This window comes from Colias philodice, chromosome 11, assembly GCF_061535455.1.
Source record: "Colias philodice isolate Cphi_HAF_F1 chromosome 11, ilColPhil1 Martin Lab GWU primary, whole genome shotgun sequence".
NCBI lineage: Eukaryota > Metazoa > Arthropoda > Insecta > Lepidoptera > Pieridae > Colias > Colias philodice.
Window position 1 is genome coordinate 12,952,101 of NC_143096.1, and position 288,358 is coordinate 13,240,458.

Consider the following 288,358-nt stretch of genomic DNA (forward strand, 5'->3'; position numbering starts at 1 on the left):
TTTACAAGAAACGCTAGATTGAGATAGAATCTCCTTGTTCACACCCATGACAGATTTACACCATACGACACGACATTCTATATAATAATATTAGGTAATATTATTTATTAGCAAAATCTGGTATTGAAAATATCATCAGAATACCAGTAGAATGTGTCGAATTATAATACGTAATTTAGTCTTCCGTTTCGTATTTAAATGTATAGATAAGGATATATTATATGAGCACATGGTCGTTATAAAATACATTAAACATGAAGCACAGACTTGAATTACACACATATTGATAACGTTTTTTAGTATCATTTTATTTAATTGATTTAAATGAGAGTCAAAAAATTACTAATTTAGCAAATATTTACACCAACACTAACCGATAAAATTAGAACAATTATTAAACATAATAAAAATCGTATTCGTTCCATCACACGACATCGTGTCGGCTAGACAAAACGCGAAGCGCTAACGAGCGATATCTGCGATCTATTCAAATCGGTGCGACGTATAAATATTAATATCGGCCATTGAGCTGCATTACGTATTCACGAATTTGTTTAATGGCAACACTCGATTGTTTTGTTTTTATTGTTGCACTCACTCGCTTGAAGCACAGGGTGTTTCTGACTGATTCCTATTTCGTTTTAAATTATAATTTGGGAAGACATAATATATAATGTGTGTGCTCTCTGCGTAAAGTATGTGCTAATTTAGTACATTTTATTTTATACCATAGAGCACCATCGTTTTTCCATTTTTAGACTTAGGATAGATAGGTAATTTGTTTATAGTTACGAAATGTTTTAGACTAGGCAATAAACATTGTCAAATCGGCAATAGAAAATAGCAAACAATAAAAATGGAGACATTAGGTGTCGCATTGCGTAACCGGTAACACGCAGCCCAGCATGTACTCGCGTATTGTCTCAATATCCCAGATCGCTGACGCAAGGCGGGAGGCGCGTGGGCGCAGCCTCGCTCACCTTGACTACGCTCCAATCTAACCACTTACATAAAAACTCGTATTCGATCGCATTTTTGTCCCGACATACACAATCACGTTCGCGAAAAGAACATCCTGTGTTACTACACCTTACTAGTATTTGTTTTAGTAATGAACATACCGAGTTTTAAATAATAAAATTTATTCATAAACACTTACCATATTTGAGTGCGAGCGTCCATATGTATGAGCGGCTAAGATATTCTTATTTATGGGTGTATGTCAAGGTCGCCATCATCTTTTGCATAATATCAAATTATTTATTCTACGCGCTAAAACTGTGTGTGTGCGATTTGTAATTCAAATAAATTGGGATTACCGCGTGGTAATTGAAACTGTTTGTTTGTTTCGTATATTAGCATGCCTCATGTCTGCCACGCGTTCATTCATGAGATCTTTTGTTAGTTTCCAATTGTGTTTGCGATTCTAATGTACCGTTAGTGGGTAATTAAGGGACATTAATTTAATATATTCTTTGATGATCTTTTGTTTTGTCCTGGTCGGAGAACAAGTGAATATAGAGTTTAAATTTGTATAGTGCTGGTATGTTTAATTATAATAATATTATTAATATAAACAATGCATTTTTTCATAAAAAATTGAAAAAACCGGTCTTAGGAATAATTCTACAATGTGTATAATTGATATTTTAAATATAAAAATCTTGTATATATGTATAATATTATCATAGATAATGAATAATGGCATGATTTTGTACGCTATTATATTTTTTGTCCCTAGATATTCCTATGCCTTTTTCCTTGTTTTTTGTTGCTTTAATTTTTAGAGGCTTTATCCCTAATTTGAAATAAGTTTGCACATTTTTAATAAGCATTATAATAATGCAATTGTTGCCAAGTACAATTTATTTAATTAAAACAGTTTTTGTACATTAAAAATAACAAAAAAATTTACACAAACTAAAATTAAAAATGGAAAATAAAACAAACTTCAAGTTCACCAGTATCAGATATGATAATCTGTTTGTAATCTTTGCAAATACATGTAAAAATTCAAATAAATTCATGTGATGTATGTAATGTTAATTATTTATTGATTAAAGGCGCCACTCAGCCTACATCCATATTAGGTAATTGTTTTTATTAATACTAAATACTAATCCTTGTTCTTGACAACTGATATGATACGATCAATCACGTTTTGATTTATTTTATTTTTAAATCAATTAAATGGTGATTATTTCTTGTGTGTATGGTATACTAGCTTTCCGCCCGCGACGCCCGCGTTTTCAAAGAAAAACCCGCATAGTTCCCGTTCCCGTGGGATTTAGGGGATAAAACCCTATGTGATGTCCAAGTTACCCTCTATATGTGTGCTAAATTTCATTGTAATCGGTTCAGTAGTATTTGCGTAAAAGAGTAACAAACACAAACACAAATCCTCACAAACTTTCGCATTTATAATATTAGTAGGATGAGGGAATAAAGGATACATATAAATATAATATTTTTACCAATATATAAAACCTTTTTTAACCTATATAATATTGTAATACCTATAGGTCAATTGCACGCCTCATAAGCGAAGCGTTGAGGTGGGTACTACTGTCACTTCGCGCAAAACATCTGATTTTTCAAACTTAAAATGTCTTTATGTATCATACATTGCACTTGTAAGATAATACATACACACACATATTAAGAAAAAACACTATTTTTAACGTTCATGATATTTTTGATGTCATTTTTGTTATTTAAACTAGTTAAAAAACAGTTTAAAAAAGTTCTGTCTTGGACGTCCGTGTGTCTGTATGTGCGGATCCTTTTTCTTGTTAACACGATAGCGACCGAAATACTTTACTAATCGAGTCTTTTTTTTTCTCTTACGCTTGAGTATGCTCAGGAATAGAACCCTTTCATTTTTCAGGGTCTGATTCGATGTGGTTTAATTGTTATTAAATAAACAAAAATAATAATTAATAAATATTTATTAAAAAAAAATTATGAGGCGTGCACTTTTGGATTTTCCAAATTATTTATAATTGCTGTTTAAAATGTTAACCAAAACGGAAAAGCTATAGAAAATAGTACTGTTCAAATGTAGAGATAGAATATTTTAATAAAAAATAATGTATTCAAAGCTTCTGTAAAATATGAGTTAACCACAAACAACATTTATTTTCTCCTAGCTTTAGATATGTTATCAAACTTTCCATGTATCAAAGTTCATCCAATCCAATTGAGCAATTAAGAATAATAAATTAACATACAAACACAAAGACACATATTCTCGTACAACTATACAAGTACATTAAATAAAATAATAATTTAATCATCAAGGAAGAAGCGATAACTGCGAATAAACTATCAAATATATATGTGCAGTATTATCAATTTTTCAAATCTTACGTTTTAAACTAATTGAAACCGGTTTCACTAATTATCGCGGTAAAAAACAATGTAATAAAAAGTTATTTTTATAATTATTGGCGGACGTGGGAACGGGCCTGTATCGCTGGCTACATAGACTTAACTACGAACTCCACTTATCTACAACTTATAGATATGTTGTTATAAACATTAGTGTCACATATATCGTGATAAGCACCATCACGTGACGTCATCAACCGAGATATATCGATTTTATTCACCTTTTAAACATGCCATTTAGCCTAAAATTTCTTAACGCGTTTTAGATAACGAAAATCTAGCGAATGCCTGTTTAAGATGCATTTATAATTTGGAGAGAACATAAAACTTTTGATCGTTTTTAAATTGTAAATAAATTCAATTTAATCTCATTAACATACTATCATAGTACGACTGATAAAAAATAACTGTAGATTGTTTTAGTATAGACTAGTAAATGCTGTTCGTTTATCCGTAGGTAATGTTAGAAACTAAGCGTTTAACAAATCTCATAAAAATATAAAGCCCTCTATAACTATAAAATAGTATATTCATATTATATAAAATAAAAAACAAATACAATTACTTAAACGAGGTATTAACAGAAGCCACAATAAACATGCGTACAAAAATAAAACCTTAATCAGCAGCTGTATCTATTCGAATTGATAATATCGACCATCAATTAAACGTTTAGTTTATCTTCGTATCAATGAGATAGGGTTTGCATTTCCCTCGTAATTATAAGTACTTGTTTCTTTCATAATATCGCAAGTTTACGATGGTGATAAACGAGCGGGGGAACGCTAGGTAGTAGGTATATAAAACGTCCTTATAACTTCCTTATTCTTTTGAAATATGTGTTTTCGATTCAGTAAGATTCAGACAGGGAAGAAAATGGCCTCTAGATAAATGGCAGAAACGCTAAAAATATAACTCGCTATTGACATAAGCTTATGACCTTTGGCTAATGTTTCGGTCACACTACCAACAAGGTGACGACGACAATCACGACCAAATATCTCATCCTAATCCTATCTTTATTTGCAAAAAACAGAGAAAAAAGGTAACAATTTCATTAATAATATTCAATAAAGCCTCGTTTAGTTTTATGTTTTTATTAATTTATACAATAAGGGCTTGATTTGTGTTTATAATTAAGTTTACAGTTTAACCTTTACAGTCTCTCAACAACTATGTAACTCTGTTCAGATGCTGATTTCAATTTTCCTTGAATTTTTAAACGATGAAAATGATTATAAATTATCCATTGAGATGAAAAAAATTGAGGGAGGTTTAACGGCGGATGTAATAACTAGTGAACTAAAAACATGCAATGATTTAAGTTACAACACGAACTTGTAACTAATTGTCGATCCTGGCGCAAGCACAGAATCCATTTAGTTTAAGGATTTTATTGAATACTCAATACTCATATTTAATAGATCTTCGTACTAGTGTCTATCACAATAAGATCGTTCCTGAGAATATAGTAAATATAAGTCACAAGAATACAGATAGTCTTTTGGAAAGGTTTCTGGCATTAAAATATTATGATAAAACCAATTGAGTGGAAGAAAAACGCCGCGTTTTACACGCTCGTGCACAAAAACATCTGTTAGGTAGTGTAAAGGATCATCAACCATTAATTTATTGTCTTCGGATCACTTGTTTTCCATTAAATAACGTGGAAACCGTTTGCTAAGAACATTTTCTTATAGTTTAACTAAGTTAAGAGTTTAAAAAAGGGTAATTAGAGGGAGTCATTTGCGTCAAATATCTTTTTAGAATGCAAATTATTTTCTAATGATGTTTTGGATGAAACACTGTTTTTTTTACAAATCTTCATTGAATATAAATGTTATTTAAACTTATTATAGTATTTGAAGAACTGTTGCTTGGTTTTTTTTAACAAATTAGAAATTAGAGAAGAAGAGGAAATTAGGAATCTAAGCAAGCATATATAGTGGGTAAAAAAATGCAATGGTATTACAAAAGCTTACAAAAAAATATCAATATTATAATATTTAATGATTATATTTTTAGAGAACTTAATCATATCAAACACAATTGACCTTTTTTTATCTGCCATTAGATAACATAAAGGAATAGTAATCGAATTATCAGCCAATAATATAACAGTAAGGCATTGATGCGTTTCGTCGCTATAAATCATCGTATATCCCAACGAGCGGATAGCGTGCGCGGTGCGACGTATCCGAGCTATCGATTGTTTGTGCTAAATCAACGGATAATGCAACCAAATCAGTAAATATTGTACGTGGTGCAAGAGACAACCTGGAGCGGTAAAAAGTGCAGGATTTTTTAAAGGGACAGGCGGGAGCGGTAGAGAGTGTAGGAATTTGCTAGGAGGAGGCAGCAAAAAAGAAGCAGCAGGGTTGTTATAAAGTGCGCTTGCAATTTTATTTATATTTATTATTTACAGGAGGCCTGTGTCTCAGTAGTGGGAACGTATAGTCTAATGACCATAATGATGATGATTACTTACAATATTAATAATTATCGTAAATTGCGTGAGAAACTTTGATTTTTGAGGTTTATTTATAAGATGTGAACTTGTCAGGTTCACACTTAGAAATTTTTAACAATTCAACAAACTATGTTTCATATAACTATTAAATCGCTCCCGCCCATCCCGTGATCCACGTCTCGCGTGAAGTCAACACAGTTTTTGCGAATCGCAATTACTTGGAACCGATCGATATTTATTTATCGAGCTGTGAGCGATCTCGCTTTATGTAAGAGACTGATAAATTAACAAATATGATTTTGCTTTAATTATAAACTCCCAGTAAGGCAATTTTTTCAGAAAATATTTTCTTACACTATCTTTATATTGGTGGATATAGATTATAGATTGTTTATGGTGAAACATTTTTTATAAGGTTATTATTGTATTTTTATGAGCTCAAATCATGCTAGAAAATCTGTGTAAAAAACTCTAATTACCTAGTCTATTTGTTTGAACTTCAGGTTATACCAATATTAATTACTTTTTGATTGATGATTATTTTAAAATTGGCACCGTCGCGCGTCGTCTGTTAAAATCAACATACTACGTAGGCAGAAATATTAAAATTACGCACTACAAACATGTTTTCGTGGGCTCTATCAATGTAATATAAATTTTTGTTCTTGCTTTTTTATGAAATTGTCTTTTTCAGGACTTGACTTGGCTACATCGAGAATCTAAAATCAATTTTTGTCTCATTTTCACGACACTTTTCACTAACGTTCCACACCTGTTGGCCCCAGTGGGTTTTTTCTAAGATTATCTTGTTCTAACAAACAACGCATCAACTTTATCCTAAGCACAAATTTAAAGTTTTAAGCCTAATAGGTGCCCTGAAAGCGCGCTTTATTCGGAAGCCAACTAAACTCCTAAAGCGATCCAGCAATCCACCAAAGCAGGTCTATGCAAATGGGACAACAACAATAATTACTATCGCATATTTTCGGGAAGTTACGATTAAAATTCCGCACCCGAGGTTTGCATGCGCCGTCCGGTCTGAGCCTTATACGGGATCAGTAAGGGCTTCATAACATTTCGATTCCCAGCCCGTCCGTGCGGAACGCGACAAAAACACCATCACGCTCAAATGAAGCTATGTAATTAGTGCGTTTTTATTTGATACCAACGTTTTTTCAACGCCATGTATGGACAAGCCAACGCCCGTTTACGTTGGCTGAATATCGAAATTGCTTATCGGGTATAAAATACCATTTCGATATTTATGATCGCTGCTAGATGTCTTCCTGGATGCGGTGGTTTCAAGATTTTTTTGTTGTATTTTTTATAGTAACTAACGAACTCGCGATAGGTGTATTTACAAGACATTATTAGAGGCGTATGAAATTGATTTCAGTTTACATAGTTTTTAAAATGCATAAGTAGATATTTATTATTCACACTCGTCAGAATTTTCAACAAAATAATTAATGTAAAAATAATATCCCTTCTTTATGAAAATACGTAATACAAAAATAAGTACTATTACTTACATAAAAATAATATTAAAAAAATATGATATCATTGATATAACCTTTACTACTTCCTTCCAATCTACAAAAAAAAATCCATCCGCGATTGTATTCCGAGTCAAACGATAAGCAATTATAAAATAAATTACAAACTTGTATCCACCTTGTTGAGTAGTGCTGCTGCCCCCAAGGTTGCCCAAATAATAATGCCTTTCCTTTAATCACTTTATTACTCTTCACAATATATGTGTCGTTAGAACTAGGCGTCAAGCACTACTAACTAATAATTATTCTAATAAATCTAAAAAGCGTCGGGGAAACAATGTGGACGCACACATATACAAAAAGCTCGATCAGCGAATTGTACATGTGTGTCCCTACATTATTCCCCCCCTTTTTCAAAAAAAAAAAAAAAAATTATACACTCCAAAAAATACAAAGACAAACACAGAAATTACCGTAAAATACAAATGAGATAACAATGCAATACTGAATACACATATGAAATCGTAATATTTCTTAATTCTACATCATTAAAAGATATAACATCTAAACGGCTTAGCCTAATTAAAATTGATCGGATTACGTAGATAGATTACGATATGGTCACACACTCACTATTCACTACACGAATTTATCCTTATGTTACAACTACGTTACGATATTACTTATTTTACGCGTATCCCGCAGTGGGCGGCGCAGGCTGGGTCGCTTGCCCTAGCGTCGCGGACGCTCGTCCTTGGTTGGCCTTATCCACCTCGCGGCGTAGCCAACTCCTGATCCGGCGATGGCAAAAACCACGCAGGCCCAATAGAACTATGACCGTAACGATCACAGCCAATATGATCATTACTATAACCATGGTGTTGACGTGATCGTCTATACTTCTGGATTCTATTTGCACGTTTGCAACTCCTCCAGTTTTCTCTTTTGTTGCGTAGTTACCCATGTTGTTACAAAAAACAAATATTATATAAACTAATTGCTAAGATAGAACTGTCCCCACTGCGAGCTGATTAATAAATGAATGTGATTAAATACTTGCATAAATAAAGTTTAATAAAAATGTTAAATGAGTGACCATATTATTACCTATGTAATCCGATATAACTTACTAATCTAGTACAAAAACAGGAAATACTAAATAGGCATCTTCAATGCGCAAAAACAAAACTATCGCATTACTTCATTCTTTCGCAATAGGCATACAAAAATGTAAAATATGCACAATGCAATGTAATGTTAATCATATTTACGTAAAACATAAAATGAAATGATTAACAATATGAAACGATAAAAACAAATTAAGTTACTTTAAAACGTTGTACAAATATTGAATAATTGTTAATATGTATAAAAATTTGTATAAAACGCAAAAGCTAAAGTAAAGTAAACGAATATAAACTTACATTCTAAAAAAAAAAAAGGTATATAACACACAAGTATAATAAATTTAATTACAATACACATAATACTAAAGACAATAGCTAAATACTGTGTGAAAGTTCTATATCGCGAATCGCACGGGTCGTCGTATTACGCAACCGCTCCTAGTTACGCTTATGGGTGGCACATGCTGAACCGACTTCGATAAAGAAGTGTTATGTGGAACAATATTGTTTTCCACATCAACATCATCTTTTATAATAAAGGCTGGCTTTAACCTGTCAATTGAAATGCGTGCGACTCTATCCGGAAATTGTATTTTAAAAACTTTAGAACTACGTTCTAACACTAGATAAGGACCATTATAAGGCGGTTTTAGAGACCTGTGAACTGCATCGTCTCTAACAAAAACGTGACTACAACTTTGTAAATCGGAATAAACGAATATTTTCTTTGCGTTCGTCTTATCTCTCGTCGGGCGATACTGAGATATAGTTTCACGGATTTTTTCTACCAAACTATAAGGATCGTTTACGTCACAGTCATTTGTAGAACTATCGTAGAACTCGCCAGGCAAACGTAAAGTTTTACCGAAGGCCAATTCTGCGGCACTAACATTACTATCAGTTCGTATTGCTGCTCTCAACCCTAACATAACAGTGGGTAATTCGTCTATCCACGTTTTATTACTACTAAGCAGTCTCGCCATAAGGGCTGCCTTCAACGACCTATGCCATCTTTCCACCGCACCATTACTTTGTGGGTGGTAAGGCGTAGTACGAATTTTATGAATACCCAAAAATGACATTAATTTTAAAAATAGACTCGACTCAAACTGACGTCCTTGATCACTAGTAATACGGACGGGACAACCATATCTAACTATCCATCCTTCATAAATATGCTTAGCAACGACGTCTGCAGTAATTTCTTTAACGGGAAATGCTTCAGGCCAACGCGTACATCTATCTATAATTGTTAATAAATATCTAAATCCCTGTGGAGATGTCGGCAATGGACCAACTAAATCCACATGGATATGCTCGAATCGCGAAACTTCCGGGAATTTTCCTATATCTGAAACAACGTGACGCGAAATCTTCGACCTTTGACATGATACACACGCTTTGGTCCATTTCCCTATATCTTTATTCATACTAGGTCAAAAAAATTGTTTAGTGACCATCTTCCGAGTCGTACGTATACCGGGATGACTTAAATTGTGAACACTATCGAAAGCAATTTTTCTAAAATATTCTGTTAAATAAGGTCTAATAATATTATTTGAAACTTCGCAATATACTCCTTTTTTACAAGTCGGTAAATACATTTTCTTAAACTTTACATTATTATCGCTATGCCCACTTCGTGTCATATTAATCAAGTACTCGTCTTTCGCTTGCGAGTCAGCAAGTTCGTTGAAGTCGAGTACAGTCGGGCAAACAATTGTTTCTACGCGCGATAAAGTATCGGCTACAATATTATCTTTACCGCTAATATGCTGTATGTCGACCGTAAATTCACGTATAAAAAGTAATTGTCGCGTCCTTCTAGGCGTTTCTTTACTGTCATTACCTATTTTAGAAAATGCATGACATAAAGGCTTATGATCTGTATATATAGTTAAAGGACGGCCTTCAAACAATTTCCTAAAATATTTTATAGCTTGAAAGATTGCTAGCAATTCCCTATCATAAGTAGAATACTTTTGTTCTGTAGGCGAAAATTTTTTGGAAAAATATCCTAGGGGTATCCACTTACCTTTTACTCGCTGTTGCAATACCGCACCCATACAGGTATTGGAAGCGTCGGTCATCAAGGCTAAGGGAACATCTAAAAGGGGATGTGACAATGTGACGGCATTCTGTAAACCTATCTTACATTGCACAAAAGCATTTTCACTAACATTGTTCCAAATAATTTTCGATTTATCATTTTTCTTAGAATTCACTAAATATTTATTAAGTTCGCATTGATGTGACGCTAAATGAGGTAAATGTGGTCTATAAAAATTGATCATTCCTAAAAATCGTCTTAAATCCGATACTGTAACGGGTTTAGGAAAATTAACTATGGCTTCGACTTTATCTTTGAGCGGTTTAATTCCATCTACGCTCACTTCGTGACCTAAGAATTCTATACGCGACTGTCCGAAGCTACACTTGCTTAAGTTTATAGATATGCCGTATGTACTGAAACGTTCGAATACTAACTTCAAATGTTCTTGATGTAAAGTCTCATTTTCGCTGGCAATTATGACGTCATCTAAATAACAAAATAAAAAATCGAGACCTTGTAAAACGGTATTGTTCATAAAACGTTGAAACGTTTGTGCGGCGTTCCTTAGGCCAAAACTCATACGGGGAAATTCGAAAAGTCCGAAAGGAGTAATAATAGCAGTTTTTTCTATATCGCATGGGGCAACTTTTATGCAGTGATAGGCTCTATTTATGTCCACTTTTGAATATATTTTCTTATTAGCCAATATAAAAGTAAAGTCGTGTAATCGCGGAACTGGATATCTGTCGGGCTTTGTTATTGCGTTGAGCTGTCGATAATCTCCGCACGGCCTTAACTCGCCATTCTTTTTAACTACAATATGAAGCGGACTAGCCCAAGCACTTTTAGAAGGCCTACAGATACCTAATTCTTGCATAACCCTGAACTCTTCCTTCACCTTTTTGTATCTATCCGGGGGTAACGGTCTAGCTCTAGCATGAATAGGTGGGCCGCTCGTCTCTATATAATGTAAAACGTTATGCGATGTAGTTTCTTTAAACGACATCGGTTTAGTAATGTCAGGAAACATATTTAATAAATCGTAATACGGATGACTTTTGCACACAGAATTTAGCGATTGTTGCGTACACGAAACTAAGGAGGCTAATACATGTAAATCGGTAGTTTGATCAATTAACTTTTTTCGATACAAATCAACTAATAATTTATGATGTGTTAAAAAATCAGCTCCCAATATTGGCTGTTTGACGTCTGCTAAAATGAAATCCCAACGGTACGGTCTTCTTAAATTAAGGTTTAAAACAATTGATTTAATGCCATATGTTGTAATTTCTGTACCGTTAGCAGCGTATAATTTAAGATCTGATCGACATAATTTATGATATTTAAATGGATTTTTAGATACGGGCAAAACGGAAACATTGGCACCGGTATCTACTAAAAATTTTAAATTAGTGTTTGTATCTATTACCATGAGACGGCTGCACGGCGTGATGGTACAGACCTCCGCCGTAGTCTGCACCTGCCTGTCTAGTTTTCCGGCTGGGCGGCTGCTGCGCTGGGGCTGGGGCTCCTCTTCCACGCGCACGGCTGGATGCACCTGTGAGCGCGCTGCCGGAACCTGAAGTGGTAGCTGCACAACCAGTCGGGTCCGCCGGGACGACGTCGCTTCGAAGATGACCTTGACGACTCTCGATGATTGCGTGACGGTGTTCTGGGTCGCCGATGTATTGCTCGTGATCGCGAGCGCTCTATGTTAGAAAGGCGCACGTTGATTTTTGCCAATTCCGCCGAAAGGGTGCCGTAAAAGTTAGATGTATGCATCGCCATATTAAAATTTAAATTCTTCCAATAAATCTTCGTCTTCAAAATAATATTTTATTCTATTATAATTTCTTGTTGTTCTTTGTCGGGGGTCACCAATGTTGAGTAGTGCTGCTGCCCCCAAGGTTGCCCAAATAATAATGCCTTTCCTTTAATCACTTTATTACTCTTCACAATATATGTGTCGTTAGAACTAGGCGTCAAGCACTACTAACTAATAATTATTCTAATAAATCTAAAAAGCGTCGGGGAAACAATGTGGACGCACACATATACAAAAAGCTCGATCAGCGAATTGTACATGTGTGTCCCTACACACCTAATACCCATTTTTATGGAGCATCATCCATAAAATCGATTATATAAATAGCGTACACGTTGCGTAGTTTATTGCCGTTATAAATAAAAGCAAAATGAAATAAAATGAAGTAGAAACAAGTGGGAATTACAACAAGTGGGTCTATTAGCTGCCCGTGTAACTCGGGAGCATGCATTTGCATACAGCCTGCGGACCTCCAGATATTTATATCGATTTCGACTGATCGATTTCAATTTGTAACATTGTTCTATGCCGATACTTGGAAAACAGTGAATGGATCGTGAACACTTTTTATTCATAGTGTATGGAATTTTTTAACTGTTGTGTGTGTGGCTTTTGATGATAGCTGCTTCAACAAAAAATCTTTTATAAAATATTTTAAAATTTTATTCGTTAGTACTTGTACAAGTAGGTAATTAAAAATGTTTTTTTTTTTTGCTAAATCGAAAAACTGGTTTTAATGTATATTTTTTGCAAATTTTAAGCACTGTGATATACGCTGTGCGTTGTTTAATTATTAAATTATACAATTCAAAAATACATTATACTATAATTAAAACAATGCGTGTGTAAATCACGTAGGTAAACTTTCATTCACAGCTACACAATTTTTGACTGACCGAAAAACCAATTTCTAAAACACATTGTAAAAATCATAGAGTTTGAACAACGCATTGCAAATGAGCTTTTTGACGAGCTTTCGAAAACTGTATTAGCTACTAGGTGATATAGATGAAAGTTTTTGCTTACAAAATAGTGACGCGTCACTAGAAGCCAAAAACACATTAACCCAGCAAAACTTGTATCCATAGCAACATTTGTTTGGCGATACCATTCCACTCATCTCACGCAAACAAGCTCCAAACGCCAGGCACGCGCAGTTTGTATTGGCGAGAGACAAACAAACACAAAAACCTCACAAATTAATGGTTCCGCCGCTCAATTACCGAGCTTTAACACTTATAAATCTTTAAATTAACATGTCATGAATATTATTTAACTTTTTCAATGTATCGCGTCGCTTATTGCCCTAGAATCGAGAGCAAAAAATGAAGCGGATCTTTTGCAAGTATCTGCATATATTATAATATGTTTTCGACTTGAGGCGCGTGCGCTCGCGCGGCTGAGACAGCCCGACGAGGTAATAGCCCGTTTGTAGCGCGGAGAAATGGTGAAATGCGGACCGAACGCGTGCCCGGATTTCGAGTTTTTTATCTCATTTTGAGCATTTTATTTAACGCAAATTACCATCTTATATTATCATATACTAATAATAAACTATCGTTTAATATGCTTGCTAATTTGAATAGCGATAGCAAATATTAAGAGTTATCTGTTCAGCATTCCACATGCTAACTTCTCTTATATTTTAGACACTTATGTATTCAATTTTGCTCTGGTGATGACAATAATTTGTATGTTTTAAAATAATCATGATCAGAGCACGAGATAACGTCACTCCATAAACAACTTTAATTAATTATTGTGTCATTAATTCATTAATTATAGTCAGCGTTTTTAATTGTAGTTGGTCATAATATTATGAAGTAGCAACATTATTGTGTTTTTATTGCATAAACACTCTAGATACTTGTTTTTACAAGTTTACAACAATATCAATGTCCAACAACTTCCCTGATTTCAATAGGTATATTAAATCCAATAAAATATTCTTACCTAGGGCTCGACTGGAAGGATAAATAATTTATAGTGAGATAAGACTATAAATACGTTATAGCAGATAGGTTATGTACTAGAACTAAGAGCAGAATAACGCAAACAACTCTAAAACACGGCTAAACCAATAAAATAATCAAACATAGTGAGTTAATTACAAATTCTTGTTTATTTTAGAACCGGCTCCAACATTCACCGGCCAATATGTGTCACTCGGAGTTTTTATTAAAGACCAACTTATAGATAAAACATAATGTATGGTAAAAACCACTTTAATTAAATTAAAAGATGGAAGAATCTATTTTTTGTGAGCTAACGACAGATCCATTTAGTATGTTGTAATAAATAAATTAAATAAAATTCTGGTTCATCAGTTTCTATTGGAAATAAAAAATATTATATTTGTTTTTTTAAGTATCGATCGTAAAATTGCCCTAAAAATTATTATTGAATTGATATTTAATTAATTTGAACTTGAAATTGATATTTTTTGTTTTATGGCATTCAAATGCTTTATAAATATAAATTTATAATATTATTTTTTTCTATTCTTTACAAATTTATAATTTGAACTTATCATAATACCGAGTCTCATATTATATGACTATTATTACAATATTTACCTTATTAAAAAAATAGTTTCCAATCGAGTGTAAAAGTACACCAAAAATAAGTGGAAAATTATTACTTAATCGCAACTCTACATGTAGAGAGTTGCCATTAATCATTAAAATTTTCTACGTACGATAGTTATATTGTTATTATAAGACCAATATAGCTCAAATTCTACTATTTTATTGAATATTTGTAAAATTAAAATACGTAACAATTTTGATTACCCTGTAAATACGAATTAAATTTGTAAATGATAACTTGACTTAAAATGAGTGTACATAGATATCTTCCTATCACTTGAAATCATTACTCAGAATACATATATCTACATACAAATACGTCGAAACTTGTACCAAATTCGCTACAAACATCGCAAAACCATCCATAACCCCCAAGCATTCCATTTAACGCAATGAAAAATCATTTAATGTTTAATTAATAACAATTAGCATCAATTAACATGAACTTTGTTTCGGAGGTCCGAATGACAAATGATCTTGCATTCCTTCATACATATTTACCAGATTCAATGCTACATGACTCATTTTGCCGCGTTTTTATCAATGATTTTTCGCAACTTCTTAAATAATGTTCCATGATGAATCGCTTTCGTGTTGATAGCTTACAAATGGATGCAACGAGTTAACTTTTTTTGCAAATTCTTCCTACGGTTGTCTGGTATGTATTACCGTAGCAATATCGCTTCTGTATGTTCTAAAACTTTAACAAATCTTTATACACCAAGGTGTATGCTACTGTTGTTATGAGAGTTCCGGTGTTTAGAGGCGGTAAACTCCGTGCAAAAAGTAAGTATATAAACGTTGTACAACATTTGTAATATATGTCTTTCCAAATTAGCATAAGCGTTATGACAAATTAGGCCAAAGATTAGGCATAGGTAAATTATAGTTTCCGCTCTGAATTTCAATACATTATTGCAACATTGTATGCTTTATTTTTACGTACCTACTGAAAAAATGTCCATATCTTCTAAGGACATACCCGCTTATTTTTATCACGCAAGTTGACAGCGAATAATATTAGTGTAGATACGTCAAAAAAAACAGAAATTGAAAGGTATATATAGTCTAACTGTACTTAAATGGAGCAATTCGGAGTCTTCATCATAATAAAAAGCACACATAATCAGAAATATAACAGGAGTTGATAGAATTTAAGAAGGTTCAGCATTAATTAGATACATAGGTACTTACCCAGACGCATATATACGTATATACGACGATAATAAATATTACAGCTCCATATTTATTATAAGCTGCGCTCCGCTCCTGTTGGTCTTAGCGAGATGATATAGCCTTTAGCCTTCCTCGATAAATGGGCTATCTAACACCGAAATAATTTTTCAAGTCGGATCAGTAGTTCCTGAGATTAGCGCGTTCAAACAAACAAACTCTTCAGCTTTATAATATTAGTATAGATAGGTAATACCTGTGCATGGAATTTCGTTACATTACATTACCGACTTTCAAAACCGAAATGGCGGTCTAATCCTATGTGGGTGTTTCTTGTTCTGGAGAAAGCGAAAACACTTTTACTGATAGCTTTCCAGCACAAATCAAAGTGCTAATGATTGAGATAAAAGTTATGATAATTGGTGTTTTATAGTTTGGTAATTAAAGTTACAATTCGTAGATAGCGTAGAGTTGATGACTGTCTATGTTGTTTTAAATTGTTAACGATGGAATACAATCAATAAACTAACTTATCATCATAATCTTAAGAAAATTTTCCGATTAAAATCGCAATTAAGTATGTCCTAATGTATTGACCGCCTCCTTGGTAAAGTGGTTGACACGACAGCGTAGAACTGAGGGGTCCTGGGTTCGATTCCCTGTGGAGACGAAAAAAAAAATGTCTCGGTCTGGCAGGACACAGAAGGCTGATCACCTACTTGTCCCTAAAAAAAATCGATCAGTGAAACAGATGTATGCATAATGCATATCTGCCCCTTACCCCACTAGGGGACATGGGACTTCACTGTTTAATGTATTGCAATTTAAAATAAGGTCATAAAAAGCAAGTACCATAAACAACGCTTTTTCTTTCAGATACCAGAAGCAGGGAGTGGTTCATCATCCGGCCATGTTTCAACTGCAGTGCCAGCCTCCGATGAGCTTGTAGGATGCATCACGCTGGCCAAGTGCGGGTTCGCAGATGTCACATGTCTTCGAATTTTCTTTTTGAACATGCAAATTTCTTCACGATGTTTTCCATCACTATTTCGAGCAGTGGCAATGTGGACAATCTATAGGTAGGTATTTACTTAATATTATAAACCTGAAGATTTTGTTTGTTTGTTTGTTTGAACGCGCTAATCCCAGGAACTACTGGTCCGATTAGAAAAATTCTTTCTTTGTTAGATAAGCCCATTTATCGAGGAAGGCTATATTATGCCATCAACCAACAGGAGTGGAGCAATGCGGGTGAAACCGCGGTTTGCCCCGCGGGGCACGATATGTGCTGATAAATTGAAAATTTATGCTTACACGCTTGTCTGATCTCGAAGTACCGAATTTTTAATTGAAGTGCGAGGTCCTGAAAAAGAAAGTTAACTAGCACTTCCAAAACTTAAAACAAAATTATAATAAAAAAACACATCTTACAAAAACCAAAAAGAAATTTTAATAAAAAACACATTTGCATAACTAAAGCAAAAACGGCACTCAAACTAGTCCTTATCTACTTTCCCGTCTAAAATCCTAGGTTTCATTAGGCACTAGAAAGTGTCTAGAAATAAGTGCTTTACGAATTCGTTAGTAGATCAGAGCGACGTGTGAGCAGCCATGTGGATGCGAGGCGACGCCGTCACCGCTATGTGACGTTACAATGTATCACTTCATAATGAATATAAGCCATAATTAAGAGAATTGTAGATAATATTTTGCTACATTATTATGTACTAACTAGATTTCCGCCCGCAGCTTCGCCCGCGTTTTCAAAGGAAAACCCGCATAGTTCCCGTTCCCGTGGGATTTCCGGGATAAAACCTATCCTATGTGTTAATCCAAGTTACCCTCTATATGTGTGCTAAATTTCATTGTAATCGGTTCAGTAGTTTTTACGTGAAAGAGTAACAAACATCCATACATCCATACATCCATACATCCATACATCCATACATCCATACATCCATACAAACTTTCGCCTTTATAATAGTATTAAGATTAAGATTATACATTGTTACTTTGGTTGTGTGTACGAAATAGTATCAAGCTCAGTATCTCTTTAAATATATTTTAGCGTGAAATATCAACACTATTTTGCTCCCAGCGAAGTGGACACGGCTCAGATATATTATGTATGGAAAATATTATTTCCCTTGGTCACGCTATAACTATAGATATATTTTAAATAAAAAATTTAAGAATACTGCGTAGAATAGCGCTACGATAATGTTTATAATAATTATTTATCATTTAACAAAATATAATCAATTAATTACAATATGGTTTGGATGAAAATATCGTCCATGTACAACTTTCTCGAAATTAATTGCTTATCTGTGGATTATTCATAAAACTCCAAACCGTTTATAATATAATTATTGCTAATGTAATGTTGTCATTTTAAATGAAAAGTTTTTTTAATTTTAAATGATTCTTAACACACTAACAAGTTAATTAACAAGTTTCTATATTTCATCTTGAATTCATTAACAATGTAAATGGGATGCTAAAACAAACACTATTTTCCTTTATTAATTTAAATCTAGTTTTATTTGTGCAATTTTTAAATTAAACAGAAAAAAGAAATACTCTGTTCGTTTCCAAGGTAACCAATTTATGTTAAACTAGCGTTTAGCTACTGTAATGTATTCTGTGGTTAAACTAATTATTAACGGCATTTATGTTTGTAACCCCATGGTGAAGAGATTTGCGGTAGTAATATTAAAATAAATAACAAATAAACACGACCGTTAACTCTTAAATTGCGACTAAACATCTATAATATAACAATAAAGTACATTGTAACAGTAAGTTAAACTGAGTTACACTGCGCTTTAATTATATACAGGCTGTTTATAATAATATTTAACGGTAATTTAATAATTTAAAAGTCTAAAAAAAAAGAAAGTCTCTTAGCACCGAATAAAAACCGTATTAACATTATAGAATAGAAATTAAGTAACTGTAAAATGTAAAATACAGAGTATGGTTGTCTCCAAACCGCAGAGCTTGTGCCGACGCTCATGTAGCGGCCAAGTGCGTTCGCTTCACCTCTAATTAAAAACATCTCGTTCCGCCAATTAATTTCTCAAAGTCAAAACTTGGCTACTTCGTTTCCATCCTACGTATCCGTTAACACAGAGCCGCTCTGTGTCCGACTCTACAAGGGTAGAGAGAGCCCGTGCGCGTAGTTGGAAAGCGTAGAATTTTTCGGTAAGTCGATACGGTTAGGGGTCTTTATAGCCGCAGTGACGGCCAATTAATTCTGACCGAGTAACTAGCCAGAGATTTATATAGTGGTTTCTCTCTGAGTACACGCTGTTTAATTAGAACTAATGCAACAAAAAGTTCCAAAACATTGCGTTTCAAACTGATAACTCAAGAAATAAACGCTCAAGCCATGTTGCGTTTTCAACGGCTTGCTAATCTTATCTGACTGATTACATTTCGGTCGAATTACGAGGTTCGCCCATTTATCATAATTAACTAAGAAAGAATCGAAGCAAAAGTTAGAGCTTGGTAAGTAAGGAGTAAAAATAAAAATCAGATAAGTACATAATATAATATTGAGCAATTGATTTGCATTTTTCTTAACATATATTTAAGGTTTTATTACGCCCGTCAAATGATATATTAAAAACATTATCATTTATCATCATTGAACATACATCGTTATCACAACCTCGTCACGGGACATTTGGGTCAAAACAAAATTTCATTTTTAAAACATTTAAAAAACGATAGAGCTTTTACACTACCTAAAAGTCTTAAAAATCCACAAATACTAAAAATAATCAATTACCCGCTCAAACATGTCATTAAACATTGAAATGGGCTGATTATTTATAAATTAACTTACACAAAGCAATAAACAGTAATTTATTAACCATTGTATTGCGTACTTTACGTCAACTTAATGTGTCATAAAAGAACCGATTTGAACTCGTAAAATTTTACATTTCATCCAGACCTTGTGTTACATAAGAAAACTTTTTATTAAAAAAACTCATTAAAACTTAATTTCGCGAAAACTTGTATTTAAAATGTATCACGCCAAAATAATTTTATTTGTTAGTATGTAGTAACATTTAAATCATGAGGCTAATTAAAAACATTTTTAGTGCGTATTATTTATTAGCAATTGTTCTAGAACTGTTTTTGTATTATTCGAAACAGAGCAAAGATAAAATATCAAAATTAATCTAGAAACCAAATTTGTGCTGAAATACAGATTCTATTTATTATTATGTAAAAATAATTTGTTTATAAATATATAAATAAATGTTTTTTTTTGTAAGAATATGATTTTAATAAACTATAAATCAGAAAGTGAATCTGTCTCCAAGGTGATGACTATACTCCAAGCTTCCTTTCATCAATAGAAAAAAAGCTCCAAATCCGTTGAGTAAAAAATAAAAATGTTACATTGAAAGAAAGATACAAAGAAAATAATTAAAAAATGTGCAATTATTATTTAAAAGTAGCATGCATACCACATAATATCTATACTAATATTATAAAGCTGAAGAGTTTGCTTGTTTGAACGCGCTAATCTCGGGAACTACTGGTCCGATTTGAAAATTATTTCGATGTTAGATAGCCAATTTATCGAGGAAGGCTATAGGCTATATATCATTACGCTAAGACCAACAAGAGCGGAGCCACGCTGGTGAAACCGCGAAGCGCAGCTAGTGTATAAATAAAAGGTAACAGGTTGAAATAAAATCCGATTTATACTATTATAGCTATTTAGGTATAAACGCTCCTAAATAACCACTCAGACTAGTTTTTTAATCTATAATGCTATATTACGAGATAAAAACCCATTACCACTGCGCCCATAGATCAAGCAACACGCTAATCCCGTGGTCTAAGATACGATTCCGCCGCGAGCAAAATTAATTAGTGCTACCACGCACGGGAGCTCATAACATATTTTATGGTACGCAGTCGAGTAAATAGCCGATCGATGACATAGAAGGGTTTGCATGCAAGTATATTTACGACCCTTTAGCCTCTAGCTTGCGCAGGCAATTATTGGTTTTCATAAATAAATAAAATTCGTTTTATTTGAACTATATTTGTTTATTTACGAAAGCTTGTAGGAGCTTTTGCTTCGTGAAGCGATTTCAAATCTATTTCTAAATAAGTCAATTTCTAAAAATACGCTCCCCTTTGCAGGTTAATGTTACTATGTCCTTTTTATATATGTAATTTACTCGCATGGAATTGCTTCATATACAACACAAATCTTCAACAATTACGTAAAAATTAAAAAATATACAATTAATTTACGGGAGTAAAACACTAGAAAGCATCAAACTCATTTAAAACGAATAAAACTCAAAAAACGCCACAACAAAGTCAGTCGTTCCCATCACCTTTAGAAAATGTTCAAAAAAATAATTAAAAATATTTAATTGAAGTACTAAATTAGATTAAGAACATTTAATAAAGAGCTTCGAACATTAAGCAAGGCAGCGGGCGTGACAGGCGAAAAATGTAGTTGTAATTGAAGTGAACACGCGGGCACACACTAGCTAGGCCGTTGAACCTCACACTTCACGGCTTTACCTTTAAATTACTACAAATATACGCTTTTCTATAGAAATAACGCAGGTTTAAAATCAATTGTAGAGGCGAACTTGACTCAAAAATATTGTGTTGGCTTTTTATTATTTTGGGTAAAATTACAAATTTCGCGTGTATTTTGAATGTAGAGTTCATGACATTTAAATAAGAAATTTGTATTTATACTAGGTTGATCCAAAAGTAATGATAATCAATATTAAACAGTTAAAATTATTATGTATTCCTCTAGATAGTCTTCTAACTAGATAATATACATCGATATTTTTTTCTTAAACTTAAAAAAAAAAAACTTTGACTTCATCCACAAAAACCCCTCTACTGCGGCCATCACTTCGCTGTCGTCTTAAAATTTCTTGCCTCGAAGGTGTTTCTTGTGCCGAGGAGAGAGATAGAAATAACTAGGAGCTAGATCTAACAAACAGGGTGGGTGTTCAAGCATTTGGAATGCCGATTTTTGAATGGCAGCCATTGCAACTGACGCTTTGTGATCTGGTGCGTTGTCTGGGTGAAACAGCATTCAAGCCCGCATTTTGCCATGTCTCTTTTCCTTACTAACCTACCGCAATCTTTTAATTTGGTATGTGTAGTAAGAGCCCAATATAGTGGCTACCTTCTTAAAATATCCCACCATAATTATTCCTTCAGCGTCCCAAAAAACTACCGCTTTAATCTACCCCACTAATTTTCACTTTGAATTTCTTCATCGTCACTTTGGAAGCTCGCATCCAGGCCATTGATTGTTTCTTGGTTTCAGCATAAACATGGTGAACCCGGGTAACGTCCATGATCACAAATCGTGACAAAAAATTATCCTGATCTCATAAAAAATTTGGAAATTCACCCTCTAAATGTCGAATCGTTGTTTCTTCTTTTCGTCGGGAAACATTCTGGCACCCACGGTTCACATTCAAATTAATGTAAATACTTGGAAACGTGGCCTGTTGATATGATTTTTTTGTGATAACTTAGTGAGTACATGAGTAAGCAAAAAATATTTATTTTATATTTATATGTGCACAGGAAATACCCAATTATCATTACTTTTGGATCAACCCATGTAAATACCCATATTTTGTTAATAGCACAGACATCACGCAAGTTAGTTTAAAGGTAAGGTAACTACGTAAGGTAAGGTAAAATAAGTGTGTGTAACCACAATCAAGCGTATCCACTACAATATTGCTAGATATCAAGATAAGTATGAACTTGTCAATAAATTTCCATTGACTAAAAAAGAAAGTTAACTTTTGAGACATGGCAATAAGAGCCTGAAGCCGTGACGGTATCTCTCATAATTGCTGAACTAAACCGACTGAAACGTATTTTTGTCAATGTCTACCATAATTACTCCATTTCACTCGATGTACCTCTTACTTTATTGTTGTTAAGTGTTTTTTATCGAAAGCGTAACGTAACTCGTGAATTTGTGTGAATATTTCAAATCCCAGTTATATTATATAACAAGTACGAAATATTTTCAATACGCATTTCCTTATTAATGGACAATAACATCAACTGACATAAAACTTAAATAAACATTTTTACCCGCATTTCTCCGCTCCTGTTGGTCTAAGCGTGTTGATATAGACTATAGCCTTCCTCGATAAATGGGCTATCTAACACCGAAAGAATTTTTCAAATCGGACCAGTAGTTCCTGAGATTAAAGCTATCAAACAAACAAACTCCTCTGCTTTATAATATTAAATAAGTATCCCACCACCTAACCTGCCCAATTAAATTTGAATTACACTTGTTATTACCAACGATCAATGAATAAATTACCCCATTTATCGTTATCAATATAAACGAAATCAGCTAAAAGAGCAAACAAATCTGTCCAATTTAGAACATTCCATAGTTCAATAATCATAACAGAGAGTAAACATTGTGCGTCGTAGATTCAAGGAAAACCACTGAGTGGACAGTGCCTTGTCGCTTGTGCAGCAGCAATGTAATCTGTTTAGATTTAGCCTTTGTTTAATGTTATTTTACGCAGCGCAAGGACGTTTGAAGTGATACCAGATAAAATGTGGTACAATTCTTAGAATTACGTTTAGAGTTCTATTAAATATATCTACAATTACATCTTTATAATATACTACCTTTCCGCCCGCGGCTTCGCCCGCGTTTTCAAAGAATAACCCGTTCCCGTAGGATTTCCGGGATAAAACCTATCCTATGTCCTTTCTCGGGTATCAAAATATCTCTATACCAAATTTCATGCAAATTGGTTCAGTAGTTAAGGCGTGATTGAGTAACAGACAGACAGACAGAGTTACTTTCGCATTTATAATATTAGTATGGATTCTTCTATAAAATTATTTAGATTTGACATTATATCTTAAAAAAAGGCTTAGTGCTCTAGATTGGTGATAAGCACTTTTTAATGAATATGTATTTGTACACCTTTCATTAGATTTTAATACTACTTGAGTTCTTTAATTTGATTAACTAAATACATTATACTACATTAGAAATTAATCCATCAATCAATCCTTATTATCTTTTATGTCACATGAAAGTGACCTTCATTATCGATCAAGCAAATACTGATACTTAAACACGAGCAGAGAAAAAAATAAGTTATGGTATTTTTCATCACATTGCATTCTACATCACTTTTCAAAATATAGAGACAGGTGTTTTAAACATGAAAATTGAAACTACTATGAGCACAAAGTTTATTCATTTTGATCAAGAAGCAAACAAAACTTGACATTATCACTCAACAAACAGTCTTACGCACTAATCATATTCTCAAAGATTGTCACAAAAATTCGACTGTAGGAGTCAAATTTTCGAGACATACATTTGCATACTTCATCATGTTCTTGATATAATTTACTCAGTTTACTTTTCGAGCATACTGTGCCTTCTGGGGAACCCTAAAAACCGGTAGACAGATGCCCGTGCCACGATTTCGTCATACTTGTTCTAAGTTCTAGTGTCACTGGACCGCGTTATGCGATAGGGATCTCGATATTTATTTTATTACAACTCGGTTTATTATGCAAGCTATTTGAAGAGAAATTGAGAGTGTTAAATTGTGTTAACATATCATTTTGTATTGATTTGGGAGTCAAATTAGATGGGAAACTGTGAAGTTTATGTGTGTGGATGTTGATAGAGATCGTAACAGTTTCTAATATGAGAAACCAAAAAGAAAACTTTTCAATAACTTTAAAGGCAATTTATTAATTATAAACCTAAACTAATTAAGTAATTTTGATTACTAACATACGTTACAGATGCTTGTCGTGTGTGACATGAATTAAAACATTTACAGTATGCAATTTACACGAGGAATTTACATACAAATTAATAGCAACATTTAAGCTCATTCTCCAAGCAATAATTGTACTAGATTTTCTAACAAAAACACGTGTCCAGAGATCTAGTAATAAATATTGTGCGCGCAATTATATCTGCTATGTTAATAACCGATTGACGTCACCACGTAGATATTGTATCACGTGTTCTTTGCATATTTTAATCTATTTGATCTATAAAGAAAAATGAGCTTCTCGATATTTGCTCGATACTCCGTATTAGATACATAGTATAATAAAAACCATTCATAAGCCTCGTAAAATAAGATTTATAATCATACACGTTTTTCAATTGCTTCAAATCATAATATTTATATACTGTATGAATTAAATTTATTTACACAAAATAACAAGAGTAACTTCCGAAAATTGTATAATTGCACTAAAGCCAATTTAAATTAAAAAAAACCAACAAACTTGCTATAGTATCTCATAAAAAACAACCAAATATCCTACTAATAAATTATACACAAATAGTATAATTAAATATAGTAATTAGTTGCATTAGCATAATCCGGTCCCGCCTACTCGCGGGTGAAGTGGCCATGCCACTCTACCGTTAGAGTTTTACCAAAACCAATAATCTGTTTCTACATGACACAAATCACTGAGAAATAACTATTTTGAAAGAGCTTTTCAATGTGTTTGTGCTGATTCATATATTGGTATAATATGTTAATATATCGCATTCGTTAAGGTAATTTTTTAATCGACATTGACATGCGCTCGCTAATTTTGATAGCAAAAAATGTCTTATATCGATTTGCGGCGTAGTAATTAGCGCATTTCTCTATCTTTACTACATTTTTTTACAATGTTCAATGTTTTGTTCATGATAATAATAATAAAAATAGTTTGGAAAATCCAAAAGTGCACGCCTCATAATTTTTTTTAATAATTATTTATTAATTATTATTTTTGTTTATTTAATAACAATTAAACCACATCGAATCAGACCCTGAAAAATGCAAGGGTTCTATTCCTGAGCATACTCAAGCGTAAGAGAAAAAAAAAGACTCGATTAGTAAAGTATTTCGGTCGCTATCGTGTTAACAAGAAAATCCTCCGCACATACAGACACACGGACGTCCAAGACAGAACTTTTTTAAACTGTTTTTTAACTAGTTTAAATAACAAAAATGATATCAAAAATATCATGAATGTTAAAAATAGTGTTTTTTCTTAATATGTGTGTGTATGTATTATCTTACAAGTGCAATGTATGATACATAAAGACATTTTAAGTTTGAAAAATCAGATGTTTTGCGCGAAGTGACAGTAGTACCCACCTCAACGCTTCGCTTATGAGGCGTGCAATTATAATTAATTTGTACTTATAAATTAAACAATGCCATTACCAACTTCTATATAAAAAACTAATTTTCCTTTGATAATTACCACAAATTCTTCTATCTACAAATAAAACACTAATTTTGGAACCAAAAAAGCGATTTCTACACATCGCATACCGTTTCACCTGATCTAGATTTTACACCAAATGTTGAACCACACCTGCTTTCAAAACTAAGATGATCTAAGACTAGTATTCTCTTGAATGTAGAACAATGTCTATTACAATAGTATGATGTCATAGGCTGGTGACGAATTTTAAATTATATGTTCTGGATGGTTAATAAATAAAAATACTTGAAATAGTATTATACGTAATACGACATTTAGAAATTAGAATCCTTCACACAATTTTATTATACTCGCAGTCAGACATATTATTTATTTATTTTATAGATTTAATGACAAAGATACAACCTTAATACGAATTTCATACGTTTTTCTGTATATTTTCACCAGTATATACATACTAATGTTTTGTTATCATAAATACCTATACCGATACGATATGATCAAATAAGTGCGCTAATCAAATATAACTCTAATATTAAAATACCATAAGTATTGCATAATCTATACCGCCTTCATCGCAGTATTAGCAGTAGCCCAAAAGAATCAAGTAGCACACACATGTCAAGCGAGTACATATTTGAGTATTGTACTGTAAAATGTTTGCTCACTCAGTCACTTTATTTATTTACTTTATTCTAACCTCTGCCAAACTCCCTTTGACATAACGGGATGCTGCTGTTTCACAGTGCAATGCGCATGAACGGACAAAAAATATTTAAGGCTCTATGTGTGCTAAATGATAGTCAGTCAAATGCCATTATTTGACAAAAGACTATATAATTGATTTATTATTAAAAATTCATCGCAAGTCATTAATCCTAAATATTACTTACTCTACAAAACATTTATTTTCTTTTTTTTTAGTAGTTTTAGCATCATCAGCTTAGAATTAACCTAAATCTCAACTAAAATCTTCCAAATGTTAATTACACAAGAGATTATCACTAATAATAACAGTTTGACGTGATCTTCTAAAATACTATGTAGAGTCACAATTTCTGAAAATTACTAATTTAAAACATACAGCGATTGGAACTATATATCACAACACAGTAATGAAGAAATATAAACAGATATTAAAATAAATATTACTTTTACCAATGCTAATATATTGCAACAGAAAGATGCGCGTTTTGTTTTGGCAATAAATGGCGAAGTATCATCGAGCGTTTTAAACGATACTTTTAACAGAAATCTTTGGGAAGTAGAAATTTTTTGTATGTGATACGTCGCTTATAAGATGACTAGCTTTCCGCCCGCGGTTTCGCCCGCTTTGTCTAAAACATAATAAATTATATACTAAAACCTTCCTCTTGAATCACTCTATCTATTAAAACCGCATCAAAATCCGTTGCATAGTATTAAAGATTTAAACACACATAGGGACATAGGGACAGAAAAAGCGACTTTGTTTTATACTATGTTGTGATTAACATATAAGATGATTAACATGAAAATATATTTTGAATGGTAAACAATGACCATCAAATTACTCGTCACTAAATAATACGTAGCACAGAGAAATCTTTATGTATTGAAAGTTTTTACCTTCAAGTATTTCAGTCTTTGACACATTATTTTCAAATATGTTTTTATAAATCAACATTGTATCTGTCACCGTGTAGATATAAGACTAGTTTCTCATTATGGCCGGCTCCAAACTCGTTCGAACGACGCCTAAAAAATTCACTAAACTTAATTAAATCTTATCGCATCTCAGCTCGTTAATTTGGCAACTCGTATCGTAAATTTAATGTTCTAGTCGATTTCTAAATAATGATATATGTTATTACCTGATTAATGTATATACTTGTACCTACTGGTTTTGGACGATACCACGCAGCGGGAACACTGCTATTGTAGTAGCAAATCTTTTTTATTGTATGTTTGCATGATTTTTATTATAGCGAATTTATTACGGACGCTGTGATCAGGTCATATGTGTTTAAATGTTTTGACCAATCTTTCATATTTACGAAATACGTCTAACGTATGGAAAAATTCAATATGAGTTCGTGTGTCTTCGAAAATATTATGATTTAGTAGTAACAGAAGTTCTTACTATTTCTACAAAACCGGTGATACTAATTATATGCAAATTATAAAAGTATCGCTCTAATACATATACCTGAATATTGTTTGTTTTTATTTCTTCTTAATTGCCAAACATATTAACGTCCGAGCCTAAAATATTCCAAAAATGAGTGCAAGAATTTGTATTTCATTAAAATATTTAAGAAAGCGCCTACAACGAGATATAGACATAGAAATAGTGGCTAAAATTTAATTGCGAAGATAAAATCGGCCATAAGATTTTATTTAACTGCTTTTTATTTTAATTTAAGATGCGTATAATCTTGATAAAGATTGTATTGAAATTAGAATCATCTTGCATTAGCATTTTTTATAGGAACCTTGATCCACTAATGTAAATTATGAACTAAGATCCTTGTTAGATATATTATGTTTCTATGTATTATAAAGATATTATGTGAATAAAGTGAATTAGGAAACGATATATTTAGAATAAACGTGAGAACTCTGAAAATACATGTAAAATAACATTTAATTTTTATACAGATTATTATTTTTTTTGTATAATTACACAAATATTATTATACATGTAACAAATTAGGTTCTACATAATTGTGAATTAAAAAAATACTTAGAGTTTATTGTTATAAAAATTGAGACATTTTTGACTAGGAAATCCTACCTATCTTGCTAATTATACCTAAATGTGAAAGTTTGTGAGGATGGATGTGTATGTGTATGTTTGTTACTTTTTCACGCAAATACTACTGAATCGATTACTATAAAATTTAGCACACATATAGAGGGACATATAGGTAAATTGGATTAACACATAGGATAGGTTTTATCCCGGAAATCCCACCGAAACGGGAACTACGCGGGTTTTTCTTTGAAAACGCGGGCGAAGCCGCGGGCGGAAAGCTAGTACTAAATAAAGATAATTGTTAATGTCCAAAATAATGACTTAATGGTGAAAATCAATGCTTAATTAAATTTACATTTTATGAGTTAAATAAATAAAATACAAAAACATTTACATAAAAATGCACAATAAATTTATAAATTAAAAGTAGGTAGTATTTCTTATCAATGTGGGCATTCTTAATTGTTAATGGTGCTTTGCTTTAAATAATGCCTTTTCTAAACAGATGTTGAATTAAGAATTTTATAAATTAACATATTAAACGTATATTTCACGAAGATAAATGTAACATAGTTTAAAGTTTTTCGAAACATATTTATTAATTAGCTATTTACATTAGAAAAAGACGCTATAATTTTTATGTTTAAGATTTAGAAATAATATTGCGAAATAAGATAAATACTGTATAAGGACACAGTTAAAAGCGTATTAGTAGCTAAATGGAAGAGCGTCTTGCAAAAAGCACTAACAGGCGTAGCAAGCGAAACATAAACATAGGCAGGGAGCGGGCTGAGAAATTTCTTAACTGTTATAATCATATGAAAATCTTTACAATTTTTATGTGTTTGGCTGTTTATACATTGTATACGCCGGACAAGACATTTACGATATATTTTACCTAGAAATTGGATCAGTAATTGAAATTGAATTCCGTTAAAATTAATCTCTAATATCATGTCCTTATCTATCCTTGAATATGTTTCTTACAAAGCCTACACAACATCTATCAAACACGAAGCTACAACTTTCAATTACTTCTATTTTTTTTACTTAATAACTGATTTTCTTAACATTGATACCAGTATCTAATGTCAATATAATTTAACATTTAATTACCAAACATTTCCCTACAATAGATATCCCATTTAACAATAAAATATCCCAGCCAGATCCCAGCCTCAGTAACGCATGATCGCACAGAAGTTGACTGCACTAGGCGCCACGCGCGGCGCTGCGCGGTGGGCGCGGCGCGACCTCACATTCCTACCGACCTGACTTAGTTGATTTATTTCGCGACTCATGTACCAACAGGTGATTATAAAACTATTTGCCGACCTATTCAATGTTTCAATCCAACAACTTTTCGATCCAAAACTACATAAAAAATGTAAATCGCTCTAGTTGTTCTAGTCACAGTGGTTTCGATAAAAAATACCGGAATGTTGAGTTACAAAAATTATGCGTACACGCTATTGGAAAAGCACTGTTCCAATGTTGTAACATATTGCGAATTGGCATTTATTAAAATTAATTGTTAACTAGGATGAGGTTTGATTATACGGTGAAGAAGTGTACAAATAAGCCAGTTATTATTCCATAGGTGTAACGTTATTGTAACCAATCCCCACATGTAAATCAGTTCAACAAACCCTAAATTGGACCAAGCACTAGACCCCAAAAACAAAAGCGATCAAGTTTAAAATTTAATTCTCAAAACCATTACACAGCAAGTCAAACAGCATGCACGCATCTAAGTAGCTGACAAGACAATCGTTGGAAGCCAAACATCGGCGCGCAAACACTCGGCAACCTTCGCTGAGCAAACACTACAAGAGCCCGGCTAAAACGGAAAATTACTAAAAACGTAACTTACTTAGTGAATATTTATTTTTATGTGACGGAAGCAATTAGCCTACTCGGGCTAAAAGGTTAGCAGATGCGGCTTATCGTCATGGTACTGGCGGGGAAAGCTGTATACCATGTTTTTGCTATGCAATTGCAGTTCTAACATTTAAAAATGATACGCAAGACATTTACCGTTAAGAACAGATGACTATAAAGGCAAGCTACCGAACATAAGTGTTAAAATATAAATAGTTCATCGAATAAATATTGCCAATCGTTAACATATAATATCAATTATTGGATCAGCTTACATCTTATCTATTTATCAAATGGCACTTAATTTATGTAAAGGCTCATTTAAAATGTTCGAAATCATTAATATTATTTATCTTCAGGAGTTGATCGATGATCTCCAAATTGGCAGGATTACGCAATATTATAATATTACGTTCAAAACTTGTGATATCGTTGTATTTTTAATTTTGACGACTTCATTTTTAAAACGTATTGAGTGGTACTTACAATTGCTAAATAATGTTTTCGTCCTTCGTTTCACAAAGCTTGTAAAATAAAAGCTACTTGGTCAAAGTGGATAAAAGGACAATGTGATGGAATGATGGAATCCCAAATTATTTTGATTCCTATTTGTAGGGCAACAGCTATTCGCATGTTTGGATATTTTGTGTAGAAGCACACAATGAATCAATTGTATATTAAAGAATTGGTGTAATACAAACTCATACAAATATTGCAATAAAAGTTCCAAATAATTTAAATTCTATTGCATATTTTATTTGATTTACATAATAGCCATATTACAAGAAACAAGAGAACATTCATATTCTATAAAATATTCACAATTACGTATCTCAAGTTATGAAGTATAAATTTCAGTCTGATATTTTTTATTTATTAAATACGTTGTGTAGCAATCGTGTCGGTGTCGTCGCGTCCCCGTCGCGTCTCGTAATATAAATATTCCGTTATCGGACAAACGTCGCGAGCTTATTACTTGACTTTTATCCGATTTCATGGGCTAATCTCCGCTCGCATCGGAATTGAGGAGATACGCCTGTTAAACATTTAGATATTTTATGATAATGTTAATGGTATTCAATTGACACGTATTATCATTAGATCCTTTCACTTGTGTCGTGGAATTAGTTCATAGAATGTAAGGAATCAATTTATAGTGTTTCTAATGCATTTACTTTATGTGGATTAGGTAAAAATCAATTTAACATATTTATTTTTTATTTTTCAGGTGCAGCTTGTCCTATGGAATCGTGCTTACCTCCAAAGATAATACCTATACTTGCGTTTAACCCCTATTTTCCATCCATCTGAATTTCGGCACACATAATAATATGAATTTCGCTTATTGATGCAGAATATATTACCTAAATTACCACAAAATATATGAGGTAAAACAAAAGAGGCATGTCCACACTACGCACATCTCCATATGATTGAAACTAAGAAGCGATCAGATTAGGCGGTCGCGCCCGGCCCAAAAGGAGAAATGCCGTGTCGTGTCTCGCTAAACTGTGTGTGCACTGTCATAACATCCTCCTGATTGGAACACAATTCGCGATATAAATACATTCTTATGGCTAAAAGAATAACTTTGTTCGTCATCTTCAGGTCATTCAGTACGAAGACCAAAAGGGTAGCAATCACTTTGTTGTTGGCAAAAGTTTTGAATGTAAACTACTTGTAAGTTTTAGTCTATATTGTAAAAAAATTTCTTAACACTAATTCATTGTTAGGAAGAGATACAAAAGGCCTTTCATATGATACTTAGACCTCTTAAACATTGAAAATCTCTCACTACCTATAACTGGCTCGCATTGTACCACTAATTGTAACAAAGACATCGATTACATAAGTCAAAACAAACCGCCAGTGACACCAAACACAAAAATCTCACGTAGCTCCAAAACAATCGGCTCGATATGAACTGTGAATGTCGTGTTCCAATATTGACCGACTTCGACAAGCGGTGTAACATGCGGCTCGCGGTGTGGTGCCACTATGTGATACAAACATGCTGGCCCTTTGAGCTGCCGGGGACATAGAGTAGAAGGTGCCAGTAGACGCTATAGTAGTGGTTATGAGTTATGATGAACTATGTTTAGCAGGGAGGCTCCTGGATCTGTAATAAGAGCTATATGACATACCCTTTAACAACAATATCGTAAGTTTTGTCTACGGACCTGATGGCCACGTTCATGATCACATCTCTTACAAGCGTCACATGTCAAGCATTTCCTAGTTAATCACATAGCTTATAACTCGTTAATTGGTGTAGAGTTGAATCAAATAAAGTTTCGACTATCTATAGAGAGCTGACAAAGTGCAGACTAGTAACCAGCTAAAATTAGTACCTAGCTACTTAAAGACCATTATATTTCTTAAATATCCAATAGTCAATTAAAACTCTCTGGACTTATACAAGTGGCGCATCTGTAGCTAGCATGTCTTTCGGCATAAAATAGACAATGAATGTTTAATTAGGCTGTGTCCACACTTCTCGGAACCGCCGCCAACTCCCACCGCTCTGTTGACTGTCAACTGTTACCGTTTACCTTAGTAGCTCCGTTAGATCATTTTTCTACATGTGGTAATGATGAGGAATACTCAATTATATCTTGGGAAAGTGTTATGCCTTACTATGTGTTCCACACCTAATTAAAATTAGTTCCATTTTTTTTTGACGCGAATGTAGTTCAGTTCTGGCCAGCGCATGAGCTACGCGCCTACGATACGATACTATACTTACGATAATTTCATTCCCAAGGCAAATGCCTACTATTTCTATCAGCATAATATTTTTGCTATTCCTAGCTAAAATGGAATTAACCTGGTGATCTGATTTAGCTGATTAACTAAAACAATGACGTAACAACATACAAACCGTTGTCTCCGACTGTCATACAAAATCGTTCTGGAATAACTCGTTATGCAGGAAGTTATTATTACACGCAGTATGGATTAACTAAATCACAAGACAAGGGCATGATTATAAATACAATATACTAATGCATTTGTACTAAGAAAATAATAAATAAATTGCGTTTTAAAAGTTAACACGATTACACATTATCGTTAGATACATCACTACGTGATTTACGTAACTTTCAAATAGTGTAAGGAACATACAAGACTGAATTTCCAAGTCCCTTCCCACGTTATCTAACGCGACACGTGTAATCGTGGAGCAATGATCCACACCATTTCTTACATTCCCATTGGGTTCGATATTTATCGCTTCCTCACCAAACAAAACATCGGTAATTGAGCGATCAAGCCTCGCCCATAACTTGCACAAAACTATCCGATTTCATTTACAGTGCTCGTGACAATTGACTTCTTTCCAACGGTCAAGCCTAGGCTTAGGGTTCTGTGTGAAGTGTAGTAAAATTGACCAGTTACAAACGATGGACGAAACATTTATTAATTATAACGTTTTGGTTCATTATAATAATTATGAACATCAATCACATTAATTTGATATTAATTCTGTGTGTATAAATCTAAGGAAAATAAATTTACGTATTAACGAAATTCAAACATTAATAACCTCCTCCATTCATTACTTTTTTACTGAAATAGCAAATAGATAAATTTTCAGACAAAATATTTTTACAATTTAGATTGCAATAAAAAAATCTACGGAACCAACATCACAGTAACAGTTTATAACCCTTCGATCGAAGATCATCGATGAGTACAGGCAGGTGGACTCTTGACCACCGGTCACTAAGACTATCAAATTACCCATACGTTAGCCGATGTGAAATTTATCGTGTTTCTTGCGTCCAACCGCCGGTCATTGTCGACTGTATTGAATATATTTGAATGGTAATTTGTGTCCAGGGGTCACTGCTAAGGGCGCTCCATATACTCGTGTCTTCCGCGTGGACTTTGAACCCCTTTGTTCTGGAATTTTTTCAAGACCCCGATGACGTTTTTCGAAAATAATGTTGTTGCTATTGTACGATGGTAGCAAGTACCTAACTTAATTTATTTCTTTATTTGATAAGGCCGATATGTGGCATTTCTCTGTAATGTTAATTACTGTCTTTATGTTAAGAATTGATGAATATTATTGCAACAGTTAAACAGAAGAAAAAAACATAATAAGAGACGGTTTATGTATAATTCTTAAGGGGGCGCATAAAGCAAAATAACCAATCTTCTATTAGATCATACGTGTAATATGCAAGAACAAATCTAAAAAATAAAATATATATCAAACAGCAAACTAGATGATATGTTCAACGATTCTGTTTAATCAAAAACATAAAATATTAAAATTTACTCGATAAAAAAAATCACCAAGTTAGCTCTAATTTTCACACTTATACGTTTTCTACTTGACATGGTAATACCTACTTATTATGATTTTTTTTTCATAAACAATTATATTAAAACATTTGCAAGATATTTGTCAGAGCATTTTGTGTACCTAATTACTTTTAGTTTTGGTTTTATCTGCGATAAACCACTTTTATCGTGACAAAATCAAACGTTTATCTCGAGAAAAAAAGAGCGCCAAAAGTGGTTTATCGTGGTATATATTTTATTTTTTAGATTTGGTCTTGCATATTACACGTATCATCTAATAGAAGATTGGTTATTTTGCTTTATGCGCCCCCTTAATTTATATTATACACGAATGCAAACCAATAAATTGTACATCCAACAATTGATTCTATTCCTAACGGTACTACCTACTCAGGACCATATTTTCCGCTTGAAGTTTGAAATACATAGAAAAATGAAGACAATATTATAAACAAATGTGACAGAGATGCTCTGGATCAGGGGGACATAAATTGTGAGCGCCGCGTGGAGCCGACTAACTTGTCGTAATGTGCTCGACAAATATAAAATGTTTAAATTATTCTCTGTGTTATGCTCCAGAATGATACAAAACACACAATATATGGTGAAAAGACTGAAGGTATGTATTATTGGCTAAAAAGTATAGACATGGATATATATTTGTTTACACTGTATCTTTACAAAATTATTAAATATTTTTTTTTGTATTTCATACAAAAAAAAGACATGTGGCACTCGGGGACTGCCGCGGTAAAGCTATTGCCCAGCATGCCTTCAAGCCACACCTCCGTGTCCGTCGGAGTGGGGAGCGTGAGGTTTTTTCGTTACGGAATTTCTCCATTCGGTCCCCGCGCTCAAGGCCCGCGATAGAAGCTATGCAATAGCTTAAAAAAATTAAGTAGGCTTTTAAGTTTTAATATTATCGTAGGTAACTTAGTAACATTTACGATTGCAGAATTTACATCAGCTATTGTCTTGCTTTTATTTTGTTAATTTGTAATATAAGTAGGTAATATACAATATACATATTGTCTTAATCTAATTTAGTAATGAAAAGGAAGAACACAAAGTCATAGACACAATAATTATACAATTATTCAAATTGTAGAGCAAAAAAACTCCCCTCAATATTTTAGCTTCATACTTCCACAAACAACAACAAAAAACTTAAAAGTTCCATAGTTTTGAGTTACATTATTATTTTATTTGAATTTGATATTTTAATATCACATATTATGTATAAGTGTCTATTACATATTTATATTAGAAAAATAATTGTATTGTATACAACAAAACAGCAATCATTAACTCAATTATTCAGTTTGAGCGTGCCAACTGCGATTTCGAGCGAAAACTCATAAATCATCAATTATAACCGTTTATACGATGGATATATCAAATCCTACGTATTATTGAACTAAAAGTGACATATTTACGCAAATCATATTCAAATGCGTACATTTATATCGCTTAATATAGACCGTGTCTGTGTGTTCGTGGTCCGAAAGGCAATAATTTAGAATCAATCTAACAGTAGCCAAATAACGAGGCCTAATCCGTGTCCAATCGGGAATATGTTAAAGATTTTTCAATAAGACCAGTGATAATCAGACGAATACTTGTAGGGAATAGATTTTAGGGTTACGTAGGAAGACTCTCTTACTTACTTGTGTAGCTTATTTTGATATATTTATGTCACTGCTTTCTAAGTGCATTCATAAAGCGCTGGCAGTAGGATTTAATGTTTGCTTTGGACATGTTATAATGAATGTGCATGTTTCCTTGGAATTAGAATTTTCGGCAGAAAACTAATACAATTCATTTTGTTTTTGATACTTACATAGTTTTACGTGAAAATGTAATTAATGATGAAGTTATATGTTCATTTCTTTTGACGATATTCCAGACAAAGGAATTGCACTTGCATTCAAAATTGCGATAAATCGTATATTGATAGATTTAATTAATAGGACGGAACCCCCAAAGAAACGCATTCCAGCTCTATCCGCACCGTCCTCGTCGTGTGGGAACAATTTTTCAATCACGGAAGGTGCACGGCGAAGTCGATAAAGTTCAGAACTTATGGCCGCGGTCAGCTTTGATCTGCTTATAGGCTTTTGGGCTTTTGGGCGTTTTGGTAGCGTTATCGCCAAATGTCGTTAAACCCTGTAAAATATTGGGATGATTTATAGATAATGGTACAAACGGTTGTTTGTGTAACGCAGGATAAAAATATGAACGATAAATACACTTAAGAAAGGTCAATAAAATGGTACCTACAACATACAATTTTTATTTTCAATTTTTTTCAAAAATTTCCAAGAAATCATGTCAGTTTTTTTTAGTTTATGAATGCTTACATAACGTTATCAAGGTGACTTTCCAAATACCCAGTTAACTAGCGTCTTCAAACCGAAAATAACTACCCATCCTACATTTCGAATATCTCTAACACGCCACGCGCCCAACAAAAGGCGCTTGGGTGACTTTTGACTTTGCCTAAGCTTCATAATATAATTGAGCCGAACAAAATCCGGCCGAGTATTACCATACAATAGCAAGCAGTTCCGTTGAGCCCGCCAGGTCGAGGAGGGCAAAAAAACACTACCACTTGCTTGTGTGATACCTAAAACGATCTACCACGCAATTGTATATCAATCCATTGGGAACTTTATCCTGCACGACATAAAGCTGAATGTACGATAGTCGTGTAGGGGAGTTACAACGTTCTGCAGCTAGGCAGGAGGTTGGCAGGCGTCCATCGAAGGCAGCCCATCATGAGACCGACGACTGTTTGACGGGTGACAAGAGCGGGCAAAAACGACAGCGTAACTTACCTACTGCGGCTATATACCAAGTTTTGAGTTATTGCATCCACTCCCCGTTTTTGTGGCCGTCTCGACGTCAGTCTTCCTTTCGTCTGATCGATGTCTTTTGTTTACTTTCTCTTTTAATGCGTTTTTGACGTTAATTAATGGAAATGTTGGATCAAACTCCGGGGACGTCAACTTATTGGCGGGTTTAGACGCTGCTCCTGACAAAGGTATACGGGGCAAACAATATCTCGATTTTTTGTTTGAATCTTTGCATAAACAACGTCATTGTTGCTACAATAATGCAAAATATCGATATAAATTTAACGATCCGGTTGTTATAACAAAACTAAACAGTTTTTTCCTCGATAAATGACTGTATCTTACTTTACATCTTAAATGGCCATACAATGTAAGGAATAGCAGTTGTGACGTCGTTTTTTACAAGCAGCATGAACGGTGACATAACTATTGGCAATTAATAACGCAGCGATGACACCTAAGAAAGGGGACAATTACTGCTTCTTACTGAACGCAAGTTAAACAAACTTAGTACGGGGTAATGAACTTACTTAAATAGGTATTCTCAATATGTTGTTGTTTAGTGGTGGCAAGCTGAAAACAAACTATTTGACCCGTAAGGTAAACAAAATAAAAATGACACACAATTTTACAACAAACAACACAAATTCGTACAAGTGGGAAAACAATATTTAGCAACTTCCTTCTGTTTTAGTAATGACTCAAGTTAACTTAAAATAACAAGCATGATATCTACAAGACGACACATTTTATATAACAAGGAACATACAGATTGAAACTGAAAGAAAATGTATTTGCTTCGCATGTATCAAGTTAACCAAAAAAGGGTATTACATAAAAGTGTGTGGGCAATCAGTAACAAAAGGACGACAGTGAGAGTTGGGTTTAGACGAATTTTCTCTAGTCTAGAAACCGAATGTAATTAGGTATTCGATGGCATTGGCCACGTCTCACGATGGTAATATATAGCGCCCGGTGCGCAGTCAGGTACGGGGATACTTACTGCTAACGACATTTATACCTTTTGAATCCATACTTAATATTATAAATGCGAAAGTAACTCTGTCTGTCTGTCTGTTACTCAATCACGCCTAAACTACTGAACCAATTTTAATGAAATTTGGTATGGAGATATTTTGATACCCGAGAAAGGACATAGGCTACTTTTTATCCCGGGAAAATGACGCAATCCCGGAAATACCACGGGAACGGGAACTATGCGGGTTTTTCTTTGACTGCGCGGGCGAAGCCGCGGGCGGAAACCTAGTAAATAATAAATGAAAAACCTAATAGTATATGGTGGTAGGTGTGTAAATTTAATCAGATAATTATTATTTATTAATTCAATAAAACTTGATTAATATTTAAATATACTGAAATATTTCTTATTTTTTGGTTAATTTAACTGATTATTAAAAAAAAGAATAAAACATTTCATGAATTTCTTAATAAACTTTGAATAAATATTATTATTTATAGAGTTATGCTTATTTCAATAATAAGATAAGAAAAGTGATGAAGAAAATGTACATGCAATGGAATATATTAATCAAACAAGTTCAATTATCTCGCTGCTTCAATTAGTTAATAACTTCAAACTTGACGATATTTTTCCAAATCTTATATATTTTATCGTGGTCGTGTCGTACGCTATAAAAGCGCGTCCCGACGACACTTTCTACGCACGACGAGCCGCACATACCCAACTATGAAGCGACATCCGGGTGACGTCGGCTTGTTTATATGTATGTTTGTTTGTTTTCACTCACACAACGCACACATTTTCACTAATATACGCGGGTAAAGTGTTTGGCTTGTACTTACATTATTGTGTTTTTAATTGTATGGCAAACTGATAAGAAAAATGTTAGGTACATACCTATATCTGAATCCGCAGTACAAAAAAATATATATAGGTATACCTATATAATAATAGCTTAGCTTTTGTATTATAATTTGACTGTTCTTTGAAATTGTACATATTACCTATAGTTATATAATTCTTAATGCATTTAATCAGTTTGAAAATTTTTGTTTACTGCCTTACAGTCCCATACTTAACGAATACAGTTGATACCTAACAAAAATTATCTTATTATTTTTTCACCTCATATCAAGTATCACATACAATACCAAAGATTATCACTTTATAATATATTTGCCTCCAGTTTTTAAGGAAGCATCACATCAGCACGTAGCAAGGACTTACCAAAGTTAAGAATTGATGTACAGGAAGTATTCTATAGGAAATTATACCGGCTTCCTTTACTGGTTATAAAAATGACGTTTACTAAATATTTACCTGCGTTGATGTTTTAAATTTAATCGGATGTGCTAGAAGTGGACGATTTCTAAGCATCACGTTGAAATATTTGGAAATCCTTTCCAAGTTTTCTTTAATATAATTTTATACTAAAATTTCATGTCACAGAAAGCTCAGCTTTGATAAAAAAATCATTGGATCAAAAATCTTTCCTATTGCAACAATTAAGTTTATTTAATTTGCTTACTTAAATTCTTCAATTTAATGTGAAATGTTACAGTACAGGTTAATGTTTATAATATTTTCCTTGTACAATTGATTATCTGTATGCTCAACCTTGGTAACAGATACCGTCTTAGTCTTCTCATGTATTAGAATTTGGAACCCGGGACCTCCTCACTCGTTTCTAACCACTACACCATAGCGGAGTTACATTAATACTTTATTTATAATCGTGTTAAATTCCACATTATATTTAACCAATGAAGGCAATTCCGCGCTATTGCCATTTGAAGGAAAAATGTCGCTATTTCAAGGAGGAAGCTTAAGAAACAAGACTTACCTTTATCTCAATTATACGTCTGAGTCTAGACCATAGACTAAACGCGACATAAGGAAACTTAAAAGTTTATGTTTATTTACAAAATAGGCAAAATATGAATGCGCTTTATTAATATTTTGGTCTGCAATAAAAAGTTAAATGTCCTTTAAAGGGCTAGCTGACTTATTAGTAGGATCTGATAAAATCGTAACTTTTTACAATATAGTGTCGGATTTAATATACATTTTAACTGTATTCGTATTTCCGTCGCCCTAAAAAAGTAGTCCCTGTTATTAGGAATTAGTACCTTAAAATTAATACTTACCTACATTTTATAAGAATTGATTGGTAACTTATATGTTTACGTAATTGATTGATTTTAATTTTTAAGGTAATAGTTTTCAATTTAGAATTTGTTATTGGTTCTTATTCCACATTACGCTAAAACAATAAAACACGATGCATGTATTGTTGATGATTTGATGAATGATGATTTCTCATGCATTCAAATGCAACTTGATTATTACAAAACATTTAACATAAATCTGAAAAGTTTTCTACCTACTTTCACAAACAGCAGTAGCCGATGACAAGCAGACCCGCGGGCGCAGCTAGTCTCTCAATAAGCGGAGTGGTGTAGGCGTATACCAGTAGTTAGATATAACGCGATTACGCCGCTACGTGATAAAACTGCCAATGCCAGGAATTTCATCGAAAACCTCATATTATATATCTATGTATTTATTGAATTTCTTCATGCCGACAACCTATTATGAAATCTACAATTATTTCATAGCTAACTGACGCTCTACGTCGCTTGGTTAAATTGTTCTTACTAATTTAAATTTTTACTCTTTTGAAAAATATTTTCATTCAATGATTTCTCATATGACAAATGTCTTCTTTTTCAACAGGCATAATATTGAAAGTCTTCCAATTTCGTTAGTTGCTGAAATAAAAATAAAAATGAGGAAAAGAACTTACTATAAGCATGTATTAAAATTAGTAGTAGTAGGTACTATTAATATATCCCTCAAGTTAATTTACTATGAGTAAATTGCACATTCAAGCAAAGCACCATCAAGCGTGAACAGTTTAATAATATTTTACATACATTATTTAAATTATAATACTACAACATATTTAACAAAATCTTCAATTTAAGTTTTCGTACATCCACAACATAATACATTACTTCCAAAAAACTCATAAAGTACACATAAAAGTCTTCAATTTCACGACAACGTACAATTAAGCGCAAATTGAATTAACTCAATGTTTTATAACTGTCAATAATGAAACACATTACCATGTACGGTATGTTATAGTGAGATCTTATCTTTGCTATTGCGTTATAAATGAGTCAAAATTTTACTCCATTTTCATTTCTGAAAGTGTTTTGTGGCATAATTTGTTGATCATCGTATGTTTCATGTTTGAGGAAAAAACTTAGATTAAAAAGAATTAAAAGCTAAATATGTATATCATACTGAGGTAGTACCTATAGGTTGCAATCTAAATACAAACAGCAAAAACATACAGTTTAAACCTATACAGTATACACATTATTAAAATTGAAGAGAATATTTTTCCGTAATATTTAATAATATAAACAAGTAAGTTATATTGTATCGTTTCATACATTGCAAAAAAATATTCATAACAATAGACAAGTGCCTAAAAGTTAATTACCTTATTACAATAGAAAACGTCGCGTGATTTATTTTAAACTAAATATCGTTAGCATTATTCATATTGCTTTGTCGAATATATTAGAAATTAAGAGAAATTGTTATAATTAGTCGAGGACGATTAAAAGATAATATGGTAAATTTTGTAAATTTCATCGCCGTTGTTTACGAGTTCAGGCTTTCTCTGTGTAACTAATTAATAAACAAAATTAGGATAAGTGACTTTATATGCGTCTTCTTCACGCAGTTTTATTTGAATAGTAACTTTAAAAGGCACTTATACACTACGTAATACATAACGTAAAACAAAATTGTCTGCTCTGTATATGCGTCCCTATATGTATGCTTAGATCTTTAAAACTACGCAACGGATTTTGGGTGCGTTTTTTTTTTAATAGATAGAGTGGTGATTGGAGGAAGTTTTTAGTATATAATTTGTTAAGTTTTCAACAAAACGGAGAAAAGCCTCGCGCCGGTAGCTAGTATATGTATGAGATTATTATCAGCTATAAATTCGCATATCAAATTTCAAATATGTGCGGTATTTTTGCTTCACACAGCAACAAAAATCGTAAAAGTTAGCATCCACTTTCCGAATCATAATATTTATAGGATTGTTTCTAAAACGAAAACCAAATAAAAGTCATTAGCGGAGGTAGGTAAATAAAAATTTCTAAACGTTTATTTTTATCTAATTAAATTTAAATATATGGAGATTTATTTAAATTTTTTTTTCAATTTATATTTTGATTTTCAATTTAGTGCGAATTAGAGTGTTTCTAACTCATGCTCTACATACAACACACGCCAATTTTTAGATTTGTACATCTATGTAAAGCCTTTTTTCTGTAAGTAGTAGTAGATAGTCGTTTATGGTGTCTACAGGACTACCAATATAAATGATTATTTCTTAAACTTAACTATATTCTTTCATCGTTAGATTTTCAATTTATATCAAAACTCTACGTCACATCATAAACAATAGCCCGTGATTCATGGTTTTGATCTTTAAATAGTGCTCACCAAAAGTAAGGAAGGTTTCTTACAAATCAATTATTATTCCCGCAACGTAGCAGGCTCTATTTGGCGTGGCCATGTAGGGCGTCCGTCAGCTTCTGCGTCTGTCAACTGTTCTGCGTCTGGCGGGAGACGTGCCTGTCGCAGGGTCTGATCACAATCCATGGTCCGTCGATCGGTTGATCTGCATGAAAGATCGGCAGGTTTAAAAAAATATGCAAATAATGTGAATCGAACAGCCCAATTTAAACAAGTTAAAACAACGTGGTTTAATATACTTAGGTACAGGTTAGGTAAATTATATTTATTTATTCCTTAAATTTTATTCAATATGGAAGAGTTACAAATCGATCTAACCACAAAGGCAATTTTATTAACCCGTATTACCTCAGTTCTACAATAACACTTTAGTCTGACTGTATCAAGGATAACCAAACAACATATAGATAATATCTAAGGATAGTATTTCCTTGACATAGTGCTTCAAGGTCGACACCTCACGGCCGACTCTACAAAACGAAATTAAAAAAAAATGTAATCTAATATAAAAATTATAAAGAATTTCTACATGTGAAATCGATATTAAAAATAGTTGTGACTATATGAGTGTCGTAAAGTTGTCGTTTTATTTTGAGATATCCACCAATTTATTGAATTTGATTTTTATTAGATGAATAAAAAATACATCGACAGAAATAGACTGAAGAACATTTACTTTATTTATTTTAAATTAAAACTTTAATGGAATTCGCAGACGAATTTCTGTAATGAGAAACATTGTTTTATGAGGATAAATGTAGAAAATTCTTGTATTTGCCAGTTCGTTAATAAAATAGGTTTCAGATTAAAAAATTGTATCACTTTCGTTACTACTTTGCACTTACCACATAATATTCTGATGTTTACATAATAAAATTTTAATTTATGCCACGGAAGCTTTAACCTACGCACTTCCAATGGTTCTGCTTGTTGACCAGTATCGTATAAATATCCTTACAAACATAATCTTAATATAAATACGTACTTAGTACAGTTAGCAGCGCAGGTGCGACATTCGCGAAATGCAGGCCGATAAGGGCATTAACATAAATTGATTATAATATTACGTCGTGCAGTGTGCTCCGTAACTCTTTAGGCATTCTGGGCGCCTGGTGCTTCGTATTGAATAAAAGTGTATAAATATGAATAACAACTGAATTAATTACTTAATTGATAACATGGAGGAATAATATAACAAATATTTAGATATTATTATTTATTATCTTAAATAAAATAAAAATAAGATCTTTTAAAAATATTTCCTAGGAATCTTATAAAAAAATATAGTATATTAATGAACGACAAATCAATGATCATAATTTTCGCTCGGCGGGAGGACGTCTAGAAGATTTACAGCGTTCAATAGATTGCCAGTTTGTTTAAAATTTATTTTATTTCGTTTTTATTATAATAATAAATATCGTTAAAAAACTAAAACACGCTTAAAAATTAAATAAATTGTCTCGCTTGCTCTTATACAGAGTATACGTAAGAAAATATTTGATTCGGGCGATTATAAACAGAATATTAAGATAATTCCTTGAAATTATTGTATTGTCACTAAGATTGTCACGCATTCTTTTTAAGTTTTCAAATTTTGGATTAAATCTATCGGTTACATACAATGTCGGTTACATACAAACATACAGGTAAAGCTATAATAAAACTTGTCAAAACACACACTTTAGTTTCCATTTTCTGTTCTTTCAAAAAATTGTCGGTTCCGAAAGCGAAGGCATCAAGAATATCGAATTGATAAATTTGGCATTTTATTTTTCGCACAGGATTCTCGATCTTTGGTATGGTACCTACACTTTCTGTGAGAAGAGTCTTCATATACCTATTATATCAGTATACTAGCACATGAGTAGAAAGACGGAACAGAGACTAAGCTTCTTAAGAACGTACAAAATTGTTACCTATTTTGGTAGGGTTGTCACATTAGGTTAAGACAAATTAAACAAAACATTTGTTAAATAGTTTTATAATTACACACAATTACATACATACTTACAAATGTTAAACTTGTAATAATAATGAAAGGTAAAAACACACCGTGTACAATTCTCTTCTTATTAAAAAAGGACCTAATAAAATAAACGCAAGTAGGTACTTACTTGAAAAAGTAATAATCAAAATATTTACTCACCTATTGTACTCCCTGGGATAGTTGAAGTATGATATATTTTTAGTTTTTCTAGTATGATTCATACACACAGTACAATAAACAACCATTTTTAACAATAAAATATTACGTTTTATATTAAAATATTCAAACTTGCAAGTTGCAACTAATAAAACAAACAACGTGCGTCGTATCAACCCTGAGACTGTCCTCAGCCTGTGCAAGCGCAAACCGGTTTTTTCCAGAATCGCTGCGTACGCGACAAGCGGCCTGCGGTCACACACACATGCCCCGCGTACTTGTAGTAGTGCAATCGATTCGCGCGGTTGTTTGAAGCTTAGTCTCTGTTCCGTCTTTCTACTCATGTGATACTAGCGCAGGCCTTAGGCTGGTAATGTAAATTAAAAAAAAATGTAAATGCATAGAGCATAGTTATAAAACCAATTTATAAAAACTATAAGAGCGAGTTAATTTACATATAGATAATATTCAAAATAGTGTACGAAATTCGTGATATAAAAAAAATGAAGTTCCGTATTAACCGTATAAAATCTCTCATAACTGTTTGTTTTTAATTTAATTAACAAAATAAACAGAGCCAAATAAATTATGCGGCTTCACTGACCAGAAATGTGCGTTTAGATAAAAAATTATAATTAGTTAATAGTTATTTAGAAAAATATTTACGCAAAATGCACGCTTTTTGTATTTAAAACAAATTATATTATTATAAATCATACTCATTATGTTAATTGTATGATAAATTTATTTGCTTTTTACTTTTATTTTGGGCATAAGTTTTTTTTTAATGCGTAATGAAATTAAGACTTGTGATAAAAGTGATGGTCATAGATAATAATAATTAGTATGGATAGAATCTTATAGTACATCTAAAGGCTCGTATACATTACACCTCTACGCCCGTGCCGGCACAAACGGTTTAATTTATGAAACAATTATATGGTAATTAGTGAAGAATTTATCTTATAAAATTTGAAAATATAACTTACAAAACATTGGTAAATTTGTTAAAATAATATGCAGGTTGTATATGCAAATTTTTTACAAAGTAATAATAACGTTGCTAATTATTATATTGTAACAGCGCTAAACTATTAACTTAAATTAAAATGTATTTAATTAAAGTGTAAAATAAAATTAACTCGTATTTTATTACAAATGTCGTGCTTGTACATACATCAGGATATTTAGGAAGAGCTATCCAAAAATGTAAAAAAAAATATTAAAATATTACCGCATCCAAACATTAATTCTCATGTTCAGTTGGATTTACCTGCTATTTTTTTAAAAAATATTTTTTTTCAATCTGTCCCGCACACAGTTATTTCTCTAAAATGTAATGATACTAGGAATTAGGCCATTTGCAGTTCGCCCAAGTTCTGTAATAGTAAAATAATAATTGTAATTTAGTTAATCAAGTAGTTTGTTTAAATTGTAAAAAACATGCAAATCGAAATTATTTTTACCTATTAGATTATACAGATTTAGCTAGAAATCAAATACCTTTTATGATTCACAAGGTAATTATTATAGATAATATTGAAATAACATACATTCGTGTATACAGTCTTTCACATAATCTTAATTACTTAAAACATAGATTTTCAGTTGCTATAATGTAAAATTCCTTAAACTTACCCAATGTACACGCGCTCTTACGCCTAATAATAATGTAAAGCGAATTTTGAACATTTTGTCTATTCCGTTCATATCACTGAGCACCAGTGAAAGGCATTTAAAAGATTAAAAACAAAGATATAAGTGAATTAATTCTAAGTGAAGATAAGATGATATGACTCCATAATGTTTTATGTTGAAAGCTTTTAAAAGCAGGTCCATATAGAATGTAATTCGAAACTATGGCTTGTTATTTTGTCTATGATACCTGTAATTTACTCGATTTCTACATCTCACTTCGTTTTAAAGCAATTTTTATGAATTTGCGTAGATTGCGAAGATAATTTCTGAACCCGTTTGTATAAATTAAAACTCAACACGAAGTTATACTTACTCATTTTTCTTATATTAATACGCAATGTTTTATATGAAAAACTAAATAATCCGGGCACCCCAAATAATAAATCAAACCGAAGTAATTAATTTAATAATGTTTCATTAAAACATAAATAAACGCCGGTCAAGTGTGACCACCAATTACCGAGGGATACCTACACTATAAATAACAGTTAACTATTAATTGCACACATTTTATTGTTTTCGTATTATTTTCAGAAAAGAATCTGCCTAGAAGTAAACTTATACTTAAAACACATAGATGTAGAGTCATACATAATATTTCGGTAAGAAGCAGAATTAGTAGGTAATATAATTTAAAATTTAAAACCAAACATTAACTACTTATACTAAAATAATGTTTTTTATTTCATATCTGATGTCTATAAGCCAGCTACACAGTACACAGTACTTATTACACTGTGAAACTGTGATAATAGTTAAAATTGATCATATCGCTCAAAGGTTTGATCCATCTCAACTAATACTGTCTAACATCTATCGAGATAGACTTTTCAAATGCCCACCGAAGCATGAAGATAGAAATTACCACTAACAATGCTTAGCCTAAACCACGACGCAGTCACCCATCGTTGAAGTCACCGCGCCTGTGGTTGCTTAACTTACAGTTCAACCATGGAGTCTCCTAATGACATGGATTTTGATTGGTTCTGTTCTAAGGAAAGATTTCAACATTAAACTTCCGAAGAGCTTTTCATATTTCTGCAAAGGATTCACTTCGGAATTGCAAATTGTAGGTAGGCGAAAGATGCGGGCTCGAATCCCGCCACGTGATTAAATTTTTTCTAGCCGTTAATAATTTATTTCTTAAAAATAGTAGGTAACATAAATCTAAAAACATTTGCCAAGTACACAAACAACAAGTATGTATAACAGTATAACCTACAATTATGAGTGGTAATGTCACAGAGTTATGTACACATGCGGGTAGCTTGCGTCGAAGCATTCCTACTTACTAATTGATCGAGTTATCTATACTAATGTTATGAGTAAAGTCTGTGTGTTTGTAACGCATTGGCGGCCTAAGTGCAAATCGGTTGCATGAAATTTGGAATGAAAATAGTGGAAAAACTGGCTCAAACATGCTTTTTTTACCCATAAGTGTTGAAATAGAGACTAATAGTTATTGTTCGTAAGTTTGTCCGTGGGTGAAACCGCGATACACAGCTAGTTTAATTTACTTTGTACCTATAGCTATAAGGAAAATAAACGCTAGTGCTGTTTTCGAGTGACTCCTAGAAATAATATAATAAATTTATCAAGTCATTTTAATAGATATTGTGGTCCGTATCTTTTAATCTATTGCAGATCATTTATTTAGTCTCAAGGACTATTTGTTTTTTCGTAGTAAAACACGTGGATTAGCAGACTGGATGGACAGGTAGATTTTTATGCAAATAGGTACTAAGGTTAAATAAAAATTATGTGCTACATCACCAATATGCATACATTTTTGCAATGCAGAGACTTTTGATATTACCAATAAAAAGTGCGTATGTGTCGAGAACACGTGTCAGAAATGAAACTTCTTTTATTTGGCAAGATTTAAAGATACCAAATACGTGACGTGACGGTGTTCCCATGACGCGACCTTAAATTTTTTTCTCTCAACGCGACTAATAAAGTTTCACTTCAAAAGCTATCATAACAATATTTTGATCACCCTTTATAATCTATCGTTGCATGCAAAATACACATATTATATGCAAGCAAAGGCAAATCTGGTGACCACGTAACACCGGTAGCTCCTTTGCTTTCACTGTCATTAATATCCTTTTTTTTTTTAATCAAAAATCAATAAATCCTTAACTTATTTTTGAAGTGAAACTTCTTTTTACGGGGTTGGAAAAAAATTAGTGTAACATTTTTTCGTAACGCGTGACATTTTTCCGTTACGCGCCATCTTTTTCTTATCCCTACCACGCGTTATTCGACGTATTTCTGTAAAGTTGCATATAGTAAATTATTTTCTTTAAAATAAGATCATAAAAAAGTTTCACTTCTTAGTTCTTACGTGTGTACACTAGTACACGCACATTTTTTTTTGTTACTCTTCGCAACTTCAATAAAACGACAAATAAATATAATTAAATAATCACTAGCTTTACAAGAGTACAATTATTATCACAATGTACTTCGTTCAACCTAAACGGTTGAATACAACGTTTTTCTTGGTAACTACGTCACCACAGTTATTACCGATTCATATATTAGCAATATATGCCGATGACTCAAGCTCGTAGGAATAAAATAAATATTTATACATTTGTATTACACGTACGGACAAACTCTCATTTTCTGTAGTGAATTATTGCTGAGCGCATTCTAATTAAGTCATTCCAATGTTGTGGTCAAGTAATTCCTAATTATTACATCCTTATAGTTCAACATCAAGTATTTGTCACAGAGACAGTCATTATTATTATAATATGAATACATTTATTTCCGAAAGCGTATCTATATAATAAATAAATATGATGGGCTCTACATTCGTAACTCAGTTGCGACTTTTAGATCATGTCTTTTATATACCTGTAATATGGTTACAATTTTAAAGAGGAATATCTATCTTATTAACAATATTAAAGTTCACAATAATGTGGCTCAGTCATACTACTTGGTCTTGTCTCATGATCGCCAAGATATGTCTTGATGACCCAGCCGCCTTTTTCTTGTATTTTCAATGACATGAGGTGACGTTACATGAGTATGATGTTATTTTAATAATTGGACAGTGTAAATATCATACTTTTCTTCTCTGTTACTTGTTGTTCTTTATGTAAAGAATTTAACATTGTATACACAAGATATATTCCCAGGAATCGTCATATTAATTTCGAACATCGCCAATTTATGAAATTACTTATCTCTGAATAGAATTAAGATAGAAACTGTCTTATCACATCATTAAACAGACATGACCCATTAAGAACGTCCAAGCATTTACGAAACCAAACCGATATAACGCACATAAATCACGTATAATTCGTACAAAAATCGTACAAATGTATGTAGATACCGGTTTCGAGTTGTCACAATAAATTTAAATATTGATAGTGTTGTAGAACTTTTGCTATACTCGTTTAACGAGCGCGAGCACTAAAAAAGTAATATCAGTATATCACACCGCTCATCCGCATTTTGGACAACGCATTCAATGAAAACTAAAACGGTCACAGAGAAACTATGGAGTCGCTTCTAACACTCTCTCTATATTATTTTTGTTTGAAACTTTTCAAGATATACGGATATCATAAATTTATTTTTGAGACTGTTTCGCTGTATATGCTGCTCCTTGCCCAGTAGACTATATCAATCAAAACACTATAAGACTTGATGTACGAGATGGCTGGTTTATCCACTGAACATGACACATCCATCACGTTTCCACGAGATAGTGCAACTCGCAGCAACGTTTAATTACAGATGTCACTTAAAACTATGAAAATGTTGAATAGCGAGCGTAATTGCGAAACGCGATTGTAAATCGAAAGTTTTTTGTTCAGGGATACGACCGTTACTGAGTTGCGAGTGAGTTTCGCTCCGCTAAAGCATCCAGTCATATTTCATGGCACAAAAACGCGCGATACGAAAAAGGAATTGTTCGCGTAAAATATCATCCGCGAGCACAATGAAGCGCATCGTTCCGGGCGAGCGGGCGCAGCCATTGCGTCTCGTGCGTACTAGCACCGCCCAGAGCCGAGCAACTTTATTTTTTTGCGCGTTTTCGCATCGAGGCGGCTCCATTACTCGCCGTAACCCACAAAAACGTGTTCCACTCATTATGAAACACGAAACTATGATATTTCGAGTCGCCTCGCCGTCCGAGCGACAAACGACCTTAGCGTTGCGCAGTCGCCGAGCCACCAATAAATATACTTTACTGTTATCTATAAACAACCTTCAGCTAGGAGCGGACCGGTATCGAGGCGAAACTATTCTAATAAAAAACCAAAACCAGTCCAAATTAAAGATAAGATGTTGGAAAATGTTGGAGGAATTAAACGAGCGTAGGAGTGTGTTCTATTTGGTTAAATCGCGGCGATATAGTTTTCACAATGTGTAAAATATTATACGCTCAAATGACATGCAATAGGCGTCAAATATTTCTTTAGAATTCGGTCACAGCCCAGTAGAGCCTCGGTGTAGGCAGACATTAGGTAAGTATCGAAGTATCACTCGAAATGTTACACAAATATTACAAAATTTTCCATTATAGCAAAATATTTGACCTGAATTGATAAGTCGAAGTCAATCTGTAAACTATACCATAAATTAGGCTATATTATAGTGTCACTTGTATCTAATCTAAGCATTTAGGTACTAATTTAAAATTATTTCCTTTATAATTCAAAAATTTAAATCCTTGTTTACACGAAAACAAGCGTTCAAAAGAAAAGATTAATTATTATTGGTAGACAGGGTCAGCGCTGACTTTCTTACACTTTCATATTTTAGAGTAGTCGTCAACTCTTTGATCTCCTATTTTTTTTTCTCTAGTTACATAATATCATCAATCTACTATATTATTATCTTCTATTTGTGATTTATTTTATTTATTGGTACACATAATTAAATCTCATATTTAACTTCACATTGATATAAGGCAAATTAAATAACATTAACAAAAGTTTTTATAGAAATTAAACTGATGCGATCTACGTTACTTATCAGTAATGTTCAAGAAAATATGTTGTTGTATTTGTTTAGAGGATATTCCTTTCAGTATTCTAATTAACTCGTAATTCGTCGCTCAAATCATAAAATTAGTATTCAAATATATTAGTAAATAATACAAAGCAGATTTGTTCACACATTCATTCATTTTGTAAACACCGATCTCGTAGCCCTAGGCCACTGTCGCAAGTTTGACGTATCGTCATACATCAAGTGTCACCTACACTTGCCACGATCCATCTTCACTTACAGATTAGATTATTGGCCATTGAGAGCCATTGTCATCTTTATAATTAAGGCTTAAATGTCAACAGAGTGATAATTTAAATAATTAATTGGTTCAGTGTCACGATGAAATATTGGTCGGTAAAGAAGAATTATTTAATGACCCAAATATTCAAATTGTGTCGATAATCGGAATATTATTATTTAAAACAGTTTTATTGATCGATAAAACATATAAAGCTTTTAAAGGAAAAAAATGTGCTAAGTCATTGTTGCAAAAATTGTGAGAACTCTTTTTATTTTGAATATTACTGACATGTTTTGATAAGCAAAGCATTAAAATCTAACGTTTGAATAATTTATCATTTTATGCGTTTTTAATAGCCTTCTGCATAATATAACTTTAAGTATAACTGTTGATTTTTTGAAAAAGAAAACATGAAAAAATTAATGATTACGCAACACAACGTCAAGAATCTAGAAAAAGAGAAATCTTGAAAACAGTTCCCATATTCAATAAGCATCGGTTACACGGGTAAGAAAATAAATGTCATTGAGAACGTAAAGATTATCTGTATCTTAAGCGACTATTAGGCATTGCGCAAGTAACAACCACTTTACCACTCAGGCGCAGCTCTGACCGCTATGAAGATAACTCATATATAATATACAAGATACAAGATACATATACAAGATTTTATGCAACAAGATTCTTATTCACTTTTATACTAGACTAGCTGCGCTTCGCGGTTTGACCCGCGTGTCTCCGCTCCTGTTGGTCTTAGCGTGATATATTTTAGCCTAGCCGTCCTCGATAAATGGTGCTATCTAACAACGAAAGAATTGTCAAATGGGACCAGTAGTTCCTGAGATTAGCGCGTTCAAACAAACAAACAAACTCTTCAGATTTATAATATTAGTACCTACCTATATATTACATGCTTCATATAAAAACTCCGTGATGATTTACAAGGATAAGGCAGCAAGTAGCGAAAAAATAATGCTCATGTCATTGATAAATATGCACAACGTGTATGTGTAACATGAAAGGTAGGCATTGAATTGTACCAGTTTATTATTTTATAGGTACATCATATAAAAATTAAAAACGTATCAAGAAAACCGTAAGCTTGTTCAAGCCTCTATTGCACGCCTCATAAGCGAAGCGTTGAGGTGGGTACTACTGTCACTTCGCGCAAAACATCTGATTTTTCAAACTTAAAATGTCTTTATGTATCATACTGCATACATTGCACTTGTAAGATAATACATACACACACATATTAAGAAAAAACACTATTTTTAACATTCATGATATTTTTGATGTCATTTTTGTTATTTAAACTAGTTAAAAAACAGTTTAAAAAAGTTCTGTCTTGGACGTCCGTGTGTCTGTACTCTGTATGTGCGGAGGATTTTCTTGTTAACACGATAGCGACCGAAATACTTTACTAATCGAGTCTTTTTTTTTTCTCTTACGCTTGAGTATGCTCAGGAATAGAACCCTTTCATTTTTCAGGGTCTGATTCGATGTGGTTTAATTGTTATTAAATAAACAAAAATAATAATTAATAAAATAAATAATTATTAAAAAAAAATTATGAGGCGTGCACTTTTGGATTTTCCAAATTATTTAAATTTACACTGTACTGTGTCTATAATAGAGTACAATTTCTAACCATATCCGAAATAGTAAAACATGTAAACAAATCAGCAATATTATAAACATAAGTACGAAAGGATACGCATTCAATTTGCATTTCATTCAAGATAGCTTCAATTAGTTATCTCACACTATTCCTGGTAAAATATAAATAAAACACAATTACATAATCGAATTATCATAATTATAATAACGTCTGAACAATAGTTCACAAACAATCGTAGATATGATTGGATGCATCACGGAATGCGCTTCCCATCGAATTCATTAGCCATTTATTCATTATTATAATTGTATTCAATCTTCGCGATCGCAGCAATTAAGTTATGTAACTAACTCCACCTAGATTCTGTCACGAATACCTTGTCATTTGGATTGACGCGGCTTACATTCTTCGCTACAGCCTCGCAAATAAAATGATTCTAAAAATATTTTTAAAACAAGCTTTTTATGTCTACTAGATCAATCATGGGATCAATATTAAAAACTAGCTTTTGAACCTGTTTTTATTATCTGTTGATAATACGCCTACACACTACGCCTAATTATTATTACATTTTTGTTTTTGCTAGGCTCAGTCTCTTCCTGTGAACTAACATCGTTGTGAAATACTGTAGAAAATGACATTTGCAAACTTTTGTAAATGGATAGATACTATGGCAAGAAAACAAAAAAAGACTTATCATTACATTACATTAAGTTACAATTTTCAAAATCAAAATCTCAACGAACGAGTTCGTAATCCTATCAACTGAATTCTCTATCAAATGTATCCCCTTAAAAATAACTCAAAAAATTTTCATATGTGCGTAACGTTAAGATTAGTCGCATTCCCGGAGATCGCAAAACGCATCGCGATCAAATATTGAGTGAACGACACTACGGGGATGCATAACCTTGGATATGTTTTACGACCCCCATCTTCCTAAACTATGAATTTACCTCGCACCTGACCGCGATTGCTTACGATTTATTATCGATACCCACTTTTATTGCCAGTCATATCGTTGAATTATTTAGAAAGATTCCGTGTATGTGATTTACTGATGCACGTCACTTAATTAGAGTGCTTGAATAAATACAATTAGAGAAATTGCTACAATTATACTACGTGTCAATGTTTTAAAGATCGACTTTTACAGCCAGAGATCTAATAAAATTAGAGAAGTGTCATTATACAAGAGAGTCATTATTCACGTCTTCCAATCAGCTTTTAAATTCAAGTTTCGAAATATTTCACAAATATATATTGATCCCTTCAATAGCCTTTAGTATTCTCACACTCAAGCCTTTTTACTTACTACGTATATCGATTGATATTTACAAAAGGAATTCACTAGAAAAGAGCTTTTCAAAAAGCACAAAGCGGCTTGTAATGGCAGTTGACTTAGTATTCAACAAATTAGCTCGATTATCTCAGCTCTTACCATAAAAAGAATTGAAGTAATGACACTCCAGTACAGAATATAGGTTGATTTTATATAATTATTTCCTATTGTGAGCTGCCTCGACTGGTACAACATTTCATTTAAGCTGCCCATTTGACAGGTGCTAAAGAGAGCATTAGGTTTGCTACACTCGAGGCTAATATTACATTTTATATGTATTTATTTTATCAATTGTGTTTTCGTTATAAATTTTTGGAAATCTTAATGTTGTACAATGATATTGTTTTTAATTATTATTTTAATTTATCTAAGCTATATATTAATCTCATTTTAAACGACTTAAGAATTATGAACTCAAGGACTAACCTCATCTAACAGATAAATAAGCTCTATTTCTTATGTTCTTTTTATTTAGCAATTTAACCTTAGACTACATCGCCTCTACGCTACGATAACGCCATCGTTGACTTCGTTATAAAAAGCAGTATTACAAAATCTGCATTATATTACTAGTAAAAATCAATGGGTATCTTTTTAATCGTCATTGGTATATTCATTCAATCCAAGGAAAGCATTACATGTTATTGTGGTTGATGCATTATTTTAACTAAAACTACTCTTTTTATGTTGTTATCTAAAGCTACATTTGACTCGACAACTAGTCCTTAAGCAACGCAGCGTCTGCCCGCTCGTGTACCGCCGTCCTAAGTCTGGACAGGCGGTAAGGAGAGCATTAGTGCAACGAGTCTAGCGGACTGGTTATTCAAATGATGGCCAATTAAATCGCGTTAATTGAGGCATGGGCACGGGTGTGTTTATTAATGTGACTGCTTGACCGTGACGAATTGATACTTTCAAGTTATCCTGCTTTTGGGGTGGCAATCCTAGCACGATTTGCAACATTTTTGTTAGTTGGTATAGATGTTTTCGACCAATGATAATCCAGCCATGCAACATTGTGACTCGAATTCAATTTCAATACATTCAACATTGTATTGACTAGGTTAAACTAGTTATAGTTATAAATATTTATCATTTGTTTAATTGAATTATTATTTCTTTTAAGAAATATGTACCTTGTGTTGTGAGAACAGTCGAACCGTCGAAATACGGATGTTCTTATAAAATAATGTATCGTATGTAATATTATACTATATTATGTTAGTTATTATTCATAGATATAATTATTAAATGCAACACAGATTAGTAAGACTACTGAAAGGTATGTCTGCAAATTATCACTATTTCTGCATTATTTACCTCCAAAAGAAAAAGCAAACAAATACTAAAGTTAAAACAAAACATAAGTCACTGTTACGTCACATATTTCAAGATATAGTCGCTCAGTATTAAAAGTGATACCGTCGTCCCTTGGGGGGAATATATCGTGGCATTTGGAGTTTGGTTCCTTGGAAGGGTGCAATGATGCATGGTCCTGGAACAGATTACTTGTACTATTGGAAATATATATTTTGTGTCATAATATGTAATTGTTATAGGTACCAATATTCATATAATTTTAGTAACGTTGATATTTGTTAAGTTTACCTACTTGTTTTATATGTAGATTTTAGTAGAGTGTAAATTTATTTATATCAATAACTAGCGGTCCGCCCCGGCTTCGCCCGTGGTACATAATATTTACGTTTTCTCTACATAAAAACCATCCTCGTACTTCAAGAAATATAATAAAAAAAGAATTATCGAAATCGGTTCAGCCGTTCTCGAGTTATGCGCTTACCAACACATTTTGCGATTCATTTTTATATATAAGACTAGCGGTCCGCCCCGGCTTCGCCCGTGGTACATATTTACGTTTTCTCTACGTAAAAACCATCCTCGTACTTCAAGGAATATAATAAAAAAAGAATTATCGAAATCGGTTCAGCCGTTCTCGAGTTATGCGCTTACCAACACATTTTGCGATTCATTTTTATATATAAGACTAGCGGTCCGCCCCGGCTTCGCCCGTGGTACATATTTACGTTTTCTCTACATAAAAACCATCCTCGTACTTCAAGGAATATAATAAAAAAAGAATTATCGAAATCGGTTCAGCCGTTCTCGAGTTATGCGCTTACCAACACATTTTGCGATTCATTTTTATATATAAGATTATTCGATAAGTACGCCTTTTGGACTGGTCAATTACAAGGTACAGGTATATTCTGTAAAAATTGTATCCCCTTATATTATGTGATATAATCAGCCATTATATTTTATTTGTGTTTTAAACCATAACGTCGATTTAAATAATTTTTAATACTATAAAATAAATAAATATGCAGAATTATTAGATTTATAATTAATATTTTTAGCGGCAGTTAACGGACGCAGGGAGTGAACCCTTTAATAAGCGTTGTCGTAAATCGCGCTAACAACTGAACCAAAAGCACATGAGTAGAAAGACGGAACAGAGACTAAGCTTCAAACAACCGCGCGAATCGATTGCACTACTACAAGTACGCGGGGCATGTGTGTGTGACCGCAGGCCGCTTGTCACGTACGCAGCGATTCTGGAAAAAACCGGTTTGCGCTTGCACAGGCTGAGGACAGTCTCAGGGTTGATACGACGCACGTTGTTTGTTTTATTAGTTGCAACTTGCAAGTTTTAATATTTTAATATAAAACGTAATATTGTATTGTTAAAAATGGTTGTTTATTGTACTGTGTGTATGAATAATACTAGAAAAACTAAAAATATATCATCCCAAGGAGTACAATAGGTGAGTAAATATTTTGATTATTACTTTTTCAAGTAAGTACCTACTTGCGTTTATTTCATTAGGTCCTTTTTTAATAAGAAGAGAATTGTACACGGTGTGTTTTTATCTTTCATTATTATTACAAGTTTAGCATTTGTAAGTATGTATGTATGTATTGTAAGTGTGTACATACCTACCTACTACAACCCAACCCACCCAGGTTGGGTTGTAGTAGGTAGTTTTGTTTAATTTGTCTTAACCTATTGTGACAACCCTACCAAAATAGGTAACAATTTTGCACGTTCTTAAGAAGCTTAGTCTCTGTTCCGTCTTTCTACTCATGTGCCAAAAGCCTGCTGTTGTTACTTTTTATATTTCAATTCACACTTTTTACTCGCAATGTCCTGCGATGTAGAGTTACGAATTTTAGACTCTCCATGTTTCAATAAAATAAAAAAAAATGATTTCCCTTTTAAAAGCGACATGATAATGTAATTTAATATGTAGATAGTGATTATTGCGTTCGCGTTGTTTTTAAATGGAATAGGTATTTTGAAAAACAGAATTTTATATTTTGTTTGTTGCTATTTGTTTTTGGTAATTATAACCCGGAACAGAGGAAAACCTGCTATTTTAAGTGCTTTTTTTCTGTATATTTTGCCTCGTTAAAATATTGTTAGATAAGTTTATTTATTTTAATTAACTATTTTGTTCGTACAATTAAAATTTAACGTAATTATTTATCTAAATAGTGGAATACTTTCCATTTTTTTTATTATCATTATAGAATACCTAAATATTCTGGATCAATCTAATACATGAGCAAGTCTAGAAATAAGAAAGGCTCCAAACTAGAACCCTTGCCCAGCACCAATGATGAAATCTGCGCATAAAACGAAAGGAAAAAGTCGCTTAATTAAATTTTCTTTCAAATTTAATAAACGCGGGGCATCCAGGCTCTCTCCGCACTTATTTATTGCTCAAATAAGCTCAGGTCCTTCAACAAGTGAACTTTTTTAATATTTCATTAACCACTGCGTTTTGATTAGTGGATTTAGCATAAATACTTATAGTAAAGGAATGTTTTCATTGATAGTTTAGGTATATTTTTGAAGCAATGTGAACTCAGTCATCGTTTGATTAAATATCATTATTACTCAATACTCATATGCTAGTTTTTATTATCATTATCATTCAATAAATGGTAATTATTGATTATACACACGAAAAGATTTAAAAAATTACATATGCTAATGAACTGTCGTCACATTTTTAATTATTTCAAATTAAGTATTCATCCCGTTATACGTGTGTATTTATAGTTATGTTACCGTCATTTTTGTTTTTCAAAATACGACCATTAAAACAAATAGTTTTATTTCCAAATATATTTCGCAAAACATCTGCCGATCGAGTCAAATGTCACAGGCACTGAATGAGGAAACATGCATTAATTTACGCTATAAATAAATCGGATTTTTATAATGTCAAGATAGTTTTGGCCTTCACCTAATTCTTTACATGCAATCGGTGCTTCAGTTGCCCATCTACCCCTACTTATGTTTTATATATTGTGAACTAGCTGACCCGGCGAACTTCGCCTTACATCGTTACCTTTTAGCTGAACTAATTTAGGTTTTGATGAACATCAATGATAAGAAATAAATATTAATCTAGATAAATATATCAAATGTATTTTATTTTTATTTATTTATTTATTTATATACTCTTTATTGCACACACAAAGTTTGACAAAATCAGGATATTATACTTACTAAGCAATTGGCGGCTTTATTGCTTAAGGCGAAATGAGACCCAAAACAGACGTTTCGAGCGCACGGAGAATTAATTTTTTTCTTCAAAAACTTTGAATTTGATTTTTTTTATTTATCGATTTATTTAATTGAAGAGTTTGTTTAGTGACGTTTGGGAACCGAAACACGATTGACAAAATTTGCCTCGATAGAAAAACGTTGTGAAGTTGGCCAAAAATTAAACGGAGAATCAATTTCATTTGGACAATAGTAAAGTAATATCAATGAAATTTTATCCACATCCACTTCCATTCAATTCTTGAAGGACGTACGGGATTAGATTTTTCAATAAATACATCAGTAATTTTAAAAAAATATATTTATAAACTATGAGCAACAAAATTGCGCACAGGCCGGTCGCTTCCGCCGTTCCGCCTCCTGTTAGTCGACGCCAACGCGTCTTAGAGAGCAGTCCTGTACAACTTTTTCGCGCGGTGCTGTTGTCTACTCGCATACGTGATTTAGTGTTAGTGTTACTAAAGTTTTTCATAAACATGGTGAATTTTGGTGGCCAAAACATTGATGGTGAGAACATTAGGAAGAAAATGTTGCGAAGGCAGATGAAGAAACTACAGTTATTGAATCTAAATAGGTAAGTTTAATGTTTATCATGCTTATTTATATTTATTATGTCTTTCGGTCGCTACAAGTCTAAAGATTTCAACTTCAAATATTTTGATTACTAGGTATATGTTTACAAGTCTAAATTGAGAAACGCATAAATGAAAATCTGATAGTTATTTTTATTTGTAATAAGTAATATTATTTTAGTCATATTTTGAGATTTCATTACCTATTTATGATTTTTGTATTAGTACATATATGTTTACAAAGTCTGAATTTAGCAACGCACAAATCAAAATTTTATAATTTTATGCACTCTGTCTTTATTTTTATTTATAATTTTATTATTGGTATAAATAGGTAATGTTTTAGTTGTTTTTTTGAGATTTCATTTTCCAATAAATATACTACTGATTTGTGTATGTATGTTTATTTCTAATAGCAAAGCGCGACCACGAAAAATCCGATGTGCAGCTTGCAAGCCAGGATGCAATAAAGACACGTTGGTCTTTTAGACCAACCATGATTACCAGAAACTGATGTGGATCTTCAGACAGTTTCACATAGTACTTTTTTTGTGTAAGTTTATTCTTATGTCATTTATTTATAAGTCATAAGATTGAAGATAGTGGAATATTTCAGACTAGTGTAAGTTATCACTAACGGGTAGGTAATTACCAGTGAGATCAGAAACAATTTTTATTTCAACCCTATTGCGTATAACTTTTTGTTTTTTTTATGGTATTATAACTATTGTTGAGGTCTTTCACTGCACCGGTAATTGTAATTTTTTTACTTATTAGATATCATGCTATTTTAGGCTTAGGTATTGCTGATCTACTAACAATTCTATACACATGTGAGCAATCCCAAGACAAGGATTAGATAAAGGATATTTATTTATACATATGTATATCAATTCGAATGAATGTATGTATGAGTAATTTTTTAATTTGTTTGTATGAATACTATTTGCATATTATGCATAAGCATAATGACTTATAAATTTTATATAAAAAATATTTGAAAAATTTGTAGTTATGTAACTATGATGCCGACTTTTTTACGAGATAGGACAATAGAGCGATAAACGAACGGACACAGCTGCGAAATTTTTTACTAATTGTTAGAATAATTGCGGTCAACCGTAAAATTTTGCAAACAAAAGAACGATTTTCTCAGAAAGTTTGCTATGTAAGACGCCGACAATCGAGTTTATTACGGGCTAGGATAATAAAGCGACAAAGGAACGTACACAGCTGTGCAATTTTTTCTAGTTTTGATGACAGTATCTTTATAATAATCGTGGTATTATAAGAGGTATTATCAATTAATTGTTCTCCTATTATAACTTATTATGGTTGTTTCAGCACCTCAATGTACAAGGATAGCTCAAAGTAACGGGCAAGAGACATATTTATTTACGGAACAAGGAGAAGAAGTCGTATCAAGAAGATAAACATTGGAACATTAAAATGGTAACAAAACCAGCATTCGAAAATATCTGATGTGAAGTATATCAAAATATCGGATATATTTATTCAAAAACTAGATTTCCGCCCGCGGCTTCGCCCGCGTTTTCAAAGGAAAAACCGCATAGTTCCCGTTCCCGTGGGATTTCCAGGATAAAACCTATCCTATGTGTTAATCCATGTTACCCTCTATATGTGTGCTAAATTTCATTGTAATCGGTTCAGTAGTTTTTACGTGAAAGAGTAACAAACATCCATACATTCATACAAACTTTCGCCTTTATAATAGTACTAGCGGTCCGCCCCGGCTTCGCCCGTGGTACATATTTACGTTTTCTCTACATAAAAACCATCCTCGTACTTCAAGGAATACAATAAAAAAAGAATTATCGAAATCGGTTTAGCCGTTCTCGAGTTATGCGCTTACCAACACATTTTGCGATTCATTTTTATATATAAGAAGATAATCAAAATTGTAAATAATATTTTTTTGTCTATTATTGTTTTTTTTTTTTCAATAAATATGATATAAAAACAAAAACCCGTTTTTTAAATCTTTTAAAACCGATAATAATGTAAAAAAAAACAAACGTAAATAGCATTATTCTATTATGTATTTTTATTATCATACTAGCAGTCCGCCCCGGCTTCGCCCGTGGTACATGTTTACGTTTTCTCTACATAAGAACCATCCTCGTACTTGAAGGAATATAATAAAAAAAAGAATTATCGAAATCGGTTCAGCCGTTCTCGAGCTATGTGCTTACCAACACATTTTGCGATTCATTTTTATATATAAAGATTGTACGTAAAGTCCCCATGTCGAAAACCTATAAAATTTGTTTACAAAGATTTGCAAATAAGCTAGTAACGTAGGTAGCGACAATTCTAACAATAACAAATAATTACATCATAAAATAATTTAGTCACAAGCTCATTTTTTGTAACCAGATTTGTACCAATTAAAAATCGACCTTCGTGCAAAGGAACAAAGGTCGATTTTTCTACTTCGATGGGCCCGGCAACGAAAAGACGTTGCCGGATCGCTTTACTCAGCTTTAACCGCGCGAATATAAGAATATAAGTAAAGTTCATTGAACCTCCGTTAGTTCCGTATGTTTCCGTCATCTATTCAGTTGTGTGGCGTGACGAGGGGATTTTTGTGAAGCGTCCCGCGCGCTCTTATGCTCCACCCAGGGGGCGTAGCCCAAAAGGTGCACAAGCATGATTGTATGTCGCCTTAACAGCAATTTCTTCCAAGCAACCAAAAAATAAAAGCAGAGAGTTAATATGTTTATTAATATGTATATGATGAATAATACATAATGCAGTTGTGGCTCAGTGGTGAGGACTTAATAGGTTCTTCAAACCCATAAGTAGGGCGTTCTCGATCAGAGCTAACTTTCAAATTCGTTATAATATTTTAATAATAAAAATGTTAAGGGTAAAATTCGACAGTTCAGTTCGTCAAGGCTTACTTCAGTTAATCTTCCTTCTGACTTCCAAATTGCATTATTTTTAATAACAAAACACGTGGGATAAGCAGTATAGCTATGATCCGTGAACACAAAGCATAGTAAATACAAGTAAAGATGCGCCGATACCGCGTGCGCGCGCGCTTATTCAAATGGCCGTACAATAAACCGCGATAATACGAACCTACCTCTACATTCGGCTGGTACAGTCTGCAACACAAACTATTTTTTTTTGTTGAGGTTTTTATTTTTCAAGAATTAATAAATATTTTTTATAGACTTTTCGGAGAACGAAATATGTGACAGGTACCTACTAAATGCAATATATTATGGGTAATATGTGAAATTAGAATTGTGTTTTTCATTATTTCCGTCTTTGATTTCTATATACATTTTTTATTAATCAATATTATTGCACCGCTTCCTGTTTTTCTCTTGTAAGATCAATTTCTTTCCAAGCAGCAGGTAGCATCATGTAAAAACTAGAAAACAAATCATAGAACTGCATTTTAGTGTGAAACAACATAATTATTAAATGATGCATCTAATACGATGTGCAAGTTTCAAAAAACAATAGCTTAGTATGGATACAATTAATATCAATCCGCGGAGTAACGCAATCCGCGCTGTAAAGTGTATCTAATAGGCGCGCAAAAACGCTCGGCCATAAGATCATAAGATTATCAACGAACAGACAAGATTTACGATCCATTTATTGTTATGTTTTAATGTAATATTTCTTATAAATTAACGTCCGCAGCAAAATCTCGGTAGCCAAGCGTCCAGAACGATTTTTTACCAAGTTTAACGAAGTCGGAGGAATTTTATAATTTCTGAAAATGGTTTGTTACGTTTTATCGACGAAAAAAAGCCGGATGCGAGTCGCGTTCCGTGGTGTTTGTAACTCATACCTGTGTTGGATTAATTGCCAGCGACTGTAATTACCGCGGCGCATGCGCATCTCATGTGCGTTGTGCGGTGTACAGTGACTTAACCAGGCAACGTCGTTCGGTTTGGAAAAGAAAAGACAGCTAAATGGTAGGGTAAATTAAAATTAGTAGGTACAGTGAGTGGGCGTGAAAAAAACAAAAAAAGACTGTTATAATGTAGCTGGCAATGCACAGAAAGCTGGTCACTCACTTGGTCATATAAAAATTCATCAGTATAGAGCAGAAAATTGAAATCTATCTCATAACAGCCCAAGCCAGAAGGAATCATTAAATTAAATGATCGTCGTCTCGACGTTATAACTTTTTCAGGAAATATAAAATACACTTATCAATAATAAGCTATTCTGTAAGCAAATATATAAGACATTTAGTAGCTAAAACTATGCTAGAGTCTATGAAAAACTTCCATACCTCCAATACCCTATAATATACGATAAAAACACATAAATTGATACAAGAATTATGTGAATCATCACTCACCACTTTATTTATCTGTTTGTTTGCCTTCCGGTACATAAAAAAACCGTCGAAACGCAAGCCAATATTCTTCTAAAGGTCAGCTAGGTAACTTAGACGTTCAGTCAACTGTGGCAAGAATCCAATGGGTAATATATCTACTCGTTACTAAACATAGCTTTAGAATTTCCTCTATAATTCAATAACGACTGAAAAATAGTTTTAATTATACGTTAAAGAATAAAAAAAGACCGTGCATACGTGTCAGAAGTGAAACTTTGGCAAGATTAAGAGATACCAAAATCGTCGCCTCTCCATGACGTGACGGTATTGCCATGACGCGATCTTGTTTTACTCCCAACGTGCCTTATGAACCTTCACTTCAAAAATTATTTTTTATAAGCATTAGAATTAAAATATAGTAGGTATATCAAATTTAGCAATGAGCAATACCACGAAGCGCGGTAGCTTGCAAACGGTACAGCGCGTATCATGTCTCATGAATTATGTATGGCGCTCCAAATAATATACGATTACACAGGAAAATGCACTTTCTTTGTCTTGCCATGTTTTTGTGCCCACCGAATTCGGGTAATGACCGCTTACGTGTTATGGCTTTTTGAAACTATTGTATTATTTTACGTGATCTTTTGTAGCTATTCACGTAGAACATGTAGAGACTGTCTCAATTATTATGTTACTTATGTGTCGGTATAAAAGTATAAATAAATTATAATTAATCTGTGTAAAATCTGCAATTTTTTGATATTTTCGTAATGTTATACCTATTGTAATATTATCTATTGTAGAGAAAGCGATTCCTACTTACTTGTGCATTTGAACTTAGGTATCTCTATATTTTCCGTTTTTCACAACTTTCCGTTGTTAAAGAAACTATCTCTATGCAGAACCATGTCGAACTATTGTTCTATTGTGACCAAGAAGCTCTTTCAATGTTTTTATCCTTATTATTTATAGCATGTTATATATTTTTCTAATGACGTCATCATAGCCGTTACCATTATCACTTACATAACATTGAAATTAAATTATTCATTTAAACCTTAGACAACTTTTAATTTTAATCAAATGTTCAACCATCTGTCTGGTATCTACAGAAATTGCAGCAGTGTTAATTACCCGATCATAGTAAAAGCAGGATTCTGTTTTTTTAAGTCCTTATTCTTATGTTAAAATTTGCTTGCCTAAGTTCGGTAGCGTGAATAATTAATTTGATACATTTTAGTTCAAAACGTTTTTTTGGACATTAGGAGTATGATTGGATAGCGGGATCTAAACAAGAAGTTCGATTGGATATGGAGATTTGGATATTACACCGCATCAAAGGATTTGCAATAATTATTTGTTTTCCATGAAACTTCGCAGCAAACAAACAGAATATTGCGTGACGGTGTGCGGAGACGCCCTTCCCGCACAATGTCACTAAATAATAACGCAAAAACAGACAGAACAATGGCTAGCCTATTCTGAGACTCGGCTCCAAGAGATCATTATTTAAAAAAAATATTTTCTCGGAAAAGAAAATTCCATCTTTCTCGATATAGCTAATTATCATTTATTGATTTATAGTCTTTCGTCACATCAAACACCGTGCTGAATTAATGCAAAACACTTACACAAATTGATTTAAATAGTTATTCATGGTGTTTTAGTATTAAAACATGCTAATTTAATTTTTATAGGGTTACCTCACCGGTTTTTGCACTCAAACATAACTTACTAGTAAAAATAAAATTTCTAATCAGTCACATTCTTATCATAGGTATTATATACGATTCTGTTGTTATTGAATACCTAGCGATCGGTACCTAACACACATGATAACAAATACAGACATATTACTTTAATTGTATTATAACCACACAAGACGACCATCTTTTTTGTACCCATATGTTTTCAATAGAACTACTTCCCTCTCCATTCACAGTGTAAAGTGTAAACTATGAAAGGATCTCCACGCACGACTCGGCGATACATTTCGGCGCGTAACGTGGGTCATTAGCTCGGCTATTGTAGGTAAGTGTCAGTATGCGCCTCACGCGCCGCGCCGACTGTGCGACGCCATGCTGCTGCCTAGCCTGGACTACCGCGAGCTTATGGTCGCCTGGTACCTTTTCTTGGGTACACACTAGTAATGTATGGTAAATTAATTAGTATATCATTGGATTCCATTTCAATAATTTATCAGCATTTGTATTAATTACTAGCTGTGCTCCGCGGTTTCACCCGCATTGCTCCGCCCTCCGTACTGTTGGTCTTAGCGTGATGATAATTATATAACCTGTAGTCATCGTAGATAAATGGGCTATCTAACACCGAAATAATTTTTCAAATGGGACCAGTAGTTCCCGAGATTAGCGCGTTCAAACAAACAAACCCTTCAGCTTTATAAGATTAGATATTAGTATGGATTACAATAAAATATAAAAGGGTGTAAGTAAGGAAACAAACAATGAGATGAATGATGTATTATTGATAATGAATTATGTATTATTGTATAAATTCAAAAGTTATTCTTCCCGCCTGAAACTTGTGGCTTGATACGAATTGCATTTTTCATATACACCTGTAACTTATTATCATATAAAACACAATCTTTAGAATATTAAACATGAAAGAAAATACAATACATAAAATTTTATAATTTATTTCATTTCCCAATGACACGACACTTGGCTATCAAGTCATAAAAGCTATAACATATGAGACAATAATTATTACTATATAACAATAAACTTTTCAATAACGCAACTCTAACACTAGTATTTCTTTGTCCAATAAAACATAAAACAAATTAATGTAAGATAATCATACGGTAATTAAAGTATAAATTGAGATGTAATATTCAAATTAGATGCAATGAGGTAAAATAACGTAATGTAGCGATATATCGATTGCAAATAACTTCATAAACTTATGGTTGTTAGCATTCAGGTAGACAAAGCGAATGTGGTGTTGGCTTTTTATTCCTTCATTATAATACCTACTACTTTTTAATGTAGGAACATAACTACCTTATTGCTACGAATGTGCATTGGCCAAGTATGTGGTGTATAAATACAGTAAATATTTTTGTTCTATTTATTTTATTAAGCTATTGCATAGCTTCTATTGTAAAAATTCCGTAACGAAAAAACCTAACACCCCCCAATCCAACCGGCACAGCGATGCGACGCTATGCAATAGCTTTACCGCGACAGTCCTCGGGTGCCATACTTATTTTTTTTTATAATGTACCTTAATAAACTTCACCTGTATTCCCTGAGTAAGTCAAATAAAATACACGATTAGTTATAATAATAAATATTAATACAATTTAAAATATATTGGGACTAGCTGCTACTAAGTATAGAATGCACAATTTTGCAATAATTAATTTTAAACATTGGTAATATATCGTCGTGGTAAGTAATAAATATATCATGCACGCACAGCCAGGTAACTAAATGCTTAGTAATTTGTCTTCATTATACAGTCCCATCTTCACAGTAGATTAAAAATATTTATCATCGAATGCTTCATACTTTACAATGTATGTCGTATGAGGAATAGGTACAGGGAAAAATGAGTTAGCTTTTGCCCATGAATTTGAAAACCATGTTATAGTATCTTATTCTTATATCGACAATAAAAACTATGTAGAGCTATCTTAAAAAGTTATAACGATAACTCGCACATGCAATCAAATACAATTTTTAGAAAAAAAAATCCCTACTAATATTATAAATGCGAAAGTAACTCTGTCTGTCTGCTACGCTTTCCCGCTTAAACCCCACAATCGATTTTGATGAAATTTGGCACAGAAAATCTTTAGACTCCGAGAAAGAGCATAGGCTACCTTTTATCAAAACACCACGCGGGCGATGCCGCGGGCGGAAGCTAGTAACCTATAGTTAGGTTTAAATTTACAAAAATTCTAACAGTTCCTGACTTTAAACTGCAATTGCTTTACATAACTGATTAATCTTCTATAATATAAAAATGAATCCCAAAATGTGTTGGTAAGTGCATAACTTGAGAACGGCTGAACCGATTTCGTTAATTCTTTTTTTATTATATTCCTTGAAGTACGAGGATGGTTCTTACGTAGAGAAAACGTAAATATGTACCACGGGCGAAGCCGGGGCGGACTGCTAGTTAATAATAAAATACTCGACTTACGACAATAAGCTGGATTGTCATCTCAGCAACGGATGTCATTTTAGTTTATCATAAAGCCTGGAAAACTTACTCCAAACGGGGTACAAGTAGTCTCTTCACACCAAACTACACTATATTGAGGAGGCTTTTTATAAAACAGTTAAACAGGTTACACTACAAAGCAGTGACATTTGTCTAGTGAGCCATTGTGACCATGCCGGCAGCCATACATACACGTTAGTACAATTAGACACGCGGTACAATCGTGTCCTACAATATATTTGAAGTCGGTATACTTACTGTTCTGGATTGTTTTGTTCCACTGTGATACAGGAGGATGTTATAACAGACATAAATTAATAAATAAATTTTAGTATATTTCAAAATGTATTTCGTACCTATTGGTTGTTTATTTATCCATTGACAAATTATACCCAAAGTAAGATCCTCACAAAACATTTTCCTTATCACAAAATTGACTAAGTTCGATAGCCAAGTCCGATTAATCATACTCTATGGAAACATTACTGTTGCCTCATACAAAAATACTTAATCCGACCAAACTAAATAGCTGTGCTTAATCAATACTGAATCTGAGTAACCCCAAACGTATCGAATCGCCGCGACGGCTCATTCCTACAATTTATTACACTTCCATATTATAAGCACTTTATGAATTTCGGTGGCCACAGAGCAGGGAATTCTGAAGTTAATCCTGCTTGAACTGACGGTATCCAAAAAAGTTGCGTAGAGAGTTTGGTATACTGTGGTCGTTAGTAAGATGTATGGTGTAGTAGTATGTAAGCGGCGTGACGCAACATTTTGCATGGAGTTCGATTCCCGCGGCGGCGATAAATCACGGTCCGACAGGCGAACAAAGCCGCGTAACGCGCCGTGTCTTTGTGGATTTTGAACGATTCCGCTTTATAATCATTTTTCATTGGCATTGAGCCGGAATTTTACGCTGATCATGGTTGCCTCGTGCTCACTGCGCGGTACAGCCAATCCGTCTGCGACTTAATCACCATTGTAACTACTAGGTACCTAGTGTTTTGAGGGTTTCATTATTTTTGTACGCAGCTTTTGTGTTGTTAATTTTAAAAAATAGCTCTTATTTTTCATTTAGATTAATAATGAAAAATAGGCTATTAGTTTTTTTTCTGTGTAATTCTCCGTCATGTCAGTCCTCTGTCATGTATAAAAATACACACAGGTAACTTCTTAGGTAAAAATCTTAACAAACGTCGTACCAATGAGTATTGTTCTATTAAGAACTCTACTTACTCATCTTGCTTTCAAAAGAAATTAACGATTGATAAATTACACTACACAATTTCCAATAAAACACCAATACATTTCCCGATCTATCCTTCGCACTAGCATTTGACGTCACACGCGATGCTTCAAATAAACGCTAAGGATCAGCGCACACTTGTCAGCGGGCGCCCTGCTGGTCGCGAGCGTCAATTTGTGGAGTTGCGTGCGCGCCCGCAGTTCTGCAAATAGACAACGATTTTTCAACATTACATATACCTACATGCTAGATATCGATCTTGCTTCGGTTGTTGAGTGGACGAAGGAGTGTCATCAGTCATCATTTCAATAAATTAAAATATAAATACTTACAATTATATGTGTTTATTTTTTTTATCAAATCATATCACTTTTGGTAACCCTCAATTTCATTAGGAAATGAGATAGAGCCACAGATAGAGCAAAGCAACTTAAATCTAAAGACACGTTCTGTAAATTTGAAGTTATCCGCTAATTATGTCATTAATTATTATTGTAAGTACTATATTATAACATCAACCAGCTCTGTTTGTAACAAAGGTTCTCCAGCACAAAATAAAAGTCTCCTGTACGAAGTTAATGCAGTCCGTCCTCGCCCTTTCATACGTACACGTGTAAGTTTAAATCGAAATAGAAGTTATAACCATTAAAATGTGCATTACTACAAACTACTTGTACTACTTATCAGTTGCTTGTAGGAGCGATGCAAAAAATTGCAATTTAAAGACCCGACTGAATGCACGCAAAACTTACTGAGGTCACGAACAATAAAAATATTGAGGGCCTACTCCAGGAGCCTGTTGGAGAATCGCTTATTTCGTCGTATCATACTCATGTGTTTATACCGGTATTTCTATAGTTTCAAAGAAATGATTATTTTATTCACAGGGAAAGTCCAAAAAATTTAATACCTTCTCTTGTAGATCTATATTAGAACAATTAAAGTGTACACACAATTATAGTGCTATTTAATTAAAATATACCTAATGAATTGTTTAATACAAAAAAAATACATTATTTTGTATAAATAAATGGACAAATTTCATGAAATTGACGGAGTAACATTTTTATTGTAATAATATCTGTTCCATATCTAACACTTATTTTTTATGGACAAAAACAAAGATACCTATACTTTTCAGTATCAAATAACATAACAAATTCCGCAGCCAGCTCCCGGCGTCATGTGATTCGTGTTGTTCATCGAACATTTCGCAAGTACAATGGTACACTCAAATGGTCAGCTCGTACTCACCATGATATTATTATTTGTTATTTGCATCCAACGCGACGACACGCTTTGTGTCGAACCCCTTGTATAAGTACACTCGAATAAAACACTGTTTAAGTATTTGATTTAATTTTTAGTATCAAAATATTTGTTTTACAAAATTTATACTATTTTTTGTTATAATAAGCGTAATTGCAATATTTATAGCTTTAAATATAGGGCATACGTTGTAAATTAGCAAATGAACAATCATTTATATGAAGAAAATACATAATAAAGACGTATTCATTGATTAACATACTAGGTATATTATGAGCAATAAAAATGTTACCTATTACTCATAACTCTACTATTAAGTATTCAAATTAAGCACATTATTTAATCATATTATACACTCATTGCTATGCAAAAACGGAAAAAAATATAAACAAATTTTAAAATCGTCCGCTTGAAATTAAACGCACAATAAAATATTAAAAGTTTTAATTAAAAATGTTACGTGTACAATGTACATAAATATACTCGCGAAAAAATATTTTATACCTATTTGATTTTAGCGATAATAACCTTAAAACATTACGGGCATAAATTAACTATTTTATTATATTTTTAATTATAATGTTTATAACAAGGATTACTTGTAGCGAAACCACTACTAAGATTCACCCAAAATTATATTTTTTACATAAAACCAGGTCAAAAAACATTTCGCATTTTAATGAAGTTATTCTATGTACCTACCCCAAACCAAAATCCACCGCAAATATGAAACCAATAGAGGAATTTAAGTTTGATGTAAATTAATGTTTTGTTATTTAAATATCCACTTGCAAAGTGTGGGAATATGTAAATGCGACTGTACCAAAACTAGCTTGCACCCCTGCGCGCCCCGTGGTCCATGCTCCTGCTGGACACCCGGCTGATTCTTATTATTACTTCTGTATTGTTGTACAATTCACTTTTTAGATGACACGGTGTCAGTTTTTTGATAATTTCAAACGGGTCCAGATTCTTTACTCTTATTTACCTTTACCTTAATTTTGACTAGGTACTTTTTGTCGTATAAATGTTGCCTGAAATATACCGTTTGCCTGTATTCTACGTTATGTAATGTAAAATAATGTCTACGAATTTTGATTTTTAAAGCGATTACGAAATATGCTTTTTGGGTTCACAACTTTTTCTTTCAACATTTCGCTTTCAGCCACATTTCAATGTGTTAACAAGTCACAGGTTATCATTATTTAAATAGTTATACAAAATGCAACAGCGAATTTATATAATTTAGTAAAATTATGGTAATTATTATATAGAAATTTGTATAATTTACGTCTGTGAGGCCATTGTTTCAAGTGTTTAGCATTTGGAGAGCGCGTGTTACGCCTAAAGAGGTATCATACATGGCATTATATAAATATTGTTCTGTGAGCATTTCTTCCTCTAACTTTCACGTAAAGAAGTTCAACAACAAATATCAATAAATTGTGGATTCCAATACATAGATAACATTTAGATAAACACTATTTTATGCACCGGACTAGAAGCTTGACCGCGTAAATTTATATTAATGAAGACAGAAATGTTAATGTAGATTAATCTAGCTTTCTTTTCATTTTCGAAATCATCTGGGTCGTTTTGAGACTCAAAAGAATGCAGTTTAATCTTTACAATTTTAAAATATATTCTAATCGGCAAAAACGTGTTAACAAAAAAGTATTATAATGCTTATACTTAAATAAGAGCCTATCCTTGACGCCAGCGATAAAAAGTCACACACAAAGAAATAAATTAAACAATAGTTAAGTCGCTTGTAAAAATATGAATCAAAAAATGAAGTCACGCCACGATAAATATTCCGTTAGGATCGCACATATGCAAAAATCGTCCTTGCGCCGTCCGCCATATTAGCCGCACTAATTAATTGTAATGTATGCAGCGAGCACACGAAATCGAACCACTGCTCAAATAATAATTTTTAAAGCAACAGCGGAAATGAAACATTGGTTGAGCTAAAGCTGGAGCTGTCATGGAGCGCCAGTAAAAAAATAGTCAAAGTAATGACGTAAATTTGAAGCAAATTAATTAAAAATTATTATATAGCTCATTCTATTATTTAAGTTAAGGTCTTCATAAGTGTAAGTCTAAAGTGTAGGTATTACTCCTTACAACGTTAAAGGTTCAGGTTTTATTAATTAACATACTGTACAACTACCAGAACATTGACTAGATAACTAAAGCACTTTAATGTTCACTACAAAAAGTCGCTTGACATCGTACACTTGCAATCAATTATTAATACCGGGACTCACCTGTCACTTTTTGATAACCAAAATTCGGATAACGAGCGTGCGGCAGGTGCCTTTGTTCACCCTGCGATAATGTATCTAACGATTTTGTTAATAGCCTCCTAATGTTTATTGGCCGTTTAATTTGTTCCGGCTATCGGGGCTTCCGCAACGCTTCACATTTCATCGGTTCCCAACAAACTGTCACTAAATACACACTGCTATTACTGAATTAGTGGATACAATGAGAAATTAGTGAGGCGCATGCAATCATGTAGCTAAGTTTCTACTTAGAAAATGTATCGCACCTACCTTATCATTTTTCATCTATTTAATTAAACAATCTTACAAAGGAAGTAGGTACCTACCTGTAGAAATACGATGAGAAGAAGTCTTAAATAAATCTTGTTCTAAATTGAATAAAATATTTTATTTGTTGCCTAATATCAGTCTAGTTATCAGTATATCAGTTGCCTATTATTAGTCTGTGCTAATATATTCCTTTTATTAAAGAACGCGCTTTAAATTATTGATAAGGAAATCACATCACGCATTAAAATAGCTACACAAAGTGATCAAATAAAAATAGATAACGGAAACAAATTAAAACCAAAATTTTAGTGCAAAGTTCACATCTACGAATTATGCAAAGCATCAAAAGGTTCCATCATTTGACATTTATTCTAGACTTACAAAAGATCCTTGAAAAACTAAAAACTAAGAAGCGATAAATCACAACCGTAATAAAATATACATAAAATATGGGTCACTAAAACCGCATCGATGTTACAATATAAATAAACATGTCAAAAATGATAATTAGGGCAATTATGATAATGCGCTATTTGGTGTCAATCAGGCGCGAGGCGGCCGGCGCGCGCGCATTCACATGCTAATCCTGCATTAAACACTCCAGATGCGCTTCTCGCCAACAAGTCGCTCGGGCTATGCTTGCCACATCTGGTTTTTTGGATACTGATAAGCTCTTTGTGTAGCGTACAGGTGGAATGATAATACATTCGTATGAGATTTATTTTACGTGTATTTTATCATTTTCGTGTAGATAGTTCGGTCTATCATGGGAGGTTGAAAGAATAAGAATTAAAGGCTAAATTTACTTTTTTACTCGAAAATAAACGAATATAAAACAAGTCTACAACTATAGAATCAATAAACTGGTAATAATTTTATTATTGTATAGAAGAGGATTAACGCTATTAACGTACTTCATACGTACACCACATTCCTTTCCAAAAATATGAACTATGCGATTAAAAGTCTTAAAAATATATTATGATTTAGTTTCCAATTATACAATCGATGTATTTTCGTTTATAATATTAAAGCTACAAAATACATCTCATTTAATATTCATAATCACTATGATACAATAAGTTTTACATTAATTTCGTACACAGAAGCAGCCCTATCACACCCACCTCCATTGATAGAGCCTCTTCACACATGCAAATGATAAACAAATAATACCATTATAATTTTATTATGTATTGTTGCTTGGTCAATGTTCTTGTTTATAGATGTTCTGCGGTTATTCTTGTTATGTCACGATGATAGTTGGAGTGATCGGTCAATCTTACCACTTGACTGACTCAAGTGGTATCAAGTTATTTGTTGTTAATCTTAGTATGATATGCTTTTTAAGTTTTACGTCTTTAGAAAATATACATTGTCAAAATGAAAGACATATAACATTGGATTTAGCTGTGTTTTCCCATAGTTGGGCAAATGAATTACAAAGATACCTAGAATACCTATAGGGACCCGACGCTTTTAGGCCATGACAAAACTGAGACTGAAATTATTTATAGTTATTAATTAATATTATTAAAGTCGATGTGTTCAAAACTTATCAATTATCATCTAGAGCTTTTAACGATAGATAAACAAATGTGAAAACGATTTTTGAATAAAACCAAATCTAATTTTAAGCAAGATACGAGTTCAAAAATAAACGTAAAGTTTCACAAATTTTAATAGAAATCGTTACACAACCAGGAAGCTATAAACGATATCATCGATTGTGCAACGATGCAATCTCGTGATTTATTAAATGGACGACGATCTTGCCTCAAAAAACCAATTAAAAACCTAACCTCAGTCCAAGGATGTATCAAAAGTCAATCGTTAAACTGTATTTTGTTGAAATGGTTTCGCTAAAACGTTTTTAATCGACGCTAGGTAATAAATAAGTCGATGTCAATCGAATATAGACTAGAGTCCACTCCGAGGCGAGCAGCGAGGAGCTACCGGCGACAACGTTCAAGGCAAGCAGGCGTTGACATATATTTGACATTTGCACAACTGCGCATTTTCATTTTATATCTGACTCTATTAAAAGTGTCTAACACTTGATAGCCCTGGCTCGAACATTACCTGCTTTAGTACTTGTAACTTTATCTCTTTTTGAAATAGCCGCTTTGAAATGTCCATTAGGCAATCGTAGGCTCTAACACTTCAAAATTTCAGAAGTATAGATACCAACTTATAACCTTTTTTTTTTGGTAACGTGGAGGAAATCTTCAACAGATACTCTCTTTTGGGGGAAAATGCATGCATGCAGCATGTGTGATTCTTACCCACTAAAACCTCCTCGACGGCCAAACCCAAAGCATGGTAGCGGGAACTCCGGGATCTCTTGTAGAACACACCAGAGCTCCCGCAGCTATATGCCAGACTATGTGGCTTCCCTGCCTCATACCAACTTATAACCTACTTTCAATGTCATATTCATGTTAGTTTTAATGAGATCCATTTTTTCGCGGTCAATAAAATAGATACCATCATTAGAATAATTTAAGCCACAATGTTATAGATTTTATTGCCCTAAAGTGTAAATGGATTATAATATTTACGATTTTCTTAATTGGCTTAAAGATAACATAACGACACTTAAATAAATAGTTAAACGTGGAAAATTCAAAAGCTCTGACTGATTGAATATTTAAATATTTAATGGCCATTGATTATATTCCATAATTATTTATATATTCATTTCAAAGTTGAATTAATCAATTAGCAGGTAGCCTTAGAGAGCTATTAAATATATGCGTTCCGTTCATGTTAATCGTAGTCTATTTTATATGAAAATTCTTCTTTATCTGGTAATTTAACGATATCATACAAAACTATAACTATTATGATGCTATAGAAAACTTTCCAAATAGCTCTTTCCATTTGTTAACAAAGTAGTTCCTTTATACCTAATAGACACATCATAATTCATAATTCATAATTCTTTATTTACGTTAAACATGGTATTTTTAGATGTTACATTTTTACTTATAGTAGGTACAACATGTTTAGCCGTCATTAAAAAACAGCATGCAAATTTTATAATTTTATATAAAACAATGGGTCCAATTAAATTATCAAATGTTAATTACAAAATTATTACTTATATCATATAAATTAGCTTGTCAATTATAATGTTATTTCTCGTCATCAAAAAATTCTTTAATACTGTAGAAGCACAGTATTACCATCCTACAGTATGGCGACGAATGTACTTGTGCAGAGAAACGGAGGGGAACTGGCGGGGGGTCGGGCGACGCGGGCCGCTTAATGCAATCACGCTGAGTTTGCATTAACTATCGCGAAAGGACGACGCAGTCGTATTTTTTGTGTAATAATTTTATTATACATAGGTACTTACATATTCTATTATGACGCGCAAAAACTGTACCGTTTACGGATGTAAATCTACATTGAAATCCCAGAAGGAAACAATATTTCAGAAAGATTGTATTAATTGTATCTGTTGAATTAAAATCAAAGCTATGTATATGTTGTCCTCATTATTTTCTAATCAGATTGTACATCCCAATGCGAATGCATTACTTAGTTAAATGGTATAATATACAATTAAGAACATCCAAAAATAAAGTGTCCACGTAAATAATATTTAGCAGTGCAATATCTGTAATTATATATTTATGAATATGAACAAATAATTACATCAGATTTAATAATCGCAATTATTTTGAATGTACATATGAATAAATGATTTCATCATAATATTAATAATCAAAATTGTTTTATTTCCCATTTGTTGCAACCCTAGCGTATTTTCGTGTGGCAGCGTAAGTACCTACGCTGGCGGCGGCATCGCGCGACATCAAAGGCGATTCCTTACTGTAGGAAATAATATTGTAATACTGTGGTAGAAGGACCGATTAGTTAGCCATTCTCCTAATACTTTTCATCATTATCCACTAAAAGCATCATTGGAGTAATATATTGAATATATATTTAAAAAAAACACGATTAGTAATAAAATTCGCAAACTCCAAATCAAAGGAACCTAGCACTTAGCAATAGATATAAACGGAAGTGAAGTTTATTCAAATGGTTCCGCACTACTAATTGTAATTAGGTGCACATAATTATAATTATGAAGTGCGTAAAAATATAAATATGTATTTATGAAAAAAAATGTAAAAATTTTCCAACAATTAACCCTATTAGCTTTATCAACGTACGTTAAATAGGAATATTTTTTTTAATCTAGGTTATAGAAAATATGTGCTATAATATTAGTTCGAAATACTTTTCCCTAAAAATGATTAATGCCTTACATTGAAATCTTATAATTATTTTGGGCGATTTATTATTTCTTTCCTTACTTTTTAAATTTTGTTCAAAACTCTGGCATTGATCTTAATTTCTATGTATTTGAACGCCAGAACCTGATTTGAAACATAATAAAACAAGAAAACCCTGTGTTTCAAGCATTACTTGATTAAAATCGAATTGTGGCCCCTCTAAAGAATTGTTCATTAGAAGTGTCGGAACAATTCTGTCCCCGGCCACATTACTGTAACGAGATTCGTGTGCATTCAAGCTCATTGATTTGAGGTTTTTTGTATTATACAGATGCGTAAATACAATTATAGAATGTTTTTTGGTATTTTAGGTACCTTAAATGTAGATTATAATATGTATAGACTTTCATTCTTTGTACAATAAATAAAAGACAACTAAAAATGAAGTAGAAAAGCGTATACCTAAAGCTCTTTACACATTTTGGTACATAGGTATCGAATAATGTCCGATCAATTAAAATTACTTTAGCTTTTGTCTAATTCCTCTTTTTAGCATATGTATCGACTATTATAAAAACATATTTAAATTAGAATATATGAAAAAAGTTGAAAACTTTTTAAAATCAGGAAAATGATGAGCAAGGAGGAACTCTGAACAGGAATCGAAAAGGTAACGTTACTCAATTCACCGCTTCATTAGTTTTGTAGCAAAACTGGTGTTTCTAATTGAAACGTTGGCTTTAGGGACCCGTTATAAAATTAATAAACCAGTAAAAATCATAATTATGTTAGATCTTCGTTACAAAAAATAAAATACATTGTGATCAATGCAATGTTTTATTTGAGAAGATACCTAATTTGAAGATGGTTTCAATTGTTAAAACATTAGGTACGAGATTGATATAATATAATTGTCTTCATCACAAAGGACTATAGAAAATAAACGTAGGTAGTTTTATTAACAATTGCAGATTTAAATATATTTTTCACCTTCATTTTATTTGTTAAATTTAACCTACAGAACACTGTTTTATGTTTTATGTAAGACACACTTGACCAGATTGATTGCACTTGATGCGTTTCTAATGTGCAATGTGTCAATTTCGTCGAGTTCATTCTTTTCAGTTGGTAATATCAACAGTCTGACACCAACTAGTTTTTTATTACCAAATAAAGATTAATTATTTTCAAATTTCCCTAATAGACGGTATTGATTTTTGAAAGTTAATTTCCTGCGATTGTATAAATAACGAAATAGGGCTCTTCGTTTATAGAGTCAAAGCGTTTATGAGCAAATTTTAGTATGCTATTTTTATTCTTAACTAGCGGTCCGCCCCGGCTTCGCCCGTGGTACATATTTATGTTTTCTCTACATAAGAACCATCCTCGTACTTCAAGGAATATAATAAAAAAAGAATTATCGAAATCGGTTCAGCCGTTCTCGAGTTATGCGCTTACCAACACATTTTGCGATTCATTTTTATATTATAGATATATTATGCTCTCTCTGTTGTTCTGTCTTGGGAAAAAATGATGTTGGCTGATTCTCGGACCTACTGAGTACTGCTATGTAAACAATTCATAAAATCGGTCCACCCGTCTCGAAGGAGTTTGGTAACGAACACAGCGACAAGACAAATTCAAAACCATATCACAATCCGTAGCTTTAGTGATCTTCCACAAAATTATTTTCAACAAAAATCTTTTCACCACATACAAGTATTACCATAATGAAAACAAATAGTGCATCTCAAGAGCAGTACTCGTCTTCCGCCCAATAAACTGCGACAAATTAACATCCTTTCCACTCCACTGACCACTCACCACTAACCACCCCCTGTCATTAATATTGGAAACATTTATTTATATAAACTTCGTGGTTGTCGAGCTATGCACTCTTATGCTAAGGTCATGCTATAATTTAATTGTATCAAATAAACCATTTCTTAAATTATAATGAAAGATGTTCAGGAATGAGTGAATTTTCAGGAACGAATTTGTATGGGGAATGATGGAAATATTTTGGCCTTCACATTATAGTAAACTAATGAATATTTTTTTTAAAGTAAAACTTTTATTACATCGTCTCAAACTTTTTGGTTTGTGTAGCGCATGTCGCGTGTATCGCGGCTGCCGAGTAGGTATACCTACTCGGCAGCCGACCGACACGCGACATGCGCTACACAAAGTAGTGTTCGGAACCGTTCGAACAGTTTCACTTTTACCGTGGTTTCATAAAACCACACATTTTTTATATCTTGCAACGTTTTTGAATCTGCTGAATCTTGAATCGATTTTTATTTCACAGAAATTGACAATTATAAGAATTAAAGAAAGATTAAGATACCTAATTATCAGATTCATAATAAATAGAAATATGTTTGCATATTTGTATGGTTTTATACTAATATGTTATAGTCGTTTTACACCCACTACCTACACATTTTTATCAACAAAAGTTACATTCTGTACATTGATTGATCATGCAGTGTTAATGTAATACATAGTTGTAACATGCATGTAATAGTTACGGTAAATATAACTAATTAGTTAATATAACGGTGATAAGAATAAATTAGTCATATTAAATTTTATTAGCATGTTTTTCAAAATACCGAACACCATGACTTGTATGTAATGAGCAATAATATCTCACGTTGAAGAATAAATTAATAATTTAATTATGATCAAATGAATCTAAACAACGAAAACAATAACGTAGAGCGTAGCTGTCAATCGCATCCGTTTGATATGAGTTTTATTAAACTTAGAACAATTTCGGTTTTGTAAAACTACCACGGACTTTGGGACAACCCTCCGTGTATAAACATCTGATGAACCTTTCACTGCCTTTGAAATTTACACCCTATGCTTTAGCAGCAAGGTTGAAATTTTCTTGAACGCAAAGTTTCGTGTGTGTTGCGGTCTAGGGTTGTCACAAGTGCGGTAACATCTGCGTTTATTTACGTTTCGGCTGGAAATCGCACAATGGGCGCGGCGAATCGGACACAGTGCACAATGAAGGCCGGCCCGATGTGCCGGGGCGGCGCCCTCGCACTTTTTACTAAATGACCTTTCTATATCGCTTGCCAAGTCAATGGCCATGCTGATTTAGCTTCTGTATATCCTGATGACTTTAAATTAGTATTAGTAATTTGATGTGAGATACCGGTGGTTGTTTTAAAAATTAGAATCCAAATACTTTTACACTTGGCCGTCAAGCATATGAACTTTCGCAAAAGCTAAACCAAAGTCGATAATTTGGTTACTGAATACTGAATTCGAATAGGACATCTATATGTGCTATTCGAATTCAGTATAACCATTTATTGATTAAACTGAGTACCTAATCCTCTTGCAGAAGAATTTTAATCATTGCTAATTACTTTTTTCATCGTAAAACTTTCTTCATACGTAAAATAAATTCATTAAAATTATATTTCTTGCCGCAAATATCTAGCCTTAATCTAAAGTAACATTTATTTATTGACCCTCCACTTTGATTCATCAACATCTCCCGAATTGTCATCGCTGTATTTATGCTATTAGTTGAATTTTAATTAATGTAACTCATACCACACTTTAAACAAATTTGTCACCCTCTGCTACCCACCTACAGTACCATAGTACCATATTGCATTCAGTAAATCTTCACAACAATTAAACAGTTCGCTCGAACTAACCGATCGCGACATATGGCCGAACCCTCGAATTTGTTCGATTGCCATCAATAGCCACAAATGGCGATATTTAGCCACTATTTATTGGTCACGATTAATGGACATATTTGTAGTTTTAATTTTACACGTTGCTTTGTTGTGTGTGATTGATTCGTGTATGTGCCATTTAATATTATTATTGGTAAACTGTAAATTATTATGTAAGTATTTATTGTTATAGACGAAATTAAAAACTTCACGAGTAATATTTTTCATTAAATATTCGTTAACATCAATGAAAACAAAAAAATGATTCAATTAAACAACCACTGTTAATTAATAAAACCAAAAACAAACACATAAAGTAAGTAAATTATGAATAGAAGGAAAAAGCAGAAGCATTCCGACACATTTGTATTGAATAACGTGAAGTAAGTGGAGGTATCAACGAAACAATTTGTATGTAAAGGGCCGAGCCTCGCGGTCGCCGCTAATCGAAGATCATTATCGCCGAATGCTATCTGTGGCGTTATTAAAAACCATTTACCAACGCCATTCTCACTGGGAAGAGTTAATTCCAGAAGTTGTTTATCATTTAGAAGGATACAAATCGTTCATCGACTTTTTACTTAGCCACTAAATGTTCTGCGGTAGGACAAACTCGTGCCATTAACGAGAGAAACGTTATAAGATTTATAAAATAAAACACTCGAGTATTTGTTTCACCAACTTTAATCTCAGATGTATTGATATTGTGTTTTCGTATAACAAATAATGAATAGCCGAAACGAAAGTCATTTTAAATCTCATCAAATTCTCTTATTGTCCCTTCAACAAAAAACATATTATTGTAAACATGATAGCAACATCTTTTTGATAATGCCGATAAAGTTAAAATAGACGTTCATAAATCATTCATTTGAGGGCATTTTCAAAACTTGTCAAACAAATAAAACCATAACAATGACTGTCACAAAAAGATTGGCCGATTTGTAGAAGAGGATCCGAATGAAAGACGGTCTTTATCTCTTGACTTTGGAAATATAATCTTCGTATGCATTGTGATCCAACCCTTCATCCCGCCCCCGACGACGGTGCCGTCAGCAGATGCAGCGCGACTCTTACTTTCAACTTTCACCTCAAGAACACTGATTTACATGTACGGCACACGTGTCTAGGGCATTGATCGATCTTCCTGCGCGATTGTGACGCACAAAGCGACAAAAAAGCGCGTGGGTGCAACCGCATTGTGTCGAAATGCGCCCGCGACCTCCTCTCCGACCATTGTCTGCCCGAGGGTGGCACTGTGACACATTTACTTCAGCCTTTTTCGAACCCATTGTATTGAAAATTAGAGACGTAACGCGATATTATCGGCGATTCCCGATGCGACGGTTGAGTCTATTATATCCTCGGATTACCATTCGAGACGTATTACAAAAATTTCGGTTAAAACAGGTTAGCTTTCCATTTCTATCAGAAATTCGTTAGAAGGGGTATCCGATAATTGATAGAGACCGTTAGGAGCGGCCAGCATCAGCTGATCTAACAAATTCCTTTCATCTGCGCGTGATGAATGAGGCGCGCTCGGGGATTTGAAAGGGTGGTCAGCTAGAGATCACAGAACACGTCTCGGGTCTGGTTTTATAGTGTTTGTGACCGTTTTATCGATGCCGGGAGAGCCAGCATCCGGTTGTATCTCGACAATGCGCCTCTATGAGATCGCCCGTTTGGACGCAAACTAGTTTCGGTAACGTTTCCCTATCCCACAATGGCCGGTGCATAGTAATCGAATTCCTTTATACGACAATCATGTTTATTGAACGGTCACTTTTTACATCTAACGGTAATGTATGGGAATTTATTCCCATCGATAAGACGCATCTGCTTAATGCTTAGTTTACATGAGTTTCTTAAAAGTAAAAAAATAATCGTGTCCACGTTGACAGTTCTGTTAATGCACTATTTATCGCTCCTCGCACGGCATGCGCGTTCGAGTTACGAGTAGTGACAAGTAGTGAGCACTATTTTACCGTGGACGCAGACTTGCATAAGTTAAATTTAGAATAAGTCCAATTAATGAACGTATTTTTTATACACACATTGAAATTACTAACGACTATTATCGCTTAGTAAAACGTCGTCGTCTCATAATTTATTGACGATTAATTTTATATTTTATAAAAAGAAAGCGAATCTATAAAAGTAAGATCCGATATTGATCTGCCAATAACCGCTACAACCAGAAATAAACCAATATACGTCATCTCAAATCTATATATAGCTACGGCTAAACTTAACGAACGACGAACGTTAATTCTCAAATCCGTGACACGTGACGCTTTCTACGCGTTATCTTATCAGAGAAGCTCTCGGCCGCTCGTCTCGCGCGGATATTTCGATGACCATTCCGATGTAAACTAGGAGCCGCCATAAACTAAATAATTTACATATAACCACTAACGGATCTCACGAGAACCAGTACCGAGCATATTAATGCATGTGATCTATTAGAAAATCGCCACGACGAAACGGATACCCGAGGCCGGCCGTGTACCTTTTTTATGATAATTTCTTTTCCCATCAAATGATAGTTCACGACGTATGTTAAAATTAACATAAAATATTGGGGAATAAAATTCAACATCTGCTTTTACAGTTTCTCGAGCTTCGTCGCTTCATAAATCTGGATTGCCTAACGTGTTACAAGTTTACGTCGACTATCATCAGCGATCGACGCGAGGCGTTAATTGTGCACTACGCGGCTTTCGGAGATTACAATTAGCTTGGAATGTTATGTCGTGATAGTGGGTATCGCGTTACCATTATCCTGTACAATGGCGCGTATGCGCGGGAGCATCGATTCCCAGGAATCCGTTAGTTCACATGGGCGTAGCAGCCCTTTCGCAAGTCAAGTGATGATACGAGACAATGTGACCCAGCTGCCGACCGCTTACGCCAGGTGAGTGTATCTTCCACGCCACTCAGCAAAACTCACTTCTATTACGTTACAATAACGCACAAAGTAAGTTGCAGGGTCTCCTATTAAGGAAATATATTAAATAATCTCGAGAATTAGAAGATTCAACTCAGTATCATCATTATAGAGCTTATTATTTATTGATTCAGACTAGAAGCAGACGAGATATCAATAGGCAACAAAGTGCTCAGTGATCTGTAACTAGAACGAACATAGAAAATCATATTTGGTATCACGCATTTGTAAAACGGAGTATTTGTTCGAATAACATGTTTTGATGGCACGATCGCGTTACGAGTGCGGTTGATAGAAATCCTTCCGCAAATAATTTATGCAAAGGGGAAGTAGCAAAAAGTATAAATAAGATTATACACCTTACCGCCGCATGCCGAATGTTGGCCATAGGAGCAGGTAACTGGCCGACACTTACGAATTAATTATACGAGCTGCAACCGCACGCGCCAACAAAGGGTCGCTGCAAATTTTTTTCTCATCCCAAGCTTCATTTACATTTTAACTGTACCTTGATTTTTTGTCACTGGCCTAAGACGCAATTATAAACCGTGACTCGAGGGTGACAATGTAAAAATATTTGCTAATTGTTTGTTCAAACGTGAATATGTTTTGAAAAGATTGCCTGCCCATATTTGTATAGGTAACTACTTTTTGTGAAAAAATATTGAATGAAAGGTAATTATAGTTTGAAACCAAAAGCAGAGCAGGAACAATGGCGCCACCCATCGAGCGATTAGTTGCCAACGTGCTAATTAGCGGATTTTCTCACCTCACCAAAGAAATTTTTTGCAAGATCGCTTTAGTGGAGCGTTTTTATAGAAGTTTTTTGTTTGCTTTATGGAATAAAAGTTGTGTATAATATTTGCAGATATCACGATTTATGATAGCAACAGATTAGTAATGTGTGTGAACATTCTTTTTCGATTTGAATTATTTATCGAACAATGGCTCTGTTAAGATTGCATGATTGTTATTTTAAATGTATTTACCACTTTTCATTTATGAGCGTTATAAATATATTGAAAAACCCAGTTTAGAATGCATCCAGTTTCTACGGCTTCAAGTCTCGAAAATCCTAAATAATAGTTAAAAATTCTAATTACCAATTAAAATGTGGCAAAAAATATTAATTCAATGTTAAATGCAAATCAGTGTGACCATAGCGCTTTGTAGGTGACTTGTTCTTTGTCGAAATAACAATGGTAGATGACGTCACGGGATCACCGTCACCTCTGGCTTGTGACCCGCTACACGCGGGGACTACAATGAGTACAATATTACCTGAAGTACGCATTATATTGGTAAGAAGTAAGAACAGCTAAATAAAATACCAATATATTCAATGTATGACTAGTAAGTAATAAGTCCGATTTTAAACCTGATTATAACTGATGCAAATGTGCATAATACTTCTTAATAAGCATCGTATTAAAATCGAATTAAATACACAATTAAAGCGTTGTTACGATTTATGACTCATTTTTATCGCAATCATATCTAACGTTATGTGTTGATTATATTTACATGATAATGGAATGAAATTGAAATAAAGTATTTAGAAATACTACGCACATTAAGTTTATAAAAAAGGGATTTCCAAAAAAACTGAACCCACAATGTTATCCTACAATGACATGAACCTCTCCAAGATGCGCTTTCACCTCCACGACAATAATATCTACACAAAACTAGCATTCAAATTGGATCTCGATAGGTTTTTATATCGATCCGTGTTTTGTCCCCGCGAGTGACACGTCGACAATGGAGGAGCCTCTGGAGACATCCAAAACCGGATTTCCAAAATCCCGTTCCGTCGCATTCGAATTGGCTCTGTTTTCGATTTCTATTCGATTGTTTGTTTTTTCGATCCATTGTTAGGTCTGTCTGACATGCGTACCATTTTTGCGGAGTCTATCCATTGTTCGTGGAATGACATTTGACGGACGAACTCTCCGGTGTCTCGGTGCAGAGTTTCGATACGATCCAAGGTTATTCGTTCCCGATACCCGAAGGCTACGCAACGGTATTCCTATCATATTGGACGTTCCAAATTGCTTTTTGGCAAAAGGAATGACGCGACGGTCGAGCATAGCTCGCAGCCACATTCGACCGCAGGAAGGAAACTTGCCCCTTTTCTTACCTGCAACCATTTATAGCTTTTGGTAACTGCATTTCACGAACACTTGATTAATAAAAATCGTTACATTCAACTTGATACCATCATGATGAGTATAGCTCTGGTTTTGGCTTACGTGGTTTTCATGCTCTATTGTATCATGTTAGAAACCTTAATAAGACCATAAATACAAAAAAACAGACAGTAAATTCACATTTCTTGCGATGTCTGGTGAGACCGTGCACCGTGAGAACTGAGGTAAGTTTTTATGACTTGTGACGATGGCGGACATTTACTAATGTTAGTGATGCGATTGAGAAAACATAAAATGAATATTCATGTTATCATTTTAAAGCTCTAAAAACAATTAACAAGCATGTCAGACATACAATTTCTAAAAGAGATGGAAGAAAGCAGAAAAGATACTGATTTCAATTTCCTTCTAAATACTTTTTTGTTAGCTAAGTTGTTGGACGAAATTACATTAGAATGGAGTCCAGTCCCGTCATCCGTCACTAGGTTTAGATATCAACACAAGGCACGGCAAGCGCGCGCTCCTACGCGCTCGTCTCGCCAATTATGCGCGGCGCACGCGCCCCCAAAAAAAGCGACCATTTTTTAAAATCCCAACTAAATAATAATGCAGTAACACGCGAGAGTATTCGCAAAATGCGATCTGCGAATTTCGTTTCCAAATTCCTCGAGGGACGCTGTCGGTATTTTTTGCCGACACTATTGTCTCCCAACCTCTGTTTCTGTGTTCGCTTGTGCCCTTTGAATTATTTCCACTTTTATTTCTTTTGTATTGTCATCATATGAAATGGTTTTAATTTGTTACTGTATCTCGTATGTTTAACGGCTTATGGCTCTTGTGGAGTTTGCTTTTCTTTTAATGATTACCATTTGATCATCATCTGATTAATTATTTACATCTTCAAAATGGTCCCTATTATAACTTTTAATTGTACTTTATGAGATACATGTTTATACAAATAAGCTAAAATACGTTAAACTGTTACAATAATAAATTTTTTAAACAAAATAAATACATGATTAATAAATTACCTCGATATAAGTAATATTCATGCCTATTGTAGCTGAACATGTGGTGAGTGCACACGAGAGGACTGTCGGTTGAATTACAACAAAGTGGACGCATTTTTTGTTACCACGATTAGTCCCTCCCGGCGATGTGTCCGGCCCTATCATTACTAAAACGATCCTAATAATATAATAATCCTGTCACAGCCCTTTAGGAAAGTCCTTTAAGGACAATCTTCGTGCGAGTTAATGGCCGATTAAATTTAGCAGTTTATAGAATTATCTGGAGGATGTATTTAACTATAATTTTACAGCGATATTCCGTTTTTTGCTGTACGACAGATATTTAAAATAATAGTGCTGTTTTTATTGTTTATATAAAACGATCTGCGGTTTTACAGCTCGTAACGTTTTGATGCATTAACATTTTTAGAATTTTTAACACCTTGAGTCATGAATTTAAATTTCACGATATTTTTGAGTTGCATAAAATTAAATAGTGACCCTGTAGACTGAGCCAAATTGTAATTAGTTTTATATACACGACTTTAAAACCATTTTATGTATTATTTATGTGACGTGTTGTTTCTCGTTAGTGCGAAGTGAGTTTATTTATATCATCATTAAATAATTAGATGCCTTAGTGCAGTGTTGTTTAGAAACGCCAACAATATTTTTATCATTACACAGTCGAATATGAAAATAACTGACCAGTTTGAAATAATTATAGGAATGTTCGTTCCGTGCAGGTACGGGCGCAGACAGGCGAGAGGGTTCGGTACCAAATGGCACATTTATACCGTTCATTACCGAGCCTCGGAGGTGAGAGATGTTGGCGCTGTCACCGCGACGGGGGGTGCTCCAGGGCTGCGCGCTGGGACCCACGGATCTTTGTTTTGTCGGCTCATGGAAATTTATTATTTTGTATACAAGATTTGTAAAAACTAGTTAAAAAAGGTGACTACACAATTCTTATTTAAGTAAACTTCTTTGCTGTAATCATCTATTATATTTATATTTATTTTTAAATCATGAAATGGATCAATTAATTCATCAGTTATTGTTGTTTTAAAAACATTCTTTATGCGTTTTCAATCAATTTGAAATAAAACTAAATATCTTATTTTCTTATTGTAGTGTTGCAAGCTCATATTCAATAGACACATCAAGCATCACGCTTATCAAAATAATTAAGAACCACACCATCCCAAATATCCCACCAGGACTGTCTTTCCCTATATCTTATACTAGCTGTGCCCTGCGGTTTTATCCGCATTGCTCCGCTCCTGTTGGTCTTAGCGTGATAATATATAGCCTATAGCCTTTCTTGACAAATGGGCTATCTAACACTGAAATAATTTTGAAATTGGTCCAGCAGTTCCTGAGATTAGCACGTTCAACAAACAAACAAACTCTTCAGCTTTATAATATTATAGTATAGATAACATAACGAAAAGCAGCAGCTTCAGCCCTGTCCAGCCACCAGGGGTCCAGGGCGCGTCAGAGCGCGTTGATTTGTGCGCGATCTCCCGCAGACTGTATTTGTACACGCGCCCACGTCGCGCGACATCCACCGCTCCCGTCAATCCGAACACCAGCCCTGAATCAGCTCACTTGTTTATCCTGATACACTACACGAGATCTAGATAAGGGGAATCTATTCTTTGAACCGCCGATTGTACTTTATGGATGAGGTGTACTAGAGCTGTGTGCATAATGTATGTTGAGATGTAGAAATGCAGACAGAGAGTAGCTCTAACGTTAGTATTTGCTTTTTTGTGTAATCCTGTTTCAAAAAAAAGTTCAGTAACAGAAAAAAAAACACACATCTAACATAACAAGAATGAATCGTATCTAAAGAAATAACAGCTAATCTCTAAGTTTAAGAAATTCAAAGAACTGTGATAACAAAGTCACAAAGTTCGTTAAACATATTATGAGAGAATCATCATCCAATACGGTGGCGAATAAAATCGTGAAGAGTAAAAGTGAAAATAATGCGGAGCTTAGAAGATATTTACATAACAGTGAAATGTAATAAACCACACATGCGCTCAAAGATTTATATGACGTTTCGTTTGTGGTATCTTAACGAGCCGAATCCACGATTCGAGCTCCATCGGGGTATTAATTAATATCGTGAAATATGTTATGTCGCACTGGTGAAAACGGATCTCACCTGTCGTTCGACGTATTTTCCAATCTAAGCGAGCCGAAATTAGAAGGCTAAGACAACTTTGAAACCGGTCAACATAAAATTGGAAACCAACTGTAGTCTCCGCGTTGCGCAAGAGCCGCTTTACCAGTTTGGCGCGAGTCGCACTCGGCCGGCGCGCACCACGCAACCCACAGCCAACTCAACACGTTGCCCTCAAGTTGCCGTCTTACACCTTATTCTGTATTTTGTGCAATTGTTCGTTAATGTTACTGATGCATTAATTACTAATGATTTGAATGGATTTGATAGAATAAAAGATATTTTAAAGAATAGAATCACAAGGCAGGATTTGAACCCGCGTCTTTCGCCAATAATAATAAGAAATGACACAATCTTTAATAAAAGTTCTTGCACTAGGATATTGCAAAATATTAATTAATAGATTAATGTTAAAAATAAATCTTGTCATAAAATATTATTATTGAATAAATAAATAGCAATTTTTATTCTTGTCTTTTATCACCTACTGATTGAAAAACCTATATATCGTTTATATTTAATAACAATTAATGATCAGTGATAAAGTTCTTTAAATTAATATTTTAACCATTCTTTGTTTTTTCAATTCAAGCATCTTACAACGCTTCTCTATTTTTAGCTCACACCATAGCTTAGTTACCTACCTTTAATTTTGTGTCAAATAATATGTATTGATAATTGATATGCATCAGAAGTAATAGAAGCTTAGTGTCGACTCGAGCAGTGTAGCGCGGTGTGCGCGGCGACTAAGTTGCATGGGATCTATGGCTGCCGCCTGGTGCGCGTTGCGCGGCCGACGCACACGCGCCCGCGCCGACCTCACATACGACCTTCTTTCACGACGAATTTTAGACTGTCATTTTATAGCCACAGATTAAGAATCTCGTTGACATAAATTATTGCTCGAGTACGTAAAGTGTTTGAAATGTGAGCATTTACTGAAGCATTAAGTACGCCGTTGCGTAATGCAATGCCGTTTATATTTTTACGCGAATAAAACTCGCCGCAGTTGAGGTTACCGTTTCGTTTGTGTTCCCGTGATATTCGAGTAATAAATTACGGTATTGCTCAACTCAATAAATAGTTTGAGCATCCGAAATTCTTTCATTAGAGATTACGGACGCTGGAGTCATGTGAGATAATTGCTGAGATATTTAACATTTTACAACGTGTACCATATAAGGTGGCATTCCAGCTCAGATTTCTCTAAGAAAATATTGATTACTTGTCGTGTTGTAACACAATTATTGCAATTCAAATGGGTCCACGTTGTTACAATTCCACCGGGAACGAACTCGCAACTCTGTGCGACTTCTAATGAAGCTATACACTTTTATAATTTGAATTTCTATTTGAAAATCCTATGTATATTTTTGAACTAATTTTTTAAATTTATAATTGAACTAATACAAACTATCGTATCGATACTGTTTTCTCACAAGTTACTTATAGAACATCTATTATAATTAGACGTGGCTTACTTATGCTTCCTATAGAGCTAAATCTAGCTTATTACTAGTTTCATATGTGAAGATATTTTTAATAACTGTGCTGAATTAGTTTATATTCTGTTAATACTTTTCATCTACGTCTTGATATTCTGATGATTAATTATATCAACGTTTAACTTCGAAAATACGTGTGCTGTTACATTTTTTCTAACACTTCACACTACATCATGTATATTCTCATAAAATTAAAGACATTTTCGAATTAAAAATGTTGGCTTTTATACCATTGATCAAGAACTCATTATCAATGTTAGAGATAACGAAATTAGAATATTGAAGGATGTCAACTGGCTGCCTTAAGGTCGCGAATGGCGGAAATATTGTTTGAGTAGGCTTTGCTTCCTCGGTCCTAATGGATATTATGATTTAATTATCACACTTTATTTTGTTTATCAGAAAATAAAATAAAATTGTGTACTTCTGGTTAGTCATCATTGATCCAATTAACATGTAAATTATATATTGATACTAATAAATACTAATTATAATATCATTAGCCTGTCTTTAAAGAAGGTATATTTTTATTGAAATAACAACATTGCTACTATAAATTTAAATTTATTTATGTAGCTTTTTTTTAATTTTACCTACCTACTTTGTTTCTGTTAACGTAGATTCTTTGCTAGTAAAATATATCTAAATGCAACAAGAATGTAGCAAAGAAAACTTCCTAAATTGCCTTTGTTTAAACAATGATATTGCTCTGACCTATCTTTCATTTATTACAACTCCAATTTCACTTGCTCTATCCAAAAGAACCAAAAGGCAATCATCCCATATCGAAACTCCATGATCCCGATTACCCTTAGTTATTAGCCGTGAAGGCCCGGGTTCGATGCTCGTGGCGTCTATTTATCACTACCATTTGAGGACACCTGCTGGCCCCGGCCAAGCGGGATCCGTCAAATTAATACTTTGACCTGCCTTAGTCTTGGTTTATTTGCTTTTGGAATATTTTCATTAATGTCGATGTTTATTTTATGGTTCCGAGTGACCACTAATTGTATGAGTTTTCTTGTTTGAGAAGGAAAATATTTGATTGCTTTTATAGGCATGGGATAACTATTGATTGACAAATCACACGCGGTAAATTATATATGTATATGTTTTACTGTGTTGTTCTTATGCTGTTTCTCTGTCTTATTCTATTCTTCTATTTCTGCGATGATTACTTCGCCTAGATTTCATATAAGTTGGTTATCCTAGGTTAAAATTTACCAATTTAGCATACCTATAAGCAATCCTATCTTGTGGTCAATTATATTAACGGCTACCAACATAACTGCTCTTTTGTTTTTACCTATTACAATTGATCAGTGCAACAGAAATCAGATGCGTCTTTCCTTTGTCTCACAACTGACACACGACATTTGCTTTAATATCTTTATTATTTATACAATTTAACCTGACATATAACACGAAGCTATAGGTATAGCTTAACACCAGGCGACGCGTCTGCTCGTTTGCTATCCTATAGCATAAAAAAAAATATATACATATATACAGTGAGATTAAAATATTGTATATCTATCTACTAACTCAATAGCCAATAAATTATAAAACATTGATGAAGTAAGTAGTTGATATATAAAAGCTTGAACTTCCATCTCTATATTTTCGAAATACCTAGGTATATTACTAAATATTACGCATAACCATAGAATATATACTCGCGCATAACTGAATCAAACTATCCTCTAGAGTCTGACAATGACCATCTCTAAAATTTGGGTTCAGTTAAACATCTTTACATCGTTCACACTATCCTATACACATACACTACAAAATAACCCATATTTTCAATATCACTATAGTGTTGGTATACCAGTGGCAGTACGCCAATCAAGAAGACCAGAAGCTGTCGATCATTGGCGGCTATATATAGTCGCACGTGACTCCTGGACGCTGGACACACCCACCTCTGCTACTGGCGCTTTCATCTTCTAATGTTGCTAAAACTGTCCAACTGTTGTTTAGTTGGACATGAGATGCATGAATACTCTGCTTGGTAAAAGTTGAGTTCGTTATACGATGTATTTTAAAATAAGGTAAGTTTTTAATAGTTCTTTGAGATTAGAAATCTGCGAGACTTTATATTTGATAGATGGTTTCTTTGTACCTATACGTATATGAAGAAATAGCACAGGATTTCTTATTTGTGATAGTATACTATAGGTACTCTTACGTAGTAGTACGTAGAGCTAGTATAGGAAAGAGGCTATTTTGTATTTTTCTTAAAAATTACATATACTTACTACATATATTTGATCAACAATTGTGTCTGTAGACTGTGTAACAAGAAGTATCTAAGTGTACACTATTGTCACAAAGTTTTATGAACCCGATCCAAAGTCTATAATATCTCCACCCAATTACTGTATAAAGTATACTAGATAATATAAATATTGTCAGGAACTGTCTTTCACTGATTCATTTCGTTTCCTCTCGTATACAAGTTTGCAAAAAAAACTGCACGGGAAGTATCGTGCTTTTAAATTAAATGGTCGGATATAGTAAAAAAGATCACCTACTTATATGGTCTCATACTTGTCTAATAGCATTAAGCTTACACCAACCGGTTTCCTATAGTCGCCACTAATACGACCAATTTTGTTTTTAAGTATTTTTGAATGGAAGTTTTTTATACCTATACTTAAAATATAGAAATAGGTTGGTACTTCTAAAAGTTAACGTATCGAAATAAGATTCATCACACAAAATTATCCTTTTCTTTATTCAAAATAACAGATGACTCGTCCTCTTCTTTAAATATAAGTAATTATAGGTAAATAATATAGAGTCAATATTTAACAAGATTTTAAAAGTAACATTACTAAAAGAATTTATAACAGTTTCTACACAGAGTTTCTATGACCTAATGGTCAAGCATTTTTTTTTTCGTGACATTAGAACGCCATGATTGATTTATATATAAATAGCTTTATAGAGCCACACGCATAAGCTCCTTATAAAACCACTATTAATAAATCTTAAAATTTAACCATAACTTATAATAAATGGTAGGTATGTCTTTAGGCTAAGTTCAAACCTTAACAAATTAGTTGCTTGCATCAGTGTTAGCCAATCGATGACTCATTAATTATGTCACACCTATTTACAGCACCTGTTGCTATCGGGAAATATATTATTTTCCATTCACAATCCTTAGCAAATCTTGTGACAAGATTACTTATATCTTAGACCTACTTCTTTAGACCAAAATTCTATACTATTTTGGAATTCTGTTACAATTGTAGCGACTAACGTAAACTTTACAATATATTATTTAATATACCTATGCTAGCCCTTTTTACAAAATGACATACATAAAATTCCACCTTTCCTACCTAATTTATTTACCGGAAGGCCAAACGTTTAAAGAGGCACGTCCACACGGGACCGGAAGCCCGCGTCAGCGCTAACAAATTGTCGCGGGGTGTCGCACGCGACTGTCGCGCGACGTTATAATTATACCGGTGGCGAGTCGCGCGACATTTGTCCAGCGTTCGTATTATTGTGTCATGTGTATGATGGCCACTATCCTGTCTCGCATGTACCATCAAGTTTTGTTTGAACAAAGTGCTATGTATCATGCTTTATGCAGAATCGTTAAAGCTTAGCTGCGACTTTATTAAATTGTTAAAAAAACTTTAAACTTAATAAAGCTTTCCTTCAAATTATGATATTTATTATTTACACGATTCATAATGTACAGAGGAATCAGCAGCCAAATCTATATAAAACAATTATTCCTCTCCCTATTCTTAAGTAGAGTCCTGTAGGATCATCATTAAATTTTATGATTAAAAGTAAGTGTGTCAAGAACAAGGCAGCCAGACTTACTTTCTATGAAACGATAAGTAAGTAATAAATGTCTCTGCAATTCGCAATAATTTGAATATTTCATGACAACATTGTATTATGCAAACACTTTATTATTAGTTATTACATTAAGACTTAGAAATACTTTATCACATAGAATTTATTCAATAACTTACCGTGTTCTTTTCTATACCTACACGTGATACTAAAATAGGATCGAAATGAAACACTAATTTTATAATGAATGCGATTTATTTAAAGCTTTCATTACTTATAGGACATATTTCTAAAGATAAACTAAATTAGACAGAGGTCAGTTCCGTACTTATAGGTACCATAATATCATTGAGGTGGAAAATGAAACACAATTCGTATTCACAAAATTTATTATTTCATTTCTTAGAATAAGTATTTCAAATACAACTGATCAACTTTATAAGCTCTAGACAAATGTTTTATTACAATATTACGAGCGATAAATTGTCTCTGTAACAAAAAATAAGCCCTCGGTCACACCGCACGTCGGCCGGTGGAGCTGCGAAGGAAGTGCGTTATCAGATGTGGACGTCACGGTGTGCACCTGCCCTTACCGGCTAATTATACTGTTATTGGCGTTAAAACAATGGTTACGCTGCGGCCATTATGTGCGGCGGAAAATATTATTCTGTACGTGACTCTGGAGATATTTGGTGTTTTAATAATACGAACTTGTGATTGATGAACTGAATTATGTTTTATCTTTAATCTTATAATAATAGAGCGTTTATAGCGAGATAATATATTTTAATTTTATAATTATACTAGCTATGCCCGCGGTTTCTTACCCTTTGTAAAAGTATATTTGAATTTTGAACTCTAATATGCAATTAGATTATTTCTATATTACCTAGCATGGTTAGTAAGGCGACATTTGTGCCTAAATATTATTAACTCTATCTCACAAATAATCTTCGCTTCAAATCATGTCTTTCTTATATAAGACAAGCGGTCCGCCCCGGCTTTGCCCGTGGTACATATGAAAAATAGATGTTGGCCGATTCTCAGACTTACCCGATATGCACAGAAAATTTCATGAGAATTGGTCCACCCGTTTCGGAGGAGTAATTGCAGACTAACATTGTGACACGAGAATTTTATATATAAGACTAGCGGCCCGCCCCGGCTTCGCCCGTGGTACATATGAAAAATAGATGTTGGCCGATTCTCAGACTTACCCGATATGCACAGAAAATTTCATGAGAATCGGTCCACCCGTTTCGGAGGAGTATGCAGACTAACATTGTGACACGAGAATTTTATATATAAGATATTCTTTATCAAAAGTCGTAGATTCGATACCTCATACTCAAAGTGTACCTTATTGATGAATAATGTAAATACCAACTAAAACCTACACCAGTATATGCCTTTCCGTGCCCTTACATTTTATGCATTGGTCACATGTAAAAACTAAACAAAACAGCCTTAATTACCTTTGTAATAATTATTGATATCTTTTTACGTTTTACCTTACCCCTTAGAAACTGCATTATCCTGCATCACCACCGCTGCAACTCGTCGTGTCGACTCGCCATCAAGTAAAACTTTAGCTTTATTATTTACTAGCTTCTTATACCGGCTTGTCCCAGGTTGAAATGATACAAAAAATAGCTAATATGATAGGAAGAATTTCAATACCTAGTGAAAGAGTTAAAATCGATAGAGTAGTTTCAGAATTCATTCGTTACATACAGAAATAAAAATCTAAAATCTTTATAATATTAATATTTATTATAGAGGTTAACAGCTAACAAATAGCACTTCATATTGCGGAATAATTTCCAACGAAATGTGAAATGTGCCGCATAACATTTGTTTTCTTCAAACGTTGGTGTAGGCCGATTATTCACCGCCGTTATATTTTATTACCTACAGTTACGTGTTTATTAATTATTGAAGTGAAAACTTCTTTAGCGGCGTTGAGCACTTTTCTGTAATGGGTATAAAATCTTAAACTCGCGTCAGGACACGTGACCTGATCGAAAAAGCGTAAGACGGATGGAGAGTAGAGACAGCTATCCCCTCTCTACTACGCGCGTTTTCACTTCTGCCGGCACTCCCGGAGTGTAACCCGTCTTTTTTTAATATTTATTTGGTTCTGAGATTAGTTTAGTATTTTAGTGTTTTCATACAGAGCAAGTAAAAGTTTCAGTTCGGGAAGAATTTCCTGTCTTAAAGGCTATTGCATCATCACAGGAAGGCTATAGGTGAATACTAAAGATTTATTCGCAAAAACATGTAGGTAGGTACCTACTGAAATCTATATTCTAGTCTCTATGGAGAGGAACGTTTAAAAACTTTTAGTAAATAATAAAGTTTACGAATTGTTATATACGGGCGTTCTACCCTTGAGTAACCGTACCAATTTAGATGATATTTGATGCAAACATACTTTACTTTATGCTATATTAGTTACTTTTAATTTCAGTATTACGCGATTGAAATAAACCAGCACTACGAAGTTATTTCAAAATTGACGATGAAAGACAAGTTAATTAGCAATAATTGAAACGTTTTAACAATTTCATAAAAAATATCGAATAGGCTCGCAATATGGAAAGAAGTGTTAATATGTGAATATTAATTAAAACGGCATAAATCATTGCTTCACTAATGTGTACATCTGAATAATTAAAACATTTCAAAGACTCGTTTGAAGTTTCCTCTTGCGATCTTATTTATTTCGATTAATACCTTTTATCATAAATTACCATTAAAAACCAACACATGTTGACTACAATGCAATAAATACGTAGGTAATACGAAAAAGAATAACTTAGAATTTATTCAAATAAATGTTTAAGACTCTATTTAAAAATATATTTTTTACTTTAAGAGTAAATTCAAATATATTTATTTGCAAGAATGTAGTACAAAAATATAGATACACATTATTTTTGGGTGTGCAAATTTAAACTGTACTACATTTTAGTAAAAAATAATAACAAAAACATACTTCCTTAAAAAATTATGCTCAACTAATATGTAGAAGCATTCCAAATATTTGTATTATTAACTGAAGCAACATTTTAAATGAATTAGAATAAAAAAATATTGTTATTCAAAGGATTAAAAAATCAGAGTTGTTTAGGAGTTAATTAAGAAAACCGGTCGATCCTTCCGTGTTCATTAAGGAACACCTCGCACATGATAACAATGCGCTATCGAATATCGCACATGATTCCTGCAAGATAAAATAGCCGCTAGTAGTTTGAGATAAACATTATAATTGCTTGGACTATTTTCTCGTGTGTGAGTGGAATTGTGCGATATATTGTACGGTCGCAATGTCGATAATTAAAAGTAATAAATAATGATTGCAAAAAGCACAGTGGTGCAGCGTGGGTGCATTGCTTTGCATTTTTCGTTTGTTCATTTATTGTAGAGATAAGTTAAATCGCCTTTATTTATCTAATCCTAACCTTTGAGGTAGGTACATAATTTTGTATTCACTCGAAACACCCTTTAATTCATTGACTAAACTTTTGAACTGCGAAGAATCTAGCTTTGAAGCTTATTAACTTTGCTGTTTGCTTGCTTTTATTAGATCTTAGTTTAAATGCAAAGGCACATTTTATAAACTATGAATGAAGAAATTCTCTGCATGTTGCCTTATACTTATTTCTTTATAATTAAACGACCAAAAAATATATTTTAATAATATTCGCGGACATTTACGATACGTACCTACAAGTGAGAACTAATAAACACCGTTTTTAATTGGCATTATAAAACTAACACATATTTTTTGCTCAAGTCCAAACCTACGCCCGATATTCTCAATAATTAAGCTAATAGAATCAATTATCAATTGCCACCGCTCGTATAATTAGGGAAATAAACTTTATAAAATAATGGTAGGTACTACAGACTTTTATGTAGCATATTTTCGGTTTTTTAAAACTAAAAAAAGTAGCAAGACGTTTCGAAATTATGATTTTGCATACTAACATTGTAGCAGTATTAAATTATTGTGCTAACAAATCAGTGTTAAGAGGTAAGGACACTACGTCCTTTGGCATGTTTGACAGGTGTTTGCGCAAGCCTTCCCTTATGTTTGTGTGTTTGTTCATGCACAAGATGTGAGAGCGTGTAGCGTGTAGCCATGGAGTCGCAAGGTGCAACCCAACGTGACCCGAGGCACCTGCACCTGTTCTAAAATCCACGCTCCGAGCCTGATTTGTGTATTAAATACCGAAAAATTTAAGCTTATACGCATTTTAAAATATAATTCGCCGTAATTTTCCAGCAGACTTCATTATTTTTGATTTAATCTCACTTTATTCGAATAGTTTTAAGGAAAACAAATCCAAAATTGTAATTAAAAACTCAAAATATGTACCTAGTATGTACCTTTGTTTAAATAAAATAACGATATTTAAAGGGTAATAATTGTGCTAGAATAGGTAATTAGCAACGTCTAATTCTTAGTTACTTAGATTTAGATGTTTATCTTTATTGTTGTCTACATAATATTTTAATTATAAAAATTTAATTAACAAGGTTAGTGTGTATTATTATAATATTTAGCTTCATTTTAGTGTTATACCTATGCGTTGTTGCTAACTAGTATCCGTAGGTAGGATTATTATTTGCGAGATTCTTTTATGGTTCTTATAACATGTAGGAATATGAAATAAAACTAATAATATTAAATAGTTTTACTCGTTACTATTTAACCGAAACGAGAGACTATTTGTCTCACAGTCCAACTATACAAGTGCATAGAATATTAATTTATAATAATACTAGCTTTCCGCCCACGGCTTCGCCGCATTTTCAAAGAAAAACCTGCGTATGTTCCCGTGTGATTTCCGGGATAAAACCTAGCCTATTTGCTAATCCAAGTTACGCTACTCTATGTGTGCTAAATTTCAGTGAAATCGGTCCAGTAGTTTATGCGTAAAAACCATACATAATACATACATACATACATAATTACATAACCTTTCCTCTTGATAATATTAGTAGAGACAAAAATTACAGTTGCATTTTACGTTAAAATTAATTCAATCAGCCCATTCGACAATAACATAAACAAGTTTTCTATTAACGGAACACGACAGTTTTGCAAACAATACTATATTTTGTGTATTGTAGGCCCAATTAGTTGGACAGAAACAATGAACCGCACCCGAGCTACGCAGCCTATATCTCTATGCTAAATAATAAATATCTATGTATAATAAACTGGATTTAATTACTCGACCATTACATATTATAATTTTATTTATGTACTAGTTAATTACAAGATTAATGATCAGTTGGTTAAGTGCGAATTCTCAAATACCTGAGATATGTTGCATTAATATTTAAAAATATTCTGTGTAAATTATACCAATATAGAATGGATGTTATTTAAAACCACACTTACCACATTTAGATTTAAATTTTTCGATTGAAGCCTTCTGAATAATAAAATGAAATTTTCAGGGTAGCTACCTGATAGATAGAGCAAGTTTTTAAAAGCTAAATGGAAAACTTTTTTTTTGTGATTTTATTTTTTTATGAGCCCTTGAAGTTGTGAACATAGGTACTGGGTAATTTTATCTTTTTGGCATTTAATTCTTATTTTATTCCATCCGAAGATCTAACGATAGTAAATGTTAGCATAGGTACTGAATTGGCCTATCTTTTAGCTAAGCACACAAAAAAGTCATAACGAAAAAAATGTCATATCTCCGAAAATACGAAAAATCGCATAACATACATGGGGGTGATTCGGATAGCCCTCTAGGTCCTCTACCTCCCAGCTTCCGTTCATCACTACTTTTTGGGACACCCTGTATATTATGAAAGATGTTAAGGTATAGTAAACTATAATAGCGAAATTAAAATCCACTCTCCATAATCCGTCTCATATTACCATTAATATATTATGAATAATGAATATGTAAACGGAAAAAATAACTCATAAACTTTCAACCGCACGCTTATACAAAGCTCCGTAGCAAGATCGCTAAGAAAAATATGTAAATGGGCACCATACGCAATGCCTGAATAATTGACTTTGACTACAACACATAATTAATAATAATAGGTGTCGGAAGTAATAGCAGCTTCTGTGATGCGATGATGACATGCTTTTTATACGAGTTGAATCTATTAACATATTAACCTGTAATTTCGAAGTTTAATTTTATTCTGAGATCGACGTTTGAGAAAAAATGTGTATTCGCTGTTCACTTTGTTGCACGTTTATTCTATACATTTTAATTACGTACATTAATAAATACTTTACTTTTTGCCGAGCGTATTTGGTAAACTTCTATTTTCTTCAACTGATGAACTGACGCGAATTAGTAAAACAAATATGGATAAACACAAACACAAAACCTTATGTGCCAAGTAGAAATGTCGCTCATTGAAATATATACACTTTGCTCTACATAACTATTAACTATAAGTACATGGGACTGGGAGCATTCTTTAAAGTACTGTAGTCGTCTTTCTATTGGTCATTTAATATGAAATATCGATATTAAAGAACGCTTATGTAACAAGAATTAACACATAGGTACAGAAAAGTGCAACCACAAAATAAGATAGGCAAAAGCAATTGAGCTGTGAGCTTTAAAACTAGGGATGTATTGCAATTGGCGACGCGTAGTTAGGGTCTGAAGCCCATTGTCTAGTCTAGACGCAAATAGCCGGAAGTTGGACAAATCGGCGATCAATCATCATTGCTTGTTGACTTAACGGATATACAGACAGACAAAATATATAGATACTTAGATTTTATATGACATAGATTTAATGCATTGTGCGTGTGTATTAATTTAATTCGTGTTTAAAATATAATCTAAAATAAATTTAATATGACCTTTGAATACCAGGCCAATAATTTGTGATGATTATTATCAATGATACTTTAAGAGATTAACATTCATCTTATATTATCAAAATTAATTAAATTATAAATGATTGAAACAAATATTTGCACGGAACCCGAAATATTTTCACAGATCTTGAACTCTCTAATTAAAATCTTTTAATATGTATTATGCATTTAACCTCAAAAAAATGCACCTTTATAATTTATACTTGCATTTACGTTAATAAAGGTTACCTATTTTCATCAATCATTAACTTAACGTAAAAATGATCAAGATTGTTCCTTTAACTCCTCGAAAAGCAAAGTGCCTCAGTATTTTTTTTCAGTTACTTCGATTTTGAGCTTTGCTTTGCTTTTTACTAACGCAATAATAGTTCTATTATAAAAACAATAAAATTGAATAAGTAAAGGGTGTAGGATGCGACTCCCGCCGACACCTAGCGGCCATTCATGGAACTATACCCACACATGCGCAGTACACCCGCACACAAGCACATAACTAAATTGTATTACGTACAGCAAGTGCTAAAACTGTTAACACGAGGGAATTTGTCTACTGTCCGTAGTAGAATAGAGTTAGAGTTTTATCACTTTAGTCCTGTTAAATGTCCTCAAAGTTGAGTGCGAAAAACTATTTATTTAATTATTACGTTTGTAATTTGTAAAAGAAGCTATGGAAAAATATTGACTCTACCTTTATGTGAAAAAAGAAAAGTGCATAAAACTGTATCCATCAGTAAAACCGTAAACTCTATATTATTATCTACATAGTTAGTTTATATCTACATGGTTTAGTACTTTAGTATTACCTATAACAGAAATATATCCAAGTCTTTTTTATTCCCATCCTTTTAGAAAGCAACTAGGCTACAAAATTCTGTAAATTTACAAATTTCGACTTGCTAATACACGCAATATAATTAAATAAACAAACACTACACAAACTATAACCCATACAATATCAATGTTGTATGTAATCACCAGATAGGAATGAGATGAATTCGATTCTGTTCCCACGCGTCGGCTCAAGGCAGTGAGAGTGTATAATAATAACTACTTCATTGTCAGTATTAGTGCTCAATAGATAACTAATTTGACACTAGAATTACCATACAATTAATATTGTTAACCTACAGTTATGTTGGACTGATTTTTACGACCGTTAATCGGAACTAATTTGTTCCTAAGTGTCCTGCTTGCAAGATATCTATTAGATAAGAATTAATGTTTATGGATAATTTATACGGAAATTTAATAATTATTTTATAATGTGTCAAATTTACAGCGAACAAAATACACAATTCAATGCGTATCCTTAGACACGAATATAAGTAAATTTGATTATTTTTTCACACGACAAGGACACAATTTAATTGTAATTGCAAATTACTTTAAAAAATTACCTACTTCTTACAGTATCATTTGCGTTAATGTCTGTCTGGTTTATGTTCTACCAATCTAATTTTTTTATGAAAAACATAAAAATTAAGTTGTTTTTAAGAAATATCCTTACAAATTTTCAAGGCTACTAAAATGAACGGTCCAGCATTTTTAATACGTCATTCAAAATTCAAAAACACAGTTTGAATATAAGGAACTTAAACTCACATATTTATTTATTTATCTAGATTCTAGACTTTTAAAAACGCTTTGGAACTGTGATAATACAGAAAAAATGAATTATTTTGCTACTAGTTCGAACGATAAAATATTTATAAATAAAATTTATTGTATTCTTAACAAAAACTGTCATTATTCTATTCTTATCAATTACCTTTTATAGTATAAGAGTTAAGTTATTGAATTAGAGAGATTATTTCTTAGCGTCCTTATAATTACGATTGATCGATCAAGGCCACGAGCCAGTGACCCAACGGCCCTAATTGAAGACCAATTGACACCAGGACACTGTCTCGTTAGTGACCAGACATGACATCCTTACTAAATCTATACTAATATTATAAAGCTGAAGATTTTGTTTGTTTGACCAATCTCAGAAACTACTGGTCCGATTTGAAAAATTCTTTCGGTGTTAGATAGCCCATTTATCGAGGACGGCTATAGGCTATATTATATATCATCACGCTAAGACCAACAAGAGCGAAGCCACGCGGGTATAACCGCGGGGCACAGCTTGTTAAATATATAACGATTTCTGTTAGTTTATCACTGGTAATCAGGTAAATAATAAAGCTCATATTTTGGAAATTATTTCAACAATTTTTATGATTTAGTATTGTAAAAAATATGAGCAATTTGAATTTTAAACACATGCCGCATGCGAATACATTTAAACCGAATCAATTTAAGTATTTTACAGGAAAAGTAAAATTTAACTGCAAAAACAACATTAAAATGTCTTGTATCTAAATTTAAATATTTTAATGCGTCTAGCAATAGGTAATAGATTGTAAACGCATAATGAGATCAAAACACTATCATTATTCTCATACCTTAAAACTGTATTACAAGTAACATAGCACTGGACCGTCGCTAAATAAATCATATATTCACATATACTTATGAAAATTTCAGACTTTTTCTACTTCCTCCAGTGTAGAGTCTAGACAGATTGAATTAACATTTTTTACATCACGCACGTTGCTTGCGAACAAATACACTTTGTTGTTTGTAGATATACAAGGAAGTTCAGTCAAAATAAAACTATCATAATGCGTCATAGGCGTAAGGGGATTTTTTATTTGTGGGTATAAGTTATTGGATCAATTTACGTTTAAGGAAAATAGTACGAAATCTTTAAGTTGACTTCCCTAAAAAATGAAAGATAGATGTCTAGTTTAAAAAGAAAATATTAATTAATATAGAGCATTATATAGAGTCCTTTCTTTTACTATTTTTTTCAAGTGTCAAACGATAGGTGCAGATAATATTAAAATGTAATAATTTGTTTAGTTTCGATTGACTTTGGCGTTAATTTCTCGTACTTTCATACTAACATAATTAGGTTTAACAAAATGTAACATAATTTAATATATTATATGTCTCTAACCGTTAACCTTATCAAGTGAAGCCCGTATCGAAAGAGCCTTGAAGTTACGTCTTATTAATTATTTAATCGAAAGAAAACATTTATACACCTTTGTATTGGCTAGGTTTTATATTACGTAATGTCCTACACATTTCCTGTTATAGAAAATTGCTAACTATCCGCCCGCGGCTCCGCCCGCGTTTCAGTAGTATTTGCGTGAAAGAGTAATAAAGAAACACACACATCCTCACAAACTTTAGCATTTATAATATTAGTAGGATTTATAGATAATTATTTAAATAATTCTAAGGAAGTAGATAAATAACAATATTATTTGATTAAAATAAACGATATTTTTGAAAGAATAAGTTGGTTTAAATTTGTTGTATTCCTAGTAAACAATGCTTTCAGGTCATAAACTTTTAAATGTTTCATATTCGTTTATTAAAACATTCAATGTGCTTGGTATCTGTAAGTAAAGCGCTTGTAATATAATAGATGTACCTAGAGGTCTATATCTTTATTGGTCTTATTGACTTTTTTATATTAAAATACTAGATTGAAAATTAATTTATAATTAATCAGTAATGATTAATTATAAATTAGTTTTCTAACTAAAACTACTCGATTAATGAGAATTCGAAAAAAATAATTTCGATTACTCTTTGCAAATTAATAAAAAACTATTTCTAATGATGAGCCTACCGATGTAATATCTACCTAATAGACTCCTATTTGTATCCAGTATTTTCAAAACGTTATAAATTATCAAAACTGTAAATAGTAAAATGTGGTAAAGGCATTTCACATAGGTATACCTAAGTGATCCCAAACTCATCGAATAAGGATTAAAATAAAAAAACTTATAAGTAAATTAACATTAATCTACATATCAAAAGTCACCAACTAGAAACAATAATTTTACACCATTTTTGTATTGTGTTACGAACTTACGTCCTATGTCAACTATAATTGTGCCAAAGGATATAATGAAGTGACTAGGCATTTAATAGCAATAAAACTGTACATAGGAACACAATATACAGAAGGTCCGGCATAATGAAGGCATATAGGCAACATTAGCAGCAGGCTGTTATTACACGCAGTTAGTTATAGTTCCTATATCACTGAGAGCTTAGCGCTAACTGCCTAAGTGCTTATCAGCACGCCATCCTACGCGACAAAACAAATTCGCTTTTATTGTCTACGTTTCAAAGATTATAGTCCCCTGCATGTCTCTTATCAAACAAATGGCATAGGCTGTATCGCTGAAATTAGTTTATTATTGTTATTCTCGCTGTAAACGGAAGTCGGTTATACAATATATATAATTATTGTATCTAGATTTTTATTAAAAAAAGTAACGTACTACTGATGAAAAATTTAAATGTTTTCCGGCTCTGAATTTTTTAACAATTACAAACATATTAATAACAAAGGATTTTCAAAAACTGATAAGGAGTTGAAAAAAACTTTTAATTTAGAAGTAGGTATGCACAAAATATAGTTATGTTCATATTCTAATAATTATATAGGCACCTATCTACACCTATTTCACAGATAAAAGTCTATATTTAGTTGTAATGTTTTGTTCATTTATATAAATAAAACACTCCAATTTAGTAAGCATTGATAAAAGTGATCAATAAATTTATATTTATAAATTTATAAAAGTCATCAAGTTGAAATTAACTAAACGTTTTTAAACCCAATTTTACCTTGAAGTGTTATTTCCAAATATTCCTAAAGCTACGATTAAAAACCACTTAAAGCCAGTTTGTAACAAACATCGAAAGTGCTTCCTTATAGTCACACTCACACATCGTTAGAATTTATACGAAAATAAAAAATAGTTCTTTATTTTTTTATGAAGCATATAAAAAGTCACTTAATGATTTTAAATATATTTGTAACAAGGTGGTAATTTATTTTATGACACAAAAAATATTTTAAATTAATTCATAAAAAAGTGCAAGGTACCTAATACATAATTTGAATATTTTGATATAGATTAAAACTTTTGTAAACTGCCTTCTTAAATATTAGCTAACCAAAATATTGTTGTATTAGTTTAGATGCCTAAAAGCAAATTAGTTTATTTTTAACATGGAAAAAACAAAGCATTAATTGAGTAAATATTTCTTTTTATTCTGACGCAAGTATCGGTGGGTAAATATATTGAAACCGAGACAAATGCGTAATATCTATGTGTTATGGATAAATTATTAAATTGGACAAATCTTGCATAAGTAGATATGTATAATATATGTTTTGTACTAAGTCTTCTACGCATTATACATATACGACAATCCTTCAAGTTTAGTAGGTTCAAAATTAATGAATAAAAGTTTAGTAGGTACCATAGTAGACATAACTAACATAAATTAATGAAAACTGATAAAATAACTATTTATAGAACTACCTACTAATTCTAGGGACAGCAAAACATTCTGTTTTGATATTGTCTTGTCATTGAATATTTTATTCGTTTATTTTTTCTTTACATACCTACTTTGATACTACATAGATATGCTTTTAAATATTATCTTCTCGGATCTTCAATATGAAGTAACTATGTCCTAACTTTAACAGATTTTCAGAGTTATGTTTATTTGCTATAACATAGAAAACTCTAATATCAGAGGAAATACGCATAAAACTTGAATATGTAGGATTTGTACGCGACATTAGTGCGAAGGAATACGCGTGAAGGCCGCAGTATTATTAGACACCCACTGTACTATCTGGAACCTTGAACAAGCAGCCACTATCGACCATTTAGTGTCATTAACACTACACAAAGAATATTTTTTTGTACGCAATTAATAGTGTCATTTAGACAAATACACTCATAACTATCGTTTACCTTAAAATATTTTTAACTATGGTTTTTCTACGTTATCAGAATCCTACTGATATTATAAATGCGAAAGTTTGTGAGGATGTGTGTGCGTTTGTTACTCTTTCACGCAAATACTACATTACCGATTACAATGAAATTTAGCACACATATAAAAGGTAACTTGGATTAACATATAGGATAGGTTTTATCCCGGAAATCAAACGGGAACGGGAACTATGCGGGTTTTTCTATGAAAACGGGGGCGAAGCCGCGGGCGGAAAGCTAATTAAATATAATTTAATATTATATTGTATAATAATAAGCGTAATTCAAACAAACGATTATCGTTTTTACCGAGACTACAATAAAGTGTTTATTATAAGACTGACTTGGATCGAAAAAACCACAAGGCTAAAGATTTTTAGATTACAATACACGTAATGAATCCACTAATTCAGGTTGTGTTCGCTTATTTATGATAATCATTATCGCTCTAGGTAATAATAATAATAAGTTACAGTTTTCAATGTTTTATTGGTAAGTTTTAGGTTAATCTCGCCCGGCTAAGAACAGGTGAAAAGGGATATACATAGTACATACCTACCTATCAATCATGTTTTATACTAGATATCTGTCTACCAACATTTTCGGGTCAGTCAATTTGCCTGGTTCAGTGCGAAAATAAAAACTCTATCTAAACCAATATTCAGTAAAATTACGACCATTCAGTTTCAAAATTTAAATTATTTACTTGTAGGTACCTATTGTTTTTCAATGGATTGATTTGATTGTCACACAAAATGCGGTGGCTTTGAAAATATTTTAAGCAGAAGTAGGTACGGCCGCGGCGACGGGAAATTTTAAGCTTTTCACATTATAAATCAAAATCAGACTAAGTCAAAACGAGACGACAACGGGCTTACTTAACACATTTTATATTATCTACATTAACAAAAATGAAACGTTTCAGACCATTATGTTAATTATACAATTATTTTGATAATATAGCCATTTTTAGTGCAAACCTAATCATAAACACGTTTTCATGCAATATTAAACAGCAATTTCTTCTAGACAAAATACTTGAATGTTTGTTGACGATTACTTATCGAATTATTTATAGGCCAATAAAATAGTGATTGCAAAAGAATTAACATTATTACAGACTGGAATAGTTTATATGTAGCCGATAGCGACAAAGCTATTTACCACCTTTTTCGTGTTTTTCAATAGATATCTATCTTTAAATTGACAATTATAATGTTTTACATTGAACATGATATCATGTGTTTGTCAAATTTTCACCGAATGGTTTAGAAGTTTTCAGGTGCAGAGACGTAGGTACCTATACCTATGTTTTATTTCTATAAGAGTATCACAAATTCAAAATGAATTTTATATCATTTTTTTTAAATAAACTCTTTTCTATCATAATTATATTGAAATATAAATGATGTTGATTAATAAGTTTTCCAAAGCGAAATGCCAGCCCGTTGAAGTCTTATGAACTGTCGACGCATCCTTAACTAATATTCATATTCAATCAATATAAATATTAATGATATTCTAATTTCTTTAAACAACAATCATATGCTTTTGCATCTTTCTTATTTAATTGAACGTATCGTGACGTTTTTTTTACTATTTAAGTATCATTTTTGGATATCCATATTAAGTTACACCAAAAATAACATGAAAGTTAAACGAGCAGCGACTTTTTATAAATTACTTTTGTAGACATAATAATCAACTTCAACTATAACAGATAATATTAAATGATTACTTTAGTTCTAGATAAATCTTTCACTCCAGAAAAATAGATCAACAAATTATCTCTATTCGATGTGGGTTAACAAATAGACCTTTTTAAAACTAAAATTCTTACCGCAATTAATAATACCGTGGCATAAAAAATGATCCCCTTAATAAAAAAACTAGTTGCGCCCCGCGGTGTCACTTATACGAGGTGCTCAGTTTATTACAATAAAATATAACCTCTAACGCGCCGCGATAACGCATCTTATCACTTATTGAAGAGAAAATATTGTTCAAATACTATCAAAATTTTAAACAAGAATTCGAGAGATCAAAAGGGTAAAGTTCATTAAGAAACACTAAGATTTTAACAAAGTTTTAAAGCAGAATGTTTCGCATGACGTAGCTACAACAAATAAATTAGGTTTTTATAAAAATAGCGCTGTGATTTGTGTCGAGTGCGGCCCGCTATGCAAATGTGCAAACTGTACCTAAACAATGATACCGATACTTTTTGTTTCAAATTCACTTGTTGTATGACATTCTGTTGGATCCATTTTAACTGGAGGTAATTGCTCATCCCTAAATATACCTATCCAACTTTTATAAATTAATGCCTTTGTATTTTCTATATTTCGAATGAATTTTTGCCTACATGCGCTGTTCAAAACAATCATACGAAATAAAATTATGACCAAATTAAGTTGTAAATCCATAAAGTTTTCAAAAAAGCGTAGACCTTGAATTAAAACGGCAAGTAAAAATATCATATTGTTTAAAATGTAAAACTCTACTTTTATAGAGTAACGGTTAATTTCTGTTATTCAAAGTTAGAATATACTGTTACTAAAACACAATTTCAGCTACTAAATATTAAATAATATCATATTATAATAATTATTAATCGAAACAAAACCGAACAAAGCTTTATTTAAAGTTTAAATCATAGCTCTACATAATATATTGCTTCAATATTGAGTAACGCACAATAATCAACGCAATTAGTGTTAAAATCATTGTCAAGCACCAATTTGTAAACCGTAAACACCCTGATAAATAATATAGACAAATATTAGTGCGTATAACTACAAAATGAAGATGGCATTCATTACAAGGTGGTCGGGTTGGAACTTGGAGCGTGGAAAGTTACCGACAAGTGTTCCCAATTCTTGGATTAGGTCAACGTGAAATATTGCTCTCGGGTGCCGAGAAAAAACATCAGATTCATGTCTTCTATAGATATTAATGTTAGATTAATGACCATACTTTAAAAGTAGAAAATATGTGAAACGTCGTCCAAAGCAGTAAGCACGCAACGCGCTTTATTCATTATAATACCTACTTTAATCATTTATTTTGTGTACTTTAAACGTTTAACCGCGATACCGAATTATAATGTGTTTATTTGCATTTAGAAAACTATTCATATTGTTAATTAAAATATCTACACTTTTGTGTATTCGATTTATTTAATTTTATTAATAACGCAACAATGTCCCGTTGTATAAAAAGCTAAGCATGAATAATTGCAAAAGAACAAAAAAATAAAGTATTTTTATGCATAATTAGTCCATCGTTAACATTTCGATCCGTTTCTTTGAGTCAAACAAGAGTTACGTATCTGTATATTAATATTTATGATATTATAACGAATGCAGACGCCGCGGTAACCACACATACAATTACAGTTATTATTTTAACGGAATTTATTCAATTATATCTAAACTTGGTCATAAACGCGCGATTATACGGTAATGTATCTTTAATTTACATTAAACATCACAAAATAGCGTCAAAATTTAATGTTAAATAGTGTATTAGTGTAAGTACTGTAGCTCGATGTTACCGGTCGGTTCGTATCATTTACACTTAAGCTGCATAATTTCTAATTATGAAAATAACAATAATAAATCGAGCTCACGCAAGTGTAGGCTTCATTAACTAATACGCTAGCCCTTGAACTGAATTAAGTATCAACCCCATCTTCACTAGAGCCCTCGTTAAACAAAAAATCTCAATAAGAGACATTGTTCTATTAGCTATAACTCCCTTATCGGCTCGCACAGTTCAGTTTCACCTCCAACGCTCGACTAGGCCCGCGGAATGCCATTTTGTCCATGACCACGTCACGTGATGTTTTTGTCACTAACATAAGTTATGTTCCTTCGCGCGAACCATTTAACTGTAGCCGCTTTTTATAGAGCTATTGACAGGTGAAACTAAGAGCCAGCCGAGCCGAACTAGCTCCGAACTGATTGACGCGCCATTGGGCCTATGTTGAGGCTCCACTTTTTGCGGTTAACATTTACTTAATCAACATTACTGTTCATGAAATTGAATACTTTACAAAAATTGATCGTTCCGCTCGTTACTACGCCGACGCCGACGCTAGAAGATTTTACGCGCTTATTGTAGAACGGTTAAAATTATTTATTACTCGATTTGAACAAAAAGTTTACAATATAGAAAACAGAAAACCGCCTTATTTTCACTATGATAGAGTCGGTAGAGTTTTTAACGTGAGTCGTCGGGTCAACGTCCAGACAAGAAAAAAACTTATTATTTTTAATTGAGAGCGTCTAGCAAACATAATAAAAACGCGAAATTAGAAAATTAACATTATAATACTACACATTAAAACCTTTAAAAGTTATGACAACGTCTTCCTTTAACGCAATTAAAAATAACCGATGTCTTCGCGCTTCTTATATTACAAATTCACAAAAACTTGCGCCCAATGATAGCCCGTATTAAAATGTAGATATATTATAATAAAGAAACAAACTAAACACACATTGTTTAATGATACGCGGTGTACAGTTGAGCGCCGGCGATTGAGACAAGTTTTTTATCAATAAATCACGAGCAGGTAGCGGGATCTTATCGGAACATATTGCACACTGATTTAGTGTTTATTGGCAGTAAGCAGTTATGATCTGTGTCTGATATACAAGCCAGGACGAGTCCTGTTCTTCGGGCATTATAAATATTATCGTTATGCAGAAAATTTCAGTAGCAATCAGAATTATTTTATCATGTTCATCACCAGTTTTAGTTAGGTCAAAAACTATTCGATACATAAAATGCAAAAGAATTCATTATAACATTTAAATTGAATAATTTTTTTCATATCACTAGTTTCTCTAATAGAGTAAAAATTACAGTGTAATAATGTATGTATGTGTGTGTTATTTGTGTATAAGACTGATCACACGAACATTTCGCAACACAGCAATCTTATTCAAGTTCTATAGTTACTTCAAACGGTCGCTAGCACACTTCTACTAATTATCGGGACCTCAGAGTGAGTGTTGTCCAGCGATAGATCAATTAGTGCAATGAATTGAATGTAACGTAAAGTAACACCGTGAGAGAGCGGTGCGGTGCGGCCGCCGCAAGGAGCGGCGCGGCGGCGAGCGGCACCGCCCGCCGTCGGCACGCTTCACAAAAACTCAACAAGACAGCGAATAAACATGCGAAACAAACGAATGTGTCAGCTCACTCTTTATCAAACTTTTTATAAGGTCTCGGGTTCGATTCGTTTTGTTCGCTCCCTACCTGCGACCGCGTAAAAAAGCACCTCTGTCCCTACGGTGTGGCCTGTTGACCGGGATTCAATAATACTACTTTGTAAAATATTTACTCTGGTTTATTTAAATACTTAGATAATAATATAAAACATTTTAAGACTAATTATTCATTATTTACCTACTAGAGGCTCGCACTACCACTGCCGTTCGTTTATTACCTATAGTTTATACAGTTATATACATATCAACTTCAACTTCGTTGAGAATAACGAAATAATTACATTTACAACAGGTTTGGTTCGAATCGGGCGAGCTCCGCACTCTCTTCTACTCTACAGGAATAACTAAACATAAGCAACTAATATGGCTCGCTCGCCTGCCTCGCGCCCGCCTCGGCCTCGCACACTGGTTCACAACATTTATATAAAATAATATTAAGTACCGAGATTGGCTACCATATAAACAAAGAAAAACAACAAAACAAGTAAAACATTAGATAACCATTTTGGCATAATGGCTGCAACTTTTTGATTAAAATAAAGTACGAATAAGGGCTCGGTGAGCGCGGCGCCGGAGCCAGAGCCCGAGCCGGCCGCGCACACACCACTTAACATATAAACATTGCACCTAATGACTCGATCGTATTCCCTCTAGCTCACACCCGATTCGGTTTCTTCGCTAATTAATTTACAGTAGTAGCAACGGGTTTAAAATTTAATCCACACCACGACAACCTACACAGGTAGGCACGTATGAACGTTAATAATCTATAAATAAATTCGATGATATCGTCTCTCACGAAAGCGGCCCTCACCGGGCGCGGCGCTGTACTTACCGGCGCCGGGGCCGGCGTGGCGGTCACTCACTGCGACACTTGCACCTATGTACAGGGCACTGGCCGCGGCACGTCCTGGCCGCGGCGCTGCCTAAGTCCCGCGGGCTAGTGCGGCTCCGCGTAGAAGGGCCGCGGCGGCGCCCACGGGGCGAACTGTTAGTGCGCCGCCAGCGTGTGCGCGCTCTGTAGCGGGTGCTGGCCGTGCCCGTGCTGCCCGTGCCCGTGCCCGTGCCCGTGGTGCGGCGGTGACAGCGCGGGCGAGTGCGGATGCAGCGGCGGCGAGCCGTGCACGTCGTGCCCGTAGTGCCCGTGGCCCATGCCCTCGAGCATCTCTCCGCCGAGCGTGTTGGGCGGCGTCATCCTCTTCTCTTTCTGCCGCCTGTTGCAGAACCACACCCGCACCACCTCTTTCTCTAGCTGCAGGCTATCCGCCAGCGTCGTGATCTCCTGTGCCGACGGCTTGGGCTGTTTGTGGAAGTGTTGCTCGAGCGCTCCTTTCACTGACACTTCGATGGACGTGCGCTTCTTTCTTTTCCTGCCTTGGGCCGCTATTTTATCGATACTCGTCGGACTTCCCGTCGTCGAATCCGCTTCCTCTAACCACTTTTGTAACAACGGTTTCAATTTGCACATATTTTTAAAACTGAGTTGTAGCGCTTCGAATCGACATATCGTCGTCTGAGAGAACACATTTCCGTACAGGGTACCGAGCGCCAGCCCGACGTCGGCCTGCGTGAAGCCGAGTTTTATTCTTCGCTGTTTGAACTGTTTGGCAAACGCCTCGAGGTCGTCGCTCGTCGGCGTGTCCTCCTCGGGCTGGTCGCGTTCGAGCGGGTGGTGGTGGTGCAGCGGGTGCGGCGAGGGCTGCACGTCCCGCAGCATGTGGTGCTGGTGCATCGGCACGGGGTAGCCGCCGTGCAGCGTGACTGGCGAGCCGGCGCCGTAGTGCGCGGACACGACGGGCGCGTGCCAGCCGCCCTGCAGGTGGCGGTGGTCGTGCGGCGCCGCCGGCGGCTTCACGTCAGCGGCGTGCGCGTGGTGCTGGTGCATGCCCCACGGGTCGGTCGGGGGCAGCGACGCCCAGGGGTTGATGGGCGCCCCGGGCGACGGTGAGCCACCCGAGTGCAAGTGGTGCTGGTACTTCATGTCAGCGGGCTCAACGCTGCGCGGCGAAGCAGCGTGGTACCCGCTCAGGTTGCCGAGATCCAGCTCTCCCGGCATGTACGTGGTCGCCGCCATGGCGCCGTACCTCAGATCCACGGTGGACGGCGTCTTGCCGGTTCGAAGGCTCTGGAGCCTTCACCTGGCGCACACGATCGCGAAACAAGCGCGTTAGTCGCGCGGCACTGCGGCAGCGAGGGCCACCTCACATCACCGTGTTCGACAACGAGCGACATGCGCGTGCGTGCTCAACGGCAGCACGGAGCGGACTGGTGGCGAGGCGGTCGCGGCGCGCCGCGCGCCGGCGCCGGAGAGGGGCGGCCCCGCCCAGCGCCGCCCGCCGGCCGCCCCGCCCCGCGCCCCTGCGCCGCGCCCCGCGCCCCGTGCCCCACACCGCGCCCCGCGCCCCACACCGCGCCCCTCGCCGCGCGCCCCGCACCGCCACGCTTCACACGACGCCGCTCACATCGACACCTGATTATTTACAAACATTATGATTACTCGTACGATTTACAGGCGGCCCTCAGCGGCCTGAATGTTTTAAGAGCATTGATAACCGACAACTACGATAACTTCACAGCTGACGCGTTTAACTTGTAATATTTATTATTACTGTTTTTCTATTTCTGCCTCCGCAATGAAACTACTGATATTTTATACTACAATATTGGTGTTTGCAAATATTGTAGTTTCTTACAAAAAAAGTAGACTTATAATAATTATTATATTTCAGATAGTTTTAATTTATTTTATTAAAACTTTAAGCAATTCAAAATAACATGCAAACAAAATTGTGAAATATAAATACTAATAATTGCTACTACAACATTAAAAATATTATATCGATTACAATATACATATTATTATGTACCTTATTTGTTTATTTTTTTTATTCCTAGAAAAATATAAAGTCACAAAAAATAATTAATATCTTTATTCTACAATAAATCGAGACCTATGTCTTACATAGAGTTTATTATTTTTCAGATAAAAAATGTTTAGTGATTAGTCATAAAATTTACATTAATTATAAAATACTGATTATAATATTGACATTTGAGTCTAAATTTAAATTTTATTAAATATTATACTATGTTATTTATAGCATTTTGTTAAATCATTTAGTACGGTGTACGTGCCGCAGACAGCGCTTACCTATGTAGACGATATATCGATAAACATGTGTCTAGCTTTTATTCAAGGGATATTTTGTTAGTAAATAAATTGTAAATTATTTTGCTCTTTGAATATCAATACTTTTATTACAATTTTATATCACGAAATGTTGAGAAAAATGAAAACAAATGTTCGTTGTCAGTTGTCACGTTCAATATAAAATACTAGAGAATTTGGAATAGAAAATTGAACTGACAAAATCTTGTTTTTTTTTATTCTGTCCCAATGCATGATCATTGATTCTTCAAAAACTATTTTTAAGTTGAGTATGTTATTTAATTTTAAATTAGGTATTCGATAGGTAAGCCCAATATTTCCTCACTAATTAAAACTTTAATAAATTTGATTTATTTTTTTACTCTAATTAAAGTTTTAAAAGCGTAGTATTTTTATTATTTTTTGCCTCAAATATTATGTACCTACTTACAATAATTTAAACAATGCCTGCTAGAGCAATACTAAAAAAATGTTTATTTGCCTTATATATGTATTTTAACCGTTTTTTGTTATAAAACACTTATTTTATAACAATGAATAAAAAGTACTATTTTATTATAATTACTTCTACTTCGTGTTTACTAGATGTACTAGTTTCGAACTTAATTCATCAAACCGTAACTTAGAAAGCTAATACTAGCGCCATCTAACGTTGAGTAGTTGAACTATTTATAGCAACGAAATTAATTTAATTTTTTTTTTACTTTAAAAATAAAAAAGTGAAATCGTAGATTTTCATTATTTTGAATAAAACAATATTTTTCTAAGTTTCTTTACGTTCTAAGGTTATCGTGGTCAAAGAGATAAATACAAAAATACCTACAATTAAATTAAACATTATAAAAAGTAAAACAATGTTAAACAACACCAGTTCAAAATAATATGGTAAGTGTATTGAAGTGAAGTCTATTCAATGTGCATGTAAAATTAATTTGAATGTATTAACATACCATTTGATTGACAATTCTTGTGTTCAGCGCCATCTAGCGGGAACTGGAAGCATTCGCTACCCCTCAGTTTGGAGTTTACCCTCGCAACTCATGAGGGCTCGTTACTAGGCTCTTGAAATAATCAAAAGCAATAAAGAATATATTACTTGACCCGAGTTTCTAACTAACGGTTTAGTATTGTGAAAAACTATATCAAAATTAGAAGGTATGGATATATAAATACCTATTATGTTAAGAATTTTTATCGAAATACAGTTTTTGTTGATATCTTAAGTAGGGAATGCAATCCCGACTCGAGATTGCAAATTCGGGATCCCGCGGGATTAGAAATATCAATCTCGCGGGATCCCGGAATTTTCGGGATCCCGTCTAATTTAAAAAAAATGTTGAATTCAGATGACTGAAAAAGCTAATAACTGCTTGTTTGTGATAGTGGAGCCATCCATAAATTACGTCACGCGAATTTTAGAACTTTTCAACCCCTCCCCCACTCCTTGTCACACGTTGTCACATTTTTAGTACCCCGTTCCCCCTAATGTGACGTCACACATTTTTCAAACTTATGCATGTATCTAAAAATAATCAAAAGAAAACAGTTATTTTCATTTTTTTACTTATTTTTACTTATTATATAATGTTAAATAACGAAAATTTAAAAAATCGTAAATTTTAGTGTCCCACTTGCATTACAACATGACTCTAGGAATTAAATGTTGTTGCGTAAGAGATAATCTTATAGCGAGAGTGCGAAATTATTAATAAATACATATAGGTAGGTAGATTAAAAATTTTCTGTTCACAGTTTTTTGCTCACGTACAAATTTCGTTTCGTTTTATTATGTCACGTCACAAAGTTTTTGATCCCCCCCTGCCCCTTGTCACATTATGTCACATAAAGATGATACCCTCCCCCCCTATTAACGTGTAACGTAATTTATGGATGGCCCCTAGTGAGGTTAACTAAAATAACATATTACTCGAAAGAAAATAAAAACCTTTATTCTTTAATTTTACCAACTAAATAATAATCAGGTTGTAAGGAAATTAACGTAGGTAAATTAGGTAATCAAAACAATAAGCTTCTTTCAAGGGAATTAGGAAAAATTGAAAAGCTTGCGCCCCGAGTGGTTATGTGTTGCGTCGCTGACCACTGCCGCCCAATCCCGTCAATCTCGAACGGGATCTCGTCATATGATGCGTCGGGATTGATCCCGAAAAATTACACGAGATCTCGCGAGATCGGGATCCCGCGGGATCGGGATTGCATTCCCTAATCTTAAGATTATGATTTGTTAATTAATTGATTTTTTTTCTCGATGAATTATAATTAATTCTTAATAGTTATATTTATAAAGAGAGAACACAATTAAAACATTAATTAGAAGTTAGTACCTGTGAGTATAAATTTTATAGTTACATTCTAGGACGTATACCTACGTACAATAAATCTTTTATTTTATCTAACAAGTCAGGAGCAAAGACAAAATATTTAGGTTTTGTATAAAAATATGTAAGTTTCATCGAAAAACATGAATAAATAGAGCCTGTGGTAATAATATAAATTTTATTCAATGATTTGATTACATTAAAAAATCTGACCCGTAATATGTGATCTTCTCACGGTAAGTACCTAGTACCTACCTTCTCTGTACAAAAGTATACATAAATGTTATTTGTAATAATTTGATGATTTTAAATTTAACAATCTTTAATTCTAGTAAAAAGTGTGCGTTTTTTTAACTTATAAATGTTTAGATCTTACTAGTAGGTATAATTCTCAACATAAAATGAAAAATATTTTCAAAATATTATAATTATTATAGGTACCTATGTCCATGCCGTTGGTCCATGCACTACCTATTCCCGAATCCCGACGGAAAACTTAAACAGCTTGTATTTTATAGAGTGCACAATTTTTGTTTCAATTCTTTGTAATAAACCTTTCTAGTATTGAAAAAATAACTCGAGAAAGTTGATTACATATATACTATGTAGTAACCTAACACCTAAAAAAATATAATCAAAATATATTAGAAGTCCTAGAATGAGTTAAAAATATAGAGCATACCTACCCAATAAGTTCGCGGTAATAAGAAAATTTTAGATACTATTACCAATAGGTATGATTACCTATTTTCTAAGGAGTTTTCGATTGAGTTATAAGTTTATGTAAAAACATGCATTGAGACTGACAAAGTTTGAAAAAAAATTGTGTCGGCTCTAAAATTCGCAATAATATAAGGTAGAAGATTGTTTTTAACCTTGGATGATTTTAATTTATAGATAGTTGAAACTTGTAAACTAGACATAGTCTTTTTGGATCATAAACAAATGAGCAAGTAGAGATAATAGGAGGACTAAACGTTGGTAGGAAATTAACTAGATAATTTTTTTAAGCAATCCGTGCTCTACGAAGGGACATACATATTTACTACATGAGATCTTAATCAGGTTTATTTATGTTAGTTTTTGAATATTTTAATATGTAGGTATCTAATTATTTCATCATTCTTATCTTCTCTTAGAAAATTAAAAAAAAAAACAGTTTATTCAAAAGAAAAGATACATTCAATTGTGTGTATAACAATGCCTACAACTTAAAAATATTCCCTTGCCTTATTTTTCTAATAAGATTTTTGAGACATAATATGATTTTGGACTCTCTTTTACAAATTACAACACGTATTAAATATGTGAAACACAGTTTAAACTCCGTAAAATATATTTTTTCCGGGATCTCAAGTAGGTACCTAGGTAATACTGAGCTGTAATGTATCCATCATACCTACTCTAATATTTGATAATAATTGACATAATAAGAATGCTACAGCTGCAATTTTAAAATCACGTCAAACATCAAAAGTAACGTATTTAATGTTGCCCTTAATTGTCATTATTGCGTCTGCTGGGAAAACTATCGATCAGTTATAAAAAGTGTTGCCCGTTTAAAGCACTCTGCATCATTGCCCATAAAAACGTCGGCAAAGCTGAGCTTTGTCTACGGTAAGTCACTAACTGCTTACAGTTTATTACCAGGAGCCTCTAGAATCATAAAGATATATACTTACTAGCTTTCCATCCGCGGCATGACCCGCGCTTTCATAGAAAAACCCGCATAGTTCCCGATCCCGTATGTTTTCGGCATAATATCTAGCCAAGTTACACTCTATGTTTGTGCCAAATTTAATGAAAATTGGTTCAGTAGTTTTTGCGTGAAGGAGTAACAAACAATCATAATTTCCCATATAAAATGTATTAGTAGGATATCCTTCATTTTTGCGTGAATCTGTTTCCTTATTTCCTCTTTTAAACAAATACTTTGCCGTTACAAACATAACAATCCTTTTGTTTTCAATTGGGCAATCATTGGCAGCTTGAGAAGGAATTGCAAACAAAATAACAATGCTGTTTGCTGTCCCGAGCAAATAAGGGGTGGTGTGTCAATATTTTATGTGCCCTGTGACGGGGCAAGGAGATTTTAATGTTTCCTCCACGTTTTACGGGTCACGTGCTTTAAAGCTACGATTAAATAGTTTTTAAGCTATAACTCTATGATTTATTTTGTTTGTACAACGGTAAGTAATTGGTATTTTATTAATGTTGCGCTTTGATACTTAATTGAAGTGCGATTTTTTTATAATATTATAAATCGTATTGCTTAAAGATATTTTGCTTATGCAAATATCAAAAATAGGTTTCAATATTTGGAACCAAAAAACATATAATGCACTATAATACACATACATAAACATATAATACACAAAGGTATATATTATATAGGTCATATATTTATTATATACCTTAAAAAATGCACTCCTGTAAGAATTTAAGTAATCTACCAACAAAATTTAAATGTTTTAAGACAAAAAGCTCCAGCACAGAACTTTGCTCAAAAGTGCACGGTTTTCCTCACTTTAAGCTCTTAGAATAATTTCATTTTTTATTTACATGGTTTTACCAGTTTTAAAAGGATATTGCTATTTCTATGATCATAGAACAATCATCAAGTCATAGATAATACTTGTTTTTTACCGACTTGTGTACTCGCGAACTTGTAACTCTGTGTTGTAACTTGTTAAGATAATTAATAGATTTTCAATGAGGCTGATCAGTCCACTAGACAAAACTTATCAATTATCGTGGCATATGACATACTTTTTGAATTTTATAAACACTAATTCTCAGCACATGATCCTAATTATTCTGAAGCTTATAATGTAAGTTAAGAAACCTATGTATAAAATTTTCTAATAAGAAAATAGCGAAATGTCCACATTTCCACGTTATTAAAAAGCAGTTCATTATTAGTATTCGATTATTTTTTGTAATATTCGACAACATAGATATTTTCTGTATAGCCGAGCTAAGCATTATAAAAAATACTTCTACGTTGCACGCTTAGGTTGCACGTTACAATCACTCTATTTTATCTGTTTTTCAGAAAACAGGAAAACAGATTAAAAACCTGTCTAATGTCTATTATAACTTTAATATCAAATAAAATACTTTTGAATCATATTCAATGGAACTTTAAAGTGTCTGAGTGGAAACAAAAGAGCTGGCCGCTAGATAACTTAGGTTCTATTAATTAGTATTAAAAAAAAACAATAATTTGTATCGTGTAAATACTTTAATAAAAAGAAGTTATAAATAATATCGATCTCTTGCAATTATGCTATTGCTGATAGATACTGCATTCCTTAGATTTCAACCTTCCATATATTTATTGATATTACAGAAATGTTTCACAACTAAAACATTCCTCACATATGTGTGCCTTTATAGAATCACTCTATACATTTACAAATTGTATTTTACGCTCATTTATGAAACCTTTACAGGGACAAGTCACAGAGCGACTATAGTTAACAATTTTCTTTTTTACCATGCCATTGTGATGTCATCTTAAATTATTTGAGCTGATGATATATCACAGATCATAGAATAAAAAATCGAAGCAAATAGATATAATAATTTTGTACTGACATTTCTTCTTACTGAACGAGTCTTATTATTTTGTTGCCAAACATTCGTACAGACTACCTTCCAAACATCGCTGCAATGCCACACTTATCTTAGCATTGAATCTGCTAATTGCAAACGATCCCAATCCCGCGTCTCATAAAATCACCTGGTAAATGCGATGGCACGGCAATTGTCTTAAATACTAAGAACACAATCATTGAGACATAACGTGCGGTAATTATTTGTAATTATTTAGACGCGCGGCCCGGGGAGGTCTGAGCGAAGTGCCTACGCGCTGCTTATCTCGATTTTTGAGATGCTATTAACCAATATACATATTTTTGTCCTTATACATATTGATGATTTGATATTTTAGTGTATTTTAATGAAATTTTCATGTAGGTATTTCTTAGAACTTTTTAGAGTAGTGCAATTAAAATATGTAGTTGGATTTACTCCCGATTAAAAGTGACCTATGTACTTATTCAGACTATAATATAATATATCTATTATCTGTAGATATCAAATAAGATACAAATTAATTGACTATTTCTTTTAAGAAACATCCATTTCAACCCCAAAAAGAAGATTAATTTAGTCGTCTAATGTAGCACTGGTAGGGAACTAAAATTTCTTTTTTTTTCCATTTAGTGCTGTACCTACTTTGATAGAACCATAAAATATATACAGGTGCAATTGGTGTAGTGCGGTTTTCATTCATAATAAAAAATCTTATAAGAATGGAAAAATTTCATTTCTTAGAAATTTAGGTATGCGATTCGACTATTTAATAATATGAGTAGGTAAATTTAACGATATCAGTTTAAACATATTACTTTTAACAAAAACTTCACGCAATAATTCATTCACTAAGTGATTTTGTCCGCCTCCTCGGTACAGTGGTTGACGCGTGAGCGTAGAACCGAGGGGTCCTGGGTTCGATTCCCGGTGGAGACGAAAAAAAAAATGTCTCGGTCTGGCAGGACACAGAAGGCTGATCACCTACTTGTCCCTAAAAAGAAAAATCGATCAGTGAAACAGATGTATGAATAATGCATCTGCCCCCTACCCCACTACGGGGACACGGGACTTCACTTTTTTTTTTAAGTGATTTTGTAAAACCTACTCTAGATACAGACAGCAATTACAATTTTAAAGATGATATTTTTATTTGCGTTATGAGCCATAAAAATACCGGTTACAAGAATATTTAAGCGAAATATTATAAAACATCGCAACAATCAATTATGTTCCGCCCGTGAAGAATCAATTTCACTGCTTCGGAGTTCCGACCACCGAGATCTCTATCTACACTTTATTTCTTATTTATTTTTTGTGTAACTGATAGCAGTAATATAAAATATTCCTATAATAGCGCTACTTTGTACTGTTTATTAAATTTTATGATTTATTTATTCTTGTTAGAAGACGTAAACTCATCTTGGAATTTTCATTTAAAGAAAAATATAATTAGTTCTTTCTCCTTTCCTCTCTTAGATAATTCTCAAAATATATTTCAATAAATATATTGTAAGCATATAATTTAGTTACGGTATTGTACCTATTCAAATAATGACACACATATTTTCCCTTAATACCTAATCATTTCATTTTTTCATCAATAATCAAATTCATCTTGAATGACTGCCTCCTCAAAAATATAGCAAAAATTTTATAGATAGATATTGTACTGTATGTATATGAACTGTATGTATTTTAAATACACATTTTATGAATTTCCTTAATCTGTCTAAAATATTCATAGTATAGGTACGAGTTACGACCGCTACACAATGAGAATTAAATGTGAATGCAAATTAAATTTCTTTATTTGCAAAAAATGTGTAACCACATTTCAACAAAGATGTATTGAAGTTACAATCTGTAATAGTTATGATCAATATTTTATCTTACCCAGAGGCCCCAGAGCAATTATTACAAAAAATTATACCTATAATACAATACTAATACACAGTAGAGCATACCTACATCGAATCATCTATATACATAGTATAGAACTTATAAGGATCTACCAAAACTGCATAATGATAAGATCCAGTGGACAATAAAAGCAACATTTAATTAATATCTGGACCCGCTTAATATCTGGTACCGGGGTCCGGGCTGCGGCCAATTTGCGTCGCTCCCGCCGGCGGTTCGCGCTAACACAACTGTGCCTTGGAACATTGGAACATTCCACAATTAGTTCATAATGTTATGGTTATGAAATTATGATTTTATACCTAATAGCAAAACTACTTCTGTAAGATTTCGTGAGGTTTCTTGAGTAGATTAGTTAACAATGTTTACCTTTTTATATATATTTTAATTTCAGACAGGTAGGTATAATTGCACTGCCATAGAACATGGATAACAAAGATTAAAATTAAGCAAAACTTTCTTAAAATATAACAAAAAATAATCATCAGCAATACCTAGAGTCATTACCAAAAAACCGAGTTTGAGCTTATAGCTATAAAATTTATGATATTCCATATTTCTCTGTAATTTAAACATTATCGTAATATTAATATCAATTAAAGAATTGTCACACTTTTCATCCTAGCCTAACCTATCTAATAAGAATCTTATTCTGAATAGTATCAAGTGGAATCCTATTAATAAATAATATCAAATGCGCAATAGTCAGTAAATATCTAAACCTCTACAGTCTACATACTACAATAAATATAAAGTGAATAAATAGTGAAATAATAACTTTCAATAGTATAATGATGAAGCGGCGAACGTTTGTAATTAGCATATCATCGCAAGTGAATGATAATTTATTATATTGGAAATTGAAAGTGCGTCTCTATGCCGATCACGAGCAGTATTAATTGTTCATTTATATGAAGTATTTTTAATTGATTTTGGATATAAATTAATTCTTAATCGTACACATCACGTATTGGAATTAATATTAGTAAGTGGCTTGTTTTAGTACCTACTTGAATTGTGATGAAATCCCTGTGTGTATGTTATAAATTTAAATGAATACTATAATTATTATATTCCTATTCCTATTCCTATTTAGTCCTAATTATTAGTAAAAAAACATATCGAATAAACGATTCGATATCGATTTTCAGCTCCTCATATAAATTAAAAAATTAAATGATTGATTTGTTAGCTAATCGTGTGCCATTCACCTGAAGAAGTTTTGTAAAATACACCTTCAATATCAAGATAAAATAAATAAATTATAAATATTAATATAGTCCTCATAATTTTGTTACTCGTTGTTAATAAAAATTTATTACTTTCGCCTGTGACCCATACAGGTCCTCCGACTTTTCACCTTTTTTTAATTCTGTTTCCTAATGCACAGTGATCTTACAATTACTGATGATATCGTTATTATAGAATTGTAAATCCGAATGAAGATGGAGATTCCTTATTATTTACTAGTACATAGGTATATACCACAGGTATATGCCTATAGTGTCTAGGTTCTGGCATTAGAACACAAATGATGTTCTAATAAGACGTGCCATAAACAAATGCTCGAAGCGAATCAATTTGACAGCTTTATGGTGAACGCGACTGAATACCAATTTTTATTGTAAGTACTAGTATTAACTTTTATTACACTATTGTTTTCTTGGAATTCTTTATTGTTGGGTTACGAATATTCATGGCTATGCAATGGGGAAAATATTTTTCTGTATTTTTCAGATGTGTTAATTTTTCAGTGGTGATAAATCGAATTTGTTTTTTGACTTCCATAAAGTATGATGATTATGTTCATTTTATGTCAGACTCTTAACTCTAAGCTTATGAAAAAACAATATCGTTATTACTTAATTGTTTTAATATTAATCGTATACACAATAAAAGGTTGTGTCGTCAAGATTTTTATTAAGTTTCTTGTAAGTAAGCCATAAATTAAATGGTGATTATAAAAAAATAACTAGTATGGAAATATTTGCAAATTACAGGATGTTGTCTGTACCAGCCTCCGCGTTTAATAGATTTATAAGTGCTCTATGTTTTATAAAACTAAGTTTTTTATGTTGTGATCTAATTTCAATTATAATTTTATATTATTATAGTTGATACCTACTGGCAGGATTTGAATATTTATTTTGCTCAACATAAGATTGATAAACTCATTAAATATACATTGTACAAAATAATATATTCAAATTAGAACAAAAAGGTAATATCACACCACACTTCTTTACATTAGCTCGTAGAAAATACCTATAAGTAGGTACTCTGTGCGAAACTTAATCTTAATTGATTATAATGTAATAAGCATGCACTATCCCACTACTTCGTTGACGGACTATTATGAGTGTATATTAATATCAATATAATTACATGGACGATTTGAGTGCATGAAAACAAATGAATTGCACATGTATGCGGCGCTAAATGCAATTTAATTTAATTAAATTATTCAGGTATCATAAATCACTTGTTGAGTACAGATTTGCTGGTTCGTCAAGGTTTTCGCTTGTCATTTCTTTCCGCAGCTATTCAGCAAGATGCCAATAAAGGATGTAAACGCAATCTCAAGAACCCTTGAAAATTCCTAAAATAATTTTTAATAAAGCCCGTTCAATTATAATCGCTTTTAAATCGCTGTGAATTCTTAAGTGTCCGATCCGAGCTACTGTATCATGTTTATGTCTTGTGAGGCTGCAAATTTGTCTCAACGCGTAATGACCAAAAATAAACCATAATGTTATGAAATAAGGTATATTTTATTACAGATAAAGTTGGTACTTACGTTGTTATGGAGTTGGATTAAGCAGAGTTAAAGGCAGTTTATTTCATAAGAATATAATTAGTGGGCGGAGTAGCTGCGGCGGTCGGCCAAATAAATCTATCCGAAAGCAATCCGGAGGACGGCGTACGTGCATAGTTTTATGGAATATTATATTTTATTATTTTACCAATTCTTCATTTATAATATATGTAATATGTATGTGACATACAAACCACACTAGGCGTACTTATGGGAGAATGGTTTAAACTTCTTCGTACTGAAACTTGAAAAAATTAAGTGAATTTATGTCATTAATTACACTCCCTTGTAAAAAATACATAATTTATAAAATTACCAACGTCATGATAGTTAAAAAATTAAAATCCCAATCAGTATATTTGAAGCGAGTAACTAAGGTGCGAGTGAATGGCATTCCATCCCCTGGTATGTAGGCTGCTTAGCTACACCAATAGCACTCCATTGACGTACTGTCAGCAACGCGACGCATAACTATTTTTATAGAAGGAGAGTAGGGTTAGCATGAAAATAGTAATATTAAAAACTATACTAACTCATCATCAGAGAAAAATTATAGATTTCTTTACCAATACATATTTTGCAATTGCTAGGTGCAACCGTTTCAAAACTCTATACTATACTATATTTCAAAACTCTATAGTACGTGATTTACAATTTTTAAACACATGGTTATAGGGAAACAGTATTTTATGTGAATCACTCAAATTTCAATTGTATATTGAAATTTGAGTGATTCACATAAAATACTCAATTCGCAACTAATTTGATGTAACTTTTATAATATCTCCTGTCTCCTCAGCTCTACATTTCTTATAATAAAATATGGAAAAATTACTTTATTATTATTTGCTGTCCGTACTAGTCCGGGCGGTCGCGATCGACGTTGATTACGCGATCGCCCACTTATGTCGGAAAATTGATAGGAATTATAAAAATGGCGGGCGATTAGCGACGGCTTACCGAAATACGCTTGGCCGACAAACCAAAAATGGCAGACATGCACCTGTCTAACTTTGGCTCCAAGCGGTTTTGGGATGAGCTAGCGTTAGGATATCGTTGTTATTTGCATAATAATAAAGACAGATGTTTTTGGCAATATGCGAAACGAATAATAAATTAAAAGATTAAAGGTATACAGAATGAGGAAACTATTCGATTTCTTTCATCAACGTACATCGCCGTTGTTTTTAAATAGCAAAAAGAATTCATCAACTGCTTCTTTTAACATACCTATCTCAAAACAACATAAATCTTAAGCTGCCATGCAATATTACTCTAAAACCATAAACAATCCTCTTTACGACGGTAAAACCCAGATCTCTTACATGTAAACGCCACTCGCAAAAAAACGTTTGATGTCATCGCTAGCCAGGAATCCTCTAATATAAGTAACAGTTACGATTTGCATGAAGCCAGCGACTGGCGCCAGGCGGCTCCATCTGATAACTACGTGACGGACAGAAAAACAAACACCGCTATAGCTAGTTATGCTAGTTGCTGGTCGAGGTCGGAGGTTACGCGCGTTTTGGGATATTGCACTATTGTTTCATTTTTATATAATTTACAAGGTCTTTTTAGGTATCATGTTTGGTCTTGGCGATCAGGCTTGTCTATCAATAGATACCTATCGTTTAAACGAAACAGGAAGCGATGCGAAAGCAGTAGATTTTCCTTGTACTTTTGTTACTGGGATACCATTTATCCTTTGATGTTTATTGATAAGCAATTCAAGAGGATGCAGCACTATTGATAAGTAAAACAACAAATTAACGAGACAAGGAAAATCCCATGCGGCATCCATTACTGTCATTCGTTGATCGCAATTAATATGATATTAGTCCGGGATACATCGCCCATTTTTGCAAGTGATTACTATCAAGCTAATTTTTCGTGAGTAGCTTTATTTTGATGAGATGCCCAATAATTTCATGTACGAAACTCTCGATTGTGGTAGCTTACAGAGGTAACAAGGATAAAAATTTTTGATTTGACGGTTCTCAAATATTTATTACGCAATTTGTAGGACAATATGTCTGTTGAATTATATAAGTATTAAATAAGTGAAAATAAAAAAATCAGCTGGTTAGTAATCATTTATGATGACTTCGTTATCGATACACATTGGAAAGGGGGACTCTTTGATCAAACCATAGATTTTGTAGGACAAATATTTTTTCGAATAATTTAGATAATTATCTTGAGATTGAACAAAAAAAAAACATTCAGTTAGTAATTAATATTTGAGAACCATCAAATCAAAATATTTAATCCTTGTTACCTCTGGTAGCTACCACAATCGAGAGTTTTGTACATGAAATTATTGGGCATCTCATCAAAATAAAGCTACTCACGAAAAATTAGCTTGATAGTAGGTAATCACTTGCAAAAATGGGCGATGTATCCCGGACTATATGAGTCTAATGGCAGTTCTAGCGAAACTAGCAATTAGTAATAATAGCAGAATGCTCGTACGTACCACCGCCGTCACATGCCCGTGGTATTCCAGCTATAAGAAAAGGAAGCAGCAGCGCGTGATGCGGCGACGTGTCTCACATGCCGAGTGATACGCGAGCATACTCACTAAATGGATGAACTGAGATTTATACGGCTCCACTCAATGATATTTTATGCAATAATTAGTAAGTATAATTTAAAAACATGCTTAAATTCATGAAAATATTCTATTGTCAATCTGTCCGTTTAAAGTGGGTCAAAGTCGAGTCTTAATGATTTTTACATACGTGATACATACAAACATACAAGTAAAGATAATAATACAAGTGTATTTGGAAGGAGTAGATTGCTTATTAGCGCTTCTGGAGTAGTATTGGCTAATTAGCTATAATATAATTTGCTTCAGTTGTCTCTATGTCGCTCACGATATTTGAATCATGCCATCTCTCTGACGTCTAATAGTGTGTGTGCCGTTTTTGAAGACTAAATGTTGTGTTGGTAACCCCTCTACACCTTTTTACTTATAACATCATTGGCTTTAATAATATTGCTTCTTACTGAAATAGAAACAACATATATGGACCTTGTGAGGCGGGAAGTTTCTAATTACGCCTCTCTATCACGAAGCTTTATATGTATATATGCTAGTATATATGGCTACGATTACTTCAAATACAGGTCTCGATTATCAATTAGGAATCGTAAAGAACTATTAATTACGATTCGCGGAAACATTAATGAGTGTGAAAGATGTTCTCTATGCCGATGTAAGTACAAAAAATTTACCTAGAGTTGATTAAATTCATTCAGATGGGTAACAACTGTGGGTAAAATTTCTCCAAGAATCAAATATGAATTTGAGTAAAATATACTTATTCTATTTTTCAGCGCTGAAGTTATCGAAATATTAATGGATCGATTTCACATAACTAACTATATTCTAGAAATAAAATTAATTATAATTGAACATGAGAAGAGACAAGAAAAAGGAAAAAAATACACAATGATGCCAACACAATGATTGAACTTTAAATGTTATTATGGTATTAATAATATGAACTTATCATCATATTATAGCAATTAGCAAGTAGGCATGTTTCTTTATCACAGGCGTTTAACTCTAGAATTAACAAAAACTGTCCAATGCATAGGTACCTACCTACATACAGCTAACAGTTCGTAAGTTTCGGGCCAAGCGGTCATTGATATGTATTCAAGACGATGTTCACTTTATTTATAAGAAGTAGCTCAAACAATGCCGAGATATGATCACCGGGAACAGTTACGCAGCCCGTTAACATACTAAATAGCTGAGTTGTGGCGTTATCGGTTATCTGTTATCAGCGCTGACTGATTGGCCAGGCGCTGGGTCACGGGTTGCGCCTGCGGATTGACATAAGAAGAGTGCCAGAAGAGGTGCCAAATAAGGAGGTAATTTGTTTACAATAATGATGTTAATTTATATTCAATTTGAGAAGCATACGTGATTTGGGAGTAGGTAGTATTTTTACCGTTGTACTACTTTAGTATTAATTGTAGCCTATTTATTATTTGAATATTCACTTTCCCTTATCATTATTAATTATTACACCCTCTCCTCTCTTTTCGTTTACAACACAACACTGCTTCTTACTGTGTTTACTTCTATGATATGTGAAAAAAGCTTCTCACAAAGCTTCGCTTCAACAACAAATACAAACTTTGAAGCGTTCAAAATCCTACTACATATATTGTAAGCGGCGAAAAAACCGCTAAACCTATCAAATCTATAACCCATTTACATGAACAGCTAAATTAGTAGATACTAAACTACGGCTATACAGTATACAGGTAGGTACTGAAAAACCTTTTATATTTTTTTTTGTTTCACCGTGGCTCCGCTCTTGTTAGTCTTAGTGTGATGATATATAGCCAATAGCCCTCCTGGATGAATGGGCTATCTAACACCGAAATAATTTTTCAAATCGAAGCAGTAGTTCCTGAGATAAGCGTGTTCAAACAAACAAACTCTTCAGCTTTATAATACATATTCATATAGATTACTGCAACTGTTCCCAACATGAGGGCGTTATTGGTGTTTCACACAGTGGGCAGCAATGAGCAAGGGCCGCTGACCGCCCGGTTGCCAGGCGGTGCGAGCCACGTCCGAGTTTCTACGCTCGCTATGCGCGCACGCAGCCGGAATCACAAGCGCCTCTCTCGGCTATAACTCCTCGCCGACGGCGGAATCAACAAGTAGGTGTGGTGGACGGTTTGTAGAGATGCTATGAGTCCAGGGAACGGTGGTATCAATGCCATTTGAGGCAAGCAGCTGTGTATGCACGCAAAAAGCAATATAGACAGTATGCATATTGCATGGATTATTATTGTTTTGATGTTAGAGAACAACCAAATTTCGCAAGAACAACAAAATTTCCCAAATCAGGTTACTAGAGACTATTGTTCGCACAGTTATGGGAAATATATCCAAATGTTTAAAAAAAATACAAAAAAATTACTTTTGGTCCATGAACACGGCGCGGCAGGCTGGGCCATCAGTCAAAGTGCTATTTGCTATAGCCTGCAAGAATAACTAACTTCAATTTTATGACTAAGTAAAGACTATCAAAAATTATTATATGTCCAATCAGTAAACTTTACTATCTTATTCCAAACAAATACATAAGAACTATGAATGGTATAAATATATTAAAAAGCTATACCGTATGTGTTATGTAGATCTGTAAGCAGATGTATTACTATTAATATAAACGGGAAGTTTTAACATTGAAACTTAAATTTATTGTAATATTATTGAAACAAATGGACGACAAAAATCAATCCGAATTTCGGGACAGAATTGACAGAAATGATGTAAACTAATACAATATTCAACAAAATACAACGCCTGCGCATAATCCAATTTAGGGATCAATTTAACGCCAAAAAAACAACATTGAGAGCTTATTAAAATGTGAACTTTATTAACAAATATATACATTTCTTTTTAGAATAAAACATAAAAGTTTTGGCGCGTACAGATCCATAACAAGGAGACAACGCGACGGCGACATCGTAATGTATTTATTTAAATTTATTACAATTGCAACTTAATAAGCTGTTCGCACCCGATAATGTGATCTTTAAAATTATTCCTCTTTCTGAATCAATTATAATCTGTAATCCGGTTATGTAACGAGGTCTGTAAGCTCTTACCAGTTAATTATGTCTTAATTGTTGTTTACATTTGGTCGGCTTACACTAGGCGGCGTATTCAATACGAGATTATATTTTCATGGTATTTCAAAACAAGTCAGTTATCCAATTTTTAGACAGCTAAGGATCATCTGTTCATAAATCCAGTACAAATTTTATTACTACAAATTTTATTATTACTACAGTTTTTAAAATATGTTTGTTTTCACACTTTTCCTTCAAAAATATATTCAAACTAAAAATCTAAAACAAAGATATGTAAAAATATACAATGTATAAATCTTGACCTTTTTATAGACAGCGATATATTTCGAATTTACATCATTTGAAATTTTGGTAACTCATGAATAGATTTTTTTTGGGATCCATATATTATGTACTTAACATTATTATAATATGATTTTAAATTTTATTTACACTATAAAAATCAACCATTTAGCGTGATTGTCTAGTTTTAGTGACTTTAATATTTATAAAAAAAACTTTAATTGGTTATTGCTGACTTATTTTTAGAGCACTCATTTTTAATAATATTATAATGATGATGATTGTACATTAAGCACTGCCACAGATAACATAGGTTTTCCATCCTCTATTGCTTTGATAATACCATAGACCTCGTCCACTTAACCTTCCACAGGCGCCACAGATTAAAAATGCAGATTGAAAATGTAACGCTCAGTTAACTAATTATCGCCATAAGATGCAAATCCGATATACGATGGAGTGTAAAGTGTATCGCGGGCTGGTAGCTCCGCTAAATAATTCATTAATTTGCCTCGCTTATCAATCGCATCGTTTTTTGTGCCTCCGAGCCCGCGCCCATTACAATACAATGCTAATGCGCCGGGCCAGGTGGCCGGCAAAACCGACGCGCTTTGTATATTTTGTTACATTTTTTTATTAGTTCCGATTACTTAAAATGTAGTTTTTGTTCTTTTTTACCTGTGATTCAGTGTTAAGTACTGATTTGATGTGTCGTGTTTAACATACATATTTAATATCTTATCGGTTTGCAGTTTAATATAAATAAATAACGAATTAGCGAGACAAGCTCTATCATGCACCTCTCAATTTTTTGTGTCATTCTTTTAATATACATGTACATGTTCTGTAAATAAATTAAATTGAAATAATTTATATTCGGTTCGACATCATTTATGTAGGTTATATTGACGAACTAATTGTATTTTTAACCTTTTAGGCTAGCTCATTATCTAGATATATACAAAAAAATTAATGCAGCAACTATGTGTTTTTTATAGTCCTAAAATACAGAACTTGAAAGCGTTTTCCATCTTGTTTACATCTTTGTCATTTTTCGTCATCGTAATTCTGTATCTTTTACCCACCTAAGTGTGTCGAGAAGCAACAATCGATGCGCGTAACTATAAACCACGTATTTGTTTACGGCCCACCGGATGTACTAACTACTAACTATCAAGTGTGAGAATAGTAGTAATAACGTTCACGTAACATCGTATTTTCCCAAACGGCGTCGCAGGAAGCAACAAAAAACGCAAGAGTCACGAAGCGCAGCGCACGTAGCCTGGTTTCCGCCGGCCTGCGTGCTCCTGCCTCCTGATAACGATGCACACTCGTGTAAGGGCTAAGCTTACACGTTGTCCCTTAACAATATGGAATATACTAGATATAACAACAAATTACACCCTACAGATTGGGAGTTGTAAAAAATGACAGTGGTAGTGCACACTCTTGCTGATATTACAAAAAGTACCAATCATTGATTGCGCATCAAATGTACCTCCACTTTATCGGCCATGATAAATAACTATATTTTTCTTTAATGATAATATCTTGCGAGTTACGGTACATTTATATCAAACGAGCGAATGCTAGTTTTAACCCCACTATGTCAAATTATTTTAGTGTAAACAGGCGTAGAGCAGTCTTTCGGGTTTCTTAGTGGGTTCAAAAAGTTCGTAATACCGAACAACACAGAATACGAGTTTTCGTTTACACTAAAAGATCACGAAAGAATGCTCTATCTCTAGAGCTACAAAGAGAGCTTAGCTCTATGTTCGTTTTAGGTAAATGAATCCTTAGAGTAAATAACTTTTACTACGATCATTGAATCATAGCCGGACACGTTCATCATCATCATCATCACCAGCCCATATATGTTCCCACTGCGTGGACACGGGCCTCATATGAGGGCACTTTTACCAGACGAGTTATCTACCTAAGCAAAATTGATGATAAATTTACATTTTCACATTTCTTTATTAAACAACTGGGATGTATGGATCTATAAAAATGAACTGTACTTGTAAGATCGTCTGTTACCTACATATTTTTATCAACCAGATATTGAAATTATCACTCACAAAATACGCAAAATGTAGGTAAAGGTATAAATATAGTACTATACTAGCTTCCGCCCGCGACTCCGTCCGCGCGGATGTCGGTCTTGGCGTGGGTGGTTTATTTCTCCATTTTGAGTAACTCTGACAATGACATCTTATAAATATCTATTGGACCCAAATACGGCTAGGCCTATAATAATACGCAACGTGTGTTCGCGGTTCTACAGAACAACGTCTATGGATAAAACTGAAAAATTAAGATTAATTTTTTTTCTACGTATTTTTCCAGGATAAAAAGTATCCTATTTTACGCCCAGGATAATAAGGTATAATTATACCAAGTTTCATCGAAATCGAACCGTTAGTTTTCACGTGATGTCTTCACATACAGACAGACAGACAGACAAAAATTTTTTTAATCACATATTTGGGTTTGGTATCGATCCAGTAACACCCCCTGCTATTTATTTTTTCAATATTTTCAATGTACAGAATTGACCCTTCTACAGATTTATTTTATGTATAGATTATGCTAATTAGCTTGATTGAATAAGTACCCCTAAAGTCACTTTGGTTCTTAAGAAATATACGTACATTTTAAAGGAGAACGAGGCTATGAAAGTAAATCAAAGATTCCTATTGAATTTTCCAAGCTATCATCTTAGCGCATTTAAATTGGTTTAATAACTGCACCTTTCAACAAATGCTGACCTTCACTGAAAAAAATATGCTAAAAGTGGCAATTGATCTACACCACCACTTTTAAAAAATTGAGAAGAGCATTTGCTCTTCTCAATTTTTTTGCAATTTCAATAAAGCCAATTTTTTTAGTGCACTTGGGTTTTCTTGGATAGGAATTTTTTTTATTTTTAATTTATCATTGAAAATGTAGTGTCCATGTAATACAACTAATATTACAAAAATGTGGTTAAATGCTACATAACATCACACTACGACCTATAAGAGCGAAGCAATACTGAAATATGTAAAAAAATACTCCTCATTAGAACTTGAATAGTGATATTTCATAACCCTTTTTAAGCTTTATATGAGACTAGCTAATCCTTTCTTAGCGAATGCCTACGTCCTAACATCTACCTGCATGCCAAATTTCAGCCCGATACGTCCAGTGGTTTGGGCTGTGCGTTGATAGATCACTATACCTTCGAGTTTTATATATTATATAGATGTGTTATGCTTGATGTTGAATCACAGAATACATAATAGTAGCTAAACGGTTGAATGTAACATACTATGCAATTAATATTAGTATAGATTTCCACTGGATATGTATGCTAATCACCTACGTGCATTTTCCCCGTAGTCAGTTTTCTTTCTTTCTTTTGACTTTCCTTCGCTTATTAAAATCTTTTATCTAGTACCGTATGTAAAAATCTTTATCTGTGGTCATAAAAAAGACAATTCATTATTCAAGCTATATTGGGTAGTCGAGAACGCCGCATAAGAACACAAAATGAACACATTTGAAATCAACTCTCTCTCATAAGCAATCGACATTCACGGCGTGTGCGCCTTATCCTTTCCCGCGTGTCGCCTCTCACACCCACAGCCCCACGGCGGCACAGTTCAGCTGTCTACATTATCCGCCATATTATACTCTCTCGCCAAACGCATTAGCATGCATCTCATCCTTAAACATCACGCTTCCACAACGCTAATTATACAATTTGCCTATCTCGACACACATACTAAAGAGCGCCAAGTCCTGATTGAATCGTCGAGCGAAGGCCGGCCGTAGGGCGCGGGCTTTGAGCCGCTTTTCCCGGAGGCGCCGCGCGTCTTGGCTCCGACTAAGACATTGGCAGCGTTGATTTACATCGCAATGTATGCTAAGCGGTAGTGACCGCGACAATTAGGCTAGATGGGCATTGGGCACGGTCGTGGCTCCGCGCCCTTGCGTTGAATTGCGATCAGCAATTAGTGTAAGACGCGTCGGCTGCTCGCATATTCGCTCACGACCGCATGCATTATGCTGGGCGCAGGGAGCGTCGGGAACCGTGCCGTATTAGGTGCTACGTAATGACGCGTGGGATACAGACGTCATCGTGAAATTATCGTCGGGAATTTCCAATTCAAACCACGTTATTAATAAGAAAAGGTCAGGGCTCGTGATCGGGCCGCTCTCCTACGCCACGAACAAAATAGTCGAAAAAGGTAAGCGGTCGTGACGGGAATGTCGCTGATGTTATGTATTTCAGGTCGCACTCATTGTATTTTAAACCGCTATTGTTTCGTATTTCGCGCCTGCGCAGAATGCCCGCTCGCTTTCGTTGTAATATTTCTCGTGTCAAAATCGACGGTAAATAATGCAATTCCGACGAAAAGTTGGACATTGATGGACTGTCAGGGCGACTTCGTAAATCGCCGGCGATAAGGTCCGCGTCGACCCGCGGCCCGGCTGCGCTTCTAAAAACAGGATGTAACATTGACGCGACAAACTTGCCTTTTTTAGATTTTTATCTGCGAGAAAACCTGTATCGACAAAAAATGACATCAAATTTACATGATTACTTTGATCAATATCGTTTTTACGTTGTTCAAATTATACATTTAGAATAAATTTTGTCCACCCGTGGAAAACAATGCTAATTTGATGCGTCTGATAGAGCATTAGATGCAATATGATCGTACAGGAAATTGTTACTCGTCGCATTAGCATAAGTAGTTGGAGACCGCAGTATAGTTACACTAATCAGGGAAACTGCGCTAGTGCCAATTATAGCTGATGGTTATAGACTTGATCTGTTTACGTATTATTACAGAAAATGCGACAATTAGGTATTTAACAAGCCAGTTGAGTAAAGATGCCATGTAAATATGGCACCATAAAGACCAATTTAGGTTTTTACCTTTAAGTTAATAATTGAAAAGACCTTTTGTATAAACAAATTAAATGAAAACTGATTTGACCTATTACTTAGATGTGCTATTTACTAAATACCTAGGTTTGAAGTCCGAACTAAACTCAGCTGAAAAAGAACTGCATGGATTTACTTCGAATTTTACATCTGGGGGCACGGCAGTGCCCCCGCCAAGTCGAGCAAAAAAAAAGCGGCACGGCCGTACCATCCTTTTCTCGAAGCAATTCGGGCCTTTTTCGACCCCCTATAATTCGGTTGTGGATAAAGCAAGAAACCTGAATCTTCAGTAACTAATCCGGCATTGTATAAACACGGAATATTTAAAATTTCAGTCAATTTGAACCAGTAGTTTAAGAATGACAACTTGTTAAAGTTTCTAAATTTTGTCACTCACTGACTCACCGATCATCAAAAGTCCAAGGCACTTCTAGCAGACTTAGAAGCTTCATATTTGGAATACATATAGAGTTTAGTGTCTTAATCATGTGAAAACTTAAATATTTTGTAATTTCGGTCCAGTTTTCCAAATACACCAACTGCATCAATAACTTTGTAATCCCATATAAATATATGGGATTATACAAAGTTATTTATGCAGTTGGTGGTTGGTGGTGGTTATAAATTTAATAGGTGTAGATAGGTACCTACCATATGAGGCAAGGGAGGGGGTATAGGGTGGGTAAGGGTGTGTTTAGCCCATGAAACTGAACAACATTATTACTTGTAAAATGGTCGACATAATGAAAAACACATGATTGGACATGTCTTGAAGTACGAAAATCTAATAAAACAATATATTATAATTTAAATCTGTTATATATAAATTGTTGGTGCGACTAGCCTCCTTACAGACAGACTGGCCTCTATTTTACTCTATGACTGACAAGCAAAATATACGCCAAAATGACAGAACAATGAAATGTGAATGCCTTCGAGCGAGCGGCAGCCGCACGCATACGTGCGAGCGCCCTCATGCTGTTCGGATGTGCCTCGAAACCTAACCTATAAGTTTTCATTTATAATTTCGATTGATAAATTACATTTACGACTAAAAGGCTTGCTCATTAGTTTACTGATATTATTTGCTTACGATTGGGATGTTGTTTGGTTAATTTTAAGGAACTTACATAAATACCTTAGTCTTCAAATATAATTACTTAATAGTGTCGGTCGAAATAACGAGACCAAAGTTACGTTTAAGTATTAATTGTATTCTTACATCTTGCATATCTACTTGCAGTACTAGTAGTCGCAATGGATTCGGAAATACTGTATGTGAATGACCATCCATGCCCACACCGGATTGTCCGTATACCTGGTGATGGTTCGTGTCTATTTCATTCTTTGTCATTCTCTAAGTAGATGGTATCAAAAAGAAAGGCTCTACAAAAAGAAGTGAGATCCCATCAAAAACATCCTGTAAAAAACCCAAGTCTCGCAGCTCAGTCTTTCTACCGTCAAAAGTTGTGAGATCCATGTAATACCAAGTCGGTTAATCTATTTAGTGTCTACTTGAAGGACCTTCTGTCTTAAGTTATTACATAAGTTATTATCATGCCAATATTAAAAATATTTAAGGTTTTAAACAAATAGATCGACTTGGACATCGCATGAAAACAAAATGAATATTACAATATTATATTAGATTCTTTAGTCTCTCGCGCCTCACGCGATTGAAACTCTCGTTCCTGTTAGTCGCTGGCCCGTCGTGCTGTGTAGTGTGATACATACTAATAATCAAATCAAGCGATGTCCAAGTCGATCTATTTGTTTAAAACCTTAAATATTTTTAATATTGGCATGATAATAACTTATGTAATAACTTAAGACAGAAGGTCCTTCAAGTAGACACTAAATAGATTAACCGACTTGGTATTACATGGATCTCACAACTTTTGACGGTAGAAAGACTGAGCTGCGAGACTTGGGTTTTTTACAGGATGTTTTTGATGGGATTTATATTACTAAAGGTCGGGTCAAGATAATATAGGCTATATTATATCATCACGCTAAGACCAATAGAAGCGAAGCAGTACGGGTAAAACCACGGGGCACAGCTAGTACCACATAAACAGATATATTTTAGTCATTAGGCACTAATAATATTTGCGATGTTCATGAACAATCTAATATTAGTAATTAATTTATGCACATGCTGATTGATACTGCACTGAACTTCGACTTTATTTCAATTTCTCAACGTTAAAGTTATTATATGTTTACGATTTAGCTCCTAACAGAGGAGCAGAGTCTAGGTTGCATGTAAATAACTCATATAATATTCATGTAATGTTTGCTATGTGCATTATTTGCGAAATGTAGAGTTATTGCTCGTGGACGATTATAATTTATAATAATGCACCGACTAACTGTATCGATAGCATCGATGAGTTTGTAGTTGTGAGTTTTGACTTTTGATACAAGTGCAGTTTATATTTTGGAATATTTTTCTTTGCATCTTCGTTCCTAAATGTAGGTCCAGCGCAACGAAATTTTTATTTTACACTAGTTTTTTTTTGGAGTAATCCAAGATAATATATTTTAAAATATTAATTTTAATCTATTAACAAAATTCACCTGATTCTTCATTTACCTCGTTTGTTTACACTTTACACGTATGCATATATGGGAATAATTGGGACGGCGCGGCGCGGCGGCGTTCCCTTCGAATCCTGGAATCCATTTTATTTTTATTCATTAAAATTCTTCTTGATAATAAATAACAATTAAATTTCTTCATGCTCAATGTAAAATACTGAAAATAGGTACGTAAAACATTACCTACCTAATATTTTCAATTAAACTTTTATCCAATCCAACTTAAAATTGATAAGTGACCCAATGGCAATGTGTTATATCACTTATACATATAGAATAAAGTACATTTGAAGGTCCATACATTAAACCAAGTCATGATTGTCCTTCGTGGTGCGGTGCGTGCGACCGTGCGGCCGGGGGCCCGGGTGGGGGAGGGGGGGAGCGCACGTGGCCGCCGCCTCTCCCACGGTTGTTGATTAACGGTGCAGAGCCTTCGCGCTAAGCGGGGACCGCGGAATACTTAGCAGCTCGTGACAGAACTGCTACCGTGATACCACACATTACTGATATAGGTACCTGACACTCAGCCGATGAATAATCAGCGGCTATGGGAAATCTGAGTACGAAAATGCGAAAAGAATTCAATGCAGTAATTGCAGTGCTTACTGCTTCCTAGAAGTTACATAAGGCATTCTTTAAATATAAACGATTCAAGGTAAAGCTTGAATTCTTATGTATTAAGTTATAAATACAATATGTGATTTAAATTATTGTTTCATTTTACAGAGAAGTTGTAAATTGTTCCTTTCCAATGTGTTGCCGGACCTTTTTACTAATATTCTGTCATCTTGCCAGAGAAATCTTTTCCAGCAACCACCAAAGGTATTAATGATGTGTTTTCTGCAAAAAAACGAAATTAAAAAGAAACTTTTTTCATAGACTATTCGGAGCGCATGGACGAAGCTACACATCTACGCTTACATATCAAACTTGACCAGATTTATTTTTAACTTTACTAATTCAGAAGGCATGACGCATATGCTAATTTTAGCCACACAATATCCTTAAACCTGTGCATATACTTATATCTCTAGCGATTCAATCAAGTCAGTCACCTATCACGCTGAAGCTATAAGGCAGACGTTCCCAAGCTATCGGCGACATCTCGCGCGCGTCCGAGCGACAACATGTGTATTGTGTACCTATAGCAAATTATGTTCTACTGCGCCTCCTTGGCGCAAGGAAGGCACGACTGCAAGTGCGCTTATTACTGCTTTATTACTCTATAAATAAATAATAACAAACTGGCAATAAATTTACTTGGCAGTAACTGTAACAGTTCGTTCTTGATAAAAAACTTTTTTAACTTCTCTAAAATTGTAGATGAAAATTTTCATAATGCTGTTCCCTGATGAAATTTCCCTACTTACTCATTTTAACAAGGAAGAGAGCATTATAATAGGAACCAATAATACAAAGTACGTATGATGAAGTAACTATTTTGTTACTCATCTGTAAGAGACAGTCTTAAATACAGCGTCTTTGCATTCACCATGTTGCCTTTTACCAATTTTTGCATTCATTTACAAATTTAAGTTTATGCAACAAACATTTAATCCAAGATAAATATGAAATTCACACTAGTTGTAACGTAATCTATACGATGAAGGTTGGATGAATGTAAGTACATGATGGAATCAAGACTCAACGCGATGGCGGCTCCTGTGGGATGCTATCGCTGAAACATACGACGGTCATGCGACGCATACTTAAATAGCAAATTACCTCTTTTATTCTATTTTTATGTGTAATTGTTTACACAAATACAAATGTATGAAATAAAGTTTAGTATAAGCACAGATAATATTATAATACTACACTGTTTAAGTTACAACAAGAATCGATTGTCTTTTGCATCAAACAAAACGCCCAAATAGAATATTTGATCAATCTTCCCTTTGCAACAATAACTACAGATCATTCTGCATGATTGTATCAATGTCCTTTTAATAATTTAAAATATCTCTCCTATATTTGATTGTATTACTCTTATTTTATATTTTTAATCGATCTCTAATCTGCATTCTAATACAAAAACAATCCTTCGATTGATATGCTTTTGTCAGAAAATGGACTGCTGATCAATCAATGGTGCAACTTTGGGTTTAAGATTGATTAGGCTTAATATCGGATAAGTCTGTAGGTATGAGGTATCTCCATCGAGTTTGAACCCACATACTTCAGTCCACAGCGGCACTATCTATAAACCAAAGAGGTAGGTAATGAAGACATGAAAAAATCCAAGTACATGCGTGGCACGTTCAAAAACAACGACATTTAGTACGCGAGGCGCCGCAACTCTGGCATTTCTCCTCGTCCCTAACGGTAAGCGGCTCTCTGTTTTTACCAGCTCTTCATACCGAAACCTAATAATTATAACAAACACTGCTTCTATATAAAAAAGGAAAATTTCTGCTATTGAAGATTTGCTATTGAAGAGTGCCACGGAATATAACTCTATCCGGCTTCTGGCTCACATGTCACACTAATTTGAGCCAGTTTTTTGATTATGTCTTAACTTGAAAGAGAAATTATTGCTATTCATGTGTCAAAAGTCGAGAAAATTTTAATAAAATACATACCTACAGTGAGCATACAATTACAGAAATTATTCTCGCAAAACACATGCATTTACAAACCGGCGCCCGGTGACTTGACTTATGAGAAACAGTCGTTTTAATTCGGAATTGATGAATTGTTTTGTTTCTCTTCCGAGTTAAATAAAATAGATATCTCAATAAGTCTTTGATGTGAAATCTCTATCATAAGCTGTGATACTCGAAGACTCAATAAGTTGTTACTCTGAAAAAAAGCTTAAATTATATTTTAACTTATTATTGAAGGAATCGTGTCTATTATAATAAATTTCAATAAAGGACAAAATACTTCTTATGAATGAAATTCGCAAGGGCTATAGAATTCTGAAAACAAAAGTTCTCGCGACTACATACAAAACAACCGTAATAAATATCGTTAATGGATAGCACAAAGAAAGGTCCATCGAGAGTAGAAAGTTCCAGAGCGAGATGTTATCCGGCCGGAATGTTCGAAACAGTTTTTCTGACGGGCGAGTCGCGAACCGTCAGGTAGCGATACGTCGCAAATACGTCGACATTAGTATGCGGGAGGACATTCGGAACAACGGCCAGCGATACCGAATCTCACTGATGCTGAATATGGGGCTTTTTGTGCGCCTTAGTTATGGGTGGAAGGTTTTAATTGTGGTGTGGGGCGCGAGCCATGTGCGAGCTTCGTGCGGCGCTCGCGCGGCGGGGAAGGCGCGGGCGGGGGCGCCACGGGGGCGCAAGGCACGGGGGCGCGGGGGCGCGGGGCAGCCGCGCATTCCGGCGCGCCGGCGCAACTCGTTGGTATTCCGCGCTCGCGTCGCGCGCAAACTGAACGCGCAAAAAAGACAATGACTTTGTGTTTTATAGCTCCTTAAACGTTTCATCAGCGTATTGATACTATTCTGTCGTGTCCTTAAATGATAAGCCGTTTCTGTTTTTGAGGGATTTCGGGGCGAGTCTTCGTTTTATTTTCGGTCAGCGATGGGTTTTTTAAAGTCATTGTTCCCTTAATCTCCGGATATCCAATCTTGAATACGTTTTATGTGGCCACAGCTATAACATTGACAATAACGCGCTTCCCTTATTGTTGCGTCCAGCCCGTAGGTATATTACAGGAAAAACTTGACGAATGAAATAACACTAATGTTGAATTAGTGCGCGCATTTTCGATACCACGTTGGATCATTAAAAAAATATAACAAACCATAACAATCATAACAAACCTTAACCTAAAGCTAGAGTAGAAATGAACTAATAACGCAAAAACCATCACACAAAGATCTGGACCACTGTTCAATATTTGAAAATTAAAACAGAATAGACAGAAGAAATAAGTATAGTGTCTTAAAGTACCGGATTTTCCGGATATTTATTTAATTAAAACGAAGTAAATACTTCTACTATTACTAATTTATTATTTAATTTCCCCTTTACACTATCTGATCAACTCGTTGTAGGTATAATAGCTCGCTCCTAGAGTTGCTGGATTTGATCCCAGGACACAATCTCCATCTGGAAATATAGAAAGCTCATCCCTACCAATACAGAAAATAATGTTCCCTTGATCAAATTTTCTGTTTGAGATGTAGGTATTTTAAGTTTTTTGTAAAGATGAAAATTATTTACTCAAAATTAAAAAAAATATAAATGTAAGATGGACAACATCATGTATCATCATCATGTAATTATAGTACGTACTATTTATTATTTTTTTATGTTAAAACAATTTTAATAACAAACTGACCTTTAATTAATTTAGGTAGGTACATACCTACTTCTGTCAGAAGGTCGGGATCGACTCTTTCCATCCCTACCTACAGACAAAAATATCATCGATAGAGCAATTCTATCACCAACGTTAGAAAAAAAACAATACTAAGAACAAATGACTTGTGTATAAGGACAATTATAGTTGTGTGTGTCTGTGCGTCTTCGGACAATGAGGTGACGAGCCGGTGCGTGTGACGGTTGACGACGGTCACTGCTTCACAAACTGTTTATGCCACAAGTCACAACTAATCTCAAACTCAAACATTTACTTAAATATATTTTTAACTTATCCAATTTATTTATTTTTGTATTAATTATTTTCTTTGCCTCCTTAGTTTTAAGTATTAGGTACTATTGTATTTTTTTATTGTGTGCATTGGAAATAAATATATTTCTCATCTCATCTAAACTATGTTGTTTTCGTACCTACTGATGTGTAGTGATACAAATATTTGTGTTGATTATGTCTACAAGTACATATTTCATGTACCTATGAGAGACAAGTTTTGATTGTAATCAAAAGTTCTGTAGAACAGTTTGATTTTGTGAATAATTCAGTTTTAAAAATTAACGAACTGGCGCTTTATATTAAAAAAAACACTGTTTTAAAGAATAGTCACTTAAGACTTACAAAAGGGGTATTTAATGCTTTATTGACAAAAATAATAGATAGATAAAACAATTATCATCAGACTAAGCATTTTCGATCTAATATATTTTAATACTGTGTAATAAGATTTTTGTAGAATATCTTTAATAATTCTATGAATATCTTTCTGTCTCTCCACATAAAAATCTAAATAATTTTCAATTTTGACGCATCCCCAAAAGATACATAAAATTAAAATATGTAAATATGTAATAACCAAATACGTACGTTTGTCTTCCGTAGGTTTGATATGATGAGAAAACAGAAGTCATTACTAGGTACTATAGAAGTAGGTTTGCTTGATTCGAATGTTAAATGCACTATCTATACAAATATTATAAAGCTGAAGAGTTTATTTATTTGTTTGAACGTGCTAATGTCAAGAACTACCGGTCCCATTTTAAAATATATTTCGGTGTTAGATAGCCCATTTACCTATCGTGGAAGGCTATAGGCTATAATATAATATCATCACGATAAGAGTAACAGAAGCGGAGCACACATTGCTCAGTAAGTAAAACCGCGAGGCACAGTTAGTACCTACATAAAATATGCCTCAAGCATAATGTCCTGTGGCATTAATAAAATAGTAATTGTTGCAAATGGAACAATGGAACACAAATAACCAGATCATAATTCAACCAACAGAGGATTCTTCTACCGAAAGCTTTACAAAAGTGAACATAAACAAATCACTATTATACAATAATACTTAAATGAAAATTCAATAATGTTGAACAGTTTGAGTATCTTGTGCTTTGTCTCATTACCATGCGTGTGTCGTATGTTGCCCCGTATTTATGTCAGCGAGCGTAGCGACCACGTGACCGCCAGACCACCAGTGACCAGACAACACCGCTTTTACATCTTGTGTTATGTAGCTAGTGATAGACCCCGACTTCGGGTGGGATAACATACAGGTAAGGTTAAGTAGGACATTTATTAGAATAAAAAATTGACTTCCATTTTCCCAAATTTCTCATTTCTGGGTTTCTCACGAAGTTATTACATCCATTTATTATAATTATTAAAAACACGCCATATTCTATGCCATTCTATGTCTAGTATGTCCAGCTACTTTTAAGAACACCTAAAATAATATCTATCAAAAATCTGTTTGCACACATGTTTGAAGTTTGTTACAAATGACTTCACGTTTAGTATAATAAATTTACGTAGAGAATTTTAATTGGTTGCAATCATACAAGAAACATTCAATAATATTTTATCATTTTCAAAGGTTCGAAGAAATCAACTGATACAAAGTCCTGTAATACCTACATTGTGACAGTTAGCACCAAGCAATAGGCAACTGGAAATCTGTAATTAGAAAATTAACAGTCTTGACGAATAGGAGAAAAAATAATTAAGCAGTTATTGAGGATACTTGAACCTGTCCAGAAGTAGAGCTTCCACTTTCGATGCCGCCCCGTGACGCGCCAACACTTCGCACATGACTCTCGACCTACACACACATGCGCACACTACGTGACATCACTTACTGCGCTAACCACTACAGGCACCAGCTACATCGCTGACAAACCATTTTATCTTGACATCCCCTGCTCCTCGTAGTTCTAGGAACTGCAGGTACACGAGAGGAATGGTGCGACATTCGCGGGCTCAACGTACGCTGGTCGCAAAATAAACTCAAGTGCTGGCAATGCGAGTGCCATTGTTTTTCACGCGGCACGCTTTTTCCTCGCGTTTCGGCGGCAAAGCGCGGCCAATAGCAGGCGTGCGCGCTCCCGATTGGCGGAGCGCGCGGGGGCGGTCGCCGCGACAATTCTTTGCGCCTTCTGCAATATGTCTCGCTTCGACTTCGACCGCGCGATCTATTTTTAAATACGAAATAAAACGTTCGAAACACGCGGCAATTTACAACATAACAGTAGTTCATGACATGCTTTAATTGAGTTCATTTGGGCGAGCTTTATGTGTTGCGTGCTGCCTGCGCGTGGACAGTTACTGTTACATTTAATTTTATATCTTAAATAATTTGGAAAATCCAAAAGTGCACGCCTCATATTTTTTTTTTTAATAAATATTTATTAATTATTATTTTTGTTTATTTAATAACAATTAAACCACATCGAATCAGACCCTGAAAAATGAAAGGGTTCTATTCCTGAGCATACTCAAGCGTAAGAGAAAAAAAAAGACTCGATTAGTAAAGTATTTCGGTCGTTATCGTGTTAACAAGAAAAAGGATCCGCACATACAGACACACGGACGTCCAAGACAGAACTTTTTTAAACTGTTTTTTAACTAGTTTAAATAACAAAAATGACATCAAAAATATCATGAACGTTAAAAATAGTGTTTTTTCTTAATATGTGTGTGTATGTATTATCTTACAAGTGCAATGTATGATACATAAAGACATTTTAAGTTTGAAAAATCAGATGTTTTGCGCGAAGTGACAGTAGTACCCACCTCAACGCTTCGCTTATGAGGCGTGCAAAATTATATTATTTATTACAATTAGGGATGTAACGATACCGATACCGATACCGATATATCGGCCGATATATCGGCAAGCCGATATATCGGTATCGCCGATAATAAATCAACCGATACCGATATTTTTTTACTAAATTTCTTTCTTTCCTTTTATGTTTTTGCATTGTATTCATTCATATTGTTTTATTTCTGTTTCTGTAATAGTGTTAAGGAAGAGCGGAACCTCCTGACACAAGCATTTTATTTGCTTACTAGGAGTGTTCCAATCACAAATTTGTTTATGTAAAGGAAAGAAATAAATAATTTTGAATTTTTTTAATTTTTAACGTGATAACGTTTTTAAAATCGTTTTAGTCGGGTGACATGTTCATAAACTTGTGTCACACCAAAACCTCACGAGCGCGATCGCAGGTATAACGAGAGAGAGACGGACCGATCTCCCGTTTCATCTCGAGCGCTGCCACTGCATTATGTTATCACGTAAACATCTCGATCGTAAACCTACTTTACAAACAACCAATTTTTTTGATATCAAATAATTCAAAAACCCGCGCCCAATGAACGATGCGGGAGGCCGCCCGCGCGTGCGCACTTTGTTTTCTGAAAAAACTCTACCAATAGTAAAATTTTATTAGGTACTGATTATATGTATATTACTTAAAGTTTAACTGACTTCGTAAAATAATAATACTAAAATAAATGGTTTTGTTGTTTTTTGATTTGGCATTTTTATTTAAAAGAATACGATTAACAGTTGTCTCTGTTAAATGTTGGTAACTTTTTATGCATAATTCACTATTTATTTTTCTACCAAGCCATCGATATCGGTATCGGTATCGGTATCGCCGATACATTACTACAAATATCGGTATCGGTATCGTATCGGCAAAATCATGTATCGTTATTCGTTACATCCCTAATTACAATACAATAAATTAATTTTATATTTTAAACTTTATCATCTGCGTGTTTCATGTTTGTTATTCATACCTAAATATTTTATCCATAGTGACCTTTATATTTTACCGAGTTAGTTTATAATTTAATTCACAAATATACCTAATAAGTAAGTACCAGATAATTTAGGTAGATATCATGTAATTATTGTAAAAGTAGGTAGGTACCTAAGCATTCAGAATTAAATATCACTTCTACAATTAGGTACCTACACTTATATTAAGATGTATAAAGTTTAGACCGTACCTTATTGTTAACAAGGTACTGTAATCTAGACACCTATGGTATTATCTACCAACTCACGTACACTGATTGAGTGTGGAATACAATATTTACGCATTCACAATATTGATTTTATCAGCTGCAAATATCACCTTTATTTCATAACCTTTGAAAAGAATTTATACGTAACGAATAAAAATACAATCTAATGAAAAATAATTTAAAACTTTAGAAAACATTTGCTTTACTCGCACTTATTACCCCTCCATATAATTTCAGTTTATAATCTAACCAAATTACATTTTGTTTTCAATCGTTCGAGCTAACTTTACATGTTCAGTACATACCTAAACATGTAACAAATAAGTACCTATCCATTCACTCCAAACTACAAATAAGTTATGTGTAAACACCTTAAGCAACAATGACATTAATCTCTTAAATACCTACCTAGGGATATAGTGTTTAGTTTTAAAAACAATTCATAAAAACTAATCATTGTTTATCATTCCTTATTACTCCTCCTATTATCATAATTAACTACTAAAAACTATTGAAGAAAATAAAGGGTCAATTAAAGTTTAATCACATGTATGGGAAACGCATTCTGTAAGCCATCAGTCATTTATTAATCATCAAAGATACATAGTATTCTGTTAGCAATTTATCGCAGATATTATAAGGTATGATTTCTTTTTATAAGTATGTTGGAAACGAAAAGATCGAGGATGTTTAGGTAGGTATATCCCTTTGATACCATAAAACATAGGTAATATAGGTAATAAATGAAATTGGATTGGTCATTCAATTTACTAATTAAATGACGAATCTTACATGTTAAAATCTTCAAAATCAATCTCTAAGTTAAAAGTTTCAGTTAAGTATATTATATTCAGAACATTTCAGTTATCAAGACGACCTAACGATATCTATCCTTAAAATTATAATAAGTCGCAACTATAACACGTGATCTAACAATTCATATCACCAACATACGAAACGCCTCAAGTCGTGTAACAGATCCATTGAAAGTGTTTCCAAGATTACATCAGCATCCCTGGTGGTCCGGGCGCCTCACGAGAGCGGCGTCACGTGGCTGTGATCCACCGCCCTCTCACGGTGATAACCATCTGCTTCCTTGCTGGTTCCTGGGAAACAGAACTCCTAGTATAGCATCTCTCTATATAGGTAATAATGACATATTTTTTAACTGGTATTTACGGTATACGGACACCTTCAAGGTCTGCATAAGCCGGTAAAACAATCGCATGCCCCTAAAGATTCGCAATGCCTTACTTTGTGATTGCTCATGGGCGGCGAGTATCACCTAATATTAAGTGCACCGAAGCTTGCTTGTTTGGTATAAATTAAAAAAGCATACCATAGAAGGCCATCCACTGCAATGCTGTCTAAACTCCACTGTGTCGTAACTATTTAGTAATCTGTGACTGTGTCGCGGGTATTGTATGGAATTCATACGCGACCATGAGAAGGACTTACAAAATATAGCTCGCTATAAATTGCGCCCTCATGTACCGAATTATTTTTACGAAAGGTTGGTAAGAAGCCGATTTGTTTCATTAAATACCTAACTCCTTAAATTAAACTATTTTGGCCGCACAAAAAGTACGATCGGATTGGTTTAACTTTAAGTATTCAATATTCATGCATTTGTAGGTATTTTGTGATTATATTTAAAACTAGTATTCCGCCCGCGGCTTCACCCGCGTTTTCAAAGGAAACCCGCAAAGTTCCCGTTCCCGTGGGATTTCCGGGATAAAACCTACCCTATGTGTTAATCCAAGTTACCTTCTATATGCGTGCTAAATTTCATTGTAATCGGTTCAGTAGTATTTGCGTGAAAGAGTAACAAACACACACACACACACACATCCTCACAAACTTTCGCATTTATAATATTAGTAGGATTAAAACTGCTTTTTACATTATCTCTCTGATTAATTTTTTAATTTATCTATCAAATTAAATACTTAATTAAATAAATAATATTACCTTCACAATCGCCTAACAACGGTTTAGAGCAATCTTCCGTATCCTCTCCCATCTCACGGAACCGTTGTATTAAGTTCTCTTCTGAATTATTTCTGAGAAACACGAAATATAAGGTTATTTATTATGCATTATACCATGTTTAAATATAAATTTATAGTTGAATCGTTTCTATCGCCTTAAATACGTATTTTATCATAATTTATCTATACTATTATTTTTTATTGACTTATCGAAATGTTCCTGACTTATAGAAATTTTCCCCACAAAGAGAAATTTTCCTGACGTATAGAAATTCTCCTGTCTTATCGAAATTTTCCCGACTTATGGATTTTTCCTGACTTATAAAAATTTTTGCGGCAAAGAGAAATTTTCCTCACGTATAGAAATTTTCCTGCCTTATAGAATTTTTCTTGGCTTATAGAATTTTTCCTGACGTATAGAAATTTTCCGGACTTATGGAAATTTTCCTTTCTTATAAAAATTTTCCCGACTTTTGGAATTTTTCCTGACGTATAGAAATTTTCCGGAATTATGGAAATTTTCCTTGATTATAGAAATTTTCCCGACTTACGTATAGAAATTTTCCTGGCTAATAAACGTTTTCCTGACTTATACAAATTTTCCTTACCTATATAAATTTTCCTGACGTATAGAAATTGTCCATGTTTATAGAAATTTTCCTGGCGTATAGAAAATTTCCTTTCTTATGGAAATTTTCCAGCTTATAGAAATTTTCCTGGCGTATATAATTTTTCCTGACGTATAGAAATTTTTCGGACTTATGGAAATTTTCCTTTATTATAAAAATTTTCCCGACTTTTGGAATTTTTCCTGACATATAGAAATTTTCCGGACTTATGGAAATTTTCCTAGATTATAGAAATTTTCCTGACTTACGTATAGAAATTTTCCTAGCTTATAAACATTTTCCTGACTTATACAAATTTTCCTTATCTATAGAAATTTTCCTGACGTATAGAAATTTTCCTGGCTTATAGAATTTTTCCTGACGTATAGAAATTTTCCGGACTTATGGTAATTTTCCTTTCTTATAAAAATTTTCCCGACTTTTGGATTTTTTCCTGACGTATAGAAATTTTTCTGATGTATAGAAATTTTCCTGGCTTATAGAAATTTTGCTGGCTTATAGATATTTTCCCGTTTTATGTATTTTTCCTGGCGTATAGAAATTTTCCTCACGTATAGAAATTTTCCTGGCTAATAAACATTTTCCTGACTTATAATTCAAATTTTCCTTACGTATAGAAATTTTCCTTATCTATATAAATTTTCCTGACGTATAGAAATTTTCCTTGTTTATAGAAATTTTCCTGGCGGCTAAGATCGAATTGTAATAAAAATGAAGAAAAACTGAAATATTTTTGTCTACCCGCTCGAATATTGATATTTTTGTCGCGGTACGCATACTGTCGCTACAATTATCACACTTTTTATGATTAGTTAATAATTTCTCATATTTGATTTGAAAAAAACTAAACTTTGCAATTTCGTTGAATTAATTAATTTGTCTTCATTTGCTATCTCTTCATCATCATCATCAGCAGCCTTTTGTCCTATCTCTTACATATGAAAAATATAAGCATTTCATTCATTCATAGTTAGAGAGATTTCTTGAGAAGCGGTTCTCATTTACATTGTGGAAATGAAACACGAAGAAAACCTAAATATTCATTTGTTCGTCTCTTAATTAATATATCGCCTTAAAGCTCTACCAACTAAAACCATGTCAATATTTTCAACTTTGCATTCTGAAAAATCTTATTATTTTTTCAATTAAAATATAATTATTTCCTCACTAAAAACAAATTTAAACAACGATTCCATATTATTTAATAACTTGACGTAACACGGTCCCTTAAAACTGCAAACAGCTGGGTGATCGCGCACAAAAGTGACTTCAATTTGTTTGTGAAGCGAGTGGTGAGTGGTATCAAGTGTACAAACAAAACAACGCAAGCTTGTGCACTGAAGAACCCCCTACTGGAAGAGATATAGGGGAGAAACAGGTTACGATCTGTGAACAAATTATAAATTACTATAGGTGTTGCTTGAAGTGATTTTATGTCACAGGTTAGATAAGAAATCCGACGATTTGATGATACCTTCGTGTAAGTATAAGAAAAAGTAATAACTTTTAGACGTTATTGTTTTAAATCAATTTCATTTGTTTTAAAGCTGTTAGAATATCTCATAAGTTTTATGAGGTTTCTATACCTACGTAAATATTATTTTTCTTAAGTCAAATTGTTCTTATTTTACTTTCATCACGTAATTTTCTAACTTTTTCAATTAAGTAATCACCTCTCATCAAGATTTAAAACAAAACAATTTCACTCCAAAGCACTTTTTCCACCTCACAGTACACAGCACTTCCGTGCCCCAGTGTACAGGGAGGTACCTTGGAGGTACAGTCGCGCACAGAGGGTGGTTCGCATTAAATCATCTCCTCGAGACAGTACAAACGCGAGGACTGACACCTCTTCAGAGCCTCACTCCGGTGGAACTCGAGAGAGCTCCAGTTTTTTCCATTACAATCCTCTTATTTTTAATGGCCTTGTTATCAGAAACGTTAAAAAACATATTTCAGTGTTTGGAGACATTTCCTTCATTATACCGCTCTAGTTCATAATACCGCTCCCTTCGGCTTTCAAAAGAAGTACATAATAATATTATGTACCTACCATTTCTACATTTCATTCATACTTAATATTTGTATTTTGTACGATTGAACATTGGTTCACTCAATTACATGAAAGTACATCCTCGTACTTCAAGGAATATAATAAAAAAATTATTAACGAAATCGGTCCACCCGTTCACGCGTGATGCTGTGAGTTGTGACCAAGGAAAACGGGTTTCATTTTTATACATATAGATAACAATTAAAAGAAAGGACGTATTGTTATACAAATAGAACAGCTTTTATGGAACACTGATTTTCCTATAGGAAATCTTTTTGCAAATCTTTTTATAAATCGATGATGAAAATATGATGCGAGATAGCCTATGAAATAAAATGTTGGAATAGCTTTGGTCTGAATTGGAAAGTGTTAATTATACGGGTATTTATTTATTTTAGTAAATCATCTACTGCTTCTATCTAACTGCTGAAATAAGATGAATTTTAACTACATATTAGTGTGTTTAATTCATTTTGATAATAACAATTTTTACACATTCCCATTTCGACCGAGACGTCGTGTGTTCGGAAAACGCATCTGAGAGAAGTCTGATTGAATAAAATATATATATTTTTTTTCGTTGAAATTGATTGATTATTATATTCGTAAGTGCCCACCAAATATCCAGAAATATAAGTAGGTAAGTAATAGATAATAATATCAAAAAATGGACAATCTAAACATAGCAAAGCAGATGGTTCTAATGGTGCCAGCTTCTACACATCTACGCAATGCACATAAAACAATGTATGTACTTTTGTTGTGATTCAATTAAAAGTTATGAACAAGTGCAAAACGCGTGTCTAAGTGTTGACAAGCTCGCTTTGATATGCAAAGCGGCTGTTCCTCTCCGCGCCCGACTCGCACTCGCCCCGCACTCACCTCACTCGACTAGCGCCACTCGCTCGCTACACAATAAGGTATGCTTCAAAAATATACGTAGTTAACACATAGCATACACGATTAGAGATACAAGTGATATTAATAGGTGCCTAATAGCCGGGTTTCTGAATAGAGAATTGATTTGATTCAGGTATGAGGTAGCTTATATGTCACATACAAGAAAATATTTAATCGGCACTTAAGCCAATTTTAAGCATGGTTTGAGACGATCTTAACGTCAAATATTCAATTCAGTGCAGGTACTGTATCATTCTTATTAATTATTTTAATTCTTGCAACTTTTCTTCCAGCTGCTTTCAAGGAAAAAGAAATAATAATAATAAGTACCTAACGCCCTACGCCATCTAAGTAATCAATGCACTAATTCAGACTACCTATTCAGACAGTCTATCTCTGCTTCATTTCACACCGATTAAGTATAAGGATATTAAGATAAAGTAACAAGCGTTCATTTATGCACAAACATTAAAGTTTATAAAGGACACACAGGACAGTATATTTTGTACGCACCTTTTAATTTAGTTGAGAAAAAAATATTTGACTTTAACATTTTAAATTTAAAATAGTATAGACACATGAATTAAATAATATAAATAGGTCATAAAACAATGAAGAAGGTTCCCAAAAGGTGGTCGCAGCAGCCGCGCCGCTCCGGCGACCCACCGCGATATAAAAACATCTGACGTATTTGTAATAGGCATTGTCCTCATACAAACCCCGTGAAAAGATTTTAATGAAGTCGCCTCAGATATTCCGCTTTTTACCGGCTATTTTGTCGCGACAACCTTTTTCCTCCGATAAATACTCGTCACATTTTCTTCATAGTAGGTATAACATTTTGAGCATTGTATTGAAGACTTGCAATGCCTATCAAATCTCGAGGGATTTTGCATAGTACAGTTATTGTTAGAAATAATTATTGATCTCTATAGAATTAAAGCAACTCTGTAGATTTTTTTTACAAAATTATAATAACTCTAGGTGCGTTTCATTACAATTATTGCATCAAATAGTATAGGTAGTATTGGTTGCTTTTGCGTGCAGCAATTCTCATGTTATTATGAAAAAAATATCTAGCATTAGGTACATATAAGGTATTTAAACACATGAGCACACAAAACTGCAATAAACTATCTTCCCCATGTTTTCACTTGCAATATTCTAATGCAACCGTTTATTCTTCCATCATTCGCGATACTTTTTCTTAATTATACAGCAATAAGGGGTGAGCATTTTAGTTGGACATGCTTGATCACGTTGTGCACAAAAACATCACTTCTATACTTGTATACTGCACCTAGTGGGAGTATTTTTTCTGGGATAACATTACGAAGAAACAGCTGCACATTTCTCGGTATTACAATACATACCTAATAATAATCATGGAATTATATACCAGCGTATTGCGTAGGTACGTTTCGTAGTACATTGTTGGATCGTGCATTTTATAGAACATCCAGCTTCTTGTTAGTTTCTACTTTTTGTATCGTCCTTAATTACATGTTACGAGAAATTCAAAGTATTTTCAGCGAACATCTCGAAAGAGTAAGGCCATTAACATTCCTCCTATAATGGGTGTCTTCCTGAAACGTACGCATCTAGCGGATCGCACCACACACCAGTTTTTGTAACACATTCCTGGAAATATCACTTGTTTTCTCGTTAAGACGATAATTATTATAAAACGTTAATTAATGAAAGCTACCTATAGTATAATTATAATATAATACCTTAACTATTCGATCTCAATTGTCTTCTTTATGCAGTGCCAAGTTATAAATAATAACTTGTAACCTTTCTAAGCTTACACGCTCTATTTATTTATTTAGTGTATTTTATTCTACACTTCTATTTATATTCGACTCTACAATTATTATATAAATTATTTTAAAGTATAAATTACTGCAAACTTATTAGTTAGTTAATAAGACAAAAAGAAGATGTATTCTTGAAGTCTTTTGTTTTTGGATCATTAGAATTAACTTACATTACTTAAACACATAAAAAAAATTATAATTTAAAGTTCAGAATTAACGTAAAATCCGATTCGCTTTACATATTATTTGTTCGGTCAATGCACAAACAGCATTCGATAATATAAAGATTAGACAAAGACCATACGATTACTTTCATGGGAGAAGTTCGCCAAATTTGCTCTATTTTTAATTTTATATCTCTAACTTCCGAGGCAAATTAAACATCAGAACACAATGAAATAAAGACGAATCTGTGAACTCCTTTCCCTAATGACACGTCAATCAATCAGAGACGGACGCGTGTCGATAACGAATTGTTTGCCGATACAGCAAGCCAGCCATTGTCCGACCCTTGCCTTGCGTCACAATGCCATAACAATACGAGTGTACGAATTTAACGATCGTTTGCGGTTATAATTGATGGGAACGTGTTTTATTCGATATGCTCTACGTCTAAACAAAAGGTGAAAGAGTTAGAAAGACTTTCTCCCTTGCGAATTCGGTAAACGACTGTGGGACCTGCTTTTTGTTTTATGTGAAAAATCATGCTTAGCAATATCAAATGTTATACTATCCCCGCATAAAGTATCCAATAACCCACAAATTACACACAAAGAAGACTATAAGATGACATTGTTATAAGCAATATACACCTCTCTAAGTGAACATTCAAACAGTTACTTCTTTGTGGGAGATAACATAAATGTGTTCATTTTAAACGACATTGCCAATTTTACACTGCCTTTTAAACTCAAAACTCAAACTCAAACTCAAACATTCATTTATTCAATTAGACTACTATTTAGTAGCACTTTCGAATCGTCATTACATAGTATTTTTAACATTTACCACCGATATATTATATATTTAGATAGTGGAACAACGAAAGCTTAATGAAAATGAAATATTATAATGAACAGAAATATTTCATCAGCATACAATATATAACACAGGCTAATGAAACTAAACCGCATCGCTGATATTAATCATAAGGTTAAATCGAACAACATTTGTACCATTAGTGATTACTTAGTACTTTTTCGATGAAGCAATAATAATGGAATACATTTTTATTACTAAATCAGGAAAATGAGCAATTAAAAGGCACGCATGCACAGCGACTAGCAACGCTAGACAGCGTGCAAGCCGCTACAATTACACATTCACCGATATTTGCATGTCCATCACTTTATTCATACAATTACAAGATTTTTTGTGATTTGTTCATTATTCAGCATTCCGTCCGCCTGTCAATTACTATTGCCAGACGATTTTTGCAACAGGTGATCGGCTCAATAGCTCGGAACCCGCGCTGCCCGTCACAGTCTACTGATTCGCGTCTCACTGTACCACTATTTTTATTATTCTAAACAATCTCTAGCTTTTTCAGCGCTTATCAATATAGTAATATAATTGATGCAGTGAGCTATAATAATACAGCATAAATATTGTTATGCTTATTTTTTGTTAAGAATACACGTAGCGACTAAAGTATCCTATTGCAATGAATTATCTAAACGTCAGTCATAAATTACGTTGTAAATTACTGATAATGGAAACTGCGATAAAAGTGAAAACCTTTAACGTTTACGAGGCATAAAAATTATTTCTTTGCTCAATTTTTGAAAATTTACCATAAGTCCCGTTATCAATCTAAAACTTTGAGCATGCTCTAAGATGTAAAAGTTGTCTCTGGTTGCCCGTGGTTGGCTTAAATGGAGTATAGGGACAAATTACTAAACATTGATTGCTCTAAGCCCATCTGTATCAGACATTTAATTATAGTCTCCAGAAAAGACCGCATTGATCCTGATGAAGCGTATCTTATTGTCTTTTGTTTTATCTTACGTGGGTGTGTGACATTTAGAGACTAAAACCTTTTTCTGTATATCGGACAGAACACTCGTAATCACATTGTGCGGACGTCATTTTCTTATAAAACCTTTGTATTTAACCACAATTCTGACAAATACATTTTTCATTTCAACACGCTCGCAGTTGTTAAATGGTCTATTCCTAAAGATAATTTACACATCTTATGAATTGAAACTTATTGATAAATAGATTTTTTTTTCAATTTTATCATGTATCTACATATAAGCATGTACCTACTTGAATGAGTTATTTTTCAATTTTATTATACAGCAGAGTTCCTTAATCAATGTAATCCCAATGCAATGGAAAGTACAAAGAAAGCAATAAATGAGCTTACAGCGAGCAGCGTGACAGCGTGACAGGCGGCGTGGCATCGTATTGTGCGGTATTGTTCAATTTGTCCGAGCGCCGAGCAGCCGCCGGTAGATGGCGCTATATTGCAGACTGCATTAGCGAGACGCCTCTGACGTTGACGTTCCACTAATTCAACTTTAATTAAAATACTGAGCACCAGTTTTTCACCCCGTCCCGTATTGACGCATGTCAGCGAATTAATGACTACTGTATTTGGTGATATATATTGTTATTAGTAATTCAGATTACATATTAGGCGAGGCATATTTAATTAAAATTTATATTTTTATTTATGCATCCTCCGGCAGGTGTTAATGTGTAGGATCATTGAACTTGCTAACCATTTATGGAACAAATTACTAACAACAACCATGAAGTAATCTGAGGGTATCCTAATGTATGTATGTTTCAATTTATGTAGTAACATTAATATAAATATGGTTACAAATAATAGTAAATTTAACTTGTAACATCGGAATGTGATCTTGCATCGGAATACAAATGAACTTAGACAAAATAATTACTATGCTAATGTAATTGATATACGTATGCTGTTTCATTCATTTTGCTCAATACTAACAATAATTCTGATAGGTATACCTACCATAGTCCATGATGCTACACACAAATATCAATTTTTAAGACACCTCCCGTGCAAGTTCCATCTCTCCGTGCCGTCATCTGTACTACAGAAAATTACCCTATCTCGATCCACAACAATCTAACGTGTATTGTGTCGAGTGTCGGTGACAGCAGGCATCAGACATCAGCACACGGGACATAATTAAAACGCGGCAGCGCGCGGCCGAGGGCCCTCAGCACAGCCCTCAGCCTCTCGCCTCGCGCCGCTGCACTCTGAGTAGACCTGCGACCTCTCTACCAGCTTTTAGCTACATTTTTATGTATGTTAAGTTCATTTAGAGATCGTCGTATCTAGTAGTAGATTACGGAACAATGCAATAGGAACTTTTAATTATAATAAGTCTCTGTTATCTAAGAAATATCAAACCACAAATAACTACCTGTTTGTCAAATACATTTCCTTTTTAAAGAACGTGTAAATATTAACTATATGAAAAAGTTTGCGTTATGGCGATCAAATAAATACGTGTCCAACACAGTGATTAAGATTGTCCCGATCCATTCATCAAAAGAATACCGTTTTTTCTGCATTTGTCGAAATCTGATTTCTAAAAGGTCAGGTTCATATTATAATCTGTGGATATATTTAGTCACGCACGAGATCAGATAAACATTCTCACACTTGTATCGAATATTACCATAAATCTGCAGAACAGAACGTGATAATAGACATCGCAGAGATGGTATCTCGCGGAGACACCTGCACCCGTTTTTACGGCTCGTCTCTGGCGACTCTAAATCATAAGAACCCTTTCGATTCTCCACACTGCTGGCTATTCACATATTGCCGAATTGTTCGTGTGATTTATGTGAGAGCGAGGAACAATACGCCCGATACTCTGTTAACATCCACCGCTACGAAATAAGTCCATTCAAATGAGATAAAGCTTTTTTATATGCCGCTTCTGGAAAAGAAGTCCTTCGAGTGTTACCTATATAGATGTTTTTTTCCTAAAGAATGTTTGTTCTGTTATAATGAAGTTTGAATTGACTGTTGGTATTTTTAAATCGCTTGTCGTTTTCTACACTATTCCATGAAGCTATATTATTTCCATATAATATTTAATCTACTATTAAGTTTAGATAAAATGATATGATCCGATGCCGTCAGTACGTTTATGTAAGCGTGTAAATGTTTTTAACAAGGGCATGATTATAGGCCACATATAATCATGTGACCACCAATAACAGATTGAAGTGAATACATCCCAATGTTCGGGGCATGTGCGACACATGCATAATTCAGGTAATCAGATCGTTGACGGGTTGACAGCTGAGGCTAAAGTTTGACGCCTCGAGCCTAGCGACCGGTCACACGAATAATTCCTGATAATTTGGAAAAACAACCACAATGTATGCAGAGCGTATGCGGGGACGTAACGGTTGGCGACTTTTCGAGAACTCATCAATATTTGATCTGCCATTTGAGTTGTAGATGCGCTGACGCCGCCCGCCTCCCTCAGCTCATTCTTATTCTTGTTTGTCAAATCAATCGTTACGAGCGACTAAATGATTTCTACTTTTGTTTGTTTTCCCCTCCGGTGCTTCAGCTCGCTCGTATTTAAAGCTAACGTTTTGTTCAATTGTACCTACCTATATGATGTTTCTGACATTTTACGAATGTTTAGCATTTTTTTTTTTCATTTAGACGTCATTAAATTCATATTTTTATTAATGAATATCGTTCAATTTATTTTGACCTACAAAAATGTATGTTTGGTACACTTTCAATGGAAAATCACTATACGGATTTTGATGTAATAGTAAATTTAACTTGTAATGACGGAATGTGATCTTGCATCGGAATACAAATGAACTTGTCTACTTACAAAACAATTACAGGAATAACTTATTCTAAGACAAAATATTGATACTTGGCATTGATGTAGCTAATATACCAGAATAACACATAGTTATTCTTCAGTTTGCCACGGAACCGCTTATCACACCTAGTTAATATAAAAAAAGGATCAAACGGAAGAATTAGCGTAAACACCTTATATCAGTCTGTGACCTTTTTCCTTAAAATTTGATGCTTTAATAAAATATGAATAAAAAAATATAAATATAGATATGGCAGTGGAGAGAGTGTTGGCATTGACCCGCCTCTCGAGCGATCTGTGTCGCATTCAACACCCGCTTACATAATCGAGCACTTCGGGTTTCAGCCGTGATACTCCAAGGGGTTTCAAGCTTTTACATATATTATAGTATGCACTCTCTTTGTTACTTCATTAAGGCTTGTTTAATGAAGGTCTGAAGACAACGGCATAATCATTATACAATTTTTGTCAGAATTCTATTACTTTATCGTTTAGATTAATCTCACACTTGAAAAACAAGAAAGTTTAAGTATTTAGAGATAAAAATAAAAAGAGATTAAACTTTAAAATGAATGAATGACATCAGGGAATTTAGCATAAAAGAAAATTTCCCAATCGAGCAGGACGAGATGACGCAACCTTTCCCACTGTTTTACATCTGCTTAAATTGTAATCAAATTCAAATGTAAACATTAAAAAGTCCTGTAAATATTGACAAAGTGGATCTATTGAACGGACACATTATGGTAATGCCGGCTACAAATGGTAGCGCACGTGTCCCGGCGACAATGGATGAATTTGCATTATTTTTTATTCGAAACTTCTTTGCGATATCAGCGATCCCTTACTGGCTAATTATAATGAATAGTTATGTTTGTTTTGAGTCGTCTTAAGGCAAGTTAACAATTTTCTCGTCGATGTCGCAAAAAGTGAGCTGGCATCGATGCGACATCCAGCTATTTGCATACATATATGCTCCCTACATAATAATATATATATATATATGTATATATATTATATATATATATATTATTATGTAGGGGTATAATATATATGTATTTACAAATTAATTGAGCTCATCCACGAGGCCGTTACTCAAATACTTTTGAATAAATACAAACCTCATTAATTAATTAATATGCTTCGGTATAAAAATATTCCTGCATAGTTATGCGCTTACCATTTTGCAGAGCAAAAAACGTGGAAGCGTGATCATTAATTTCGTTATTAATGAAGCACTTTATCGACATCCATTTCGGTGTTGGCAAGAAATGAAATATGTGAAGACGTGTGATTGTTTGTGCTCGTTTGCGTTCGCAGAAGGTAGTCCCGTTGCTACCTGTGCTGGGCCGAGCCGTGGGTCCACTCCGTCTGTTTTTGTGTCAAATACAATGTACGTGTGTCGCACTGCTGGGGACGTGATATCCGCGTTTATGAATTTTCGGGGAATTCGGGATACAGTTACTCTAAATCACTTCGTAGGAATTATTGCACGCCTCATAAGCGAAGCGTTGAGGTGGGTACTACTGTCACTTCGCGCAAAACATCTGATTTTTCAAACTTAAAATGTCTTTATGTATCATACATTGCACTTGTAAGATAATACATACACACACATATTAAGAAAAAACACTATTTTTAACGTTCATGATATTTTTGATGTCATTTTTGTTATTTAAACTAGTTAAAAAACAGTTTAAAAAAGTTCTGTCTTGGACGTCCGTGTGTCTGTATGTGCGGATCCTTTTTCTTGTTAACACGATAGCGACCGAAATACTTTACTAATCGAGTCTTTTTTTTTCTCTTACGCTTGAGTATGCTCAGGAATAGAACCCTTTCATTTTTCAGGGTCTGATTCGATGTGGTTTAATTGTTATTAAATAAACAAAAATAATAATTAATAAATATTTATTAAAAAAAATTATGAGGCGTGCACTTTTGGATTTTCCAAATTATTTTACTGCTATATTGAGGACTGTTACGAAGAAATAGTTCGTTGATGTTTTCCAAAATTGAAAATAGCAATGGACGCCATGCCACTATGGGGTATGTAAAAAAGAACTTAATTTGGAAATGGAATGGAATGGATGGAATACAAGGTGTAAACCCAATTGATTCTACCACTAGACCAATTTGCAGTCGCAGTCTCAAAAATAAATTATGAAAGTTAACAAAAGTCAACATCGTACTAATTTTACAATTCTCAATCTACCGCTCGTAACAAATACTCTATTCCATCACATTTAATTAAGTCTAATTAGAACACGTACGATACCAGATATTTTTCATACAGCGCGCGTCTGATATAAAAATTGAATCGACTCTTAACAGTAATTTCAATAAGACAAAGCAAATAAACACATCGCTTATGTAAATGTGGCCACAAAATGACACGAGCTGAATAAATGTTATTAATTATATAATAATCTCCTTACAGACAATTTACATCACATGCTGATTATCTTACTCATTACGGGCATGTATTGAATTATTTATAAGTACAGTTATCATCAGAGAAATATGGTAAATAGCACTGGGGAGTGAATCTTTAGCGCTTTTGTGAAGACATTATCTACCCGTTCCAGTTGTCTCAATTTAGTCATTAGCTTTTGTTGTCAAATTATCGTTAAATGTAATAAATATCAGATTAAATACAATAAGTTTTAAGGCTATCAATAAAATAAAATAAATCATTTAGTTATTTTTTACACATTCATGTAAGTACCATTTCGCTTCAAAGACTCTGCTGATAAAAACAAACTTTCTCGTTCGACACCGTTTAATTGAGCTACGCAAGAAATGCAATTCATAGATACTAATAATGAATACCCTTGGCCAAAAACTGAATTTTGGCACTTGCGGCGCGCTAACGAATTTAAAACATTTTTGTGGAAGAAGCAATTACTCTATAGATCTAAGCGATATTAATAGACCGGACCCTCAGTGGAGTTTCGTTTGCAAAAATAGCAGACCTAAATCTGACTTCTGATATACAGGGTGTCCCACTATTGGTATACTAAGCGCGAAGGGACTTGTAATCTTGCATACACTGATCATGTAAAAAATACTTAAACAACAAAATTAAGTCAAAAAATTTTTGATAAATTTTTCCTGAAAATTCATATTTTATTTTCTAGCTTCGCGCAGCCGGCATATACTGCTTCTCTAATGTGAGCATTTTCTCTATGAAAACATAATATTAAACGATAGCTCACGTGCTGGTGGCAAAGTTGGGCGGGCTGCTTGTTATGGGTGTACACATAGAGTTTTAAAAATTCATCTATTTGAAAAAAAATGCGTCTGGAATTTTATAAGTATTTTTTACGTACTCAGCGTATGCAAAACTACAACCTCCTTTGTGCTTAGTATACCAAGAGCGGGACACCCTGTATATTGTATAGATCCCAGACATCCTATAGACAGATGTTGCCAACCAGTTTTGTGGTCCCCCTCTCCCCACCCCGGTAATTAAATATGGCATACAAAGAAAAAAATAAAAATTTCCAAAACATGCTTTGTGGGGTATCAAATGAAAGAGCTTATTGAGTAGATCACGAATATATAGCATACTATAACATTTCTTACACTTTCTCTAAGATTTTTTAGAAAATTTACGAAAATGCTCCATTTTTGAGTTAACTTTAAACCACTTTAGATTGAAAACTCATAAATATATTTTTTAAATTATTATTTTAAATAATTAACAATAGTCCATTGTTTACGATTCAATAGTTCGTACAGTGAAATAGTTGTATGGGGGAGTGGGGGGAGCATTCAAAGATGGCGAGTATATTTTCAAGTTTATGCCAGAAATAAAGGCCTAATACAAAAATATCGGTGTCAGGGCTTAGAATAATTATCTCTGCACTGTGGCAGAACATTCTTGAATCAGCCTCTGTGTGATTAGATTTCAAATCGGTAACTTCAGTGAAAGTTGCGCCTTGCAATTTAAAACATTTTGTGGGGTCATCAAATCCTCATACATATAGCTCACTTATTACGAACTATTGAATCGTAAACAATGGACTATTGTTAATTATTTAAAATAATAATTTAAAAAATATATTCATGAGTTTTAAATCTATAGTGGTTTAAAGTTAACTCAAAAATGGAGCATTTTCGTAAATTTTCTAAAAAATCTTAGAGAAAGTGTAAGAAATGTTATAATAAGCTATATATTCGTGATCTACTCAATAAGCTCTTTCATTTGATACTCCACACGGCATGTTTTGGAAATTTTTATTTTTTTCTTTGTATGCCATATTTAATTACCGGGGTGGGGGGAGGCGGACCACAAAACTGGTTGGCAACATCTGTCTATAAGATGTCTGGGATCTATACAATATATATCAGAAGTCAGATTTAGGTCCGCTATTTTTGCAAACGAACATCTCCTTGGAGCCTGCTCTATAACCCTTATTAAAACGCTGGGAGCTATACTTCCCACGTCTCAGATTGAAGTAAATCGTGTTTTATTTTTATATGCTTAAACCTAATGCAGTGTAATATTTATCTACGCAATCTTAACATTTCAGAGAACTTTTTTTCATGGAAACACTTTTCAGAGAATTATTACATGTCATGGTAAACACACGTCAAAGTCAGGTGACGTGATTTTGCAGCCGAAAACGGCCGTTATTTTTTATTTTTTGGTGTAGTGCTCAAAAAAAATTAGATAAGTAGATTTGAGTTCTAGCTATGTAAACTAGACTATATTACGGTTGCGTGAAACGTAAAAATATGCCCAGAATCTTTCGTTTATACCTTGGTAGAGTCGATTGAAATTAAATCTTTAAGTGGGAAGATATCATCCCAGTGTTCGTCACTGCACACGACATTCGGAAATTCTATATATAAAATCTGTGTGTCTAAAAAATCTTTTTTAGTTGGTATAAGCAACTTATTTATTGTTATTCGTTATTTCCTGATCAGATAATTAGAAATCTTAACTCAATACATTAGTATTTACCTATTGTTTTCATTTTGTTTTAGAAAAATGCCATTTTTATGTTGAAGTCATTCATTTTTCAATTCCCGAATTCTTCCCTCAGTAAAATAAACTTGCATTGATGAGTACTTTCACCTCCTTTATTAAAAAACTTGATCTTTATAATTTTTTACGATAACATGAAATTCACAAGTGGAGTCAGGGCAACTAACTAGTGTTTTAAAATATTGATGTGTGGAGTGGACACTGGGAGCTATAGTTCCCACCTATCCAAACTTTTTACAAGAGAGAACAGATGACGGGATATATACTTCCCATCGAAAAAAGGGTACTTCCCCCCCACTAACCCCTTTTTTGTGTGTATTTTTGAAATCTACGACCCAAAATTACCCAGGAACGTATCTTACTTTTTTGTTAGCTCCTCCACAGGCTCGCGTTTGAATAAGGGATAAAGAACTTTTCTAAAATCAAATCGAATAAATTATTTAATATACAGTGGATCCGAACCGAGCAGTGGTGAGACCTCGTATTTCAAATCGATAAGTCCGGGGTTCGAGACCAGGCGTGCGCGCAGGAAATTGATTTTTAAATTTATCTGCGCATGTTGAAACACCACCACTGCTCGAAATGTGAAAGAAAACGTCGTGAGGAATCCGACAAGTCGAAGAATCAAAAAGTTCGAGGACATATTGTGTCATCCGCGAACGCGTACTTGGCCAGCGTGGTGGATTGCGAGCCTGTGCCCTCATAGGAGGCCCGTGTCCCAGCAGTGAGATCGTATATGGGCTGATGATGATGATGATGATGATGATACCGAGGAACCACTTCCTACTTTCATACTTATTTTAATACACTCATTGCGAGTCTTATATAAAATCATCAACATAACATCACATCGCGTACCGTCACGTCACGTTACGTTACATCACAACACATCAAATCTTATCACATCTCACCATATCACATCACATCACACCGCAACACATAATATGACTACAAACATAGCATCGCGTCACGTCACATCACATCACAGCACATCACATCACGTCATATATCAATTATCACACCACAGCACATTATATGACTACAAACCATCATAGCATCACATCACGTCACATGGCGTAAGCACAGTATTTTTAAAAGATGTTTCATTGCGGAGCAATGCGGGTGAAACCACGGAACACAGCTAGTAAAAGATAAAAATAACAAAACGACATTTTATCTGACATCTGAATGTGTAAATAATATGTCACTATCACTACATAGTATAAAACAAAGTCGCTTTCCCTGTCCCTATGTCCCTATGTCCCTTTGTACGCTTAAATCTTTGAAACTACGCAACGGATTTTGATGCGGTTTTTTTTAATAGATAGAGTGATTCAAGAGGAAGGTTTATATGTATAACAACATCCATTAAATAGTGGAGAAGTACTGTTATTTTTGAGGTTTCTAATGTGATGTCGTAAAAAATTACATTTTTTCCGCTTACATTGCAAACGCAGGCTGAACCCTACGAGTTTTATCAAAATAATGTACTAAGTATTATACACATTGAAAAGGTCTACAGAAAAGTCCGCGATGGTATATGTCTATCTCTTATGGATAACCCACAATAACTTTTGTTGTCATTTACTTTTTACGACAAATAATGGCTAATTTTCGAAGCGATTTTAACCAATTCAGCATTAATCCTTAACCAATTAAATACCTTGAATACATTGTTCATTTAATATAGATCTATATGGCCCTTTACACCGTATGATTTAAGTGAATATTTTCGAAGATATTACAGATTTAAAAATTGCGGGACGTAGCGTTTGCGGCGGTACCGGCCGGCCGCCCGGCTATCTATTTTATGCCCGTGCGAAGCCGGAGCGGGCCGCTATGTTTTTATATACAACGTTCACAGTTTTTCTGTAGTGTATTTAGTATCAGAATTGCACCCGTGCGAAGCCGGGGCGGGTCGCTAGTATTTTATATGACAAAATAGAATCTTTTCGTAAATCTGCTGATTTAGGAAGATTTTATTTTATATACGGTTTAATCATTTATTACTGAAATTAAACAATACAATTTAATAACATAATTTAGTGTTTAGCGGCTACCTTAAATACGTTTGTTATCATGCTAAATGGTATTGTTAAAATGAAATTATTAATACGAGTTTGGCAGCGGCCGCATTGTAGGTCGATAAAAGGACACAAAATCACATCGTAGTAAAAAACCTGAGACTGTACCTTACACGGTACATTGTTATATCTTCGGTGATCTATAGCCGCTGATTTATAGACCCTGAGGGATGCTTCGAGATGCCACTGTATCAAGTCCTCTCCAAAAAAGCTGATTAATTAATACACGACAATTATTATTCGTCGGGACGCAGTGTCGTGTCGTTGTAGATTTAAATGAGAATCAATTTGTATTACGGGAGCATAAATGAGTGTCGCTAATTAGTACCTAAGAGTATTAGTCATTAATTAGGTATGTTTATTTTATTATGTCCAATTCTTATGTAACTTGCGCAAAAATATTATTAGTGCAACTTTGTTATATCCTGTAGGTAATTTCATTTGATGTAGGCTCAGCATACAATTTGGCTATCTAGGTTTACATTTACGTGCACAAGAATTATATTTTGTATTTAAAAACCTGTACGTAACCAACGCCCAATGCTCTATTCACTTGGATAAAACCTTATAAAACATAATCTGTGTCAATAGTTCATATTTCTATTTCTGCGTAATATGGTTACAGACTATACAGACGTTATCGTAATATTTTGAGTAGTATCTGAGGCCTGAGCACATTGATGTGTTTGGATATGTACCTACATAAAGGACTGCCATAGTGCCATACATAATATATACCTATTTGCTTTTCGTACCTATTTCTTTACGTATATCTTTTTACATCTGTCCGTTTTCCGTGGGACAAAATGGAGGAGTTTACATACAAACATACAGGTGAAGCTAATAAAAGCGTGTTACAAAGGTCCTTCAAGTCCATGAATGCCCATATCTCTACAGTTCGCAGAAATTACACACCGCGTCGGCTAATTCAAATAGCGACGAAACTTACCGATAAATACAAAATATGTAAAATGAATATTACGAGGTATGAGTGAATCGACAATGGCGGCAACAAAGCGACCGCTCGGGCACAGCGCAGATAAGCGGCCATAAGTTACGGCGCGTGCGCGTTCGTTACCGGACAAAAGGACGCCTGGAACAATAGCGCGGGCAATACGGTAGCCGCCATTTGCATATCGCGCATCGCTTGCGCATCTACCCTCGCGCGCTTTAGCCCTACACCTCGATGTGAGCCCTCTACCCATCCCCCCCAAAGGTGCAAGTCCCGTGGCCGTGTCGTGTCGCCGGGGAGGAAGCTGCGTGGCGAGTGGTCGGTTCCCTGGGCGTCTTGTCGGTTTAGCGACGCGAGATGTTGTCGCGTCGCGAAGTGCTAATCTCCGATACATCGATTATAATTTTATTTGCCGGCGCTTTGTCATAATTTATCGTTAACGCTTTATTTAATCTAATGCACATGGATGCTATCAGCATAAAAATCTTCTGATTTATTATAACAAATTAACTTTTAGTAATAATGTATTTAGTTGATATCGTAGGGAAGCCGTCGAGAAGATATTAGTTTAAAAACAACATCCTTTTGGCGTTTGTACAATAAAAACATGAAATGAAAGAAACTCTATCACAATAAAGGAATTTGTTTTTGCGGACTCTCCTTTCAAGTTCTTCATAAAGGATATGTTTTAAGCACTTAGTTGGCCTTTCAATTTCATGATTCTTAAGATTCCACCTGCAATCTACATCTCCAATAAATATACACTGATAATATTAGAACTATTCAAGTGATACCAAAACCTTTTTTTTTCTCCTATTTTCTGGCTTTATTAGCATCAAAATACATATTATTACACGCTTTATATTAGCTTCACCTGTATGTTTGTATGTTTGTAACCGACTTCTTTGGGCGCGATTTTGACCCACTTTAAACGGCCAGATTTCGTTCAAACTTTGTAGATTTATTGAGGACCGATGACAATACACTAATTTGATAAAATTTTCTATTTTTTTAGTTCGGTTTTCTATAAAAAGCGTGTTTTTTTAGTTTTATTAAACTATTATTATTTTATCTACAGCTACCATTAGGTACTGTACTATTTACCTCATATTACAATAGACGCAGATCACGTGTACCCGCGCGAGACATTAGCATGCATCTGAATTGAGTGACAGCTCACGCGGCGCCTCCGACCGCGCCCGGGACCCGGGAGCCTTCGAGACGTCCCACTTCTAGACGTTAATATGCTGTGCCTTGGACATGGAGGTCTATTCTAGATATAGGTAATGTTATAGATCCATTAAAAATATTGGCTCGAGAAAAATGTTCAACAAACAAAATATAATTTCTTTAATGATTTTTTAATTAACTACATTTCAAAATGTTAAGCTACTTGTTTATTAATTATTTGAATAAAAACGAGATCAAAAATAAAAGTACCCTCGTGGCTAGGAATGTAAAAAAGCAACCAAATTTGTGTCTGAGCGAGAAATAAGTCAGTCAGCTAGTGCTATTAGAAATATCAATAATATAAATCAGGGTTTCGAAAAAAAGGAAAATTGTATGTTCGTATACTTTTTTAGAATATTTAACGAAGAAGTTTTCCCACAAGCATAATTCATAAACACATAATTAAAATATAAGAAACAATATCTACGCATCTTGGAATTTCAACAGGACCAGCAATGCCAAAAAGTAAGAACAATGATCGGCATAACTTCGTATCATAATATCCTAATTGCCAAAGGGTCGAAAAAAATCTCTTATCTATATATCTGTTAAGGTTCCCGCAGGTGACTGGTGAAGCAGGCTGGTAGGGCAGTTGCACACGACGCAGTTTTTGTGCTGAAGGGGTGACACATGCGCATTGGCCGCTAACTGCATCACTAGTACACTAATCATAATATAAAGGGCTGCTACGTGTATAGGATATGCCTAAAATATGGGGAGTGATGTGAGGCTCTTCTTTTGTGAGCTTTTCCGTAAAATTTATCACAAAAATCCTCTTGAATTCAGCAATCAGCAAAAATTTTCAATAAGAACATTAAAATTGAACCAGGAAAATTTCCATAAGTACCTATATTTTCAGCGCTTGCGCTGTCAACTAGATGGACCTCAATGAAATCAGTACGCAGAGGTAATGAAATCAATATTATATATTTTACTAGCGGCCCGCCCCGGCTTCGCCCGTGGTACATATGAAAAATAGATGTTGGCCGATTCTCAGACTTACCCGATATGCACAGAAAATTTCATGAGAATCGGTCCACCCGTTTCGGAGGAGTATGCAGACTAACATTGTGACACGAGAATTTTATATATAAGAAGATATCTATTGATTGATTTCAATAATACTTGAGCAAATGTGAAAGGACGCAGAACTCGAGTTTAAAATATAACAAATTCGACTAGCTGACCCGACAGACGTTGTCCTGTCTTTTATATGTATAGTAGTTAAGTTTTCTGAATTTTATTAATTTTTGGCAATAATATCTCAAGTTTTTCTTTGATAAGATCCTTAAAAAAGAAATAATTGTCAAAATCGGTCCAGCTGTTCATGTGATATGCCATAACCAAGGGAAATAGAGATTTATTTTTATATGTAAAGAAGATATAAGTTTACAAATTACAATAGTTTTATATTATATTGTGTGGTTTAGTTAAAAAAGCATTGTGATGTGAGGACAATATTCGATCGCACAATAACAAATTCATTTTAATTTTAGATTGTATAACTCTATTGTTTAAAAATATATAATAGTCCACATTTAGGTACTTCACAATATTACTTACATGAACAAACGTAATTATCCTGTCCAGTAATAATTTATTAGAATTCTTTAAGCTTTAAACACGATAACAGCATTCCTCATTATCTGTACAACTTACACAATTTATATTAGTCAAGTATTTTTTAATAAAAACCAACTTAACAAATACAACTCAGGTGGAACGATAAAAATATTGCAAATAATTGTAGAAAAAACACTCCTTAACGATTCCTTATTTATATCTATAGACATTTGTAAAAATTTTATAAACGATATTTTAATACAAAAAAATAAATATCCGATACGATGTCGATCCTTAACAGGTTAATTAATATTGTGATAAAACAAAATAATGAGCAAATATTGCCAGTACAGCGTACACAGACCTTTACATTTTTAATAAAAACACAATTAACTTTATCTTAATTAATATGCAGTTTTTCTCCGTATATGAATAATCGTATCACTAACAAACTCGGACAGATGTTTGTGTATAACTAAGCAAACAAAGAATATTAATTCACCCATTAACTAATAAGCAACAGGCATTTACTGAATGTCTTTGGGATACAAAAAAATCGAAAACGAAGTGACGACGCAACTTTTGCTATAAATTCCAACTGTTTATTGGCTTCAGGGCAGGCATTTCGGAATTGCGATCATTTTTACACCCGGTAATTATAAATGGTTTGCATACCGGAGCGATTCCAGAATGTTTAAATGTTTACCAGAAATTGTAATAGAATCGGGTCTCAAGCTGAAAAGATGCAGCTTTTAGTGCACACTCGAGATGCATTCCAGAAAAAGAAAAACATTCCTTCATTCACAGCTTTCATGCAATTTAAATGATAGTGGGAGGTATTATCTAATATCAGAGCCTTTAACTTAGTATCTTCATTTTCTGGGACTAAAGAGACATTTCGTAAGCAAAGGTTGTTTGCCGTAAATTGATTTTTTATGCGTCGTATTAAGGTTAAGGTCAAAAAATTTGGCCGTTACTAACATCGAAGGCGGGTTTTTGCCGCGTCGAGTCGCGGGCGCGCTCCAAATCGGACAGTGGAAATGTTTAATTCACTGAATTTCGATGGGGATAGTTTTTCATCGTCTCCTGTCGATACACATGTATACAATGTACACCCAGCACTGCCCTCGTCTCTGTTTCCTTACCACGATGGAAACTTCCATTTTTGTCTGTTTAAAAGTATCTCTAGGATGTATTATAATATTACCAATCGCTACGGCTTGTTACTGACGTGCATGCGATATTCTGGCGAAATTACTTTTTGCTTATTATAAAAAAAACTTTTGCTTAGTTTAAAATTTAAATATTGTAAGTACTTACTGTAATAATTGCTGTCTCTTATATTATACAAATTATATTGTTAAAAATAAGCAAAGGCGACGGAGGTCACTGGTTGATTTACATTTTATGAAATAGTTTGAAAAATTTTGTGAAAAATAAATAAATTTTGAATTTGAATTAAAAAGTTATTAGGAAATTACCTAACTTTCTAAAGTCGTTTTTATGAAAAAAATGTCAAGTGAGTATCTACAATAAATTTAACACCTTGCGGCACTAAACAATGCTGTGGTGTAGTAGACTGTAGGTATACGAGTAGGTACGCTTTGTCCCATCACGCTACTGTAAAAACCACAGCCAGGTGCAAAAAGGTTGCGACATTTGAAAGAAAACTTGTAGTAAATAAATATTGCAACATCCGGCACTTAAATTTGCAAACAAACAAACGTAGAAAAATATTAAAGAATACTTATCGAAATAATTCGTTACGATCTCAGAGCCATGGCAATACAAAAGCAGCTGCTATTCTCTGCCAATCAATACTTAACCAATTTAAACTATAGGTACAGGATGTCGATAATAAACAGATATTATAATAATCATTAATTTAATAATTTAGGATTTAAAAAAAAATGGTAAACGTGACTCGAGAGTTTTTCTTTGTGTTCTACAGAATTCAAACCATCATCTCTTCCTGGTCAAGAATCGTTGATAGCGCGGGCGCCTGAAAGATTTTTAATGCCCGAATAAGCGCTCTATAGCAACTTTCACACGCTTGTTGACGTGTGTTATAATTTAACACCAACATTAGCGAATCGTAAATATTTAGAGTACTTATTACAGTTCAGTGAGTTAAGAGCTACATGACTAATTAATGTCGCAGGCATGTCACCGCCGCGTGCCGCGTGGTGCCGCGTGGTGCCGCGTGGGGTCCGTGGTGCGTCGCTCGTTAGAATTGCGCTATTGCATTGTTCGGAGGATTTATCAACGCCCATCACTTTCCTAATTTATTTTTATTTGATTATTTAAACTACCAATATATTAATTTGATTTAAAATTTTAATCAAGTTGCATTCTAATACTATATTATATGCCTTATTTTTAGGTATTCACAGTTCATAGTTTCAAAAAATATTATATTTAGTATGTACTTTTACAGTGATTTATATAAATAAGTAGTAATGTTATAATTTTTATAGAAATGTAGCAGTTTTATTTCAGTATATTTATTATTTGTTCCTATAATTAAACACCGAACATTTTTTATTGATTTTTGATGAATAAGTAAACATTTTTGGAACGTCGACAATACAATAAATGAATATTTCTTTACAACATATCCTACAACATAATAATATACTCGTATATCCTACGCGACATTAATAATTCAGACATATCATAATAATACACGGTCGTTGGCTTGCTGATAGCTCTAGGTTACATATTTGGACACTGAGTGTAATTTAAACAAACAAAAACAAACAACGTATAATAATATTGATATTGTATTATGAAGGTTGCCTGGCAGAGATGGCTTTGAGTCATAAGGCCGCCATTTGTACATTTTTGAATGGTTTTGTTGTACTTTTATTTTATAAGACTTTTGTGCAATAAAGAGTTAATAAATAAATAAATAAATATTTTAATGAATTATTTTCTTGTTCGTTGCATAACTTTTGAGCGTATCGAAAATATGAACAAAAACCGAATACGTACTATTTTAATGATTGATCCTTGTTAATTAACACCTGATTAACATTGCAGAGCCTCGAACAACTCGCAGCAGATGGATCAACATTTATTTGTCTATTTTGATGAGATCTTTAATGGTGGCTAACTGGCTAGAACCCGCAGCGCATTCGATTTTATCTATATTACCACCTGAAGAATAGTTAAAAATATGTTTGTACCTTGTTTGTACTCTATGATATACCTAGTCACTATAAAATTGTACGTCATTTTTATCCCTATATTATATACGTATAAAAATATAATTTTTAAGGTTTGTGTTGAGATTGAGTCACACAATTTTATAACCTTATAACGAATTGATCCAAATTTAACGTCAAAGATCAACAGCTACTCTATCCATTGGAATTGTATTTTTATTGATATCAATGTTTATTTATTACATCTTCGTTGGCCATTGCTAATATGAAAAATCTTTTAATGTAGATATGTAATGTAATTGCACGTAAATAATAAATATGTAACTTGTTACTCGGAAAATTACAGAGCAAATTTTTATAATTACTTATAGTAGATAAAGTTTTTTGTGTTAAACGCTCATCATAGTACGGAGTAGGTACCATTTCAATTATTACACATGAAATAAAATCAAATAAGGTTTGTAAGATCCTATGTTTTCTACTATTAATAGGTAAATATACCTACGTCATATCTTAATATGTGTCATTGAATTTTACTTATTTAAAATAAATACCGAATTATCATTTAAGACCGATGATGATATTATATGGGTACCCGTATATTATCTTTTATCCATTCTTTATCGTCTACATGGTCTATTATGCGAAATAATTTTCTAAAAAGCGACATTAGGCCGAGGGCACGTGGCGACTTCCGCGCCGGCGACTTTTTTACGACAAAACACTCCGGAAGTTATGTTTCAAGCGCATTACGCACAGATCATTAAGCCGCGCTGCTCTCGCTGAAAGACCAACTATATTTATTACTACGCTTTGACAACCCTGCTCCCTGCTATCGTTACATTTGCACCGCCCCTACTTCAACATAGCGCCAAAGCAATTGAAGTCTTTAGTGTAGGTGATTGAGTATAGTTTTGGCTGGTAACATTCTCGTCTAATAGATAGTTTGGTCGAGGGTTGTCACCGAAATAATGACGTCGGAAAGTAATGCCGTCATTATTTTATGACGTCTTCATTCGGCGGATTGGTCACGGCGCGCGCGTCAGCGAACAGGAAGCGTAAATTCATAGTAGAATAGTTTCAAAAAGGGCAGAACGAAATATTTGTTTTCGTGATTTATTTGATGTTCAAAGTGATTTGTTTTTTTATCTTTCAATATACGATTGGAGTTCGAGTGTCGATATAATTTCATGAAAGTATAGCGTGCAACTCCCATTCTAACAGTAGACACTTTAGATATCCAAAAAAATATATAAACATAGATAAGTAGCTTGATTGATGTATAATTGAGGTGTTAGATTGTGTCAGATACAAAAATGAATTATAATGAAGATTTCAAAAGCATTTTCGTATAAATTTCTACATGCTGCTGCTGAAGTTGTAAATTTAGGAACTTCCTTTAATCTCGGGAAAACCAATTTAATTTACCTACCTAATTAAATGAAAAACAAAAAATTAGGTCGTTAAAAAATTTATATTTCCTCCTTTTCGAAAATTCACGAAATACATAATTTAGTAAACCACGTGAGCGTAGTTGCGGGCGGAAAGCTATATGTTTTTGTAGTGAGTTCTTTTGAATAAAGCGCCATCTATGGAACAGTGCATGTACTACTACGACAGATGTGGCGCTAAAACTAAATATGACGCACTTCAATGTTATTAATGTGAACGTAGTACCATTCTGTAACAATAGATGGCATTTAGTATGTGAATAAAAATAAATGCATTATTTTTTTCAAATTTTAAAGTAATATTGACATGAATCCATTCAATTTATTTTGTAACAATTAAAATATTACTTACGAAATATAATTAGTACCTAATAACAAAATGTGCACAAACATAAAATATAAATATTTAATACCTGGGCATTTTCACAAAAATGTACCCCCTCCTTGAAAAATATATTTTTTTTGATAGTATTATATTTTAAACTTTTTTTGGTCTCTTTAAAACGAAAATTCAATATACTTCAAGAAAACATATAATATGATGGGTTTAAAATGAGAAAACTGTAAAAATAATAGGACACAATGGAAAGTCTCGCAATTTTATATCAGTTGTGTGACTATATTCAGTAGCTGGAAAAACAGTGCAAAATATAAGAATTTTTAGATATTGTTTATTTATTAACTTAAAATCGTTATTTTGTATATTTTAAACACTCACTATTCCCAACTTTTGGATCTAAGCTAATTAAAAAAAACAATAGTATATTCAGTATTGTGACTCTGGTACTTCAACTGTCATTATTATCTTTACATTTAAAATGTTAGATACTTTTTTAGAGAAAAGGCAACAAATATTACACTTATGTATTATTCTCCATTAAAGAGACTGATTTGAAGGGCATTAAATGTAAAATCTACTGAAATATTTAAAAAATTCAGCTCCGTAATATAGGGACAGTCACACAACCGAATACCTAAAAAGGGAAAGGGTGCGTTTACATGGCGAAAAAAAAGTACGCAGGCACACATAATAAATATAATTATAGACTTAACTTAACTTCAAACTAAATTATCACAATCAGTTCGGGCTTAAGCCATCACATTATTATTATTTATCTAAAGGGTAAATTACTATCAAGATTCAAGAATAAGAAGTCTCTTTTATGTTTTATATTGGCACTAATCAAATTAATCAGTCGATAATCAGTCTTCGTGATTCGTTTATTATTACCCTTAAATAATCTCAATCACCATATTTGATAAAAAAAATCTTGTTTCAGTGGACGCTGCAAACACGAAGGTTAATCTGTAAATAAAAAAAAAACCAATGAAAAATATCGTGAAAAAAATTAATTTTTGTTCCATTATTATCTTTCGTTGTTATACAAGGCACATTGTCTAGATTCTTAGTTCTGCTGGCTTATTTTGTTTCTTTTTCTGCATAATGCTTCTTTTTTTTTTCCTCAAAAAAAAATTTTACTTCCTCATGCAAAATGATCAATCAGCTGTTGCGATTTGTATGGGGAAATAATTTTTATTTTTGAAATCTACTTTTTGCCGTAGTTTCCTACTCAGTCAAAAATGTCTTAGAAAAATATTTTTATAGCTCAAGAAAATCGCCATGTAAACATTGCTTTATGTGTTCAGGCATGTTGTGACTTTTCGTTCAGCGTATATGTGACCGCTCAAATAGTCACACAGCGGAAGTCACATTTGATAATCCTCTAGTAATAAAAACGGTTTAAAATATAACCACAACACTTATATTCATCAAAACTTTTGATCAACTTACATATAAAAACATTTAAAACAAAATTAACTAAATACTACAAGATAAATAGATAGAAATAAGCCAAAATATGGTCACATACCTGAATGAAGAATTTGGTCCCTGCGGCTTGCAAACACGCGTGCACTCCTTCTAAGCAGTTTTTTGACCCTGACGGCTTCTAACCTGATAAGTTGCATAGCAGTAGCTATGGTGTTGACAGTAATGCAAAACTATTTGAACCACAGTAATTTTCTTTTTAGAAAATCGGTGACACAACTGAATGTTCCGGGAAGGACAATTTTTTTGATTTTCTTTTTTATTTTTTTATCTTTTATTTTGTTATATAAGGTTATTATATTTTAACTATTATCACAGTAACTGATTATCCTGGACCAAATAAAACCTTAAAAGATGGTACCTTTCTTACAAGAAAGTTAAGAAATAATGTAATAAACGCGTAAGAGTAAGCAGGGGACAGCGTAAAATTACCCATTTTTCGATTGTTATTTATAATTAACTTAACTTTATTTTAGATTTTGTCATAGTTTTTGTTAAAAAAACAAAATATTGTATACGTATAATCACTTTGATAACATATATAAATAATTCTGGCAACTACTTCATTATATAGAATTTAATGAATTCGAGGGACAGTTGAAAATCAGGGGGGTATACATTTTTGTGAAAATGCCCACCTTATTTTAATAGTAAGTATCTAATTTTTATTATTTTATCGGAAAATTGAATGATGGAGTAGGTAAGTTTTGGATTTTTTTATTTTATAGCACAAGGTACAGGGTGTCCCAAGAAGTAGATACTGAAGCCAGGAGGTAGAGGACCTAGAGGGTTATCCGAATCAAGCCCATGTATGTTTCGTATTTTCGGAGTTATTTTTATTTTAATTTTCACCTATTTAGATTTAAATTTTTCGATTGAAGCCTTATGATTAATAAAATGAAAATTTCAGGGTAGCTACCTGATAGATAGAGCAAGTTTTTAAAAGTCAAAAATTAAAGTAAATAAGATTTATAATTTTATTTAAATGTAAAACAAAATTCTCGTCATGACCAAGGACGTGCACAACTTCGGTAAAATGATATAAAGTTCTACATATATAACATACCACATAACATACAGTAGGTATACCTCAAGAATTAACTATCAACCAATATTCATTGGTTTGCTTTATTATAAGTTACATCACAGACTAATAATAATATACCTACTACGTATACAAGTTACATTCTCGAACCGCCTGACCGTTAATCGTGGCTGAGTGTCCAAAAGGACAACGCTTTTGTGGAGTTGATGACCGGAAGCGCGTGTTATCGGCTACCATGGAAACAAATAGTTTTTACTGTCACCCTTGATTTACCTTCATACGTTTACTATCAAAATGATGATACAGTCACGTATAGCGCGTTCTGCAGCAGTTTGCTCGTGCTTAAATTATTTACCCATACCAAAACGTGAAACTTCATTGGAGACTTTTTAGTATCGGACCTCTTTGGTGACTGTTCGTTTTTCAAAGGTGCGCGTGGCATGTGTCAGTGTGATGCGGGGATCGGCGTGGACGCGGTGGGAGAGGCAGGCCTGTAGCGCTGGCCGAGCTGTGCATGTGCTGCCTGGTGTTCGCGGCGCTCGAGGAGTGCTACCTGCTGCTGCTGCGGCTGCGGTGCGATGAGCGTGTCGGTGCGCTCGGTGCTGGTGGAGGGCCCACAGGCAAAGCCGAAAGGCCCGTACACGTATGCTAGCCAGCCCAGGGCGCTCTACCACAACACGAAACTCAAGCGGAATCCCTCATGGTATGCAATATGCCATCATCAGCATATCGTACCGCTTATCTACTCATCATCTATCATTATTAAACAATGGCACGTTTTGAAATTCTCATAAGATATAAATTTATAAAGCTATTTAATGCAATAAAACCAAAAATATCATGCTCATAAGATGCTATAATAAATGCTGGCTTACATTAGGTAATTATTTTCTAACATGATAATTATCACTACATAGTATAAAATAAAGTCGCATTCTCTGTCCCTATTTCCCTATGTCCCTATGTCCCTATGTCCCTTTGTACGCTTAAATCTTTGAAACTACGCAACGGATTTTGATGCGGTTTTTTTAAATAGATAGAGTGATTCAAGAGGAAGGTTTATATGTATAATAACATCCATTAAATAGTGGAGAAGTACTGTTATTTTTGAGGTTTCTAATGTGATGTCGAAAATAATTACATTTTATCCGCTTACATTGCAAACGCAGGCTGAACCCTACGAGTTTTATCAAAATAATGTACTAAGTATTGTACACATTGAAAAGGTCTACAGAAAAGTCCGCGATGGCATATGTCTATCTCTTATGGATAACCCACAATAACTTTTTTTTGTCATTTACTTTTTACGACAAATAATGGCTAATTTTCGAAGCGATTTTAACCAATACAGCATTAATCCTTAACCAATTAAATACCTTGAATACATTGTTCATTTAATATAGATCTATATGGCCCTTTACACCGTATGATTTAAGTGAATATTTTCGAAGATATTACAGATTTAAAAATTGCGGGGCGTACCGTTTGCAGCGGTACCGGCCGACCGGGCCGCTATATTTTTATATACAACGTTAAAAGTTTTTCTGTAGTGTATTTAGTATCAGCATTGCACCCGTGCGAAGCCGGGGCGGGTCGCTAGTTAATTATATAATAGATCAGAAATATGTAATATTATGCTGTGTCTCATCGTAGTCACTCAAAATTAATTTTTTTATATTTATTTGCATATGGTACTGTAATACTATACATATTATTGGGTCATGGATATATTGTAGGTACTACTGTTTGTTTAACTCTGTGGGTATGTGGATTTTTAATATGCACTTATTTTTAAATGTATAATACAGAGTAGATGAAATATGAAGATGGATAAGGCATTAAAAAATCGTATTATAAAAAATAATAAAAGCTTTGACAATATTAACTATTTGTTTTAATATTTTGAGTAATAATTGTAATCAATCTTCGTTCCCGTTATCTTCAGTGTCTTGTCCATGAGAGCTTACTTATTGTTATTAATTATAACTAACTAGATTAACATCTAACCTTTTCAATTTAGTCTAGGCGCTACAAATAAATATGATATAAGTACAAAAGCATGACCTTCGTAGTTCGTGATTAAATACCTCGCGGCCTATAATGAAAAAACAAAACAAATATACTACCTACATACAGATTTTTGTCCATTTAATCTAAACTGTACATGCTTAAGATTTAATCTTGGGGTGGCCGTACACGGCCCGGCCGGCCTAAGATTAAAATAATCTAATTAAGAAAAAAAATTGATTAGGTACCTACTCAGCAATATTGATTACGTCTAGTCTTATCTAGTCCTAAATAGTAGTTTTGCATACACTGATCACGTTAAAAAATACTTAAACAACAAAAATACATCAAAAATTTTTTGCTAAATTTTTTTTTCTCCTCTAGCTTCGCGCAGCTGGCAAATACCGCTTCGCTAATGTGAGCATTTTGTCTATGAAAACATAATCTTGAGGGTGCACTCACACACATCAGTCACCGTCACGGCACGTCACCGGACAGGATTAAAAAAAAATATGTATCAATAGTTCTAGTATGACTCTGTTCCCACACGACAGTCGCCGGCACGAAATCTATCAGTGACGTCCCCGGTCAGGCACGTCAAATAATCTTTCCATACATGTACCATACTTTTATCCCCACTCACCCGGTGCCGTCACGTCTCAATTCAGTCAGCGTCGTGCTACCGTCAATTGCTACATGTTCTCTAGCGTGACACACGTCTAATCACTGACTAACCTGATTTAGGGTGCACTCACACACATCAGTCACCGTCACGGCACGTCACCGGACAGGATTAAAAAAAAATATGTATCAATAGTTCTAGTATGACCCTTAGGGTGCACTCACACACATCAGTCACCGTCATGTCACCGATGACTGATCGGTGACGGTTTGTGTACGTATCCACAAACACCAGTCACCGTCATGTTGTCCGTCAGTCACGTCGCCGGTTTGACTGAATCATTGAACACATACATCAGGTTAGTCAGTGATTAGACGTGTGTCACGCTAGAGAACATGTAGCAATTATTGACGGTAGCACGACGCTGACTGAACTGAGACGTGACGGCACCGGGTGAGTGGGGATAAAAGTATGATACATGTATGGAAAGATTATTTGACGTGCCTGACCGGTGACGTCACTGATAGATTTAGTGCCGGCGACTGTCGTGTGGGAACAGAGTCATACTAGAACTATTGATACATATTTTTTTTTAATCCTGTCCGGTGACGTGCCGTGACGGTGACTGATGTGTGTGAGTGCACCCTTAACGATAGGTATAGGTCACGTCACACGTGCTGGTAGCAAAGCTGGGCGGGTTGCTTGTTATGGGTGTACAGTGTACACATGTATGAGTATTATTAGAATTCATCTATTTGAAAAAAAACTATGTCTGGAATTTTATAAGTATTTTTTACGTACTCAGCATAATATGCAAAACTATATGCTCCTTTGAGCTTAGGATACCAACAGTGGGACACCCTGTATAATAAAGTTTATAAAAATAAAAGTGCAATTAAAAAACTAACTGAGTATGTAGTTAGGTGCATCGAATTAGACTGTAGAAAGTGTTACGCTTTTAAATATTTTAAATAACAAATGGTTTTAAAATATCTTAAGTGTTTGAAAATAATGTTTTTTCTCACTAACTATGTATGTGTTTATCTTAGTGCTTAATTTAAATGTTAGTGAACTTAGCAGATCATTTTTAGCAGATCAAAAAATAATTTGGAAAATCCAAAAGTGCACGCCTCATAATTTTTTTTTAATAAATATTTATTAATTATTATTTTTGTTTATTTAATAACAATTAAACCACATCGAATCAGACCCTGAAAAATGAAAGGGTTCTATTCCTGAGCATACTCAAGCGTAAGAGAAAAAAAAAGACTCGATTAGTAAAGTATTTCGGTCGCTATCGTGTTAACAAGAAAAAGGATCCGCACATACAGACACACGGACGTCCAAGACAGAACTTTTTTAAACTGTTTTTTAACTAGTTTAAATAACAAAAATGACATCAAAAATATCATGAACGTTAAAAATAGTGTTTTTTCTTAATATGTGTGTGTATGTATTATCTTACAAGTGCAATGTATGATACATAAAGACATTTTAAGTTTGAAAAATCAGATGTTTTGCGCGAAGTGACAGTAGTACCCACCTCAACGCTTCGCTTATGAGGCGTGCAAAATGTGAGTTCTTATCGCGTGCAGTTGAGTTCTACAGTTCCTGATACTTTTTAGAAATAGTTCTGGCGTTTTTACCTTAAAAAACGACATTTGAAAAAACCCGACCTGGACCCGGCTTAACGTGATGCTAAGACGTAATGCTACGACGTGATGCTACGACGTGATGCTACGACGTGATGCTACGGCGTGATGCTACGCTGTGATGCTACGGCGTGATGCTACGGCATGTGTTACGGCGTGATGCTACGGCGTGATGCTACGGTGTGATGCTACGGTGTGATGCTACGGCATGATGCTACGGCGTGATGCTACGGCATGATGCTACGGCATGATGCTACAGCGTGATGCTACGGCGTGATACTACGGCGTGATGCTACGGCGTGATGCTACGGCGTTATGCTACGGCGCGATGCTACGGCATGATGCTACGGCATGAAGCTACGGCGTGATGCTACGGCGTGATGCTACGGCATGGTGCTACGGCGTGATGAAATATGACATAAATAAATTTTCTAGTGTTTCATTTTACGCGAGTATTTCTAAAAAGTATCAGGAACTGTAGATCTCAACTGCACGCGATAAGAACTCACATTTTTTTTTGATCTGCTAAAAATGATCTGCTACGGGAAGTTGGCAGATTATTTTTTCAAATGTCGTTTTTTAAGGTAAAAACGCCAGAACTATTTCTAAAAAGTATCAGGAACTGTAGAACTCAACTGCACGCGATAAGAACTCACATTTTTTTTTGATCTGCTAAAAATGATCTGCTAAGTTCACTAACATTTAATTTAATGCTCTAAGGCCAAAAAAATATTTTCGTGTGTTCTCAAAAGAAGTACTTTCATGAGTCGCCATTTCATAAATTATGTAAAGCACGTAACCTGACATGCCACAAATGGCTAATAAACTTTTAAATCACTTTCGTTTTCTGAAGCAAATCCTTGAACCATCCGAGTGCAGTTCCCGCTGCACGTAACGTCGCGAGTTGTGCGACGCAGCGTGGGCAAGAGGGGATGAGGTGCGACGAGGGGGGACGGGGACGGGGAGGTCCCGTCAACGCCATACACTGCCCTATCGAACCCTCGGTCAACACTCAGCTGATGACAGACACTGATTGTACTCCACACGATATGCACTTCTTGATTGTAAAAACTGCATGGGATAGTAACGATTTGGGTTTTGTATGACACCCAATGGATATACAATTAATATAGGTATTACAAGTTTACGGTAGGTTAATATAACTGAAATAAGCTGGGCATAGTTACCTATAAATTTTTCAAGTTCTTATTTAGTAAGTTACTCATTACTACCTATACGTCACTATTAACAGCTAATCTGTACTTCACCTACGAAGACATAATTCAAAGTCTACAGGAAAACTATTTATTTTTAACATTAAAAAAATATAACATTGGGTAATAATTGTATGTAAAACTCTTTCATTTGCCAAGTCGTCTAATCGTTATACATTTAATTATTGTACTTAGGTACTAAAAGTACTGAAACTAATCTAAAACTGTATTATTTACATACGAAAGTGTTAAAGCAAGCTCCAACCGTACGGAGGCTTTTACGATGACGTTAATGTCAAATGTTTAATTAACGGCTAACGGCGGGCTAACAGCGAGTTGAGATATTGCGTGAATGATAAGGGCTTTTGGGAAGGCCATTAGCAGTTGTTATGAAGAGGTTCACCTTCACCTTGCGGGACCAGAGATGTGGCGTGGCGCCGTCGCCGCGGCAACCGACTGCTGACCCCAGTCCCTACCGTGCTTTTTTTAATTATACCAATTCACGCGATGTCTTTATCAAGATAAAGCGATTTACATAATCGTTTTATTTTTGGTTGAGACTTGCAAAGATTTTGATGAAACGCCACAATTACCAAAGTCTTACATTCTTTGTGTTATTTTATTTGTAATAAAAATAAAAACTTTAAATTATTTTTTATTAAATAGAGAGAAGAGCAAAAGATTTAGGAATAAATATTGATAATTTAAACAAAACCTGAATAACCTTTGTATTTAAGTTTCCTTAAATAAGTATTTATCTTATTAAATTAAACTCAATATTATATGTAGAGATCCAGTAAATTAATTTTTTAAAAGTACACAAAAGTCGCAATTACTTATTGTTTTCAACAAACATACCTACTTATATCGAGATCTTGCACTAGGCACATAAACAGATTTGAATGTCTTTAATTGACGTGAGCGCTTGCGCGATATTGCATGCGGCACGGGGCGAGTAACAAAACGTCGTCCCCAGCGCACGCCGCGGCCTCAGAGCCGGCCGGCCGCCGCTGACCACCGGCCGCCTCGCCCGCGCCATGGCCTGACCTCGCCGCGCCACCATGCCGCCGGGCACAGACGACGAGCCCGACGCGTTCACCGTTATCAACCACGACGCGGCGAAGGCACCGCTGGCGCGCAACGTGAACGTCGTCAGACCGCTGGAGCGCGATGAGCCGCGCGGGCCACTGCCGAGCGCGCCGCGCCCTCGCCCCGCGCCCAACACGCTGCTCGACCCCAAGTTCTCGCGGGCGCTCGACTTCAAACTGCGCCGGCTCAAAGAGAAGGAGATCCTGGAGGCCAACCTGCGCCGCCCGACGCGCTTCCGGCCTCGCAACGGCCTCGCCGCCTCCAATCCGAACATCTACAAAGATTATCCCAAAATCCACGTCAAAGCTATGAGCCAGTCGCACCCCCGCATCGACGACGTGACCGGGAGAGATGAGCCCAACAAATTAACCACGAAATTAGACAAGTCACCGTCGCCGGCGAAGAGCAAAGGCAGAATGTCAGTATCCAACGACGGAGAGAAGCCGCGCTTCGTGACCACTGTGAAGACTGGACAGTTCTTGTTGCCTCCTCCGGAGCTCGCATGTCTGTTGGGGCTGGAGACGCTGTACCCGCCCAAGGAACGTGACAAAATTGTGTACTCCTATGCGAGCAAACCCAAAGCTGTAGCAAATCGCACGAAGCGCTCTCTGCCAGATAAGAAACAAGAAACATCAAATACTTGTCCAAATATCGATGGAAGCAAGCGCATGAAGGCTGGGGATGCTTTTAAAGGAGTCCGAGCGCTCGTGGCCGGAGTGGTCGGAGTGCATCACCTGCTGGACGAGCGAGATCAGCTGTCAGTTGAGTTCATTATCATATGTTTTTAATTCCTATTCCGTTAGAAATGCTATCATGTACAGAAATAATACTTATTGAAAACAACACCCGGCTCATCGACACTCATTGAGCGAACGTTATCGCGTACTATCGATTACAAGTCGCGATGTACACAAATCTACTCGACGTCACACTCTCTATTTACTGAAACACATGATATTTACATGCCAAATCTATTCGTATTCGTATCGCGCATTTCACAGTATAAAATGCGACACTATTTAAGTTGTTTAAGAATTATTTTTAGGGCCGATTTTTCAATGCTTGCGGATAAAACTTATCCGTCCAATAAAGTATTAGGTACACGATAATATTAAAATGTCACGTAAACTGTCAAATACGGGCAATTCGAATACGTTCTTAAAATGGTAGTTTTATACATTACTAGCTGTGCCCGCGACTTCGTCCGCGTGGAATAGTGACTGCATAGTAGGTGACTACTTAACTTTTATTGAATAAACACGTACTACCATAAATAATTAAAAGAACTGTTAGAGCGTATACGCACTATGCGGGTAGCCGTCCGGCTGACCGCAAGCACAATTATGTACGTAATATTCATTAATATCAATATCATACAGTGCGCATAGAAATGAATATTACGTACATAATTGTGCTTGCGGTCAGCCGGACGGCTACCCGCAATGCGGTTACCCGCATAGTGCGTATACGCTCTTAGTAAAATTTATTACTAAACTGAGCTAAAAAATAAAAAATAAATGCCTAGTTAATTTTCTACATAAAATTTATTTTAAATTATGTCATATTATTTTTAGGCACCATGAGGGAAGGGAGCAAATTTATTTTTCTTCCTTCCTTGTATGGATGTTTTTGACAATATATCATGCAGCAACTGAGCGCCGAGACAAACTTCAAAACGCAAAGGAATAGAATCCGCTATCGATACTAATTGACATAAGCGTATGATGTTTTGCTAAGGTACAGGTAGAAACGGTAAAATTATCTATAAAAAACTTCAAATACATTGTTTTCTAGGAGCCACCGTTTCTACGAAAAATCTATTTTTTCATTCGTTGATCTCAAAAATAAAAATTCCAATCACCAGAACGACAGGAAATTTTAATAATTTATTTTTAATTGTGTTTAGCACAATTTTGTTAAATTACGACTGGATGAAAATTTTGTTCGTGGTCGTCGTCGTCGTTGGTAAGGTGAACAAATCCTTAGCAAAACATCATACGCTTATGACAATAATTAGTATCGATAGCGGATTCTATTCCTTTGCGTTTTGACGTTTGTCTCAGCGCTCAGATCTTTCCTGTCTCACGCCTGTAGTAACTAAACCGTTTAGACCGTGCAATAAAAATTAAATTAAAAAAAAACCAACGCAACGAAGAAAAGTGCATAGAAAAAGGAATAAATAATTTTACAAACTTCCCGAAGATCTTTAAAAATAAATACCATTTTAAATGGTAACCTATTAAAAACTCGAATTTCTATTACCCGAATCTTAAAATCCCGAAAACGGTTGTTAGAACTTTTAAAAGACAGATGTAATGAATGACAAATTTTTAAAATTCCTTTTTTAATTTCCCAGATGAATCAATTCCCAGATGCACCAAAACCAGATTTTTAAAAAGTATTTTTTTGTTTCCCGTATTTTCATAATACACATCTCATTATACCAGATTCTCAAAATACTTTTTTTTGTTTCCCATCGTACCATTTTCCAAATAAACTATTGCCAAATTTTCATAATCTTTTTATTTGGTTCCCATATAATCGTATAACAGATAAATTATTGCCAGATTTTCATAATCTTTTTATTTGATTTCCATACAATCGTGATTATACCTTTACTATCGACTGAAAATAAACATTGTCAGTAAGTAAATTTATTGTTTTACTTGTCCATTACAGAACGGTTTTAGTGTCAAAGTCGACTCAGTAGGTTAGGTTTGAAATACGACCCCCACGCTAGAACTGACTCGCTATTGTTTTACTTGCCTATTACAGAAAGGTTTAAGTATCAAATTCGACTCAGTAGGTTAGGTTAGGTTTGAACTGTGACCCCCCATGCACGAGCCGAGCGAGCGAAGCGAGCGTGCCGCGGCAGCGGCCGGCGAGTGCCAGAACCGACTCGCTATTGTTTTACTTGCCCATTACAGAAAGGTTTAAGTGTCAAATTCGACTCAGTAGGTTAGGTTAGGTTTGAACTGTGACCCCCCATGCACGAGCCGAGCGAGCGAAGCGAGCGTGCCGCGGCAGCGGCCGGCGAGTGCCAGAACCGACTCGCTATTGTTTTACTTGCCCATTACAGAAAGGTTAAAGTGTTAAAATCTATTCAGAAGGTTAGGTTAGGTTCGTGCGGCGTCCCCCTGGAAGGAAAACGTTTTGCTGGATATCGTTTATTTGAATTTCAAAAATCTGGACATCGTTTGTCTGGATATCAATTAACTGTATTTCAAAAATTTGTGTTTTAAAAATCTGGCTTTCGTGCATATGGATTACGGTCATCTGGATTTTGTGCATTTAGATTTCGTATGTCTGGAACTCATTCGTCTGGATTTTAAAACGTCGTACAAATAAAGAAATGGGCAAATGAAATTCGGAGTTGCGATTATATGGCAAACAAAACTTCGAAATTTTAAAATTCGGGGTTATGAAAAAATGTCCAAACGTTTTCTGGATTATGATATTCGGAATATTAAAATTCGAGATTAAGATAGGTAACCATTTTAAATATTTATAAAAATAAAAATGTTGTGTGGTTTTATGAAACCACGGTAAAAGTGAAACTTAGGCACAAAATTATCGTATTTGTACGATAATAATTATCGTACGGTTCCGAACACTGCTTTATACCTACTCGGCAGCTGACCGTCACGCGACATGCGCTACACAGACCAAAAAGTTTGAGACGATGAAATAAAAGTTTCACTTTAAAAAAAAAAGTCATCGGGGCTGCCATACCATCATTATCATATCATATACAATTATATTTTTTTTATAATGGTACTTAATTTTAAAGATCGTCGGGAAGTTTGTAAAATTATTATTTATTCCTTTTCCTTCGTTGCGTTGGGTTTTTCTTTTTAATTTTTAAATTTTTAACTTCGGTTTCTTATTTTCATGTGATATTTTCAAGTGAGTTTTTGACCTCTACCTCCATATTACATTCCTACATCATATTGATATCTATAAGTTTGTTGCTCCTTGACATCTTTTAAGTTGGGCCGTAACCGTGCACAAATTGTAATGGATCACAGTGGCAAAAGAAGTGGTATCTTTAGGAAAAAAAAATTGCCAAGAGCCAGGCCCATGTGGCTTTGAGTAGAGTTCAAAATTTCCAGGGTGTGGCTATCCTCCCGCTCCCATATCCCCCTCTTCTTTCACAGACTTTCAACCCTTCTCTTTCCACACCTAGTAAATGGCAGAACCGATTTTGATGTAAACCATATTATCTAATTATACCTATATGTATTATGTACACGTCATATCCTGTCGTTTGATGCTCCATTTGGTTTATTTATCTAACCACTGTCACCCCTAAATGTAATAAACGGATGAACGGATTTCGATAAAACACGTTGCTCTTTTATATTTTGATATGCCGCTTGAGTATATTATTTGATCACATTCGATTATTGTTCATTCCCACTTTTACCGCTGTAATCTAATAAATGGATAAACTGAATTGGATAAAAATATAACTAATATTTTTTCCCACATTCCCACTTTTACCTCTATATACCTAGGTATAATAAATGGATGAACCGATTTTGATACACTTTATCTAAGAACCAGCGTCGGAAAATATGCTGCCTAACACGCATCTAATTCGTATTACCTGTTAGCGAGCTACAGTGGCACAAACAGACACACATAGCGGTCAAACACTTATCACCCATCTTTTTGCGTCGGGGGTTAAAAATATAATACGACATAATTTAAAGGACATTTTATGTATAAATTTTGTATGTATTATGTATAAACTTTTCTAGAATTTTATTATATGTATTGATTGACCACGCGCAAGGTTACTAATTTCCACTACATCCTCACGCAAATCGTCAATTTTTATGAACATTGAATCTGTAAATAAAAAAAAATCAAAAGATAAGTACCTAATTTTATTAAAAAGCTACTAACAAATAAAGTTTTATCAAGAACTAAAGTGACCTTCTTTGGGCGTATAATATAGTCTTGTAAAAGTTACACATAAAAATAAAATTTCATCATTTTCTTATTTTGTCATAACTTTAACTAATTAAAAACATGAGTCTAACTATATAAAAGCTACAACTTACCTTTTGTGGGAACGCAAGAAGGCGAAAATTAAAAAAAAGCCGAAGATTTTTAAAAATGTAACCAATGAACACAATCACTGTTATCTACTATTACCCAAAGAGAATACAAATACTGCGTCTATTACCTATATAACTGTAATGGTGTCTTGCTTGACATCAAATAATAAACATCTACCCTCACTTATAAAAATTTAGTATATTCACATGAAATATAAGCGCACCTGAAATGGACTCTGGGAAGATATGAATTATTTATTTAACTTTAAAAAAAAAACAACCTCACCAACATCATAATTCATAATATTTAAATTATGAATTTCCAAGGAGCGTTAATATTATGTAAATTGATTAAATTTTAATGAAATCTCATAGATGGCGCTGTTTTAAATTTGTCTTTATACTACTAAGATTCATTATACTGTTTCTCTGCCAAAATTACTTAAATGATGTAGTTTTTATAGTGTAAAGGTAGACAATAGCATGGCTTACTCAAAAACAACATTTAAACATGAGTCTTTATATTGTACGCTGTCGTAGTACAGAGAATACGTAAGAAGAATAAAGGTTCACAGCTCCTCCCCCGCAGGTGATAGCATGATAATATGTATATAACAGCCTGACCCGACCTGTTAGTAATATTCATGCAAAATTTGAAGTAAATCCGTGCAGTACTTTCTGAGATTAGCCTGGACAAACATACAGACAAACAGACAAACAGACAAACAGACAAACAGACAAACAGACAAAAATTCTAAAAACTATGTTTTTGGCTTCTATATCGATTATAGATCATGGATTATGTATTCTTTTAAAAAAATATTCAATGTACAGTTTTGACTTTCCTACGATTTTATTATATGTATAGACTAGCTGTGCCCGCGACTTCGTCCGCGTGGAATAGTGACTGCATAGTAGGTGACTACTTAACTTTTATTGAATAAACACGTACTACCATAAATAATTAAAAGAACTGTTAGAGCGTATACGCACTATGCGGGTAGCCGTCCGGCTGACCGCAAGCACAATTATGTACGTAATATTCATTAATATCAATATCATACAGTGCGCATAGAAATGAATATTACGTACATAATTGTGCTTGCGGTCAGCCGGACGGCTACCCGCAATGCGGTTACCCGCATAGTGCGTATACGCTCTTAGTAAAATTTATTACTAAACTGAGCTAAAAAATAAAAAATAAATGCCTAGTTAATTTTCTACATAAAATTTATTTTAAATTATGTCATATTATTTTTAGGCACCATGAGGGAAGGGAGCAAATTTATTTTTCTTCCTTCCTTGTATGGATGTTTTTGACAATATATCATGCAGCAACTGAGCGCCGAGACAAACTTCAAAACGCAAAGGAATAGAATCCGCTATCGATACTAATTGACATAAGCGTATGATGTTTTGCTAAGGTACAGGTAGAAACGGTAAAATTATCTATAAAAAACTTCAAATACATTGTTTTCTAGGAGCCACCGTTTCTACGAAAAATCTATTTTTTCATTCGTTGATCTCAAAAATAAAAATTCCAATCACCAGAACGACAGGAAATTTTAATAATTTATTTTTAATTGTGTTTAGCACAATTTTGTTAAATTACGACTGGATGAAAATTTTGTTCGTGGTCGTCGTCGTCGTTGGTAAGGTGAACAAATCCTTAGCAAAACATCATACGCTTATGACAATAATTAGTATCGATAGCGGATTCTATTCCTTTGCGTTTTGACGTTTGTCTCAGCGCTCAGATCTTTCCTGTCTCACGCCTGTAGTAACTAAACCGTTTAGACCGTGCAATAAAAATTAAATTAAAAAAAAACCAACGCAACGAAGAAAAGTGCATAGAAAAAGGAATAAATAATTTTACAAACTTCCCGAAGATCTTTAAAAATAAATACCATTTTAAATGGTAACCTATTAAAAACTCGAATTTCTATTACCCGAATCTTAAAATCCCGAAAACGGTTGTTAGAACTTTTAAAAGACAGATGTAATGAATGACAAATTTTTAAAATTCCTTTTTTAATTTCCCAGATGAATCAATTCCCAGATGCACCAAAACCAGATTTTTAAAAAGTATTTTTTTGTTTCCCGTATTTTCATAATACACATCTCATTATACCAGATTCTCAAAATACTTTTTTTTGTTTCCCATCGTACCATTTTCCAAATAAACTATTGCCAAATTTTCATAATCTTTTTATTTGGTTCCCATATAATCGTATAACAGATAAATTATTGCCAGATTTTCATAATCTTTTTATTTGATTTCCATACAATCGTGATTATACCTTTACTATCGACTGAAAATAAACATTGTCAGTAAGTAAATTTATTGTTTTACTTGTCCATTACAGAACGGTTTTAGTGTCAAAGTCGACTCAGTAGGTTAGGTTTGAAATACGACCCCCACGCTAGAACTGACTCGCTATTGTTTTACTTGCCTATTACAGAAAGGTTTAAGTATCAAATTCGACTCAGTAGGTTAGGTTAGGTTTGAACTGTGACCCCCCATGCACGAGCCGAGCGAGCGAAGCGAGCGTGCCGCGGCAGCGGCCGGCGAGTGCCAGAACCGACTCGCTATTGTTTTACTTGCCCATTACAGAAAGGTTTAAGTGTCAAATTCGACTCAGTAGGTTAGGTTAGGTTTGAACTGTGACCCCCCATGCACGAGCCGAGCGAGCGAAGCGAGCGTGCCGCGGCAGCGGCCGGCGAGTGCCAGAACCGACTCGCTATTGTTTTACTTGCCCATTACAGAAAGGTTAAAGTGTTAAAATCTATTCAGAAGGTTAGGTTAGGTTCGTGCGGCGTCCCCCTGGAAGGAAAACGTTTTGCTGGATATCGTTTATTTGAATTTCAAAAATCTGGACATCGTTTGTCTGGATATCAATTAACTGTATTTCAAAAATTTGTGTTTTAAAAATCTGGCTTTCGTGCATATGGATTACGGTCATCTGGATTTTGTGCATTTAGATTTCGTATGTCTGGAACTCATTCGTCTGGATTTTAAAACGTCGTACAAATAAAGAAATGGGCAAATGAAATTCGGAGTTGCGATTATATGGCAAACAAAACTTCGAAATTTTAAAATTCGGGGTTATGAAAAAATGTCCAAACGTTTTCTGGATTATGATATTCGGAATATTAAAATTCGAGATTAAGATAGGTAACCATTTTAAATATTTATAAAAATAAAAATGTTGTGTGGTTTTATGAAACCACGGTAAAAGTGAAACTTAGGCACAAAATTATCGTATTTGTACGATAATAATTATCGTACGGTTCCGAACACTGCTTTATACCTACTCGGCAGCTGACCGTCACGCGACATGCGCTACACAGACCAAAAAGTTTGAGACGATGAAATAAAAGTTTCACTTTAAAAAAAAAAGTCATCGGGGCTGCCATACCATCATTATCATATCATATACAATTATATTTTTTTTATAATGGTACTTAATTTTAAAGATCGTCGGGAAGTTTGTAAAATTATTATTTATTCCTTTTCCTTCGTTGCGTTGGGTTTTTCTTTTTAATTTTTAAATTTTTAACTTCGGTTTCTTATTTTCATGTGATATTTTCAAGTGAGTTTTTGACCTCTACCTCCATATTACATTCCTACATCATATTGATATCTATAAGTTTGTTGCTCCTTGACATCTTTTAAGTTGGGCCGTAACCGTGCACAAATTGTAATGGATCACAGTGGCAAAAGAAGTGGTATCTTTAGGAAAAAAAAATTGCCAAGAGCCAGGCCCATGTGGCTTTGAGTAGAGTTCAAAATTTCCAGGGTGTGGCTATCCTCCCGCTCCCATATCCCCCTCTTCTTTCACAGACTTTCAACCCTTCTCTTTCCACACCTAGTAAATGGCAGAACCGATTTTGATGTAAACCATATTATCTAATTATACCTATATGTATTATGTACACGTCATATCCTGTCGTTTGATGCTCCATTTGGTTTATTTATCTAACCACTGTCACCCCTAAATGTAATAAACGGATGAACGGATTTCGATAAAACACGTTGCTCTTTTATATTTTGATATGCCGCTTGAGTATATTATTTGATCACATTCGATTATTGTTCATTCCCACTTTTACCGCTGTAATCTAATAAATGGATAAACTGAATTGGATAAAAATATAACTAATATTTTTTCCCACATTCCCACTTTTACCTCTATATACCTAGGTATAATAAATGGATGAACCGATTTTGATACACTTTATCTAAGAACCAGCGTCGGAAAATATGCTGCCTAACACGCATCTAATTCGTATTACCTGTTAGCGAGCTACAGTGGCACAAACAGACACACATAGCGGTCAAACACTTATCACCCATCTTTTTGCGTCGGGGGTTAAAAATATAATACGACATAATTTAAAGGACATTTTATGTATAAATTTTGTATGTATTATGTATAAACTTTTCTAGAATTTTATTATATGTATTGATTGACCACGCGCAAGGTTACTAATTTCCACTACATCCTCACGCAAATCGTCAATTTTTATGAACATTGAATCTGTAAATAAAAAAAAATCAAAAGATAAGTACCTAATTTTATTAAAAAGCTACTAACAAATAAAGTTTTATCAAGAACTAAAGTGACCTTCTTTGGGCGTATAATATAGTCTTGTAAAAGTTACACATAAAAATAAAATTTCATCATTTTCTTATTTTGTCATAACTTTAACTAATTAAAAACATGAGTCTAACTATATAAAAGCTACAACTTACCTTTTGTGGGAACGCAAGAAGGCGAAAATTAAAAAAAAGCCGAAGATTTTTAAAAATGTAACCAATGAACACAATCACTGTTATCTACTATTACCCAAAGAGAATACAAATACTGCGTCTATTACCTATATAACTGTAATGGTGTCTTGCTTGACATCAAATAATAAACATCTACCCTCACTTATAAAAATTTAGTATATTCACATGAAATATAAGCGCACCTGAAATGGACTCTGGGAAGATATGAATTATTTATTTAACTTTAAAAAAAAAACAACCTCACCAACATCATAATTCATAATATTTAAATTATGAATTTCCAAGGAGCGTTAATATTATGTAAATTGATTAAATTTTAATGAAATCTCATAGATGGCGCTGTTTTAAATTTGTCTTTATACTACTAAGATTCATTATACTGTTTCTCTGCCAAAATTACTTAAATGATGTAGTTTTTATAGTGTAAAGGTAGACAATAGCATGGCTTACTCAAAAACAACATTTAAACATGAGTCTTTATATTGTACGCTGTCGTAGTACAGAGAATACGTAAGAAGAATAAAGGTTCACAGCTCCTCCCCCGCAGGTGATAGCATGATAATATGTATATAACAGCCTGACCCGACCTGTTAGTAATATTCATGCAAAATTTGAAGTAAATCCGTGCAGTACTTTCTGAGATTAGCCTGGACAAACATACAGACAAACAGACAAACAGACAAACAGACAAACAGACAAACAGACAAAAATTCTAAAAACTATGTTTTTGGCTTCTATATCGATTATAGATCATGGATTATGTATTCTTTTAAAAAAATATTCAATGTACAGTTTTGACTTTCCTACGATTTTATTATATGTATAGATTCGACGAATAAGTTTTATCCAAGCATTGAAAAATCGGCCCTTAGAATATTTGAAATTATGTTTTGTAATTGATAATACATTTACTAGCTAATTTTCCATTACTTTAAATAACAGCGAAATATGTTGTGTGAATTGGCAAGTATGTAGTACGTATTCATTAATATTCAAACCCACATGGCAACCTGGTATTTAGTGCGTCTAACTGAACGCGTAGTAAAGATAAGAAATGCTAAAAGTGGAGCGAACAAGTAATTCAAGAAATATCGAATATGGGGTCAATTATGTGAGAATGTCTAAGTGTGGGGTAAAGGTTGTATAAACGAAGGAGGTGGTCAGTGCCCCCTCCCGCCGGGGTCGACCACCTTATTACCCTTATCTCGGTGCCCGCATATACCATCGATCTAGAATCTAGATAATATGTTTTTGTTATTTTTACATTGTCATACATTAATTTCTCAGAAAATGAAGAATTAAACAATAACTTTTTGCACGTTTTCATTGGAACGACACACAAAATCAATCAACAATTAATTGGATAGGAACTAAAACATACTGGAAATAAAAAACGTGAACAATAATTATAGCTTGCCAGAGATTAATGTCACGTGCAGCATACAAACGGCAACACATGAGAAGCAACCGGCTATACTCTAAACTCTATTGCTTGATTACAAATTTTATTATGGATCTTTTCAGTAAACTGTAAATAAATTGTATTGTAATTTGTAATGTTTGCAGCGGAAGCATGGCTACGGGCGTCACGGGTGCTACGGGCGCTACGGGCGCTACGCAGTACTCCAACGTGATGCACGACAAGCGCGTGGTGCGCGGGAGCACGTTCGCGGCGCACCCGCACGCTGCAGTTAGTGCTTACCATTCATATCGTTATTACGAGTACTAATCATTTCACAAACACAAAGGTTTTTGTAGCTTCGCATATATCGACAAATCCATGAAAGCTTCTAACATTGACTAAGTTAGTATGAGTCTAAATATATAAATTAATTTTACTTAAGTTTTATGAATGTAAGGCGCCAGTTCATCATTACTTACTTTTGATCATTTTCTATTATATTATGCGTGTACTCGTAATCAAGTAACTAAAGTAAACGAGGGAGGGGATAATCATGATTATACGATTGCAACGTGTCGCCCACGTGTCTGATAGCCGGTCACTGAATTAATCCTGTTAATAATTAGAAGCGTTCAATTACTTTTATTGGGGTATATATGTGGCTAATAGTCTGTATCCAATGTTTCAATAATTCAGAGGCCTACTTTGTCCGCGCTGACCCAGTTAGACTCAGCGGAGAGCGCGGTCAGCGGAAAGGGGAAATATTTCCGCATATGAAAATTCACGATGTAAATACGTCCGTGTAAAATATCAAACCGTAAATTGTCGACGTGTTTGTATAAAAGTTTTAACTGCATGTTGTATTGACTTGAATTAAGCAAACTTTGAAATATCCTTTTATTCCATAACATTAAATCACATTGCATTAATAGCTATCTAATTTGTCGAAATAATTAAATACAACCATAGTTATTTTTTATAGCTCGCGGTTGATAATAGGTAGGTAATATACGAAAATTGAAAGTCGTCCAGCAATCTACGTATTGAATAATAAAGCCGGGTTGTCACTGCCATATGAAATTGAAATGAATACAATTAGATAAGCAATTAGTCACAACAAGGTTAATGTGCGCCGGCACGCCTGCCCGCGCCGTTAGCCGCCGAGCGGAGCGGCCCGCGACGCATATGCGGGCAGCGATCGATATTGTACACTATAAATCTTGAAATTACATATTATGTTATCCAGTTTTTTCCATTGTTTATAAAAACACATTATGGATAATGTGTTTTGGTTATATTGCCACACCGACGGACTTTTAAAATCGTAACTTGAAAGCAATTACGTTACGTCTTTGTCCTATGTGTATTATTAATGAAAATGTTGAATGAAATAGTTACAACGAAAATGCATCTCGAGCAATTATTAATAGATTACGAAGACGAACGTTTAATTCGACTCAATTTTATTCCCTAACTCCCCTATCTTTAACACTATATTTCCTTGCAGCACGTAACGGCGTAATTAGCTGCACGCAAAGTATTAATTTCTTGAAAGGAGCTATGGCTCATATTGTGACTGTTTGTAACAAAATCACCTATCGTTATTGTTATATTTGAAGAAAAAACGTGTCGTGAATTTTTTCGCTGTAATCAATAAAAATCATAGAAACGAAAATTAGTTGTCCTGTCTTCACGCAAATTTCCAAACCCGTGAAGTTTACATGGCTACTCTGTTTTCCCATTTATTACTTTTTTTTTTGGCGTAACTTTCTTGAATTTTTCTTTTACACAATCCTTCTCCTGACAATAACGAATGCCGTTCACATGTGATGCCGTGACCAAGGGAAATAGGAATTTATTTTTATTATATACTAGCGGTCCGCCCCGGCTTCGCCCGTGGTACATATTTACGTTTTCTCTACATAAAAACCATCCTCGTACTTCAAGGAATATAATAAAAAAAGAATTATCGAAATCAGTTCAGCCGTTCTCGAGTTATGCGCTTACCAACACATTTTGCGATTCATTTTTATATATAAGATTACGCATGACGTTCGCGTTGGCTACAGAAGCGATGTGTTGTACCAGGGCGACGGGGCAGAGAGCGCGGCAGCTCGCGCGGCTCGCACGCGGAGGCGCGCGCTGGCCCGCCGCGCGGCGCTGGCCCGCCTGCGGCCCGGCACGCCGCCGCCCGCGCCCGGCCGCCGACACCATCCCATACAGACTGAGTACTATCTTGAGGAGGTGGGTAACCATTCGCAAAATTATATCCAAACATTTTTTACGTTTATTCTCAGACCTGCAAGCTTCTACTGCAACCAAGATAGTCGGCATTATTGCCATCGAGAGCTTGCTATCAATTTATATAACTATCCCCTCAAGAATAACTAAAAATTAACGATAGATTGGCAATGTTCGTCCTTTGCTGAAACAACTACTATACCTACTCGTTCAAATTACGTTATAATTTGATTTTTTGGCAGCTATTCGACAAAGGCGTGGAGATGGAGGTGGGTGTCCAAACGGACCTGTTCGTAGACCGGCCCGCCACGCCCGTGTACGTGCCCGCCAAGACCGGCGCAGACGCAGCCACACAGATATATCCTGGTGATGTAAGTTCACTTTCTTTTTATATTTAATAACCTTATAATATGGTCAATTACAAATTCATAAATGATCACTTGCAGCTGTTCGATTTCGATGTGGAAGTGCAGCCGATCCTGGAGGTGCTGGTCGGCAAGACGGTGGAGCAGGCGCTGGCGGAGGTGGCGCAGGAGGAGGAGCTGGCCACGCTGCGCGAGCAGCAGCGCCGCTACCGCGAGCTGCGCGACGCCGAGCTGGCCGAGCGGCAGCGCCTCGCCGCGCAGGACCTCCGCCTCGAGCACGAGAAGGTACTATTACTTTTAACGTTTTAAATTTATATTTCGGCTACGTTTCTATTAAAGTTTTCAATCTAATGTGGCCATGCATGGGAATAGGTATTATACAGGGTGTCCTACTATTGGTATACTAAGCTCAAAGGAAGTTATAGTTTTGCATACTGTGAGTAGGTACGTAAAAATTATAAAATTCCAGACGCAGTTTTTTTTTCAAATAGATGAATTCTTAAAACTCCATTTATATGCATCCATAACAAGCAACCCGCCCAGCTTTGCTACCAGCACGTGACCTGTCGATTATGATTATGTTTTCATAGACAAAATGCTCACATTAGCGAAGCGGTATATGCCAGCTGCGCCAAGCTAGAGAAGAAAACATGGATTTTCAGGAAAAATTTAGAAAACATTTTTTGATGTAATTTTGTTGTTAAATTATTTTTTACGTGATCAGTGTATGCAAAACAACAAGTCCCTTCGCGCTTAGTATACCAATAGTGGGACACCCTGTATATAGTTATTAGTTAAATGCTAAAATAAAAACTTATAAATACAAAATTAAAGAATCAAGATATATTATTATAAAGGCGGCTCTATCTATCACTAATAAATTAATGATATCTACTAGGCTGCAGCCTGTTCGTAGGTTTGCTTATTCGGTAACAATAGTAGTTTTTATAACCGAAATGGGCATAGTAATTAACGTGTAACGCGTGGTGCAGGAGCGCCGCGTGGCGGAGGGTCGCGCGGCGCGCGCGGCGGCGGTGGAGGCGCGGCAGCGCGTGGCGGCGGCGGCGCTGGTGCAGGGCTACGTGGCCGAGCTGCTGCCCGCCGTGCTGGCCGGCCTGCGCGACGCCGGCTACCTCGTGCGCCGCCTGCACAGAGGTAACTCGCACTTTGTTACTTTCTCACTACAAGTGATAAATTACATAGTTATTACCGTGACAAAACTTATCTCGGTCAGGGACAGAAGAGGAAATTGTAAGGACTACTATGAAAGCTTTTGAATACATATCATTTTGTACTTACGATAGAGCTGATACTGACTTGTTTTTAGGTTCAAGCGATTGTATAATTCTAGTCTGACGTTACATACGTACCTAACCTACAGTACCTAATTTACTGTTAACAAACGAAAAATTGTAGAGATCTTATAATAATTTTAAAATAACACGTCTCTATATAATCTCTATATAAACTGTAACAAATGTTTATATTTGTATTGCAGGTGTAGAAGAAGAGTTCATGCCGTGGCTGGTAGAGGAAGTGTCCAAAGAAATTGAATCCATCATCACGAGTCGAGACGTTATCAGTGGTAAGGCATGGCTTGTATAATAGAATTGCACAAAATTCGTTGCGATCATGTAAAAGATATATACCTACGTATAGACCGCGAAATCGACCACATAGCGAAGTTTGTGTCGCGGCTGAAATGCTATTCGATCTTTATTCTTTACACGTTGTGCAATAAAGAAAACGCAAGAAGTGTCTTGATCATTAATTGGTTTACCATAATGCTTTTATTACTAAACTATTGGCCAGTCTGACTTATTATATGTAGTACAGATCAGAGAAAATTTGAATTCAGAAATATGTCCTTTCTCTACAAAGCTTCTTCGAAACTATACTATATCTGCATACCTTGCAACCATACAGTTAATAGTAAGAAATGGTAAGTTATTGCGTGTGGTTGTGCAGAGATCGTCCGCGAGGTGGTGGAGGCGCGCGCGGAGCTGTACCGCGCGGCCGGCGAGCGCACCGCGCAGCGCCGCTCGCCGCCCGACTCGCTCACCCCGCCCTCCGAGCCGGAGGAGGAGGAAAACGGTCAGTCACGCTGCACGCACTCAACTATTTAGATGTCTTTCATTCACCAAACACTCACCCAAATTATGCGTTCAGCAAGAAAATTATTTGTGCAAAAATATATCCATAAAAAATAAAAATATATAAACAGCTTGTTTTGTAAGCACAGCTGATAACCTCCTCCTTTTTTTTGAAGACGGTTAATAATATGATACCACAGATAATTTAATACGATAAGTACTAATACTATATTATTATATAAAATTTTAAAGAAATTAATACAGTTTAATTTCGTCAATCTATTTCATCAGATCTCCGCTGTACCTAATAGCTATTGAATAATATGTAATATAGCATATTGACCGCTGTACAAATGAGATGATGATGCGCGGTGCGGTGCGGTGCGGTGGACCTGCGGCGGCGCACTTGTCGCGGCACGTGCGCGCGCCGGCTGCGATTAGTTCCGCGGTGCAACGTGTTGCAAATCGCTCTGCTTGCCATTGTTCGCGATACCGCCGCACGAGTTGCTTTACCGTTAGGGTTGGCTCACACTTGTATATTAATAAGAAAAGACATTAAAATAAAGAATATTGTGAAACTTGTTATAATAGATTGTTACAATATAAATCCGTACTTCTTTATTATTTCGCGTTAAGTCACGTAAAAAAATTTCAAATAGCAATAGCACTGTGCACACTTTATAGAAACTGATTGTTTATTCTTTAGTTTATTATGCGAAATTAATGGTATTATTAATTATTATGTATTCTAGAATCTAGATCGAGAATCGAGATCATAATATCGTACACAAATATATTATTTAACAAATTGTAAAAATAATAAGAAAAAAAATATCTTAATACGAAATCGGCATTAAATGTTTGAGCTTTTCATATTCTTAGAATGTAATATGAAAATATCAATCTTTTATTTTTTCTCGTTTATTTAGAATGTGCGGCAACCCTTAGCGAGATTGGAGGGTAGTGGACCGCGATTGATACGGTGTGATGACATTATAATATTGTTATGATGTGGGTCGCGGCTGTGGGCACTGGGCGCCCCCCTCGCCCCGCACCGCCCCCTCACCTCGCACTGCGCACGTGCGCTTGCACTTAATTTTACCCGACGTTTACCCGACAATAGCCTATTAATATCGCTATTAGCGACACTCGCGATTTGTAAAGGTGTTATTCTTTTCATTGTGTGTGGCTTATAAATATTTTTTAAATAGCTTATGATAGACATCAAATATTTTTATTTGAAGCAGAATAATATAATTAAAATCACCTAATATATGTATTTCTATGTATATTTTTCTGATCTTGACAACGTATAATAATAATATTTATAACGTTATCAAGATCAGACAAATATACATATAAGTATCATTCAAGATAAATAGTATAGAAGAAAACTTACGTAATTTTATTACAATTGTAACTAATATAAATTACGATCAATGATGATGATGATGATATCAAACGGTTCACTATAATGTTATAAAGTGATTAATGTAATCTAATTAGTCGTCACATGTTTACTGTTGTATACGTTTAACAGTAGCCACATGATCAAACTGATAAGAGTTAGAGATCTCGCGATAACGCAGCAGCCCACACGTGTTCTCTATATACTGTACCTATGCTTACTGCACGGTCTCGTAGTTAGGGTTACTTAAATATATATTACATAATATTATCATTATACTACATTGGTAAATATTTATTTAAAAATGTTATATTTGAATGACAAGACCTCTAAATTTTACTTATATTAGAAAGGTAAGTTTGCAAATGTATAAATGATCACGTCTAATAGCAAAACAATTTAAAACTGCCTCTTCTAAATGTACCATTTTGTAATGGTATGAAAGCTGGTAAGGGCAGCCCTAGCGGCATGCAAGGTCGCGGCCACAAGTGCGCTCGGCATATGCGACGGATCAGCGGCACGTGCGCGGTAATCGCGGACAAGGGCCTCATTACGACTCACATTTTGATTATATTGAACTGAAGTGATACCTACTTGATAGTTTGATACAAAAACGTGTAATAGGCGATAGTGTTCATTATAAAAAAAATGTAACAATTTACAAGCATCAATGTAAAGACATATTTTTTCTTTTATAGGCATTTGACTTAGGCATAGGTTTACTTTATGTAAAATAGAAACTGATCTATGCCCTTATATAGATAGTGACATGCTTTCGTGAGGGCTGAGAGTAATCTATTCGTTCTAGCCTATTTTGTATTGAAGTAACTATAAATTTTTATTAAAAGTGTATAATACAAGTGTTAATAAAATTATAATTGTACACTGCGGCCGCGGCATAGGATGGTATTAGATGGATCAGCCGCAGGGGGCTCCTATCTCGACATCAGCGCGCGATACGATCGCTCCGCTCTCGCTGGCTTTGTGCCGCGGCTCGCAACTAATGCACTTTTACACTTGACGCACTCGCAACTGATTTATGGTTTGCGCATTTAACTTTAATCACTCTATTGATGCAAACAATATTATTTGCTTATTTATTTCACTCGTAGCGCACGTGCGTAGATCGGATGTTGATTGGGCGGGCGGTTACCAATTGTAGAAGTTGAGATGCAGGACATATTGTGTTTGACAAAACAATTTGTACTAGAAATCTATAGGTAACTAGCAAACCGGGCGAACTCCGTTTCGCCACCAGAGACACCTTTTCTTTGCTATAAACCTCACGGAGCCCGAGACCTTTCCAACGAATGCAAAACCGTGGAAATCGGTTCGTGCATTCTGGAGTTATAGCGTCATTAAGGAAAACCCGACTTATTTTTATATAGTTATTAGATATTATAATAAATCAAATAAACCTTCATTGGTTCGTGTGGTCGATTTTTTCTGATTAATTAGTTATAAAAAAATTACGTACGGATGATGTCCAATAATGAAGATTTTTGAACTTATCAATTTTATTAGGCTCGAGGTCTAATAGCAGAATGATGATAAATTAATAAACCAGGACATGCGAGGACACTCCGTCGAACAAATATTGTTTCAGCACTCGGCCGGCATTCGTGCCACTCGCTAAACTCCATTACCGACCCCTCAACCGCCAGTCGCCAGTCGCGACACCTCGCGCGCTCGCTCGCCACACTAGGAACACTTCCATCAAATTGAAATGTACAACCAAACCTCAATAACACACGAAAAGCGCCCTTAATTCCTCAACTCAAAGTAACATTTCGCCCAACTGCAGCGTATTTGTGCAGCTGCCGCTCTCCACCGTCGCCTCCGCACAATACAATAATAATGTAAAGAGCTTAATGTTACAATTTAGAAGTGAATTAAAATATAAGCGGTCGGTTCCGTGTTGTAATCAATTTGGCACGTTTTAATCGTTGCTGTTTAGTTAGTTGTTCTGATAAAACTGGAAAATGTGTAGAAAAATTACTTTTTATAAAATAACTAGCTTTCCGCCCGCGGCTTCACCCGCTTTGTCTAAAACAAAATAAATTATATACTAAAATTTCCTCTTGAATCACTCTATCATTAAAAAAAACCGCATCAAAATCCGTTGCGTAGTTTTAAAGATTTAAGCATACAAAGGGACATAGGGACAGAGAAAGCGACTTTGTTTTATACTATGTACTATGTAGTGATAAAAAATAATAATCAATAATAAACTAATCTTTCATAACCACGGCTCCCGAGGAGGAGCAATGTTATGTCGGAATCATACCATCCATATGTAAGAATGTAGGGATACAATAAAATAACCTACACCATCCTCTACAGTCTACTTGTGAAGCAATTAATAAGTATAATTATATTTATTTTGAGCTGAGGCCTGAGATTAAAAAATAAAAGTATCAATACTGTTCAATCCGTAGCGCAAAATCAGTTTAGTGAGCAATTTTATTGAAATTAAAATGAGTTGCCTGTTGTGTAACAAATCTGTACCTTTATCGTTTGAGCAAACATCACTCGATTCTATTTATTCAAATTTGCATTCACCCGGATCCCTCCAGGATCCAGCAAGTGCATTTCACTTTACGAGTTTCACGTAGCAGCGCTACGGTTTTAGCGTAGCCGCATTTTAGCTTAAAGCATGGACCAATAATTAAATACACCCATTCTCTGATTAAAACATTTCACAATTCCAGGTAATGAAGACCAACCACAATAATGCTTCAAGACTGAAAGCAGCTCTAATGCGACGTGCTACAGGCCTACAGGCCTACAGCTGGTGAAGTCTTGTAAATAAAACATCTAATAAAGTCTTGATAATTTTGTGTTATCTAATATTTAGATTTAGTAGGCTACAAGAAAAATTATTTCTGTTTCTTTGTTTAGTTTGTACAATCAAAAAGTTATTGTTTTTCTTATGAAATAAAATTGAACATATACCTAATATTTATATTACTTATTCTACACAAAAACGTACCCATTGGACCTAAAATTAACTAGTTAAGCATTGTAAAGGTATTTTAACATCTTATCACTATAAATGCTACAAGCATTTTCTAAATATTGTATTTGTAATTTCTTTATTTTAGGATCTAACCACAGTATTACAATATTACGTATAATATATAACTAGGTACTGTAACAGGTAACTGGTAATTTTATACGACAAAATTTTGTTTAATTATTATTTTGTTGTAATATTATTGTTTTAGGTGCTGATATCGATTGTAGGTATTTAATTTTTAACTAGGTCCTAATACTTACTGCTCAGGTTAGTGTCAAAATCATCGCTATTACTATAACGTGATAGAGTAATTAATAATATTCCTGTCTACAGCTGTTTACATATCATACATTAATTTGATTTTGAATCCTTAAATCAAATTAAAGATAAGTTTTTTTTATAAATACAAATAGTTCAGGTGTGTGTGATTTATTCCAATGTTTATATGTATAATCTATGTATGAATGGACGTCACCTTAAAATATTATCTGTTAGTGTTGCCACTTTCAGTTGTTATTTAATTATATAAAATGAGCTAAAATACGACCTTGGAATATATCACGCTCTGAGTTTAGATATGTAGAATATTTAGATTTTTATGTTGTTTTTCTACAAATACATTTTAAGAAGTTTATCGTTTGGTGTTTTAATTGATCTTCCCTTTTTATGTTTCGTTGACTTCGGTGATTGGTTCATGTTACACCTTTGTTACACAGGTAAATAATATAATATAATAACTTTAAAAATAATCATAACTAACTAATTCATTATAAAAATATTGTATATCTATAGCTACAAGACTCTCTCTATAAGAGTTTATAGAGAGATATTGAGTTAAGTTTGAACGGTTTTTTTTTTGGAAGATGTTCTTATTAAGCAGTAAGCTCTTTTTTCTGTGTTTTACAAAGCTAAAAAATGTTGCTGAACTGAACTTTTCCACCAATAATGTGCGAGGATGTGTAGCGAATGTGTTTGCAAAGAACCACTCATATCGCATCATTTAGTTTGAAGTAGGTATGAAGCGTTTAGCGTTTGAAGCGATTCTATATCCTCGCACATTATTTGTGGAAAAACACCCTAAAATACCTAATTACCTAGAATTAATCCACTTGGATATTTTAGTAGTGATATTTTTTGACGTGACAACGTCTTATAATTCGATAGAGCCGGTTGCACGCACGAAAAAACATGACTCATGCGGCGTTACCTCGCTCTGAGGCGTTCCATGTAAGGCTTGAAGTGCAAGCGAGAGCGCGGAACGAGCGACAAAGAAGCACAATCGGACGTTGTCACGTTCAACTATCGTCAGTAAACTGACTTTACAGACAACGAATTTTTAACGGGTATCATTTAAGCTATCACCAATTTAATTAGTTTTGTGTTTCTTAAATAATAGGGTTTGTCCTCAAAATAGTAGATCTGTCACCAAAATGTAGTCACCAAACAATGCAAAATCAGTTCCACAATAAATCACCTAAAATCCTGAGATATAAGGTCTAGTACCAAATAAATGTTTTTGTATGTATTATAATAGGTGTGTCCTAATAAGTATTTAAGCAAACTAATTTAAAGAGATCACCAATAAATCATATTATGTTACTAGAAAATTGCATTAAGTTCAAATAAAAAATTAGGGTTGTCATGATCGTTTCAACCAAAAGATTCTGCTACTTAACTAGACTACCAAGGTTCTAAATTTCCACTGGTAGTATACAGGGTGTAATCGTTAAGTGTGCACAGGCGATTATTCCGTAACTATTACAGATATCAAAAAACTTTAAACTGATATCGAAAGTACTTAACCTAATGAGTAAAATGGCCATAATAAATTTTTAAAAATAATACGAGAAATATCTAAAAAATTAACTTTAAACCCTCCCATACATTTAGTATGAGATATGAATATCCCATGTACATGGGTTGATCCAAAAGTAATGATAATCAATATTAAACAAGGTCATTACAGTTAAAATAATTATGTATTTCTCTAGATAGTCTTCTAACTAGATAATATACTTCGATATTTTTTTTCCTTAACTTATAAAAAAAAAAACTTTGACTTCATCTACAAAAACCCCTCAAAATCGGCCATCACTTCGCTGTCGTCTTAAAATTTCTTGTATCGACGGTGTTTCTTGTGCCGAGGTAAGAGATAGAATTAACTAGGAGCTAGATCTTACAAACAGGGTGGGTGTTCAAGCATTTTCAATGCCGATTTTTGATTGGCAGCCATCGCAACTGACGCTTTGTGATCTGGTGCGTTGTCTTGGTGAACCAACATTCAAGACCGAAGTTTGCCATGTCTCTTTTTCTTACTAACCTACCCGCAATCTTTTAATTTGGTCTGTGTAGTAAGAGCCCTGTGTAGTAGTGGCTACCTTCTTAAAATATTCCACATTTCTTCAGCGTCCCAAAAAACTACGGCTTTAATCTATCCCACTAATTTTCACTTTGAAAATCTTCACCGTCACTTTGGAAGCTCGCATCCAGGCCATTGATTGTTTCTTGGTTTCAGCATAAACATGGTGAACCCAGGTAACGCCCATGGTCACAAATCGTGACAAAAAATTATCCTGATCTCATTAAAAATTTAGAAATTCACCCTCTAAATGTCGAATCGTTGTTTCTTCTTTTCGTCGGGAAACATTCTGGCTCGCACTGTTCACATTAAAATTAATGTTAATACTTGGAAACGTGGCCTGTAGATATAATTTTTTTGTGATAACTTAGTGATAACATGAGCAAGCATAAAACATTTATTTTATATTTTTATGTGCACAGGAAATACCCAATTATCATTACTTTTGGATCAACCTATACATTTAATATGAAAGATTTTAGCTTTTTTTTTGTTTTTTTGGTTTTCTGCTTTAATTACTTCGCAAATTTGGAGGGAAGTTCATTTAGAAACTGTAAATAGAGCTCCTCATTGTATTGCACAATGAGGACGTCACTTCGAAAATCTACTATGAATACAAAATGTATGGGAAATAAATTGTATGGGAGCGTTTAATGTAACATTTTTGGTTATTTCTCGTTTTATTTTTAAAAAATTATTATGGCCATTTTACTCATTAGGTTAAGTTCTTTCGATATCAGTTTAAAGTTTTTTGATATCTGCAATAGTTACGGAATAATCGCTTGTGCACACTTAACGATTACACCCTGTATATAAATTATATTTAAATAAAATTTTTAGCAGAGTAGTAAATAAAACAATTAAAGTCAAAATAATCAATATTTATTGTTTAAAATAATTACCACTGAACAATCAGCGCTGGTTTAAAATAGCTGGCTTATGGCTAGCAGAATAGTAGATAAAACACTTAATTAAAGATAGAAATTAGATAATTAGAAAGACAGAATAGTAAATTGATCATTTTTTCATTAAAATTATAAATTGATGTATTAAATTGGTAACGAATACTATTAATTTAATATCTGAACGAAATAAAATGTTACTACTGTATTGGTAACAAAATATCAAATAAAAAAGAGTCGCAGTCAGGGATCGATAATCGATTTATTTGGTGACAGATCTACCATTCTGAGCACAGAGCTATTAAGTAACAAAACTGTTATTATAAGAACGAAGTTTATATTCATGTAATGCAATATAATTTTATTGGTTATCGAACTCTTATTTTACACATAAATTAATATTAATTTGATAATTCATACCTGGGAACAATTTTTGTTTATTTGAGAACGAAAATATTTCGTGGTGATAGATCTATTTATTAGGTGATACAACTTGATGACAAATATAAATATAAGTAAGGAATCTAGAAGATATAATAGATGCAAAGATTTATTTCTGGGTTTCTGCCTTCGCTAAGGCGTGAAAAATTGCGGCATTAGCGGTTCAGCAGACAAGTGGCAAAATGTGGGAGGGGCGCCGGTGCAGGGTGAGGTCGGACGGTATTCAATAACAATTGTTTAATAGCGGACGGATTTGCGGAGGGTGTTCCGCCGAATTTGGCGACAGCCCTCGCACCCTCCGCCCTCTCAGTTATATAACACGTGTCTCGTCCCGGCCGGCGCACTGTCCCCGCGCCTGCGCCGGCCCGGCCACCTCGCGCGATGGATCGGCGCTCACGGGTGCTCACGCGGCGCGGTCTGAGGCGCGGCTGCGTCTCCGACACCTTCTCTCTCGAAGACCTCGCGGAAGCCGTCCTTGACTCCACTCACGATAACGTAAGTAGCAACTCTTGTAGCTATTTGTTTCACCCGATATTATAGTAGTTTAGTGCAAATTTTATGGAGACACGTACATTTCGCAGCAGATAATATCTCGTTAGACAGTTGTGTGTGTATAGAGTTACTACGTCGCGCAGGTGTACGTGGAGCTGGACGCCGTGGGGCAGCTGACGTGCCGCGGCGGCGCAGCGCGGGCGGCGCGCGGCGCGGCGCTGGCGGCGGCGGGCCCGGCGGCGGGCCTGCTGCTGGAGCCCGCGCCCGCCGCGCCCGCGCGCCTGCGCCTGCGCCTGCTGGCAGACGCGCCGCCGCACGCCGACCTCACGCTTTGGTTCCACGAGACCACGCTAGCGCTGCTCGACATGCCCTTCCTCACGCTGCGGAACATTACTGGTGAGTGACACCTCTTACCTACAATATTTATTATAAAGTTTGCTTATTGTAACGAAAAAAAACCTATATCTAATATCAAATAATATGTTCTAGCATCTTTATTAGATCATACATTGCATATAACTGATTCAGGCTTGTTATTGGAAAAAATAAAATTAAGAGTTCCCAGAATTTCCTCACGTTGCAGATACACGTTTGAAGTGGTAACCTATTAAAAACTCGAATTTCTATTACCCGAATCTTAAAACCCCGAAAACGGTTGTTAGAACTTTTAAAAGACAGATGTAATGAATGACAAATTTTTAAAATTCCTTTTTTAATTTCCCAGATGAATCAATTTCCAGATGCACCAAAACCAGATTTTTAAAAAGTATTTTTTTGTTTCCCGTATTCTCATAATATACAGATCTCATTTTACCAGATTCTCAAAATACTTTTTTTTGTTTCCCATCGTACCATTTTCCAAATAAACTATTGCCAAATTTTCATAATCTTTTTATTTGGTTCCCATATAATCGTGATTATACCTTTACTATAAATAAACATTGTCAGTAAATTTATTGTTTTACTTGTCCATTACAGACCGGTTTTAGTGTCAAAGTCGACTCAGTAGGTTAGGTTTGAACTACGACGCTTTAACTGACTCGCTATTGTTTTACTTGCCTATTACAGAAAGGTTTAAGTATCAAATTCGACTCAGTAGGTTAGGTTAGGTTTGAACTGTGACCCCCCATGCACGAGCCGAGCGAGCGAAGCGAGCGTGCCGCGGCAGCGGCCGGCGAGTGCCAGAACCGACTCGCTATTGTTTTACTTGCCCATTACAGAAAGGTTTAAGTGTCAAATTCGACTCAGTAGGTTAGGTTAGGTTTGAACTGCGACCCCCCATGCACGAGCCGAGCGAGCGAAGCGAGCGTGCCGCAGCAGCGGCCGGCGAGTGCCAGAACCGACTCGCTATTGTTTTACTTGCCCATTACAGAAAGGTTTAAGTGTCAAATTCGACTCAGTAGGTTAGGTTAGGTTTGAACTGTGACCCCCTGGAAGGATTACGTTTTGCTGGATATAGTTTATTTGAATTTCAAAAATCTGGACATTGTTTGTCTGGATATCAATTAACTGTATTTCAAAAATTTGTGTTTTAAAAATCTGGCTTTCGTGCATATGGATTACGGTCATCTGGATTTTGTGCATTTAGATTTCGTATGTCTGGAACTCATTCGTCTGGATTGAAAAACGTCGTACAAATAAAGAAATGGGCAAATGAAATTCGGAGTTGCGATTAGTTATATGGCAAACAAAACTTCGAAATTTTAAAATTCGGGGTTATGAAAAAATGTCCAAACGTTTTCTGGATTATGATATTCGGAATATTAAAATTCGAGATTAAAATAGGTAACCGTTTGAAGGCACTCCCTGTAATACAAATTACGCCAAGAATTTTTTTTTAAAAAGAGCAGCTAAATTTTATAATCATAAATTATTAAACATCGATATTTTTCAATGTTCTTGAAATAATTATAGAAATTGTACGGTGCAACCGTACAAAGCGCATCATCATTTTTTGTATATCACAGCATTTTCATTTACATATACCTACCTATGTAGCATTAGTTCACATTAAAACGTCGCGAGCCGCGTACGTGTGTAACTCTCATTACAGCATAGCAATAAATCATATTATCTTAGCAGCTTAGTTTTAATTAAACAGCAGCAGCATCCCCAGGATCATTTTATGTACGTAATGTGTAACCTATGAGTAATTAACATTATGTATTTAGTTTTCTAAGTTTGTAATGAAATGTGGGCTTTATTTATTATTTTTGTTATTATATAGGTAGATAGATTAGGTAGCTGTTCATTTGCGTGAGGCTTGTTTTTTTTTTATATGTGGTTTTTCTTTTTTTTCTTAATAATAGAACATGTTGTGTGGTCTATGAATTTTAGAACTTATTTATATGAAAGCATGTATGACTGTTATGTTCTTAATTCTTATACAAATAAAATAAAATAAAGTGTGTGCGTGTAACCTTTACGCGCGATTGAAGTAAAACGCACATGTCAATATAACCTTGTTATTGAATATTATAAAATGTCGCAATTGTCAGAAAATTTATTTTTAATTTACTTATTTTAAAAGTAATAAATAAACAAGTATATTTAGAGATTTTCAAAAAATTTTGCAATTTAAAATAATGTTTTTAAAACTGTTGAATTTTTCATTCACTTTGCTAAGTATTCACAATTGATCCGTTTGAAAATTTGAAAATAAATAATCCTAATGGATTATGATATTTGCCACTAGCTGGCGTATAAGTCAAGAAGCGTGTAGTATATGACATATACTTACAACCAATCAGAATTATTATTTTTAAATGGCGGAAACTACACAGCGTTACTTCCGTCAGAAAAAAAATCTGAGTTACTCTCTAGTCGCGCCTAAAGAAGTTTTACTTCAAAAATAAAATAAAATTTTAGATTGATAATCCGTCGACAAACTAATCCTTATTATTTTAGGTAGGTACCTATATTATTGAAGTAAAACTTCTTTAGGCGCGACTAGAGAGTAACTCAGATTTTTTTTCTGACGGAAGTAACGCTGTGTAGTTTCCGCCATTTAAAAATAATAATTCTGATTGGTTGTAAGTATATGTCATATACTACACGCTTCTTGACTTATACGCCAGCTAGTGGCAAATATCATAATCCATTAGGATTATTTATTTTCAAATTTTCAAACGGATCAATTGTGAATACTTAGCAAAGTGAATGAAAAATTCAACAGTTTTAAAAACATTATTTTAAATTGCAAAATTTTTTGAAAATCTCTAAATATACTTGTTTATTTATTACTTTTAAAATAAGTAAATTAAAAATAAATTTTCTGACAATTGCGACATTTTATAATATTCAATAACAAGGTTATATTGACATGTGCGTTTTACTTCAATCGCGCGTAAAGGTTACACGCACACACTTTATTTATTTGTTTTAAACAATTAGATGACAGAGCCAATTTAATAGGCAACATTAATTGACGTCTATCAATTTTATCCTCAAAGAGAGGTAACCTGCTTAAAAACATCGATTAAAGTGAATTAATCGATACGGACTTGAAACATTTGTCAATCGAACTCGAAACACATGTCAATTTTAAAATTCATCAGACGAATCCAGGGATTCGCATTCCCAGTAATATACTTTCTTTTGTAAATTTAAGGAGCAAAATAAGACAAGTATAATACATAATTAAAAAACACAACGCATTTATTAATTTATGATGATTTTTTTATTCACAAGTAATCAATGCATTCGATTCTAGATGTCAGATTTCAATTTTTAGAGTAACGTCTCTGGTATTTAAAAAGAAAAAAGGTTTATTGACACAAAATTGTAGCGACGTCAGTTCTTTAAATCAGAAATCATCATCATCATCAATACATATAATAAAATTCTAGAAAAGTGGTGTCTGTACACTGAAAATATGTAAAAAAGAAATAGCAGGGGTTATTACTAAATCGATCCCAAACCCAAAACTGTTGTTAAAAAAATTTTTGTCTGTTTGTCTGTTTGTCTGTTTGTCTGTATGTTTGAACACGCTAATCTCAGAAACGGCTTATCCGATTTAGATGCGGTTTTCACTAATATATTGTGGTGAGCTTCATTTAACGTTTAGTGTTTATTTCATGTTAATCGGTTCATAAATAAAAAAGTTATGACCATTTAAGTAATCACAGCGAACATTTGCTAAGGCCACACCCCGGACACTCCATACAAAATGATCGTTTTGACAGTCACACTGTAGAGACTGCAAATGTGTGTGTTAAGGCTTTATGGTTGGCACATATTTTGTGACTAGCGTAAAAAAAAATTCGCGTTTTTCTGATGAAATACATCCGTAAACAGCACAATATCTAACCATTTTCTACGAAAAACGATAATCACAAATCCAAAATAATAAAATTACTTTGTCAATTTGATTAATGTTGTCAATCTTCGTTGCGTATCGTCCTTGCAGAAAAATATGGCCCATTTTATGTCTGATCGCGCGGGGGTGAGGTAAGTTTAATTTTGGCGGGAGGCGGAGAGTGTCCGTTCTGTAGCGTTTAGCTACTATTATGTATTCTGTGCTAAGGCATTCTATACATGAATTACTTTATTACGTAAATTATACGCTAAAGTTATTCCTTGACATGTCCAGATGATCATATCGAAAGTCCCCAAGCGTGGGGGGGGGGTGCTGGGTGGGTTATGCTGAGGGGGTAGTAGGGGGGGTCAAAGGACCTTTATTTAGATTTTTGCACAAATAGCATTATGGTTACTTCTAGGTAAATTTTCTATATAAAAGGTCTTTGAAGTTATGTCGTAGGTATTATATTTTTAACCCCCGACGCAAAAAGAGGGGTGTTATGTCCGCTATGTGTGTTTGCGTATCTGTCTGTGCCACCGTAGCTCGCTAACGGGTAATACGAATTAGATGCGTTTTTTTGTTACATTAGTTGTTTATTATATTATATAGGGGTAAGTGGGAATGAAAATAATAATAGTTTAAAAAACTAAAAAAACACGCTTTTTATAGAAAACCGAACTTAAAAATAGAAAATTTTATCAAATTAGTGTATTGTCATCGGTCCTCAATAAATCTACAAAGTTTGAACGAAATCTGGCCGTTAAAAGTGGGTCAAAATCGCGCCCAAAGAAGTCGGTTACAAACATACAGGTGAAGCTAATATAAAGCGTGTAATAAAAACGAATGTTAGTTGTTAATGTAGGTTGTTAATATAGGTTATACCCAAGTGATATATCAAATGAAAATAGACGACATGTCAGAAACAATTAGTCAAATTATATCGAAATCGGTTCATCAATTTATTTGATATAGGGGTTAAAGTGGGAATAAATAAATAAATTTTATCAAATATACTCAAGTCACGTATCTAATGAAAGGAATGACGTGTAAAGTACAATAAGACATAATATTTTATCAAAATTGGTTCATCCATTTATTGGATATAATATGTAGGTATAAAAGTGGGAATAAAAGTTGTCGAATATACCCAAGTGGCATATCAAATGAAAGGGCATGACCTGACGTGAGAAGTATAATGAGGCATATTTAATCAAAATCGGTTCATCCAATAATTATATGTAGGGCAAAAGTGGGAATGAGAAAAACGAATGCTGTCTGTTATACCCAAGTGATATATCAAATGAAAAAAGACGACCTGTCAGAAACAATTAAGTAGTCCAATGTTATCAAAATCGGTTCATTCATTTATTTGATATAGGGGTAAAAGTGGGAATAAATAAATAAATTTTATCAAATATACTCAAGTGACTTATCTAATGAAAGACATGACGTGTAAAGACATGACGTGTAAGACATATGTAAAGACATATATAATAATATAAGAAATATTTTATCAAAATTGGTTCATCCATTTATTGGTTAGAGGTATAAAAGTGGGAATAAAAGTTGTCAAATAATATACCCAAGTGGCATGTCAAATGAAAGGGCATGACCTGACGTGAGAAGTAATAAGTATAATGAGGCATATTTAATCAAAATCGGTTCATCCATTTATTGATTTATAGCGGTAAAAGTGGGAATGAATTATCGAATGTGGTCAAATAATATAATCAAGCGGCATATCAAATGACGTGTGAATTACAATTAGTCATGTTTTATCAAAGTTGGTTAATCTGTTTATTACATATAGGGCACCTTAGGGGTGATGGTGGGGATAAATAATCCAAATGGAGTACCAAACGAAAGGTATGTACATAATATATAGGTATGATTAGACATGGCTTAGATCAAAATCGGTTCTGCAAAATTTCCACATCCTGGAAATTTTGAACTCTTCTGTACCTAAGTTTTATAGGTCAGTTTAGTAATAAATTTTACTAACAGTTCTTTTGTGTTATTATTTATTTTATTTCTTAACTTTATAATAATGTGTAAGTACTTATAATTTAGTTGTATATGATAGTACGTGTTTCAAGACGTGTTTACTCAATAATTGTGTGTTAAGTAGTAACTACTATGCAGTCACTATTCCACGCGGACGAAGTCGCGGGCACAGCTAGTTGTTTAATAAGTTTAGAATGGTTTATCAGTAAGTAGATAAAATCAAATCTTAAAATTACTTGTATCGGTCATTATTATTATAAATATGTACTTAATCGTAATTGAAAAAAGTTAAGCAAATGTGCAGTTCTAACTAAACGAAATATCATGTTATTCTATATGTCGTCGTTACTAGGTTATGTTGTTGAATTTTGTTGAACTGTCAAATGTTGCCTATTAAAATGGCTCTAATGCTAGTAAATATTAAAAATACTAATTATTATCAGTTGTCCTTATGCGTAAACCTGTCGCTTTGAATGGACCAGTTTACGCACAGTGTCCCATGAAGGATGACATTTATCTCTCCGAAATTACCATCATGATTCATGAGACTGTTGCGACTGCCCCGCACTCTATCCAAAGTAGACGCTGTTTTTTTGTGTCATCGCCCAGAAATCGTTAGTAGATTATTATTGTTCATTCAAATTTTAGAATGTTTTATTAATATGGACCGAACATTTCAGATAAGAAAAATTACGTTTGTCACGAATGTGGAGCAGAATTTGAACAGCCCAACCCGCTGAAAGTGCATTTATTCCTCAAATGTCAGCAATTCGACCAGAGGACGTTTTGGTCGAAGTGTATCGGAATTCTGCAAGCACACGAAGCGCGGGCGGCGCTGGGCTGGGCGCGCGTGTCGGCCGCGCCGGTGACGTCGCCCGCCGAGCTGGAGGCGCTGGCGGCGGCGTGGGGCCGCTCGCGCGACGGCCACGTGTGCCTGTACTGCGGCAAGCTGTACTCGCGCAAGTACGGGCTCAAGATCCACATCCGCACGCACACGGGCTACAAGCCGCTGCGCTGCCGGCACTGCCTGCGCGCGTTCGGCGACCCCAGCAACCTCAACAAGCACGTGCGCCTGCACGCCGCCGCGCCGGCCCGCGCGCCGCACGCCTGCGCGCTGTGCGGCAAGGCGCTCGCGCGCCGCCGCGACCTGCAGCGCCACCTGCGCGCGCACCACGCGCTCCCCGACCCCCCTCGCCCTCCTCACGCACATAGCCCCGCGCTGTGACCCCGTGCAAAATACTTTAGATGACAATTTAGATAAAAATTGTGATGTATATGATATTTGAATGTTATATTTTTGTTGCGTAAAAGTAAATACTTAATAAGTAATTGTGTTGTTTTATTTTGAATAAATAGACGAAAACTAAGGTTTCCTGAACCCAAAAATGTAGTTTATATACGTGCTTACCTACTTCGTAACTATTTTCTCGTCTCCGTCTTTTTTATGTTGAAATATAGCTGTGCTCCGCGGTTTTACCCGCAGCGCTCCGCTCCCAGGCGCGGTCCCAGGGGGGTGGTCACGGGGGACATGACCCCCCCCAAAATCGTACTCGATAAATTAGAAAAAAATCTTATACTGTACAAAATATTTAAAAAAAAACTGGCCAAATGCGTATCGGAGTCACTTGCACACCTAAAGTTCCGTTTAAAACTGTTATTAATCCCTTGCGAATTATGAATCCATGGGGGGGTGGGGTAGCATACCTTTCCAGCCTTGTGACCCCCCCCAAAATTTCAGACTGGGACCGCGCCTGTCCGCTCCTATTGGTCTTAGCGAGATAATATTACGTATATAGCCTTCCTTCCTCAATGAATGGGCTATCTAACATCGAAAGAATTTTTCAAACCGGACCAGTAGTTCCCGAGATTAGCAAACAAACGAACAAACTTTTCAGCTTTATAATATGGATTAAGTATAGATTTAAATCACTAGATAACTTTAAGTGATTTGATAAGTTCTGTAGTAAAGAAAATCAGTCGGGAGAGACTATAGACTACAGGCGGCAGGCCCATGTTGAAAAATTTATGGGTCATTTGGTGACAAGTGACAACCACCAGATGACCTATCTAGAACGATATAAGAGCATAAAATAATAAGATTCAGCACTATGCTGTCACTTGTAAGCTGTCCACCTGAGTGCAGATGAGAATTCGAAAGTACAGGTAGAGATTTTTTCCCCTTGTCTCCATGATTTTTGTACGGCGTTGCGGAATAATGATTAAAGCAGTATTGAAACAGTATGACACCGTACAAAAATGGTGGTCACAAAGTCGGAATTTATTTTTATTTTCCGACAATTGCCGGGGTAAATTTGGTCATTTGATTTTGTATAGTAAATTTGTACGGATTCGACAAAAATATTTTAAGAACCAATACCTACGTTAAAGATAAAAATAAAAAAAATATTGCGGAGTATGTAAATTATGCATGAAGCATGGCATATTAATCTATACGAATGTACAAGTAAAGAGAATCTTCTGTGTATAAAAATGTCAAAATAGCCTAGTTGTTACAGGCAGACAATTTTTAAAAATTAGTTTAACCGGGCGATAGTAGATCATATTATTGTAGGTTAGGTAAGGTTACAATTAGGTACGGAACTTCGTCATATGTGTAAATAGGTATTTTAACTTTTATTACAGAATACTTACATAATAGTAGCTAACGCTGCTTTTATGTTGGTTTCACAAAAACCTCTTACATTTGAAGTTAAAGCTTATACATGCGCTAATAACCTTGACCATACTTGACGGATCTCAAACCTCTCCCGCTGCACCTTCTTTTTTCCTCGCATTTTGTATTTAAAAAGATACCAATCAGTGAAACAAAAAATCCTCGTCAGGGATTGTTGTGTAACTGATAATTTATTAAACATAAAATTTTCAGAGCTCTAAGTCAGCAGGTTACGAAGTTTATAGAGTATTTGCGGAAAAATCGATGACCACGGCACATTTTTTTTCTAGAAATCTATTAACTTTGGAAAAAATTCCTCGCGAGCAATTAAAGATCAAAGACCATCCTATTTTATATATTTTTTTCGGTATTGTGCTTTATGTTGTACCAGACTTTATAGAGGTTGAACATAGTCGAAATTGCCGGGTAACGCCTTAATTACTGTTCGGCGGGCGCCCGGACTCATTTGTACTACGTACCGGGACAAATATTTATTTTATTTGCTCTAGAAATTGGTGGCTATACTTTTCCTGGCATTTTGAAATTAATTTCATCATAAAAACACCTACAGGCCGTTGAATCGACCAGTAGGATGTTGTCATCTTGTATTATAATACTTTGCAAGCTTGCTTTGTCTATACAAGATTTCCCCACTTAAAAAAAAAGTACTAATACGTAAATAATTTTATGCATAACAAATTTTCTTTGTGAAAGATAGAAAAAAAAAGCTTCTTGAAAGCTTTGTAGAATAAATATTTAGATTTTTTTTTATAACAGAAAACAATAAAAATCGGTCCTGTATCTTCGGAACATTTTCTCTAAAATACATTTTGATAGTATAGACTACGTACTACGTAGGAACTATTCAGCAATCTGCGGTATAAAGGCGGCTGAGGGGGTGTATCAATGAAAGGCGGGCGTGTGGTTAACGTTTATTGTTAGGGCTAGGGGGGCTAGTGCGCGGCGACCTTGGCGGCGATGCGCTTGTCGCGCTCCTCCGCGATGGTGAGGCGGATGCCCTTCCCGCGCGGCAGCGAGATGTACGCCTTCGTGCCCTTGCCGATGATGAACACGTTGTTCAGCCTGCAACGCGACGCGTTCACTACAGTTCTTACACACGAACGGCAGAGGCTACTTCAGCCGTCGCCACAATATGTCGTTTGACGGCATCCGTTTTTGCCTGCCGTCGACATGTAGCGACGGCTGAAGTAGCCTCTGCCGTTCACAACTTGCCGTTCATCTGTAAGAACGCTTACTGCGGATGATTCGACTCGGTAAGATTGCTATAAGGAGTACAAATGGGTAACATGCATTCGGCCATGCGCGCATAATGTACGCTGTTGTTTTAAATAGTAAAGAGAGGTCCTTTATTAGTTGTGAATATGAACGGTTAAACGCGTAAAGGGGTTCTCTATTTATTAAGTTTTCTGATTATTAAATTGTAGCTTATATGAAATGTTTGTATTTTTAACATCTATTGAATATAAGTATCAATCCAGACAACCAATGTCGCTTTATGTATCAATCGTTTGGAGCTAACGATTGGACGAGTTCAAACTATTGACTTTCAAATAATAATGTTGTGACTGACAAATAATGGACAATATTTGCAATAAAATAATATAGCGAGTATAAAGTGAGATGCAAGGCATGGACAGTGCTCACCTTGTGGCGAAGGTGTGTCCGGTGGAGTCCTTGATGTGCACGATGTCGAAGGAGCCGGGGTGCCGCTCGCGGGACACGATGGTGCCCACTCGCCCCAAGTTGCGGCCGCCCGTGATCATGCACAGGTTACCTGATGCCATACCATTACTATTACTTTGTGAACGCCAAACTTCTTTCCTTCACATTTTTAAAAACAAATACCTATTATTTTAATCTTTAAAATTGATTTTATATGAAAATGTTCATTGCTGAGCAATTGCAACTAATCACTTAGTTACTTTGCCCAATTTACACGAGCGTAGTAACTAAGTGATTAGTTGTTGGTGTAGCTTGTCACTAACTTCAAACTATTTACAAGGTCAGCGAGCCACAACTACGCTGTCAGGTATCACTTGTCGCTTAGTAAATAGGATCAATATCTTTTCACTTTTACCACCAACACTAATACTAAGCACTTATGCCACAGTTTATACTTTCTATTATAAAATTAATATTATTTTCTATTATAAAATTAATATTATATTATTAAGGAATAATTTTTTTTTTTTTTTTTTGTTCCTTCTTTTACTGCAATCTGTCTCCTTGGGGGACATTCAGCAGTATACTGGTTGGTGCTTATAATGCTGGCGCGCACAGCATGTGACCTGTGTCACATCCTTATTGTTTCAACAGTATCTGTGTTTACTGTGATTGTACGAAGTCTTGGGGTATTTTGCGCTTTAAGCGTCGCGCATTGGACATGAGTGACCGGGCCAGTGAATTTGGGTGTTGATCTATACGCTCTTTGTACGCTCTAGTATAGCGTACAATTTCTTGCTTTACAGTGGGCATGCGTAGGTCACGATGTAATAGATCGTTAGGCACGAACCAGGGTGCATTGGTTATCATGCGTAGTGTTTTATTTTGAAATCTTTGGATGATTTCTATGTTTGAATGGGAGGCAGTTCCCCACAGTTGTATGCCATATGTCCAGATGGGCTTGAGTATAGCCTTGTATAAAATCATTTTATTTTCTAGGGACAGTTGCGACTTTCGTCCAATCAGCCAGAATAGTTTGCGCGTTTGGATGCCAAGTTGTTTCCTCTTGGTGAAGATATGTTTTTTCCAGGTAAGCCTTTTGTCCAAATGCAGCCCAAGGTATCTCACATGATCTGCCTGGGGGATAGGAATGTTGTTCAGCGTGACTGGAGGACAAGAGTCTCTTCGTAAGGTAAATGTTACGTTTACTGACTTTGTTTCATTCGCTTTTATCCGCCACTTTTTAAGCCAGAGGGATATCTCATTTAGGCCTTGTTGGAGTATTTCTGAGGCTATTTTTGGGTTGTTATGTGTAGCTAATAGAGCGGTATCATCAGCAAAAGTTCCAGTAACCAAAGATTCAGATGTCGGTAGATCCGCAGTGAAAAGAAGGTATAGTATGGGTCCAAGTACGCTGCCTTGCGGAACTCCTGCTTTTATAGGGCAAAGATCTGACAGTGCATCTCCTTGTTGCACTATGAAATGGCGCTGCTGGAGGAATGATTCTAATATTCTGTAAAGGTAGTCTGGTAGCCCGTTTTTTAGTTTGAATAGCAATCCTTCATGCCACACCCGGTCGAACGCTTGAGATATATCTAGGAATGCACTGGCGCAGTAGGATTTACTTTCTAATGATTCCATGATATGTTTTGTTAGTCTATGCACTTGGTCGATGGTAGCATGCTTACTGCGAAATCCAAACTGGTGATCGGGAATTAGCTCCTTTTCTTTGAGTATCGGCAGGATGCGTTGCAATAGCAGGGACTCGTATATCTTAGATGGAGTAGGTAGCAGGCTTATGGGCCTATATGATTTTGCTTCCTCAGGTTGTTTCTCTGGCTTCAGCAGCATTATGATTTGTGCGACCTTCCACTCCAAAGGAAAGAACTGCATTCTTGTCATTGCATTAAATAATGACGTAAGGAAGATTATGCCAGATTCAGGTAGTTCTTTGAGTATACGATTTGTGATAAGGTCGTATCCTGGGGCCTTATTTGGGTCAGATTTTTTTATAGTCTGGGAAACCTCAGATTTGGTAAATTTAATAGACATATCCTGCGTACCTTTTGGACTGCTTAAGCGGTTAGTAATTTCTACTGCATCTTCTGGTGTGCCGTCATATGGGTGAGGAGTGAATACAATTGAGAGATGTTCCGAAAAGGTTTTGGCTTTCTCTTCGTCCGTCCGTGCCCATGTACCATCTAATTTTCTTATAGGATGCGATACATTAATGGGCCGTTTTAGTTTCCGGGTGGCTTTCCATAAAGAATAATCCGAGGAAACAGTGGCATCCAGGCCGGTGAGGTAGTTGTGGAAACCATCATTTCTATCTTTCTCCAAAGTACGCTTCAGTTGTCTGCTAGCGTGATTGAGCTGTTTTTTCGCAATAGGGTCTCTGGTTGTTTGCCAGCGTTTTCGTAGTCTCCTTTTATTAATTATTTTTTCAAATATATGTTTTGCTACATGGGTATCCTGATTTCTAGATGGTAGAGGTGGGGTCGATGACCAAGCTGCATTTTGCACACACTTGGTGAAGTAAAGCACCGCTTCTGTTATATCCTCCTTCGATTTTAGACGAACTGATTCTTGGAATGCTTGATCTGTGAGTTCCCTGAATAGTGACCAGTCAGTTCTATTGTTATGCAGAACGCATTTCCTGATGCATTCTTTAGGGCTTGTACGCAATTCTACAATGATCGGAGAGTGATCGGAAGATAGGTCCCAGCAACTCTCACACGATATGATGTTCTTTGCAATTCCCTGGCTGACACAAAAGTCTATAACGTCTGGGATTTTTCTCTTATCATTTGGCCAGTAGGTCGGTTGACCAGACGATACCACATTCATATTTAGTTTTTTAATGCATTTGAGCAGCTCTCGTCCTCTAGGAAGGCTAAGCCTGGAGCCCCAAAGCGAATGCTTGGCATTAAAGTCACCTCCTGCAATGAATCTGCCACCAAGTGATTGAAAGAAGTTGCTAGTTGCTAATAAAATTAATAATAAAAAAGGAATAATTTTATTTTTTATTATTAATTTTATTATAAATAGTTGCAGATCTCTTTTTATCTATTCTATTTTAGAAAATAAATCTTTTAATAATTGATACAGTTTACGAAACTAAAAACACGCCTAATCATGAAATTATTGTATTGTCACTGATTTACTAGTATTACATATAATCAAAATTTAATTTGATATTTTTGGTTTTATGGCATTCAAATGATTTATAAATAAATTTATAAAGAATAGAAAAAATTCGCGATTCAGCGAGTCACGAGTGGCCGAGTTGGTCAGGCATCCGCCCCGGTTTGGCGCGAAAGCATGCGGGTTCGTGTCCCGCCTCGTGATTGAATTTTTTCTATTCTTTTTAAATTTATAATCAAAATCGAGTTTAAAGGAAATGAATTCTTTATATTAATATTAAATGTGTTAGATCCATAATTTATCAATCACATTTACTCGTAACAGTATAGATTGTCTAATCTAAAAATGAACGCCCCTCCACTGTGTTTACGCTCACATTCAAAGTACGTGTATAGACGCAATACACACAAATTGGTCTGCCTCATTGGTCGTTCAGTCCTCCAGTCCTGTCCATGCCCGAACGACAGGACCAGTTGGCCAACTAGTGCATAAATGACGCGATGCACGACAGAACGGACGTGTCATTCCGTACATAGCGCACTCTCCCCGCCATACAATGCTAGGCACCTGAACTGATCGCCCGATTAGTTGACAAATCAGTGCGCGAAAGTCAAAGTTTGCAGTAGAATCGCCGCGCGCACACATATAAAAGTGGTTCAGTAATTATTTGTCCTCACACATTGAAACAATGAAGTTTAGTGGAAGGGCGTTCATTTTTAGATTAAACAATCTCTACAAACAAAACAATTTTTTTATTTCGGAATTATAAACTCAATACCAAATTCTTATTATCTTATAGAAATGAATTGAGTATAATTATGGATACTTATAAATGTGGTAATCAATCTAATATGTACTAATATAAAATAATTATGTAAATTATAATATTAATTTGGAGGATAAACACAAAAGATGTTGTACCGGACTCAAACTTGATGTAGTCCATGATCTTGGTGGTGGCGATGTCCAGTTGGATGGAGTCGTTGACCTTGATGAGTGGGTCGGGGTAGCGGATGGTGCGCCCGTCGTGCGTCACCAGGAACGGCACGCCCTTGGGGCCCGTGCCCACCTGCCGCACCTTGCACAGCTTGTACTGCAACACACAACTCTATTGTACACTACACTACGTGCCATGGGACCTCCACACACTGGCCAGCATTAGCCCAATAAATGATTGTCGATGTTGGCCGCCATTACGGCGATTGTGAATCTACAATGACGGCCGATCAAATATTTAGGCCCCATACTAAACTGTGATTCCCTTTACTCGCCTAACTTTACCCGTTGTGAAGAGGGCCCATCACAGCGACATTTAGTCATTTTACCCCTATAACAAATGCTTGGAACTTCATTTGCAATGCTCGTCAAAATTATCATATTATAAGGTTAAACTATTCATCAAAATAACATTACATGGTTGTGAATTGCAGGGCACTTTCTGCACACCCAGGTGGGTTGATGGTAGGAAAATGATCAATAGGTATTGAACTGAATTTGTGTAACCATTAAATCCCACTACAGGTTCGAATGTCATGTACCATTGGTTTGTTTTACCTAAACCATGGACAGACATACTAATGGACATTATAATACTAAAAATATCTTGTTGACTATTGCAAACTATCAACATAATTTATGTTTCCAGTCAATTGTATCAAGAAAAAAGTGCATAGCTATCAAATATTGGTAATGTACTTTAGAGCAACCTTTTCCTACTTGAGCATATTTTTATATTTAAATAATAAGAAAACCATACCTTGGCTTCTTCTGGGGTAATCCTGTGAATCGTGAAACGACCCTTAACATCATAGATGAGACGGAATAACTCGTTTGTCTTCTCAATAGATACAACATCTGAAACATAATATGGAATCATTTTAGCTTGTGTATAATCTTGATTCTTAATGATGGTTGGAATAGACTGCGACTTTGTTAGTAGGGTGTTTATCTTTTGTATGGGTTACACATAGAAAAAATGTACATATTTATAAATAACAAGTTCATCAAATCTTTCCTTTTTAGAAAAATTCCAGAATTTGCTATAATATAATGTTTGTTGCTATAATATAATAGTCATAATGAATGCCACGTTAGAAAAGCAAAATTCTCCTGAGTGCTCTCAGTTACTCGGTTCATATCAGATTCCTCATAAGGTAGACATAAACTTACCCATAAAACCAGCTGGATATGTGGGATCTGTGCGAACTTTTCCATCAACTTTGATGAGACGTTGCTTCACGATTTTGAGCACTTCATTTCCGGTGAGCGCGTATTTTAGCCGGTTCCGCAGAAAGATCACTAGCGGTAAACATTCACGCAGTTTGTGCGGACCGGTGGAGGGCCGAGGTGCGTACACACCCCCCAGTTTGTCCAACATCCATGCTTTAGGCGCATTTAAACGCTTCAAGTGTTTCTTCGGTCCGCGTGCCTAAACATAACATAAACATTAACCTCCAAGATCAACCGAAAATGCATTTACTTCACGATCCGACCCTATAAATTTGTTTAAAACAATGCGACGAATGCACATTTAGATATTGTAACAAAAGATCAGAGCATTATTGATGTACAGAGTTTACTTGACACTTTCAAAACACAAATTTACATGATCTAAAAATGAAAAATATTGAAACAATTCTGAAAATAATATATTCACATAAACAATAGTCAACACACCATGATGTGGGTTTTATTTTAAAAACCAAATTTATAGTCAAATTCTTGATTTAAATGGATTAAATTCGTAAGTTTTGAATCTAACTCACCATGTTGGACACAAATTTCAACAAGAAAGAATGAAAACGTCAACTTGATACGTCAAATCCATTTGACAGTTGACAAATATTTGTCAAAAAGCTTATACAGACACAGAGCAGAACAGAATAAAGCCAAATAATCTTCTTGCAAATAATTATTATCACCTTACTATCACGGAGGTTGTGAATCTTAATATATATAAATCTCGTGTCACAATGTTTGTCCTCAATGGACTCCTAAACAACTTAACCGATTATAATAAAATTCGCACACCATGTGCAGTTCGATTCAACTTGAGAGAATGGATAGTTTAAACATGTAGGTACCACGGGCGAAGCCGGGGGGGACCGCTAGTTAAATTATATTTATCTTATATTAAGAAATTTAAAAAACAAGTTTTAATAATATATTATTAAAACCATGATTAAAACATGATTTTAGAAATTTTTTCCAATCGTATTTCCCACAGGTATTTCCACTTGATTACTGTTACGAAATAAGTTCTTAGAAAAAGTTTAAATTTGTTCTCACTCACAAAACATAATATTATATTTGTACAATTAATTATTAATTATTCATAGAGTTAAGTTGAAACTGTCTTAAGGGGACACTGAGTAGACTGAGCTAAACGCACGAAGGGTTCCGTACTATAGGGACCCCTTAATATGTATGTTTTTTTTTTTATTTTTGGTATTAATTATTATTGTTGTTATGGCGAAAACGGAAATACATCATAATATTTTGTGAAAATTTCAGCTTTCTAGCTATCACGGTCTATGAGATACGGCCTGGAGACAAACAAAAAGTGTATGTTTTTATCTATTTACAATTTCAAAGGTATTCATCTCAAGATAGGATCTTATGAAGTTATAAGGGTTCCTTGTTGGACTATGGAACCCTAAAAACAAATTCGATGTCCACCGTCTGTGTATCTGTATACTTAGATATTGAAAACCACGTCACGTCATGGAGTAAAGACAGGATTTTGATATATTTGATTCCTGTCAAAGAAGTTTCACTTCTGACACACACGCCCTCATTTTAAATGTCTAGCCTTGTTTATGGCGGAAGCACACGTGAGGTTGGTGAGGTTTTTCGTTACTAAATTTCTGGATTCGGTCCCCGCGCTTAAGGCCCGCGATAGAAGCTATGCAATAGCTTAAAAATCAAAACCTTTCATATTAAATTTTTTGAATAGTCATATTTCATACTAAATGTATGGGAGCGTTTCATGTAAGATTTTTGGATATTACTCGTTTTATTTTTAAAAAGTTATTATTGTCATTTTACTCATTAGTTATAGTACTTTCAATATCGGTTTAAAGTTTTTTGTCAACTGTTATAGTTCCGGAATAATCGCCTGTGCACACTTAACGATTACACCCGGTATAGGTGGTTGTTAATTATTACTGGTTAATTACAACTTTTACTATACTCAAGTTAGCAAGATAACGAAATAAATATTACCTACTCAAATTAATTAGTTTCATCAGCATCAAAATATTTATTGTATGATTCACTGTAAGTATTATAATTTTCTGGATACCACCTAAATCGTAGAGTTTTTTTATAGTAAGGGAACTGAGAAAGTGCAGACTGCAGAGAAGACAGACAATGTATACAATGTGCTTGCAACTTTGCAATGTGCATTAAACTGTGCTGTGGCGTGTAAATTAAAGCGCCTTATTCACGGTCCATCCCCGCTGTACGCCAGCTCAAGGCTGCGGTGCTGGATGTATCATACTCACTATCGTGCGCGCTTGATGCGCTATCGTGCATGGCATTTAGGGTCATACTATACGAGCGGTTTTCCCGCCGCGGGAATCCGCTCGCCATAGCTGCCGCAGACCATCAAACTACACGGGACGTGGTTTATCGCTGTCTTCTGTTCATTTGAACATCACGAGCGAGCGCCAAGGTCCCGCGCCGAATGACGTAACGTAGCGGGAAACCGCCCATGTAGTTTAAAGTGCCGTTTATCAGCGGCGGTTTGACGCTGCATGCGGCGGTCGTATTTGTCCTGCCTGTGAACCGCGACGGGAAACCGCGCAGTGTAGTATGCAGCATACAACTTTCATATTAAATTGTGACTAGTGTGGTTCAGAAGCGGATTCCCGCGGCGGGAAAATCGCTCGTATAGTGTGACCCTTAAATCGAACGAAGTTTATGAGAGGACGTGTGTGAAAATGTCACCTGCATTATCAAAACCTTTTTTTCTGCTGTACAGCAAGCCTATTCACGATCGAGCACGCACGATGCAGGACCGATCTGACGTACGTCCGCGCTATTCACTGTCCATCTGCACTATGTTCGCGGTGGTGGGGGAGCTCGCTGGACGAAAAATTGGTCGTGCACATCCAGCAACATAATAATAATAATTATTGACGTACGTCAATACTATTCACTGTCGTTTTGCGTCGTGCATCGTGTATGACCTTAGCGGGACGTACAGCCAAATGGACCGTGAATAAGGCGCTTAACATTATCTATATACAAGCATAGAGAGTAGAGACTACAATTTAGTTTGACTCTGTGGTTCTCGGAGCAAATAACAAGCCTGGAGAAGTAACAATTAATTGAACGTTTCTTATATAGTGGCTCTCTTTTATTCAATACCCTAATTAATGCGATAGAAAGAGACAACACACTGTTATCTGCTTGGCGTTCAAATCCACATGTAGCCACTTTTTGTTCTAAAAAGGTAGTGCTTGCCTTTACTTTATCGAATACTAAAATATCGATAAATAAAAAAATTAAGTTATAAAATTGCTTGAAGATAATTTAAGATTCGTTTAATTTTGAATTATGGATAGGTAATTTCAAATTTTAAGATTCGTTTAATTTGGAATTATTCATTTACGATGCGTATTGACTGCCTTGCATTGTATGGTAGTGGTATTTATAAAAAAATATTATTAGGTAGTTATTTCGGTTTAGGTTGTTTTTATGGTTTCGTAAAAAGGTACGTATTTTTTCCTGTTTTCATAGATTCATTCATAGAATTATACGGAACCCTTCGTGCGCGAATCTGACTTCCACCTAGTTGATCTTTTTACAAATCAATAGTCGTATCCTACTAATATTATAAAAGCAAAAATATATAAGAATGGACATATTTTGATACTCTTTCACGTAAAAACTACTGAATGAGTTTTTATGGAACTTTACAATTATATAGTTTAAACATCAGAATAACATATAAGCTACAATTTACCACAGGAAAATAACTCATTCCCACAGGAAAAAATTGGTACAAGTTTAAAATAAATTGCTTCAAATAAAACAAATAAACATTTATTTTTTTAACAACATTTTATTTCGATACTTAATTACCAAATTACAATATTTATTATTTAAAATAGATGCCACCTTAAACTTGTGGCACAGCATCTCTGCAAATCACTTTACTTTTCTTCCCGTCTGATTCGAAATGATTTGAACAAGGCCGAGAATGTTTTGAAGGCTTCCAATTTTTCCTGTGCTATAGCTTTAACTCAAACATCTTTTAATTGTTCTCAAGCCAGAAACCTGCAAATAACAATAAAATCCATACTTAAATACCTTTTTTTTCTCCTAACCTAAAGCAGTCATTATCAATGAAGTACTTCGTTCCTACTCAAGTATCGATAATTGCACAACACTATGGAAGTTATATTTTGCATTTTTTATAAAAACTAAGCTGATTATGATTTCATTTCAATGATTACGGTTAGATAAAACATAGATGATTAAGAAAATAAGGTAAATTAACTTATTTATCATACAATTAACAAAAAAAATGATCAAAACACTAACCTGTGAAATGACAAATTTCTATCTTCGTCCGATTTCACATTACTACGGCTTTTACAGCCGTAAGCAACACAAGCCATGTTATCTTTAGTCAATTGTCTTTTCATAAAATAACAAATTAAACTAAAACACTCGTTTTTCACTTCAAAAATAATAATTAAAATCACCATGCGTCCGTGACCAGACTGGTCACTGCTCAGAGGAATAAACCTATAGAGTACTTGTATCGAGCGTATACAATTTACATATATTTGTTTCTCTCTATCTAAAGAAAACGTCGTATGAAAGAATGAGATAGCTATAGACTACAAGCTACGTTTCAACATAGTCATGGCACCATTTTTACTATAAGTACGTATTTAGATAGATAGAAGGTGATAGTGATGGGATGTGCTTCCATCGATAAAATCGTGAATTCATTTTGCAAATTTTTTGCATTTTAAATAATAAAAAAAAACAAAATTAATCATAAATTTCAGTTGAATACATTATTTGTTTAATCCTACGAATATAATAAATGCGAAATTATGCGAGAATGGATAACCTTCTCTTTCATTGCTGAACCGATTACAATGAAATTTTGTACATACACACATAGGATAGGTTTTATACCGGAAATCCCACGTGAACGGGAACTGTGCGGGATTTTCTTTAAAAACGCGGGCGGAAAGCTAGTATATTTTAAAATAAATTTTAAAACTTGAAATGTAACTAATTTAAAATAAAGATCAATAAAGTTAAAGGAGTGAGGAGAAAGGCACAGTCAGCATGAATTTTAACAAGTTCATAAAAGGACAGTCTTAAAGAAAACATTTTCCTTACATCCTACTAATAAAGCGAAAGTTTGTGAGGATGGATGTTTGTTACTCTTTCACGCGAATACTACTAAACCGATTACAATGAAATTTGGAAAAATTACTTTTGATCCCGTAAATCCCACAGGAATGGGAACTATGCGGCTTTTTCTTTGAAAACGCATGTATATTAAGTATGTATTTCAATAGTAGTTTCTCATCTATGAGAACTGTCATTTAATCAACCGTTTAATTTTCACATAGTTACACATTTAAAGTACCTAAATGTGTAAAAAAAATTCCAAATAAAAATTCACTCACACACAAATGTATTTATTATCTAAAGGAACAAAAAAAAAAACGTAAGCGTAAGATTGCACAATTCTTCTAGAGTATCCATCTTGATAACACGCAGGCTCGAAATGCAGTGAACACAATCTAGCAAATTTCGACGGCGTCCAATCTACACGTCTCATGTTTTATACCCATTTTTTATTTAGCTCTGGAAATCTAAAACAAAATGAATTTATTAATAATCTAAAAGAGAAACAACAAACTAAACAGATAAGTCAAATAAAACAACCACGTGGTATTTTTTATTTTCCTGCTGTAGAAAATTTACATCTATTATTTGCTACAACAACTACATATAAATCTGATATAAGAAACAAAATAAATAAATCAACGTTAATATGAAATAGATTTTTTGTCATAAATCGATAATATACGCTAGATGTGTTACAACACTACGGTGGTAAACAAAATGCCAAACGTGATAATATTGTGACATTTTTTAAAAATTATTTAATTCTTTTGTATTCCACAACCCCATAAAGTGGGTAAATGTTACAGTTACAACATAAACTTATAAAAAAGCGCTTGATAAAACCTTCAAATAGGGTTAGAACATAAATATTTATCAATTTGCTGAAAATCACTTACCGATGGAAAGATATTTCTTCATTGTTTTCATCCAAAACTCCCATTCGACTAGTAATAGCCGGTAGCTAAACATACAATAGTCATTTTAGCACACTGACAAATAAAAAGAAACACTAAACACTTTATATTTTCTAAATATTTCGTTAAAAACACTTGACGCACCGAGACCTCCAGCTGGAAGGCAAACAAAACTTAGCCGGCGCGCTACGTTTGAAGACAGTGCAGATACTCTATCGCTATCTCAATCTGACTTATGCTGTTATTGACTAAGAGTAAGTAGATTAGAAAATATGTATTTTGTTCTGTCTCAATATAAGAACTCTATAGGTTTATTCTCAGAGGAATAAACCTATAGAGTACTTGTATCGAGCGTATACAATTTACATATATTTGTTTCTTTCTATCTAAAGAAAACGTCGTAAGAAAGAATGAGATAGCTATAGACTACAAGCTACGTTTCAACATAGTCATGGCACCATTTTTACTATAGGTACGTATTTAGATAGATAGAAGGTGATAGTGATGGGATGTGCTTCAATCGATAAAATCGTGAATGCATTTTGCATTTACGGTTTCGTGAAATAATAAATAATAAAAAAAAACAAAATTAATCATAAATTTCAGTTGAATACATTATTTGTTTAATCCTACGAATATAATAAATGCGAAATTATGCGAGAATGGATAACTTTCTCTTTCACTGCTGAACCGATTACAATGAAATTTTGTACATACACACATAGGATAGGTTTTATACCGGAAATCCCACGTGAACGGGAACTGTGCGGGATTTTCTTTAAAAACGCGGGCGGAAAGCTAGTATATATATTTTAAAATAAATTTTAAAACTTGAAATATAACTACATAATTTAAAATAAAGATCAATAAAGTTAAAGGAGTGAGGAGAAAGGCACAGTCAGCATGAATTTTAACAAGTTCATAAAAGGACAGTTTTAAAGAAAACATTTTCCTTACATCCTACTAATAAAGCGAAAGTTTGTGAGGATGGATGTTTGTTACTCTTTCACGCGAATACTACTAAACCGATTACAATGAAATTTGGAAAAATTACTTTTGATCCCGTAAATCCCACAGGAATGGGAACTATGCGGGTTTTTCTTTGAAAACGCAATTAAGTATGTATTTCAATAGTAGTTTCTCATCTATGAGAACTGTCATTTAATCAACCGTTTAATGTTCACATAGTTACACATTTATAGTAAATGTGTAAAAAAAATTCCAAATAAAAATTCACTCACACACAAATGTATTTATTATCTAAAGGAACAAAAAAAAAAACGTAAGCGTAAGATTGCACAATTCTTCTAGAGTATCCATCTTGATAACACGCAGGCTCGAAATGCAGTGAACACAATCTAGCAAATTTCGACGGCGTCCAATCTACACGTCTCATGTTTTATACCCATTTTTTATTTAGCTCTGGAAATCTAAAACAAAATGAATTTATTAATAATCTAAAAGAGAAACAACAAACTAAACAGATAAGTCAAATAAAACAACCACGTGGTATTTTTTATTTTCCTGCTGTAGAAAATTTACATCTATTATTTGCTACAACAACTACATATAAATCTGATATAAGAAACAAAATAAATAAATCAACGTTAATATGAAATAGATTTTTTGTCATAAATCGATAATATACGCTAGATGTGTTACAACACTACGGTGGTAAACAAAATGCCAAACGTGATAATATTGTGACATTTTTTAAAAATTATTTAATTCTTTTGTATTCCACAACCCCATAAAGTGGGTAAATGTTACAGTTACAACATAAACTTATAAAAAAGCGCTTGATAAAACCTTCAAATAGGGTTAGAACATAAATATTTATCAATTTGCTGAAAATCACTTACCGATGGAAAGATATTTCTTCATTGTTTTCATCCAAAACTCCCATTCGACTAGTAATAGCCGGTAGCTAAACATACAATAGTCATTTTAGCACACTGACAAATAAAAAGAAACACTAAACACTTTATATTTTCTAAATATTTCGTTAAAAACACTTGACGCACCGAGACCTCCAGCTGGAAGGCAAACAAAACTTAGCCGGCGCGCTACGTTTGAAGACAGTGCAGATACTCTATCGCTATCTCAATCTGACTTATGCTGTTATTGACTAAGAGTAAGTAGATTAGAAAATATGTATTTTGTTCTGTCTCAATATAAGAACTCTATAGGTTTATTCCTCTGAGGGTTTATTCCTCTGAGGGTCACTGAAACAAATTGACATGGGCACATGTCATTTCAAACTGTCGAACTGACATATATCTGTCCTCTTTTTTCGCATGACATTTTGCCATAAGCCAAAAAGGCCAAACTAGTGCTATATTGTTCAATTAATTGTTACTTCTCCAGGCTTGATAATTGCTCCGAGCTGTGGTTTGACTATATTTTGACAGATTGACATTAATTGACAGTCAAATAATGAAATGCAGAGTTGTGACTACGGGATGTGACTTTTGAGAGGTTATAAAAGTTGGAGAACATGTTTTGAATTTTTATTAATAATAATTTACGATAGATATTACTATTTTTAATATAAGAGAAAGCTATTTCAAATCTATAGCATACAATCAAAAACAAAATTAAAAAGTCGAAGTTGTCAAAATCTAGTGTTTTGTTGGAAGTAGTACATACTGTTGTACTTTTATGGAGTCATCTGATGAAAGTTTTGCTTGGACAGATGCATCAAATCATAATAACGATAGCAGTGACAATAATGACATGTAAGCTACAATCATTAATCCTCTAATATTAATTAGACATATGTTATTTTAAGTGGTACCACATAACCTCTGTGAAACCACAGCTCTATGTGGATGGATCAAGAATCAAGATTAGATACTTACATCACTAGGCTAGCTAGGCATTAGCTTTTTCATAAAACTTCGAACATATACTTTGTTATTTTTATTTATCATGTAATATATTAGAGATGAAATGGATAGCAGTTTGGCCTAATATCGCCAAACCAAGAGGCTGGATAGCTGAAAATTTGTAAAATTAAAGTTTGCCAAAACATTTCGTTCAGCACCTTGTACCATGCAAAAAAAGCGAAACTGCTTGTTACCTCTTAATTCAGAAAAAATAGCCATTAACCATAGTGCAGTTATGAGTACTAAATAATTCAATTTTTTTAACATTAATTTATCTCAAATATAAAACTAATTACCTATACATTTTAAGTGTATTCTAAGAGTCATTGATAAAGCAAATTATTGCTTAAAAATATATTTTTTAATTCAAATAAACAAAGAAATTTTGAACTGTAGTTATCAACTCTCTATAAAACCATAAAATGCACAGTCCCTTCAGTGTTGTTATATAGAGTTTACACTGTAATTTGATATTAAACAGTTTTATGTAAATGAGTTCACATGTTGGTCTTGTTTCTTGTACTTGTTTGCTACTAGAAACTAGGTAATTTCACCAATTAAAGCATATAAGTCCTACATCATTATTTTGTTTGCAGATTGAAAGGGATTGACAAGATGAAGCATAACAAATCTGAGGAGGAGTTTAATTCAAGTTATTCAAATGAGGAAAAGCATGTAGAACAAAAGCATAGTAAAAAAGCAAAGAAAAGAAAAAACTCCATTGAAAACAATGCTGAATCTCCAAAGAAAAAACGCATTAAAACCGAGCCAGTGAGTGATGTTGATGCAAAAAGCAGTGAAACAAAAATAAAACAAGAGTTGGATTTAGGGAGAGCTGGTGATTCAGATACTAGTTTCAATGACACTTATTTAAATTTGCGTGTAAAGGAAGAACATGCCTCTGATCATATTAAGCAAAAAAAAGCAAAGAAAAATAAGAAAAAGAAATCATCAGTTAATAGTGATACAGATGAGAGTAAAGTTAAAGTTGATAAAGAACATGAATTTGAAGAAGATTCTAGGCAGAGTCTTATATTAGAAGACAAAATAACAGTAGAAGAAACAGTTGTAACAAAACCAGAAAATTATCATAGTGTTGATGACGAAAGTTATATTAAACCAAAGAAGAAAAAGAAGAAACGTAAGCAAATATGTGATGATAATGACATATCTGAAATACAAACAAGTTTAAACAATGGCACGAATTTTAATGAGGAGGTGGAGTATAACGGTGTACAACCTGGTCATAGTATTGTCGAGATTGGAAGTGCTGATGAATCCATTCAAAACTCACACGATTTTGGAAAGTCAAAGGAAAATCCTAAAATATCTGATAGAATAAAATTTGAAGATGATACCACTGAAATTGAATTTAATAATCATAATGATAGTACAATCATTGAAGAAAACATGGCTGCTCCCAGCAAACAAATGAAGCGTTACATCATAGAAAATCCCAATTTGCAAAAGCTTAATATTAAGATTGGTAATAAGAAATTTTTTGTAACAGAAATGGATGAAGTTTGGCTTTTTAAGTGTCCGCGCGACGTAGAATTAGCACATTTGTCTGGGATAAAACTAGATGTCAGCAGTAAAAGCAAAGTTAAAATTAATGGGAAAAATTATGATACAACTGTAGATGATAATATTTGTAGGTTACCTATATTATCTTATACAGCTGAGCATAGAGCGATAATAAGAAATGTTCAATTAAATGGTTGTATAAATTTAAAGAAAAGGTTACCCAAAACACACCCACTAGAAAATGAAATTATGGAGAATGATCAGATGAGTTTTATTCCTTTACCAGAAACGAAATGTCGCCATCCATTTTTTGGTGTTCATTATAAAAAATCTATTAAAATACCTGCTAAAACTGCGGAACGTCTCAAGGAGAACCCAGAAACCCATGATGATGTTGATGAAGTGAGAAAGAAGAAGAAAAAACATAAGAAAGAGAAAAGACTGGAGGTGGATATGGAGCCTCCAGAAGTTGAAACGGTTGAAGCTGTAGCTATACGTAAAAAGAAAAAGGCAAGCAAGCGTAAACATAGTGAAGTGGATGAAAGTCCACCTTCTAAGAAGAAACGGCTTAAACACAACCCTGAAGCCTCTGCAGAGACTTGGGAGTCTGAACAAGCTATAGAGGAGACTCTGTTTAATTTTTAATAGTTATAAAATTAATAAACCTTGTGGTTAAGATTCATTTGTTCGTTTTATTTTTTAAAATTTATTATGGTCATTTTACTCATTAGGTTAAGTACCTACTTTCGATAACAGTTTAAAGTTTTTTGATATCTGCAATAGTTACGGAATAATCGCTTGTGCACACTTAACGATTACACCCTGTATAAGACTAAAAATAAAAAGATGTTATTTTAAATATGATGATGCAGATATATTTCTATGTTTTTTCCTTCATATATGTAGTATATCTAACATACCTACCTGTTGTTTTGTTTTCATTAGTAATCTTTTTTTTCAATTTTGCATAAGTAAAAAAATGCTTTTTTACGGATTGATGAAATGATTGATCATTTCACGAAATGATCGCATTTCATGAAATGGCCAACATAGTTTAATCAGATCGTTAAATCGTCAATGTTTCACGATTTGGTCATCCACATTTGGCCAGATCGTATAAAATATAGAGAGTCCATAAAATAATAAAAAATTCAGAATATTTTAAGAACTTGTTTATTGTCATTTAAGTTAGTGCCGCGGCAGCGGCCGGCGAATGCCAGAAGCGAATGGTTTTTGCAATAGAAAACAGTTAGGTAATAGCCAATAGGTTAGGTTAGACTTCAATAAACAACGCACGAGCCGAGCGAGCAAAGCAAGCGTGCCGCGGCAGCGGCCGGCGACTGCCAGAAGCGAATCGCTTTTTAAAAAAGAAACAGTTTTAGTTAATAAGGATATATAAATATAGTTATGTATAGGATTTTAGACGCATTTTTTCTTTAATCTAAGATATCCGCATTTTCCATAGTACTCGAAACCCTTCATCGTAAATTCTTTGCTATGACTTCCTTCATATTGTAATTAAACGAATTATGAAGTTTTTAAACTGCGAATAATTAAATTTTCGCCAGCGGCCGCCATCTTATCACATAAATACAGCGCTTGCAGCGCCTCTACCAATAATTAATGTAACTATTTTACAACTATTTTTCATGAAATGATCAAATAATTTTGATCATTTCATGAAAAAAAAACCGCGCGTTTAGTTGGCTATATCGAGAAACGATTTCTTATCATTGATCTGCTCAAACCACAAACTCGCAAACACATCATGATGTGGCCAATAGACATTCAACCATTTCATGAAATGCGACCATTTCACGAAATGATCAATCATTTCATGAAATGAGCAAATCTACGATATGACCACGACATATACATGAGGCAACTTCTGCAGAGGTCACAGAGCAGAGCAAGTAATAGAGGTCACTTGGCAGCTCTTAAAAGGCAAAATATATATTATTATTATACTTTTGCTCAAAAATAATTTTGATTATTCTTTATTTATTACCCGACTACGGCAAAGCAAAAGGAGGGTTATGATTTTGACAGGCTATGTATGTATGTATGTATGTATGTATGTATGTATGTATGTATGTATGTATGTTCATCTGTTCCCTCGTAACTTCTAAACTACTTATCAGAATTCGACAAATGACATATCATTAGAAGCGTCTTAATTGTCCGCTGGTTATAGGCTATATGGGGTTTCACAAAATCTAATGTGGCGCCCTCTAGCGGACAAAACATACAGAGTAAAAAAATAAAGTTAAGATAAATATGCCGTGTTTGGTATCATTTGAAAGCTTTTTACTTGCACATTTTGAATATATATATATTACTAGCATTTGCTTGTGACTTTACCTGTATTCATGGGCTGATTGCATATAATTCACATATCTTTTCGTTCATAGCTTCTTTATTAGTTCATCAATTTAACTTTTGTTTTATACTTTTTCAGCGTCGTTTTTTGTCGTAGTTGGGTTTTAGTTGTTTTACTTTTTATCTTGTTTTACTCTTCACTTTTTTCTGTGATTGCACAGCTAATTCATTTAGGTATTTGTGCTCATAAAAATTTATAAAAGATTGTAAGTATCCTATAATGAATATTATTCTAGGAAAATATCATACGGTCTACACTTAGGTCTACATTAGGTTTCCTACCGTGACAAGAGTCAAGAAGTAAGAACTTGTTGCTATGACGGAATGATTCGTTTGGATCAAAGTTGGATTAATATAAATTTTTGCTCCGTGTATTTTAGAACGAACGAAATAAATTTTTTTGAATGTCAAATGTTTTAAGGTCATTTGAAGGAGACAGTTGCTGTCAATAATTTGGAATAGTTGAGAGGAGGGAATTACAATTTATTCAGTCTTCAGTGTTTACAAGTTTCTTACCAATCGTACAATCCAATAAAATTTAGGACATTCATTTTATTCGTGTAAATTAATACTTATTGAATCGTACAATCAATCAACTTCATATCAAGTTATCAATGAACATCAAAAATTATGACGATTGATGTAAGTTTAAAAATACTTAGTTAGTTATTATTATCATTCTCGTAAGTTTACATTTATATTATAAAGTACCTAGGTATCGTGTCATCGATAACATTATAGGTTGCATGAAATAAATTGGTACTCTAATATTATTAATATTTATTTAATATATACATGAATATTAATAAATAATAATAACTAAAAAAAATTGTATGTACATAGGTAATACTTTCTCAGTTTTCTTTTTACCTATTTATCTTGTTACAGTTATTGTAGTGTAGCAGATTTAATTAAATCTTTTATATCATTTCACATCAAAATTACAATTGCTTTTCCATTGTTTCGATAAAGCAAACATTAATTCTGAAAGTAAATAACTTCATTAATGTTTGTTTAGAGCTAACAAGCATAAGTGTAAAGTACCCGGAGTATTATACCACTCTGGTGTAAAGCAACTAGTCATATTAATAGAATCAAACATGATTATATGTTGTTTAGCAAGAAAAATAAACAATTTTAAGGTAATCTATGCAAATCTTAAATGTGCGCTAAACATAATATACACTATATTTTATTTCCAATACAGAATGAATGATTCTTGGATTGGGATTAGAAAAATTACATTACTTTGTGTGTAAGATTTACCAATTTATATTTCCCGATGGGAGAGTCAACCTATATCTATTTTATTCATACATAATGTATTTTAAACTATATAATATACATATATTAATTTATGTATTTGATAAGACTGCCTGTTGTGTACCGTGTCTTTTTTATATTTACTTTTGTTAGTATTAAGCATGTGCCACACGGTTTTAAACGTTGGTTTGAACGCATCGCAAGTATGTTACTCGATTACTCGAAGACGACTAATTGACCAACTTCAAAAATTATTGTGTACTTCTTAGTTGGTTCTATTGTCACCGGGCCAGGATCTGATGATGGGGTCCTGGAGACGTCGAGGGAACTCTTCAAATATTATAGGCACACCTATAGGGATTAGGGCGTTTTCTTTAGTAACTGGTGCATTGCCTGCATGATGCACTTAATAGAGTGAAATAAAAATATTTTATTTTATTTTATTTGGGAAGTTATCAGCTATTTATATTACTTACATATATACAATATGAGAACTTAGATAACACTTGTAGGCCAATGATAAGCTTCCACAGATATTAAAATAAATAATATGTTATAATTAAGTTCATATGACTAAGGGTTAATCTCTCCTTTAACCATCGCTTCATCCATATTCTTTTTATTGTTTCTTTTTTTTTTCTTCAATTGCACACAAAAGAGCAAGACACACTCCAACTCTTTCTTGTTTAGATAGGTGGCGCCATGACGTCGTTGTGTGCGTAGAGACGTGATAGCTGTCGCACGACGATCTTTTACACACTGATGGTTTCAAACCGACACTGACGGTTTGAAACCGTGTAGCCGACAAAGCGCAACTCGTGCTGTTCCTGTTTCAAACCACCGTTTAAAACCGTGTGCCACATGTTTTATTTTGGTGCACAATAAAGTACATATTTTTGTTATTGTCGCTGTTGTCAATGGAAGAAATGAAAGACAAAATCATCATGTGGCAATATTTGAACTCATATTTTTTCTTTAGTTTAAAAAGTGTTTACGCATTATACCTTGTTCTTTGGGAGCAAGTTAGGGATACATAGTTGCACAGTCAGACTAAAAAATTTCTTTATTACACTTCAAATTCCCTTAAATTGAATCAATTCAATTCTATCTAATACAATCTATTACATCCAAAAATATATCATTCATTTTACATTTGCATTTTGAATAGATTTTTACTATTTTATTTTGCACGCCTCATAAGCGAAAGCGAAGCGTTGAGGTGGGTACTACTGTCACTTCGCGCAAAACATCTGATTTTTCAAACTTAAAATGTCTTTATGTATCATACATTGCACTTGTAAGATAATACATACACACACATATTAAGAAAAAACACTATTTTTAACGTTCATGATATTTTTGATGTCATTTTTGTTATTTAAACTAGTTAAAAAACAGTTTAAAAAAGTTCTGTCTTGGACGTCCGTGTGTCTGTATGTGCGGATCCTTTTTCTTGTTAACACGATAGCGACCGAAATACTTCACTAATCGAGTCTTTTTTTTTTCTCTTACGCTTGAGTATGCTCAGGAATAGAACCCTTTCATTTTTCAGGGTCTGATTCGATGTGGTTTAATTGTTATTAAATAAACAAAAATAATAATTAATAAATATTTATTAAAAAAAAATTATGAGGCGTGCACTTTTGGATCTTCCAAATTATTGCACGCCTCATAAGCGAAGCGTTGAGGTGGGTACTACTGTCACTTCGCGCAAAACATCTGATTTTTCAAACTTAAAATGTCTTTATGTATCATACATTGCACTTGTAAGATAATACATACACACACATATTAAGAAAAAACACTATTTTTAACGTTCATGATATTTTTGATGTCATTTTTGTTATCTAAACTAGTTAAAAAACAGTTTAAAAAAGTTCTGTCTTGGACGTCCGTGTGTCTGTATGTGCGGATCCTTTTTCTTGTTAACACGATAGCGACCGAAATACTTTACTAATCGAGTCTTTTTTTTTCTCTTACGCTTGAGTATGCTCAGGAATAGAACCCTTTCATTTTTCAGGGTCTGATTCGATGTGGTTTAATTGTTATTAAATAAACAAAAATAATAATTAATAAATATTTATTAAAAAAAAATTATGAGGCGTGCACTTTTGGATTTTCCAAATTATTTTTATTTTTACTGAAGATTTTTGATATGAAGTCAAATTTAGTCCATATGCCATATGACATTGTATTTGTATAAATTTTAGAAATTTCACAATTTCTGTGTAAAGAGAAAAGCAGAATATATATTCTGTAAACACTATTTTTTACCAAAAATGGCCACCACTCCATTATGATGACTTCTACCACAGCCAAGATATGGTCTGAAGTTCTTCATGGTCGAGGGGTCAATGCATGTGCATAGAACCTTGTGACATGATTATACATTTTCCCCATACTTCACAAGTACAGAGACACTAGAAACTTGGCTGTGAAGAAGCTGTGTTCTGAAATAATTATGATAAACTAACATAAGTGAATATGTAAGTACTAAGCTAACATAAGTAAATATGTAAGTACTAAATAAAAACCAAATCAAGAGTGATTACTAAAAACTGTAATGTAGGACTCTAATTACTAAATTAATGAAATAATTTTTCACTTTCCAATTAAACTTTAATCATTGAGCCTTTTTAATTTGTTCATCCTACATTAGAGTTGTTAGTAATTGCTCTTGATTTGGTTTTTATTTAGTACTTACATACATGTGAGAGAATTGTAACAGAGTAGTTGTTATGTGGCTATACCTTCCTATTACAATATACTCTATGGTGTACAACATAATGTCGATATTGAATTGATATGAAATGCATGGGGTTACGGGCCATGCTATGGTTTATATTCCTTGAGTCGTTGTTCTCGATGATATTATAGTCACGGTACTACCATCGACCGCGCAAGGTGTGCGCACTGAGTCATTATTTAATATAATTTCACATATCTACCTAATTCTAATTAATTATGGAGAGTTATTTAAATTCTCCGACAGCATAACTTATGTTAGCTAGGAACGTAATAAAAAGATTCTATTAGTCCATGCTTGTATGAAATGTGGATATATACACTTTATTTAACTTTATAATAGACAGAATAGAGGAATGCCACTGAAATATTATAATGTATTATAAAGCTTGTAATATCCCCTAGATAGAATTGCGGTTTTATTTATTCTTTCCTCTGCTTTGTTATACCGCCCAGGTCCATTTCTGCGGCGCCAAGTTTCCTATTTTTGTGAAGGCGACAGCCAGGCACAAAAGTATCACGCTCGAGCTACTCCATTGTAACAGCGAAAGCTGGTAGACAAAGGCAGTGTAACTGGATCGGAGCAGGATACGGGGCACGGGCGCGGTCACGCCGCGGTTATATAGCGCAGCCACACACGCGCCGCGCCTCACAGCCACCCTGCGTCCAAGGGAATCGCGAGGCTGACTCTCCAGAAACTACGCGCGTACACTGCCATCATACTCCGATTCGTTACGTAATGTTTTAGTAACAGCAGAGGACAATCATCGTCTTTTGGTGATACATTTAAAGTTATGATGTGAAATAATTGTGGTATTAGAAGTGATAAAAACAGTGTTGAATGTATGTTACAGAAGCAAAAGCAAGGGATGGAGATTCGGCCAGAGAAGGAAGAGGAGGTGAGGCAGATTCGAGAGCTGACGCTGGAACACGGCGAGCACAAGGATGCTACCCTCTATCGGTAGTAATGATGTTCTATGCGTAACTCGTAAGATTATACATTTATTCACAGAGAAAGATTATACAAAAAATTCTTTCAAATATAAATATAAAGCACACTTGATAAACGAATTCGTCAAACAAGCCTAGTTGCGTTGTATATCGGGCTAATATACATTTATTTATTTTATGTTATTTTATAAGTATATTTTCAAGTATATATATATCTCTTTACTTTTATTTATTATTATTATAATGTTTTTATTTTTATATGTTCCATTATAGTATATAATATGAATATTCTGTAGAGGATTTTGTTTCTATTTAATACAAGTTATTATTTTTTCTGTATATTTTTAGCAACAGTCACGGTTAGGGGACACTTTGGGCTTCTGCCCTGTTTGTCTTGTGGGGGGCACTAAAAACCAGCGTTATGCCGACCATGTCGACATGACATATGCTGAGGGCCTCACCATTTAGGTCGCCACACAAATTTCTTATCGTGTTTTAGTTTAATTATTTTTGTTCATTAGTCTTTATTTTTTTACGTGTTATTTTTTTAATTTTGTTATATTTATGTTCTATGTGGTGTACCTAATAAAAATGATTTTCTTTCTTTCTTTCTTTCTTTCAAACTTATCCAACGGAGTTGAGTGTGAAGACATACGTACATTTTTTTTTCATTTGAAGGTTTACCAGCAAAATAAGATGCCTTTCGGTAGATTGTTTTTTTTATTTTTTTTTATGTCAGAGCAAGCAAAGGAGCAGATGGGCCACCTGATGTTAAGTGGTCACCACCGCCCATAAACACTTGTAACACTAGAAGTGTTACAGGTGCTTTGCCGGCCTTTTATGGACAAATAAGCTCTTTTCTTGAAGGCCCCAATGTCCTAGTTGTTCGGGAACACCGCAGGTGGCAAATCGTTCCACAGTTTCACCGTACGCGGAAGGAAGTTGCGGGTGAAGCGGACAGTGGTGGAGCGCCAACCATCCAGATGGTGCGGATGGAACTGGTTTTTACGGCGTGTGGTCCGATGGTGGAACTGTGCGGCTGGTAAAAGGTGGAACAATTCCTCAGAGCACTCCCCATAGTAGATTCTGTACAGTATACAGAGAGACGCAACGTCTCTTCGCACTGACAGAGGATCGAGCCTATCGGAAAGCCTACGGTCATCGACAATTCGAGCTGCTCGACGTTGGATGCGGTCAAGAGGAAGGAGTTGATACTGTGGGGCTCCGGCCCAGAGATGAGAACAGTACTCCATATGCGGTCGCACCTGAGCCTTGTACAGCTGAAGTCGGTGGGCCGGCTTGAAGTACTGTCTCGATCTACTGAGCACTGATTGTGATGAAATGAAACTAATATATATAAAAAAAAAAAACAATTACCAAAAAATATATTAAGTACCGACTTACCTGTGTACTTACTTACGTCTTTATCTCATAATTCCTGTAAAACAGTGAGAAAACTTTCCTTCCATAACCTCTTCATTCAAAATTAACAATATTGGGCTTCATTCAGGATTATTTTTCTGCTACTATTTAGGTTCATAATATATTTTGTTATCGAGAGCGATCGCTCTTTAGCTCGTTTATAAGAAACCATTAGCGTCGCGAGTCTGACTCTGTTTTTATTAATATTTTCATCGTCGATTTCAGATTCGAAAAAGGTTATTACGTACATTTCGTGCCGGGGCCGAGCCTCGTGGGCCGAAAAGTATACGTCTACACAAACTACGTGGTGACCGAAAATCGTAAGTCCAATAGATGATTTTTTTATATTAGGTTTCGTAACGAAAGAGTTGGGAATTCTCGATTACCAAAATTTGACGTTCGGCAGCCGAGGAGGCGGGCGAGCGGGCGGAGTTCGTCCGCAACCAGTACTACCCGCTGGAGTGGCGCCGCGACGGCGAGCTCGGCGCGGGCGAGCCGCTCGGCGCCGGCGCGCTGCTCACCGACACCGACGTGTACTGCGAGCTGCGCGTGGCGCGCGCCGGCCCCTTCCACTACTACTTCGTGTACGACAACCCGTGCGTATCGCGTCGTGCCGTCCGCATGTACGTAATATGTTCCACGGGTGCGATGCGTAACGTTCGCTCTGTTCCAAGGGAGTCGCGCGTGGGGCCGCAGGGCTCGGGCTGGTTCGCCGTGAGCCCGTCGCTGCGCGCGGGCGGCGCCGCGCTGCCGCTGGACGGCGTGGCGTGCCAGACCGTGCTGGCCAAGTGCCTGGGCCCGCTGCCGCGCTGGGAGCGCGTGCTGCGCGTGGCGCACGAGGCCGGCTACAACATGCTGCACTTCACGCCCGTGCAGGTGAGCCCGCCATATACCCGGCCCGTACGATCCTCTTTAAAAAAAATATTTTTAAAATTAATATGTAATATTAATTCATTCAGATGCACAATAGAAGATTTCACTACAAATAATTCCCTACTGTGCATTTTATCCATACGGAAAGTTTATAAATTCCTGGTTACCCCGATAGGAGATTGCGGGGTCAGCTAGTGACCTCCATCGGCTTTACGATATTTTAAGATGTAATTAGAAAATTCTCCCGTTCCAAGACAATGTTTTCGACGCCTCGGTTGCTATTCTTGCAGGAACTGGGAGCGTCGGATTCGAGCTACAGCATCATGGATCAGTTGAAACTGAATCCGCGATTTAACGACCCCGAAACGGGACGTGAAGCTACGTATGAAGATGTTGAAAAATTAATCTCCAAAATGGAAAACGATTGGAAGGTATGACCGCTGACCGCTCAAATAATATATGTAGACTGATTTCCTTTTGAAAATAAAAATAGGTAATCCTATATTTTATTGCTCTAATAAACAATTTTTTTATCAGGTTATAATATTATATCTAACTGTATAAAGATCACTTTCAAAAATATAATAAGCCAAAAATAGATAGATCTCTGTGGAACCCGGATATACAGGGTGTCCTAAAAAGTATTGATGAACGGAAGCTGGGAGGTAGAGGACCTAGAGGGCTATCCGAATCACCCCCATGTATGTTATGCGATTTTTCTATTTTCGGAGTTATGACGTTTTTTTCAATTTTTCACCTATCGCCGAGTACGATGATATTTTCACTCATGGTGACGTCAATTGTTGCGCTAGATGCTTGATTTTTTTTTGTTTGCTAAGCTGAAAGATAGGCCAATTCAGTATGGTAACATTTACTATCGTTAGATCTTCGAATAGAATAAAAAAAAGAATTAAATGCCAAGAAAGATAAAATTACCCAGTATGTTCACAACTTCAAGGGCCCGTAAAAAAATAAAATCACATAAAAAAAGTTTTCCGTTTGGCTTTTAAAAACTTGCTCTATCTATCAGGTAGCTACCCTGAAAATTTCATTTTATTATTCAGAAGGCTTCAATCGAAAAATTTAAATCTAATACCCCAGCCACACTATGCTCCTCGTCCTGCTACTCGTCCTGCTCCTCGTCCTGCTCCTCGCGCTGCCGCTCGCCTCGATATTGCCGTCTGGCCACACACTGCTCTACTCGCGCGATTAATCGCGACGCTCTTCACTAGGGATGGGTCGTCGACGTATTTTTCATCAACGAGACTAGATCGTTAAATATCGTTCATCAACTAGTCGTTCAACTAGTTAAAATCTTCGACTAGTCCATGTGTAAACTGAAACGAATTGACAACGATTGATACGGTCGACCGATACGCGCGCGTAATTACACACAAACTAAAAACAAACAAAACTCAAATTCAACAGTTAAAATCTAAAAATACCATTAATATATTATATACATTATACATTATAATTTAGTGTTATAAAATAAATAACTATTATTAAATAAATTCTGAAAAAAAAAATTCTAATCTCAATAAAACAATTAATAAATGTTTATGCTTTCTTACAAAAATTATTCTCCCGAAAAAAAGTATTAAGTACTAAAAAACTTATTATCGTTTGTTTTTATAGTTTAAATTCAAAACATTGGTCTTGTAAACCAAAATTTTTTTTTTAAAACTTCAAAGAAAAGAATTTATTCTTATCAATAAGACTGTTTAGCCGTTGAATTCAACTAGTGCATTGGTGAGCGATGGACTAGTCGAATCTTTGAGTGTACATATAGACGGTTAATTTAACAGCTAGTCCGTTGATTCCATGACGCCCATCCCTAATTCGCACTCGTATTGTCGGTCCTTTGACTCGCGCGCAAAAGCCCACAAAATAGGGAGCAGTGAGCCAGGACGATGAGCACGAAGAGTGGCATGACGAGTAACGTGGCCACACTACGTCCCTGCCTACTTCCCTCGTCACTTCCCATACCACTCGTCGAGTCGTGTGGCTGCGGCATAAATGTGGTAAGTGCAAAAATTGAATTAACATGATGATCAATAGAAACAAATTAAAACCAATAACAAGGTGTTTAATTACCAGAAATTTTTAAAATGACCCCGCTGTTGCTCAGTGCAAGTGCGACATCACCGTAAAAAGTTGTCTTTAAAATGTCTGAATGCCCTTTTATCATTTTTAATGGTTTCTTCTGCTACTATGAATTTTCGGGTTATTTCGTTCAAATTGTGATATTCTCTCAAGTAGCCGAGGTCTTTTAGTATCCCCATTGAAACAAATCAATGGGGTTTAGGTCGAGGGACCGTGGAGGCCAGGCTTTAAGGCAGGCGTCACCAGCGCATGCGCTGGCTGCAACGACCAATCCATCTTTCAGGGTATCTTTGCCTTTAAGCCTGGCCTCCACAATCCCCGGACATAAACCCTATTGATTTTTTTCCGTGGAGATACTACAAAGACGAGAGACTGCCACAATTTGGACGAAATAACCCGGAAATTCATAGTAGCAAAAGAAACCATTAAAAATGATAAAAGGGCATTCAGACATGTATGGGCTGCTGATTGATATGATATGATATCCCATACACTCCTTTAGCTGATAAATTGATAGTTGATGGTTTGATGATGTAAAACAAGTTATTGCCTTTGATCACTTTATTGTTGGTTGCTATAAACTAATGATGATAATATGATATATTGATATATTTGATAGTTGATAATGAGATTAATTGATATAGCGCGTACACCCCGAGCGCTTTACACGAGCCGCGAGCGCAGACCAACTGGGCCAAGATGTTCTTGTCACCATAATGAAATAGGATCGTGTAAAGCGCTGAGTCAGGATGTACGGCTAGCCCGTACATGCTCCCAGGCCAAAAAGATGATATTGATGATATGATAATGATCTAAAACTAAACAAGGTGATAAACAATAAGAACTTATATCTAATGATGATGATATTACAATATATGATCTTAAATGCTAAACACAGGGGGAGATTATACATTGAACATTGATAGAGTGTTGTTTGGGGAAGTGGACCGATTACACTTTTTGCTTTTTGCACTTTCACTATCACTTTTCACTAACACTTGTTGCTGCAATGGCGAGCCCTTAGCTCGCGCCACCGGCCCCAGCGGCCGCTGGAGAGGCGAGCCTCTGGCTCGCGTCGACGACACCGGCGACTGCTGTAGTGGCGAGCCTCTAGCTCGCGCGGGAGACCCCTGCTGCTGTTGTTGAGACGGTGAGCCCCGTGCTCGTCGCCTTGCCCGCCAGAATAAGATGCCACCGATCACCAGTATGGTGACCATGGCGAGATAAATCATCGCATAATGATGTATATCGTGATAAGATATACCATCGATGACTGGATCAATCTTTTTGATGTTGTTAATTTGCTCTTCAATCTTGATAATATTTGATGAGATATTATTTGTACTCTCATCGGCTGGCAGGTCCGTTAATGATAAATTTACTAAATTATTGATAGGTGATAACCATGATGTGTTCATATCAGGTGTTATTTGCAATATATTGTTCTTCTTTCTATAAGTTTGAATATAAAATTCTGATGATTTTATCAAACAATTTTGATCAATTGATATGATTCCGGTGTTACTTAATTGGATGGCCATAAGTTTTTGTTCACATAATATCTTGTACTGGCAATTGTTGCAGCAAAAATAAAAGTATTTATTGGGCTTGTTGATTGAAACTAAAATATTCTTGCATTTATTCATAACAGTTAGACAGCTGTTGGAGTTTTCTGCTTTCTCACATAAATCTTTTTCGCTATTAAAATGATAAATAGGCTTGTTAATACGACACAACATTGTCTCTATGTTTTGATTCTCACAAACATGTAATTCGATCTCTGATAGCATTATGAATGAGTCTTTCTTTATATTTAGCGCCAGGTATTCGCTAATAGGTACTATACTGATCATATTTTTTTCAAATTGTTTTGGAATAGCAATGACCTTGAGTAAATCATATGTATCTCTAGTGACTAGAGGTATTGATATTTCGAATATGAGAAACTTTTTTGATAATCTAGCTTTGATCTTTAGCAATTTATAAATACTTGATGGATTCGTGGGGTCAGTGGGTAGTGATAAATCTTTTGATAATTGGGATGATATTATGTTCAACTCTTCCTGCAGTTGCTTGGGGGTTAAAAAGTGAATGTTATATTTTCCATTAAATATATCTGTGATAGTTTCTAATAGATAACCTTGAATGCTTTTAAGTTTAATTAAAATATTATTAACGATTATCGCTGTCATAGTAAATTCACTGATATAGGTGTTGTTTTGCATCTCCGACTGCAATACGCCCATTGCAATGTCGATTTCATTTAACTTTTTGGTAACGCTTTTATGATGATTTTGCATAACTGATTCAATTCTTTTGATAAGATTAAATTCCGCTTCTACAACGGAAGTTTGATTTTTCCATAAACTAGCCATGTGCCGCTGATTTACTTTAATTAATTCGATATCTTTCTCGTACTGTTCGGCAAAGTTACTATCGAGTATTCCAAACAACTGATTAGCGACGTAACCTACACCGTTGATAAGGCCGCGCCGTCTGCGCGCGTGCCCGTCCAGACGCTGATCTAGCAACAATCTATTGTAATGTTGTAGCTCGGAGTACTCGTGATTTAATTGATACATGATACCTTCGCACTGTGAATGTTGTTTTATCTTAACACAGATGGTTTCTAAGTATTCTAAATACTTGCGAGACGCCATGTCGCCATGCCAATACGGGTTCATGTCGTAGTAAACAATGAGTCTCCAGTCATCTGTTATTAAATGCATTTTTGCAATGTCGTCGAAAAATAAACTTGTATTATTTTGTAGCGGAGTGATATTATATGAGGCGATTGTGTTTGTAAATAATGTCATAAAAAATAGAAGAATTGTTGTTGCGACGGTTGCAAAATTGTATTTTTGATTTCTCCTTCTCGTGGTTGTATGATTGTTTGATACTGTTTCTTCTTGATTGACGGGTAAAATTGATAACTTTATGATAGGTCTTTTGATATATCCATTTTTAGTTTTTAATGTGACCACACGCACGTAGCCATCACTACCAGGATGCAACTCTACCACTCGCCCTAAAGGCCATTTTCCTGCGGGAAGATTGCTGTCGTGAATGATTACAATGTCATTTAATTTGATATTATCTTTTGATTGTCTCCACTTGCTTCTCGTTGATAAATTTGTTAAATATTCATGTTGCCACCTCTTCCATATGTCTTGAAATATTTTTTGTGCTAAATGTAATCTTGTTCGTAGATCTCTCTCTGTTTCATATATTGATAATACTGGACCGCTGGCTAGAAAATGTGATGGTGTCAAATAATCGAGCTCCTCGGAGTCTTCTGTTAAAGCACAGAGTGGCCTTGAATTTAAGCAAGCCTCCAGCTGAGCTAGTATTGTACTATATTCTTCGTATGTTAATCGTTGCTCGCCAACCACCCTCTTAAGGTGAAATTTGAGACTTTTGACGGCTGCTTCACTAAGACCGCTCGCTGAAGGCCAAGATGGGGCATTAAAATGCCATGTTATGCCCATATCCGCCACCTCTGATTGAAATTGTGTGTTGAATATTTTGAGTATTTCATCGTATTCTTGCTGTAATATTTTATTTGCTCCTATGAAATTAGTGCCGTTATCACTGTAGATGTGACCAGGCTTACCCCTGCGAGCTGACATTCTACGCAGGGCTGATATAAAACTTGCACTTGATAAATCTGATACCAGTTCCAGGTGTACAGCCTTGGTAGCCATACAAGTAAATACTGCAATGTAACCTTTTGTTGTCTTGATACCTCTTCCAGCGTTTGATTTGATAAATACATGACCTGTATAGTCGACTCCCACGTTGTAGAAGGGTCTTGATGGGTTTACTCTAGCAGCTGGTAAATCTCCCATAATTTGATGATGCTTGGTGGGATTATGCCTCCTACATTTGATACATTGTCGTACTATCTTTTTAACAGCCCTATAGCCACCCATAATCCAATATTTCTGCCTCAAATATGATGATGTTAGCCTAGCACCTCCATGATAAGTAGATTGGTGTGCTTCATTAATTAATAATTTCGAGAGACGACTGTTATTCGGTATGATGATAGGATTTTTCATGTCAGGGTCAAGGTAAGCATGTCGCAGCCTTCCCCCTACTCTGATGATTTGTTGTTGATCGATATAAGGATTTAATTCACACAATTTACTTTTCCTATGTATATTATTACCACTTCTTAAATCTGATATTTCCCTTTCAAATGATAACTGTTGAATATTTCTGATAATAAGCAATGTTGCACGTTTCAATTCCTCCACTGATAAATAACTTTGATATTTATTTTTGTTGTTGGTGAATCTACACATCCATGCAACAATTCGCACAGCCTTACGGAATGTGCTGTGTTTTGATAATATATCTAGTATGATAGAATTATTATGATGATTTGTTACCGCAGCGGTAACTTGTTTTGATACTTTCAACTCTTGATCTGTTGAATATATTGTGACCTTATTATTTTGATCACTAAATGTTGATAGCCACTTGGGGCCTTGCCACCACAAAGAATGATCCTTCAATTGTGATGCTGATAAACCTCGACTTGCACAGTCAGCAGGATTTTCTTCTGATTTGACATACCGCCAGCAATCTGGAGGCATGCCCTTCGTTATTTGCTGCACTCTGTTTGCCACAAACGTTTTCCATCTAGCTGCATCTCCATTTAACCAACCTAAAACTACTGTACTGTCAACCCATCCATACATTTTTATATCATGATCCTTAAAATATTCCTTAACCTTATTCATTAATTTTGATAAAAGTAATGCTCCACTTAATTCTAATCTAGGTAATGTAACGACCTTGCTAGTGGGCACAAGTCTCGTTTTTCCAACCAATAATGTTATATGTGAATCTTCACCTTTATTTACACGGCAATATATAACACATGCATATGCTTTCATAGACGAGTCACAGAACCCATGTAACTCGATACTATCGCACTTACGGGTGTGAATCCAGCGTGGTAGTTTTATATCTTTGATCACGCTAATATCGTTTCTAACTTTGATCCATTCCTTATATATTTCTTCTGGTATTTGATCATCCCATCCTATATGCGCCGCCCATACTTGTTGAAAAATAATTTTTAATTTTGTTGATAATGGTGATAGCCATCCGATAGGGTCGAATAATTTTGATATGTCTGATAAAAGCATTCTCTTTGTTATTTTTGATGATTTCAAGGGTTCTAGTTGCGAATGAAATGTAAAAATATCTTCTTCGGGATTCCAGCCTAATCCTAGCGTTTTTGTTGTTTCTGATTGTTTAAAACTAAAATCACTAGAATTGATATTGGATTCTTTTATATTTTGTGATAATTCCGTAGTATTTGATTTCCACTTACGTAAGTTAAAGCCACTTGATTGCAATAACTTAATTAAATCGTTTTGTAATATCTTAGCTTCCTCTATGGAATGACAACCGTGTATGACGTCATCCATATAAAATGAGTTCTCTAAGACTTCGATTGCGGAGCTATGTAAATAATTATTTCTCTCATCACTAGCCAGCTGTTTTAAGGTCATCATAGCTAGGAATGGAGCTGCTTTCGTACCATAAGTAACCGTCGTGAGTTGATATTCACGAATAGGTTCCGAAGTAGAGTCCCGCCATACTATTTTTAATAATTTCTGATCTTCCGGGTGTAGCCAAATTTGACGAAACATTTTTTCTATGTCCGCAGTAAAAGCAAATTGATATTGTCTCCATTTAATGATTAAAGACTGTAAATCTTGTTGAAGATTCGGACCTTTTTGCATAAGGTCATTTAAACTGTATCCTGATGAAGTTTTGCATGATGCATTGAACACAACTCGAAATTTCGAATTTATGTCGCTATCTGTACGCACGCAATGATGAGTATTGAAACACTCTGGCTTAGACGTATTAGAGGCCGGTATCATATGACCCATTGAGTGATAATCTTGCATAAATAATTTATATTGTGTATGAATGTTATTGTTTTTGATAAATTTCTTTTCTAACGATTTAAATTGCGCTACAGCCTTGAATTTTGACTCTCCTAATTTTTCCGAATAATTGTTATGCATTGGAAGACGAACCTCGTAACGGCCATCTTCCCGCCTTGTTGTTGTATTTTTGTAGTAGTTGATACATTGTTGATCTTCGGTTGATAATTGCGACTCCTCAATGATATCCTCGATTTCCCAAAATTTTTGAATTTCTTCCAAATTATTGATGACGACGTTGCATTGTAAAGTTTTCACGCTACCTATCAAAATCCAACCCAACTGTGTGTTTTGTGCTATAGGCATATTATTATTACCTTTACAAATTCCTTCCATAACAATTAATGAATAAATATCTGCCCCTAATAGCAAGTCCACCGGGCGACTTATATTGAAGTCGGGATCGGCTAATTTGATATTGTTGATATACGGCCAAAATGGCTTCGAAAAAGTGCTATTAGGCAGGTTATTCACTAGGTTTTTCATGATATATGCTTCCGTTTCAAATTGAAAATGATTGTTAATTGATGCACATGTGATTGATATGACACCCTTGCAATTGCTCTCCTTGATACCGACACCTGATATTACACCACGGCATTGTTGTCGAGGTTGTCCTAAAATTTGAGCAGCGTGTTCTGTGATAAGTGAGGTTTGAGAACCTTGATCAATTAAAGCCCGCATTTTGATAAATGACCCGTCGTTTGCTTGTACTTTTAATATGGCTGTCGCTAAAAGAATCTCAGGTGTTTCACGTTGCATCGAAACGTGAGCATTCCTCTGCACCTGTTGCGGCTCATGTTTTTGATAACCCTGGCTTGCTATTTTCGAAGAACTAGGAATGGAAATCTCATACGCCTCGTGTATGATAGTATTATGCTTCCCATGGCATTTCAAACATCTTTTTTCAGAAAAACATGGTTTACCATTGTGTGAATAGAGGCAACTTTCGCATACACCCAATCTTGTAACCGTGCCGCGTCTTGTTGGCGGTGTCATATTCAAAAACTTATTACAGTAAAACAGACAATGCTCGTTGGTTTTGCAAAGTTCGCATTTGTGATGTTTCTGCGAACTGATGGGAACTGATGGGTCTTCTTGTTTGCGATTTTGATGGGAATGGGAAATAAATTTATTGCTTGTGGGAAACGATGTCTTGATAAAATTTTTGTTTAATTTATAAAATGGTTGATATGAATTCTTGATCTCAGGTTTCTTTTTTAATGACTCTAATGATGTAAATTTGTTCTCCAAAAATGTTAAAAACTCTTTTAATGTTGCTAATTCTCGAGGCTGTTTTAAAGCATTGATATATGCGTTATGCGTCTCGGAGTCCAATTTCTGGGCGATTAAATGTACGATTAATGGATCCCACGATCCTACGTCGACACCTAAGTTTTTGATAGCGTTGATAGTTTCTATGGTCGTATCATGTATCCGTTTGATATGATTTAATGATGTTTGTTGAGCGACAGGTATATTCAATAAAATATCAATATGCGAACGGAAAATTAATGATTTGTTATTGTAGCGATTATTAAGTATATCCCAGCATATTAAATAATTATCCGAGGTTATTGGTAGATGCTGAATAAGCCTTTCAGCTTCTCCTCTAACTTTTGTTTTCAAGAATTGCATTTTTTGCGCCGATGATAATGATGGATTGTCGTGAATTGTTTCTTTAAATACATCTTTAAAAGAGCACCACTGATGATAATTACCACTAAATACTGGTATTTCTATATGTGGTGTAGATTGTTCCCTATGCGATATAGACCATAATTTTTTGTTAAGCGATTTGATGATATCGTTATATTTTTGTTCATATGATAAAAAGGTATTCTCGTATTCCGAGTTTCTACCCCCAAGCTCACTGTCCAACTCCCAATGGAGAGAGTCTATTAGAGACCAGCGCGACTGTATTGATTTTAATAAATGATCGAATTCCCACTTTTCGTTAACATCATCCAAAATGATATTTGATATTGTATGATCAAAAGCCTTAAAATAACTTATCTGTCTACGAATCATTTCGTCAGTTTTGCTACTTATTATTTGATCAGTTAGTACCTTAGAAGATGACTGAGATTGAGAGGTCCCTGGGACACCGAGAGGTTTAGCAGGTTGTAATAACGGTGTCTTAGGCCTTTCCTCTTTGCCTTGATTATAATTAGAAATTACTCCCCTGATATATTTATATCTATCTTGAGCTAACTCGAACTCATTATTTTCGAAATAACTATGAGATCGTATGACCTCGATATTACATAAAGCATTATGATTCTCTTGATATTCGTGCCAGTGTCTGTCTAGCACATCCAACCTTCTTTTTATATAATCGAAGGTTTTCCTATCCGCACCATCCTTTTTAAAATTACTATAAATGTTTTCGATGGTATTTGATAGTTGTTGTTGATTTTGAAGCAAATCTTCGGCGTTAGACATGATAAAAAATTTAAAGACTCACTGCTTGATACTAATCCTCACTTGTGAACACTAACACAACACTGATCACACACACAATATGTCCACACGCGAGGTCCAAGGCTGCGAAGGACCAAAAAGAGAGATGTATGGGCTGCTGATTGATATGATATGATATCCCATACACTCCTTTAGCTGATAAATTGATAGTTGATGGTTTGATGATGTAAAACAAGTTATTGCCTTTGATCACTTTATTGTTGGTTGCTATAAACTAATGATGATAATATGATATATTGATATATTTGATAGTTGATAATGAGATTAATTGATATAGCGCGTACACCCCGAGCGCTTTACACGAGCCGCGAGCGCAGACCAACTGGGCCAAGATGTTCTTGTCACCATAATGAAATAGGATCGTGTAAAGCGCTGAGTCAGGATGTACGGCTAGCCCGTACAAGACATTTAAAAGACAACTTTTTACGGTGATGTCGCACTTGCACTGAGCAACAGCGGGGTCATTTTAAAAATTTCTGGTAATTAAACACCTTGTTATTGGTTTTAATTTGTTTTTATTGATCATCATGTTAATTCAATTTTTGCACTTACCACATTTAGATTAAAATTTTTCGATTGAATACCTGAATAATAAAATGAAATTTTCAGGGTAGCTACCTAATAGATAGAGCAAGTTTTTAAAAGCCAAACGGAAAACTTTTTTTATGTGATTTTATTTTTTTACGGGCCCTTGAAGTGGTGATGTTCACCACTGGGTAAGTTTATCTTTCTTGGCATTTAATTCTTTTTTTTATTCCATTCGAAGATCTAACGATAGTAAATGTTACCATACTGAATTGGCCTATCTTTCAGCTTAGCAAACCTGCATGAAAATCTCCGTGTGAAAATCTCTGTGTGAAAATTTCTGTGTGAAAATCTCCGTGTGAAAATCTCTGTGTGAAAATCTCTGTGTGAAAATCTCTGTGTGAAAATCTCTGTGTGAAAATCTCTGTGTGAAAATCTCTGTGTGAAAATCTCTGTGTGAAAATCTCTGTGTGAAAATCTCTATGTGAAAATCTCCATGTGAAAATCTCCGTGTGAAAATCTCCGTGTGACAATCTCCGTGTGAAAATCTCTGTGAAAATCTCTGTGTGAAAATCTGTGTTTTAATCTCGGTGTGAAAATCTCTGTGTGAAAATCTCTGTGTGAAAATCTCTGTGTGAAAATCTCTGTTTAAATCTCTGTGTGAAAATCTCCGTGTGAAAATCTCTGTGTGAAAATCTCCGTGTGAAAATCTGTGTGAAAATCTGTGTGTAAATCTCTGTGTGAAAATCTCTGTGTGAAAATCTCTGTGTGAAAATCTCTTTGTGAAAATCTCCGTGTTTAAATCTCGGTGTGAAAATCTCTGTGTGAAAATCTCCGTGTGAAAATCTCTGTGAAATTCTCTGTGTGAAAATCTCTGTGTGAAAATCTCTATGAAAATCTCTGTGTGAAAATCTGTGTGCAAATCTCTGTGTGAAAATCTGTGTGCAAATCTCTGTGTGAAAATCTCTGTGAAAATCTCTGTGTGAAAATCTCTGTGTGAAAGTCTCTGTGTGAAAATCTCTGTGAAAAACTCTGTGTTTACATCTCGGTGTGAAAGACTGCCACAATTTGGACGAAATAACCCGGAAATTCATAGTAGCAAAAGAAACCATTAAAAATGATAAAAGGGCATTCAGACATTTAAAAGACAACTTTTTACGGTGATGTCGCACTTGCACTGAGCAACAGCGGGGTCATTTTAAAAATTTCTGGTAATTAAACACCTTGTTATTGGTTTTAATTTGTTTTTATTGATCATCATGTTAATTCAATTTTTGCACTTACCACATTTAGATTAAAATTTTTCGATTGAATATCTGAATAATAAAATGAAATTTTCAGGGTAGCTACCTAATAGATAGAGCAAGTTTTTAAAAGCCAAACGGAAAACTTTTTTTATGTGATTTTATTTTTTTACGGGCCCTTGAAGTGGTGATGTTCACCACTGGGTAAGTTTATCTTTCTTGGCATTTAATTCTTTTTTTATTCCATTCGAAGATCTAACGATAGTAAATGTTACCATACTGAATTGGCCTATCTTTCAGCTTAGCAAACCTGCATGAAAATCTCCGTGTGAAAATCTCTGTGTGAAAATCTCTGTGTGAAAATCTCTGTGTGAAAATCTCTGTGTGAAAATCTCTGTGTGAAAATCTCTGTGTGAAAATCTCCGTGTGAAAATCTCCATGTGACAATCTCCGTGTGAAAATCTCTGTGAAAATCTCTGTGTGAAAATCTCTGTGTGAAAATCTGTGTTTAAATCTCGGTGTGAAAATCTCTGTGTGAAAATCTCTGTGTGAAAATCTCTGTGTGAAAATCTCTGTGAAAATCTCTGTGTGAAAATCTCCGTGCGAAAATCTCTGTGTGAAAATCTCTGTTTAAATCTCGGTGTGAAAATCTCTGTGTGAAAATCTGTGTGAAAATCTCTGTGTGAAAATCTCTGTGTGAAAATCTCTGTGTGAAAATCTCTGTGTGAAAATCTCTGTGTGAAAATCTCTGTGTGAAAATCTCTGTGTGAAAATCTCTGTGTGAAAATCTCTGTGTGAAAATCTCTGTGAAAATCTCTGTGTGAAAATCTCTGTGTGAAAATCTCTGTGTGAAAATCTCTGTGTGAAAATCTCTGTGTGAAAATCTCTGTGTGAAAATCTCTGTGTGAAAATCTCTGTGTGAAAATCTGTGTGAAAATCTCTGTGTGAAAATCTCTGTGTGAAAATCTCTGTGTGAAAATCTCTGTGTGAAAATCTCTGTGTGAAAATCTCTGTGTGAAAATCTCTGTGTGCAAATCTCTGTGTGAAAATCTCTGTGTGAAAATCTCTGTGTGAAAATCTCTGTGTGAAAATATCTGTGTGAAAATCTCTGTGTGAAAATCTCTGTGTGAAAATCTCTGTGTGAAAATCTCTGTGTGAAAATCTCTGTGTGAAAATCTCTGTGTGAAAATCTCTGTGTGAAAATCTCTGTGTGAAAATCTCTGTGTGAAAATCTCTGTGTGAAAATCTCTGTGTGAAAATCTCTGTGTGAAAATCTCTGTGTGAAAATCTCTGTGTGAAAATCTCTGTGTGAAAATCTCTGTGTGAAAATCTCTGTGTGAAAATCTCTGTGTGAAAATCTCTGTGTGAAAATCTCTGTGTGAAAATCTCTGTGTGAAAATCTCTGTGTGAAAATCTCTGTGTGAAAATCTCTGTGTGAAAATCTCTGTGTGAAAATCTCTGTGTGAAAATCTCTGTGTGAAAATCTCTGTGTGAAAATCTCTGTGTGAAAATCTCTGTGTGAAAATCTCTGTGTGAAAATCTCTGTGTGAAAATCTCTGTGTGAAAATCTCTGTGTGAAAATCTCTGTGTGAAAATCTCTGTGTGAAAATCTCTGTGTGAAAATCTCTGTGTGAAAATCTCTGTGTGAAAATCTGTGCCTGTCGCTCGCGACTGCGCTCGCGACAGGCACAGATTTTCAATAAGTGACATTTGGCTTACAGTTGTGCGTAGCAGAGAGTGACTTACGTGATGGTCATATTTTACTAAACTATATGCTTATTTATAATGTCCAAACTCAAGTAGGTATATGAATTCATTCACAAGTATCGTGAAAGGCCATAAGCATAGATGTAACGCTATGAAATATCATGTAGCTGTAGGAACGCTTGCAATGATTTTTTTAAAGTAAGTATATACATATAAGATACGTCACCCGGGCACGTTTTTTTTGTGATTTTATTTTTTTACGGGCCCTTGAAGTGGTGAACATTTTTATTTATTTTATTTTATTTTATTTTGGTACAGTAACAGATTGCAGAACAATTCCTTATATCTAGCTCTTATCTAATAATACATATAAATTCTACAACCCAATAAATACCGTACACAGCTTTGAACCAAAAAACAAAAACCGTTTACATTATGACCATGTTTTTGTTCCTAATCCATATCTATACCAAGCTATAGCCAGGAACAAACATAAACCGAAAAAAAAAATTCTAACAGAGAGAAAAAAAAAGCTACTATTTAAAATACAAAAAAAAATAAAATACAATACGTTGTTACAGCAATTTGTGAACATTACTTCTAAAAACATCCAAACTACCCAAGAATAAGTCACAATCCGGATCTAAATTATTATACAGGCGGCACATTCTGTGTACAGGATTGTTATGCGAAACATTGTTTTTGGTAGGTGGTATGCTGAATAGACGTGGGGTGCGTGAAGGGCGGGTAGGAGCTCTAAAGTTAAGGCTAGCCAAAAGCTCGTTCCCTAATAACCCATTGGCTATTTTATGCAGATTGCACAAATCAGTCAGGGTCCTACGGCTTTCTAAATTCATTAGGTGGAATTTACGCAAACGCTGATCATATTCAGGTATTTTACGCCGTAAACCTAATTTACCCCATAATGTACGTAAGAAACGCCTCTGCACAGCTTCAATGCGGTCTTTGTGATTATTGTATATTGGAAGCCACACCGATGAACAATATTCCAATATACTTCTTACTAGGGTTAAATATAATATTATCCACGACTTCGGATTTTTGAATGGTGAGGCAGTACGTAAAACAAAGCTCAAACTTTTATTGGCCTTACTGACAATGTAATCGTAGTGCGGTCTAAATGATAGTGAAGAATCGAACATCACACCTAAGTCTCTAACGACCTTGACTCGTTCCAGTGTTACATGACTAATGTTATAATTAAAAATGATCGGCCTTTTACTTTTAGTAAAACACATTACTTGGCATTTTTTAACATTGAGGGTCATACGATTGGTATTGCACCATTCACTGACGACATCTAAATCCCTTTGTAAGGTCTGACAGTCACTATAATCTTGTATTCTGTGGAAAATTTTGACGTCATCCGCGTACGCAAGAGTATTACATGAGATTAATTCAAGAAGATCGTTAATATATATCAAGAATAGCAGTGGCCCCAAATTGGAACCCTGCGGTACACCGGAAGGGGATAAGAATGGAACAGAGTCATAGCCATACAGTGCAACCAATTGTGATCTATTAGCTAAATATGAACTCATCCACCTATACAGACTACCATGTATGCCAAGATGATTGAGTTTTGAAAGAAGGATAGTGTGATTTACAGTATCAAATGCTTTGGAAAAGTCTGTATAAACCGAATCCACCTGTAATTTACTATCAAATGATTCTGTCAGATAATTAGTATAAATGAGTAAGTTTGAATTTGTTGAGCGACCAGCTACAAACCCATGTTGTTTGTCGTTTAATCTATGTTTGATATGACTATACATATGTTCGTATATAATGCTTTCAAATACTTTAGCAAAGCAGTTCAAAATACTAATTGGTCGATAATTTTCGACATTTCTCTTATCACCGGATTTGAAAATTGGTGTCACTTTGGCTAGCTTCCATAAAGACGGAAATGTTCCTTCGATTAAAGACTTGTTAAATAACAGAGTTAACGGTTTAACGAGAGATGAGGAACATAAACGTATAAAGACTGGTGGTATGCCATCGGGCCCAGTGCTCTTGGTTAAGTCGATTTTCTTTAGATAAGATAATACTACGCTCTCAGATATGTGTATGTTGTTTAGTGTGTAGTTTGATGAAGCAAATTTGGGAATGTAGGCAACTTTGCAATTTTGCTTATAAACCGACGAAAAGTATGTAGCGAACAAATTGGCTATATCATGTCCTGTGTCAGCAACTTGATTTTTGTAGTACATACTGCGAGGAATGTCGTTTGTAATTTTCTTGTTTTTTGTATATCGCCAGAAAGACTTCAAATCTTTAGTGAGACTGGATTCGATATTACCAATATACGACCTGAAACAAGAATCTATTAATTTTTTCGATCTAGATCTTAGAATTGAAAAAGTATCATAATCACGAGGATTGGAGTACTTTTTGTAACGGTGATGAAATTTCTCTTTAGATTTAAGTATTCTTTTTAAGTCCTTCGAGAACCATATGGGATAGTGATTCCGGTGGCGTTTTATTCGTGGTGTATATTTTTCGATAATAGTATGAATATTATTATAAAATAGTTGGACAAATTCATCTATCGGTAAGTTCAAAGCAAGTTGTTGCCAGTTTATTTTTTGGATATGGTCATAACAACTATTCAAATCGGTTTTGTAAAAACACAGCTTGTCAAAAGAATTATTTTGATTCAGAGATACGAGCATGTAATTGAATGTGATTTCCAAAGGAGGATGATGATTGTCAAGGCGGCTTAAAGGAGCGCCGTTAGTAATTTTGTATAAATCTGGCGTATTTGTGATTACAAGATCTAAGAACCTACCGTTTGTGTTGGCTATGTTGTTAATTTGGGATAATGACGTGCACTGTAAAAATTCGTAAAGTAATTTTGTTTTTGGACATGAGTAACTATTGAGGCCGCCATTATCTGACCATATTAAATTGGGAAAGTTAAAATCACCTAATATAAGAGTACTACAATCAGATGAAGTACCTAAAAAATGGGAACATTTTTCCATATATTCAGATACCACACTCGTTGACAAGTAATCAGGTAGGTACACAATACATAGGTTTAATACAGCACGATTTTTTAATTTAATATGTAGCCATAGGTCTTCTAAGAGTTCGGACTGCAAATCATTCCTTTCAACGACATCAAAATCTTTAGACAAGGCTACCAGCACGCCACCACCATGACTTTTGTTATATGCACTACAGAATGCTTCGCTTCTATCTCTACGTATCACTTGATATCTATTATCAAAAATTTCACTCGAGAGAACAGTATTATTTAACCAAGTTTCACAAATACATATGATGTCATAACTATTAATCAAAATGGAATTAGAAATTTCTATGGTTTTACTCTTCATACCACGTATATTCTGATAATAAATTGAGAAAGCCATTTTCAAAAACCAGAAAAAATTAAGAAACAAGTTAATCTAAAAAAGATAAAAATATTAATTTAACTAATGCATTAAATCTAAACTTTTACTGTCCTTAATGAATATATATTGCGATCCGGGGTCTTTTCTCACAAATATGCGGCCACTACGAACCCAAACGAATTTGTACGATAACTCCTTAGCTCTCATTCTTGCTGCAATGTGTAGAGCCTGATTTTGAGGAGATAAGTGCTCAGATATATAAACGGGCTTCTTTTCACCGGCCATACCTAATAAGGCAGTATTGAGTTTATTATCAGGATTTGCTTTATTATATCTATAGACAGCGGAGTAAAATTCATCTCGTCGTCTCTCGCTGTTAAATTGCACAATAATTGTACGAGGAACATTCGTGTTTTTGTTCTGTTTAGCCACACGGTTACACTTCACGACATCACCATCGGCAATTTTGTGTCCAACAATAGAAGCGCACTGCTGTATTAAGTTAAGGACATTTTCAGATGGGTGCTCAGGAACACCTTTTATTTCCAAATTTTTGTCCCTAAGACTTTGTTCTATTTTGTTAAGTCGGTCAGACAATTCATGGACAGATGATTTTAAAGCATCATTTTCAGATTTTAATTGCTTGTTATCCTTCGACAAAGACTTTATATTTTCACGCATCTCATCATTCATATCGCTCAAAAAAGAAACAGATTTACGAAGTTCCAAGAGCTCTTCCTTAAAGGTGACCAATTCCTTCTTTAATACTTGGGATAGCAAAGATGGTATTTCAAGCCTAAGGGAATCGAGAAGTTGATCCTTCAAAGAACCGCTTACTTGATCAGTTGGACTTACAATCAATTGAGGTCCTGTGGGAGGTACCTTAACTTCCAGAACTTTTGTGTGAGTCGGACGACGGGCTGTGACAAAGTTAGGAGAATACAAACATACTGGGTAATTTTATCTTTCTTGGCATTTAATTCTTTTTTTTATTCCATTTGAAGATCTAACGATAGTAAATGTTACCATACTGAATTGGCCTATCTTTCAGCTTAGCAAACAAAAAAAAATCAAGCATCTAGCGCAACAATTGACGTCACCATGAGTGAAAATATCATCGTACTCGGCGATAGGTGAAAAATTGAAAAAAACGTCATAACTCCGAAAATACGAAAAATCGCATAACATGTAACATGGGGGTGATTCGGATAGCCCTCTAGGTTCTCTACCTCCCAGCTTCCGTTCATCACTACTTTTTGGAACACCCTGTATATCCCGAATATATAATATACATTTTACATGTTTATTTTTAACTGTACGCTAAAAAGTTATAGAAACAAAATTGTAGTGTGTTTGTCATTATTACAATGCTAGGGGGTAAAGCGTGAATTTGCAAAATGGTTGACATGAGAGGAAAAGTCTGCAGCCCTCCCCCTACATATCATATTAAATTGATTAAGAACGACGCCATATTGGTAAAGAACGACGTCACATAATTTTTGGAGTTATTCTTAGCGACGCCATTTATTTAATATCCATATTATAGGAGTGCATAAACATAAAGCGTCATCCAAATTCCAAACCGTACGCGTATACAAAACTTTAGCTCGATCGGTTAAAGACATCCGACTCTCAAATCGAGTCGCAAATCGATATAAAGCAGTAATTCGCATCGCGGTGGGTCGGCGTCGGCAGATGCTGTCGATCGGCGACGTGGTGCTGAACCACACGGCCAACGAGACGGCGTGGCTGGCGGAGCACCCCGAGGCGGCCTACAACGTGCGCGACTGCCCGCACCTGCGGCCCGCCGCGCTGCTGGACGCGGCGCTGGCGCGCTTCTCCGCGCGGTTGGCGGCGGGCCTGCTGCCCGGCCTGCCGCGCGCCGTTGGCGGGCCGCAGGACGTGGACGCGCTGCGCCGCGCGCTGCAGGACGACGTGCTGCCCGAGCTGCGGCTGGAGGACATGGTCACGTGCGACGTCGACCGCCTCGTGCAGCGCTACGAGGAGCTCGCGCGCAACAGGCGAGTTCCCTTTCCCTTTTGGGTTCCCTACCGCGAAAGGATTAAGAGGAGGCTCCTTAACATAATTTCTGGCACTGAGAGACCGGTTAGACCGCTACGGTGCTAGACGCTAACGCAGCCGTAATAAAGTTGAATATCGCGTGCGCTCTTTAATCGCGTTCGAGCTCGAAACTAAATAAAAAAAAAATCTCGTAAGTGTTAATTCTTATTTCGTTTATAACTAAAGTAATAATTGATCTAGAGAAAAAATATCTTGGGATTGGATAGTAAATTATATGTTCTTACTGTTAACAATTATTTCCGACATAAAGTCCAAGTAAATCTTTAAAAAAATGTAATAATCCTTACAAAAGGCATACTTTTTGAATAAAAAATGAATCGAGCGAAAATGTTACAATTACGTAACCGTCTTGTACATGGAAAGAAAAAGACCCAATAAATCATATACTAAAGTTCCATTTCGATTGTATGTGTGACTGTTTCAGAATATTAATGCAGATTCACATAAAATTAAGGGAGCCTCCCCTTAATCCTTTTAAATATCGGGCATATAAAATCGATTGAAACTCTAGTTTTGTTACCCGTTGACATTTTACGGTTTACGGTTTAAGACATTTATTTCTCAAAAAGATTACATTTGAACCACTTACAGAGAAATAATAATATAAATTATAAACATTTTTGCTCGCTTAACGTTGTACTTACGTAGTAAGTAGTTTGTTAACACAAATAGAATACATCCAACAAGAATAACAAATATATAAAGTTTGGAAAATCCATAATTTTTTTTTATAATTTCGCCTCATAATTTTTAAAGTGAAACTTTAATTACATCGTCTCAAACTTTTTGGTCTGTGTAGCGCATGTCGCGTGTATCGCGGCTGCCGAGTAGGTATACCTACTTGGCAGCCGACCGACACGCGACATGCGCTACACAAAGCAGTGTTCGGAACCGTTCGAACAGTTTCACTTTTACCGTGGTTTCATAAAACCACACAACATTTTTTTTAAATAATTATTTATTAATTATTATTTTTGTTTATTTAATAACAATTAAACCACATCGAATCAGACCCTGAAAAATGAAAGGGTTCTATTCCTGAGCATACTCAAGCGTAATACCCCAGCCACACTATGCTACTCGTCCTGCTACTCGTGCTGCTCCTCGTCCTGCTCCTCGCGCTGCCGCTCGCCTCGATATTGCCGTCTGGCCACACACTGCTCTACTCGCGCGATTAATCGCGACGCTCTTCACTAGGGATGGGTCGTCGACGTATTTTTCATCAACGAGACTAGATAGTTAAATGTCGTTCATCAACTAGTCATTCAACTAGTTAAAATCTTCGACTAGTCCATGTGTAAAATAAATAACTATTACATATTAAATAAATTCTTAAAACAATAAATTCTAATCTCAATAAAACAATTAATAAATATTTATGCTTTCTTACAAAAATTATACTCCCTAAAAAAAGTATTACTAAAAAACTTATTATCGTACTTTGTTTTTATAGTTTAAATTCAAAACATTGGTCTTGTAAACAAAAAATATTTTTTTTAAAAAACTTAAAAAAAAGAATTTATTCTTATCAATAAGACTGTTTAGCCGTTGAATTCAACTAGTGCATTGGTGAGCGATGGACTAGTCGAATCGTTGAGTGTACATATAGACGGTTAATTTAACTAGTCCGTTGATTCCATGACGCCCATCCCTAATTCGCACTCGTATTGCCGGTCCTTTGACTCGCGCGCAAAAGCCGACAGCAGTGAGCAGGACGATGAGCACGACGAGTGGCATGACGAGTAACGTGGCCACACTATGTCCCTGCCTACTTCCCTCGTCACTTCCCATACCACTCGTCGAGTCGTGTGGCTGGGGTATAAGAGAAAAAAAAAGACTCGATTAGTAAAGTATTTCGGTCGCTATCGTGTTAACAAGAAAATCCTCCGCACATACAGACACACGGACGTCCAAGACAGAACTTTTTTAAACTGTTTTTTAACTAGTTTAAATAACAAAAATGACATCAAAAATATCATGAATGTTAAAAATAGTGTTTTTTCTTAATATGTGTGTGTATGTATTATCTTACAAGTGCAATGTATGATACATAAAGACATTTTAAGTTTGAAAAATCAGATGTTTTGCGCGAAGTGACAGTAGTACCCACCTCGACGCTTCGCTTATGAGGCGTGCAAAAATGGGCGGTAATTTTTATAAACATAATTTCAGACTACCCCAACGACATTCTAAAGATATAAGGCTTGTGTTCTAGGTAAAGATATGCTATTTTCATGAGATATAAAATTAGTTTTATTTTTGTTAACACTTTGTTTTTACTAAATATACAGGGTGTCCCACTGTTGGTATACTAAGCTCAAAGGAAATTATAGTTTTGCATACGCTGAGTACGTAAAAAATAATTAAAAAATTCCAGACGCATTTTTTTTTTCAAATAGATGAATTCTTAAAACTCTATGTGTACACCCATAAAAAGCGAGCCGCCCAACTTTGCCACCTGCACGTGAGCTATCGTTTAAGATTATGTTTTCATAGATAAAATGCTCATATTAGAGAAGCGGTATATGCCGGCTACGCGAAGCTAGAGAAGAAAACATGGATTTTCAGGAAAAATTTAGCAAAAAATTTTGGACGTAATTTTTTTTTAAAGTATTTTTTACGTGATCAGTGTATGCAAAACTACAAGTTCCTTCGCGCTTAGTATACCACTAGTGGGACACCCTGTATAATATGTATTTTAATAGTAAAAGTATAATTTATAGGTTTTATTTATGTTTATTTTTTATATTTATTTATATATTTATATATATTTTTTTATTATAATATTTAGTCTAAAAGATGTTTCTTTAGCAATTTCTTGAAATTAGTTATCGATTTGGCTTCTTTAATATTTTTAGGTAATTTATTATACAATTGAACTCCTTCGAATAAGATACTCTTTTTCCCGTAACTTGTCCTGGTACAGGGCAGGGCTATATTGTTTGCGCGCCGAGTCATACGGTTTGTGTGTTGTATATTGGTGGAAAAGTTAATTAGAGAATGAACATTTTTAGTCAAGATTTTTTTTGAAATTGATATTTTTGGTTAAGGCATTCAAATGCTTTATAAATATAAATTTATAAAGAATAGAAAAAATTCGATCACGAGGCGGGACTCGAACCCGCATCCTTTCGCGCCATTCCGGGGCGGATGCCTGACCAATTCAGCCACTCGTGACCCGCCAGAGCAATCGAATTTATTCTATTCTTTCAGTTTTATGTGTCAAAGGGACACACCGCGCGCCATCTATTGAGGTGATAAACAACCATCTCAACCAACACGAAACACTTTTACAGTGAATACAATATTGTAACGATGGAACACGACCTTTTTTGTTGAAATTGATATTTTTGGTTAAGGCATTCAAATGCTTTATAAATATAAATTTATAAAGAATAGAATAAAGAATAGCGGTGTGTCCCTTTGACACATAAAACTGAAAGAATAGAATAAATTCGATTGGAAACTCACGTGGAAAGCCCATTGGGCTTTCCACGTGAGTTGTTTATCGAGAAGGAGACCGAGATATTTTTCTTCGTTTACTTTTTTTATCGTTTCTCCGTTTATGGACAATGGATTGTAGGAGCCTATTTTCTTATTTTTTGCGGTAAAAATGATGTAATTGGTTTTGGAGGCGTTTATCGTAAGTAAATTTGATTGAAACCATCTGTTTAATATGTTAAGATCTTTTTGGGCTTGATTTACTACAATATCAATAGAATTACCATAGTAGAACAAGCATGTGTCGTCAGCATATAAAGTAATATCTCCGGTTAATCCTATTTCGTGAACGTTATTAATATAGATAAGGAAAAATAGGGGGCCCAAAAGGGAGCCTTGAGGCACGCCACAGCTAATAGGTCTTTTTTTGCTATAGTGATCATTAATTTTTACGACTTGATACCGATTTTTAAGGTATGATCGAAATATGTCATAAGCTACTCCGGTTATTCTCGCATTTCTTAATTTCAGTAGTAAAATTTCGTGGCTTACGGTATCGAAAGCTTTCTTAAGATCGACGAATACTCCAAGAGCTACCTTTCTACGGTCTATGTTGAGTCTGACATTAGTGATAAGATCCACCGTTGCTGCAATAGTATTAGATTTTTCTCTGAATCCGTATTGTTTATTAAAGAAAAATTTATTAGACGTGAGAAAACCGTTTAAACGAGAGTGCAAAATTTTTTCAAATATTTTTGACAAAGCTGGTAGTACTGATATTGGTCGGTAATTACTGGGATCTAGTTTAGAGCCAGATTTATGAATGGGAATTACTGAGGCTACTTTGAGGGAGTCCGGAAAATAACCTTCTCTTAGGCATTTATTTATTATTTTCACCAAGTTATTCGCTAATAAATCTTTTATATTTTTAATTACCCGAATACTTATTCCATCCACACCTATAGCAGTATTTTTACGGAGATTATTTATTATTTTTAAAACTTCATTTTCATTTGTTGGTTCTAATTTAGACAAGTTATTTGCAGGCTTTTAAGTATTATTTTAATGTTTCTATGAAATTCTTTAGGAATGTCGTTGGCTAGTTGACCGCCTACGGTGGAAAAATAATCGTTAAAATATTCACAAATTTCATTGACGTTAGTTATTTGCCCAGAGTTAGTTGTAAGTTTCGTAATCACCGGATCTTTAGCCTTATTATTACATAATTTATAAATCAACTGCCACATTTTTGCAGGATCACTCTGACAATTGCTAAAACTTTTAATATAGAATTGACGTTTCGCCGATTGAATCTTGCTGAATACGAGATTTCTTTGTTTAACAAAAACTTCTTTCAGTCGTTCGTTACCAGGAGTTTGTTTCAGGTTGTACCACAGTTGGTTTCTGTGATTTATGCTCTCAATCAGATCTTTATTTATCCAGTCTTTACTTGGTGGGTTTAAAAATTTTGTTCTTGTTATTTTATTATTGTTGATAGCGGCTGTCAGAGTCGTTTCAAATTGCTTGTAATCAAGGAATTCTTCTTTCGAAAATATGTTTTTGATAGTTTCATATAAGCTTGTGTAATTGATTGATTGGTATTGAACTCGTTTTAAAGCCTCTCGTTTGTGTCTATTCAACTCCAAATATATTTGTTTATGGTCAGAAAGTGAAGATTCAATAATAGGAAGCTGAAAGGTGTCATTGTGTAGATTAGTAAGAACATGATCCAGGATGGACTTTGAAGATGACATATCTCGCGTTCAGTATTCAATACTAATTTTATTTAATATTTTCATATTATTTTCTTTTAATATTAGTTTATATTCTTTTATTGATTGGTCGTTGCTCAGTAAATTTAGGTTAAAATCACCAAATACAATTACACGTTTTCTTTTCGTTAGATGTAGACTAAAATTTTCAAGAAATTTTTGAGTATTTGCTGCTGGCTGTTTGTATATAACTCCAATATCTAGGGAAAGTGAGTTCAGATGTACCCATAGAAAATGATTACCATCTTCAAACTGTTCCTCAAGAAATTCATGTTTTAGGCTATCATGGATATGTAGGGGCTTGTTATGTGCGGGTGTAATAAAAGATGAAATAACTACGCAAAGGTTATATTTCGTTAACTACATATATATATTCGTATGTAATTAATATTCGACCTAATGCGACCAACCCGCGTCCCGACAAGCCCTTAACTGTCCATGCATAGCGCACGAACTGTTTATATACAAGTTACCGTGTGAACCTATGGTGGGAACTTTCTTAGTAGGTACTACACTTGAAATATTTCGGTAACTCGTAAATTGGCTTGTCGTCGCTACATCATTTCCCCCTTAAAATAAAAAGGGTATACAAGTAAAAAAATCTTACAATAAAATTAAACAATAAACAAAGGGGTATATATAAAGTGTCGCTATATAAGATTACAAAATGTTTACAATATAAAGTATAAAAAATGTTCACAATATAAATCAATCATAACGTATACAAGTGGTTACAGTTAACACCTAATTTCGTTAAACTATTTATGTTATTACAAAAACTCGGTTGGGTCTTCTAAGTGGCGTGCGATTATTGTTACACGTCAATTAACACTTAGTAACATTAACATTTCAAATCTCAATACGTTCTTTACACTTGTATCGTTTAATATTACAAAGGCTATTACTATACACTCATAAGCCATAAATCAAAAGTACTTAAATTTCTAAGTAGTAAACATTTCAATCAAAACTCAACACAAACATAAATTTGAAATACCATACTTAAAACGTTAAACAATGAACTCGTTTCAAAATTACATAAGTTCTATTATTTATTAAATACGATGTGTTGATTACTAAGTATTTATTATACATTTCTATGAAGTCTTATGAATACTTATAATCATCGTAATTCTAATAAATATAAAATGGTTGAAAAAATTACAAATACAATACTATTACCTAAATCGTACTGGTAATCGTATAGCTCTTCCACTACGCGTGGTATGTGTATTAGGCAATTCGCTACTTGGAATTTGTAACGGAACCTCAGTATCTGCCCCAGATGTCGTATCACTATCATCATTCAAATAATATGCAGGTTTTAGACGGTCTACAGATATTCTAACTTTCCTGCCAGTCATTTGAATGTAAAATACCTTTTCCTCTCGACTCAACACACGATAAGGACCGTCGTATGTTGGTTGTAAAGGCTTACGTACTGCGTCGTTTCTTACAAAAACATAATCGCACTTTTGCAAATCGGGGTGAATAAATATGTTCCGTCTTTCATTCTGCCTAATAGCTACTGACTGATATTTCCTAATAGAGTCTCGTAATTTACTTACATACTCAAGACTGCTATCTATTTCTAAACTCGATTTTTTATCGTAATAATCACCTGGTAATCTTAAAGTTGTTCCGTACGTAATTTCTGCTGCGCTTATGCCGGTATCACTTCTTACTGCTGTTCTAAGTCCTAGCAACACAGTTGGTAATTCCGTAACCCAAGATGATGATATATTGCATAAACGAGCCGTTAATGCCGCTTTAAGCGACCTATGCCAACGCTCTACCGCCCCGTTACTCTGTGGGTGGTAAGGTGTCGTACGCAACTTATTAATATCTAATAACTTCATTAGTGTAGCAAATAATTGACTTTCGAATTGGTGTCCTTGATCGCTTGTTAGCTTTTTCGGACAACCAAAACGAGAGATCCATCCTTCATATATTACACGCGAAATCGTTTCAGCAGTTATATCTTTCGTAGGAAAACATTCTGGCCATCGCGTCCCCCTATCACTATGGTTAGGCAATACGTCCTAAAACCTTCGGGTGAAGTGGGTAAAGGTCCAATTAAATCAACATGAATATGTTCAAACCTATCGCACTGCAGAAACGATCCTAAACCTGACATTGTATGTCGATTAACCTTCGATCGTTGACATTCAATGCATGTTTTAACTTTTAACCCATTGGCCAACGTGACGAATCATATTTGGCCAATAAAAACGATTTTGAATCAATTTGCGTGTAGTCCTTATTCCGGGATGACATAAATTATGTACACTATCAAAAGCAATACGTCGAAATTTATCAGTCAAATAGGGTCTAATTTTAACATTATCTAAATTACAATAAATAAATGTACCGCTTTCAAGTAACATTATTTTCTTTGACCTATTATTAGCGTCTTTCGAATTAGATAATTGTAACATATAAGAATCTTGTTGTTGATTCTAAGCAAGTTCTGCGTAATCTATTACAGTGGGACAACTTATTGTTGCGACTCGTGATAACAAATCTGCAACGACATTATCTTGCCCACTAACGTGTTTCAAATCCGTTGTGAACTCACTAATGAATATCAAGTGTCGTGTACGTCTGGGTAACTCTTTCTCGCTATTTACTTTAGAAAATGCATAAATTAACGGTTTGTGATCCGTATACACCGCTAACTGTCGTCCTTCGACCATATTCCGAAAATGACGAATAGCCAAGTAAATTGCTAATAACTCCCTATATACGTACTATACTTGCGTTCAATCTTAGATAGATTCTTAGAAAAATAACCTACATGAGTATCCGATGCGTCCGTCATAAGTGCGAGCGATGCATCGGCCCTAGGGTGCTAAAAAAATCTGCACTTTATAAACAAAAACATAAGTTGAGTTACCTTGGCGATAATAAATAACCATTTATACGGTCGCCGTAAACTAAGATCTAAAGTCATTAACTTAGTACCAAATGTCTTAATTACACTAAACTACACTTTATAATCACTACACAGTACACTCACTCGCGGATTGGTTATTTTTCGACACTGGTAAAATTATTAAAAGTCGGCTCTCCTGCTGCTTCTGCCACGCACAAGGTTGATGATAGTACAATCTGGCGATATGCTTAAAGCAGTAATGAAAAAACATAGCCAATTGGGATTTTTCTGTTTTGATATCCCTGCACGATCGCGACTTCGGGATGCGGAGCGATGCGTGGTTTGATTGTAGATTTAAGATCACGTCGGGGTCACCAATGTAGGGGCTTGTTATGTGCGGGTGTAATAAAAGATGAAATAACTACGCAAAGGTTATATTTCGTTAACTACATATATATATTCGTATGTAATTAATATTCGACCTAATGCGACCAACCCGCGTCCCGACAAGCCCTTAACTGTCCATGCATAGCGCACGAACTGTTTATATACAAGTTACCGTGTGAACCTATGGTGGGAACTTTCTTAGTAGGTACTACACTTGAAATATTTCGGTAACTCGTAAATTGGCTTGTCGTCGCTACAGATATAAATAGAGACTCCTCCTCCTCTCAGTTTAGTTCTGTAATTATAGTAGTGCGTATATCCGGGTAATTGTAATCTTTTCGCCTGGTCTTCATCCTTAATCCATGTCTCCGTCAGCACTATCAAATGAACAACAGCTTGGAAAGATTCGACAATACATCTTAATTCATCTATTTTACCTGTTTCTACTATACATTGGCGTAAAGAAACTTTATGGATTTGGTGTGAACTATAATGTCGTCGTAATTTTGACAGAGTTTGCATGTGATATTATTATTTTTAATCTCGGAATTTACTGGATTTTCATTCGTATTTAGTTTTTTGGAAAGTTTTTTAAAATTGTGGGTATTCCTTTAATGTATTTGATGATTAGATTTTTTTCTCCGTTTTCTGTACGCAATCGCAGTTCTTCTTGCACATTTATCATATATTGTTTCTGGATTGGTGTCTGGTCCCAATAGATTTTAATTTTACCATCTTTAATTATTGATTTTTTTATCAGTATAGATTTTGCAATCTCTTGTGAAGAAAAACAGACCTTTATAGGACGTAGTTTATTTTCATCAAATTTTCCAAGGCGAAAGATTTTTACTGGTTCAGGACACTGTGGATTTATTTGAGATATAATTTTCATCACTTCGCATCTATCAAGCTCTCTCTTCTTCTGCAAATCTTCCATCTTTGATTCCGTAATTCCAACAATTATTATGTTTTTACTGCGTTCCAGTCTATCTTGTACTTCATTTATAATGTTAGTCGAAGAACCCATTAAATTTGAACCTTCTGTATTTATGGATGACGATTGAAAATTTTGTAGAAGACGAACGTCATTTTCCAATTTTGTTACTTTCTGTTGGGTATCACCCACATTACTCGTTAAATTCTCTATTTGGATTTTCAGGTATTGGTTTTCAAGAGCTAGTCCGTCTGTTGTCGTTTTGATATCTGCAAGTTGGTCTTTAATAGATGAAATATCATTTTTAATTGACTGAATACTATCTGTTTGCAATTTGCCAAAGTTATTCAATATATCAAGCATTTCCATTTTAAAATCTTTAAATTGAGATGCAAATTCATCTTCAGGCATTTTTCCCTTTCGGATTGATACATTTTTTTGTTCATATTCTGCTTCTTTAAAAGTAGATAAATTTGGCTGAGAGCTGCTACCCGCGATACTCAATGTACTTTTTGGTGAACGTAAAATACTAATTTTCGTAGAATTCAGCAAACTTAGTAATAAGATAACGCAAAAATATAGCACACAATATTTATCGCTTCGCTCTTGCGGTATGCGCTAAGCTTTACTGCTTTATTTACATATATCAATGACTACAGCGGCGATAGCGATTCGCGCCTCGCCCTACTCTCTATATATTCTGTTCGGCTCGGCGACTAATGGCCGTGCGCTCCCAGGGTGCCAAGTGAAGCTGGCCCACCGGCCGGCGCGCTGCGGCTGGCGGCCGACCCGCAGCGCCGGCGCCGCGCCGCCACCGTGGACATGGACCTCGCGCTCGCGCTCTACAACACGCACGGGTCGGTATCTGCCGTTTCTAAAATATACTACACACTTTGACAACGTTTTTTGTCACGGCCGTTTCGAATATCATCCATTTCGGGGCGGCGGCGGACTCGCTTATTTTTGCATTTAGCGAAAATCGTTATGAATCCGTGTCGGTCGATAATTGGGTATTTGAATATTTTTTTTTGTGATAAATGAAAAGATTATTAGTTTTATAACAAACTATTTTTTTTTGCAATAATTCAAAAGTTATTTCATAATAAAAATTAATTTTTGAATCCAGTACCGAAGACACGCCGAGAACTCCCGAAGCGACAACCGAGCGCGTATGACGTCATAATCTCATTGCAGTTGATAGAAAAATAATAAATACAATGTTTTGATCTTATTAATTTTGTTGTCATTATTAAATATTTAAATTTATATTAAAAATGTCGAACATCAAAAGTTATCGTTCTTGTTTTGTACCATTATGTACGAATACTACAAAGGCAACTCCTGACAAAAATCTTTGATCATAAATATATAAACATCAGGAATATTATCAGACTTTGCCTAAATAAATCCTTTATCATACATAGCTAGGAACCAACTAACAACTCGTATTTTAGCAATAAATTTTCAATATTATTATCCAGTCACGTGTAATAGCCGTGAACGCTGTACTGTTATTAAATAGCTATAACATTATGACGTCACATCTATGGTGACCGGTCGTGGCGCGTTTATAGTTACGTGATTTTTATTTAAATTTCATCAGTTTTTAATTGTTTATAATTAATTGAAAAACAATTTTTTTGAAGTTTTTTGAAGTGAAAACTTCTTTAGCGGCGTTGGGTATAAAATCTTAAACTCGCGTCAGGACACGTCGAAAAAGCGTAAGACGGATGTCTTTTTTTTTTAAGCTCTTATTTTCCATGCGTAAGACGGATACCATTCTAAAATATCAAACATGCTCAACGTTAATAATCAAGTTTTCACTTCTGCCGGCACTCCCGGAGTGCAACCCGTCTTTTTTTTAATATCAATATTATTAATAACAAAGTTATAAAATACATAAAAAATCAATATTTTTTTTTTCAAATACCCAATGAACCGGTTTAAAATGCAAACGAATGAAACACTGGATATGCACACTGGGGGGTGCGCGTGCAGGGCGGAGCGCGAGGCGGACGCGGAGCAGCGCGTGGCGCGCGGCGCGGCGCGGCTGCGCGCCGAGCTGCAGCGGCTCAACGCGCTCGCGGCCGGCGAGCTGCGCGACGCGCTGCTCCACGCGCTCGACAACGTCGTCGCCGGCATCAGGTAACAGGGCGGAGCGCGAGGCGGACGCGGAGCAGCGCGTGGCGCGCGGCGCGGCGCGGCTGCGCGCCGAGCTGCAGCGGCTCAACGCGCTCGCGGCCGGCGAGCTGCGCGACGCGCTGCTCCACGCGCTCGACAACGTCGTCGCCGGCATCAGGTAACAGGGCGGAGCGCGAGGCGGACGCGGAGCAGCGCGTGGCGCGCGGCGCGGCGCGGCTGCGCGCCGAGCTGCAGCGGCTCAACGCGCTCGCGGCCGGCGAGCTGCGCGACGCGCTGCTCCACGCGCTCGACAACGTCGTCGCCGGCATCAGGTAACAGGGCGGAGCGCGAGGCGGACGCGGAGCAGCGCGTGGCGCGCGGCGCGGCGCGGCTGCGCGCCGAGCTGCAGCGGCTCAACGCGCTCGCGGCCGGCGAGCTGCGCGACGCGCTGCTCCACGCGCTCGACAACGTCGTCGCCGGCATCAGGTAACAGGGCGGAGCGCGAGGCGGACGCGGAGCAGCGCGTGGCGCGCGGCGCGGCGCGGCTGCGCGCCGAGCTGCAGCGGCTCAACGCGCTCGCGGCCGGCGAGCTGCGCGACGCGCTGCTCCACGCGCTCGACAACGTCGTCGCCGGCATCAGGTAACAGGGCGGAGCGCGAGGCGGACGCGGAGCAGCGCGTGGCGCGCGGCGCGGCGCGGCTGCGCGCCGAGCTGCAGCGGCTCAACGCGCTCGCGGCCGGCGAGCTGCGCGACGCGCTGCTCCACGCGCTCGACAACGTCGTCGCCGGCATCAGGTAACAGGGCGGAGCGCGAGGCGGACGCGGAGCAGCGCGTGGCGCGCGGCGCGGCGCGGCTGCGCGCCGAGCTGCAGCGGCTTAACGCGCTCGCGGCCGGCGAGCTGCGCGACGCGCTGCTCCACGCGCTCGACAACGTCGTCGCCGGCATCAGGTAACAGGGCGGAGCGCGAGGCGGACGCGGAGCAGCGCGTGGCGCGCGGCGCGGCGCGGCTGCGCGCCGAGCTGCAGCGGCTCAACGCGCTCGCGGCCGGCGAGCTGCGCGACGCGCTGCTCCACGCGCTCGACAACGTCGTCGCCGGCATCAGGTAACAGGGCGGAGCGCGAGGCGGACGCGGAGCAGCGCGTGGCGCGCGGCGCGGCGCGGCTGCGCGCCGAGCTGCAGCGGCTCAACGCGCTCGCGGCCGGCGAGCTGCGCGACGCGCTGCTCCACGCGCTCGACAACGTCGTCGCCGGCATCAGGTAACAGGGCGGAGCGCGAGGCGGACGCGGAGCAGCGCGTGGCGCGCGGCGCGGCGCGGCTGCGCGCCGAGCTGCAGCGGCTCAACGCGCTCGCGGCCGGCGAGCTGCGCGACGCGCTGCACCACGCGCTCGACAACGTCGTCGCCGGCATACGGTAACAGACCCACTACCGTCTTATTTTTCACCTTCTCGCTTTCCCGACGACCGCAAACGCATTCTTCTTATAAACTGTGACTCAATATGTTTCTCAATATGTCGCGGGTTCGACTCGTACTTAAGCGATTTTCTTATCGTCTATGTTTTTATACTCGCGTGTGTGTGCGTGTGGCACGGGGCAGGTACGAGCGGCTGCAGAGCGACGGGCCGCGCGTGCGCGAGCTGAGCGCGGCGCACCCGCTGGCCCCGCGCTACTTCACCGCGCCGCGCGCCGACCCCGCCGCGCCGCTCGCCGAGCTGGAGGCCGCCATCTACGGGGACGACGGTACGTGCGCTCTGTGGGCTCCTCGCCCGCCCTCCGCGGCTGTCGATAGACAATTTTGCTCTTATCCATGGCGGCCCGGTGGTATTATAATATTATAAAAAAATTAAATAAAAATCTATTTTAATAATAAAACATTTATTTTTATCTACATTATTCCTAGTCGATTCGTAATAACATTCGTATCGGTGTCGCGCGTCGGCAGGGCGCTACGTGATGGCGCACAACGGCTGGGTGATGGGCGCCGACCCGCTGCAGGACTTCGCGGCGCGCGAGCACGACGGCCGCGTGTACCTGCGCCGCGAGCTCATCGCCTGGGGCGACAGCGTCAAGCTGAGGTGGGTGTCCCCGCGCCCCGCCCCCGCCCCGCGCCACACAGCCCCACTGACCCCGTGCACGCCGCAGGTACGGCGCGCGGCCCGAGGACAGCGCGTTCCTGTGGGCGCACATGCGGCGCTACGTGGAGCGCAGTGCGGCGCTGTTCCACGGCCTGCGCCTCGACAACTGCCACTCCACGCCGCTGCACGTGAGTCCGCGCCATAGTTATTTAAATGGATGAATACTGCCCTTCTTATTTTTTATATGATTATGAAGTAACTGTTTATATTAAGGTTAAGGTTATGATTTTGTTTAAACCGAAAATATTTAAAGTCGTCGACGATTATAGTTTAAACTGACGTCACGTTTTAATGGATACTGTAACACTGCGTTTATGAAGTTGTTTCGATCTGTCACGTGTCGTGCGAGTGGCAGGTGGCGGAGTACCTGCTGGACTGCGCGCGCGCCGTGCGGCCCGACCTGTACGTGGTGGCCGAGCTGTTCACCAACTCCGACCACGTCGACAACATCTTCGTCAACCGCCTCGGCATCACCTCGCTCATCCGAGGTACCCCTCTCGCTCCGTATATTTTAAAATAATAATTTGAAATATAAAAATAATACATTCATTGTTGAGAAGGTACAAGTCTCCCTGAAAAGCCAAAAATGAACATTCTATGTATTATAAAAAAACAAAATAGACCCGGTTTAAAAGAGTTCACAATGATCCCGTTCATTATAATCGGCTCGGCGAAAGATGATTCCTATGACACTGACAGTTATTTTCAATACATAACCTTGTAATGGCGTCACCATTAAATTAAAAACGTATTGCAGGCGTCTAAAAATCGCATTTATTAATTTTTACGTAGCTTTATACCATTTCAATTTTCGTTGGAATTATAACAATTCTTAACCATTTATGAGAAATTATTTCAATCTTACTTTAAACATTTAACAAATGTCGATAATGGGAATGAATACATATTTTTTAAACCGAAAAATCAAACCAAATAGTGAGATTAATGATTATACCTGTAAAATATCCATTTACCTATGATAACATAAGTTTTTTAGACAAATTAAATGCGGACATCCAATTTCATGATAAAATATATACTAGCTTTCGTTTCACTTACCTACTTAATCTACGCTAAAAAATTGGTTGTTTGTAAAGTAGGTTTACGATCGAGATGTTTACGTGATAACGTCTTATTGGTGGCAGCGCTCGAGATGAGACGGGAGATCGGTCCGTCTCTCTCTCGTTATACCTTTTTTTTTATAGTGGGGAAATCTTCCAAAGATACCCACGGCCCCCGGGGAAGGAGCCGTGGGTTATGTCGGATTCTTACCGACTAAAACCCCACTGTGTTCCGTCGAGCCGCTTTAATGATGGGGCCGCGGGTATTTGTTAGAATTCTTCCGCGACCCCCTTCTCTCGTTATACCTGCGATCGCGCTCGTGAGGTTTCTGAACATGTCACCCGACTTAAACGATTTTAAAAACGTTATCACGTTAAAGACTGAAATTAATATAACAACAACACAATAGACGTTTAAAAATGTAGTCTTAATACTATTATAAAGGCGAAAGTTTGTAAGGATGTATGGATGTATGGATGTATGGATGTATGGATGTATGGATGTTTGTTACTCTTTCACGTAAAAACTACTGAACCAATTACAATGAAATTTAGCACACATATAGAGGGTAACTTGAATTAACACATAGGATAGGTTTTATCCCGGAAATCCCACGGGAACGGGAACTATGCGGGTTTTCCTTTGAAAACGCGGGCGAAGCCGCGGGCGGAAATCTAGTTTATAATATTTGTAACAACATGTTTACCGACGTGGCCGAATGCGAGCCACGCCTTCACCTATAAAATAGTAACGTATTGACCCGACCCATTATACGAGCAATCACCGAACTGCCATAGGTTCGAGGTTCGCCGGGCCGAGTGTAAGTGAAATGCGATCACACGGAATAACGTGGCGCGTAACGGTTGTGGTGTGCACTGTGCAGAGGCGCAGAGCGCGTGGGACGCGCACGAGCAGGGCCGGCAGCTGCACCGGTTCGGCGCGCGGGCGGCCGGCGCCCCGCCGCGCCCCGCGCGCCGCTCCGCGCGCCCCCGCGTGGCGCACGCGCTGCTGCTGGACCTCACGCACGACAACCCCAGCCCGCTGGCGCGCCGCTCGCTGTTCGACGTGCTGCCCACGGCCGCGCTGGTGGCGGCGGCCGCCTGCGGCACCGGCTCCACGCGCGGCCTGGACGACCTCGTGCCGCACCACGTGCGTACCCGCTCCTCCCGCTCCTCCCGCTGCTCCCGCTCCCCGCTCCTCCCGCTCCTCCCGCTCCTCCCGCTCCTCGCTCCTCCCGCTTTCGATGCTCTTCGGCCCGATGCCGAAGTGATTATCCCTACACTTATCGTAAAAGTCCCGTTTTGACGTTTGTCTTCTCGACGTGACCGTCCGATTCGGCGCTCGATACTCGCGATGAATCGATTCGAATTTACGTGAGTGTAGGATCGAGTTGAATGTGTATTGTAGAGTGCATTAGCGAATTAAACTTTGACATTGTAGGTATTTTGAAGTGATACGATGTTGCGAAATATCAATTTTTTTTAACTTAATATTTTTGTTAAAATAACATCTTTATTCGATCATTTTCTTAAGATGATGAGCCAAAATTGTGAGACAGTTTTAAAAAAAATATTTTTGTTAATTTTTTTTCTCGATTGATTTTTCCCTAATCGATTATGAAAAGTTTGAATTTGAAGACAGTATGGAAAAATAATTATGCACATTGCACAACACAACATATCCGATAAAAAATGGAATTATCATTAAGAACATTTCGATCGGTAAAAAACTTCATGAGCGTGAGCTGTCAAAACGGGCCTTTTATTATTTAATAAGTGTAATAATAATGTCGTTCAGTTCAGTTCAAAAATTACACAAAGGGACCTCGATCGTCCGGGAATGATCGTCGAAAACGCTATAAAATGAATAAAAATATGAGCAAAAACGAGTATAGATCGTTCGTATCGCCTCATCGGACAGATCCACGTGGTGGAGGAGCAGCGGCTGTACCCGGGCTGGGCCGAGCCGGGCGACGGCGACGAGCCGGCCGTGGGCGCTGATAGCGGGCTGGTGGCCGCGCGCCGCGAGCTCAACCGCCTGCACCGCCAGCTCGCCGCCGACGGCTACTGCGAGCTGTTCGTCGACCAGATGGACCCCGACGTGCTGGCCGTCACGCGCCACCACCCCGTCACGCGCAAGGTGGGTGCGGGGGGTGTGTGTGGGGGGGGTGTGTTAGTGTGGTGCGGTGCGTGACGCGCGGTGTGTTGCAGTCGGTGATCGTGGTGGCGCGCACGGCGTTCGCGGCGCCCGAGCCGGCGTGCGGCGGGCGCGAGCTGCGGCCGCTGCGCGTGCAGGGCCACGTGGCCGCCGTGGCGCTGGAGGCGCGCCTGCGGCACCGCCTGCACCTGTGAGTACCGCCCTCACCGCTTCCGTTTCATATACGCATCCGAGTGTTTACGATATAAACTTAAAAAAACGTCGCCCGCTGGATAAAGTTGTTAGGTCAGTCACAGTTTGTCATTTGTAAAAAATCAGGGGACAACAGAAAAAAAAAAAAACATTTTATTGTTATTTTGTGCACTAGACCATTTTTCTATCGATTACGATTTGGGGGGGGGGGGGGGGGTTCACGGGAACTATGCGGGTCTTTATTTAAAAGCGCAGGCTAGAATATAATATATCATTAAATTAAAGCTCTTTTGTCACATATATACAAAGCATGGGAAAATTCAAAGAATGCTTTGGGGATATTCTGCGACCTTTCTAAGGCTTTCGACTGTGTAGAACATTCCACTCTATTACGGAAACTAAATTTTTATGGTATCAAAGGTTTAGCTCAGAATCTCATAGCTTCATATCTTCAGAACAGGATACAAACCATTGTAGTTCATGGAGAGAAATCTCGCGGTGCGCCGATTAACATAGGTGTTCCGCAGGGATCTATCTTAGGACCGTTTTTGTTCTTAGTGTATATTAATGAATTGAACCTTATTATTTGCAGGATATGTGTGAAATAGTACTGTTTGCAGATGACACCTCATTAATATTTAATGTGGATGTACATTACACAAATGTTGACGAAGTAAACTCTGCTCTTTTACGCACATGTAATTGGTTTAATGCTAATAATTTACTATTAAATGAAAAAAAAAACAAATTGTGTAGAATTTATCCTCTCAAATGTAAAAAAGGTGAAAAGGAATATTATTTTAAACGGGGAGGTATTATACCCTGTGGATTCTACTGTTTTTCTTGGTTTGACATTAAATGAGAAGCTACAATGGGGGGCCCATGTTGCCACCACCGCTGCTCAGCTTAGTTCAGCTGCATATGCAGTTAGAAGAATAAGGCATCTCACCGATGAAGAGACGGCTAGATTGGTTTACTTTAGCTACTTTCATAGCATTATGAAATGCCATTTTTCCGGCTAGCTAAAGTTAAAAATTCATTTATGGGTCAAGGTATACGCTTTTACAACAGAATTCCTCATAATATTAAAGAGTTTAGTAATTCTAAATTTAAAACTTATATAAAAAACTAGATTTCCGCCCGCGGCTGCGCCCGCGTTTTCAAAGGAAAACCCGCATAGTTCCCGTTCCCGTGGGATTTCCGGGATAAAACCTACCCTATGTGTTAATTCAAGTTACCTTCTATATGTGTGCTAAATTTCATTGTAATCGGTTCAGTAGTATTTGCGTGAAAGAGTAACAAACACACACACACACACACACATCCTCACAAACTTTCGCATTTACAAGGTGAAAGGTAAGACGTTTGACGAATTTAGACAGGAGCTTCTACTCATGAAACTGAACAACTTTTGTTGTACAACTTTGCTGAATTCGTAAAAAAAAATTGGACTTTGTAAGGAAACTTGAAAAGGAACAGCTGACCGATTTCCATACAAAGTCCAAATTTTTTTCTAATTCAGGAAAGTTGTAGAACAAAAGTTGTTCAGTTTTATGAGTAGAAGCTCCTGTCTAAATTCGTCAAACGTCTTACCTTTCACCCTGTATAATATTATTTATTATTGATTAAAACTGCTTTTTACATTATCTCTCTGATTAAATTTTTTAATTTATCTATCAAATTAAATACTTAATTAAATAAATAATAATATTACCTTCACAATCGCCTAACAACGGTTTAGAGCAATCTTCCGTATCCTCTCCCATCTCAGCGAACCGTTGTATTAAGTTCTCTTCTGAATTATTTCTGAGAAACACGAAATATAAGGTTATTTATTATGCATACCATGTTTAAATATAAATTTATATTCGAATCGTTTCTATCGCCTAATACGTATTTTATCATAATTTATCTATAGTATTATTTTTTATTGACTTATCGAAATTTTCCTGACTTATACAAATTTTCCTTATCTATATAATTAGGCGGCAAAGAGAAATTTTCCTTTCTTATGGAAATTATCCAGCTTAAAGAAATTTTCCCGACTTATGGAAATTTTCCTGACTTATAGAAATTTTCCCGACGTATAGAAATTTTCCTTGTTTATAGAAATTTTCCTGACGTATAGAAATTTTCCTAGCTTATAAACATTTTCCTGACTTATACAAATTTTCCCGACGAATAGACATTTTCCTGACGTATAGAAATTTTCCTGGCTTATAGAAATTTCGCTGGCTTATAGAAATTTTCCTGACGTATAGAAATTTTCCTGGCTTATAATCATTTTCCTGACTTATACAAATTTTCCTTATCTATATAATTTTGCGGCAAAGAGAAATTTTCCTTGTTTATAGAAATTTTCCTGGCGTATAGAAATTTTCCTGGCGTATAGAAATTTTCCTTTCTTATGGAAATTTTCCTGACTTATGGATTTTTCCTGACGTATAGAAATTTTCCGGACTTATGGATTTTTCCTGACGTATAGAAATTTTCCTGGCTTATAAACATTTTCCTGACTTATAGAAATTTTCCTTCTTTATCATTTTGCGGCAAAGAGAAATTTTCTTCACGTATATAAATTTTCCTTATGGAAATTTTCCAGCTTATAGAAATTTTTCCGACTTATGGCAATTTTTCCTGACTTAAATAATTTTTCCTGACGTATACAATTTTTCCTGACGTATAGAAATTTTCCTGTCTGAAATTTTCCTTTCTTATGGAAATTTTCCTGGCGTATAGAAATTTTAAAAAACATGAGTTTTTCTGATAAAGTTGGAAAATGTGATTGTTAGTCTATTGTAAAATCTATAATTGCAAAAAATAACGGAAATAGTGACCACTGCTGATTTTGTGTTGTATTTGATAATAGATTACCTAGATACCAATTTTCCTAATAGATAAAGTCATTACATTTTCGCTTTCACAATACTTGGGCAGTTACTAATAATATACGATCGAAAATGATTGAAAAGGAGCACCGGGCGGCCGTATGAGCCTCCCGGGGAACACGTGCGCCACCCCAAGTACATCAACGGGCTCGCCGACTACGAGCTGGAGCTGCGCACGGACGTGCCGCTCGCCGAGTCCGGCGTGTTCGCGGGCGCGCGGCTCGACGGCGGCGTCACCGAGCTGGCGTTCCGGCCGCTGGCGCCCGGCGCCGTGGCCGTGCTGCGCGTGGCGCCGCTGGGCCCGCACGCCGCCGCGCTCACCGCGCTGGCGCCGCTGCTGCGCCCCGCGCCGCGCGCCGACCCGCTGCAGCTGGCGCCGCTGCTGGCCGACCTCGACCTGCCCGACTTCCACGTGCTGCTCTACTGCTGCGACGCCGAGGAGCGCGAGCGCGCCGGCGGCGTGTACGACGTGCCCGGCCACGGCCCGCTCGTGTACGCGGGCCTGCAGGGCGTGGCGTCCGCGCTCGAGCCCATCGCGCGCGACGACGACCTCGGCCACCCGCTGTGCGCCAACCTGCGCGCCGGCGACTGGCTGCTCGAGTACCAGTGGCGGCGCCTCGAGGGCGACCCGCGCCTGGCCGGCGTGGCGGCGCGCTACCGCGAGGCGCTGCGGCCCGTGGCCGAGCTGCCGCGCTTCCTCGTGCCGGCCTACTTCATCGCGGTGGTGCGCGCGCTGCTCGCGGCCGTGCGCGGCGCGGCGCTGGCGCGGCTGGGCGGCGCCGCGCGCGGCTCCCGCTTCGCGCAGGAGCTGGCGCTCACCAGCGTGCAGCTGGCGGGCGCGGTGCCGTCGGCGCGCCTGCCGGCGGCGGGCCCCGA

The 288,358-nt window shown here is 35.1% G+C and overlaps 7 protein-coding genes and 4 long non-coding RNA genes across 13 annotated transcripts in view; 6 read left to right on the forward strand and 5 right to left on the reverse strand.

Annotated features, from left to right (window-relative positions):
* Positions 1 to 23,868: 23,868 nt before the first annotated feature.
* LOC149484961 (uncharacterized) lies at positions 23,869 to 232,410 on the reverse strand. Its single transcript, XR_016316328.1, has 3 exons — positions 232,223 to 232,410; positions 231,540 to 231,955; positions 23,869 to 24,022 (listed from the first exon to the last, which is right to left on the reverse strand). It is a non-coding gene; the product is annotated as an uncharacterized LOC149484961 (long non-coding RNA).
* On the forward strand, positions 60,820 to 62,456 carry LOC149484962 (uncharacterized). Its single transcript, XR_016316248.1, has 3 exons — positions 60,820 to 60,985; positions 61,400 to 61,536; positions 62,328 to 62,456. It is a non-coding gene; the product is annotated as an uncharacterized LOC149484962 (long non-coding RNA).
* On the forward strand, positions 85,232 to 91,298 carry LOC149484963 (uncharacterized). Its single transcript, XM_089700434.1, has 2 exons — positions 85,232 to 85,463; positions 89,403 to 91,298. Exons 1-2 carry the CDS (start codon positions 85,339 to 85,341, stop codon positions 89,599 to 89,601), a joined length of 324 nt encoding a protein of 107 aa, XP_089556560.1. The 5' UTR covers positions 85,232 to 85,338; the 3' UTR covers positions 89,602 to 91,298.
* LOC149484964 (uncharacterized) lies at positions 96,552 to 99,800 on the reverse strand. The gene is made up of 2 exons (XR_016316329.1): positions 97,685 to 99,800; positions 96,552 to 97,646 (listed from the first exon to the last, which is right to left on the reverse strand). It is a non-coding gene; the product is annotated as an uncharacterized LOC149484964 (long non-coding RNA).
* vvl (ventral veins lacking) lies at positions 114,271 to 116,457 on the reverse strand. The gene has a single exon (XM_089701167.1). It carries the CDS (start codon positions 116,245 to 116,247, stop codon positions 115,165 to 115,167), a length of 1,083 nt encoding a protein of 360 aa, XP_089557293.1. The 5' UTR covers positions 116,248 to 116,457; the 3' UTR covers positions 114,271 to 115,164.
* LOC149484966 (uncharacterized) lies at positions 151,071 to 172,686 on the reverse strand. 2 transcript variants are annotated; one of them, XR_016316321.1, is made up of 3 exons: positions 172,648 to 172,686; positions 152,111 to 152,202; positions 151,071 to 151,245 (listed from the first exon to the last, which is right to left on the reverse strand). It is a non-coding gene; the product is annotated as an uncharacterized LOC149484966 (long non-coding RNA). The 2 variants fall into 2 exon arrangements; XR_016316322.1 differs by lacking the exon at positions 172,648 to 172,686 and adding an exon at positions 159,904 to 160,073.
* Rsph3 (Radial spoke head protein 3) lies at positions 181,272 to 208,299 on the forward strand. Its single transcript, XM_089701168.1, has 10 exons — positions 181,272 to 181,401; positions 187,170 to 188,039; positions 198,710 to 198,833; positions 200,634 to 200,789; positions 201,029 to 201,157; positions 201,233 to 201,436; positions 202,144 to 202,306; positions 202,650 to 202,736; positions 203,120 to 203,245; positions 207,364 to 208,299. The coding sequence occupies exons 2-10, from the start codon at positions 187,255 to 187,257 to the stop codon at positions 207,384 to 207,386; spliced, it is 1,797 nt and encodes a 598-aa protein (XP_089557294.1). The 5' UTR covers positions 181,272 to 181,401; positions 187,170 to 187,254; the 3' UTR covers positions 207,387 to 208,299.
* Positions 211,755 to 219,478, forward strand: LOC149484968 (uncharacterized). The gene is made up of 3 exons (XM_089700827.1): positions 211,755 to 211,868; positions 211,991 to 212,261; positions 218,850 to 219,478. Exons 1-3 carry the CDS (start codon positions 211,755 to 211,757, stop codon positions 219,392 to 219,394), a joined length of 930 nt encoding a protein of 309 aa, XP_089556953.1. The 3' UTR covers positions 219,395 to 219,478.
* On the reverse strand, positions 221,764 to 228,579 carry RpS4 (ribosomal protein S4). Of its 2 annotated transcripts, none has more exons than XM_089701169.1 (6): positions 228,436 to 228,579; positions 227,840 to 228,098; positions 227,427 to 227,524; positions 226,592 to 226,763; positions 222,509 to 222,638; positions 221,764 to 221,926 (listed from the first exon to the last, which is right to left on the reverse strand). In XM_089701169.1, the coding sequence occupies exons 1-6, from the start codon at positions 228,436 to 228,438 to the stop codon at positions 221,797 to 221,799; spliced, it is 792 nt and encodes a 263-aa protein (XP_089557295.1). In that variant the 5' UTR covers positions 228,439 to 228,579; the 3' UTR covers positions 221,764 to 221,796. The 2 variants fall into 2 exon arrangements, with proteins under 2 accessions (XP_089557295.1, XP_089557296.1); XM_089701170.1 differs by having other exon boundaries at positions 228,347 to 228,479.
* A 3,982-nt stretch (positions 232,411 to 236,392) lies between the features above and the next one.
* On the forward strand, positions 236,393 to 239,067 carry LOC149484970 (uncharacterized). The gene is made up of 2 exons (XM_089701238.1): positions 236,393 to 236,711; positions 237,458 to 239,067. The coding sequence occupies exons 1-2, from the start codon at positions 236,635 to 236,637 to the stop codon at positions 239,028 to 239,030; spliced, it is 1,650 nt and encodes a 549-aa protein (XP_089557364.1). The 5' UTR covers positions 236,393 to 236,634; the 3' UTR covers positions 239,031 to 239,067.
* Positions 239,068 to 241,113: 2,046 nt separating this feature from the next.
* LOC149484971 (glycogen debranching enzyme) overlaps positions 241,114 to 288,358 on the forward strand; it is a 48,876-nt gene continuing 1,631 nt past the window's right edge. The window contains exons 1-17 of the mRNA XM_089701239.1: positions 241,114 to 241,406; positions 245,627 to 245,733; positions 247,371 to 247,465; positions 247,552 to 247,741; positions 247,820 to 248,021; positions 248,309 to 248,449; positions 267,135 to 267,460; positions 277,668 to 277,787; positions 278,929 to 279,075; positions 280,646 to 280,788; positions 280,991 to 281,123; positions 281,191 to 281,311; positions 281,539 to 281,671; positions 283,129 to 283,394; positions 284,166 to 284,384; positions 284,456 to 284,592; positions 287,567 to 288,358. The exon at positions 287,567 to 288,358 is cut by the window's right edge and continues 253 nt beyond it. Of these exons, the coding sequence (XP_089557365.1) occupies positions 241,395 to 241,406; positions 245,627 to 245,733; positions 247,371 to 247,465; positions 247,552 to 247,741; positions 247,820 to 248,021; positions 248,309 to 248,449; positions 267,135 to 267,460; positions 277,668 to 277,787; positions 278,929 to 279,075; positions 280,646 to 280,788; positions 280,991 to 281,123; positions 281,191 to 281,311; positions 281,539 to 281,671; positions 283,129 to 283,394; positions 284,166 to 284,384; positions 284,456 to 284,592; positions 287,567 to 288,358 (3,284 nt within the window). The 5' untranslated portion in view covers positions 241,114 to 241,394. The remainder of the gene's footprint in view (positions 241,407 to 245,626; positions 245,734 to 247,370; positions 247,466 to 247,551; positions 247,742 to 247,819; positions 248,022 to 248,308; positions 248,450 to 267,134; positions 267,461 to 277,667; positions 277,788 to 278,928; positions 279,076 to 280,645; positions 280,789 to 280,990; positions 281,124 to 281,190; positions 281,312 to 281,538; positions 281,672 to 283,128; positions 283,395 to 284,165; positions 284,385 to 284,455; positions 284,593 to 287,566) is intronic.

What these genes read in the sequence shown, in the direction of transcription:
- LOC149484968 (XM_089700827.1), top strand. Translation starts at nt 211,755, where the DNA reads ATGGATCGGCGCTCACGGGTGCTCACGCGGCGCGGTCTGAGGCGCGGC. An exon ending in TTGACTCCACTCACGATAAC is followed by an intron (nt 211,869 to 211,990) that starts GTAAGTAGCAAC and finishes GTGTGTGTATAG; the next exon opens with AGTTACTACGTCGCGCAGGT. An exon ending in CACGCTGCGGAACATTACTG is followed by an intron (nt 212,262 to 218,849) that starts GTGAGTGACACC and finishes CGAACATTTCAG; the next exon opens with ATAAGAAAAATTACGTTTGT.
- LOC149484970 (XM_089701238.1), top strand. Translation starts at nt 236,635, where the DNA reads ATGGAGTCATCTGATGAAAGTTTTGCTTGGACAGATGCATCAAATCAT. An exon ending in AGCAGTGACAATAATGACAT is followed by an intron (nt 236,712 to 237,457) that starts GTAAGCTACAAT and finishes TTTTGTTTGCAG; the next exon opens with ATTGAAAGGGATTGACAAGA.
- vvl (XM_089701167.1), bottom strand. Translation starts at nt 116,247, where the DNA reads ATGGCGGCGACCACGTACATGCCGGGAGAGCTGGATCTCGGCAACCTG.
- Rsph3 (XM_089701168.1), top strand. Translation starts at nt 187,255, where the DNA reads ATGCCGCCGGGCACAGACGACGAGCCCGACGCGTTCACCGTTATCAAC. An exon ending in CTGAGTACTATCTTGAGGAG is followed by an intron (nt 200,790 to 201,028) that starts GTGGGTAACCAT and finishes ATTTTTTGGCAG; the next exon opens with CTATTCGACAAAGGCGTGGA. An exon ending in CGTGCGCCGCCTGCACAGAG is followed by an intron (nt 202,307 to 202,649) that starts GTAACTCGCACT and finishes TTTGTATTGCAG; the next exon opens with GTGTAGAAGAAGAGTTCATG.
- LOC149484963 (XM_089700434.1), top strand. Translation starts at nt 85,339, where the DNA reads ATGGCGCGTATGCGCGGGAGCATCGATTCCCAGGAATCCGTTAGTTCA. An exon ending in CTGCCGACCGCTTACGCCAG is followed by an intron (nt 85,464 to 89,402) that starts GTGAGTGTATCT and finishes CGTTCCGTGCAG; the next exon opens with GTACGGGCGCAGACAGGCGA.
- RpS4 (XM_089701169.1), bottom strand. An exon ending in TTACCCCAGAAGAAGCCAAG is followed by an intron (nt 226,764 to 227,426) that starts GTATGGTTTTCT and finishes TGTGTGTTGCAG; the next exon opens with TACAAGCTGTGCAAGGTGCG. An exon ending in GGACACACCTTCGCCACAAG is followed by an intron (nt 221,927 to 222,508) that starts GTGAGCACTGTC and finishes GTCGCGTTGCAG; the next exon opens with GCTGAACAACGTGTTCATCA.